At 39.0% G+C, this 259,759-nt stretch overlaps 17 protein-coding genes and 1 pseudogene across 46 annotated transcripts; 16 read left to right on the top strand and 2 right to left on the bottom strand.

Annotated features, from left to right (window-relative positions):
• The first annotated feature begins 6,106 nt into the window (after nucleotides 1-6,106).
• Nucleotides 6,107-10,254, top strand: LOC122869770 (annotated as a pseudogene).
• Nucleotides 10,255-12,738: 2,484 nt separating this feature from the next.
• si:dkeyp-74b6.2 (cerebellin-1) lies at nucleotides 12,739-18,539 on the top strand. Of its 4 annotated transcripts, XM_044183070.1 has the most exons (5): nucleotides 12,842-12,957; nucleotides 13,327-13,362; nucleotides 14,122-14,862; nucleotides 17,191-17,310; nucleotides 17,939-18,539. In XM_044183070.1, the coding sequence occupies exons 3-5, from the start codon at nucleotides 14,557-14,559 to the stop codon at nucleotides 18,134-18,136; spliced, it is 624 nt and encodes a 207-aa protein (XP_044039005.1). In that variant the 5' UTR covers nucleotides 12,842-12,957; nucleotides 13,327-13,362; nucleotides 14,122-14,556; the 3' UTR covers nucleotides 18,137-18,539. The 4 variants fall into 4 exon arrangements, with proteins under 4 accessions (XP_044039007.1, XP_044039004.1, XP_044039005.1 ...); XM_044183072.1 differs by lacking the exon at nucleotides 13,327-13,362 and having other exon boundaries at nucleotides 12,739-12,866; XM_044183069.1 differs by lacking the exon at nucleotides 13,327-13,362 and having other exon boundaries at nucleotides 12,805-12,957.
• Nucleotides 18,540-21,172: 2,633 nt separating this feature from the next.
• On the bottom strand, nucleotides 21,173-33,933 carry ripk3 (receptor-interacting serine-threonine kinase 3). Of its 3 annotated transcripts, none has more exons than XM_044183066.1 (14): nucleotides 33,811-33,933; nucleotides 32,989-33,076; nucleotides 31,789-31,952; nucleotides 31,540-31,708; nucleotides 29,964-30,119; nucleotides 28,476-28,624; nucleotides 27,830-27,879; nucleotides 25,760-25,921; nucleotides 25,271-25,353; nucleotides 25,104-25,137; nucleotides 24,218-24,282; nucleotides 23,139-23,190; nucleotides 22,807-23,003; nucleotides 21,173-22,645 (listed from the first exon to the last, which is right to left on the bottom strand). In XM_044183066.1, exons 3-14 carry the CDS (start codon nucleotides 31,944-31,946, stop codon nucleotides 22,451-22,453), a joined length of 1,470 nt encoding a protein of 489 aa, XP_044039001.1. In that variant the 5' UTR covers nucleotides 31,947-31,952; nucleotides 32,989-33,076; nucleotides 33,811-33,933; the 3' UTR covers nucleotides 21,173-22,450. The 3 variants fall into 3 exon arrangements, with proteins under 3 accessions (XP_044039001.1, XP_044039002.1, XP_044039003.1); XM_044183067.1 differs by having other exon boundaries at nucleotides 32,989-33,072; nucleotides 33,811-33,927; XM_044183068.1 differs by lacking the exon at nucleotides 32,989-33,076 and having other exon boundaries at nucleotides 33,811-33,927.
• A 2,630-nt stretch (nucleotides 33,934-36,563) lies between these two features.
• khnyn (KH and NYN domain containing) lies at nucleotides 36,564-51,387 on the top strand. Its single transcript, XM_044183065.1, has 9 exons — nucleotides 36,564-36,842; nucleotides 38,786-39,041; nucleotides 40,316-40,450; nucleotides 41,927-43,770; nucleotides 46,456-46,586; nucleotides 47,600-47,696; nucleotides 49,092-49,199; nucleotides 49,408-49,509; nucleotides 49,775-51,387. Exons 2-9 carry the CDS (start codon nucleotides 38,823-38,825, stop codon nucleotides 50,139-50,141), a joined length of 3,003 nt encoding a protein of 1,000 aa, XP_044039000.1. The 5' UTR covers nucleotides 36,564-36,842; nucleotides 38,786-38,822; the 3' UTR covers nucleotides 50,142-51,387.
• Nucleotides 51,388-56,773: 5,386 nt separating this feature from the next.
• Nucleotides 56,774-78,967, top strand: LOC122869764 (adenylate cyclase type 4-like). Of its 4 annotated transcripts, none has more exons than XM_044183063.1 (26): nucleotides 56,774-57,032; nucleotides 59,056-60,582; nucleotides 64,194-64,412; nucleotides 64,535-64,696; nucleotides 65,517-65,666; nucleotides 66,230-66,384; nucleotides 66,990-67,101; nucleotides 67,226-67,353; nucleotides 67,982-68,140; nucleotides 68,303-68,462; nucleotides 68,947-69,123; nucleotides 69,460-69,491; nucleotides 69,661-69,714; nucleotides 70,134-70,197; nucleotides 70,372-70,469; nucleotides 70,773-70,857; nucleotides 71,337-71,474; nucleotides 71,638-71,718; nucleotides 72,475-72,650; nucleotides 74,064-74,148; nucleotides 74,346-74,504; nucleotides 75,125-75,214; nucleotides 75,318-75,425; nucleotides 75,610-75,724; nucleotides 76,176-76,300; nucleotides 77,282-78,967. In XM_044183063.1, the coding sequence occupies exons 2-26, from the start codon at nucleotides 59,749-59,751 to the stop codon at nucleotides 77,414-77,416; spliced, it is 3,801 nt and encodes a 1,266-aa protein (XP_044038998.1). In that variant the 5' UTR covers nucleotides 56,774-57,032; nucleotides 59,056-59,748; the 3' UTR covers nucleotides 77,417-78,967. The 4 variants fall into 4 exon arrangements, with proteins under 4 accessions (XP_044038998.1, XP_044038997.1, XP_044038995.1 ...); XM_044183062.1 differs by having other exon boundaries at nucleotides 56,775-57,032; nucleotides 64,215-64,412; nucleotides 75,068-75,214; XM_044183060.1 differs by having other exon boundaries at nucleotides 56,775-57,032; nucleotides 75,068-75,214.
• A 115-nt stretch (nucleotides 78,968-79,082) lies between these two features.
• On the top strand, nucleotides 79,083-92,758 carry si:cabz01101003.1 (ubiquitin carboxyl-terminal hydrolase CYLD). Of its 2 annotated transcripts, XM_044183057.1 has the most exons (17): nucleotides 79,083-79,211; nucleotides 79,466-79,692; nucleotides 80,660-80,777; nucleotides 81,444-81,601; nucleotides 82,865-83,368; nucleotides 83,726-83,831; nucleotides 84,717-85,180; nucleotides 86,128-86,293; nucleotides 86,564-86,705; nucleotides 87,153-87,269; nucleotides 88,384-88,475; nucleotides 88,595-88,658; nucleotides 89,380-89,584; nucleotides 89,705-89,813; nucleotides 90,037-90,155; nucleotides 90,820-91,027; nucleotides 91,147-92,758. In XM_044183057.1, exons 2-17 carry the CDS (start codon nucleotides 79,522-79,524, stop codon nucleotides 91,329-91,331), a joined length of 2,928 nt encoding a protein of 975 aa, XP_044038992.1. In that variant the 5' UTR covers nucleotides 79,083-79,211; nucleotides 79,466-79,521; the 3' UTR covers nucleotides 91,332-92,758. The 2 variants fall into 2 exon arrangements, with proteins under 2 accessions (XP_044038992.1, XP_044038993.1); XM_044183058.1 differs by lacking the exons at nucleotides 79,083-79,211; nucleotides 79,466-79,692; nucleotides 80,660-80,777 and adding an exon at nucleotides 81,753-81,915 and having other exon boundaries at nucleotides 81,461-81,601.
• A 974-nt stretch (nucleotides 92,759-93,732) lies between these two features.
• emc4 (ER membrane protein complex subunit 4) lies at nucleotides 93,733-99,048 on the top strand. The gene is made up of 6 exons (XM_044183059.1): nucleotides 93,733-93,888; nucleotides 94,870-95,017; nucleotides 95,646-95,760; nucleotides 96,324-96,477; nucleotides 96,720-96,880; nucleotides 98,249-99,048. The coding sequence occupies exons 2-6, from the start codon at nucleotides 94,911-94,913 to the stop codon at nucleotides 98,282-98,284; spliced, it is 573 nt and encodes a 190-aa protein (XP_044038994.1). The 5' UTR covers nucleotides 93,733-93,888; nucleotides 94,870-94,910; the 3' UTR covers nucleotides 98,285-99,048.
• A 2,273-nt stretch (nucleotides 99,049-101,321) lies between these two features.
• On the top strand, nucleotides 101,322-115,003 carry lpcat4 (lysophosphatidylcholine acyltransferase 4). Its single transcript, XM_044183056.1, has 13 exons — nucleotides 101,322-101,828; nucleotides 102,804-103,167; nucleotides 104,852-104,964; nucleotides 105,890-105,950; nucleotides 106,144-106,202; nucleotides 107,642-107,676; nucleotides 110,254-110,308; nucleotides 110,753-110,835; nucleotides 112,219-112,344; nucleotides 112,433-112,589; nucleotides 113,269-113,361; nucleotides 113,562-113,697; nucleotides 114,228-115,003. The coding sequence occupies exons 1-13, from the start codon at nucleotides 101,739-101,741 to the stop codon at nucleotides 114,398-114,400; spliced, it is 1,545 nt and encodes a 514-aa protein (XP_044038991.1). The 5' UTR covers nucleotides 101,322-101,738; the 3' UTR covers nucleotides 114,401-115,003.
• On the bottom strand, nucleotides 114,678-125,185 carry LOC122869760 (protein piccolo-like). Of its 2 annotated transcripts, none has more exons than XM_044183054.1 (9): nucleotides 124,838-125,185; nucleotides 122,777-123,689; nucleotides 122,585-122,682; nucleotides 120,675-120,850; nucleotides 120,301-120,405; nucleotides 119,791-119,886; nucleotides 119,419-119,487; nucleotides 118,803-118,898; nucleotides 114,678-118,083 (listed from the first exon to the last, which is right to left on the bottom strand). In XM_044183054.1, exons 2-9 carry the CDS (start codon nucleotides 123,412-123,414, stop codon nucleotides 115,123-115,125), a joined length of 4,239 nt encoding a protein of 1,412 aa, XP_044038989.1. In that variant the 5' UTR covers nucleotides 123,415-123,689; nucleotides 124,838-125,185; the 3' UTR covers nucleotides 114,678-115,122. The 2 variants fall into 2 exon arrangements, with proteins under 2 accessions (XP_044038989.1, XP_044038988.1); XM_044183053.1 differs by having other exon boundaries at nucleotides 122,777-123,436.
• Nucleotides 125,186-125,586: 401 nt separating this feature from the next.
• nop10 (NOP10 ribonucleoprotein homolog (yeast)) lies at nucleotides 125,587-127,290 on the top strand. The gene is made up of 2 exons (XM_044183052.1): nucleotides 125,587-125,816; nucleotides 126,838-127,290. The coding sequence occupies exons 1-2, from the start codon at nucleotides 125,763-125,765 to the stop codon at nucleotides 126,976-126,978; spliced, it is 195 nt and encodes a 64-aa protein (XP_044038987.1). The 5' UTR covers nucleotides 125,587-125,762; the 3' UTR covers nucleotides 126,979-127,290.
• A 3,041-nt stretch (nucleotides 127,291-130,331) lies between these two features.
• On the top strand, nucleotides 130,332-159,925 carry LOC122869758 (solute carrier family 12 member 6-like). Of its 6 annotated transcripts, none has more exons than XM_044183045.1 (27): nucleotides 130,333-130,481; nucleotides 133,418-134,278; nucleotides 139,865-139,959; nucleotides 140,654-140,782; nucleotides 142,597-142,743; nucleotides 142,849-142,903; nucleotides 145,643-145,773; nucleotides 146,765-147,006; nucleotides 147,077-147,204; nucleotides 147,343-147,528; nucleotides 147,937-148,101; nucleotides 148,501-148,599; nucleotides 148,985-149,042; nucleotides 149,216-149,390; nucleotides 150,185-150,303; nucleotides 150,413-150,511; nucleotides 150,598-150,717; nucleotides 150,919-151,023; nucleotides 151,434-151,602; nucleotides 151,800-151,995; nucleotides 152,173-152,342; nucleotides 152,425-152,556; nucleotides 153,422-153,529; nucleotides 153,855-153,911; nucleotides 155,690-155,925; nucleotides 156,017-156,150; nucleotides 157,638-159,925. In XM_044183045.1, exons 2-27 carry the CDS (start codon nucleotides 134,068-134,070, stop codon nucleotides 157,727-157,729), a joined length of 3,558 nt encoding a protein of 1,185 aa, XP_044038980.1. In that variant the 5' UTR covers nucleotides 130,333-130,481; nucleotides 133,418-134,067; the 3' UTR covers nucleotides 157,730-159,925. The 6 variants fall into 6 exon arrangements, with proteins under 6 accessions (XP_044038985.1, XP_044038980.1, XP_044038984.1 ...); XM_044183047.1 differs by having other exon boundaries at nucleotides 130,338-130,481; nucleotides 133,421-134,278; XM_044183048.1 differs by lacking the exon at nucleotides 130,333-130,481 and adding an exon at nucleotides 130,986-131,216.
• Nucleotides 159,926-161,476: 1,551 nt separating this feature from the next.
• On the top strand, nucleotides 161,477-177,816 carry tox4b (TOX high mobility group box family member 4 b). 5 transcript variants are annotated; one of them, XM_044183035.1, is made up of 10 exons: nucleotides 161,477-161,620; nucleotides 166,924-166,992; nucleotides 169,069-169,119; nucleotides 170,543-170,830; nucleotides 170,923-171,183; nucleotides 173,093-173,413; nucleotides 173,694-173,774; nucleotides 175,124-175,756; nucleotides 175,965-176,119; nucleotides 176,460-177,816. In XM_044183035.1, the coding sequence occupies exons 1-10, from the start codon at nucleotides 161,615-161,617 to the stop codon at nucleotides 176,515-176,517; spliced, it is 1,923 nt and encodes a 640-aa protein (XP_044038970.1). In that variant the 5' UTR covers nucleotides 161,477-161,614; the 3' UTR covers nucleotides 176,518-177,816. The 5 variants fall into 5 exon arrangements, with proteins under 5 accessions (XP_044038970.1, XP_044038971.1, XP_044038968.1 ...); XM_044183033.1 differs by lacking the exon at nucleotides 161,477-161,620 and adding an exon at nucleotides 165,512-166,641 and having other exon boundaries at nucleotides 175,124-175,744; XM_044183031.1 differs by lacking the exon at nucleotides 161,477-161,620 and adding an exon at nucleotides 165,517-166,641.
• Nucleotides 177,817-178,873: 1,057 nt separating this feature from the next.
• On the top strand, nucleotides 178,874-195,080 carry supt16h (SPT16 homolog, facilitates chromatin remodeling subunit). 3 transcript variants are annotated; one of them, XM_044183027.1, is made up of 26 exons: nucleotides 178,874-179,089; nucleotides 179,200-179,316; nucleotides 180,459-180,551; nucleotides 181,001-181,171; nucleotides 181,770-181,922; nucleotides 182,046-182,192; nucleotides 183,166-183,317; nucleotides 184,029-184,201; nucleotides 184,680-184,770; nucleotides 184,856-184,929; nucleotides 185,177-185,289; nucleotides 185,634-185,699; nucleotides 186,789-186,887; nucleotides 186,990-187,001; nucleotides 187,296-187,411; nucleotides 187,746-187,899; nucleotides 188,092-188,219; nucleotides 188,507-188,769; nucleotides 188,907-189,025; nucleotides 190,340-190,578; nucleotides 190,685-190,760; nucleotides 191,184-191,353; nucleotides 191,534-191,663; nucleotides 191,929-192,055; nucleotides 192,287-192,361; nucleotides 194,082-195,080. In XM_044183027.1, the coding sequence occupies exons 2-26, from the start codon at nucleotides 179,251-179,253 to the stop codon at nucleotides 194,198-194,200; spliced, it is 3,126 nt and encodes a 1,041-aa protein (XP_044038962.1). In that variant the 5' UTR covers nucleotides 178,874-179,089; nucleotides 179,200-179,250; the 3' UTR covers nucleotides 194,201-195,080. The 3 variants fall into 3 exon arrangements, with proteins under 3 accessions (XP_044038962.1, XP_044038961.1, XP_044038963.1); XM_044183026.1 differs by having other exon boundaries at nucleotides 178,874-179,120; XM_044183028.1 differs by lacking the exon at nucleotides 186,990-187,001 and having other exon boundaries at nucleotides 178,875-179,120.
• Nucleotides 195,081-195,225: 145 nt separating this feature from the next.
• On the top strand, nucleotides 195,226-202,311 carry LOC122869757 (C-type mannose receptor 2-like). The gene is made up of 8 exons (XM_044183044.1): nucleotides 195,226-196,770; nucleotides 197,964-198,031; nucleotides 199,420-199,642; nucleotides 200,667-200,839; nucleotides 201,130-201,273; nucleotides 201,362-201,490; nucleotides 201,728-201,828; nucleotides 202,026-202,311. The coding sequence occupies exons 2-8, from the start codon at nucleotides 197,998-198,000 to the stop codon at nucleotides 202,089-202,091; spliced, it is 870 nt and encodes a 289-aa protein (XP_044038979.1). The 5' UTR covers nucleotides 195,226-196,770; nucleotides 197,964-197,997; the 3' UTR covers nucleotides 202,092-202,311.
• Nucleotides 202,312-204,816: 2,505 nt separating this feature from the next.
• LOC122869755 lies at nucleotides 204,817-207,336 on the top strand. Of its 4 annotated transcripts, none has more exons than XM_044183043.1 (3): nucleotides 204,817-204,955; nucleotides 205,534-206,184; nucleotides 206,318-207,336. In XM_044183043.1, exons 2-3 carry the CDS (start codon nucleotides 205,555-205,557, stop codon nucleotides 206,336-206,338), a joined length of 651 nt encoding a protein of 216 aa, XP_044038978.1. In that variant the 5' UTR covers nucleotides 204,817-204,955; nucleotides 205,534-205,554; the 3' UTR covers nucleotides 206,339-207,336. The 4 variants fall into 4 exon arrangements, with proteins under 4 accessions (XP_044038978.1, XP_044038977.1, XP_044038976.1 ...); XM_044183042.1 differs by having other exon boundaries at nucleotides 206,315-207,336; XM_044183041.1 differs by having other exon boundaries at nucleotides 206,272-207,336.
• A 300-nt stretch (nucleotides 207,337-207,636) lies between these two features.
• On the top strand, nucleotides 207,637-217,196 carry LOC122869754 (C-type mannose receptor 2-like). 3 transcript variants are annotated; one of them, XM_044183038.1, is made up of 8 exons: nucleotides 207,637-208,048; nucleotides 208,779-208,848; nucleotides 211,035-211,412; nucleotides 212,928-213,266; nucleotides 214,792-214,845; nucleotides 216,311-216,399; nucleotides 216,514-216,601; nucleotides 216,784-217,196. In XM_044183038.1, exons 1-8 carry the CDS (start codon nucleotides 208,031-208,033, stop codon nucleotides 216,819-216,821), a joined length of 1,074 nt encoding a protein of 357 aa, XP_044038973.1. In that variant the 5' UTR covers nucleotides 207,637-208,030; the 3' UTR covers nucleotides 216,822-217,196. The 3 variants fall into 3 exon arrangements, with proteins under 3 accessions (XP_044038973.1, XP_044038974.1, XP_044038972.1); XM_044183039.1 differs by having other exon boundaries at nucleotides 211,035-211,208; nucleotides 216,514-217,196; XM_044183037.1 differs by having other exon boundaries at nucleotides 216,514-217,196.
• Nucleotides 217,197-218,762: 1,566 nt separating this feature from the next.
• Nucleotides 218,763-230,291, top strand: LOC122869752. 2 transcript variants are annotated; one of them, XM_044183029.1, is made up of 13 exons: nucleotides 218,763-219,308; nucleotides 219,618-219,656; nucleotides 220,673-220,955; nucleotides 222,674-222,825; nucleotides 223,467-223,728; nucleotides 223,836-223,981; nucleotides 224,971-225,199; nucleotides 226,029-226,201; nucleotides 226,621-227,004; nucleotides 227,464-227,799; nucleotides 228,487-228,569; nucleotides 228,849-228,961; nucleotides 229,845-230,291. In XM_044183029.1, the coding sequence occupies exons 1-12, from the start codon at nucleotides 219,275-219,277 to the stop codon at nucleotides 228,951-228,953; spliced, it is 2,226 nt and encodes a 741-aa protein (XP_044038964.1). In that variant the 5' UTR covers nucleotides 218,763-219,274; the 3' UTR covers nucleotides 228,954-228,961; nucleotides 229,845-230,291. The 2 variants fall into 2 exon arrangements, with proteins under 2 accessions (XP_044038964.1, XP_044038965.1); XM_044183030.1 differs by lacking the exons at nucleotides 218,763-219,308; nucleotides 219,618-219,656 and having other exon boundaries at nucleotides 219,983-220,834.
• Nucleotides 230,292-236,311: 6,020 nt separating this feature from the next.
• LOC122869750 (sterile alpha motif domain-containing protein 9-like) lies at nucleotides 236,312-256,729 on the top strand. 3 transcript variants are annotated; one of them, XM_044183025.1, is made up of 4 exons: nucleotides 236,312-236,327; nucleotides 236,580-236,636; nucleotides 237,925-239,808; nucleotides 255,176-256,729. In XM_044183025.1, exons 3-4 carry the CDS (start codon nucleotides 238,017-238,019, stop codon nucleotides 255,478-255,480), a joined length of 2,097 nt encoding a protein of 698 aa, XP_044038960.1. In that variant the 5' UTR covers nucleotides 236,312-236,327; nucleotides 236,580-236,636; nucleotides 237,925-238,016; the 3' UTR covers nucleotides 255,481-256,729. The 3 variants fall into 3 exon arrangements, with proteins under 3 accessions (XP_044038960.1, XP_044038958.1, XP_044038959.1); XM_044183023.1 differs by lacking the exon at nucleotides 255,176-256,729 and having other exon boundaries at nucleotides 237,925-241,220; XM_044183024.1 differs by lacking the exons at nucleotides 236,312-236,327; nucleotides 236,580-236,636; nucleotides 237,925-239,808 and adding exons at nucleotides 251,620-251,675; nucleotides 251,946-252,002 and having other exon boundaries at nucleotides 253,289-256,727.
• Nucleotides 256,730-259,759: the final 3,030 nt, after the last annotated feature.

Here is a 259,759-nt window from a genome sequence, read left to right as displayed (position 1 = left end):
CACGCCAGGCTCCACTATCAATTAATCACACACCTGCACCCTATCACACTCCTGCTCCCCATCAGCACCTAATCACAGCCAGGAAAAAAGTACATCACTCACCTCAGCCAGTTGTCCGATCTCATTTTACGAAGTACTCTTCATGGGATTCTCCACGACTCCTATATTGCACTCCAGTGTGTTTCCCCGTCTCCGTACGTCATCGTCTGGTTGTGAGCTTACCTGCATACCTGTCTGCTCTGGCTGTAACCCAAAAAGAGCCATCTGTTTCTGTATCGGTGTCTCCTGCCTGTCTGTCCGTAACAGAAGATCGTACCCACACCGAAGGATTACAACCCGAGCTCCACGGACCCCATTCAAGAGCAGGTGGATTGTCTCCGTCGGTACTCTCCACCAATCCACCCACATCCACTCCAGTCATCACTTCCGTCACTTCCGCAGTCGCTCTGTCACCGCCGCTGCAATCATCACTCACTGCTGGATCGCAGCAGCCATCAATCACTGCTGAATCGCAGAAGCCAGCACCCCCTGCAGGATGGCAGCAGCCAGCACCCCCTGCAGGATCGCAGCAGCTCCTCGCCCCTGGACTCTCCGCCGGGCCGCAGCAGCTCCCCGGACTCCCTGCTGGATCGCAGTCGAATCCTTTCTCGGCAGGACCGACTGCTGGGTCGCAACAAGCTGCTGTACCATCGGCTGGGTCACAGCAGCAGCCATACCCTCCTTCTCGGCCGGAGTGGCAGGATCCGGACTCTTGGACACCACTGGTCCAGCTCGCTCCTCTGCCAGTCATCCCGTCGCCGGCTCCCTGTCCGGCTGCTCCATCGACCCCTGATCTGGTTCGCCAGCCTCCAGATGGCTCCCGCCTTTGCTGCAGGCCTCCAGGGGGTTCCCGCCTTCGCCGCAGACCTCCAGGGGGTTCCCACCTTCGGCGTCAGGTTCCAGAGGGTCCCCACCTTCGCCGCCAGGTTCCAGAGGGTCGCCGCCTTCGTCTTCACCTCAAGCCTCCAGAAGGTCCCCGCCTTCGTCTTCGCCACCGGCCTCCTGTGACTCTCCGTCCCCCCTCTGCCAGTCATCCCGTCACTGGCACCCTGTAACTGCTGTCCCATCGCTGGCTCCCTGTCCGGCTGCTCCGTCGCCAGCTCCCTGTCCGGCTGCTCCATCGACCCCTGATCTGGTTTGCCGGCCTCCAGATGGCTCCCGTGGTCGCCGCAAACCTCCAGGGGGTTTCCTGCATTTCCTTATGTACAGTATAAGTTTAGAATCTAAGTACATAAAACAACATTAGTATAATCTCTTTAAATTAGTTTTTACACAATACAATATTCACTTATAGTCAATACAGAAATGTACAAGAGTAATATAAAAATGTAGTGAAGATAAACATGTATCTAATGTAGGAAACAATAATGTATTCATGAGGTTAAAAAAAACACTTTTGCCCAGCCTTACCTGTACAAATTGTTTTGACTCTGGTTAAGGACATACTGTACTGCTGATCTGAATGTACTGAATGTACTACTGTGTCACAAGCACCAGGATCAAATTACATAATAGTGAATATGATATGTTTTGAATGACAGGTGGTATTGTCAGTGCGGGTGAGAACAATACAGGTGTACTGACGTTTTTGATCAGGCTTTTCCAAAAGCCATCTCACCAATTGGACATGAATGCAAAGTGTCTAGGCAATCTTCATACTCAGGATTTAAATGAAAATATCAGTGTTTGTTTTACAGGTGTGTGTGTTGGCAAATAGGACTATTTAGGTTTCGGTGCAGTCTGTGTATGTGCTGTTAGGCTTCCACCGTGACGCATACCTGTCTGGACTCCCTAAAGACTTGGTATTTCACCTTGGGGCGGTGCCTTACGTCCTGCATTGCTCTGTTTTGTGTCTGTTGGAAGCTCTCCTTTCCAGTGTTCACTCACTCACTCACTCACTCCCTACAGTACTGGCTTTACAGATTCCTCCCACCTATTTTTTGGATTTGTTTTGGTTATTTTGTTGTAAATAAATTACTTTATTATTTAGTATACCTCAGTGTTTCCTTATATATAAGGAAACATATATATAGATCTACCACACCAGACAAGACCCAAGGTGTAGGCTGTGCAAAGAGGCCCCTGAGACAATCCAGCACATAACTGCAGGGTGTAAGATGCTGGCAGGAAAAGCATACATGGAGTGCCATAACCAAGTGGCTGGCATAGTGTACAGGAACATCTGCACTGAGTATGGACTGGAAACCCCGAGGTCAAAGTGGGAAACACCTCCAAAGGTGGTAGAGAATGACCGAGCCAAGATCCTGTGGGACTTCCAGATTCAGACTGACAGAATGGTAATGGCGAACCAGCCTGACATCGTGGTGGTTGACAAACAGCAGAGGAAAGCTGTTGTGGTTGACGTGGCAATACCAAGTGATGGCAACATCAGGAAAAAGGAACATGAGAAACTAGAGAAATACCAAGGGCTCAGAGAAGAGCTGGAGAAGGCCTGGAAGGTGATGGCAACAGTGGTGCCCGTGATCATCTGCGCACTCGGGGCAGTGACCCCCAAACTGGAGGAGTGGCTACAGCAGATCCCTGGAAGAACACCAGACATCTTGGTCCAGAAGAGTGCAGTACTAGGAACAGCAAAGATACTGCGCAGAACCCTCAAGCTCCCAGGCCTCTGGTAGAGGACCCGAGCTCGAAGGATGAGACCACCCGTGGAGGGTGAAGAACAAAGTTTATATATATATATATATATATGATAAATGTAGCACTCTGAATGGAATATATGTAGTTTAACTGCATTGCATTATGCAGAGAGGTGTTTCTGTTATTTGGCCTACCCTCATTGATATAAATGGGGTGGACAAAATCATAGAAACACCTGTCAGTATAACACAATACAGTTCAACAGCACAACAAACTGCAGCCTCCAAGATGACCATAAAGTTGAATCAACACGTCTCTAAAACTGTTTCTACAAAAACTGAACATTACAACCCTCATGAAGGTCAAACTAATACATTATTACAACAGTCCTGCAATAAATCTAAGATAGGTGTACTTAATAAATTGGCAACACGATGTATTTTGCTGCTAATACTTATGCACTGCAGTACAGTTTTGAATGCAAGACTTCTACTTGTAATTGAGTATTTTCATACTGTGGTATTGCGACTTTTAGTTAAGTAAAAGACACTTCTTCCACCACTGATATTTGCAAAAGCCCAATAAGAAATTGTTGAACAATGAAAATGCACATTTTCATAAATTAAAATTCTAATAATCTATACTGTCACCTGACAACTGGGTTAAAGCCCATTTAGTTCTCTTATCTAGTCAGATGTTGTCTCACAGGTTTTCGATTCACTTGCCCACAGAACCTGTACGTACTTTTCAGTCAAGTGATAAGCTTGAGAGCTGTGATCTGATTGTAATCTGCACAAAAATGTTGTTTACCCTCCTCTGTGTGGCATCTAAACTTTAAAACTACACTGTATTACAGTATGTAAAATATCTAACTTTTTAACCACTTTTATGCAGCTTTTTCCAAGAAATACTGTATGAGCCTGCAGAACCTACATTTTAAAATTGAGACTGATTTAAATTGTAATCTCAGCTTTAACCTGGTTAAATAAAGGATTTTGTTACAGATTCTTTGTCTTTTGTGTGTGACAACAGATTTAATCATTGGCATTTATTTTGCTTTTGACATCAATAAGATAGGTTTGTTGTTGTAAAACCCTGCAAAATATAATATATTTTTCCTGGTTCAAGGGTGTAGGACTCACTCAAAACTTCCCTGAGTTTCTACATGTCCGTGTTGTCTGCTTTGGTGATGTTGATTCTATAAGAAGTGGCAGAATTTAATTTATGCAAACTGATAATGCTTGTTGCACCCTCTGTGGTGTCCATAGTTCTTTTTATTTATTGTCAGTCATTTTTGTTTAACTGTCTCAGTTTTTCTGGTTAATTCTAGTGAGGCTACACTGAGGACGGTGGTTGCATATTTCTAATTGATAATCCGTTGTATGCACAGGCTGCAAAGTGCTGTCTGTAGGAATATATTGCTGGTTTGGACACAAGGGCTTGCGTGATGTTGTTTCATTAGTGTATACATTGACATTCAATGCAATTTATTTTGTAGTCAAAGGTGTTCTTTTATGTAGCAGTTTTTGGCCAAGTGATGGGTCAAAACATCATTTAACATGAATACTGAATTCACCCAACTTTTTACTGTGTATGGATAACTAATAAATAAACTTATAAACGTATGTTTTATTTCATGGTTTTTGTTAAGACATTTTGCAGTAATGCAAAAACTGCACATTTAGACAAAGAATTATGCAATTTATCCTTTTTCATCAGCTCAAACACAAAAGCTGCTGTTAATGAAATATGAGAGTCTCAGTGGTGGAATGTAATTTGCTAAAATACAGGACTTAAAGTGGCTATAGTCAGTCACAGTCACAGAGTTGTCTGTGTTTGTGTGTGTGTGTGTGTGTGTGTGTGTGTGTGTGTGTGTGTGTGTGTGTGTGACCTCTCAAAGGCGTTCTAGAATCCTTTCTAGAATCCATGACTCATCAGCAGCACATAGTTCCCCACATTCAGGATCAAAGCTCACATCAGAAACTGCTGAAGACAGTACGCATCCTAGAAAATGGAAGAGCCACAAAAAAGTGCCGTATCTCAAGAAGATACACAAGAGGATTGCCTACAGAAGCAAATCAACTCTGAGGTCACCATGGTCCGATCTCAAACATCCCCGGAGTCTGCTGATCCTTCTGCCTCTGGCTGTGATTCGACAACCGAGGCAGAAAGTGAGACCCAGCTCCGGTGGTTTGTGACCCTGCTGACGACGAGAGTGTTGATTAAGTGTCACGCTCTCCAGAACCGCAGCCAGGAGGAGTGGGTCTCCCACATCAGACACCTGGTAAACCAGACAATGGAGGGACTCACTGTCACTGAAGGCTTCTGCCCGGAGGTGAAGAACACCAAGAGAGTCTGCAAGGCTGTGGTGAAGGACCTGCAGAAGAGGTTCTGCGGGAGGCGCCTGCTGGAGTCTGTAATAGTATTACAGGATCCAGTTGTGGACGCAGCCATCGTCCAGTCTTTGCAGGCTCAAATCAAAGACTTTCCTGCTCGGCTCGCAAAGAAAACTGCCTCCCGCAGTTCCTGGAAGGATGTGCTCCAGATCGTTGTTTTCCACGTATGTTTAATAGCTGCATTTGTTTTAATTGCTCTCATTATATAAAGCAGCACACCAGCAGCCGCAGGTGGAGGAGGTTTGCAACATTGCAGCAATGTCCACAGTCAGTAGACTATAGGGCCGCACAGTGGCTCAGTTGTTAACACTGTGGCCCCACAGAATCAAGGTCAGGGTCACACCGGCCCCGACTCTTGTTGCTGTGTGGAGTTTCTCCCTGTGTCGGCGTGGGTTTACTCCGGGTGCTCCGGTTTCCTCCCACACTCTCAGTTTGGACAATAAAAATGTTTAACTGTATTTCTGATGTCTGAGGAACTTCTTCTTAAATTAGAGTCATAAGACAGTGTGGATTAGCTGACCTTGACACACACACACACACACACACACACACATCGTAATAAAAACTTAATTAATTTATTCTCATATCTCTGGACTGATTTCAAGATGGAAAAATTGCCCAAACTTTGCCTGTATAATGTGAAATAACTTAAATAAAAAAGGGAATAATACATGTTAAATCAGGATACACTCACATGATGGTCCACAAGAAGAGCACATGGCACATTGTAGTTTGCTGACATTTTTGTACATGTTATTATTATCTCAGGTGGTTTTCTACATTTTCCACACACACATTTATTATCCTGAGCAATTAGATGATCACATTTTGGCTTTTGCTCAAACATGTACACAGCTGGAAATTATGACACAGTATGTTACAGTAAGACGACAAAACTTTGTACACTTTCCTGAAACAACTTTGCTCCAGCTGAGCACGACGATGTGACCTCAGGGTAAAATTTACAGAACACGGTGTAGCCAAAGCAGCAGACAAATACCTGACTGAATGAGTGATGTTCTAAAACCTGCAGGGAGGAGCTAAACGGTAAACAGACAGAGTGACTAACCCACTGCAAACAGGCAGTGACTGTGAGTGAGTATATAAACTTCCTGCACTCTGCATCTGCAGTATGTGCTGCATCTGTGAGGACAATCAGGACAATGCATCTGTGAGGACAATCAGGACACTCGACATGACAACCCAAACAGGTAAGAGGGTTGACTACTGCAACAAGAAAAGTGTAGAACGTAGAATTCATTACATTAATGGTATCTATGATTAGAAATAACTAAGGACTGACCAAATAAAACAGGCTTTATGGCATTAGTTTAATCTTTATTCAGATTTTTCCAGGTGATCATAATTACTAAAGACTTAAATGTTGTAAATAACAGTGATATGACAGATATATAAAGTATAAAAGACAAGGATTCTGCAACTTCTACTTTTATTGCAATATTTGCAATCGTTATTTAGTTACTTGAAATCCTTTGTCATTAAGTGTTTGATTTTTCTAACTTCTGTCTTTGCAACATGTTGCAAGCTACAAAGAATAATTTTGCCAAACTTTGGTCTACACAATTTGATTTATTATTTAAACACCTATAGTGACCACTAAGTAGTCACCTAAATCTACTAACTGTCTAACAGAGCTGGCAATGAGTAGCAGTGTCTGATGAATTGAATAGCTGTTTTAGAGCGATCCACTATTTCTTGGCAAGCACCAACTGGTCATTAAATTATCACCAGCTATGTTAATATTATTATTATAGTGCTCATTTATTTGTAGCATGCAATGAGCAGCGTTTTGAGGAGTAGCTTAATATTGGTCAGTGTTAGATTTATCTGTCTTATTCAAAAACAATTCGTCATCGGTGTGGTGCAATCCTGGAGAAGCTCTATTTTCCTTGTGTCATTGTCATTAATTGCAAATCATTCTGATGCTATGACAAGTGAGTAATAGTGAGTATCTGTTTCCCTGTGTTCCATGTTTAAGTAATATAATGTGTTTTTTCCAGCCAGGAACATGGCCTCCGTGCCGTATGATGTCCACTTCAGGTGCTGCATCTGTCTGGACACCTACAACAACCCTGTCTCCATCCCATGTGGACACAACTTTTGCCTGGACTGCATCGAAGGCTTCTGGGACATGAAGGACAAGTCAGAGTGTCCGCTGTGCAAAGAGACATTCAGAAAACGTCCAGAACTCAGGATCAACCGAGGATTTGCTGAAATCATTGAAATTTTTACAAGGTTTGTTTTGAATCTCTTTATTACTTTTTTAAGCATTCTGGTTCTTTCGGATGATTGCAAATCATATAAAAAAGCTAAATATTTGAATTGAATTGAGATTTAACAGAAGTGAATTCAAATCAAAAGGTCTCTGCTGCCCACAAAAACACAAGAGGAGGATGTCGACGTTGTGAAACATTCCCAAACCAACTCTTCGAGGCTGACGAAGTTCCTGTGACATCTGCCAGGGAAACGAGTCAACAGCGGTCAAGTCGTGCCTCGTGTGTCAGGTGTCTTACTGTGAGCTTCACCTCACACCACACCTGAGGGATCCAGCCCTGCAGAGACACCGGCTGACGGATCCGGCCACCTTCCCCACCGGTCAGCTCTGCAGAAAACACAACAAGCCGCTGACGATGTTCTGCAAGAACGACCAGACGCCTGTGTGCGTGAGTTGCACAGAGAGGCACCATAAACACCATGAGACCGTCCCCATGGAGAAGGAGAGCAAGAGGATCAAGGTGAGGAAAAGTTTATTTTATTGTTTCTGTATTTTGTCATTTTTAAGTGAGAAAATAAAGTCAGTCACTCAGTCAACATATTTTCCCTTGAAGCCATTAAACCTTTTCTCTCAGCACATTTTTCAGCAAACTATATTCAAAATGTTATATCTTCTAACCTTTTGCAGATGCATTTGAGGGAGACGAAGGCCGACATTCAACAGATGATCCACGCCAGACTGAGCAAAATGGAGCAGATAAAAAATTCAGTGGATCTCAGCAAAGTAAGGCCGGCATTGTTGTCTGGATGCATGTTCAAAAAGAGTTAACTGCTCAGGTGTGTCTGTTTTTTATCTGTAAATTTACATGTTCTATTGTTTCAATCGACAGAAAATCACAGAGAGAGAGATACAGAGCAGCGCTCAGGTCTGCACCCTGCTGATAACCGCCATTGAGAGACAACAGGCCGGGCTGGTCGAGGAGCTCGAGGAGAGGCAGGGAGAAGCTGAGAGGAGAGCCGAGGAGCTGCTGGTCGAGCTGGAGCAGGAAATCAACCAACTGCAGACGAGGAGCAGCGAGCTGCAGCACCTGGAGCTCACTCAGCACCCTCTTCACCTCCTACAGGTTAGATACCTGAACTGCATTTCAACATTTCTGTGCTGCGTCAGCATTTCAAGAACTCATGAGAAACCCCATGTGTCTTCCCTATTTTAGAGCTTCCCATCTCTAAGTAAACTCCCATCCACTAAAGACTGGTCTGAGGTGGCAGTCCACTCAGATAACTGCATGGGGACAGTGAGGAGAGCTGTCTCTAAGCTGGTGGACATCTGCCAGGAACTTGGGAACAAACTGTCTGCAGAAGGTCAGTAGTCTTTTGGCTGAAAATCTTTATCTACTTCACAAAATGACCAAAGATTCGAGCGATAGATTGTGAAAATCAATGCATGAAATCAACCTTTTCGTTCTCCGTTATTGCAGAAGCAGACAAGATGGATCAATATGCAGGTATGTTCACAATCATACATCCATTGCTTATTTCAATAACCTAGGTTAACCTTTATTAGTACCCGTTTTTATTATCCGACTCACTGTTTTTCTTCTTTGTTTCTGCAGTCGATGTCACTCTGGACCCCGAGACTGCTTCAGGCTGGCTGGTCCTGTCTCCAGACAGAAAGAAGGTATTGTCTGATCGTACGATCATTGACTTAAATGTGTGAAGAGCACAGTTGCCTTAGGAAACTAATAGTTCTTCAGAATAGTTTCTCACATTTAAGACTGTAAAGACAGCAGGACATGTAAAACATGATAAGGCAATTAATTGGTAACGGTGACAACGACAATGTTGCTAATAAGGCTAATGTTTAATACGATGAAGATATTGATGATAACCATGATCCACAGGTGAGCCTCAGCAGCCAGAAGGCCCCGCTCCCAGACAATCCTCAGCGATTTGACTCCTGCGTCTGCGTTTTGGGAAAACAAAGCTTCACATCTGGAAGACGCTACTGGGTGGTTCAGGTAGGAGCTCAGAAACAAGAAAACACACTTTAAGCTCAAAATTTTCAGTTGGAGTAACACATTACATTTAACATGATACTGTACAGAAAAAGCCTAAAAATAATTTTCCGCTGTCATATGCATGTCTGAGCTGGTTGTTTGAAAGTGTTTGGTGTGTCTGACTTTGTATTTTGTACGTTGTGTTTCAGGTTGGAGATAAAACTGACTGGGATCTTGGCGTGGCTAGAGAGTCCATCAACAGGAAGGGGGCCATCACTATTCGTCCCGACAGCGGTTACTGGGCAATCTGCCGGCGAAAAGGTGCCAGTCTCAGCGCCTGCGCCGGCCCCTCCGTCACCCTCAAATGCCAGGAAACCCCCCAGAAAGTCGGTATCTTCCTGGACTACGAGGAAGGGTCGGTGTCTTTCTACGACGCAGAAGCAAAGACTCTCATTTACGCTTACAGCGGGTGTCACTTCTCTGAGCCTCTCTACCCATACTTTAACTCCTGTGGTCAAGAAAATGGAAAGAACGCCGCCCCGCTCATTATCTGTCCTCTTGAGGGAAGGGTCAGGGAAGGACAGGACATAATCAATGAGTCAGATGTGTGATGTGCCATTAGAAAGGATGATGTTAAAAACAGATATTTTTGTTCTTTTTTTAGATCAAGAACATTTTTGAACCTATTTTGGTTTAAACACATTTATTGTACTGTAACAGTATTCGACACTGACCTGCAACAGGCCGAAATTCATCAGTTATTTCTGTTTTTAATAACACAGCAACACTCTGCAGAATACATGATGCTATTTCTCACAACATGAATTGTTTTCATTAAATCTTAAAAAAATACTTGTGTGTATATAAATGTATATAAAATCCTTTAAATATTGTTGAAGATGTTGCAAAACTTTATTCCATAGCCTAAATGGGCTGTGAGATACAAACTGTGAAACTGAAAATAAAAGTCATGTTTTGAAATATAAAAACTGTGAAAATGTGTAATTTTGAATTCTCGCCCATTTAAGGGCAATTCGTTTGTCGTTTTTGTATGTATTTAACATAAGTTTAAATTCTGCTTAAGTATTTTTAACTATTTATATTATATGTTTAATTCATGTTGACTTTATTATTTTGCAATTTGTATATGTTGTACCACAACATTAATAGATATTTCAGCTGTCTTAAACCTTTATCTTTTAAGGAAAACTTGTTGAGTATGTTTTTTTCATATTACAAACGCAGCTATTCGGCTTTGTAATAATGTAAAACTGTTGTTGATGTACAATAGAGGAGTTTGTGCATTTACTTACATGTTGTTTTGGCAGAGTGCTCGGCCTCTTCAGTCATGAATTTCTTCACATTTTCAAGATTTGCACTTCTGTTTCTGCAGTCAGAGCACAATATTTCATCAAACAAATATGCACTGACTGTTTGTTTTGTGTGAGCTGATAATTTAAACACTCTTGCGTGAGATTTAATTTGTATTGGAAAATATACCAAAGCCTTACCTTAACCTTAACTAAAGTATTTTAACGCAACCTAGACCCAATTAAGCTCAAACAAAAATAAGACCTAAACAGGTACGATGGTAACTTCATAGTCAGCAAAAATATTACATTTTGTTATAAATATAAGGGTCACTTTTTTTAGAATATGATATGAAGTTTTATCAGGCTACACCTATACAAAAAGGAGTTTATGGTCATGAGGATCCAGTGTTTCTTTGTATGAATGCTCCTATTTCCTGTGTGACAGTTGGTACTGTTTGTGCCATGCCCTGGCCTACATCAGATCAGCGTTGTCATTATGTAACACCACACCTTTGTTGTTTTACAACCACTTATTTTTACCTCAATACAGTACAGACAGTAATCAATGCAACAAACCAAGGTTGGTTTTGTTTTTTACAAATGACAGAGAACATTGGTAGGCCATGTTGTTACCTTTCACCTGTCTTTTGTAAAGTGGACAGGAACCATGTAATATCATATATAATAATATATAATGTAATGGTTCTTTCCCTTCTAAAAACCAAAGTACAAAAATTGTCAGGAAAATGAAAATTTGATTCTCTGCACACTTTTTTATAACATCATGTTTCATCTTTGGACTTGGGGAGAATATCAAGTTATTCCAAGTCAAAAGGCTAATGTCCAAGTGAACTCACAAGTCATTGGTGTTAAAGTCAAAGTCAAAGTTGCAAAGTTGCTTTTTTGGATTTTGACAAGTCAAGTCTACACTCATCAGATTCATGACTCATGAGTCCAAGTCATGTGCCCCGAGTCCACACCTCTGTTAATTACCAATCACACTATTAAATCCCATTACATCCAGCTGTACATCCCAGTAAAACCCAATGAAGCCAGCAGAGTTAAAGGTTCAGTGTGTAAGATTTAGGGGGCTCTATTTACAGAATATGGCGATAATATTCATAAGTATGTTTTCATTAGTGTATAATCACCTAAAAGTAAGAATCACTGTGTTTTCATTACCTTACAATAAGTAATTTATATCTACAGAGGGAGTGCACCGCCATGTTTCTACAGTAGCCCAGAACGGTCAAAAAACAGCAGCTCTAGATAGGGCCTTTGGCATTTTTCGCACATGTCGCGGCCACCATAGCTTCTCCTACACACTTGGAAAGGGAGGGTGAGATGAGCAGTATTCAAATGCTTGTAAACTGCAATTTCACTGCTAGATGCCACTAAATCCTACATACTGCTCCTTTAAGCACATTTTGGGCTACCTCGGTTATGAAGTTCTGGAAGCCTTGTGCTTCATCTCCCAAACCTTAACCAAGTACTGTGAGTGCCTAAAAACCTTATTTATGCTTTAGTTGCTACAAGTAGAAATTGTACACAAGAGCAGATTTTCTTGGGAAAACAAATTAAACACGTTATCAGGGAACAGATGTGTTCTGTCTGAACATTTTGCAAATTTGCAAACTTCCTCATTCTCTTGATTATAAAAACATGCAGGTGTCAAAACTAATTTGCTGTTGTAAAATAGTAGTATATAAAAGTAATTTTTAAGAGACAGGTTTGAGTATTCAGAACACAAATGTGTGTAATTATGTATCCAGGCCCATCATTTCAAAATCATACAACCAAGATTAACCAATCCTTTGCATATGAAGTTTTGCTTTCCAAACCTGAGACACATGCATGAAAGTCTGGACTTTGGGGGAGGGAGTTTGATCAGTCAATTGTCACAATGAAATAATAGTTAAATCAACAATTACCATAAATGAAATCGTTTGCCATATTGAGCCCTCTCTTTGCAAAAAAGTGCCAGTTTTCCCCCCACATAGAGCATATATATCTGTTTGTGATGGAGGCTTTCCGTTCCGCCATCCATTGTGTGAAATCTGAAGTAAAAGAGATAAGGAGGAGGAGGAGGGAGGGGAAACAGGGTCAGTAGGGGGTCGAGGAGCTGTGAGAACAGAAGGGCTGCGATGCTCGTGATGTGATTAAACGTCTGCTTGAACACTGGGGTTCCCTGGAAAAGAGAGACAGAGAGAGAGAGAGAGAGAGAGAGAGAGAGAGAGAGAGAGAGAGATGGGGAAAAGAGAGGGACAGGAACAAAGACAAAGCAGAAGGTAACGTGGGAACCGGGCTCTTGGGATGCTATAACTTTACTGATAAAAGGGTTTCTTTATGTCGCTGCAGAGCCAGTGCTTAAAGTGAGAGGTGGGTGTTTTTCTGGCAATATTTTTGAACAAAACATAATTTCTGTATACATGTGGCAAGGGTTGTTTTTGTGAAAATGCTTGTACTTTTTATTGTTGGGTGTGTTATTTAGGCACTAATTGTAGGGAGTCATCTGACAAAATTATGTAAGATTTCCTCAGCAATTTCTACTAAACTCCTATAGTTTTAATGAAAGAAATGTTGACTCCTTAAAAATATGTTTTATGCTTTCCTGCAGTGCATGAGGAGACAGACACTGTGTGAATTATGATAACTGGTGAACTACTGATCTGCCACTGATGTAATGCTTGAGCTAGTATTGTAATATATTGTGTTTATGTGTGTTTGTGTGTGTGTGTTTGTGTACAGGAATGCAAGTGCAGAAACAGGGATTCAATTGGAAAGGTGCGGGGTGGGGGGGGGTGTTTACCCACAGATGGCCTCTCGGTAGTGGGAGTGTGATAGTCCGCTGTTCCCCCTCCTGAGTCCAGCTGGCATTACTCACGCGGGACTCTTCCTGGCCAAAACATTACCTCATCACTTCTTCTTCAACATAATCATTTGCCTCTCGCCATTGAACACTTGGGTCAGCTTTTAATTGCATTTAATGTTACAGCACTGAAGACCCATTGTTTGTAATCTTCAACCAAGTATATTGGCGTGATATAGTGTTAAACCCATGATACAAGATTAAAAAATTGGTCTTAACTGCCATAGAAATATATTTTGTCCTTTGTCATGAAATTTAATGAAACACATTGGTATTTATACAGTGAAGGAATGAAACAGAAGGTTTAGTTCAGTTCAGATCTTTATTGTCCCACAGGAGGAAATTCATTTTACAGCAATGCAGCATAAAACAGTAAGAAAGTTGAAGACATTAAAAATGCTGATACTATCCATGCATTACATAATACCATAAAAGATTAATGTGATAAAAGCATAGCAAAACAGCAACAAAAAGACTAGAGATCAGATAAACTGCTAAACTGTGCTGTAATCAAGATCCAGTTTATGGTGTATTAGAATTAAGAGCATGTATTGCACATGGGGGAAAAAATTAACCTATGGCACCAAATTTCTGGAAACCTATCACTATTCAGTCAAGTTTTATGCAAATTCTCATGTGCAACATTGTGTCCTGTGATCTACTACTTCAAACAGGCCTGAAACCTTGACAGCCGCCAAACCAGTTTGGAATTGTGTGTCAGCGCCCAGCTGGATGATGACCATTCTCACTGTAGTGTGAGGAACTGGATAACCTCCACCTATACTGTCCGTATAAGGACTTCCTGTATGCTGTTGTGGGAAGCCGCCATCTTGGTGCCAACTAATAGTCCTCTCCAGTCCATCTCCACACTGTGTTGGCAGAACTGTTAGTTGAGGATTACCTGAATAATTTAATGTCCCATGAGATGCGAGAAATCCTTGGTTGAAGTTTTCTTTGACAGTGAAATTATGATCCTGTTGCTAAAGTGAGGTGTACTCCAAGAAGACACATTCTCGCTGAAGATTTGTGGTGGCCATACTGTCACTGTGTTGGGAGTAAAAACACCAACAAAGCCCCAAAACACCCAAAGCTCGTCCTCATTTGGAACTATGCCCTGTCCATCTCCTCCCTCTTCGCCCTACCTTGCTCCCCACTCAGTCTTTTTCATTGGACTGCTGCTTCTGGTCCACTGGGGGCCCTCAGAGGTCAGTTGCCAGAATGACACAGAGCCAATTGTGTTGGAGGGAAAGTGTCTGGTGGTGTGCGACTCCACCCCCTCTGCAGAGCCATCAGGTAACGCTCTGGGCATGTCGGTGAGGTCAGGGACCGGTCGGGTGGCATTTTCAGCCATCCGCAACACCAACCATGAACCCTCAGAGATGAGCAACCGCACTATGACCATCTACTTTGACCAGGTGGGTTTCAGTAGTGTATGTGTGTAGATGACCTCAAAATTGGTCGCACAACCATTTAAGAAGCAAAAAGTAGGAGGTTTACCAGTCCGTCCTGCAAAATGACCAAAAAAGGATTCATTTGTGACAGGTTGATGTGCTTCTTGTTGATCAGTAACAATTTAGTAGATTATTCAATAGATACTCAAATGCAAGTCTTAAGGTCCTCATGCCAAATTTCCACATTGTCACAGGCCCAGAAAAGATGGATTAAGCAACTGAAATTTAAGTTCTAAAAGTGAACCGTGTACACAAAACACATTTATGTCTTCATGTGAGAAATGATACCTTCATTGTATCACTAAGTCTTTAAACTTGGGCACAAAAGGTGTGACAACCAGGCATAGACATTGAGCTAAGTGTTGATTGGTGAGTTTGTGGTGGTATAAGTTTTTCACTATATTTGTAGTTGAAAATGTTGGTTCTATTGATTTTACAATAATGCTGCCGGTAGCTTGACGTGTCATCTTCAGCTGGTGAAGTTTTGTGGTTCTTACCTCTGAGACTGGGGACAAAATAGTAACAGTAACAGTTTGGTGAACACGGTTTTCACTTTTTCACTTTTTTAATTCAAGCTTTTAACTCCGATAATGTCCTTGCTAACACCGGCTACCAGCAGATGTGTGTGTGAGGTGACATGATAGCAATGTGTGATCTGAGTCAGATTGTAAGTTTGCTTTGGGTCTGAATTTAATTGTATTTCAGTCCCCCTGTTGAGTATGTGGGTTATATATGTTCTCCAGATGAATTTAAGCTTCACAAAGCCAGGCCAATCGAGCAAGGCTCAGTGGGTATTTGCTTATCTAAAGCAACTGGGAGTCTTGTACAATCAGAAAAAAATCAGTAGGCTTATATTTGACCTCTTTTACAACAGCTTGGATCAACATGTGGCCTACTGGTCTGTAATTGGTCTTAGCTTCTAGATTATGCAAGAAAGTTGTTTTTTTGAATATATTGGAGATAAGAAAAGGGTTATGCACTTGCAAAATGGTGCTACATTTTATATTTGATATGCATAGTTTAGTCCTTGAAGTTAAGGAGAGGAAGAGGGAGTCATGTCATCACTGAAATCCTTGTAACTGATTGGTACGGCTTGTTATTGTTTGGCTTAATGGAGACTCTTTAAGGTTTAGGTTAATTTCTGCAAGTCTGTATACATCTAATCTTGTACGTGTACAGCTAAACATTACACCCACATGTGATTGTTGAACATCTCATTCCAAAACCAGACTCTGTTAATATGCTGATGTTTAGCAAGTGTAATATTTACCTTGTTTAGCGTGTTAGCATGCCAACTTTTGCTAATTAGCAGAAACCACAAAGTTCAGCTGAGGCTGATGGAAATGTTATTAGTTTTGCAGGTATTTAAGTAAAATTTTGACCTGATGATGGCGCTAGAGGAAAAGTCAGAGGATCTCCAAAGTTGTTACAATTTATCCTGAGGGGGACATGAATGTCTACAAAATTTCATGGCAATCAAACCAATAGTCGTCGAGACATTTCACTCAAAACCACAAATGTCAACCTCTAGCGCCAATGGTGGCGCTAGAGGAAAAGTCAGGAGATCACCAAAGTCATTGGGATTCATTCTCTGGACACCATGAATGTCTGCACAAAATTTCATGGCAATCCATCCAGTAGTTGTTGAGATATTTCCATTTAAAGCAAAGTTGTGTAACAACCAATCAACTGACACTGCCTACTCATAGAAAAAATATTGCCCTGCTGTTGCTAAACAAGATTGATTCCCATTGAAATCCCCAGTTTTAATTGCCCAACTGTCATTGATGTACTGTACACAATGTACACACAGAAAGTACACGGTACTTGCTGCAGGCAAGTTTATTAACAAACATTATGATCTGAGTCACTACCAGTGTCTGAGCCAGTTTTGTTACATCATCAAAGCTATCATAAACCAGTTCACAAACACTGTGCGGCACATATTGTCCTAACTGTTAATTTATAATCAGAAATGTGTTGCACAACAGCGATGCTGAGTGGTTATGTAATGTGAGTGATTAATGCAATGTCTAGGAGCTGTGAAAGAACACTAATATAAATCAACAATACTCAAATTAGACATGCCATATAATGATTCGTCATGTCTGGTTTGTGTCCTGCCAGAACACCTTGTTTATAAACAAACACAATTGTGGCTCAACAAAAAACATCCCAAAATGACCAATGATTTTTGATCAAATATTCCAAGAATTTAATACACCATTAGTAGCTTGGCTCTGGGCCTGGTTGTGCTGTTTATTCTCTCTCTTCATCTCCTTTTCTTCTTAGATCCTAGTAAACGTCGGCAGCCATTTTGATCCAGCGAGGAGTATCTTCGTGGCCCCTAGAAAAGGAGTCTACAGTTTCAGCTTTCATGTTGTCAAAGTTTACAACCGGCAAACAATACAAGTAAGAACAACAGCTTAAAGTAATAGTTCGACATTTTGGGAAATACGCTTATTCGCTTTCTTGCTGAGACGTTTTAGAACAAAATCCCAAGAAAGCATTTTTCAGAAAGTTTAGTTTTAGTCATGGGTCGACATTTCGCAAAACATTACGCTACAGTTGGCTAGCTTAGCATAGCATAAAGACTGTAATCAGGGGAAAACAGCTAGCCTGGGACTGTCCAAAAGCAACAAAATTAACATGTTCAAGTTTGTTTGTTTGATCCTTACAAAAAACAGATATTTCTTGGCTCTGAGCAATTGCCAAGCACCTAGTAGAGACTCCAGGAAGTTACTGGTCGTGGCCAATAACCCTCCGTAAAACAGCAAATTGTTGTTTTTAAACTTAGTTTTTTTGTTTTTTCAACTACAGTAAGTGGATAAACTAAAATCTACCTGGTTGTCAAGCTAAATACATTCTGACAAGAGGACATTTTTATGAAATTCAAGGCTTTTAATACCAACAACAATGTAGATACAATTCATGTCTTCCGACCATCATTTCCCTCCAAATATCTTCTACAATTTCACCTTTTCTCACTCTACCCTTCCCCTCCGCTCACTTGCTCTATCTTCTCACCCATCTTTCCCAGGTGAGTTTGGTTCTCAACAGCTGGCCGGTGATTTCAGCCTTCGCAGGTGATCAGGACGTGACCAGGGAAGCTGCCACCAATGCCGGGCTGGTGATGATGGAGAGAGGGGACAAGGCTTACCTGAAACTGGAGAGGGGGAACCTGATGGGAGGGTGGAAGTACTCCACTTTCTCCGGGTTTCTGGTGTTCCCCTTGTAGAGTAGGTTGGGGAACGATGGGAGATCATGTTCTTGTCATAGTCAAGGGTATGGAGGGCAGGGCAGGGTATAAAATAAAGATTGTTTTGGGGCAAGTGTTATTTGACAGGAGGAAGCATCAGTGGAGACACACTGAATGTCACGCTGTTAGTTGACCTCAAACTGCTTTGATGCATCTTCATATGTATCAGATGAATGGTTGAATTCACTCTGCACCAAATAATCCTGAATGTAATTTCCATTTCCATTGCACTTTTATGGCTCACTGTTGTCTGACTACTGTAATGTGTCATCTATGCTTGCTTACACCAGGTGTCAGCCTGTCAGAGGTTTGTGATTTTCCTTTAATGCATGAAATGCAGAGTAGCAAATCTTTGTGTCAATAAAGAAAATTATTGTGTTTATTCTGCCTCTTCTATCTACCAAATCTGTCCATCCATTTAGTAGTTGGTGGTCCATGATGAAGACAAGAGACATGCCCTTGAAGATGTAGATAATATTATGAAGCGTAGTATCTTCTAATTAGCATCAGCTAGATAACTCAGAGTCAGCGTGCCGGCTAGTCTGAGACTCTAATTTGTTTACATTTTGGCATCATTAAAAGTATGCCCAATCAGCTGTTAGCAGTTCCTGTTTGCTGTGTACCCATGGAGGTACAGACAACTATCACTGGATTACTTTGATACTGAAGAAAACTTAAAAACCTGATGATTCTCAGGCAGGTTCAGCATCTTAAAGCAGTGTCTTTTTTCTCTGATTTATGGACATTTATTCACGATGGACATGGAGATAATGATATCCTTGAGAAGTGTAAGTAACACTGAATCAAAATATGTGTATCATGTCTGTGTGTTAAGATTTGACAAAGTTATGACTAATTAATTAATTATGATGCAAATTGTGCCCTCTGCACCCCTGGTGTAGTTGTACAACAAAAGTTAGCTTCCACTAGGTAGCTAGTTAAAAAGGCTGGTGTTTTCTGTGTTTAGCTAGCTACCCCACACACACTTTTTTACCCACTGATTGGAGGTTAAAGGAAAAGTATAAAGCTTTATATTTCTTTTACTTTTGATAAAATTTCCAACTAGCAGAATTATTTATTGATTATTGAGTTAGATTATTTATTTATCTGATAACCTTTAAACATACTAAATTTTGTCATTTAAAAACTGATGAAATCATTGGTATTATCATACTTTATTTGCATTTCAACTTCCATCGTTTTGCTCTTAAAAATGTCCATTGAGGCTAGCAAACAATAAATAGTCTTATGCAAAACAAGAAAAGCCCACCCTAGCTTGTTAACTGTTCTTAACTAACCTTCTATTATGCATACATTTGAACATTTACTGTTCATTTCTCACAGGCTTGCACATTTAGCTATCTGACAAGGACATGCTTATCACATGTCCTTGGTTAATGCTGACACTATTATGGTCTCCAAACCACCTCTACTGCACTTTACATGCGCTCTGTAAATCACTTGATGCAGACAGATTGTTGTTCTGAAAATAATGTGCATCCCTGCTGTGTTCCCCCTAAGTAGTATTAAGGATAAAGGAAGGCTTACACTACAACATTTTTACACTCCACTACTGATACTTTTCTCAGATACAGTTGGCCTACTGTACCAGCTTCATGCAAAAATATAATTTAAGCATCAAAATTGCGGCTTTATTGTAAAAACCTTAAACTATACATATGCTTGTTTGAGTTTGTCGTCCCGATGACACACAGCGACGGTGCGTCTCTCTGCAGTGGATCCGGTGGCAGATGGAGGATTGGCAGTGAAGGGAGGGATCCGGTGCCAGAAGCCTGCCGAGTTCACTCTGGACCATCAAAACCGATTAGTCTCAACGTCCTGGTGCACAGCAGAGGCCTGTGTTAGCACTTTGGAGATTTGTGTCTGGTGTACAAAACAATGTGAAGACTTTGTTTCCAAAACTAGAACACCAAAGGAACACCAAAGCTGATCACAGAAAACAGGTAACATCAATCAAAGCATTTTTAACAACAGTGTAATTAAAGTTATAATCTGACATTTAATATAAGTTAATGTTCATTTTGATTCCTTCCTGGTGAACTGGAAGTGATGAATTATACATTTTCAGCAGCAACAGAAGTGATTTGTTTGGAATAAATAGAAGACATGGGTAGATGTCAAAAGACACTATAGCTGAACAGAAAAACAGGAGGGCCACCTACAGGCATCAAAGTTCATCAACAGACAACCCAAGGAAAGTAACCGCCCACACTGATTGACAGATGACAGAGCATTTAACATGTAACCAAAATAAAATTTTAGGTGGGGAGGGGATCTTCATTTTGGAAAAAAAAACAAGGCTTTTCTTTGGGCCCTTCTCTTGACTGAAAAAACTGCAATACAACACATACTTCCATACAGATACTTCCATTAATCAATTTAATGGGAACTGACCTTGTGTGCCTCTCCAAACCCCATTTTTAATTTGTTTGTTTAAAGACATATGGAATGTTCATGGAGTTTCCATATTTTGAAAATATGAAACTAATTATTGTTTTCATTATCCATTAATGTTACAGTGTTGCAGGTTGGGCCCAAGCGCAGAACAGACATGGGAGATAAGGTGAGGTTAAAGAAGGTTTATAGTAAGGAAACAGGGGATTGGAGGAGGAGTGGCTGGCAGAAACAGACAGAGGGGCGATGGTAAATGGCAGATCCAGACCAGGCTGGAGTAGATCGAGAGGCGACGAACTGATTAATGGCAGGTGCGCAGGTGAACAGGGAACCAGGAGCCAGGAGAGTGAGTAGCTCTAGTGAGTAGTACTCACTAGAGCACCAAATGTGTTAACCCGCCACTGAAACTAGTACTCCTGTTTGAGTAACATTTACTAAGAATTACAGTGCCCAACTGTTTTAGGAAGTTCCTGAGCCTTTTAAAAAATAATAAAACTATATATTTGCAAGCTGTTTTTTTAAGATTTGAGATTTATGTCTTCAGTAGAAACAAACAAGCTTGGGACTGAGAGCCACAGACAGGGTAGAGAAGTCAGAAAGTACTTTGTTGGTTTTGGTCTTTTTATGGGATTTGTTGACAATAACAAAAATATAGAATAACGCCAGACTTATCCATTAATATAAAGCAATGAAGCAATTCTTTTTTCATAATGCAAAACAATATCACATAAATATTCCATACATGCTTGTTCCAACACTTCATTGAAGCTACATCATGCTTGTACTGAGTGAAGTATTCAAGATGCCAACATTTTATGGCAGCACCATTACATCAACTGCAAAACTCTGGCTCTTTTGTGTATAATTTTATACACACTTCTGTTAAAATTCAACAAAATGTGTTTGACATTTTTTAGAAAATTCATTTAAAAATGTACATTTTAAAAATCATTGTAAAAAGTATATAAAATGTATAAGTTATTTGGGTTTGAACATTTTCTTGGCTGCACATGAGTTTGTAAAGATGTACCCACAAAAGGTATATAAAAGGTACAAGGTATTTAAAGTATAAAATAAACCAAATACATGCAAGAAGTACTAAAACACAGGGATTTGCTCTTTCCAAAAACATATACACAGTATATTTTGATGATTCAATTAAATATTTCAGTGCAAGTGAAGGTAGCCAGGCTGGGATAAAAAATGTACCATTTATTCTTCATGTTTGTTTTAACCTCTATACCATACCAAAGGGGTGAAGATTCCAGTGTTAGGAAAATGAATAATAAAAGTATTAAGGAGTTAGTACATTTCTGACACTCTTCATATGTGCACTTGGCATTCAGGCTAAAACAAACAATAAAAACTATAAAGACATCTATTTAAGACATGTATCAATCTGTTTTCATTAATAGTTCATCTGTTGTTAAGGCAGTTTTTGGCACCTGATGGTGAGCAGCCACTATGGCTGTGGCTATATGTTGACCACAGTTGGTGGAAAAGCAAAACCATATGACCAGACTTGGCATGTTTATACTGCTGACAGGGCAAAAAGGAAGTGTGAGGTTTTGCTCATGGGTTTAAAATGTTCTAACAGAATAAATGAAGACTGTTAAAATATACCAAAACATAATTTTAAAAGCCTGCATGCTACTGAAACAATAACAGAATCCTGTCCAGATTTGAAAAGCAAAAACAGAAAAGATTTTTTTTTAAATGCAGCTTTGCCTTCTTACAGGGAGCTTCTCTTACAAAACATGACCTTCCTGTTGTGCAAGAAAGGATAAAACGAAGCATTGAGAACTGTAAAAGAAAATTAGAGAACTCAATGTAAACTCTATGAACTCAGTCAACTCCTCCTTTCTTGTCCTTCAGGCTTTATGAATGTGGCAGCGGGAGGTTGACACTTGGTGGTGCTGTTGGGTGCCGTTTCCTATCTAAGGGGTCTGTGGTGTAAATGTGCATGGTGTTGTTGTTGCCTTGCTGAAATCCAGTCACATTGCTGAGGTTGATGTGGACTCCACATCGAGCAGCCGAAGGATGGTGGAAAGTATCAGGGCTGGAAAACTGACGCTGCAGATACAAAAATAAAAAGAGAGAAAAACAATAAATACAATAAATAAATAGCTTTTAGTAAAGGAAATATACTGTATTTTTACTGCAGCATATGGAGTTCTAGATCTCACTCATGTGGAACAAATCTTTAACGCAGTGATGAAAAGTGAAAAACCCACTTGGTACTGTGGAAACAGGTTATCCCTTAAGGCCAGCTGAGAAGGTCTTGCTGTTCTGCCTTCAGGTAATCTCCCAGTCGAAGGAACCGGTGGTGATGATTGAATGGGGTGAACAGAGGACATTTTCACTTTCTGGTCTGTCGATGTGCGGCTCAGGTCAACATCACACACACTTGCAGGTCGAGGTGAAGGCAGATCTGAAAGGGCAAACATTTATCTGAAAACATTCAGCCATGATAGATGGTTTGTTTGTCTGATTTGGCAGCTAAAATGAAAGTTTCCCTTCTACTTTAGTGGTCTCTATACAGCTTCAACACCAACTTCCTTTTTACCTGTGACTCTTGCTTTGTCTCTTTCATTTACAATCCAACCACCAGCTATTTCCTGCAACAAAAGGAAGTAAAAATTGTACTGTAACACAACATAAAGACAACAGCTAATTGCCAGTTTGCACATACATTTTGCATGGAAGACAAAAGAAACAAACTAGCTACAAACTAATTGAACCATATGTCTGATTAAAAAGTTGCTAGTACCACTATAAAGTTTTACTTTGCTTTGCTTTGCTTTGCTTTTGTGTTGTCAGCCTGTACTGTTTTGCTTGTGTAAGAAGAGTAGAAAAGGCAGAGGAAAAAAAGGAGAAACCACAAAATGGGTGAAATCAATGACACGCAAGACATTTTGGGAAACACATTCTCTAATTGTTGTTTTTGCACTTCAGTTTTTGTACAGATTAAATAAAGGGGATATAATATGTTTATTAGTGTGCTTTAGAGGTGCTGGTAGCCAGATTTTGTTACCTTTGGACAGAGACAGGCTAGCTGTTGAACTATGTGAGGGCTCTGAGAGTTATTAGAGTCATATAAATGGATGTGCGAACTGTTGATAGACTGAGTAAGTATACAAAAAAGCCTTAACAGTGAATTTTGTGCCAAAGTACAAAAAATCTAAATACATTTTTCCAATATGAGAAATGTGTATTATTTGAAATAAAAATATCTGAATTAATATGTTATTAAACTCATAATCTTGATTATATTCATATTTACATTCTATCACTGATTGCCCAACCTTTATCCAAACTCATCAAGGATTTTACTTTTGTTGTGGTCAACACTTGTTCCTATGAAAATTCCCCTAGGGCAGCAGGAAGTGATGCATGTAATATTTCCCCACAGCAGCGGAAAAACACATGCAGTTCAAAAACACCACAGCATTGGCCAATTTGTGTCAAAGAAAAAAACAGTCCACAGTCTGAGTCAGTTAATGTTACAATTTCATCAACACCGTGCTAAAAAGAGACTGAATTATGAAGTATGAAGTGTAACTCAGTGTTAAAGACAAGAAGTGACTGTCTCTCTATTAGTCTCTGTGGGCTGCAGCAACCGTCTGAATTTTGTCTGACTCTTACCTGAATTGGTGGGCGCCCTGTCGGCACATTATCATAGACATTTACTGCTTCAACTCTGGTCATCACTGCAAAAAAAGACCAAATAAAACAATGTCAATGTGAAAACTAGTGCTGTAAAATTACATTTACAGCAATTTCTAATTTGGCTAATCTGGCGCAATCAAACTCAGTCAGTCAAACTACTTCTTGACCTTGGAAATAGTATTTTGACTTGAAGACTGTGAGATGCCCTTGAAAGCTGCAGAAAAGCTAGTACGTGGACCTTTTGCACTAATAAGCACTTTATTCTCATTTTCCCCGGTTTAACACAAAGAAATAGTTTGACATTTTGGGAAATATGCTTATTTGCATTATTGTCGAGAGTTAGATTAGAAGATTGATACCACTCTTGTGTTTGTCTGTTAAATATGAAACTAAAGCCAGCAGGCTGCTTAGCTTAGCTTAGCATAAAGGCAAGGCAAGTTTGTTTGCATATCACATTTCAACAACAAGGCAATTCATAGTGCTTTACATAAAGCATAAAAACAACTAAGGGCAATGTAAAAAGACAGTTCTGAATCACCCACATAAAAAGCGTCAACTGGAGGAAACAGCTAGTCTGATTAAACAAACAAGATATAATGTGTTAATTAGGGAGCTGTAAGAGTAATGGTAGGGGGATTTTTGAACTTTGAAAAGAACCAGGCTAGTTGTTTCCCGTTTCCAGTTTTTCTGCTAAGCTAAGCTAATCAGCTGCTGGCTGTAGGATCAGAGTTAGCGTACAGACATAATCGGTATCTATCTTTTTATTTAACTCTCGGGCAAGAAAGCAAATAAGCGTGTTGAAGAAAAATCATGAAAAATCATCTATAAAAGTGGAGGGAAAAAAGTTTATATAAAAACAGACCTGAAACCTGAGTGATTTCTTCTTCCTTTTGGTCCTGGAAAGAGGAAGAGAAAGGACGAGTCAAGCAGTGACGTACATTTATAAAAAATAATGATTTGCTGTGTCATGTCAAGATTTTACAGCATCTCTGCATGACTTGAGTGTTTATGAAGTGGTTTGTTCTTTACCAGTTTATTCAGCACTTGATGGACAGCATCAACAATTGAATGTTTGTGCATCTTATACAGTTCTTCTGTCACAGTTGTACACTCTGCGAACAACATAGAGTAAAGATGTAACATTAGGGCCAGGCATCACTAACTATTAAAAGTATTTTCTGTGTCAATTCACAGTTTTAGCTAGACTGGTTTCAGACCTCTAAATTACCATCCACAGTAAACACAAAGTGCAGCTGAGGCTGATGGGAATGTCAATAGTTTTTCAGGTTCTGGACAAATTTAAATTTTGACCAGATTATGCCGCTGGACGAAAAGTTAAAGCATGACGAAAGTTATCACAATCCATCCAATAGTTGTTGAGATATTACAATCTGGACCAAAGTGGTGGACGGCCGACAGTACATCAGCCCATCATTACCATAGTTTTCTATTCTAGGTTTAACCACTCCTCCAGTTCCAGCACAGTGATTTGCATGGTAAATTAAGGAGTTTTCTCACCAAGGGAGGAGGGCCTTTGATTGGGACTTTCCTTCCAACATTTCTCCATGAGCTCCATTAGTCCTGTCAATCCTGTACGCCCCGCAGCCTGGCCCTTGATCTCGTCCAGTGATGGACGGTCGCCCTGCGGGATGCGAAACCGCACTATGCTGGACATTGCATCTACAGTGGAGGAAGGATTAAAAAGAGGCATTGGGTGAGGTTAGGGAGACTGTCTGTGTCCTGTTGAAGGTGAACCCAGAAATAAATGAATATAAGGTCTGGACTGATACTTACATTCAGATATTTCTTCATTTTTAGCTTAAAGCTGCATTAATCAACATTTTTACATCAACAATGGATTAAATGACGACGTGTTATGTGAAAGGTTTTCATCCATCTCTGCTGTTCATCTCAGCTCGTTTTAGCATCTTTCAACAATAATTTTACACCCCAAAACTTTACTGGTTTGGTTCAGTCTCATCAACTCATCAACCCCATTTGAAGCAGCGGGCAGGTGTCAGCGAAAAGCTCTGATAAACCCATTGTACCCTACCTGCCCAGCACCAAACGGCAGACAGACAAAGTTAGCTACTAGCTAGCAAACAAAGTGGAGCATTTAGCAGCTAAAGAGCCAGATATTTCTCTCAGGAGTTGTGGGAGACCAAAACAGAGCTAAAAGAAGAGTGAATATCGGACTTTCATTCATCAGGTGGACATAAACCTAACTCCAAATGAATGATAATGTTGCTTTCTTTGCTAACAAATTTGCCATACTAACTTTATACTTAATGATAATACGTCAATGTTGTTTACAACTTGTTGCACTGCCCCCAAAAGTGATTTTTTTTAAATCTAATAATTCAGGTTTAAAGCCACTACGTATAGCTAAGTAGATTTTGATACTACCACTAGGTGCCCCCTTGCGGTAGTATTAAAAATACTCACTGTTACCCCCTCTCCCTTAAATTAACGGGCTGAAAGAAACACATAGGGTGCACTATTTTTTACTGGCATTGTCTCATTTTTCTACAAACAAAATCTTAAGACATCAGAATCATTTTAAAATCCTCCAAATAGAGACTTTATTATTAATTATTTTAATTAACCTTTATTTAGCCAGGAAAACCCATTGAGACCGAGGTCTCATTTCCATTGGTGCCCTGGTTACATATCATACATACAATCAATGACTTTAAGGTAAGAGGACTATTATTTTGGTTATTCCCCACCCAGCTGGATCTTGCTAAAATTGCAATAAAATAGATAGACCTACCCTTTAGTATTATATATTATATATACTATATATATACTATATATAGTATAGTAAGTATCCAAGGTCCTGCATTTAAAATGTTACTTAAGTAAAAGTATATAAGTATAATCAGGAAAATGTACTTAAAGTATTAAAAGTAAAAGTACTCAATGCTGAAAAATGTCCCCTGTGACTATACTATTATATATTATATCATTAGATTATTGTTACTCGTGCATTAATGTAAAAGCAGGATTTTACTGTTGTAGTTGGTTGAGGTGGAGCTCATTTTTAACTATTTTGTATCGGACTGCAACTAATGATTATTTTCATTATGGATTCATCTGCTGATTATTTTTCTAAATTAATCGAGTGATTGTTTGATTTGTAAAAAATCTGAAAATAGTGAGAAATGTCACAATTACCCAGAGCCCAAAGTGACACCTTCACAATGTTTTGTTAGAGATAAAGATAAATTTAAATTATTAAAAGCGCTTTACATGCATTGTGTGCAAAAATCTTAATTTGTAAAGTAACTAAAGCTTTAAGATTAATATAAGTAAAAAGTAAAAAGTGGCATGAGAAGAAAATACTCCAGTACAAGTAGTATCAAGTACAAGTACCTCAAATTTATACTTAAGTAAATGCACTTAGTTACATTCCACCACTGCCTTCAGTCCATGAGACTTTTGTTTACAAGCCGCAGACACCAGAAACAACACAAGACTGTCATTCAAATAAGAACAAAGAAGAACATAGATAGTGAGAGAGAGGCTAAGAAAGGCAGTGTGAAAAGACAAAGAGGAAGGGGACAAAAAGACACAACAGTCACTTACTTGCATATGGTTGTTTCCCTGTGACTATGGACCATAAGAGTATACCATAACTGAAAGCGAGAAAGAGAGTTACATGCCAGGATTGCTAATTATAAATTGGCAATCACACACTGGTAGATTTTAGTACTTGGTTAGTGTTTGTTTTCTTATATAAACTGACTCTCGTGAGAATATTTGGCATCCAGAGGAAGGTGTTAAGCATGTGGGTGCAGTTTGTCAGATGCATGTGGGCGAAGTTTGAGCATGTGGGAGAAGTTTGCCTTCAAGGCTTTCTGCCTTTCTTTTTTTCCTAAACCTAACCAAGTAGTTTTGGTGCCTAAACCTAACCAAGTAGTAAGGCTTTCTGGCAGAAAGCCCTGAGGGCAAACTTCTCCCATGTGCGAATTTTGATCGATGCAGTAAATGATTTTACTGTATATTCCTCTGTGAATTTACCTGAAACCATTTCCCTCACTTCAAAGTTACTTGGTGGTGATAAATTGCCCTGGTGAAAAATATGTTTAACAGTACTCAAATTACTATTATTATTGCTACTACAACCTATTTGTATTTTCCCTTTAAGGAAGTAAAGGTAGTATAGCTACCTACTTTCTCTAGGAAGTAAATAAAACACTATTATCCAAGTGCTGATTCAATGATATTGTACCTGTAGACATCAGAGGCTTGGGTGGGGCTGTACGATATGTCAAACGCCTCAGGTGGCATGTAGCTGATCGTCCCCCCTTCCTCTTCGCTGTCCTTCTTGGAAATCCGTGTGACACTGCGGTAAAACCGGGCAAGGCCAAAATCTGTAAGCTGGAGAGAAGGGGGAATGGATAAGAAAATTAACATAGAGAGGAGGGAGGAAGGAGGCAGTCTGCGGACAAAGGTCAGTGATGGCACAAAATGGCAGACTGTGTTGACAACAAACATATTTTACGAATGTGCATAATAAAACAATTAGTAAAGCTCTCCGTCTTCCACATGGTGACCTTAAGAATATCCTGTTGGCCCTAATTGTGGGCACAGAGGTCCAGTATTAATTGTCCATTTTTGTCAGTAGATTAAGGTGGCTGATTGCGTAATGTCTGTTTATTGGCTGTCGTCTCTGCACCCTTCAAAATGTACTCAGGGCTGTGGTGCACCTGGAGGGAATCCCAGTACAGGACAGAAAGCAAGGAAACAGGGATGGTCAGGTTGCCAGTCCATCAAAAGGGGGAAAACAGACTCATAGATAATCACTCACATTTAAATTCACAATTGCAGACAAATTAGAGTCTCCAGTCAACTGAAGTTGCGTGTGGAAAGAAACCAGAGCACGCAGAGGAAACTCAACCACCCAAAAGACTGAACTGAAACTGTAGCATGCAACCAAATTCAAAGGAAATGTATTTCTACTCGTATTTTTTAAGATATGTACAGGCCATGTAAACTTGTTTATGCTTAGGTTAGGGTTAGGAATACAGCTGGAATGATAAATCAATGATAGAAAAATAATCGCTTAATCTTTCAAGCAAAAATACCAAATCTTCTCTGGATCCAGCTTCTCAAATGTGATTTGCTGCTTTTCTTTGTCTTTTGTGATAGTTAACTGTATCTCTGTTGGTTTTGGACTGTTGGTCAAGACATTCGAATTTTTTTTTCACTAATTTTTTAGACCAAAGTAATAATCAATTAATTTATTAAAAATTGTCAGCAGATTATAAAAAATATTGTTAGTTGCAGCCCTGTAAGGATAACCATGACCAAAATCTTGACCCATACTGACCCACATGAGTATGAGTCATTACCAACTCATGCTGTGCAGCCAAACATTGTTCAAACCCACAAAACTTTATTTCAAATTCTAGTTGAAACACCAAACTTTCAAAGACACCAAATGTGTATTTTATTTTTACAATTAGTAGACTAGATATGGAGATGGAACAAATGCATAGTGAAAATGTGCTTGTGGTAGTAAGGATATTACAATTGGGCAATCTTTTGTTGTTGTTGTTGGCTGTAGTTTTTTTATTTTGGGGAAATGTGTATAAAATTATGCACAGGATGATGCTTCCAGTGGTTGAACCATTCCTGCAAAGTGCAAACTAATAAGAATTTAATGTAAACGTGCAGCAGGATGAGGCCTGGCCATCTGTGAAAGCCTGGGACTCACCTTGGCATTGAGATAGGAGTCCAGCAGCACATTGCTGGGCTTCAGGTCCAAGTGGAGCAGGGCAGGGGTCAGACTGTGGAGGAAGTTTATACCCAGAGCCACTTGGTGAGCCAGTCTGAAGACCAGCGGCCAGGGTGGAGCTCCACGTAAGGTGTCCTGATAGAGGAATATAAGATTGTTTCCATAGTTACAGATTGTAACTGTGCTGCAGAGATAAGTAAGTAGCTATTTTTAATGATTTGTGTTTATTTACTACTCCTGACTCTAACATTGATGCTACCATTTACTAATTAGCACTAAACACAAAATAGAGCTAGAGACTGATGATGATATTAGCTTGAACCAAACTTGGTCAAATTATAATTTTGAACTGATGATGGCACTAGATGAAAAGTTAAGGGATCACCGGAGTTATTCAGATTCATCCTGAGGGGAACATGAATGTTTGTACCTAATTTCATGTCGCTAAGCCCCATCCCCCTTAGTTACTGTTGCTATGCCTGTCCAAGCTAATGCTATTCCTAAGTTTTTCATTCTGTCAGGCACATAATGCGGTTTACAATGAAAACAGTGGCAGATTTACAGCTCAAAATTTTAAGTAATTTTAGAAACTATGGGTCGGCAATTTCACACAGAAGTAAACAAAGCAGGCTTCTCATTTCTTGCCGGCGATGTCTGCTGAAATGATTGCTGTAGGTAGCTAGTGTAAGCTAATGCTAACACTAAAACTCAGTGAGCAGGAAGTAAATATAAATGAACTCCTTTTTCAGCTGATTTGTTTAAAAGGAAAAGCCTGCTATATATGCACTCGATGGCTACATACATGATTCACGCTAAAAGACTGAGGCTAAAGCTAACAGGTCCCAGGAAAGAAAGTCAGCATCCTCACCAGGTGATGATCCATGTGGAAGACATGGAAATAAACAGTATTGTTAGTATATTGCAGGGTTAAGCTTAGCCCTAGTATTGTAGTACAATATTATATTGCATAGCTTTGTAGTTTTAATTGCATAGTTGAAGTTTGAATGTAGAATTAGGTCAAAAGAAATAGAGTACATCACAATTAGTTAAACGTAAAACAAGATTAAGGTAGGCAGATAAATTCAGTAGGTTACCTGCAGTGGTGGAATGTGCAAGTACATTTACTCAAGTACTGTACTTAAGTACACTTTTGAGGTACTTTATGAGGCAGATTATGATTTTACATACAAAACACATGATCAACTTATAAAGTATGATACACTGTTAGTGTATAATGTAGTAAAAATTAGCTCCACCTCAACCAGCTGTGATAATAAAATACTGCTTATGTGTCAATGCACCAGTAATGATATTCCAATTATATGATGCATATAACAATATAACACTTTCAAAGGGGCTACATGTAGGTTACTCTGCCCAACGAGTACTTTTACTTTTGATAATTTAAGTACATTTTGCTGATAATACTTTTGTTCTTATACTTGAGTAAGATTTTGAATGCAAGACTTTTACTAGTAACAAGGTATTTTTACAGAGTTTTATTGCTACTGTTACTCAAGTAAAATTTATGAGTACTTCTTCCATCACTGGTTACCTGTAGGGAGGCTAGTGATCCTCTCTCCATGACCTCCATGACCAGACCGAGCTGTTCTGACTGGCCAGAGGAGGGCAGTCGTCCCTTGAAGACCCCGAGGACCTGAATAACATACGGGCTGCTTCCTCGACGCATCATGTCGATCTCACGCAGCAAAGATTTACTGGTCCTGTGTGTGTTTGTTTGCATTATGAGTAATTCACAATTTCTTTTAATTGCAGTAAACAGAAACTCTTTGTAAACACTCACCCATCGTCATAATGAAGCAGTTTAATGGCCACATCGCAGCACCACTGACGATGCCTGGCTTTGTAGATTTGTCCAAAACCCCCGGAGCCAATCACTTTCCAGTCCCCCAGGCTGGAGTCTGCAATCAACATTGGAGCTGGACAGCTGGACAGTGCCATAGTTCACTGGAGGAGGAAATTATTCATGACAATTAAACCCTGACAGACCTGAAGAGTTTGTTTCAACAGGTTGCTGATTTAATTCCTGGATGTGAAGGTGTCCTGTTTTGCCAAAGGGCCTCTACGAAGTCTAATTAAACCTCAGTCTGATTAGGGGTGTAAAGATGAACAGATCAGAAGCAATTTAAAGGTAATTACTGAAGCCACTTGTTTTATTTAAGGAAGCTGTAAACACACTGACATATCATCACCTTTTAAGTTGATATTGTGAACTTATTAGCAAGTTGTGGCTTATTTACACATCCGGCAGTTATGGATATATATAAATAACATTAGCATTAATTTGGAGACACGTTTGTGTCCACCTTATGAATGTAAGTCCAATATTCTTTTAGCTCTGTTTAGCTGCTAAATGCTTTGCTATGTTCAGCAGTTACTCACTAACCTTGTCTAAATGCCGTAAGCATTTAAGGAGACACAAATTTACATAAAATATAATTGAACCGTGCCTCATCAAACTTTTATTCTTTGGGTGGGTGGTGTGGCGTTGAGGGGGATTTAGATTTATGACCTTAGTGTTTATAAAATTCTGGTTACGGCCCTGCCAGTGTATCAGTGCACATGTTTACTACTGTTGTTGTGACGGTAGACTTAACTTTTTTTATATACTTATGCTTTATATATACTTAACATACTTGTGTTATTTAAATAAAAATTGAGGAAATAATGAGTTTGTTTAGGTAAAGTCATAACTATATATATATGCTTTTATTCCTGAATCAGATATCAAATCCTATCGAGAATCGGCTTTGAATCTCACTGTACCGTATCATTACAAATGTATCTGTGTTGTTTTTGTATCAGATCATGCACCATGGCCCACGAATCGTCCTGGCTCTAGTCATTATTTTTTCAATAAATCAATTGTTTGGTTCATAAAGTAGTGAAAAATACCCACCTAGCCTTTTCTGATGTCTTCAAATTGCAATAATCTAAAGATATTTAATTTATAAAACAGAGGGGGGGGGGACAAAATACTCACATTTGGGAAACTTTGCCTTTTCTCTTCAACTTAAAGTTAAAAAATCCTTTCTTCAACTCATCTCATGTCACACTGTAGCTCTTTCTATCTGGTCAACCAGGAAGTAAATCAAAATGAACAGTTAGTAGTTGCAGGGTCTGTCAGGGTGATAAAATGATGTTTCATGCCTTTTCTGGCTCTTAACTCATCAAAGAAAAGGACAAAAGTGTCTTCTGAGGAACTTGAGTTTCTTTTCTAAGTTCCATTTTGTAAATGTGCGATGGTTTCACATTTCACACAGCGGCACATCAATTTTACAAGGACCTAAAGTCACATAGACACCTACTCACACTACAGGAAACCACATTATTTGTTGTTCAGGCTAAGCTCAGGGGGTGGACAAAACAACAGGAAGGCCTGTGAAATATAATAATACAACATTACTGCCATAATTATTACCTCTATGAATCTTATAATGTCTTGAGATTGTGTTGATTCAGCTCTTTGGTACATTGTGTTGTTGTATTGGATTGTATTATATTATAAGGTACAGGCTACCTGCTATTTTCTCTACCCCGTAAAGACAATCTAAACTTTTCCCCTTTTTTAGTTTTAAAGCTCAAAAAATAGGTTGTAAACCTACAGTAGTTGAACATATGAGTTTAACACAACACATTCACATTACTTAAACATACTAGGCCCATATGAGTCAAAAGATAATAAACGCTAAAAGGTAGAAACCACTAGAAAGTACGACAATTTCCAGATCAAAACAGTACCTCAGACACTAAAGAACACAAATAAGAATATCAAGGTGATTTTTCGAAACGGGGAACCACTCACCCTCAGGGATGTAATCTTCTTCCTCATCATTCAACCGTACCGACGGAGGTAGAAGAGTGTAAAAACCCTCCTGCTCATTCAGTGACTTTCTACTCGCAGCAGCAGCTCTTGTTCCACCTAAAGAGGCGAAAGCAGAAGTGAAAGCTCATCCCACAAATCAATATTTTACTTCTGCTTGAGTGTGGTTGTAACATACAGTAAGTTAGTTAACACTTTAAATACCTCCAATTTATGAGAAATCTGATTATCAGATTTGGTCCAAAGGCTCACAATTGGACAGAAACATTTAACAATTTTACAGCCAATTTTCCTGTCTTGCTGTGATTAAGTCAAGAAGCAGACAGTCTTATATGGGGGAAGAGAAAGACAGGGGTGATATGCTACACAGCTCCCCAGCTGGATTCAAACCAGGGAAGCTGAGGTTACAAGGTACACGTCTTAGACCACTAAGCCACCATGACACCCAACTAAGTGGGGGTTTTCTTTAAACCACCTCACAAGCACATACCTTTTATTGCCAAACACACTAATAATAATGTTTACACCATAAAGGGATCAAAAGACTAAAGACGTTTCTAAATGTTGCCAGCAGAGGGCGTAGTCTGCAAAATGATTTACAGTAAATGAGTGGTTTACATAAAATGACTTAACACCAATCCCAAATTACCTAATGCAGTCCAATACTGTTCTGTCATAAAGTCCACTTTTATGATATTATAATTTCAGTTTTTGTTGACTCTGTCATAGAGGTGTTGATTAAATTCGATTTTTTAGCATTTATTGAGCGGTGTTTCTAACTTTTGTCCTCACTGTTTACATACACGAGAGGTTCAGAACATTAGAAACGCCTCTGAATATAATGCAGTCCAGTACAACACTACCACTAACTATGACCTCAGTAATGAACATATAGTTCAATTTACACACAAATCACAAACTAACTGGCATACAGCACACCTGGGTGGGGCAGGATAATATGCCAGTGTAAGATTGGTTTCTGGGGCGAAATGGGTCATGGGAATGAGTGTGGAGAAGGCCTGAATTGGGGCCCACTGCTCATTTTTGCTCCCAAAGGGTAAATCCGGCCCTGTCTCTCACAAGTCATTATTATATAGCAAAAACAGTGACATATACAGACTTGAAACCTAGTGTAGTCCCGGGAGTAGAGTGTTTTTTTTTTTTAATTTATAGTCACATGATAAGTGTGTGCTGAAATGACATCACCACTGTGACTCCAGATTCAAGTTAAAGGGGAACTCCACTGATTTTACGCATCAAAAGTCTCTTTATAAGTCTTGAGTACTACTGCATATGTGAAAATAGTTGTATACAGCCTTTTGCAGCTCCAGAGGGAGCTAAAGAGATCAATTACCCCAAGTGATGTCACTGTAGTCAGCGTCTGTTGGCTCTGAAGACTACAAGTTTGAAAATGAAAAGAAATCTGGGGGTGTGGAGTTAGAAAGAAGTGAGCTTACCAGACCTCTGTAGCCCGCTCCTCATCTCTGTTTGAGTCTAGCGGCTCGAGGCTACATTAGCAGCTACTAGCATAACACACCCAAATCTCCCACAGAGCTGTCAGCAGTCACATTGCATTGTGGGTAATGTAGGCGCCACATTTTGACAAGGAAGGAGAATGTGTGGAATAAAAAGGATGACATCTCTTGTTCTGCTGCATTGATTTTGATCAGTGGAGCACTCATTTAAACACCCCCCCACACACACACATAGTTGTTTACCTTAAATAAATAAAAACTGCTCTAATGGATATGGCTGGTGTAATCTATATTTTTATAATTTTTGTTATTGTCAACCAAACCTACAGAAAGACCAAAGTCAACAATGTGTCTCTCAGTATTTTCTCACTTTCCTACTTTGTCTGTGGCACTCAAATCCATTTGCTCCTATAGACATAAATCTTTAAAAACAGGTCACAAATGTCTAGTTACATTTTCATAAAAAGGCTAAGTAATTTCCTAAAACAACTGGGCACTGTAGTTTAAAATAAACGTTACTCAAACAGAATCGATTGTAGGTTTCTGGATTTGTTGACAATAAGCAAAAATACAGAATATTTCCAGACTCATCATTTAAATGGCATATTGTGTTTCATGTATCCATTAGATGCTGCATTTCACCCCAACAAACACAGGATGTAGTGTAGGAGGTGACATTGTTCTTCCTGTCTTTAACACAGACTCCCTGCAAGTATGGAGATTATGAAATAGATAAAAACAGATAAAAGTGTATTTTTGAATAATCCTTCTCTACTGGACTAGGAGATATTGAGACAGAAATGTGAAACAGCCTCCAGTCTCCTCTATAAAGCCTGTCTGTCATTGTCAACAAGGAGTTAACAAAAACATATGAACGCAAAAAAAATGAAAGAAAACCCCCTTCTGACGTCAGTGGAAATCCCCTTTATCTCCTGTTCGACCCTGACACACACTTTTATTTTTTTTAAATATATTCAAAAAATATAGGCTATAAATGTACACTTTTACAACTTTGTCATGTATGATCATTAGCTATAACAATCATTTATGTTTAATACATGCGATTTAACCCAGACAAAAACTTTTAAAAAGCCGTTATTAAAGGGACATTAGGACGTGAAGTAGTATCTTTAGGGTATTACAGCGACACAATGACTGCCATTTCCATCCAGAAGTACCCGCCCTGCCACTGCCATGAGCGCTGTGTGTGTGTGTGTGTGTGTGTGTGTGTGTGTGTGTGTGTGTGTGTGTGTGTGTGTGTTTCGTTTAGTTTCGGTTTTGTCTTCGGGGTTTCCACCGGGGAGCTGAGGTCTAGATCAAGCGCAGACTTCCTCATCCGCCTGGCCGCCCCAGCAACAGCAGGGGCGATTGTTACCACCCGATTTTCGATCATTTTTGCGACATTACAGCGTGTGTTGAACTTTGTACAGATACATGTTGTTGTTTTATGATTGCGGAAGCCTGAAGCGAGCTGCACTGCCTCCCTGTAGCAGGCTGCTGGAAACGAAACTTTGAAAGGCGCAGAGTGATCGACCTCACGTAAGAAAACAATGCAGAAAGATATTTGTATACTTTCATTGGTTTTAACGGTCTATTTTTATGTCCTGTCAAGCGGTTTATGTGTTTCCTGCTCTGTCTTTGCTAAGAAAAACACGTTCAATAGGTCTATTAGCCTGCACTGAGATAAATGTTTCATAATACTCAGACTGTTGCCAAATTATCACGACATAGCCTATTTTATACGCTGGTAATACAGTTTCTTTCTACACGCTTTGAAACTGCGTTTTATTGCAGATTAAACTAACCGTGTGGGGAGCTGCAGACGCAGAGTATGATGTGAATCTGCCAAAGTAGTTGCAAATAATATGTCAGTATATTAATAATAGGTTATGAGCGGAGAGACGGGCACTGCAGGCTTGTTTACATGTTGGAGTTTGCAAAAGTATGCGCATCAGGTGCAAAGTGGTGGAGGGGTACTTGTACTTTACTGGAATATTTCCATTTTATGCTACTTTATACTTCTATTTCTAGAAGTTCTATTCACTAATATTTATATTTCAGAAAATATTGTACTTTTTTTACTCCACTACATTCATTTGACAAGTTTCCGATTAAGATTTTACATTTAAAAAAACACGTGATAAGCCTGTAAAATAATATTAAAGATTAGACCAGTTCATAGGGGTAACCATTTGTTGTTGCCAGGCAACAGCAACTCTTCCTGGAGTCCATATTCAAATCAATTATATATAGGCAGCAATGTTTGCACTTGCACTTTATAAAGTAAACAATAAAGTTACAACATTAACAATGCATCAAACAACAAAATTCTATTAAAAAACTAAACAATTTAAATCAATTAACAGGTAAAATAAAACAACAATAACAATCTCAGTTAATCTAGTCATCCATATTGCAAAGAAAATGAAAGGAAACCTATTTTGCTTATTTATTTTTCCCTTCCCAATTTCTTTGGCTTGTGGCTCCTTCAGGTATCTAGTTGGGGCTCCTCGTCATGTTTCATGTCTATGAGTTGTTAGCAGAGATTTCCCCTCTAAACTTCTCACATGGTTTTATTTAAATACCCGTTCGAGGTCCAAAAAGGGTCAAATCATCCAATATTTCACAATAACAAAAAACTGAGAAAAGTTACAGGAGGGGAATCGTTCCCAAAGAGTGCATTTGTCCTTTGATACTAATATATTGTGAAATATAGTACAGATATGAAGGTACAAAGGCTGATTTGAGGAGTGTCGACTATACTGTAGTAATAGCATAATGAAAGAGTACACAGAATATACAGTTCCCGCCATACTGTATGTATAGTAAATGCAGGGTAAATATGTAACTTACTGTAGGTACATGTCATAGCCGTCTGATCCGAATCTGGAAATCGCAGCATCGCCCACTCATACTGTTATTTGACACATCACCGTCACTCTGCAACAAATGCTTCACACAAAGAAAAGTAACACTTTACAGTGTGGGGGCTTGGGGCTTTTAAATTAAAAGCATTAACTTTAAATTATGATGAAAATATATAATGATAACTTAAGTATCACCTAATACAGAGACACAAGAGCGGTCCTGGATAATTAACAGTAACTATAACAATATACTGGTGTTGTTAGTTGTTCCTGATAAATCACGTATTTTCAGTTTGATACGCATCAGCTTCATCAGTCATTGCCAGAAGAGGCTAATCAAATTACAATGAGGACGAAGATGAAGAACTGATGCAAATTTCATCCAACATCCAAAAGTCTTTTAACTCAACCTGCAACTTTGGCAACAGACTTTTAAGCTCGATAACTGGATGTTTTCTTATACCAGTGCTCCTTTGGACTTGTGGTTGATTTTACCTCCTAAAGTTGTGCACAGTATTATACCTTTAATTATTGTTATGAACCAGTTGTTTCAATATTCAGATCATTTTTGAAGCTGCACTGAAAAAAACACCTAATTCCTTGTGTTTTTCGCAGTATGTTCAAGTCTTGGACACAGATTTAAGAACAAGGGATGGACGGTGAAAGAAGTGATGGAGGAGGAGAACTGGAGGTGGAGGATGAGTTTGCGTGTGCTGGGATGCTGCGGGGATCTCTGGCCTCCCTGCACAGCACCGTGGAGCGGATATTTGGGGTGACGTTTGGGATCGGAGCAGATGATTCGTCTCACGGCAACAACGGGCAGATATGGCTGAAACTACAAGGGCGGAGCAACAATGTGAAAGCTGCCAAAGTAAGCCATGATTTCCTTGTTTTGTAGGTTAGTCCTGATTCTAAACCAGTTTGTAACCCTTCATTTGGAAAGGTGCCATACAAGTAAAGTTGTTTGGTCATTACTGGTAGTGTTAGTCTACAGTGCACTTAGATAAAGGGCAATGTTTCTGAGAAACGACTCATCGAGGGTTTTTGAAATGATCATTAATAAGTCAGTGACTGACAGTACTGACTGAAAATGAAGTGTTAACTCATAAAAGCAAGTAGATGACTTCAAACTGAACAAAGTTTGAGCAAAGTTTTTTTTTTTGGTAACTACACTAGTGCAGTAGCTCTACTCGTAAAATAACACAACAATAAAACTGGTAATCACATGATTGCCAGGTACATATACGAGGATATATAAGCAAGCCGTGCGCAGGTGTGTTACCTCTTTGCTTAGAAGCATTTTAGCAGAGATACAAAGCAATTTTGGCAGAGCAGTACCTTAATATATTTTATTTTAATGTCATTTTTCTGCTATCTCCTGCTGCAGCTAGAACACTTTAAGATAAAACATAGAACTGACACATATCTACAGTAGATAGATAATCCACAAACAGACTACAGTGAAAAAAGAAACCTGATTGTGATGTGCATAAAAGCCGTCCATTAAAGGTCATAGCAAGTGTTTTTGACTTGCAATCATTAGCCTAATTCTGCTAATAATAATAATATATAGTAAATAGTGCAAAAATACATTCAATTGATACAATACGAGTTTATCTGAAGCTAAATGAGGCTTCAGCTGTCTCAGTTAGTCAAATCAAGTGGCTATCTCCCAAAGTTACTGTCGAGCTGCAGTGAAGAGACAGTAAATATACTGTAACTTTGGAAGATGATCTGTCTGACTCGGGCAGCTGAAACCTCATATTAGCTACAGATAAACTTTTCGGTACATTTTTGCATGGAAGGAGGACTGTGGATTTTGTACCCCAGGAAGGGATCTTTTAATGGTCAGTGCGAACAAGTGGAACGCAAACTGTAAGTAAGCAAAACCTGAACCCAACGTTCATATGTGTACCTGACTATTGTTTTAAGACAGACTCCTTTAAAATTCAGTCAAGCTTAAATTGATCTACCAAGTTTTACTGATATTGATGAAATTGATTGATATGATGAAATTGGGTGGTTTTTCCCCCCAAAATGGACACGTAATATTTAGATTTTGTCTACTACTACAAGTATTTTCACCTTTACTACAGTAATAATATGACAATACAATAATGATGCAAAACTATTTCTGTCTTGTAGATATTTGTGAAAGGAGTTGTGAACCAGGAGGAGCAGCAGGAGGTTTCCTATCCCGACGTTCTTCACTGTGTTTTCAGTGGAGCCAGAGGGCTGTTCATGGACTGCCTGATAAGAAGCACCTCAGCACATATAGTGGTGAGTGTTGGATTCTGGGTCTTTGTTTAGGCTACATTCATACCATTTAGATTTACGAAAACATAATGACATTTTATTTAAAAAAAAATGTTTTTACAATATTCGCATGTAGAGCAAGGGCTTTTGAGGTCTGACACTGCAGATCTAAAAATATGTGTAGACTGTCTGTGTTCAGTTATGACTCAAAGAAGGAGTACAAATTGTGACGCAAATTGCGGCTCACGCCTCTCGTCTTTCCCTCCCCGCCCCTTCAACTCCCCCATCCCCCCTGGGGAGGCACGCCTTACAGTTTGAAAACCCCTGATCTAGAGGTAGCCCACTTAATAATCCAATAATTATAAGTCCAATTCAAATGAGGTAATATGGACCATCCAGGTGAAAATACACAATATAAAAAAACTATATACAAATATATCACAAATGAGGTTTAGATGAAACAAGACAAATGTAATTCCTCATTAATGAATCTCTTTAGTTACCTCTAAAAGGGTTGAAAAGTAAAACTAGAAAGGCATAAACTGTGATCTTTGGAAAAGGCCAATATAATCATTTCTAACCCCTCACATCCTTTTTATGACATCTATTCTATTGTATATGCAGTACTCTGATGAATTATCACTCACTTCCATCATTATACAAAAATCCCACCAGCACCACCAAGCAGCTTGGTGTCTCATACTTAGTGTGCCATTTTTGACTGATAATGCAATAATGATAGTGACTAATAGCATGATATTTTGGGATTGCATTCTTGTAATTCTTACAAGAAATTACATTATTAGTCAATATCACTATTGTCATCAGCTAAAAATGTGCCATACCCCGTATGAAGTAACAACTGCCTCTTAATGTAACACTGTGGTGTTGTCACTGGAAATTTGTAACCTATTATGAACATGTTTTGTTAGAAGGCAAATATACAACTCAGGGAAATTTTATTACTTTTTACAACTTTCTTTTTCACTATTAGTTGCTAACAGTTGCTTGGAAATCCCTTATTAATGTGTCTTCACCCCTTTATAGGAATAACTGCCTTTTTTTTTCAACTTGATTTACCTTATCAGTTTATTTTGAAGAAGACATGCTCCTCAAACTCTGTGTATCAGGTCCGTGTTGAACCTCAGCTAAGAATATTCTAAAGTACTGATATTAATATGTGCGAAAGTTTATGTTATGGTTCAAGGGAGTCATTTTAGGGGAGGTCCAACCAGTACTTTTACTTCTTGGGCCATAGTATTATAAACAGCTCTGCAGTATTTTGGAGTCTGATAAGCCTTCAAACTCAGGGATCTGTTACTCAAACTGGATTTCTAGGATTGTATGCCATGTCTCACCAGTACCTGAAGCACCAACGCAACTGCTGGCACTGCTTAAACGCAGGGTTGATTTCGGTCTGAACATCCACTTACATTTTTATTTTGCTGTCATGAAAAGGAATAAGATTAATGTCATTCTGTTTCCCTCTCACAAAACCAGGTTGGCTCTACAGGATGCCTGCTTATATCAGGTCTTGAAGAGCCAGTGGTGCAAGCCTACTCACTTATTACAGACCTGGTGGAGAGGTATGAGGGCACACAGTCCAGACGCTTTGAGGTTGGGGACAGAGGCTCGGGCGAGTCTCTGGATTCACGTCGGGCCTTCAAAGCTCTGGTGGAGAAATGGGAGGACAGGCACATCCTGGATCTACTGGTGCTCCCAGGGTCAGTGAAGGAAATCCTGCTGGATTTGGTGGAACGATCTTGGCTTGGATCAAGTCCCATCCCGGCACTCACAGATGGAAATGCAGGGGCAAGATCACGTGGGGATTCGGAGGGTAGATGGGACAGCACTACTGATCAGTGGGTTGAAGGGATGACGACAGGTTTGAGGAAAGACTCTGCAGCCAATGACTCCTTCCAGTCTTTCTCCACATCTGCAGGCGCCCGAGGGAGGGCAGAGGGTGCTGAGGAAAGACTCATGCATTCTCCACAGGAGGTGGGAGAAGAGGAGCAGCTGGAGCCAGCGGCAACATTAGGTCCCAAGGTGAAAGAGGGACTAGGGGAGGAGGAAAAACAAGAGCTGCAGTTGTCAGTGGGAAACAAGGAGTTTCTTCTTTTGAAGTTTTTCACAGCCATGGGGTACACGGAGGACGTCGTGAAACGAGTCATTGCCCAAACGGGACCTAAAGAGGCCTCTCAGATACTAGACTTGGTTCAACAGGAGCAGGATCGCAGTGACCGGGAGCAGACAGTTCAGCGTCCAGACCAGAAAAATCAAGACGGTATTGCCTTGAATCAAAGCATGAGGAACCGACCTTGTGAGACTGAGCACAGAGAAGATGAAGCAGTGGCAGCAGGAGGAGATAAGGTGGTAAGTAGTAATGGAGAGGTGGGGAAGGTTTGTGAGGGAGAGGGGGATGGAGCAACAGGAGGCACAAGACACTTTAAGGGAGAGGGTAGCAGCGAGGAAAAGGAGGAAGGACATGAGGAAGACTTTGTTTTGGGAGTGCTGAAGAAAGCTGCAGCTAGCTGCGGTTACATGGAGCAGAGAGTAGCCAGAGTCTATAACATGTTGCCTGATCACTCCACTCACCAGCTGCTCCTGGAGCTGCAGAGAGAGGGGATCAGAGAGATAGACGCCTTTAGGGAGGGACCGAGAGAGATGGATGATGTGGTGCTGGCGAAAGAGGGACTAAAAGTTGGACCAGCAGAGGATGAAGCAAGAGGGAAAATGGAGCTTTTCATATCTGCAGAAAAGAGAGAATCCGATGATAAAGGATGGGTAGAAGGGCCAAACCTGACTGTACCTGGGGCAGAGCCAGATTTGTTTACTTGGATTAATAAACCCCAGCAGCCTCCCACGAGTCAATACACCTCACAGCCAAAGCGACACCAGCCTCCCAAGTCACAAACTCCTCACCAAATCATCCTTCCCGAAGTCAAAGGGCCCCCCATGCCTACTTATTCCTCATCCATGGATCCTCCACACACTGATATCCAATCCAACAAACAATATGGCCAAACCATCTACTGGCCTAATTCATCCACCTCAAAACAAAATCATGCAACCCAAGACAATGCCTTCAACCCAAAGCACCAGTCTTCTAACTCCTTAAAACGAGCACTCCAAGCCCCTCAACCCCCCATCTTCACAAGGAACGACTCGTCTCCCACCAGAGCAAGTGAAAGACGGGGCTTCATGGCCGCTTCTTCAGTGGTAGTGACGGGGGAGCAGCGCTTCCTGGAAGGCCTGCAGATGCCCTTTGACCTTCAGCTAGCAGACAAGCCTGGAGACCCAAAACTGAGGACGATCATCATTGACGGGAGCAACGTGGCCATGAGGTGGGAATTGCAGAAAGAGTGGGAAAACCATGTTGTAAACATTCTCTAATGTGTATATTTTATAACATTTTAATTGATTTATTTTATTAGGGTTATTATGGGATGGAAATTTAGGTTGTGATTAGTCTAAAGATAATTTTTTTATTACTTGATTATTATAACTATTAATTTACCCAAAATAAATATCAAAAACTTGTCTCATTAATATTTCAATATTTTATTCAATCATTTTCTCTTAAAAACAAACAAATGTAACAAGAAACATAGTATGTACTGCAAGGCATTAATCAGCAACAAAACATATATTTGTCTATAGAAAATGTAATATTTGAAAGAATACATTAATAGATTACCCTGTTTCTAGTTGGTTATTATGTTACCATTTTAATTCTACTTAATTCACCACCTTATTTTAGTGTTTTCTCACAAACGACTTTAATCTCCTTACCTTGCTTTTCCCTTCAGTTCTCCTCCCCCACACACACACCTCTGGTCTCTGCACACACACTGGCTTGCCCCGCCTCCTTCTTTCTGTTTCTCTCTCCCCGTATGTGTCTGCACTGTTGACTTTCTTTGTCAGCACTATGGTTTATAAAGTCGCCCAAAAAAACACAACTACTGCCGGTTTTTCACCCGCGAGTCCGTTTGCACAATAGCAGGTGAGCCGCGTGAGGAAGAGGCTTGTTGTCACCTATCGAAACGATCAAAACCAACGTGGTACTTGTGATGGAAAAATCTTGTGAGCAGACTTCAGGAGACTCTGGATATCTTACATGTTAATGTTTAATGAGGTTTGGCCAAAGAGACTATAGTATCAGTAATACAAGGTCCCCGAAGGGAAACTATTTGTTACAGCAGCTCGCCTTTACGTCAGTGCACCCAGGAGAAAGTACTAGCAAAAAATATAATACAATACACTATAAAAACACTATAAAAACAGGTCAGAAAATAAATTAAGTACCAGGTGGGTATAAGTATAAGATAAAATAAGTTTGAAGTACCAAGTGGATTTACCGGTTGATGATGATAATACAGTATAATAATACAATGTAATAATATAAGTAATAAGTAGTGGTGCATGTATTGTCGAGTTAAGTGTAGCTTATTGAGATTATTAAGATATTGCACAGCAGTAATAGAGGTATATAATATCAACCAAGTCTCTTCCTGTTCCACAATATTTATCCCTTACTAGCACTATAGTGTCTTAATATGTTCCCCTTACAAGGTTAGGTAACCTTGTAAGGTTAGGCAACCTTGTAAGCTGTAGTACATTCTTCAGGCAAATAAGTCAGTATCTCCTTCAGGGAGAGAGACAAGAGCTACTATCAGTGGCCTTGGGGTTAGGGAGGGTTAGGGTGGGATAGGGAGACAGTACAGGCTGAGAGAGCACAGAGGTCAACTCCATTTCTAGGGTAGCAAGTGACCCCTGCATGACTGTAGCAAGGTTTCTGTCCCTCACCTGTTACCCATATTTCTATAGATGAGGCCTAGGGGAAATTCCTCTGCGAGGTTTTAATGCTGCAGCTTGTTCTCCAGGGGAATCCATGCTTTGACCGGGTGCAGCCATACTTCATTGCAACCCGTCGACGTACAATATGCAAATCGTATTTTCATAATGGATGACGTCAATTACGTTGATGAATCATCCCAGCCCTAGTAGTGACCGTCACTGGAAGCAGCTGGTGTGGAAGCAGCAGTAAATGTAGAATTAAGTTAGTGATAATTTTTTAAACTGCTGCTGTTTCCTAGGTCATTTTACTACATGTTGGTGGAGATGCTGGAGATTACAACAATGCCAACATGCCGACATCACCTGTTTATCTCTAATGGCTATTGATATTAATACCTGATTTTAACATACATACAACTTGTGGAATTTAGTTATAAAGTTTAGAAAATTTCTAATATATAATAGTTAAGACTACAAACGTACACATTCAAACAATAAGAAAAATAATAAAGTAATAGCATTGTGGCGTTTCTTTGAAAAGAGTTTCTTTGTTTGAAAAAGGGGAGAGGAGAGGCTCTCAGAAGGAGGGGGGTTTGACTGTCCGAGGGAGCGTCCCAGGGTGAGGGATGAGCGGCTGAGCAGTTATGTGTTCAGACACACATTTTAATCTGGCAGTTTCATCCTTGGTTCTGTCGGTCCATCAGTGATGTTGGACCTCTTCTTCTTTATTTAATCCAGTCTTGAGGAATATTCCACTCTTCTGAAGTTTCATGTAGGTTGAGAGAAAGTCTTACAAAAATAAAATACCAGGCACACCAGGGCTTCAGCTGCCCAGCCGTTAGGGAGACCTGGGTAATCTCAAACATGGTCCCCCAGTATGGAATGCCATTTTATTCAATATTAAATAAATAAATAAATAAATAAATACATAAATATGCTTATGAAATTAATAAATATGTCAATATGGTTCATTAAATAAATAAATATTATTTATATTATTATTTCATTGGACTTTTATTTCTTAATGCTACATTTATTTATTTTATCGTACTAGTATTTCATAATGCCACATTTATTTATTTATTGATACTATTTCATCTCTGTGAGATAACCACACCCCCTTCATTTGAATATAACAAATGGAAATGTGGCATTATGAAATAGTCCAGTAAATTAAGGTTCATAACAGGATCTTTTTCATCTTGGTTGACATCTGATTTTGTTATTTCCAGTCATGGGTTGGGTCATTTCTTCTCCTGTCGAGGAATCGCTCTAGCCGTCCAGCACTTTTGGGACCGAGGCCATCGTGATATCATCGCACTCCTGCCACAGTGGAGACAGAAGAGCGACCCCAAGATCAAAGGTAACACTGCCTGTTCCTCACGTAGTATTTTAAACTTAATATCTCTATTATGAAAAAAGTATCATAATAGTTTGCATGGTGTGTACACTTTAACGATTATAGTAAGCAGTTTGGTTTGGTTTGTAAAATGTCAGACAGCCCAAATTGTTTTTTTTGTTTTTTTTTTGTATGATCGACAGTCCAGACCATAAAATGATCAATTTACAATCACATAAGACAAAAAAAACCAACAACAGCAAATCCTTACATTTGAGAAGCTGGAACAAGGGAATATTTTGCATTTTGCTTAAAAAACGTCTTCAGCTATTAATTGATTATCAAAATAGTTACAGAATAATTTTCTGTAGATCAGCTAATCGACTAACCAATTAATCAACTAATCTTATCAGTTCTACAACACTTACAGAAATACACATTCTGTTCATTTACATTATTTATTTATTTATTTGTGTGTATGTTTTATCCCATTTACTACATGGAATGAAGCATTTGCATTACCCTTGGCCTTTTTCCAGAGCATCCTGATGTATATTCTAAATATTGTAATATACACATATTGCAAAATATAAGGGACTTATAGAAAATAAGGTGAAACATGCAAAGACATAACGGTACCTGAGATTAAGACATATGGCCTGTTATTGGAAACAATTATCATGTAGTCCTCTTTAATCCATAATATCCTTTTTTGTTCCTTTTATATAAGAATTAGAACTAATTTATCTCAAACTTTATTTAGCTGTCTCCTCTAGCATTTTTTTAAACATTTTGAAGGTCAAGAAAAACTGTTTCCAGTATAGTTCTTGGTGCCACAGTTACCCTTTGTCAAATGCATAGTGTTGTTTTAAAATGACAAAGGCCTCTGTGCTTCCGTGCGTGTGTGCTGCTTGTATTTGATTCTGAGTCACATGTAAGGGGAAACTACATCAGAATTGGGTAAACATGAGTGTGTGAGCATGTGTTTTTCCCTTTAGCGCAGACTAAACATAGCGTTGTTTGTTCCTGGCTCTCAGAGCAGCACTATCTAGGTGAGCTGCAGAAGCTGGGCCTGGTCTCCTACACCCCCTCCAGAGAGATCCAAGGCAAGAGGATCAGCTCGTACGACGACAGGTAGACAGACTCTGTCATTGTTCTGCTGCTTGAAAAAAGTTTTGTGTTTGTGTTGTTATAAAAGGTGGCAACGGAGGCCTTGAGATTACAGAAACAAATGTATAAATAGAAAGTTAGTCGTTTCACTCTCTGGCTGTTAAAATCTGTGTGAAAGTGAATGCGAAACACGCTTGTTTCCCTGTGTGCTCCAGTGAAGCTGCTAAATGTTCAACAGAGGACAGCTGTCTGCAGTTGTAAATGTGAAACAGTATGTTGCTGAAAACTAACTCAAGACAAATAACTTAAAACTACTATATTCATAATTTGTACACCATGATACAGTAGTGTTGAAGAAAAACGAAGAGAGATCCTCAGTTGAATAAAGGAATAACTCGTTGAGCCCCAGTTGTCGTTACATGAATATATGGATTTATTACAAACAAATCTGTCGACAGAGAAGCAATGTGGCAGCATGTACACCAACACAATACTTTGCATCCAAAAGGTACACTTCTTATACCAGAACGGTGGGTGGTGGTTTACAAATTACATCATCTAAAGATGAGACAATGAAAGAGACTGTCTCCGTCCCAAGTTATTAGTGTAAGAAGAACAGAGACTTCTGGGACACTTCTACTCTACACTTCTAGTAACCCCATAACCCAAAACAACATAATCACAGGGCCTGAGGCTTCCTTTGTGAAACCATACTTTAGTCAAAGTGTCATAAATTCTGTTATACCCATAAACTTCTAAGTCACCCCCAAATTTCTCCCACAAGTAGCATATTTCAGATCATTCTGATGGCATCATATTTTGTTTGTAAAAACGTGAAAATCCTAGTGAAATTTCAAAGCAGTCTACCATACAGTATAGCTGTGTCCCAAATCTATACTACATACTAATTCTATACAGTATGTACTACATATTAATCGTCATAGTATACTGTTTTAGCAGTTAGTATATAAAAATATCAATATATATCATTATACAATAAGTGTCACGTCGGATGTTTTTTTTTATTATGTTTTTTTAAGATTTATTACTTATTTTTTATTTTCTAAGATTTTTTGAAACTACGAGTAGCTCCTCCATTTCCTTTGTGCATTGCATTGTGGGAGAATGTTGTGCATCAACAGCACACTAAAAAATCAACCGTATTTAGTATGCATTCTATCTGCTTTGAGTCAACTTCATTTAGTCACTTTTACAGCGTGAACACACTATATACTCAAAACCTGCTTAGAATCAGTGTGTAGTATGGATTTGGGACACTGCAATGGTGTTGCATTTTGCCCATTCATAAATGTTTGAGGCCACCACTGTGGGGCGCCACACCCTTCAGAAGATTTTTCAGAAGGTTCTTTTCCAGGTTGCTTTGAAATCTTTCATTGCTCTTTCCCCCTGTTTCCACAGATTTATGCTGCAGCATGCACAGAAGACAAATGGAGTGATCGTAACTAACGACAACCTGAGAGACCTTTCAGACGAGTCCGCTGTGTGGAGGGACATCATCAAAAAGCGGTATTAAAAGACTGCACATCACTCAAATGTTACAGCTTTGATAGGCTTCCTATGACTTGAGTCAGGATAATGTTATATAGACCAGAAAAATATGGTCTTTAGCTCTACAATCTGTAATTCACTAAGTCATTTTAAGTCTCCTGTATGAAAACTGCTTAAAGGGCTAGTCCACTAATTATAGTGGCGTGATCGCATGTTTCCTCTGCAGACTTCTTCAGTACACGTTTGTTGGGGATCACTTCATGGTGCCGGACGACCCTCTGGGCAGAGGGGGACCTCACCTGGATGACTTCCTACGCTCAGAGCACAGGTATTAACAACCACACACTCATACAGATAGACACACTTGCTTTGCCTTCATGTATAATTACGAGGTATGTGTATTTACATATTTTGAATTCATCCAAGGATGCTTTTGCTGCTTTTTCTACACGGTAGCTCAGAAACGTAAAAATAAGTTTCAGGTTTAGGAAATATTTGTTTGATTTTGGTGGTAATCAAGATTTAGAATATCATAAGAAAATAACTCTATATAATGCTATGTTCTCTGAATTAAGTTCTTTGTTTCCTCTCAGGACTCCTGAACCAGGAAACCACTCTTTTGCCGGTGTAGCCACCTCGTTCCCTTCCTCCAAACCTGCACGCTCCCAAACGGAGGTGCTGAACTTCCGCGAACGAACACTGGGTGGAGCTCTGAATCCAGCACGTGGAGGGGTGAAGGGTAAAGGGAGAGGACATGGAAAGGGATGGGACGCGGGACACCAGCACAAGCAGGCTGGAGCTTCAGACAGGAGTCCAGAGGAAACAGCCAGCCTAAGACAGCAGCTCTGTCAGGTATTTCTGGGTCAGGACAACATGGTGGCACTGGTGCTGCAGTGCCACCCGGCAGAGACTGACATCAATGTGCTGTCTGATCTGATCTTGGAGCAGCAGAAGGACTAGACATCTTTTAGTCTTAGCGTTTTCCTTGGGTTAATTCTACTACTTATCTTAAGCTGAATTTTGCCCTGGTTTACGCGATATAGACCAAAGCAACTACAACAAATCACACTGGCTAAACACTGAATTGCATTAGCAAGGATTTTACGAAAAGACCAAATTATCAGATGAGTGGAACTTTCCGTTGACAGTCCAACACACATATAATTTAACTATGATGTCCTGCTTTTGAAAATAGGTTTTAGGTCTTTGTAAATCAAGCCTCAACAAAAATTCCGCTGACTTTTCCTCTAGCGTCATCATCAGGTCAAGATTTCATTTTGTCCAATACTTTGATTTATGACCAAATACCAGCAAAACTAATGACATTCCCATCAGCCTCAGCTGTACTTTGTATTTAGTGCTAATTATGACTGAGTCCTCCTCAATCAACTGCACACCTCGCTGTACAGCTGATAGCTTGGTTGTTTTTCATCACGCAGCCATGTTAGTTGGGTAATTAATTCTCTCTCTTCTCTTTTACTGTTGTTAGAACCAGCATCTCCTCTATTATACATCTCCCTTTGTGCAACTAGAGTTGAGAAAAGAATTAGATGTGCTATTTTTTAGGAGTAGGTTATAAAAGTCCTTTTTAAAACAAGAGCAATATAAAAAAATGTTTTTCTGTTATCATTCTGAATTTATTGTTACCTGCTACACTTTAAGTTTTATAGCTACCTGTTTGTTTGAAAACTATTGCAGAGAATAAGGTGTGAGAGGCACATGGGTAATACTGAGTATAGTTGTGGATAGTTGTTGTATTAGATGGTTTGGGTAAAATTTGTACATTAGCGCCACCAGATGTGGAGGTGGAGGTAATTTTGTCATGCTAGAAAAATACTAAACCACTCTTTACATTATTCTGTACACTCAGTATATATATATATATATTTAACTTATTTTAAGCAGGTGTGATGTTGTCATGACTGCAGCTTTGAGCTAAAGATCATATCGAGTGTGCCTGGATGTGGAAACTGCTCTTCATGAGGGGAAATCAAACCAAAAGATGATAGCAAGTGACTTTTTCATCCATATCTCTCTCACTGCAGATCCTCAATCTGGCCACTCAAAGTCACGTTTTAACATAGTTGTCAATTGTGAGATAGATGTTATTTGTATTGTTTATAAATGTACATTTTAAGACCTCGATGCTGAATTCTGCCCATGTTTCTATATTAAAGTATTTCTTGATTCAAAGGATGAAAAAACATTGAAGCTGCTGTTGGTCTTTAATGTGTTTCCATGGTACTCTGTGTCTCTGAATGTCTTTCTGTTTTACTTATTGCAGTTTTCTCTGTCCTGGAATCAGCAGATTAAAATCATCTCAAATCTAGAAAATTGGAAGTACAAGACTGAACCTACTTATTCATAAAACTATCATATCAGAGTTGGGGGAGCTAAAACAGTGTAGTGGTGGAGTTTTTAGGGGTTATCAACAACCCTGTAGGCATTAATTTGGTGATTTCTAAGTTCAAAAGAAAAAAAAGGTTAAATTTGGTTCAAAAGTGATACAAGTGATGTCTAGGTTACATATAACCAATGTGTCAGCTACATTTCAATGATTTAATTTCATTGTGAAGCAGGTCCTAAATTAATTAGTTCAAATATAGACAGTGACATGCTGTTGAAACAACAGTTATATGTAATGTAGATGAAAACTTTACAATCACATTTAGCTCTGTTTTCATCTGCCTGGAAGGCTTTTTTGACCTGGGCATCACCGAATGCTTACTGGGAATAATCTGTGATACAAGACTAGAAAGTTGAAATGTTGAAATATATACAGGCACCGTAGTGTAAGACAAACAAATAGGCTCAGCAGATTCGAGCTTCCATGATTTCTAATAAACTAATGGTCCATTTTATATTATCTATGAGCCAATTCAATTAAATTAAATTTTATTTATATAGTGCCAATTCATAACAGAAGCCAGTGTTCATACTAGATCAGTTTAAGTAGTTTGAGTACACATACACATAGTTAAAAAAAAATCTTCTTTAATAAGAATAATATGAGTAAATACAAACTAAACCAGTGGTTCAGTCTTTCATGCCCAAAGATTAATAGCCGTGCAGCATTTTTAAATCTTTCCCAAATGAATCAGTTTCGCAGACCTTTTTCACAGCAAACAGTTTGACTTGTCATATAAATAGCACATAGTGGGTTCAGGGTAACCTCACTCGATGCTGTCCAGGTGCAAAACCACATATTATTTTAAGGTGCCTTTTATATGACAGATATTACATATATACCCAGCAGTTACTGTAAATGTGGACAGTGAGATGTTGTGTTACTGCATACCATTTATTTAGACTATGAATCTCTTCTTGTCAGTCACAGGGAGTTGACAACAAATTTAGGATTGAAATAAAATGCTGTTCATGACAATTTCCACCAGAGGTCGCACTTCACAAACACTTAATGTCAGTGTGCAATTAAATATGTTAAAAATGAAATTCTTTCTGTACATTTTTCTTCGAGCATATGTCCATGTTTTGAAGACTTATTTTCCCGTTTCTGCCCTTTCCTAACAGCGTTCTCCTTTGCCACAGTTTCATGTTCAAACCTCTCTGCAGTGATTTGAGATTTTATCAATGTTGCCTCAGTTTTTACGAGACCATGTGTTAAATCAGAATCAGTAAAAGCTTATTATGATGTTTGCCCAGAAATTATCACTGCAGATGCAAACATTTAAGTGTAATGGCCAAAACAGCAATTAACATGTCCTCTTAGATCCTAGTGAACAGCCTTTCTGAGTTTATTCATGTTTTAGAGCAGAGTGAGCTGACCTGAAACTATATTACTGAGCAAATGGACAACTTAATTTAAGTCATTATTCACCCCCAATTTATTGGAAAGCTGGATTTTGGAGTGAAGTCTGCAGTGCGCTTCTTGCATTCCTTGCCATCAGAAACACTTAGTGAAGACCAAACTAATCAACATAACACGAAAAAGATGACACTAAAGTAGTAGTCTACTGTAGTCTGGAGAGGGTTCTGCTCAGTTGAGGTTTTCTCCAAAATGGCTGAGAAATAAAAGGGAGAAGAAGATACAGAAGCAGATGCATCTACAAAATGCTGAGAATGTCGTTCTGTCTGTTTGTATTTTTTTCCTGAGTTGCTTTTCTGTCTTCTTCGCCTTCTTCCGTTTCCTCTTGCTATTGTAACTTCTTTGTTTTGTTTGTCCTAACAAACATATTTAAAAAATGATTACACAATACATACTTTTGTGTTTACACAGGAAAAATAGATTAAGCCTTAATGTAGGATGACTTGTTTCTTTTTTGGACTACACAGAGGCGGATTAAGTGGTCTCTTTCCGAGAATAGATATTAAACCGGTTAGGTGAGTTGTAAACAATACTGCAAACAGACAGCACATCTATTTTGGGAACATCCTGCACAAGAAAGAGAGAATTTTCACTGGAGGCTCAATGGACTTGCCCAGTAAACCTTTACAGGAGTTTAAATTAAACTATGATATAGTGTGTGGTGACTGTAGGTCTGTTCTGTCTTTGTAACACCTGTTTAAAAAAATTGCTTACCATACAATAATGGAGAAGTACAGGTAGGTAACAGTGAGTGCAACAAAACTCAAAGAGCAGCATTTCGTTTTTATAGGAATGTTATTTATAAGGCACAAATTACTATATATGGTATGTTGTGCCTCAAAACTATATACTGCATGATGTAAATATGTCCAAATGGATTAGAGAATTATAAATTATAAATCATTTAGCATCCCAGGAGGGTGGGTGCAGTGGCGAGCCTCCCAGCATGCACCAGGGGAACAGATTTGTGCACATCAGTCTCTTTTTGTTTCTGCAGTGTTAATAGTATAACTGTTTGATCCATACATCTGTTTTCATTTCAGTCATTAGGTGCAAATGTGGTTAGACTGCGAGTGTTTATGTGCGTAGGTTTGGTGACACGCAGATGTGAGTACACATATGATGTTTTGCTGTGCTGATGCTTCGTCCTTAAGCACTAAGAAGGCACACTGTTGACCTCCAGCTTAACGACTACTTATGAGAGGGAACTCTAGCTTGCAATAAACATACAGTATACTATAAACTGTTACTATAAACTCCAGTCATGAAACCACCAGAGATGCTTGGTTTGTCTTTGCATCCTACAAAGTCAGTGTTTTGACTGTTGCATAATGTCTTATCTAACGTCTACAGTTCCATTTCTTCCGATTGTGTGTGTGTGCCTTCATTGTACTTTCCTTAAATAAATGTTAAGTACTTATTGGAATGTGTGGAGCCAAAATATTGGTTAAAAGTGTTTAGAGCACTGCCACTTTACCCATTTTGGTTACTAGTTAGCCTATTTGATGGTTATTTTATAGAGACAGAGAAAGAGATGAAGCCAAAGTGAAAGTGCAAGCCAACCAGTGTGTATTCCGGTGTTCTTGCTAGACCGTGTTGTTCTCTTGATTGTTTGCTGAGTTGTTTGTTTTCCTGTTGAAATTTTGCTGTGTCTCACAGCTGGCCTTCTGTTCTTGGGTTATATCCAGATTCCCTTTGTTTTGCATTTGGCATTATTCAAAATGCTTATTTAACTATTCAAACAGCCAATGCACTGCCTATCAGATGGTGAACATGCACAACATACGGTAAGCGAACAGATGAATTAACAGTAAGCTTCTACACAAAAGAGCTAAAGGTCCTGCATTCGAAAATGTATTTTATTATCCATCTGATTATTATCCATTAGGTTACCTGGTCCCCAGTGGATAATAGTTTTTTATTATAATGAAATAAAACTGCTTGTTACAGCGCTTATGTTGAGTGCTGTGTTTATTCAGAACTAGATATAGCTGTATTCATTGTTATGTTTTGCACCAATTGGCGTTCACAATTTATCTAATCAGAATCAGAATCAGGTTTATTGCCAAGTAGGTTTTCATACAGGAATTCGCTGGTGCATAACAATAAACATAGTGAGAAAAGAAAAAGGAAGAACGAGTACCGCAAAAGGCAAGAAGAAAAGAGAAAGTTACAATTAAAAATATGTAAAATATCTGTTTTTAAAATGAAAAGAGCTGTACAGTGTTTGAAACGAAGAGGATGGAATGTGCACAATATTTACCAAGGAGTGTGCAAAAGTTCACAGTATAAAGTATAAAGAATATGTGTAATGTGCAAAGATAATAATCCAAAAATGTGTGTTAACGTTAACACATTGAGTCTTGTGGAGACTTTATGTTTAAGTAACTTGCAGCATTCTAGTATCAAAATTAAAACCAGCCATTAAATAAAAGGTCCTTTTTGTTTTAAATTACTTATTTGTTAGATATGGTGTGAACAGTACTTTAATGCAGGTGGGCCAATAAGCAGGAGGTATCAAATGTCATGAGGTCATTGTTTGTTTGCAAGTTAAATTTTAAACTGAAGTAAAAACAGCTGTTGGGTAAATGTAGTGGATTGAAAAACATATTTCCTCTTGAAAACTTTTCCAAAATGGAAACACTTGCTTGGATGTAGCTCTAGACTGTACTTAAACTGTACTGCACTGTACTTAAGTAAGTGTACTAAGTACATCTGGCTGACATGACAGAAAATTCATGCAAGGCTCACCATGAAGACTATACATCTTTCATCTGGCACTAAAACCTGCAGCTACACCATCTTCACAACAGTATGAGTGTTTGCTGATGTTGTAAATGTGCTTGTCTTGCAATATGGGGAAATATTACTACACCAATAAACAGTTTTGATTTGAAAAAAACAAATAAGACAGAGGGGCACACAGAGGAGAGAAAAATAAAGTGTCTTCTGTTTAATCAGGGTAGGTTGGTAAAGCATAGAGTACATGCTCTTTTATAGTAATGTCTCTTTGTTTTTATTGTAGAATACCCCAAATATGCCCCAAATTTTCCCCCTCAAACTGTAGTCTTGCCCCGTGCTGTTGAGTTTTTCAAATGTATGTTTTGGCACTTTGAGCACCACAATCCGAGTGCCATATAGTCCCATTATATTCAAAAAATGCAGACATCTCTACGGCCGATATCTAACTATATAACTCGGCAACTCACGCCAAAACAATCTAGCTTGATAAATAGTACTACAGGTAAGAGGAAAAATGTATGCATGTGTGTGTCCTATGTCAGCTGGATGCCTGGGGTTGGGTTAGCAGGAAAAATGTGATAAGTAGTTTACTTGTACTGTTCCACACTGATACTCTGAAAGAAAAGAAACACCCCTCTATTTAACATAATACAATTCATACACCAGCACCACAAACTACAGCCTTCAAAATGATCATAAAGTGGAATCAGCACGTTTCTAAAATAAAAACTGAACATTATAACCTTCATTGATGATTTGTTGCGGGGCTGTTGCATTAGCTCTAGCTAGGTGCACTTAATAAAGTGGCAACTGATTTATACAGGCTTTGACAACATGTCTTTATATTAAAACGTAATGCCAAGAAAGGCTGACAGCGTCTATCCCTCTCGTTTAACACATCTGCAGTCTGACCTTTGACCTGTCCTTCCTCTCCATCCCTCTGCCTCTCTGTTTACCTCATCCTCTTTGCATAGAGCGGGACCAGAGCGCTCGTGCACGTGTGCGCACGCCCCACGCACTCACCTGCCTCGCGCTCCAACTTCACAGGCTCGTGCGCAGAACCAGACGGAGGCTTTTTTAACGTCTAGTTTTTGAGAAGAAAAGACTATTTTAAAGCCATATTCTCGACTTTTTACCCGCGTTTAAAGGTTAAAAGTGTTTGTGAGTTCGCAACATTAAAAGGTTGACGGAGGAAGTTGAGCGATACAGACGTAGAGGGAAATTAACCTTATCGTGTGTAACGTTATAAGCGAGAGAGCGACGAGACGTTAATATACAATGAGGTAAGAATATTATTTATCTTTATAAACATTAGCTTCCTTAAAATTACTTTTCGTGCTTCAACTATTATGTTAATGTCCAAACCCAGTGTTTGTTCTGTCATGTCACTCAGTTAATGAAGCCTCTTGAACTCTTTTAATAACGTTAAATAAGTCAACGTTACTGAACCTTTAATAGTGATATCATAAGATAACTGACTAACAAGCTAACAACTGTTTGGTAATGTTACAGGATTGCCATACAAAGTTAACCAATAAACGATACATTAACTGGTTAAAAAATTACTTTCAGCTGTAGTTTTTAGTCCTATATGACCAATAAAGGGATTTCATGATGAGAGACGACTCCATGCTTTTATATTTAAGCTAGTTATAGCTAACTAACTGATAATTAAAGTGACTTTTGTGAAGGCTTAACGTTACACCTGCGACAGATAAAGCTAGTTATCGGTGGTAACATCTTTTGCCATCTTTTGTTGGACAGGTTCTTTCTATAATTATCTCGGTCCACTTTGACCTAATGACAAAAATAACTTTATTATAACCAAAATTGGAGGACATTTTGCTTTACATTGTAATCACTAGAATCACTGCAGACACTTAATCATATAATATTCAGTATAAACAATTAGAGCTTTAAAAAAGAGTTGATTAATTGATACACAGAAACTTATTTTTTTTTCAAGCAAAAATGTCAAACATTTGCTGGTTGCACCCTCTCAAATATGAGGAGGTGCTGCTTTTGTTTGTCTTATGTGATAACCGAAATATTTGGGGGTTTCAAAGTGTTAGTCGAACAAAACAAGCAGTTGGAGGACTTCACCTTGGGCTCTGGGAATTTGTAATCGTCATTTTGAAGTTATTTCTAACATTTTGTAGAAAAAACAATTAGGCTAATGGTTTAATTGAGAGAACATAATGGACCAATTAATCAATAATAAAAACAAAGTTGCAGCCCTAGGTTAAAGTGCCATAGGAGATGTTAGCCTATGTCTGTCATTTGAAAACATGTCACTCATCTACTGTAAAAGTGACCGAAAAGTCAAATTAACTGGGTCCACCTTAATCTTAACTGGGAAAGCACTGATGCTGGACCAGGTAAGTAATATTAAATTAAAACAAATAAAAATACAATGTTCCTGGTTTGATTTTGAATTAAAGAGGTCTGTGTTAGTTTTGGAAAACCCCATTTCCTTTCGCAAAGTGCTTTACAAACAAGCAGAACAGAGTAGTGAAACCAGCAGAGAGGGAAAAAGGACACCAGTGGAACTGCAGTTAACACAAGTAAGAACAATATATGTACTGTCATCACCACATAGTGTCACAGAAGTGTTTTGGCCTTAAAAAGACAGTGCCTCCTTTTAAAAGCGTACAAAAGAAACCAGATGCTTGTCATTTAATGTAAAAGGGCACAGCATAAAGCTGATCTGCTACACTGGGAACGTCAATCAAGGTGAACGGATGAATCAGGTGAATTACTGTTTAATCCCTCCATGACTTTGCTATTAAATCAGATGTGTACCTGTAGCAGAAGAGACAGATTAAAGAGAGGTTTTTAATCCTGGAATTAATGGTGACATTGAAGCAGACTGCATATGAGGAAGGTAGTCATGATATTTTGCACACTGATAGGGTACAGTCAGACAGTTGTGTTTTTTGTCAGATGACAGGGAAGAAGAAGCAAAAGAGGAAAGCAACACAGAGGCAGATCAGAGAAAACCACTGAGTGTAGGTGGTGACTGGAAAACATTTTTTTAATGTGCACTGGGTGCGTCACTCATATGTCACTCCAGTACACACCTGAATAGTGTTTACGTGTGTGTCACTGGGGAAGAGCCCACAGCTAGACTAACAAGTTTTTTGCATAATGGGGAAATGACTAGAATAAGTAATTAAAATGGCATTAAAACTATGCTCAGGTATGACTTTCTTCTCGTCTCTCTGCTTCACAGTGAAAATATATGTTTAGCTTTGTTTATTCTTTGCTGTAAGCTGATTGTATTGTGTGTTCTTTTTTTTTTGGCAGCACAACTCTTCTTCCATCCAATATGGATCAGCACTCGTCAAAGAAGATTATGCTATGGTTTAAGATTCCTTATCAGCAAACTCTGGGACCTTAACGGATTAATGTAACCTCAGAACGAACATGTGTCACCATCTCCATTGTCATAATCTATTTTGATGATCTCTTAATAATAATAATATCTATTTATATAGCACTTATCAAAACAAAGTTACAAAGTGCTTCACATAGCAAGCAAAGAACACATAAAACATAACATAAAAACAAATAAAACACAGCAGTAATAGAATAAAAATATTAAACAAACCATAATAAATAATAAAAATTTGAATCAGATGAAATCAGGGAAGGCTTAAAGGACAAAAGTACGTTTTAAGCTTAGATTTAAAAGAAGCCACTGACTTTCATCGGGCAGGGAGTTCTTAGGAGGATAGCTGTAGGAGAGTATTCAAAACAGAGGAGTTGCTACCATATTTATTTGTTTTAATTAATTTAATCTGACACACAGACATAGGTGGAAGTTCTCCCTGTTGCACAGACATAAACAACACCTGACAAGGAAAAGATAAAGATGTAAATACTATTCTAGTGTGTATTTATCATGTAGACAAGTGGACAGAGAGACAGACAGACGGGAAAAGCAAAGTGAGCAAAGTCGATAGACAGGCAAAATCCCTCACACTCACACAGGTCACAATGCCTAATGAGTCACAAGGTTTTCAGGAAAAGGGGGGGCCTGGAGAAGAACCATCACAGGTGTCTATAGTGCCGGACATTATGGCTGTCTCCAGCAATGGGGAGGGCAATATCCTGGAGCTTGACGACTTCAGCCAAGCAACAGACGGCGTAAAACAATCCGAACAAAGAAGTGACACTAACATTTCGCAATCAGGACTCAGTTCCGTAGAGGTGGGTGTGGCGAAAACAGAGCAGGCCACTGAACCTCTCGAGGCAAATTCTTTGTTGAGGGGAACAGGTGTGACCCCGCAGGCTACTGATCACGATACCCCGGTCAACTCATCCTCGGATAAGCTACAAACTGACAACAGTACTTCATCGCAAACGAACGGCGGCAGTTCGTTATCTGAGCTCGATGGAAGCTCCTTTGAAAAGACGAGCCCTATCTCTCCTGTGAATTTCTCCAAACCCAGTTTAGACACTTCTCATTCTAACAAAAACACCAAAAATAGTCCAGACGATGGCACAGGCGATTCCAAAACAGACTTGATTGTTAAACCAACAGCAGAAAACTCGCTCAGTGGCAGTTCGCCCGCATTTCCTGACGTCTCATCCGAAGTCTACCAGACAAGGGACAGCATCGATGTCAGGTGGGACGAGGAGGACAGAGACGAGGACAGGCGAAGCACCCATTCCAGGCACAGTGTGAAAGAGGGAATGTGTTGCTGCTATCAGGCATTCCACAGGGCTTTTCTGCAGTGCGTAGAGGAGACTCCAGCCATGCTGTCTGGACTGGTGCTGTCTTTGGCCTTCTGTGTGGCCCTCATCGTCGTCATTCCCACCACAAGAACGGTGAGACATGGAGAGAGTGTGTGCATATGTACACACATAAACTTTACATTTACTTCACATCCTGCCACTTGTCTGTTTGACAAAAACATATAGGGTTTGATAATCAATTAATAGTTATTTATCAAGTAAAAGTCCCAAAACATTCACTTGTTCCAGGTTCTCAGGTTGCTGCTTTTCTCTGTTTTATATCGTTGTAAATTCAATATTTTGGGGTTGTGGACTGTTGGTTAAAGTAATTTGAAGACATCACCTTGGGCTTTGTGAATTTGTGACAGTTTATAGAATAAATGATAACCCATTAATGGAAAAAAAATGGCTTCAACTAACTATTGTTTTCATTATCGATTCATCTGCCCATAATTTTTTCGTTTGTTAGTTTGTTTGTTAGAAAAATGCCCATCACAACACCCTGAAGCCCATAGCGATGTATTTAAATGTTTTGTTTTGTCTGACCAGAAGTCCAAAAATAAAAGGTATTCAGTTTACTATTATATATGACAAACAAAAGCAGCAAGTCCTCACTCTGGAGAACCTTCGTTTCAGATCTGTGAGAGATTAATCAATTATAAAAACAATAATTAGCTGCACCCCTATGTAAGTTAAGAAAACTTTATCAATGCCATAATTGATTGGGAATGAGGAAGTTCAATACTGTAAGAGACAGTTGTGTTTTGATAGACTCAGGTGACAATGACATCGCATCAGTGTAGTGATTGTCAACATGAGCACTTTGCTGGAAAACGTTTTTCAGCCATCTTAAATGTAGGCCAGGGAAATAGAGCATTAAACCTGTTCTTCGAAAACATCACCACATTCTCGTGCTTCAGTCAGTGCTTGAAGCTGTCTGCATGACTTCTCATTCCCACAAAACAGTACATGTGTATGTCATCTGTTTCAACCTGCAATGAAAAAAACAGTCATAACACATTACTGTTGCCCTTCTTTTTGACCTCACAATAATGCTTAGGTATTAAGTTAGGTTAATATTGGCCTCACTGAACTGTGAAAACTGTTTCTAGTGAAGCTCTTAGACAAAGCTACAACAATGACACCAAAGGTGTAAAATAGACTTGACATTTCCTTTAAAGCTCTATGTGATGACTTTTTCATCCTAAAATATAAACTTTTAATTGTTAGCAGTGTTGTAGATAACTCAAACAGGATGTAACGAAGCATTTAGCTAAACTTGAGAGCCTTCAGCGTTGCATATTGGAATCTGTTGTGTACAGAAAATTATAGGGGCGTGAAATTGTTGTTTTTTAGATTAGATTAGATTCAACTTTATTGTCATCACACATGTGCAAGTACAAGGCAACGAAATGCAGTTTAGGTCTAACCAGAAGTGCAATAAGCAAGTGCAGGATATAAAGTATGTGTATAAATGCAGGATAGAGCAATATTATGAAAATATTTTACAAGTGGTACTATTATATACAGATGGCATTACTATAAACAGTAGTATACTGATGGATATGTACAATAATGAATTGGACTGGGCAGAACAGTAGTGCAATGAATATTAAGTAGTGCAAATGATGGACAGAAATAGTTAACAGTGCAGTAGATGACTTATTGCAGTATTCAGTACATAGTACTGGAGTGCAAATGATGCAGTATATGTATAAATAAATAGTCCGGTAGTGCAAATGAACATGTGATACATGTAGCAAAAACAATATAGCAGCATTTAAAGTTAAGGTATATGAGGGGACAGTGGAATCAGCGGGGGGCAGAGGTCAGTAGGAAGACAGCTCTGGAAAAAAAGCTGTTTCTCAGTCTGCTGGTCCTGGTCTGGAGGCGCCTGTCAGAAGGAAGGGGAGAAAACAGTGTCTGTGCGGGGTGAGAGGAGTCCTTAAGAATGCTGCGGGCTCGACGCAGACAGCGTTTCCTCTGGATGTCCTCAATGGCTGGAAGTGGAGTCCCTGTGATGCGCTGGGCAGTTCTCACCACCCGCTCCAGTGCCTTGCGCTCTGCAGCAGAGCAGTTCCCATACCAGACTGTGACACAGTTGGTTAGGATGCTCTCTACTGTGCAGCGATAGACGTTCACCAGGATAGCCGAGGACAGTTGGTTCTTCTTCAGTGTCTTCAGGAAGAAGAGGTGCTGGTGAGCCTTCTTGACCTGGCAGGAGGTGTTGGTGGTCCAGGACAGGTTCTCCGAAATATGGTTCCCCAGGAACTTGAAGCTGGAGACACGCTCAACAGCCATCCCGTTAATGTGGATGGGGTCATGTGTGCCTCCTCTCTCCTTCCTGAAGTCCATGATGAGCTCCTTTGTCTTGGAGGTGTTAAGGAGCAAACTATTGTCAGAGCACCATGTGGCCAGGTGCTGGACCTCGTCCCTGTAGGCAGTCTCATCGTTGTTGCTGATGAGACCATCACTGTAGTATTGTCTGCAAACTTGATAATGACGTTAGATCCATGCGCAGGCCTGCAGTCGAGTGTGAAGAGGGAGTAGAGGAAGGGGCTCAGCACACAGCCCTGTGGTACGCCAGTGTTGAGTGTGATGGTGGTGGAGCAGTTGTGGCCTGACCTAACAAGCTGAGGTCTGTTTGTCAGGAAGTCCATAATCCAATTGCAAATTGCTGCACTTATGCAGCATTTGTGCATAAGTGTTCTTATTGTCCAAGTGTGTGAGTAAAGAGAGCAGTGCCATGGAGACTGCATCCTCTGTGCTCCTATTGCTGCAGTAGGCAAACCGGTATGGGTCCAGTGTGGATGGGAGGAAGTCCTTTAGGTCTGCCAGGACCAGCCGCTCAAAGCACTTCATAACAATGGTTGTGAGTGCTACAGGGCGGTAGTCGTTCAGGCACATTGGACTAGAGTGTTTCGGTACTGCCACAATGGAGGTGGATTTAAAGCATTGCACAGGAACTGGTGCTTTCTTTTGTTCATGATGAACAGAAGTTATGAAAAAATACTGCTTACGTTACACTTTTGTTTCTTGGTCCATCATTATCTTCAGGCAGCACAGGCTTGTTTATTTTCTAACAGTCATAAAAGTACAAAAGACCAGGGTATGTTTAAATGTATTTAATTTTTCAGCTCTTTCTTCAGCATTTTATGGATTTCATGGGTCAGTGGAAAGATTGTGTGACACAAACTAACCTGTTGAACACACTATTATGTATGTTAACATCCGCAACAATGTAAATTCCCGGAGAAAAAAAAGTACATCATGTTGTCTCATTGCAAACATTAAAATACCTTTACTTCCCATGGCAGGAGCAGATTAAAACATGGCACCAGCTGTTTAAAGCTCAGCCTGGCTTACATGTCTGATGAATAAAGCCATTTTAATTCTAGTCCTTAGTGTAGAGCAGACAGGTGCTTTTTGGATATAGTAAACAGCTGAGTCAAAATAGGACAATGCAAGGTAGGTCTTTGCAAATGCATATTAACATGAAGTGCTCCTTTCCCTGTGCTTGTGTTTGCTGATGAAATTTATTTTAGGTCAACAGCTTTTTAACACTGATTGCCACCCTGCATCTATGCAGCGTTGGAGAAAACCTTTGAAGATATTACTGCCTTTAAATTGAAATTATCCAGGTTTAACTTTGAGACACCTGAGCTGTTGCTTTGATAAACAGTCTTTAATGCACTCATGTGCAGTTTTCGCCCATCTCTGCACAGAACATCGGGGTCCATGTAGGAGCTCTGTCGGTGTTGTGTGTGGTTCTCTGTCTGAGTGCCATCCTCCTCGTCTGCCTGCCCTGGCTGGCCACGGTAAGGCGCTGTGGAGGAGCCCTGGCCCTCTTTGTCTGGGCGATGCTGTACGTCACTGCCATAGTCTTCATCTTCACTGGAGGACCTGTCACTACATGGGAACAGGTGAGAAGGAAGCAAAGAAATTATGATTTTTATTTTAGCTGAAGAGTTTTATTCTTTAACTATTGCTGACCTCCTTCACGTTTCTTTCTTCTTCTCCTTCACTCTCTCTCTTACCTTCTCAGGTAGCGTTTTTCCTCTTCCTCTCTGTGAGTGTGTACACAGTGCTGCCTCTCTCTATGGCCTGGGCCCTCATGGTTGGGATAGGGACCAGTGTTTCGCACATCATCATCATCAGTGTCTACGTCCCTGTCACAAGTCCAGAAACACCGGACCTGGCTGTGCAGGTAAAGATTTGCTGTGCTTGAAAAGATTCTATCAAAGTGAATACTTTGATAGATGAGTTAGTTAGATGAGACGATTGCTTGCTCTCTCATGGCTGTAAGCTAAATATGAAGCTAGAGCAAGGAGTGGGGTAGCTAAGCTTGGCATAAAGACTAAAACAGGGTGAAACAGCCTAGCCTAGCTTGGCTCAAAAGTACAAAAAATCTGCCTACAAGCCCCTCTGCAGCTCACTAATTAACAATATATTAGATAGATTTCCCATTTTTTCTGTTTCAACTTCTTGCTATTTATTAAAAAGTATCTAAATCATAATTTCTAATCACAGTTAAGTCTGTCCATGCTAGTGCATAGTTTAATAGGTTGGTGAAAAACAAAAAGCTGCACATACTAAAGCTTCAAATGTAAATGTAGGCAAACATTTGCAAATGACCTACCAATCTAAGGAGATGTGCACATTTTGCATGTGCCAAAAAAGGCATCCAGATTCAAATGTCATGTGAAAATTAGGTCAGCCTGTACAGTACTGTTTTGTGGTTTGTGACCAGCAGGTTTTACAGTTATAGTGGAAAAAATGCAAATGATCTGCATAACCTCACATTAGCCATTGTTTGTCTTATGGTAAATAACAGTGTGGTTTTTAATAAAATACATTAATGACGTACACAAAGTGATACATATTAATAAAAATCAGTTTTGTCTGATATTCTGTCACATCTGTCACTGATTGACATATTACAATAGTTGTTCAGTTACTTTGTTCTTATTGTGCTGGCAGTAAAAGTATCAATAATCTCCTTTCCTCTCCTCTGACTTCCTTCTCAGCTAGTGGCGAATGCAGTGCTGTTTGTGTGTGTGAACTGCATTGGGATTTTCCATCTGTGGATGGCTGAGCACGATCTCAGGATATCCAATCAGAAGAGAGAAGAGTTCAGCGCCATACGCTCCCAGAAGGAAATCAGGAAATATCAGCAGGTTAGAATACTAGCTTTAACTCATTAGACAGTATAGCTTTAATTTAAATTCAGAATTATTTCTTTGACTCTTCAGCTAAAGATGACAGCTCAGTTCAGCACACATTAATTTTCCTTTATTTGCTCTGCTTGTCTTAGTTTATTGCAGTCCAGGTCACTTCAGTGCAGCTTGTTTCTGTTACTCTGAATTTAAAATTATGTGTAAGTGCTCTCATTAAAGGTCTCTTTACCTGGACAGCCTGGGTTTGGTTACTGTATGCTTTTCTGGCTATTAGGTCAATAGATTAATCATTCACTTGTCTGAAGCCCAGCAGCAATAGAATAGGCAAACCTAAATGGACACTATTCACAGCAAGTAAACAAATAGATGAAACGTGATCTAGTAAGTAAACATGGCATCGCTTCAAAGAGGCTTTTGATTGCCGTCTATTTCTTTTACAGCCTTTGTGAACAGATTGTCATATCTGTAAGACAGAAATTCAATGATCCAGTGTACAAGGTTTCAAAACTCATCACCCAACTTCATACATTTTTACCCCATCCTCTCTGTGTCCTTGGCAACAGGAGCAGCTCCTCCTGTCGGTGTTGCCACGGTACATCGCCATGGAGCTGAAAACGGAGGTGATAAAGAGGCTTTCTAAGCCCAAGAGCGATGAGGGGAATGAATCCAACTTCAACAACTTTCACAGCCTCTATATACGGAAGCACAAAGACGTCAGGTGATGATCATACTGTTGATACACTGTTGAGGTGATGTTGAGTATGTTAGCTTTTCAGAATGTTACAGCTGAACCATAAGTTGTTTCTCTCCTTCCTCCTTCCCATGAAGTTTTTTGTGGTCACGGGATTATTCCCTATTACGTCTCAAACCCATGTGCTCCTTACAGTACACCTGGTTGCATTTTATGATGGTTAATGGAGATTAAAGTTGCATATAAATGCATGAATATTTAAGGCCCGAAGTGGTATAAGTAGGTTTTTTGCTAGTTTAAAAAGCAAAGAAACATGTGCCTAATTTCGAGCAGCTTTAATTTTATCACATAAATACACTAATAGTGGCATAAAGCTGTGTACTTAAGTGTGTAAAAACAGACATAATTCAGATTTTACAAACCTATGTCACTGATCATGTATATCTGGGGTTTTCAAAGTCATGTAGACGATAGATCTCTAAACTGCAATTGTGCTGCAAATAAATCAGAGAAATTTGTATTTGTGTATTTGTCCTTTATCTAATGTATTTATTCTGTAGTGCTGAGTCACTATAAGCTGTTATCGTATGAATACATGCCTAATATTTGTCTATCTGTGTGGGTTTGTTTAGCATCCTGTATGCAGACATTGTAGGCTTCACAAAGCTGGCGAGTACCTGCTCACCAGAAGAGCTGGTCGCTGTGCTCAACAAGCTCTTTGGCAAATTTGATGACATTGCCAAGGTGAAAATACCAGTACTTCCAGCCCAAAATAAGTTTTGTGTTAGTTATGAAGTAGTATATATATATATATATATGTGTCTGACTCTCTGACTATCTCCCCCTCTCTGTTTCTTTCTATCTGTAGAAGAATGGGTGCCTTCGCATTAAGATCTTAGGTGACTGCTACTACTGTGTATCTGGTCTACCTGACCCCATTCCCGCACACGCCAGGAACTGTGTTCAGATGGGGCTGGACATGTGCACTGCCATCAGGTCAGTTTATCTGAATTTATCTAAAGTTATTTTACCCAACATTATTTGATGTGTCCTTCTTCCTCTGTAATTATTTAAAATTTTATTATAAAACAAATCTGATTTGTTGTAATTTGTGTTGTGCTTTCTTTTTTTGATTATGTTGAGGTGCCTCCCACCCCTTGAGAAACATATTTTGTGTATAAATCCTTAATCCCTATGTCTTTCTTACACAAAGATCTGCACCATATTTCTTGTCATCTGTCACACAGATGTGACATCTGAGACATTGATGTTGATTTGAAATTTTTATGTCCCCTCACTAAATCTTAATGGACTTTCTCGATTAGGATACAGTGTGAAATTTAATTATAGGTAGCACTACAGTAACAGACGTTAAGTACAAAAATATTAAGAGCAGTTTTACTAGTGTGACAGTTGTTCCAAAATGAGAAGAGTTTTACATTCATGCATTAACATGTTTTTCTTCAATTTTGTCTCTTTAGTGCTATGCTTAGCACAGAAAATATTGAATGAAAGTTTTTTCCAAATAACTTGATAGCCCAACAAGGAGTGCCAGAAGTTAGTGGGACTGAATATTTTTACAAGACACTGTTATTCTGATTTTACTACTTTTGTCTCCCTGTAGTAAACTACGAGAGGCAACGGGGGTTGAGGTCAGCATGCGGGTGGGTGTCCACACTGGCAACGTGCTCTGCGGTGTGATTGGCTTGCAGAAGTGGCAGTATGACGTGTGGTCACATGACGTTACGTTAGCCAACCACATGGAGTCTGGAGGTCTTCCTGGGTGAGAAAATGTTCAAATCTGCTCAGAGATAATAAAATTCTGAGTTGGTGCAGATGATAGAGATAGTGTAATAAACTAAAAACTGATAATACAACGAGGTAGGTGGATGATGGGGAATACCTATTTTTTATTAATACTCTCTAATACTCTTATGATTAATAGGCGAGTCCACATCACAGAGGAGACACTGCAGCACTTGAACGGAGCGTATCAAGTTGAGGATGCGGACGGGGGGAGTCGGGATTCTCTTCTTACAGGAAGAAAAACCTACCTGGTGATTGACCCCCGCAAGCCAGACAGCTTTTCCAGGAGCTCTAAATCGGTAGGTGTGCACATGTTTGTGTGCATGTGAAAGTGCATGTATTTTAGTAATTTTATTAAAGAAAAATAACAGCAATGGAATTTAATTTTTTTAAATTGTACTTATAAATGATTACAGTATTGACAAACTAGTGTGGCAAGTTTCTGGTTAGGTAATCTAATTATGCAACTTCCTGACGTAGACTGTATATGTGTATAAGGGGAAGAAGGTTAACCTTAATTTTGAAAAGCTGAGTTAAAAACAAGAGGAGGGAAAACTTGCTCTGAGTAACTGCAGATCTATCATTATTGTATGTATTGTATGGGAATCTGTGGTGCTCGCAAACAGACTGCAGACGTGCTCTTGAGCAGGGCACTGATCTTTCAATTGCTGTGATGGTACAGTTTGCTGTAATCTAGCCTCAGGGAAGGATATGCAGGAAGCAAATTACACTTCCTGAGGTAAGAAGTAACATCAAATAAAGTGATTTCCATCTTAATTTCAGGCAAACACTCTTGCATCAGGAGAGACCAGGCAGCGGGCATCGGTCCGAATGTCTCAGTACCTTCAGTCCTGGCAGACTATCCACCCCTTCGCAGACCTAAGCAACCCTGATGCCAAGTCCTCCAAGAAGGCAATCATCCCCACCAATGCTGTCACAAACCAATCACAGCTGTCTGCAGTATGTATTGGTGCTGCTCCCCTCCTTGTTGCTTAGTTTCTCCCACATATTGAGCTGTGCATAAAAGTAAGAATATATATAGATGGACATACAGTATACACAGACGCAGTACATATACATAAATCACTTATATTGTTTTCTTGTTGTAAGTGTACACATGTTCTCCAGAAACACACGATCTTAGTAGTGGTTAATCCCTCAGCAAATATTACACACCACCTCTGGTCCTTTGTCTGTCTCTCAGCAGTGTTTGATCATCTGTGTTGTATATTTGAGAGAGGTGACATTAGGTCAGACATTCTGTTGACAATGTGTGTGTATGTATGTTTGCTTCAGGAAAGACAACCTTGCCAGAACAACCCCTCCTGGTAAGTTCCCACATATATTAAAAAATTAGCAAATATTAACTTAAGTAGAATAAGAATAAAGCATGCAGCTCTTTGTGTTGAAGCACTAATGAAGTCTCTCATTCAAGATGAATATGCTTCCAACAGGGAGTGTCTAATGTGAGTCTAATGTGTTCTTGTTTTGTCCCAGTTTGGTTGTGGATAATGGTGTTAGGGGATCACTGGACACGATAGACACTGCAGAGTAAGTTTTTGTAAATAGTTTTTTCACTCTGCTGCTTCTGTGTTAGTTGGTAGAAAGCCATAAGAAATATTCCGGGAGGAAAAAGACAAGATGTGGCAAAGACAATAATATTACCTACTGCTCTCACTGACTGACCAGACTTCTCAAACATGTCTCTCTTTAAAAGATTAACTTTTAACCAACTTCTTCAATGTGAAATACATTAAACCAAGGCTAGTTAACATTGAATTTATGTTGTGAAATATTTGGCCATACTGATCTTGCATAACTGCATAAATAGATAATTCCATTGATTTCTGCCTTATTTTAGACTCAGACTTTTGTGATAATTTCCCCAATCTGTTCTTCTGATTTGGGGATTAAATCTGTCAGTTTCTCATCCAGCCCTCCGTTGTTTTTTATTTTAATGTTTCATTAAGGAGGAGAGCAAATAAGCTCAACTGTTTGACTCTGCTGTTCAACGACCTGAGTCTGGAGAGACAGGTAGCTTCATTCTCTGTTCTATCTTAAGAGAAGTAAATAGTCATACATGCAGTAGTATGTATGCATGAAAGAGCAGAAACAAGCATGATGTACAATACGTTTATGTGCCTGTGTGTGTTTGCAAATCAATTATTTCTACTGTGTTTGTCTAATATCTATGTGTTTGTGTTCCAGTTCCGCCTTTCAGAGGTAAAGGGTTTACACCAGTCAATTAGCTGCATAGCTTTGATCTTCGTTACTCTTTTCGCCGTGCAGATGCTTGTCTCTAAGAAGTGAGTAGCACAGTCACATTCACACATGCAACCACATTACAGTTTCACAAGTTCATATTCATTATGTTCTGAATTAAATCAAAATAAAATTTAGCTTTTCCTTATTTTGCTGGGAACGCCCTTTAAATACCTTTGTTTGAGCCCAAAATACTGCAGTAACATCCTTTCTCACAAAGTAAATGGTTATTTCAAGCTTGCTCACTCAGTATCTTACTCACCAACTCACATACATGCTTCTTTATTTGCTCACTCTTGAGTGAGGAATAAACAGTGTAAATTATTAGTTTTTACCCCTCCTCCCAGTAACTTTGAGATGGCTGTGTCCTACGGTGTCACCTTCCCTGTGCTGGTACTGCTTCTGTCCATCGCTTTCACTGGATACTTGGAGGTAAATTAACATTTGTGGTATGTAATTATACTGAGCAGTATTGGTATTGTGTTGGTAAGACATACAGAGTTTCATATCAACAGGTGATCAACAGTATTTATGGTTTAATGTAGATGAGGTGAAAAAAAACACATTCCTCTGCTTATGTAAACATAAAATCAAGATGTGAATAATGGATTTGAGGTCATTACTCAAGAACAACTTATTTGTTGCTGGTGGTTTTGTATGTTTATGTACATTAACTACAAACTGTGTATACTTTATTGGTGATTATTTTCTATAGTGTACAGCAAGTTTTTAGATTGTTTCTTATTTTCCTGGCATTCACTGGTTATCATTTATGTTAGTACCATTTTGGTATAATTTTATTTAATACCAAATTTGAACAATTGCTTTGTGGCACTTTGAATTGAAATAGCGTGATTACAATGACCATCAGATTTTCTGTGTTAAATGTTTGAATGCATGCTTGTTTTCAGAAGTGGCGTTCCAAGATGCCATTAGGTGTTCAGTGGATATCAGGGCTGTCCCGTGGTGTCTCCACCAGGGCGGCGCTGCGACTGTTTGTGGTCACTCTCTGTGTGCTCATCACGCTGCTTATGGCCATCCTCAACTTTGTGAGTTCGTCCTCTGCCTCCCAGTTATTTTGTCATCATTTTCTTTTCGCCTTTCTTTTTCTATTTCCTGTCATTCATAGATACATTTGTTGTTCCATCAATCAGTTTTTCTCTGTTGTCCTTTTGTTTTTGTCTTTCTTTCACCATGTTGCTGTTCTTTCAGTTCTTCCTCCCAGGAAACAACTGCAACAAGTCGATTACCGACAGGACAGAGCTGGAGGGTCTCAAACTCTACACTGTGCCTGTAAGTACCTCCAAATGAACATTTCACCATGTTATTAATGCATGTTTCATCTTTATTATATGTCTTATAATTCCTATGGGAAAGTATGGTATTGCTGTATTATGTTTTAGTTTTTCTGAAGTCTTTTTCTGAACTTTGCTGATAAATCACGCCAACACTTGCCTTTTAATGAAGTGAATATAACACAGCACTTGCTAAAAACTTTAACCACTCATTGTCATCCTTTGCTAATACAACAGTGACTCTTCCCAACAAATACATAAAATCATTCAGTTATAATTTACAAAGGGGGAAAAGTGTATATTTTATTAGTTCATCATACTCTCATATAAAAGCTGCATTTCTTTATCAAAAAGTACAGAAATGGTTGGGTAACTTAGTTTCTGGGTAATGCATGAAGTGTCCCCATATTGTTTTGAATGTCTGTAAGTGGCCTTTAGTAGAATACATCAGCTTTTCCATGGCCAGGCAACTTCAGAGCCTCTTCAGCCATTTATTAACAGTTGGTGCTTCAGGTTTTTTTTACTATTAAAAGGCGATATAATATTTTGCCTTCATTCTTTCTTAATTTATAAAGGAGAAATGTATCTTGAAGTTCTGTCTACCTTCAATGAGTTTATAACCCCAAGAGAGCTTCATTATTGATTCTTTTTTAGTTGTTGAATGTTGAGAGCTTCAGTACAAGCTTTGAATATGACACCTAACTTGTCATAACCCACATTTTTTCTCCTGCCACCTACCTCTTCAAACATCCAGTACTACCTGTACTGCTGCCTGCTGGCCATGCTGGGAGTGATTGTCTTCGTTAGGACATGCTTTTCTGTGAAGGCACTGCTGCTCACCCTGGCTGTGGTGGTTTACCTGGCCCTCTTCCTCTATGTTTACGCTCCGAGGTCCGACTGCCTCGTCAAGCTGATTTACAACGACACCAAGTGAGCGACACACTACAAATGCAATTACATTTAAACACTAGGGGTTCGAGGTAACTTTTTGTATTCTGAATGAAGCAGCAGCAGATTAGCTCTGATTTGTAGTGATGTTGATTTCCAAATAAAGTTCTGATTTTGGATACTGACAAAAAGAAAAACTTGAAGAGTGAAATACAAGCTGCCTCCTAAACAGCAATGAGCAGCTTTCTAGTGGTTTAGTGGATTAGTCAATTAATCAATGAGTCGATCGACAGAAAATTATTCAACAACCGTTTTTTTTTATGCATTAACCATTGCCATAACCATCATTTACCGAGGGAAAAACTGCCAACAATCGCTGCTTCCAGCTTTTCAAATTTGAGGATTTGGATTATTATACATCTTTGGGTTTTGCACATTCTTTGTGAACATAGCAAGCAACTTTAAGACATCACCTTGAGCTCTTGGAAATTGTGATGGCAGTTTTTCACTTTTTTCCAAAGTCTTATGTGGAAAAATTGAAAAATACTCATTGGATTAATCAGTAAGGAAAATAATTGATAGTTTTAGCCCTCCAGGTTCCAATCTAGTCAAGAGAAGGCTGGATTGAATTTAATAGATGCTAACATGCTATGTATATCATCTTGTAGATAGGCTTAAAACTAGTGTGTGTTGTGTGAAATTCACTGACTGCAACACAATGTCAGTATTTAAATCAAGTCACTCAAACGCTGCCTCTAAGTTCCATTTAGGGCCATAAAAGTAAGTATGTAAAGACTTATTTATATATCCAAAACAAAAGTTACAAAGTACTTAACAATAAAAGCATTTAGCACAAAATATCACACAGGCAGGACAGTGAAAAACACAAGAGCAACAAAACATCAACATAAAATTACAACAATCAGTTAAGAAAAGTAAAATTTAACGTTAGTAAGACTTAACAGCTTCAAGTACTATTGTTCAGTTCAGTAAGTACTGTATATAATATTCTGTCTATGCTACATTGTGTTAATAGACAAACTGTTACAAATAAGATGCATGAAAGTGTGCAGGCATAAATATATATGTGTTCAAGCTTGTCCACACAGACTCTCAGTAATCCTGCTAAAGTTCACTTTCCACTCGTCCACATTCATTCACCGCTATCTATAGTCATCACACTGTCTGTCTTGCTCAACCAAGGTGTTAAATTTCCTGCCTCTTGTCTGCCACTCAGAGTCCAGATTGTGACTCCTGGTCTGGAGTTTCCGATCAGCATCATTTATTCAGGAGCTTGCCTGCCTGGGGGTACAGGCCCCATTGACTGTGAGATACAAGACACTCTTGTCTGAGGAATTATGTAATGGAAGAGAAGAAAGAGTGACGGTAGTTCAGTAGTCCAGATTATGTGAGATTATGGCTCTAAATACAGTATGTGAATGTGTTTTTCTACAGGCCAGGAGTGCTGAAGGACCCTCAGATCATGTCTGGGGTTTGGCTGGTCATCTTTTACATCGTATGCCTCATACTGGCCAGACAGGTATGTGTGTGTTTACAAATCTTTATACAGTGTGTCTTTTCTGCCATTTAAACAAGGAAAGGGGAGTGCGTGTGTCTGTCTTGTCTGAATATGTGTGGGGGAGTGTGTGTGTTAATAGTTTTTGCTCATTTTGAAACAAATTAACTTAAATCCAGATTTTTTCATACAAAGATTTGTGCTCTGTCTTTCTCTCTCAGGACGAGCTGGGTTGCCGTGTAGACTTCCTGTTGGAGTGTTGTTTCCAGACGGAGAGAGAGGAGATGGAGACCATGGAGAACGTCAACAAGCTCCTCCTTCAGAACGTGCTGCCGCTCCATGTCGCCTCCTTCTTCATGGGCAAAACTATTCGCAACCAGGTAAAGAAAACAAAAATTAGCAGAGATGTACAGTAGATATTCAGTACCCATCCACATCCTGTTTTTTTCTGTCAATGTTATACCATGGTTAGCCTGCCATTCTGTTAGCTATTCCAACTTTCACTATCATTTTCTACTAGAGTGTGAAATTTTTATCAAATTGTAAAACATTTCAGATCACTAGAAAGTTAGCTGCAACCCTAATTTGAAAAACTGGGTGTACTGGTTTTTTATTGGTAAGCATGTCTTTCAAGAAAATTGAGATATTTTGAGAAAGTAGACTGACTGGCATTTTAATGCCTGTTTTTATATGAGAATATGGTTTTATACTATCTCAACCATTAAACCTATTTGAAAGGGTTTATTCCAGAAGTAGATATCCACTATTTAGAAATAATTGACACTTACTAAGAATGTTGGTATTGAGGTTATGGTTTCGAGTCATTATTTTTAGGACATTCATGTACAAAAAGTAGCTGAACAGGTTTGACTGTGCTGACTTCTAGCTGGAAAATTTGCAGAACGCATGTAATCTTGGAATTAAGTCCTTTACTGTGTTTCAGGACCTGTACAGTCAGTCATATGACTGTGTGTGTGTGATGTTCGCCTCTGTGCCTCAGTTCAAAGAGTTTTACAGCGAGAGCAGCGCCAACAGGGACGGTCTGGAGTGTTTGCGCTTCCTTAACGAGATCATATCAGACTTTGATGAGGTATGAGGAAGAAGACACTAATGTACTGTCAGTGTCAGCATCACCAGGTTGGAACATTTTGTCTGTGTCTCTAACTCCTCCTCCTCGTGTCTCTGTCATGCAGCTTCTCTCTAAACCCAAATTCTGTTCAGTGGAGAAGATTAAGACTATCGGCAGTACATACATGGCTGCTGCGGGGCTGACACACTCGGCTCTAGGGGACGAAAGAAAGGTTTGCTTAGTTTACATTTGTTCACTCCTCCATCTACTAATTTCTTTACTAATCAAAGTGGTTTCATCCATTTTTAAAAGGAATTTACAAGATGTTTTAGAAGCAAATGCTTGTCCAATAATGTAGTTAAGATACCCTGTCCTACACTAACATGATCATTAACACTCTCTGGCTCCCCCTACAGAAAGTTGAGATGTCCTACAGTCATGTGCGCTCCATGGTGGAGTTTGCCATTGCTCTGATGGGCAAACTGGAGCTTATCAACACACACTCTTTTAACAGCTTCAAACTCAGGATCGGTGAGTCTATTCTAGATGAATACTGATCGGATGCTAAATAATACTAAAAGGCATGTGTCTATTTCTTTATCCCCAAATCTCAGTCTACTATTTTTAAGTTGAAAACTACTTTGAATGACTGATTAGCGATGGTGTTTAGTAAAATAATGTAATTTATAATGAAACAAATAATGAAATGAAACATTTCATACTGACTCAAAACCTCCAGCTGGGTTTTCTTTCTCATTTTCTTGTTCAATCAATAATATAATTTGTACACGCCGCAGATTCTTCTGTGCAATTTCAGTGTTTGAATTGTACAAACAAATGTTAAACTATATTCAAATTTGAAATAAAAGAAAGAAAATTATTTCCAATATTAATTCCAATATTTTCTGGTGCATGCAATTTTAAGGAAGAGAAATTTATGCTTATGAATATTTAATTATCCCTCCCTGGTGTTTACTTGCAGGAATAAACCACGGCCCTGTGATTGCAGGAGTGATTGGAGCTCATAAACCTCAGTATGATATCTGGGGGAACTCCGTTAATGTGGCCAGCAGGATGGACAGCACAGGAGTGTTGGACAAGATACAGGTCAGAGAAAAAGAGTTATAAGAAGGGTAGAGGTGGCTTATAAGGTGAAACATATCCTACATCATGTCTCAATAAGAAATACATATTAAGGAAGCAAGAATCTCGCAAAATGTTTTTTTAATTTGAACTTTTAAAACAACTGCTTTTCACTCTATTATGGATCTAATTGTGTGATTTATATATTATTATCTTTGCCTACATATGTGAGGCAGACATTACAAGACAATAATAAATATAGAGAAAACAAAAAGAGGCGATCTGCTTGTTGTTTTAAGTCAGGTTTGGAAAATCCTTTAAAGGCAGGGTCCAGAATTTTAGACCTGATCTGAAACAAATCCATGGAAAACCTACCTAAACCTGACAGCCGTAAAAAAAAAAAAAAAAAAAAATTAAGAGACCCAATCTGAAAGGGATTTGAGGACAGTCAAACTTAAACCAAACCCCCCCACCCCAAACAGACACAAATAGAAAGAGAAAACCAGGAATATGTGTCATTTTTACCTGCACTTTACAGTTCACACTATCTGATATCAAAAACCACATTATTCTTTTGCAATCATTTTATGACATACATATTTGATTAGAGCTGATAGCAGATATTAGACATATTGACACACACACCAGCCTGATTAGATTTAATAAAATTTTGAAAAGGTGGGGAACAGATACTTAAACAGAGTGGAACCTGTGAAGACCTCTAAGGGGGGACATCTGTTGTTTATCCACTGTCCTCTTCTTCATTTGTAAAAGTTCCCACATCAGCATTTTAAAGGGTTTTGTTGTTTTGTTCACATCATTTCTCTTGATACTGGTTTCCATCTGTCAGCCACTGTGGGGTGGGGGTGGATTAAACACGAAATGCTGCATGTCATGTGTATTCATTACCTCTGAGGCAAGAAATGGATGGATTAACAGATGGATTACTGGTGGCAGAAAACCCTCACACAATCCTCTCTGTAATTCTTTTCTTTCTGCTCACAGGTGACGGAGGAGACATCCCAGATGGTCGAGAGCGTGGGTTACAGCGTCACTCTCAGAGGAGTAGTCAACGTCAAGGGCAAAGGGGAACTCACCACCTACTTTATTAACACAGATCAATCGTCTCCTCAGTTCTGACCTCCACAGTCAAATGCTGGACAAACTTAAACTTATCACTCAGACCTGGGTACAAACATTAGCTGCAAATGCTTGTTACTGTTTGTTTTACTGAACCTGGTGTACCAGATGGGTCGGTTTTGTGGACTGTTGCAGCTAACCTGACACTACTTGAGGCATTCTGGTTGCCCAAAGAGGTAAACATAGTCAGTGGCTAGGACTTGACAATAGTACTGTATGTATACCCAGGCCTGTAACCATCACGGACATCTGCACTGACTCTATGCTGAAAGCAATACCTGTCAGTCATTTACGTCTATGAAGGAGCTTCCTTTGTCTTTTGGATGAGACACTGAATAAAATCCTGACTGGTTAAATGAAGATTACAACTGACAGCTGAAAGCAGAGAGCTTTCTACTCATGGACCATTTAATGGCAAACCATGTTGCTTACTGTATCTGTATCTGGTTTATCCTGTGAAACTACATTAGGTGGGTCAGGTCCCCATCACGCACTTTTCACTGTATTATTCTCAAAATGTATAATCTGAATTATGCAATTTTATTTTTGGTACACTTAACATGGCTGAATCACATGCACTGTCCGCTCATAAAACAGTGTTCATGTATGATTAATACCGTAGGTATCCATCTTAGATGTGCCAAAGATTACTGTTGTTTTATGAAGGATATTGTAGAAGTAGCTTATGCCTCAAATAAGCAAAATAATATTTGTTTTGCCATTTACAGGATTTTATTTTAGGTTATTTAAAAAATGTGTTCACTCCATTGTTGTTTCACTAAGTTACAAAACAGGATTTACATTTTAGCTCAGATGTTTTTCATTTGTAAATATTTTGTATCAGAGTATGTTGGTACGGGAAATTCTGTGTCTTTAAATGTAGGAAAACTGAGGCAGACAAGTTGTGTACCTAAAACAGTTCTGTGATACTGATTGGTCTTTTCCACTGGTTCCCAACCTCCAATGGGTGATAAGATAAATCTGAGGGGTCACAAAGTGATTCTAATCTATGCTTATATTGTGAAATCCTGTTTAGTTTTACTTATTAAGCCCAATGAAAACAACCTGGGAAGGCAAACTAACTCATAGGTCAAAGTTCTCACACCCCATAAACATGTACAAGTGGACATTGCTGTATTTAAGGTGTCACAATCCAAAAAGCTAAGGGTCTTATTATTCATTGCTGGAGCCGGAGAGATTTACTGCAGCCATGTAGATTTAAAATGGTTGTTTCCCTATCCACTACTGCCCAAAGCTGACACTTGATGCTGTAACACATCTGCACCCAGGCATAATGATGTGTTGTGCCATGAAAAGTCAGTTAATGCACATTTGACATTGCACTTTCTAGTGTGTTGTATTTTTTAAAGGGAGTTCTGAATTACAATCCAATGTTGATTGCACACATAATATTTATCCTTTTCTTTTAAGTATATATTTCTGTGAGAGATGATGTGAAGTGTGAATGAAAAAACAGAGCTTGAGTATGTTCAGTGTAGGGAAATATTTTTTTATTATATTTATAAAGTAATAAAAAAAAAATACAACCACTGTGTGTCTCTACCAGCTTCCTACATGTGTACCTATCAAGAACTGTGGAATTTCCCTCAGTCCCGGTGACGCCCACATGCGCTCTTATTGGCTAAAACTACTCCCCCGCTAAACTTTTCTCACTTTCTATTGGCTCCCGCTGGTGTCAGTCACTGTGCTTCCTGTTTCACTGTGCGGTTTGTTATTGACGAGTAGCTCATTTAAATGTGACGGGAAATGTTGACGGTCGGAGTTGATGAAGTTGGTGAGTGATGGACGCCTACAATTCTTAGCAAAGTTAAGAACGTGGTTTTTTAGTCGAGGGTATGGCAGAAATGTAGCGTGTACCGTTTTAACGGTTTTCACGAATGAAATTTAGTTTGAACATGAATGAAGAAAGTTTAAATGGAAACGTTACTTAACTGTCGTTACCTGTCGTTAGCGTCACTAGTAGTGAACGGACACACGTCGGCCCTCTTGTCGTTCGTTTGTTAATAAGTATATTTCTTAATTTTACAGGAAAATGAAAGGTTTAATTCCTCTGTGAACCAGCTACATATAAAGACGCACACAAGATGTCAGGGGCCCACGAGCACAACAGGAAGCGCCGCCCCCCTAAAATGTTTTTGATCTCGACCGACCTGAAGGTCCAGGACCAGCTGGACGGTACCATTCGGCTGCAGCGGGGGTTCATCTGCCAGGAACAAGATTCGGGCAAGAACAGAGGCGAATTCCTTTGGGTCAAGGTATTAACACACAATTTGTCAGCAGTTGTTTTGATAATCATTTTTCAAGCAAAAATGTCCAACGTTCATTTGTGCCAGCTTATCAAATTTAAGGATTTGCTGCTTTTCTTTGTCATATAAAATAGTAATTTGAATATCTGTGGGTTTTTAAATAACATTATTTTTTAAAAGTTACGAGAAAATAACTTGCAGGTTAATTGATACTGAAAGTAATCATTACCTGAATTGTTTTTTATATTAAAATCACAATTATTGTATAAGTTATGTCTTTTCTTATTATTTTATTTGTTTGCATTTATTTATTTATAGGTGTATGCATATGTGTGTGTGGGGGGGGGGGGTGTATGTGTAAATGTGTGTGTGTGTGTGTGTGTGTGTGTGTGTGTGTGTGTGTGTGTATATATATTTATTTATTTATTTATCATGTGAGGGTTCTTGTTCAGATTGTTCTGTGAAGAATAATTATTTGTTTGTTTAATTTTTATGACAAATGTTTGTCCACTTTAAATTTAAAACCAATGAAGCTACTTTTAACAAAAAAAACAGTTTGATGGCATAAGTGATAAAATAATTTCTCACCTGTCAGACCTGGCCTTTGGTACTCTCTTGTGTGAAATGTGAGACAGATCGGGCAGTTTAACACCAGTTATCTTTCTGGCCACTTTCATTAGTTAAAGCCCCAGTTTATTTTAATCACTTTTAATTATATTTGTAGAGGGCTTGGCTGCTCTCTTCCTTAGGCTCACCCATCCTAAAATGTGCCTCCTATGATGATGCTGTGCTGCAGTTTGGAGGAGAGTTTCCACCACATGCTGTTGAGTCACCCTTTTTAAAATGGTGGACATACTTAAAACTGATACTTACTCCCTCTGTGTGGCACTCTGTGGTGTGTGTACCTTCATACTCGCCCCTAATTCATTTCCTTTTCACACATTTGTCTTTCTCTCTACCTCCTTTCTTCTCGCAGGTGTTGGACAATGGCATCATGTTAAAACTAGAGAGGAAGTTCCTGCATGAAGTCCCAGCTGACCTCAACGGCCTGTTGGAGCCTGTATCTGATCCGGAGGCCCGCCTAAAACTTCTAAGTAATACATTAATAGTTAGTTAGTAGAAGTAGTGTGACAGATTATAGCACCATCGCAGCAGTTGTAGCAGTAAAGTGCTTATGTACTTGTATTAGTATAATGAACATGTCTGTGTTAGTTGAAGGAATAATGGTGATTATTGCAGTGGCAATTGTATAATAGTAGTAGCCAAATAATGACAACTAGACTAGTAGTTGTATCAATAGACATAGGAGCAGGAACAATAATGATAAAATAATGGTTGTAGTACTTTATAGAGGAGGTACAAATATTGTGGTAGTAACAATCCTAAAGGTGATTTTTGTAATGTTACTTGTAGTACAGTTTTTTTTTGTGTGACATTTTACTCAAGTAGCAGTACTAACTCAAAATCTTACATTAGCAGAATAAAAGAGTGGCTCATAGTAAAATTAGTAAAGTAAAATGCTCAATTTCTACTGAATGGGGAACACGTGATCTTTATGACATCAAAAGGCTCAGAGGGCAGAGTTTAAATGGGTCTTTTAAGTGGCAAATGGGGGGGAAAAAAGCCAGATCACATTTTTTGTCTTCCCTGACTGACCATTCACTCCAAAACTGGCCAGTTTTTTTTTTTTTCAAATGTAATTAGTTATTCCCTCCCTCTGTAGTAAGGTTTTTATTGTTTCATTGTTTTGTGTTTTTCAGACAATCCCGGGAAACTGCAGCAGTTTGCTAGTTTGCCTGTCGATGCTCCGCTGTGGGTCCAAATAGGCCAACAGGATGAGCTGGCAGAGGCAGAGCTTAAATACATTGGGCCGCTGACCAGAGGGAGCAGCGCTGTGTATTTTGGGATACAGCTGAAGGTAAACTTGAATCGAGGATAAACAGTTAGGTCCGGAAATATTTGGACAGTGACACAGTTTTCATAATTTTAGCTCTGTTCACCACCACAATGGATTTGAAATGAAACAATTGAGATGCAATTAAAGTGCAGACTTTCAACTTTAATTCAAGGGGTCATTGTCCATCTGTACTGTGAGGCACCGTCCAGTCAGCTTTCATCCGACTACTTCTGTCTTCTGTCACACCATCAATAAACACTAGTGACCCAGTGCCATTGGAAGCCATGCATGCCCACGCCATCACACTGCCTTCACCGTGTTTTACAGATGATGTGGTATGCTTCGGATCATGAGCCTTTCCATGTCTTTTCCATACTTTTTTCTCCTTTTTTTTTTTACCCGCTTAATTGCTAAAGAAATTTTTTTTAAGCATTGCACATACATTTGAGTATTTAACCTAATAACTCTATTGACATTAAAGTTATAATCCCTAAGATTTCAGTTGTGGGTGATTCGACACTTAGTGGTAACAGCAGCAATTATTAGCCTTTTTCATCACGCCATGAGCAACCGCAATCTGATTTCATACAGGTTGTTTTCCACACAACAGCAGGGCACAGTAAAGAGAGTTTGTTACCTTGCTGAGGAGTTGGGGGGGCTCCTGGCTGTTCCATTACTCCCTGCAATATATAAAAAGTTTTGTAGACATATTTGTTATGAACAATTCAAAGCAGTACTCACATCTTCGTCTGCTTTACAATAAAAGCCTCCCTGTGTTTCGCCAGTTTAGGAAAACGTTGGGTTTGTATTAGCTGTAACCTAATTCAGCTCTGATACGACATAAACAAACAAAAATCCCAGTAAACGGTGAGGCTGACACCAGTGAAATAGAATTAAAACCAATAACGCTGGATTAAATGCATACCTTGTTTCCTGTGAATCCCTTGTGCAAAGTTAGGCAATTCAAATCCAGCACAGAAATGGTCAGACTCTTCCACTAACAATGAAAAAAGTACTACATAGAGAGGTATTTACAGATTGTAAAACTGGGGTTTGATTTCATAAAAATCTTAAGGATTATAACTTTAATATAACAAAAACTGGACTTAATGCCACCATAGCAAATAAAAACATTCATACCTACATAGAAAATGCAGTTTCTTTACATGTGCAGGGTGCCTGTGACGGGAAAGAGCACTTAATCGCACCATGCTTCACACAGACACAGACAGTTCACCTGTAAATACCTTGTTCTGTCTTTTTCTCTCTCCATTTCCTCTGCAGGGTTCAGCAATAGGTAAAGGACTGGGCAACGGTTCCTTTAAAGGCCATCGGCTCTTCACCTGCCCCGAAGCCTGCGCCCTCTTCGTCCCGGTCAGCCACATCAGGCTACGCCACTGGTCTCGCAGCAATGGCGCCGACTCACACGAGCGGGCCCGTGAGCGAGACCATCGCAGCAGTAGCAACAATCACCCCAGCAACGGGCACCATAGCAACCACGACCGCCCAATTCAGCAGCAGCAGCAGCACGGCCGTCACATTAGTTTCCACCAGCATCGTCCCAGCAGCCCTCCTCAGCCACAAGCTTGTGGCATCCTTCCTCGAACAGCGGAGTCGGCACCCATCACAGCTCCGGTCCAGGTCCAAGGCCCCGCATCACCTCCACCGTTCCATGTTGGCCAGCGGGTGTGTTTCCCCCTGGAGGACAATGTCTATGGGGGGGACGTCCGCTTCTGTGGTCTCCTCCCTGGCCGGTCCTCGTCAGGGATGTACGTCGGAGTCCTGCTGGTCAGTACGACAAAGGAGATGAAACTGTGATTATATGAAGTCTGATTCCAAATTAAGTTGTTTTTTTGTTCTTTCTCTCTCCCACTTTTTGACAATTTCCTGTCATCTATCTACTGTTGACTCTAATAAAGACATATAAATTCCCAAAATAAGAAGAAAAATTCCAGGCTTACAAATAGAGCTGGATTGTAGTCCTCAAACTAAAAAAAAAACCTAAAGATTTTTCCTACAGTGTCTTAATGTATAAAAGCTTTGCTTGTATTTAGCAAATTTTATATTGCATTTCAACTTTTCTCTACACGTTAATCCCCAGTTCTGTTTGCAGCTTTGTGTTTGACTTTCTGTTATACGTTACAGGACACTCCTGTTGGTAACTGGGACGGGCTTTATAAGGGAGAGAAGCTCTGCCACATTCCCAACAGCCTCTATGGACTACTGCTGCCAATCACCAAGGTTTCCTCAGGTATGGCAGCTGTTACACAACAAGGCCTCAGACACTCACAGTGTGTATTAAGCATTAGTCGACACTGTTATTCAGAGCCATTTATAATCAGGCAGTAGCTAAGAGTTCACTGTTGTTTCCAGGGATACTTTGACAGAATATATAGCTATTTATTAACCTTAGGATCAAAATTCTGCTCAAGCTGTTTCAGGTTTTACCTAATGTTAATGATTCATTCAGCAACATGAGCACTTGTATTTTATATTTTGCTGTTATTAGAGGAAACTGCCTTATAGTATTATTAGTGAAGACATTATTACTAAGAATGCAGTGTTTTGCTCCAGTATTTTCCCAACAGTAAGAATGTAAGCATTCAAAACTCATGTTGTCCTGAAACAAACAGTTGTCTACAGTCAGAAAATCACAGGTGTTATTAATAACAATAATGATGGCTTTGTTCTATTCAGGTGTCCCAGTTAGCATGCACAATACCAGGACCCTTAAACTGAAGCAGCTAAATGGAATTCAGCCACCATTCATTTTATAATTTACAGCTATACTTTTTCGACAGTGACATGTCAAAATGTCTTGAAAATGTCTGAAAATGGCCTATCTGCTAAGGTTATAAAACAGAGGTGGTGTTTAAGTGGAAGCTATCCAATTTAAATCTCAGACTTAAATGTTTGTCTGGATCATAAATAATGTATATATTTTGTGGTGTAACAACATATTTTGGGAGGCTGTAAAGGGCTACATGGAAACACAGAAAATGTGTACATCTGAGCTTTATATGCAGGAAACTATTTTGCATGCAAACATATGAGGGAACACCTAACTCTTGTTCCATTTCCATTAAAGAGTTTCCCCTCGGGGATCAATAAAGTATTTCTGATTCTGTGTCCCCAGAGCCTAAATCCCACCGTCACAACCCTCCTCAAATTCCCAAATCCATCCTGAAGCCTGTGCCGCCCCCCGTCACTAAACCAGGCCCTACTTCACCACCCGCCTCTGCTCCCAAGGTCGCCCTGATGCCCCCCAGTAAACAAGCACTTAAGCCTCCTCCGTTGCCGCCACCAAAACTGACCCACAAACCCGTGCCTCCTCCCCCTCTCCCACCTCCCAAACCATGCAGCCCAACGTCACCAACTGCCACCGACCAGCTGCAGCACACCAACGGCATACACGGCCCTCCTTCGCCGCTGAGATCAGCAGACATCGGTGAAGCTGCTGGGGAGAACGGAGAGGCAGGACTGGAGGGCAAGCTGGAGGTGGGGTCGATGGTTGAAGTGAATGACCCACCACTTTTTGGGGTTATTCGCTGGATTGGACGGATCAGTGGGATTACAGAGCCAGTGGCAGGAATTGAGCTGGTAAAGTGACAGTTTCAGTTTTCATTAAGTTGTTAGTTGATACCAAAACTCAGTGACAAGTTTTTATACTAGTTTTTTATAGTCCTAGTTTAAGGTACAACACAACAAACTGGCCTATTTTTTCAGTTATTATCAATTGACAAACACAAAATGCTAATTTTTGATCATTAAGACAAACACTTCAATTCTGTATGTGAGTTAAGGTCTAATTGACATGGTCAAAAAAAATTAACTATTGGGTCTTTAAGCTGTATTTTAGTCCAGCTTTGTATTCGTTTATGTCCCATTCTTTGCACTTTAAACTTTCTTGTTTTGTTTCATTTTAATGTGATAATGGTTAAATTGGGATGTGGATTGTGGAAGAAATTGCAATTTTGTATTTGGAAATGTAACATGTAGGCACTAACTTTTACAAGTCTTTAAAATTAAGTTTTCTCATAAATCTTGACATTAATGGTTCAGTTTAACGCTAATGATAACAGCAATTTATTCCTTGTTACTGCTTATGTCTCTCCCTCTTTCTTTTTGATAAAGAAAGTGTTGGGTTTTTATTTGATGTTGCAGCCTGCGGCTCTAGAGTAAAGATGTAGTCATTTCATTTGATTCTTGGTGGAGGTCCATGAATGTTGTGTTGCATTTCCAGTAAACTTAGTACTGGCATTGTATGGGAATTCAGCACTTTCTTTTGGATGATTTCATTGTGCATTAGGTAGCACTTAGTTTCTTAGAGATCCACTTTTCTTTTATATAAAGATGGCAAACTTGATCTGTGATATATTATGTGAATAGATTTGTTGTTGCCAACAACAGCAAACTAAAGTAAAGTCATTGTACTGACTCGTATAATATTGTATTATAGTATAATATATATCACACACTAATAAAAAACAAGCCGTGTGTGTGTGTGTGTGTGTGTGTGTGTGTGTGTGTGTGTGTGTGTGTGTTAGGACCAGGATCTGTCTGCAGGAACAGATGGCAGTTACCTCGGTGAACGTCACTTCCGTTGCCCGGCCAACAAGGGGCTGTTTGTCAAGCTACGCAACTGTAGACGGGACTCCAGGTTTCCCGCCCCTGAGACACCTGTCAATCAAGTGGAGCGATGCAACTCTATAGGTAAGAAAACATGCTTGTAGTGTCTGAAGACTCTTAAATATATATAAATATATATATTAATAATTAAAAATGTTGGTGACTTCTAGAGACTTTAGGGCCAGTATCTAACGATTATTAAAGGGGAACTGAATCTAAATGCACTTCTTCACTCAGCCATGACATTTGTGTGCCATGTGAGTGTGTGTGTGTGTGTGTGTGTGTGTGTGTATATCAACATAATTGTACAGTTTTAATATGTAAAGCTGCCTCCTGTGTCCCTGTGGCTCTCAGCCTTTGCAGAGTGGGGCAGCGAGCGTGTGGAGGAGCACATGCCTCCTGCGGACGGGGACGAGGCCAGTGGGCTCTATCAGGGCTGGAAGAAAGGCATCCAGGGTCACCTCAACTCCTGCTACCTGGACGCTACGCTGTTCAGGTAAAATCTGAAGCTGTTTACATACTCTATAGTCACAGAAAGGATTAAAGGGTAGAAATGTTTTTGCAGTATATTAAATATATTGACACAAAATTCAGAAAATCACTCAACACTCCCAGTTGATTGATACATGACATGTCATAAATTAACAGTTATAGGTTAATGAGGATGTGTCAAAACACGTAGTAATCTGGTGAAACATGTCAATTACTCTGTAACCCGTGTGGTAAATCCTTCATTATAAACACTCTCGCCTACCGTGACTAAATGTAATTGGTTTTATTGCTCCTCTTTGCTTCTGAATAATGTAATAGTGATTGAACTGAAGCTGTGGATTTATTATGTTTCCGGCTTAATTTAGAGTAAACAGAAGAAGTGATTAGTTGGGATAAGCAATGATTGCTCCCATGATCTAACAGAACAGTCATGTCCCATTTCTCTCTACAGTCTGTTCTCCTGCTGCAGTTCAGCAGACTGGGTGTTGTTTTGGCCCTCTGACCCTGAAACTGACTCCAGTCAGGCTCAGGACCTGCTGCGCTGTGAGATAGTCAACCCCCTGCGAAGGTGTGTAAATGTGTCTGCTTGTTTATTATTATTATTATTATTATTATTATATTTATATGGATTAAGCTAACTGGCAGTATATAAAGTAGTTGTGATTAGCTCTACCTTTACCAGATGCAACATTAATGTGCACATTAATGCATCAATAATTATAATCCAGTAATATAATATATATGATACTGAGATGGACCATTCTGCATAATGAGTACTTTTACTTTTGGTACTTTAAGTATATTTTAATGCTAATACTTTTGTACTTAAGTAAGAGTTTGAATGCAGGACTTTTACTTGTAACAAAGTATTTTTACACTGTGGTATTGCTACTTTTACTTCAGTAAAAGAGCTGAATACTTCTTCCACCACTGCAACTTATGGAAGCCGAGAGAGGCAAGTGAGAGAAAAAAATTCTGGTGATCCATTTTCTGATCTAAAGTGTTTTCTCTCCTGTGTTTACAACTTTAGAACAGGTATGTTTATTTATATATATATATATATATATATAAAAGGTTTGACAGGATAATTTTTGTTTGTTGTTGTAATGCTCATTTCGGCCACAAGAGGCTTAAGTGCAGCACTTTAGATTAGCGCCGATTTAAAATATATTTCTGGCCAAAAGAAAGACATGACGGTAACATTACATAACTTGCTAACACACAATATATGTACCTTGTGTTGAGATTGCATGCTTTTAGTCCTATTCCTATTTAGAACATGGGGTGGTGGTGCACTTGAAATGAGTATTATAACAACAAACACTTGGATCCTGACAAAAAAAAAGTCACCTGCCAAAACCTTTATTTTCCATCTGTTCTTAAGTCATAAACACAGGAGCGAAAACAATTAGACTTAGAAAATGGATGACCAGATTTTTTTTTTCTCTCACTTGCCTCTCAGGGCCTCCATAGAACCATAGCATGTAATGAAATGTGGACAGGCCTTATGTCCTCCAGTTGTAAAAATCGATCATGTTTTTTTAAATTAAACAGGAAAGACCGGCAGTGACTGGCTAAGCGCAAATCATTAGAATCATTTAACACAACAAACTGTGTGATTTTTGTTTTAATATACTGTACAAGGCATTCCTGAAGTACTTGTGTACTGGTGTGTTTCCAAGGTATGGCTACGTGTGTGCCAGTAAGACCATGGCCTTGAGACGACTGCTGGAGGCTGCGAATAGCAACACAGGCTTCACCAACCAGGAGAAAGGTACGAGTGATTCCTGCGTTACCCCTCCATTAGCACTGCAGGTGCATCTGCCATCAACAGTGCTTTGTGTGTCATCAGACTGAGGAATGCTGTCATGCTGCTGTTGTTCTGTCTGTCAGATCCTGAAGAGTTCCTCAACAAGCTTTTCCAGCTCCTCCAAGTTGAGCCGCTCCTAAAAATCAGGTAACCTCACTGCCACTGTTTTTTGTTTACGTGCTCACAAAAACCACACACAGCCAAATTGTTCTTCTTTGATATGGAGGTTGAAAAGGTTCTCACACTGGCTGGGAGATGAACTCATTTCACCTCAACTTGGCTATTTCGTGCATTCTGATGTGAGAAGGTAATTAGGTCGAGATCACAATTGCAGGTAGTTTTCTTTAGTCCAAACCATCACAGGAAAGTTTACCTGCTTGTATTTTAGTTATTTAGTCACATGGACTGAAAATGAGCCCAAACACTATATTTAAACATATCTTTGATAACCAGTGAATCAAATCTGTTTGGCATTTCATCTCATCTTGACTCTAGATCAGCGGTTGAAAACTTCCAATACAATTTCAATACAACAGGAAAGCAGAAAAAACAAATTTCAGCCTCACAAAATTGTGTTTTATTTTTTTAGACTTTCCTCTGATCTTTTTTTCTTGTCAATTATTGGATCATTTTACCTTCAAGCCTCTAAAAACTGTAAAAAACTGAAATCTACAACTGATAAGGGGTCGCAAGTAGATATTGCATTGTTTTTAATGGGTCACGAGCCAAAAAAGCTTGAGAACCACAAGATTTGTCCTTAATTTAGTTTGTTAAAGATCCCACCCATCCCATCCCAGATCCAGACATGTTTCAAGACATAAAAACACTCATTGGAATAACATTTTCTCTCTTTTCACCTCACTTTCAGATCGATGACTCTGCAGCCTCAGGAGTGTCACCTCTATCAGCTCTTCCCGCCTACCCTTCCTCTCTCTCCCTCTTCGCCCTCACCCCTCTCCCCAGTTGACTCCCCCATCCTTCTCACCCCGCCATCGCCCAGTCGGATAAGGGTCGCCAGCGTCCAGGCGCTGCTCGAGTCCTCCTTCCTCCACGCTGGCCTAAAGTTTGTCGAGGTAACAGAAACAAGTTCCAAGATTTCATGTCAGGGTAATTTTGGAGCAAAACTCTTCATGCTGTTTAAAGAAATGACCGTATTCTAACTATCAGATCTTGTGTATTGATCACCCCACCAGGCTCCCTCCTGCCTCTTACTGCTCATGCCCAGGTTTGGAAAGGAATTCAAAATGTTTGACGCCATCTTGCCCTCCCTCAGCCTGGACATCACAGACCTGCTGGATGACAGTAAAAACAATTTTCTGGAACAATCTACATTTTAGCTTGTTTCAAGTTGGTTTTGTGTACTTTAAGGTCTAGTTTTAGTTGAATACAGATCTGATTTTAGTTTTTATGTTTTAGTTTGCTTCAGATTTATTGAGGCATACATAAGATCTAGCTACATTCACATCAGTTTTAGTTGTACTGTACCCCGTTAAAGTGTAGTTTTTGTCTCTCTTTGTCTTTCTAGCTCTGAGACAGTGCAGTATCTGTCAGGCTGTAGCTGAGTGGGAGTGTCTTCAGTGTTATGAAGACCCAGACATCACTCCCGGTCGTCTCAAACAGTACTGCCAGACCTGCAACACACAGGTAGCCACTTCTTACTTTGGACCTGAAGCTGAGTTGTAGCCTTGACAGACTTCACCTAAGACAACCAAGCCTTTATGTTAAAAGTCTAAAAGTTCTTCTGTTTTGGTGCATTGATAAAAGTGTCCAAGCTTCTACACATCTGATCTGTCTGTGAATAGAAATGCTTGTTAATGTATGTGGGTTTCTGATTAGAGTTCATCCTTTTTTCTACATGCTTTTTGATGCTTTGTTAATATTTTTATATCAAAAAAGTGTTGCTCATAGTGATGAACCCACAGGGAATTATCACCAGACTGCAGTTCCCCTCATCTCTGCAGTGTTTTGGCATCTTTCAGCTCATTTTGTTTTGTTTTTCTGGTATGCAATTTCACTCTCTTCATCAGATGGCCAGAAAGTCAGTGCTAATGTTGCTGTTACCAGCACACATTTATCATATTAACTTTATAAGGTTATAATATGTCAGTGTTGTGTTTACAGCTCGTGTCGCTGCCCCCAAGTGGCTAAAAAAAAACAATGATTGCAGGTTTAAATGATACATTAATAATGATGATAATGATAAAAAGGTAAAGGCCCAATGTAAAGCACTCTGACCCTCATTTTGTCTCTTATGTATCTTTGTCTGCTTTACATGTTTTCTCTGTTCTTCTTTTCTATCGATCATCAGGTCCACAGTCACAGGAAGCGGGCGTCCCACCTCCCTGTGAAGGTTGCTGTCCCCGGGGGTCCGTGGACCGGCCCTCTACACTGCACCCGCCAGCGAATGTCTCTCTTTGCCGTGACTTGCATCGAGACCAGCCATTACGTGAGCTTCGTCAAGCACGGGCCCCTCCCCACCGACTGGCTGTTTTTTGACAGCATGGCAGACCGGGAAGGTGAGAGGTCCTCACTTAGATGAATTCTGATAACAAGGATTTCAGTTACAGGATCAAAACACAAAAACAAAAATCACTGTTATTATAGCGCTCCCATATCTCTATAAACTCTCACGCAGGCGGCGAGAATGGCTTCAACATCCCCCAGGTGAAGCCATGTCCAGAGGTGGGCCGCTACCTGAGCCTGTCAGAGCAGGAGCTGAGCAGAGTTGACCCCGCCTCCTTACAGGAGCCCGCCCGCCGCCTGCTCTGTGACTCCTACATGTGTCTGTACCACAGCCCTGAGCTCAGCCTATACAAGTGACGTCAACACACAACACACACACACATCTGGGCGTGGAGCGAGATACTGTACAACTAATACAAACATATTGTACTCAGGTTCTTATCTAACTGTCAGATTCACTTTTTTCAGCCTCTTAGGCCCTGCTCACACTTGGCAGTAAAATGCATCTTGGATGATCCTAGCCTCAGTTTGTGCCTCTCGTGCGTTACCATTACATTCAAATTGCAGAGCTAAGCATCCAATTTTAAGAAAAATAAATACCTGTTTCTTAACTCTAGTTCCTAATACAAGCAAAGATAGTGGCCGGAAATAACATATGGACATGCTCAATTTGTACAATAAAAACCAAACTGTAAGAGTTACTTTGTATTATAATAATGTGTTAATGTTTTTCTTGTGTTTTTCTTGTGTCATTTCTGGCTTCCTGGATAGAAAACGAGTCGTAACTTGTGAAACTGGATACAAATTGTTTTTGTTTGTTTTTTGTTGTGCAGAAGACAGAAAAAAAAATTTCATCCAGATTGTTGAGTATTATTATTATTTTTTTTTTAAAGATTATTTTTTGGCATTTCTGCTTTATTATGGTAGTGATAGCTGGAGAGAGACAGGAAAGGCAGGAGAGAGAGGGGGGATGACATGCAGCAAAGGGCCCAGGCTGGGGCCGAGGCGGCAAGGAGGGTCGACTCGAATGCTTAGCTCTGTGCCTCAAATGCAATGGTAATACATGAGAGGCACAAACTGTAATGATGATCCTAAAACAACTAATCAGCTCAAAGTAAAGGTATGACTGCCACAAAGTGATCTTATACCTTAAGCCACATTCAGCGCAGTGGGAATGCAGGTTAGAGCCAGACCAATACATCAGCTGGGTTTGTATTATTGGCCAATATTAGTTTATCACAGATATATTGATATCTGCACATATGTTGACCCGATAAGTAACAAAAAATCGCAGTACAGAAATGTTAAACATGTGTTTGACTGAACAGGGCCTCAGAACTCCTTATAATCTCTTCAGACAAAATAGAAATGTGACAATCAAAAAAATTCACATGAGAACAGCTGTATGACCCACGTCATCTAATGCGCCTAATGAGCAAACAGCCTGTAGTTTAGTGGTGGTGTAAGAGCTTTGTACACTCATGAACTTGGTGGAAAAATGAGTTTGATGGGTGGCAGTAAAGGTCTTTACACCTGAGTTTACCTGTGCCTTAATAAAGCTCACACACTGTGCAGAGCCACTGTGCCTCTAACGTGTAACAAGAGTAAACTTTAAAATTCAGTTTGCACTGCTTCATGTAAATATGATATGATTGCCTTTAACTGACTGTGAAGACTGCACACAGATGTTTAAACTTTTGTATTGCTTACGGGTTGTTTAATATAATACAGCAGCACGCAATGGGGACAATGTCCTCGCTAATAAATGCTTTGATACTCTTCCAGTTTGTTTATATTTGTGTTTCTATTTCTCTCTTCTTTACTTTTTTTTATTTTATTGAAATCTATCCACAAACATGCAGATATCATTCAGCAGCTATATACAAGGTACGTTATTGTGCATCCAAACATCACGTCACATTATATAGAAGATATAAATAAGTAATAAAGATGTAAATATAAGATAATATAAAAACATTTATCAAATAACTAAGTAAAAGTAAAGTTACAGTAGTGCGAGGGATTCACCAAATAACTCTTCATAATACAGCAATTTAATATTAGGAGAAAAAAATGTTTTGCATGTGTGAAATTTACACATTAAATTATGTGATATTATTGTGATAATAAACTTTATCAAAACAGAGCCAGCAACAAACAATACACCTTGTGTATACCACACTAATATAGTAAAAGAAAAATAATTAAATTAAAACTTTGTAAAGCCTACAAGTGTTTATGTTTTAACAGCTCTTTTGTTAGTACATTTAGTTATATATGAAATGTGTTAGTTGACGTATATGTCAGCTCAGAAAAGATTGGCTTTCTGCTTGTAAATTTTGATTTCTAAGTATAAAAGTTTGTCAAAATATTATTCAAAATCAAATAGATAAAACAGCAAGAATTCCTGTCGTATTCAATAAATCCAAACAATACATTTTTTTTAGTGTAATCTAAATTGAGGATAGATATGATCAGCAATAAATCAAAATTTATTCTGCACTTGTTTTTTATGCGGGTAAGACCAAAATAAATGAGCTTCCCAAAAGAAGTGCAGCTTAGCTCACATTAATGTCTCCCTGAGGTTTCTGTAAATATTATAATTGGTTTTATAAAATCTGTGAAGCATTTTAAAGGATATCTCTTTGACTTTGTTGGTAAAATTAATTTTATTTAAAAAATTAATTAATTAATTAAATTTTTGAGGGGAATTGAAGTAATTCTCCTGAAGTTCCGTTAGAGGGCGGCCGTGACGCAATATCCATATGCGTCATCATTAAGGGACCCGGAACCAGCTAGCGACGCTACGAGGGGTCGAGTTGCTCCGCTGCGCAGAAAGCTAATTTTTCCCTCATTTCATCAAAAAAAAATTACGACATAAACCCGGTAGCAGTCGTTTGGATGTTCCTGTAAGGTAAGATGAATGTTTAAATAACGGTGTGTTGGCTTATTTTGATACAACGTCATGTCTGAGCTGCCAAACAACAGCGTCGTCAAGTGATAGTAACGTTAACATCCTGCTTTAGGTCGCGTTGGGTCGTTTTAATTATCAGGTTTTCTCTTTGACTTGACGTGCTGGCGTTGCTTTTACTTGTTCAGGAGCAACCGTGCGATGTTGCTCGTTGCTGCAATCAAAGCGACGTTGTTAGTAATCAAAACCTTTGCTTACAACAGCTTCCCTCTGGCTTTTTAAGTCGCTTAACGGGGCGAGGTTCACACAAACCGTTAACGTTACGTTAGCGTTGAATAAGGGAAACTTAAACATGGCTGAAAACATTTTACTACATTAACAGATCATATTTATTGGAAGGCATACACCAATATAATCTTGTGAAGCCGATACCAATGATGTTATCTTGGATGAAATCTGCATTCAGTCTTGTTACAGTCCTGATTGCAGGTACAAAACAATTGAAGCATTTCCAAAAAAAACAGTCTCAAAGTTATTAAATAAGTTAAGTTGAGACAAGTGTATTTGTCATTTCTGCCATAAAAAAATACTTCTGGACTGTTGTTTCTCTCAGGACCAGGGTATAAAAACTGACTAAACAATACACAAAACATAGAAACATAGTCATTAAATTCTGTGGCTGCATCAAAAACACGAGTGCAATAAAAGAAGAGTTTGCTCGAATAAAGTATGTGCGACAGAGTAATAAGCCATATGCACAGCTTGTAAAGAGAGATAATTGCATGTACGCTCTATCTGTTACTGTTAATCTGCTCTTAAGCTCTCAGGTTTTGTTCTGGTTTTCCTGACTTGTTTTTGTGTCCTGTTATATTTTGTTTATTGGCTGTTTACACCCGGAGACCACAACATGGACGCTGGTAGAGAACTGAACAAAAAGTCAGGACTCTGCCCATTTGATTTCTGTTGTTTTTTTTATCTCTGCAGGTATTTTCTGTCTCTGAGGTCCAGCAGTGCAGCCGGTTGCCATGGCGTCTCCAGGGGGACAAGGCGGAGGAGGAGCTCTGTCTACGAGAGGAGGCAGCGGGGCCAGGAGGATGAAGTGGGCTCTGGAGCTGAGCTTGGGCAACACCAGGTAACCAGAAACAGAGTACATCGAAACACTTACAACAATCTATCAAATAGTAGGACAAACCTCTACATGCACTCAATTTGTAAATGTGGAAATCTGAAGAACTACTTAAAGCTGCGGGAAACTCATGCCCTCCCTGTGGTCTACAACCAATCGTAACGTCCTCATTTCGATTCCGGCTTGGGACATTTGTCGCACGTCAACACCCTTACTCTCTACTATCATCTATTGAAGGCAAAAATTACATATTTCTAGAAAAGGTACAGGAAACTTAATCTGGAATTGCATTTCTCCTAATTTATATATAGGTTAACGTGTGATGTACAGAGCAAAGAAAAAACATCAAATTACTTAAATCACTGGAATAGTTCTCACTTTTCTGACGGATGGAAGGGGTGTTTCTGTTGTATGAAAACGAAATAAGAAGCCCGTAAGAGCTTCAAAGGGCACCAATTTGTGACTTGCATTGCTTTCCATGCTTTGACATTGATTAGCAGCTGAAAGTGACGACAGCTCTCAGTCTCTCAGGCAGCTCTTCTCCAAATTTTAAAATGAAAAAAAGCATATAAAAGAGTCATAGTCGATCATGGGGAATAAAGGCTAAACTCTTTGTGTTGCCTCCGTGCTGCAGGAGTCGTGGTGACCGGCAGGGCGGTCAGGGAGACGTTGTTTACCCCATCGGGTACTCTGAGAAACCCGTCCCCGACACCAGTATTCAGGAGACAGACAAGAACCTGGTGGAGAAGGTAAGCAGGGAGGAGAACCTTTACTTTCTTTCTCTTCTTTGGATTTAGAGATGTTTTTTTAGAAATGTGTCTGGCACCAATGAGGGTTGTGGTTATTCGCGGTTTCTAATGTTTTATGATCACCTCCTACAAATTTCTTAAGTCATGCTACATTTAGGTTTACTTCCTCGCAAACAAAACATTAAAGATAACCGTTTTTCTGCTTTTTGGTGTTCAGTTTTTGCAAATATTTTGTTTAGTTTTCTGAAATAATAATTGTAAAAAGATGCCAAAAGTATTACACAGAAATTAAGTTATATATAAAGTAAATGAACGGCACACATGAAAGACAAGTAAATAAAATACCACAAAAGTTGAAAGTTATTATATAATATCCAGGGAATTAAGTACCATTTGTGTTCATTTGTGGTGGGTTTTTTTTTTTTTTTTTTACTGTGAGTGTGTTTAGAATAATCATCCATACAGGAGTGTGACATATGTGAGAGAAGATAAAATGTTGGACCAGACATAAATACATTAATGCCGAGTATGTACCTCTGCCTCTTTCTTCTTTTGTGGTACAGCGCTGCTGGGACGTGGCTCTCGGGCCCCTGAAACAGATCCCCATGAACCTGTTCATCATGTACATGTCGGGCAACACCATCTCCATCTTCCCCATCATGATGGTCTGTATGATGGCCTGGAGGCCCATACAGGCGCTCATGTCCATGTCTGCCAGTGAGTATCCAGCATTCACATTGTTTACATCTTATACTGTATGTTATGGACAGGGCGGGACACTTTTTTAACACCTACTCTTGTGTGTATGGAAGTCCTAATTTATATTTCACCCTGTGTTGTTTTTGTTTTTTTCCCCTTTGTTGGGATCAGAGACTGTTATAGGATCAGTTTTATAGTCCGCTCATATCAAGTTAATTTCTGTGTCTAAGTTTTCTGGCCTTTGTTCCCTTGTGTCTCAGCCTTCAAGCTGTTGGAGAGCTCCAGTCAGCAGTGGCTTCAGGGTCTTGTCTACCTGGTCGGTAACCTCCTGGGCTCGGCATTGGCCATCTACAAGTGTCAGTCGATGGGACTGCTCCCAACACACTCGTCTGATTGGCTGGCTTTCATAGAACCACCTCAGGTAAACGTAGAGGATTTTGGTTTTTATTAAACGGCACTAAAAATGGCATTTGTGGTCTCCTTTGCTACGAACAGACTTTCTGTATACATCTCATTTTACTGCTGGGCCCTAAAATCAATTTTCTTGGTTCTTTAATGTTGGATCAGTCCCTCAAAATGAATCAAACTTTTCATGTTTTGGGGTTTTGACTCATCTCTGGTCTCTGATTCTCATAAATCCTGGCAATGTCTCATGTTTTCACTCACTTTTAGGCCAGTAGAAGGCAGAATATGCCCACTTCGTCATTACATTTATACATTTTAATTTGCAAAGTCATGGTTATTTTTCAACAGTCTTAAATCTAAAGAAGCACTATAATGGTGATTTTTCTTATAATTGATGGGGCATTTATAGCAAAGTACATGTCAGATTTACCTTGTAACATAGATTAGGGAGAAAAAACATTTCACCATTCTTTACAAGACGTAACTGTCAGTCAAACCAAATATATAGAGAGTGCGCACAATAACAGAAACACATTGACAATATAATGCAATCCAGGGTTTCCCAGGAAATTATTTAGCAGAGGTGGCGAGCCGCATCTCGTCTCATAATCAGTTTAGTTACTAGATGAAGGCCTAAAAATTAGTCACATTCATTAAATATATGTTGCATTTGCTGTGTGAAACAGTACCTAAAGGCTAAAGTTTTATTTGATAAAGGCGTATTAACGTTTATGATACAGAATTTTTGAGACCGATACCAATATTGATATTTGAGATTTTTTTTAAATCCGGATGATATATTGGCCGATATATAACACAACCCATAACATAAATAAACAAGAAATGTACTCTCTGGTGGACAAACTATATCTTTGGCATTTCTGTACTTTAGTTTCTTGTCATTTATAGGCTGAATTTATATATATATATATATATATATATATATATATATATATATATATATATATACACACACACACACACACACACACACACACACACACACATACACACACACACACACACACACAAAGAGCTAATATCGGCCGATATAATAAATAGTACTTTTGTCAGGACAGTTGTTCTTGTTATGAGAAGAACAAAGACTTTTTTTTTTTAAATTAGCTCTTTATTTGGATTTACTAGGGCAATATACAAATAATGTAGTCATTGTGATAAAATGTAGAAACCTTGACCATCTATGCTTTTAATTGCAACTACAGATAATAATAATAATAATAATAATAATAATAAATTCAGTAATAAAAAAAATACAAAAGCCAATGAGTCTAAAGAAAAGAGTATAGAATGTATATAATGAAAAAAGCAAGTAATGACCACACACAGACTTAACTGAACCTTTTTTTTTGTTTCTTCTCAACAGAGGATGGAGATCATGGGTGGAGGGATGGTGTTGTGAAGAGGACAGAGCATGCACATACCAGATTCAAATATTTTCAAAGGTTATATTCTGTACATTCTCCGCCTGCGCCACGCAGCCTGGCTTACCTGTTAAAAGCTGTCTGGCTCTAGCACCACAACACATTCAACCTCTACATGGCAGTTACAACTGGCAAGGCGTTTGTTAAATCAGCAGCAGGATGTGCGGCGCAGCTTTCTACACGGGCCTCGTCCGCCACACACACACATTTTGTTTGCGTTTTTTGACAGAAACATTAACGTTACATTACTTCAGCCTGCTGCTCTGCTTCACGATTCTTTTAGCCAGCAGATCATCATGTTGACTACTGTTGAACTACTGTATTTTTCTTTCCAACACAATAGGAGGTTATTCAAGAGGTTATTGTACAGAATACAGAATTATAGCCAGTTTTGGGGGCAGGCGGCATCATTAAAACAGCTCTTTATATATCTATAACTCCTAACAATGGAGGTAACAGTCTGTAAAGGGTTTTCATTTTGTCAGAGAAGGAGTCTTATTAGGTTGTATCACAGAATTTTCTTCTTTTTTCCATTATTTTGTTTCACAGTTTGTAGTGAAACACTTTGTTTTGTCAACATGATTTCAGCACTCTAGCCAGCAACATTTACTAACCTGTCTAATTTATAGGTCTGTTTAATTTATACTGATTTGCTCTATGAAAATGTTCTATGAAATAAATCCTTATTGGCTGAAATAAAATGTTTTCAACTGTGTCAATAAATGCGTTGGATGAAAAATGATTTAATCTTGCTTTGGGAGTTTGGATTGCTGATTGTTTTTGATGAATGTTAAATAGCCTTCAACATGGGCACTGTAAGAAACTATGTAACACTCAAAGTCTGACAGACTCCTGTTTGTTATGTACTTTTATTACAATTGCAATGTTAATAGCCACAGGCAGCTTGGTTTTGTTAAAACTGGGTGTGGAGAAGTGGAAACAAAGTAACTTTTAGCGAAACTGAAACATCTATGGTGTAAACATACTATGTCACAGTTGTTTCACAGAGAAAATGAGGAAAATATCTCACTTTAAAGTGAATTCTGATCTGTTGATTTGAAAATGCTCTAAAACACTGCCAGTAATCAGGCTAAGCCAACATGCATCTACAGTACAGACTCTTCAGCAACATTGATGGAGCAATCATAAAAAAACATGAATTTGTTTGCACAAGATAAGATATTTCAGTCACCACAAGAAAACCAGATTTGATATCTCAAGATATTATGATTAAACAGTTCAACTATGATTGTGCAGTATGACAATATATACCATGAGACATGGTTGAGTAGAACATTTTCAATCTTAACTTATTTTGCTGTACTGTTTATAGCAATATTTCCTCTGATACTCTCTGTTTATAATAAATAAATGTATGAGGGAATAATATCTATAGTTTTGCATCAGTACCTCAGATATTTATTTTGCTGGATTAGCCAAAAGTAGACATTTCTACCTGCTTATTTTATCTATAAACTGTCAATTGATTTTCCAGAAAATTACTATATGATGATATATATTGATATAAAATATGGAATTCAATTTACCAATGTTGTAAATGTTTTATTTGATCCATATTTTATCCGCTAATTTCAGGATAAGTGTAACTCTAAAGTTACTGAAGGAGCACTGCGAAATTGCTATGTGTTTCTTGAGAAAATACGATAATTAGGCAAGGAGATGACCTGGAGTTTAATAAAATGCAAAATGATGCCCCCGTTGCCAAAACAGCGTCCTTTTAGTTATTACTACCAACTGAAAGTGTGACAACTTGGCAACCTTCAGAAGTACAGTAAGGCAACATTATATACAAATTCTGCTAAATTCAACCAGAAATAAAAAGCAGTTTAAACCTCTTAACCTTTTTGTTTCCTTCTTTCTCTTACATTTGCTTTTTAATGTTGTTCTTTGTGGGTGTGTGTTTATTCCACAGGAGTTTACTATTGGTATCAGCAGCAACACCCTGAGGGAGAACAAAAGCAGTCAGGTAGAGCAGAGGGGAAACCTGAGAGGCGAGTAGCAGAAAGCATGTATAGCTTTTGTTATATGGATGAATGTGTATGAAGGGTGAGCATTTACACAGAGTTTGATTGACCAACATCTAAAAAAAAAAAAAAAAAAAAAGGTCATTTGGACAGATTTTTGCTTATCCGTAATGAAATTTAAGAAACCACATAAATTAGGAGAATATTTAATTTCCAACCTGTATTCAGTACTGTATGTAAGGTATGTCAAGTATGCAGTAAAAACCTAAAGGAAACTTTTGACACCCGAAAATCTCCCTATTAAAAGGGCTACACCATCTATCTCTTGGTGTATATTGGTAAATATAAAAAGCTCTCATATATAGATTTAATCAGTGTTATAAAGGTTTATGTCATCAGTTAAAAAAAGTTTACAGGCTTCAATTTTCAGAGAAGCTAACTGATGAGATTACATTTGGGGGCTTTTTTCTTGTATTTATTTGCCTATTTTGCCTGTACCAGAAGTGTTTTGTGATTAAATGCAATACTCTCTCTGTGTAATTTTTCTTGACAAATGTTCCTATTATAAAATATATATATATTTTATATATTTTAATACCTACATGCCTGTGCATAATAGCTTCAGGCTGATTTAAAGGTAGAAAAGAAAAAAAAATATTGAAGAAAAAAAAAGCTAAATCAAAATTTTGATGTTTAAGCCAAAATATGAGATAAAAAGTCAGAATTATGATAAAGATTTTGACTCAAATGTTTAAGCTAATATCTCATAATTTTGATTTATAAGTCAAAATTATGACAAAGTAGCTTTATATTTCTGTCATTCTAACCTATCACATAATTTTCACTTAGTATCTTAGATTAATTGACTTACCATGGGTATATTTATTTTTGTCATGTAACATTTCATTGATTCCCCCTTTTTCCAATCGCCAGTGGGCTTCCATACATACTTCTCCCGAAAAAGGTCTTGGGATGGCTGAGTTTCAGGGACCGGTTCTACTTGCCCGACCCACCCACTGACTGAACCCTGAGTCGCGGTGGTAGGCCGGGCTGTCAGACATGAAGGGGCGGGACAGGTGAGGACAGAGTCTACAAGAAAGAAAGGATGGGTGATTTTTCTTCAGCGTGTGTTTGTGTTTCGCCATATGTAGGGTAGAGACCAGAGAAGTTTGTTTTTAGCTAGTTGGCGTCGACTGTTGTGTTTATTTGTCCGGAGAACTCCTCAACCGTTGGTTTTAGCGAACGTTCTATTTTTAACTGACTGCGCGAGAGAGATTTTTCGAAAAAGTGGGGAAGTGTCAAAACAACAACTTGTTTTGCCCACATTTTGTTTAACTTTTATTCAACCGATAAGGGAGTGTAAATTCATTTTATTTATTTGTTTTAAAAAAAAAATTCTAGTAATTTTTTTAGTTGAACTCAGTCGAGTCAGGTTTGCCTCGTCGCCATGGAGAAGTACGACTGTCACTCAGCAACGCACGGGTATCCACATCCGTTCATTCAGGAGGTGAAGCTGACCAGGGCGCAGAGGATCAGGGTAACGTCCAAATTAAAAGTCTTAATATTTGATTTCATGGCTGAAATGGAGCGGAGAGGCAGACACACTGGCACAAATTCACAAAAGTGTTCACTTTAATAGCGACAAAAGTCAAACAAGCTGTATTAGAGATGACTTGTTACTCTGGTAGGGCTTCATTAAGCCCCCAAAATCTGCCACCTGAAACTAATTCGGCAGTATTTAGACTGGCAAGAGTCCAGTTTGTCCTCAAAACAAACTCCTAACTTGTAAACACCAACTCATACTGTACTTGACTTCTAATACAGATAAGGGTGCTATGTTTATAAAGTGCTGGATATCTGTTTGAACCCCCAAAATTCCCTTCTGTGGTCTTTTTAAAAGTCATCTAAACTCATTTTTTCATGCCTTATTCAAGTTTTCCTTTTTTTATTTTTCATATGAGCTTTTAATACTCCAGGGACTCCCATAAAAGAACAAAGAGTCTTTCACAGCTCTCTTTCTGACTCTGGTGCCTAGGCAAAACAGACAAGTCATTAATGTTTCAGGCATAAAAAGGCATGGCGATAACATACCACAGAGTTGCATAACTCTATGACCGAGGCAACAGTATCATGGCTGAATTTAGTATCATGATGTTGATAGGAATATTTTTCCCTCACAGACAGACAGCAAAATATGACAAATGTATGTATCTAAAACCACTCAAACGGATGGTCAACGCAGTGAACTGTGTTCCACTGTTAAGTACTACATCAGACAAAAATATTTAATAATTTCTTTTAGTTTTTAAAGTCGATATACAATTAAACTGACTCTGTACACAGTGTTTAAGTAAATGTGTTAAATCTATAGAAATTAATTTAAAAAGTCCAGCTTCAAAACGTGTCAGAGTTTTAATATCAGCCATGTCTGTGATTATACGAGGTGTTTCCCCCTGCAGACCTAAATTATGTTTTAAATGTACCTTTTTTTTTTTTGTTCTGGTCCCTATAGGGCCTCATCCTGGGCAGCATCCTCTTCCCTGTACGCGTCACCCTGGCGGCTCTTTTCTTCCTCATCATGTGGCCTCTTGCCCGGTTACGATTTGCCGGCCTGTCTGAGGAGGAGCGCTCCCGGCCCGCCAAGGGCTGGCGTCTCTGGCTCTTACACCCCATCATCTTGTGTCTGAGCCGAGCTGTCTTCTTCACCCTGGGCTTCCTGTGGGTGAAGGTCAAAGGTCGCAGGGCAGACCTGAAGGAGGCGCCAGTGCTGGTGGTAGCGCCTCACAGCAGCTTTCTGGACATGCTGGTTCTGTGTCACACCCAGCTGGCATCGGTGGTGTCGCGGTCGGAGAACACCAGCCTGCCAGTCATAGGAGGTGAGGGGCTGTGAATCAGTTAATCAGAGTTCAGTGGGTTTAGGGTAAGTCTCCAAGTCTAGAGATGATACATCTGCCTCCCAAATTTCATACATCTACGTGGAACGTACTGCGAAGGCTACTTCGTTGAAATATTATAGGGGGCGATATCGAGCCATTTTGCCACACCCATGCCCAACATATACATTTTCCCCACTTCTGACATGTGCAAAGTTTTGTGAGTTTTTGAGCACCTTTGACCCTCAAAAATGTGATTCGTTTGGACACAGCGCCTTGGACTCCGGGAAACTGTGATGGACATTTTTAGACTAAAGTAGACCAAATGATTAATCAAGAAAGTAAGTGGCCAATTAATTGATAATGAATGTATTGTTCGTTTGCAGCCCCAAAGACTTGTTAGTTGCAACTCTAGCTCATTAATGCTGTCACTTTAGCTGGTAGCTCGGTCATGGGGGGAGTGGAAGGGGAAGCTGTGTTTACCTGCTTTTTTTGGAGCCCCTAAAGATCAAAACCTTGATTCATTAGACTTTGTACTCATTGTGTGGACTACCTCTCCTTTTTCCTTTTTTTTTTATGCTGCTTCTTGTCCTGCACCTGAACCCTTCTGGGGTTGGATGTGCACACTATCCACCTTCTTCACCTGCTTCTTTTACCTCCAGTTTCATCCCCAAAAACAAAAATACATATTTTTCGTGTTACCTGTAGTTCTATTTATCCATCTAGATTGTTTTGGTGTGAGTTGGCGAGTTTTGGAGATGTCAGCCGTAGAGATGTCTGCATTTTTTGAATATAATGGGACTCTATGGCACTCCGCTTGTGGTGCTCAAAACTCCTAGAAAATGCATTTGAAAAACTCAACGGCAATTTCTCTTTCCAGAAATCATGACCCGGTTACTCAAGATAATCCACAATTTTTTTTTCAGAGCAGTTTCATGTAGGAACTATTTTCTTTGTACCGCTAGTTCCTACATGAAACTGCTCACAACTAATCTGTGGATTATCTTTCTTTGATTCATCTCCAAAACTTGGCAACTGACACCAAAGCAGTCTAGATGGATAAATTGCACTACAGGTAAGAGGAAAAATTTATTTTTGATTTTGGGGTGAACTGTCCCTTTTAAGGCACTCCCGAAGTCTCTTCTTGTTCTTTGCTCATTTCCTCCTCCTTTTCCTTGTATCTGCATCATTTCATGGTAGGAGAGACAGTGAAAATCTGAAGGATAACGGGAGAAAGATCAATGGAAAATTACTTTGCGAAGACATGATAAGACATGACATCAGTCATGTTTGTAACTATGCAACTTTCAGAGTGCCTGGATGACATCATGTTTTCCCAAATCTGTTTTTGATCTCAGCTGGTAAAATATTTTGTCTGTGCCTAACTTGCAGTGCAGTGTGCTCATAGATGGGAAATCTCACACCGGCATGCCCACCTATTCCTATTCCTCCAGAATACAGAGGTCTGGAGAAAAATAAAAGTATCAGAGGAAGTCCAAAGATAAACAAGTGACTCACTTCTTTGGCTTCTAATCTACTCTGCCTGCTTTGGCACTTCCTGTCTTGCTTTCTTTGCCGTCTTGCTCTGGACTCCTCCATTGGTTCTGGTTCTGATTTTTTTTTTTTTTGTTCTTGTGTGACTGTTTTCTTTAATGTGTTTGTGCGTGTGTGTGTGTGTGTGTGTCAGCTCTGCTGGAGTTCAACCAGTCTGTGCTGGTGAGCAGAAAGGATCCCGAGTCGAGAAAAAGGGCAGTCGCACAGGTCACAGAGAGGCTGACGTCCGATGGCTACTGGCCTCAGGTGAGATGTGTTATGATGATGTCACTCAACGCTCTTAAGACTTCTGTTGACAAAAGATAATCTGCTGTACCTTGTATTTATTTAATTGAAAAGACAAGAACGATAACTTATCCACTTCCATCTCGTCTGCAGTCTTGTGTACAGAACTGGCAATTAATACCAAACTATCCACTCACACTTTGCAACAGAAACAACAATAACTTGAATAACAAACAAATTTCTTTGAAGGCAACTGGTTTTCTCTGCTTGTGCTGGCTTCGTAGATCTCGACTTCGGCACAAGCAAACACCTGATCGAGATTAGATAAAGTCTTTGGGAAGGGAACTTGATCCGCTAGATTGGAGAAGAAGGGAACAACAAAAATTGCAAAAAGTCAAGTCAGCCCTTGTGCACATTTCAACGAGGGTGAACAGAAAGTGCAGAGCACATGAGTCATATTGAAACCAGTCCATCTCCAAAACCACAGAAGCCAGATTGGCCTAAAGATACATTGTCAGTAGAAGGTTGTTTTTTTTCATTCAGGCCATTAATGTTGTGAAAAAGCCTGTAAAATCACCTGCTGGAAGTGCACACAGCTGCAGCCACATGCCTTAAAGCTAGGGTAGGTAATGTATTTCAGAAGCATTTTTTGTTACTTGTTTTTTACATCCTGACAGCAATCGATAAATCAAATGCTGTGTGGCTGTCGCAGCACTGTAATAAGCCCATGAAATGATTGGCTGGCCTACCTGCCTGTCTACCTGCGCGCACTCTGCCAGCGCACACACTGCGCATGAAAATGTGTTTTTGGGGGAGTGGCTCTGAAGGGAGGGGTGGGATTTTTTTCGGTTGGATACTTTCAAAATCTAGCCGTCTCTTGCTAGTTTCTCTAACGTTACCTACCCTAGCTTTAACTCATAAATCACCTTTCTTAATTCTTTGCTAGATGCTGATGTTTCCTGAGGGAACCACAACTAACGGCCGCACTCTCATCAAATTCAAACCTGGTGAGTATGGGTTCTTGATGTGTAACTCAGCACATACCAGTTTGCTGCTGTTTGTACATGTAGGAATGAGAGGCATGAGAGGGCGTAGCAGCCCGTAGATTGTTTTCTTACTGGATGATCAACTGCTCTCTTCTACATTACTCATTTCAGTCTCGCCACTCTGTCTAATTTTTTTCCATTTCGCTGTCATCAGGTGCCTTTCTTCCTGGAGTCCCGGTCCAACCTGTTCTGCTGCGTTACCCCAACAAGCTGGTGAGTGAAGGCACTGGGTTCGGCAGGTTGAGCTACTATTTTGTAATAACATCTGGTAACTAATAAACATGACAGATTTGATTCTTCCAGCTGCCATTTGTCCTGTTAAAGAGTAAGACTGGGTAACTTCACTTTAAATGTGTTTGTTATCCAGGGTGACTGATGAAGGAATACATTTAAACTGGGGCCATGATTTTAAGGTCTTTTTAGAGTAAGAAAACACTTAACTGAACTCTAGCAAGGTCCCTTCAAAGTTGACTTGTGATTGTAAACAAAGACGGTGTAGTCCCTCATTCGTCCAGGAGTGTTCTATCGTAGAAAAGGTTTCAGTCATCGTCATCTGGACACTGTTTTCAGAATCAAGACGTTTCGGCTCCCATCCGGAAGTCATTGTATTCTGGCTGCATCTAACAGTGATGAAGTAGATGCAGCCAGAATACAATAGGCCTGATTACTGATTACTGGACCATCTTGGAAACTATTAGGTCAGTTTCAGGTGAAACTAGCTATTAACAGATACTCAGGTATATTCCTGAGTATCTGAGGGCAGGGCTTATGTAACACAGAGTAGCTTAAATTTCTAATTCCCGTCCCATTTTTTCACAATTGAGAATGACTTTGGGATGGGAGCCAAAACGTCTTGATTCTGAAAACAGTGTCCAGATGACTACGACTGAAACCTTTTCTGTAAACAAACAAAAATTAAAACTATTTTATTGTTATACTAATAATTAAGGGGACTCTGTTATTAAAAGAGGAAAAGAATTCCCATGCAAGTGGAGGCGCACTGCTTTGTTGAGGTACAGCAATTAAAACGCCTTTTATTATAGAGACTAGATGATTTAAAAATAAGACCAGACTAGAAGTTAACTTTGTGTGTGTGTGTGTGTGTGTGTTAAAGCAAAGATTATCTAGCTTAAAAGTCATTCAAACACTGTTTTTTACTGCATGCCAAAGGGTGACGTCATCACAAATTGATTGATTTTTAAGATGCTAGTTTCTGCCGTATTATGGTATCCTGTTTATAATTCTGTCATTCAAACAGCCGTCAAACTGTCCTTTTTTCTTTTTCTTTTTTTAAAGTTGAGGAACATGGTAGCATAACTATGCACAAACAGGGGACACTTTGTTCTATTACTCATTTGTATCTACCATGTCTTCCTTGTCACTTCACTGCACACAGAACAGTGTGTACACTACAGTATCCTACATTTTATCAGGCTGTAGTTATTTTTATGAACATACTGTAATATTTGTCCAGGCCAGTTTGCATACTGGTTCCTCTCAGGGTGCGTAAAAGGGGGCAGTGTAACGGGAAAGGGGCTAGAATTACACATGCTATAAAAAACTCTCCACCCAGTCTGTTACTATAGATAGATTTAAAAAAAAAAAAAAATTAATCACTATTCGATTACAGTCTTTTTATGACTCTTCCTCAGGATACTATTCGCTGGACGTACAAAGGAACAACCTGGTGAGTTCCTCCATCTGTCATCTTTAATCGAACAGTCTGGTTAATGCAACAGTGTTTGGTTCATTTCTCATGACATTTTGGTTACAATAGAAGCCATGGTTAAAAAAACAAACACTGGGTTTCTACATAGGCAGGAAGTTGAGTAAGCTTGGAAAATTATTTTAAAAACTTCCAGGACTTTGAACCTTTGAACTTTTTAAACTCCCTCAGTTGTAGTTTGATGAGATGTTGTATCAGACTACATTAGTTTTAGTTAGGTGTGCCTAATCAGAATCAGAAATACTTTATTGATCCCCGAGGGGAAACTCTTTCGTTACAGCTGCTCACTATCACGTCAGTGCACACAGGAATAGAAGTACTAAGCAAATCAAAATATAATACACTATAATACAGCTAAGATAAATTAAGTACAAAGTGGATATAAGTATAAAAGCTAAAATAAGTGTAAGTACAAAAGTGGATTTACAGGTTGATAAGTATAGTACGGTATAATACAATGTAATAATATAAGTATTAAGTAATAGTGCAATAATGAGTACTGTCAAGTTAAGTGTAGCAGATTAACCAGATAATTAGACGGTGGATACTGCACAGCATTAATATAAGTATGAATAAATATCAATAAATAAAGTGGCAACTGAGTGTGTACTGAAAGCAGGGCTCGACATTAAGGTTTGTCCGCTTGTGCGGGACAAGTGTTTTTTTTTTTTTGTAGGACAACATGTGTCTTCACGTTATGTGCCACTCATTAATCGGCTATTTAGTTAAATGAATACATTCAGAATACCGACTTGAAACAAATTTTTTTCCCACGATACGTCCAACTCAGCAGAGTAGGAACCGCTCACAGTTCAAACATTTTACTTCAGAAGAACAGTGGTGGCGACGTTCCTTCAGGCTCCGCAGACCAACCCAAAAATACATTTTGAGATTATTTACCCTTCAAACATAGCTAACTGGAGGAGGGGGGCTAGCTTGTTAGCCAACTTTGACTTTACCTAAACACAATGCAACTGTCATGTCGTTGGTATTGAAAATACAAAATAATCCGAGTAGGGGAGACCAGGGATGGTTGCAACTCGGCACCTATAACTCGCTGAATTTTTGTGTTTGAGCTCTTAAATTTGGGCACAAAGTACCCTTACTTGTCTGCTACAAATAGCAATGTTTCCAGCTTCTTCAGAATTCAGTAATTAATGTCTAATACAAGCTGTTCCATAGTTATAGCCTGCCCCACAAGCTGTAACACAACCTGGGGTAAGTTATAACAATAAGAGTAAAGAAGTAAAAATTGAGACCACGCCACAAAATGTGCATCTGAAGAAATTTGTTGTGCATGTGTCAACACTTAAAAATCTTCCTGTTGTTCGCCAATAACAAAAAGAACTCACCACTGACTTTTAAATCACTTTAAGAATGACTGTAATCCACAATAATGAGCTGTTGCTGATACTTTGCTTCATTTATGTTTGCATAAAATTACTGTTGTTGACACAAATCTGTTCTGGTAAAATAGGCTAAATTATATAATTTATGTGTAATTCATCTGGTACGTTTATTTCAGCACCATGCACTGTCCAGAAAGCCTGCTGCCTCTCTGCACACTGGGGCATTGTTAGATGCTACTGTATGAGGTCATATTTATTGGGATTTATACAAGCCTTGTATTTACATTCTTATCTATGGTAGATTAATGGGAAATCATGTAAATGTTTTGAACAATATAAGGGAAAACATCAGCTTTCACTAGATTTGGCCCACGAACCACTATTTGCTTACCACTGCTGTAAAGTTTTACTTTTGTTCTGAGGTTTTGTAATTTCTTGCAGTATCTGCTCAATGTCACATGGCAGAGTTTGGATGCTTTTAACTGTTTGTTCATCTGAATTCTGCATTCGTAAACAAAATGAAAAAAGTAAATTGTCATTTTTACCCGGACAAGTGACTTTTGTGCCTGGACAAGTGAAAGGTACATTTACTTGCCTGAAAAAGTTAATGTCGAGCCCTGACTGGAAGTGCAGGATTTAATTAATCTCTTGTTGAATAAACAAATTAAGAAAAACTGGGTATATTGCAAAGTTTAGCATTCCCTAGCTAGTGTTGGGTGATATGACAGTATATGTAAGTCAGAATGAATTTCTAGACCGTCAGGGATATTGTCACACCATTTATACTCTGGTAGCTATCCTTTTTTAATATCTCTTGGTGTATTTGCTCATTGAGGAGAACTGCTTCATGGTCATATTGGCTTTTTTATGATTTTTTTGCATGAAAGCATCTTGATTAGTCAGGTATTTAATTTGCTGGATTTGCCAAACAAACTGGTTATTTTATCCATTAACAGTTTCTCAATAGATTTTCCAGAAAATGTATTACGTCATGATACTGTATATATCAAATTACATACATAATAGAAAAATGTATCCATATTTATCAAATCCTTGCCAAATTCAATGGTTTATTCTATTATCTATTAAATGGTTTAAAAATGTTGGGCGCTCAGGATCTATTTTTTTCTCACGGGTAGCAGTTTTGATTTTTCTACATGAAATATAATATTGGCTTTTTGTCCATTAGGACTGAGGCACTGTGGCACACAACTTCACAGTTCTACACCAACATGACTATTGAGGTAAGAGAGTTGACCAGATCATTCACCTCACAAATTAACTCATCATCATCATCATAATAATAATAATAATAATAATAATAATAATAATAATAATAATCAACTAAATAATAAAGTCTTGTTTCACATTTTATTCAAATGTGTCTTTAAAGAGTAACTTAACACCTGCTGAAAACGTTTGTGTTGAGTGGTTGAGGTTCTCGGCATGCAGCAGTGATGTAGAAGTGAACTCAGGGTGTGTTCAGTACACTCTGACATCACTGGGCGTAGTAACGGGTGCAACAAAACAGCACACTACTGATCACATTCATCGCCAGTGGTAGGCGTGGTCAGAGGTGTAACAGACCAACTTGCAAACAGGAGAGATCAGTACTGTTCAGCTTGGTGTGAAGCTACTTTTTACCTTTACCTGCTACTGTTTACTGTTACTGTTTTATTGTGCTGCAGTTCTTGCCAGTTTACAACCCCTCCCAGGAGGAGAAGAAGGACCCCAACCTGTATGCAGACAATGTTCAGAAACTCATGGCCAAGTAAGTGGTAGAATATGATGAGCCTTGATCCCCAGAGTGGAAATGCAGGTGTTGCAGCAGCATAAGGGAAGAAATAAGTACAGATAAACAGAGAAAAGTATAACATAAATAATTAGAAGTGTATATAAAATAAAAATAAGAATATAAATAAAATAGAAACCATACAAGAGCAATTAAACTCAAAATTACAAGACAAGCAGTATACATACAGTACCTACTGCCAGTGTTGTACTTGTAGTGCAGTACTGTCTCAAGTGAAGTGACATAGTGATGGGATTAGTAGCAGCAAAGTATAGTACATGTAAGAGTAATATGATACCATGATCTGCTATTACAGCATATGGCCGGATAGCATAGCAAGTAATGATGCTTAGTGTTTGTCTGTATTAATATAGAAATATGATCTAGTACACAATGTACATAATAAAATATAATATGGTACAGTATGGGATATAAAATATAAGGTGAAATGTAGTAATATAATATAGTACAGCACTGTAGCATAGAATGTAAAGTATAATATATTATTGTCTGTTTGCACAAAATGACTATAATTATAAGCAGCGAGTGCTGTGGATCAGTACCAGTCTTTCGTCTGTTGTGTCAATGGCTGCTGGGATTTTAAACTTTCTAAACAGGCAATGCTTTAATATCGCAATTTGTAATCTCTCAATCTGGAAGGAAAAAGAAAACAACAAACATTGGTTTTTGAGGACAATTTGCAGATGTTGTAGTTTCCCACAGCTGCCACTAGATGTTAATAAAGAGCCATATTTATTTTTATGGATAGTACTTTGGCAATAAGAAGGGATGGAAATTCCTGCCATGCTGTCTCTCTGTGTGTTTTAATGTGCACTGAGGGGCAGGTGTGCTGTGTTTGATATTAATCATAGTAAACATCCATGACTTTCCTTAAAGAAAGTAAACTTTGTTGCTTTTTTTTGTGTTTGGTTCATTTCACAGTGAACCAACATAACATTGGTCAGAAAACATGAGGGGACTTTTAAATCACATGTAGAAATAGTTGGATGTGAGCTGTCACTTGAGACAGCACTATGAGATAACTACATTTGTTCTTAACCAAATTAAACTTTTCACAATTTCCTCCAATATGCACAACAATGACCTGCATTTTTAGATGTCTTGTGTTTAGTCTGCAGCTGATGTCAAACTGCACTGATCTGTCTACAGGAATTGAACTACAGGGTTAAAAGCTCTCAAATTTGGGCACTTGGAGTTAACACAGGCCTAAAGTAATAAATAATAGCCTCCATTTTTAAAAAAAAACTGCCAACATAACTGGGCTATTTAGCTAACCAACATACAGGAAGCTACATATCTGATATCTGATGTCTTATGCTGCCCTTTTCTGCTGTGCTTCAGGGCCCTCGAAGTCCCAGCTACAGATTATGTGATGGAGGGCCGAGTTCCTGTCAGTAAACTGGGTGGTCTCTCTCTCCCACTGGAGTCACCTGCCAGGGAAACTCTCTCGCTTTTACACCGAAACGGGTAAGAGAAGATCTGTGCTCAAGTTTGACTCCTGGCCGCCTCCTCTTCTTTTTTTTTCTCTCACTGTCTTCATCTCTCTGTCTCTCAGTCTGGGAGCGCATGAAGTGGAAGCAGCACTGGAGAGAATGATTGACAGGTGTCAGTCAGGAGCTCAGGGGTCAAAGGCCAGTGCAGAGGAGCTCGCCTCTATTCTCGGGCTGAAGGATAAACAGACAGCCGTCACTATCTGTCGCCTCTACTCCAAGGTAGTAGACACACACACACACACACACACACACACACACTCAAAACTGCCTCTAAGATTAGCTGCTTGAGCTTCACACATCATCCAAGAGGACATTTTTCACTGGTGTTTACATCTGTGTTTTTGTAGATAACTAACAGCTGCAGCAAAGTATTAAATGTCTTCTGGAGTTTTATGGTTTTATGGTAATTTGTTTAGTTATTTTGTGTATTTGGGAACAAAATAAGCGTGTGAGCGTACTAGACTTTTGTTTGATTGGAGATTACTCAATTGTCATCTCTTTACTTGAGATATAAGAGATTTATACAAATAAAATCCCCTTGCCTTTTTAAGGTTTTAGGCTTATTTAAGTTAACTTTGAACTTTTTTATAGGCCTCTCACAAACCTTGAACATGTGTTATAGTTCAAAACAGAAGAAATGGTTACTCACACTGCTCCCAGGTTATGGGAACATTTGCATAGCAACTACTAAAGCAAGCCATATGATTGCTTGGACAAAATAATATATATATACATTTTTTTTTAGTAATTTATTAATTATCAAATTTTTTTATACCAATTTCAGTTTCTGCTCGCTCTTTTTTTCAAGCAACATATGCGGAAAAAACAGAAAAATATTAAGTAAGTAAGCATATGTCCAAAAACATGTAATACTATTTTTGTGTGTTTTGTTTTTCAGGATGAAATTGCCGACCTCCGACAGATATATTTGAGTGCTGCTGCTCTGTCAGGATTTGTCAGCTTCAAGTCACTACTTCACACTGCGTTTACTGTAAGTCCTGTTTTATTTATACCATTTGTTTTCAGTTTTTTTCAGACTCCAGGGTAAGAATACCCTTACAGTGAAGATCTTCAAAATGCAGATGATCTAATGTGTCACATCATTTCGTCATAGACCTCTTACTTGCTGTTGTTTTACAACCTTTTTTTTTTTTTCTTGTCTTTTCTAAATGCACGGTCTTTGTTTTCCAGCTGTTTGACCGAGAGGGCAGAGGCAGTCTGAGTGCAGAGGAGCTGTCAGGCCTCATGGGGGCGCTGCTGGGCTTTCCTCAGCACCAAACTGCTGAGCTTTACGCTCAGGCCTCCAATCAAGAACACCTTACTGAAGGTGAGTGTCTCTAAGTAATGAGATTGGCAAAATAATTAACTGTTTAAGACTAGTGGGATAACAGGCAGTTCAAAAGTTGTTTTAGTTCTTTTGCATATTTGGGCACAAAATACACATGTGAGCGTACGGTTAGTGAGGACTGTCTGGTTTAAAATAAAAGTCACCTTTCCATCCACAGTGTTGTACTGGACAAGTGATGCAGCAGCCTCCATCATACTTTTGTTTGATTTTGAGGTTACTGAATTGTCATCTCGTTACATTGAGATTATCTGTAATGAAATGTGCTGTTTAAATAAAATTGCCTTGCCTTCAAGGTTTAGGTTTATTTAGGTTTACTTATCATAATCAAAACAAGGAAAACATTTTTATAGGCCTCTTACAAACTGTCAAAATGACCTATTCAATAACAGATCAGTGTGTCTGTACCTTAACAAAAATAAGAGATTTACAGAACAGCTCACACAAATAGCACATGTTTATCTGAAACTCCTTCTGTGATACCAGAATGACAACTGCCTTGTTTTTCACAGAAAATCTGCTGCGAGTGCTGACGACCCACCCGACCTATCAGAGAGTGGTGAACGAGTACATGCAGCCCGAGGAGGCGGGTACTACCCCGCTGGCCAATGGGAAGGCTGTGAACAACAACGGAAACATGCACAACAGCAACGGATCCCTCCAACACAACAAAAAGTTGGAATGAGGAATTTATTTTTATTTTTTTAAACTTTTTTTGCAACGGTACAAATTGAACCAGAATAATCGTCGACAAAGGACTGTAATTTTTTTTTAAACTTTGATACCTGTGTGTTTGGATGTATGGGTGTACTTTTTAAATTTATATTACTGTAACATTTTGCTACATTCAACCATGCTAACATTAGAAAACCAAAGAATGACTTAAATTATCACAAAATTATGACCACAGTGGCTCTCTGTGTGTGTGTGTGTGTGTGTGTGTGTGTGTGTGTGTGTGTGTGTGTGTGTGTGTGTGTGTGAGACCATTTCCTTGTATATTTGAGGACTGGAAGTCCTCAAGAAATCCTCAAGAAATCTTGTTCACATGTTGTTCCAGTTGCTGTTAAAGGACTCTGTTACTTATGTCATTTGAAGCCATAAAATGTCTTATTTATAATTCCCTCATATGTATATTGAATGTTTGTTTTTTTTAAACGGGATAATGGTATGTGCAAAAAGAAGCTAAACACTCTGTAAAGCAAAAGGTTTATTTTATGTAAAATAATTATTCTTACATTTTTGTGTGAATATTGTTTCTATTTAACAATTAAACTGTGAATTCTTTTAAGGAGGTTTTGCAGTGTGTTTCCCCCCCCCACTCACATTTCTGGACTTATCTAAATACTTCGAATTTCTTTCTTGCACCTTTTTTCGTGGTAGACATTTAATTAAAGCGCAAAATGCACATTAATTATCCATCTTCTCTTTCCTTTCCTGCCTTTCCTTTCTCCTTAACTGTCGTTTGGGTCTGTTTGTTTTGCACAAGATAAAGTCTTTATACTTTGAGGGTAACTTTTCAGATCGCCGACGACTCTTTCTGGTTTCTATCGCACTGCTTCTGCCACCTTTAAAAGTTCCTTGTCCAGCTGATAAATCTGAAATCTTTTCATCCTTAGCCCTTGTATTACTTCTTGTTGAGGGTGGGCTTGGTTTACAGCCAGATGTTTCCGCCTCGTCCTGTGCCTTATCTTTGCCTTTCTCATTCGGTGTCAACTTCTGCTCTTCGTCTCTCTCTGAGTTTACCTCCACTCTGCTCTTCCACCTTCCTCTTTTCACCGGACTTGAGCTGATCATCTGTGTTTCAGTCCTCACTTTGTCCGTTGATTGCATTGTCTCGTTTACCCTTTTCTCCCTCTCTTCAGAAACCCCACGTTCATGCCGGTATCTTTTCATCGGACTCAACAAGAGGCTTGGGCGTTCTGCCTCTTCATTTATTCTTCCATCTTCACCTTTCACGTCTGGTGTCTGGTCTGGACTTGGTTTGGGGTTAGATGGGTGATGTGTTGCCTCCTCTTGAATCCTTGTCCTATTTACTCCCCTTATTGACACATTTGGCTTATGACTTTGGGACCTTAAGCTGTAAAAGTCCCAAGTTTTGGTTCCCGTGACGTCACCATGTTGACCTGGCTCTCCTCTTTCTGCCTGTCTGTCAGCTCCACCTCCACTTAATGCGACTGTTTTGCTTTGTTGCAGGGTCTCTGAACACAGAGCGGGGGTTAGATTTAGATTTTTCTCACAGGTTTTCGCAGAAGGTGACTCATTTCTCTCGTCCAGTGGCCCTTCCACTGATGACTGCTTTTTTGAGGCTTTTGCTGAATGAATATCTGTCTGAACTCCTGGGCTCTGCAGAGAAGATTCGGGTGGACTGCAGTTTCCAGAAACTTTGTCCTCGTTGGTTTTGCGTCCTGTTGAATTAGCATCGTTAGCCCTCTCCCTACTCTCCTCTCCATCTCTCCTGCTTCTGCTTCTTTTCACTGGACTTGAAAACGGCAGAGTCTGGCCTTCAGTTGCATCCTCCTTCACGTTTACTTCGGGTTTGTCATCGTCCTGCAGTTCTCTCTTAGGTGAGGACTTTATCTCGCTTCTCTCCATCTCTGAATGTTTGATTTTCCCTCTAGCTCCAGCAGCAGGAAGAGGAGTCGGCTGCACTTTTTCCTCAGTCGTTGTGCTCCTAGTTCTTCTCCTTACAAAACTGGACATTTGAATCCCTTCTTCTTTTCTTTTTACTCTCCCTTCACCCAACTCTTTCTCCTCTTGTGCCATTTTGGTTGAAAGTGCATTTTCCGCCCCACTTTCAGTCCTCACATTGGGGTTATTGGCCTCACACTGTCCCCGTCCCTCCACCTTGAGTTTCTGCATCTCCCCTGCGGGCTTTTGATGTTGTTCCTTCTCTCCCGTTTCTGGAAATTGTTCGGCTGTATTTTCTGTTTTTGTTGCTCGGCTCTGCTCTTCAAAATGCCTGCCCTCTCTTTTAGATAATTGCCTTCCTCCTGAGGACCGTCTCTTCTGTTTTTTATAAATGACCCCGTCCCTCTCTGGGGTGATTTTTGCTGTTTTCTTAATGCTCTTTTCACTTGGTCTTCTGTCCTCTGCTCTCTTCATTATGAATTCACCACTCAGTCTTGCTTTCTCTTTTTCAGTTTGACCTGACAGCCTCTGACTGCGTCTGGTGTTTGTCATTCCCTTGACTTTGGTCTCATTCTCTTTATGCTCCTCCTTCCTTTCAAAAGTCTTTTTAGTCCTCCCTTCTTCTCTTGCTTTTATAGCTGTTTGCTTTTGTGTCACTGTTGTTCCAACACCTTTTCCCAGACCTTTCTCACATTTTCTCTCCGTTTCACCCCACTCTCCTGTCCTGACTTCAGAGGAAACGTCGGAGGATGCTAACTCTTGAGAAACGACTAATCCTTTTGGCTGTTTTTCAGGCACCGAGTCTGATAAATTGCCATCACCTGGGGCATCACAAGACTCTGCATGGGAATCTGCCACAAAAGACAAATTAGCTGGCACAGGAACTGCGTAGTGCTCAAGACAAGAGGAGTTTGGGTTTTTGTTTTTGGGGCTACATTGTTCCTCAGGCTCCCTTATCTGAGCTGGTGGTGGAGGCAGTGGGCGAGGAAGTGTTTTCCGAGCCAGGACTCTCAGAGCTGGAGGGCCAGCTGACTGTGGTGGGCTGACAGTCAACAAATCAGCTCTGAAACTGGGCGCAGGTTTCTTTACAGCAATGGTATGAGGGTCTTCATTGGACCCTGAAACACTGGAGGCTGTGGGGGGTTCGGAGGCAGGAGGATCCCCAGGTAGAGGTCCTTCCTGAAGCATTTGGGACGTCTGAGCTGACTGTGTGTCTGCAAGGTTTGAGAAGGACATTGAGGTTGCTTCTGACACTTGCCCTGTGGGAAATATGGCTGCAGGTTCCTCTACCAATGAATCATTGTCTCTTGCCTCTAAATCAGATGTAAGACTGGTGTCTTGGGAGATATTGGCAAGCAACTGCAGAGATGAGTTAAAACTATAGTCCATGAAAAGAGAACCATCGTAACCAAGAGGAGACATGGCATTAACAGGGTTATAGTTATTCGGTGTGGGAGCAGTTGGCAGTGGTTCTTCTATACGGAGTGAAGGGAGGAGAGGAGTCCAACCTTCCTTTGATCCTATATTCCTCATACTCAGAGGTGCATTTTGTCCATCATGGTTTGGATTTGTGTCAGACTTTGAGCCTGGAGGATCCAAAATGGGTGACTGAGCTCTCTGGAGTGGTGCAGTTTCCTCGGCATGCGAAGTCGCCGGAGATGTTTCTTCGGTTACAGGAGCTATGCTGTTGGAGTTGGCAGAAGGGGGATGTAACTGCTGCTGCAGGATCACCTCCAAAGCCTGTTGACCAAGAGAAAAACAAAAAGATGGAAATAAAAGATTTTTTTTACGAAAGATAATTTGAACCTTTCCTATAGCATTTTCCATGCCTTTGTGCATGCACTCAAGTGTCAGTTTATTAGGTACACCTAACTAAAACAATGTGATCTAATATATTAGGTAGGATTGATTGCAGAACTGTTGTATTAAACTGCATTAGTTTCAGCTGGTGTACCTAAAAAACTGGCAACTGAGTGTACCTGTCAGAGGAAAACGATACTGCAGTCAAAACAAGTCTTTTGCAGTAAAAACTGCAGTAACTGCACAGTATGGGCTGTCAGGAAATGCACATGTAATCCAGCCTAATCTACGCATAACATTTGACATTTTGTTCTCCAAGCAACTTTTTATCTCAAAAATATTGCAACTTTTTTCTTGGTAATATTATTTTATGCTCAAAATCTTATATTATTTAGTTCCATTTTTGTGACCAATTTTTTATTTATTTTCCACAAGGTTTGCAGGTGTACATCAACAATTATATAACTTATATAACTTACTATAACTATATTATATAAATTATATACAACATACAACCATACAATCATACTATTAAAACTAAGACAAAAATAGATACAGAAACGCAACCATTATATTATTTTGTTCCTAACAGCTCCTCTAATACTCTCGTAACAAAGCAACAATCACAGCCACAAAACTATTATTTATTATATTTTTACCTCTTGCTGAAGTTTCCTTAGTGGAAGAAGGTAAATGGGCTCTGGATCTGAAGAAAGGGGGGAATCCAGGTACTCTGTACTCAGTGTCGGCCCCACCTGAGAGAAAGAGATGAAAGAAAGAAATTAAAGAGGTACTACAGCGATTTAGTATTGCACTTCCATAAATGTGGCTTGTGAAGCACAGATTTTAAAAAGAATCGTCAAAATCGAAGCAGCAGAGGCTTAGATATCCTGACTTTTATTCTCTAGCATGAGCTACGCCTCCAAAACCCTACATTTCGCACAATGCAACTTCATAGTGTCTTTCCTGAGACCCTCGCTGCCTGATTAACACCCATGTCTTTCAAACTTCACAGCATTTGTGTTAACATTTAAGGTTTGAAGCCCAAGATGAGCATCAGAAGGGATAAATAAAATGAACATCATGTTATATGATATATATATATATATGTTATATACAACATGTTCCATGTTATAAGTTAGTGCTTTTGATGATTTAGTCTTTAAGAAAAGTATTTTAGTATCTTGTCATCCAACAGCAGGATTATTTACTTTTAACCCCTCAGACTGTTCATTGTTAAAAGGGCAATAATGACTCAAGTACTTGGCAACACACCAGAGATGTGCCGTCAGTAGCAGGATCGATAGTGGCATCGGCAGATGGTTGATGCTCCTGCAGCGTCTCCTGCAAAGTCAAAGAGAAAAAACAAAAGATTACTTAATTGGCCATTTTACACACTTACAGCAACTCTCACATCTGCTGTTTTACAGAAACGTCGAGCAGCACTTGCTTAGGGACATTTTGGAAGCAGTGGGTGAATACTGTACGTCCTGTGATACAGACCCTCAATTACAAGCACACAGTGGCACAGCACAGTTGTTAAGAGTCAAACTAATGCTAAAATACTGAAATTCTTCTGATCCTAATTCAACCTTCTGCTCACAAGGCAACAAAACACAACATTTACAGCACTTATTATCATGTTACCTCTTGCTCTTGTTTGTCAAATGCAAGAAGGTCAATCGGCTCTGCGTCTGAAGAAAGGAGGGAATCCAGGAACTCTATATTCAGTGCTGACTCCACCTGAAAGAAAGAATAATCACTTAATATACTAATTCAGTATACAATAGGCCACTATATGTGGTGGCTTTAACAGCTGTTTCCCATCCAACAGTGTCATCCAACAGCATGAATCATAGTGCAACCTTTGCTGGAAACAAGATGATCATATTGTCATGATTAAAAAGACAACTATGACATAAATCCTTTGTCATGTTTGCCCTGAAAACCACTCTGCTGCCCTCTGAATCAATAAAAATTAGTTAATGAAATGAAATCTTGGAACTGCAACAAAAATAATGAGGGGATGATGCTTTCATTTAAAAGTTGCTCCACTACTAACTAATGCACTTAGTTTCATTCCACCACTGGTTCTCAGCTCCAACATTTTGCCAGTGTCATGATTTACACATGATATTAATGCCACTGATGACTTACCCTTGTGACCAAGTCCTCATTGCTGCACAGTTCATCCAGAAACTCCAGAATTAAGCTGTTTTCTACTTCATTTTCATTCTCTTTGGCCTCCATGCCCGCTTGGATCTGAGGAGTCAGAAACAGCAGAAGATTTAGGCGTTTATGGTGCGTTAGTTTTACAGTACAAACGTAACTTTGCACATTGTAGAGTTTTGTTCCATAATGAAGTGTTTGCTCTTTGAACAAAGTGACAAAACTTTGATGAAAGATTAAATCATCTGTCAGAGCTACGCCTACACAATTATTTTTCTAAAAATAATAATCTTGTGGTGTGAAATCCCTATATGCATGCGTAATTTTAGCTAGATTTTATACTATAACGTATAGTACGTGACCTTGGGACTGAAGGAGTCCATGATTGTCATGTATTCTTCAAAGGCGTGTTCTGCCAGCGATTCTTCGTCCAAAGAGGGTAGACATCCAGGAGAAACCTTGGACTTTGTTGTTTTATCGTCTATGTTGTTTGCTTGTGGTTTGTCCTTGTCAGGTGTACAAATTTTCAGCTTTTCTTCTGTGAGGAAAGACAGTGAAAGAACTGTAAAAAGTTTTTAAAAAGAGATTAACTTTTAACCATTTTCATTTCTTCTAAGCATGTCTTAAGATCTCAAAATTCAGCACAGAAAAAAATGGGTGTTTCTCAAGTTACTTCCTACTAAACAAGACTAATAGTCTACAGCCATACTTGCAGCCAGTAGTGGAAAACGTACTCACATCCTTTACTTAAGTAAAAGTACTTATACAACAATGCAAGTAAGTAGTCCTGCATTCAGAAGTAAAAGTACAGAAGTATTATCAGCTAAATATACTTAAGGTATCAAAAGTAAAAGTACTACTTCTACTGTAAAATGTCCACTAATTATATATTATTATTTATGACATTAGATTGTTAATACTGAAGCATCACTGCATAAGTACCATTTTACTGATGTAGCTGCTCGAGGTGGAGCTAGTTTGAACTACTTTAAATACAGTTAGGTAGTTTAGTCCATTGGTTCCCAACCTAGGGGTCGGCCCCCTTCAAAGGGTCACAAGATTGTGACAAGGGATCCCAATGCTTTTTTGTAAGGGTTCACAAGCCAAAAAGGTTGGTAACCGCTGCTTTAATCTTTAACAATGTGCTGTATTTTATAAGCTGCTCATATGTTTTTTTCATGTAAAAAATCTGGAAAGTAATCAATAAGTACAGCTGTCAGATACATGTAGTAGAGTAAAATGTACAATATTTCCCTCTTAAATGTAGAGGAGTAGAAGTATTAAGTAGCATAAAATGGAAATACCTCAATATTGTACTGAAGTAAATGTACTTAGTTACTTTTCACTACTGCTTGCAGCTCTGTGAGGCTGTACTTAGGCACAGCGGTGCTTTGAGCTAAATGCTAACATCAGCATGCACACAATTTGTGTGTTAGCATGCTAACATTTGTTAATTAGCACTAAACACAAAGTACAGCAGAGCCTGATGGGAGCATAGGTGAAATTTACCGGGGGGATGGGGGGTTGTAACCCCCCCAGTAATCCAAACCGGCCAGTACAATCCCCCCAAATATATCGTATCATAATGATGAATCAAATGAAAAATATTAACTGTCAAAACAAGATAAAGTGGTTGGTTTTCTCGATTCAATGTAATTCAATAATTATCACAGAATAATAGGGATTAAATATAGTTAAATTGTGGCATAACTATCAAATTGTTGAAGATATGTTGAGGAAGTGATAAATATCCATTTTACTTATACTGGAACAACAAAGTGAATGATTTTATGCTACTCAACTGCACTAGTGGGGATATGTAGAGCATGCTGTTTATCTCTTGGTATGTAGTATCTCTCTTCCCCTTATAATTAATGCAAAACAGACATTTAAAAGCCTATTTGCAAAAAAAAAATCTCCTGGGGGGGGGGGCCCAATGTTCAACCCAAAGTTACGCCCTTGGATGGGAGTGTCATTAGTTTTGCAGGTATTTGATCATAAAGTACTGGACGAATTAAAAATTTGACCTGATGATGGCGATGGATAAAAAGTTAAGGGATCACCAAAGTTATTACAAATCATCCTCAGGGGCACATGAATGTCTGCATCAAATTTCATGGCAATCCATCCAAAAGTTGTTGAGATATTTCAGTCTGCACCAAAGTAGTGGACTGATAAACTGACATTACCATCCCTAGCTAGCATGGCTAAAAATGGACATGCACTTTCATGTCCTCTCCTTGGCCTTTTATATAAATCCATGACCTCTGACCTTCTGACTTGGCCTGCTCTTCATTCTCTGCTTTCCCTGACGCAGCAGACGTTACATTTAACTGCTGGCTGACCTGCTGAGCTGCTTTTCTCGAGACCCTGAAGTCAGATACAGTATCACAATCAGGATTCAACTCTGAAACCTCCAGTGTTTATAAATCGCATATAACGTTATCTGCTGTATATCCCTTACAGGTCTGGACTGCAGGGCTGATGGACGGGCACTGTCTGCGGACACAAGCACCAGCTGGGACGAACCAACGGCAGGAGGAGCCAAGAACGAGGAGGTGAATATGGGCTGTACCAGAACTCGATGGGGCTTATATTCAGCCAGTCTTGAGGAGAACTGGAAGTAAATATGAGCTCTGGTAAAAGTGGTGTCAATACAGGCTGGGACCTGGCACCTGGTAATAAAGTCTGGAGTTTCAGTGGAGAGGGACTGTCCTGGGCTTGCATCTGGATCAGATGTTGCACAGATTGCTGGTTTGAGTCCCTCTGTGTCCAAGACTGTGTGTCTGTTCTTTGATCAGAATTAGCTATGGTCCGGAGCATTTTTGCAACTGTGGAAGTTCTCAGTGACGCTGATTCATTCATCACATGACGAGGTCGTGACGGACGAGACTGTCCAACTCGGCTGATGATTTCATGGCTCATCTGAAGGGACGGTTCTGACAATTCGGGGATGTGTAGTTTTTCTTGTGAGGCAGATGTATCAGCAGGGGACAGTTGGTGATAATGTGGGGAGAAATCAGAAAATCCTGACTGAGTGCAATCAGGCTCTTTTCTGTCATTTAGGATGATCTCAGGCAGAGAAAACAGCACTGGATCCATCTTTTATCTCTGTTGTTTGTAACTGTCAGAGGAAAGTGAGAATATAAGGGCGGTCAATCGCAATTTGACTATCCAACAGCAAAGATACCATGACACAAGCAGTTACTCAGCAAGAGAAAACCACAAGCTAATTTAAAATGCCTTCAGAAGTCTGGCAACATTTCAGGTGTATTTCATAATACTTTCCCATCTGCCTTGAGTTTTTCTCTTCTCTCTGATCCAATATGCTCCAGGGCAGAAAAACAAAGGTTTTCTTTGAACTGTCTGAGAGCATACTGGAAAAAACAGAGAGACAAAATATACCTGAAAATCTATCAACCTGGAGGACCAGCCAAACCACAACCGCAGGAAATGCTACATCACTTACCGACTCTGTGACTTAAATGAATAGAGTAGAAGAGTGTAGAATATACTTTAATGGACTCTGAACTCCAAATAATGAAATAATAAAACTACAGATTCAAACGTAATACAATAAACAGTAACACAAGTACATACAGTACACACAACCATACATGTCTACAGCATAAACCCTTAGCCAACTGCATCTTTTACCTCCTGCAGTTTAAAATGCCAACAGATCTCTTTATACATATAAACTTTAATAAAATTTGAACCACTACAAAAATGTATTTGTTCCTTGTGTTGGTTCATGTCTAGGGTATAGTAAATTGTACATTTGACAAGCTAAGTAGCTGGTATGATAGAGTGATTGAGTCCATGGATGAGCGCTTGCATTTAAACAGATCCGTCTCCATGACAACAGAGCAAACTGACTCCAGCGGCTGATGAGAACTGTGTGATAAAGTTGAAAACTCAAGAAAAAGCTAGGAAGTAGACTTCAGGTTGGGAATGTTTTAATTTCATTTAACGTATTGTAACCTACATCAATGAATTAACGGAATTTAATGTATCTGCTTACACTATTTAAAAGTATACAAGAGCATACATTACACTGTGGTGAAGTGACAGATGCTGCTTTTAATTGTTAGATCCTGGAATAATCAGCCTCATTTTGTCCCTGATTTCTACAGCATTTGCTATTCCTGATTTACACATTTTTAAATGAATAATTGAATCAATCTTTCCATTAAGTGACGCATAAGCTATCAAAACACAGCAGACTCGTGCAGTTGTTTGTCCCCAACAAGTTAAAACATACTCACACTGCTGCACATATCAGCTGACACTATTTGGAAAAGTTTTTCAGTATTACAGCACTCTCCTATGTGAAATTATAAATTCCTAATTGGATAAACCTTTGGTCCTTATTCAGTCATGCAGTTTCAGTATTAACTCTTATTTCAACCTTTAATGTTAAATGAAAGTTCTGTATTTAACCTACTGTTTTAACTATCAGTGCAAGCAATGGAAGTGGCAAATAATACTCATTATAGGTCATAATAGCTGTCACTGGTCCTACCTTTCTTGTGAGAGATGATTAGTCTTCAACCAATACAGTCAGTTTGCATCTGCTGTTTGCATCTGTTGATTCAGGTTGATTTGTTTTTTTCCGAAAGTTGAAGGTTGTGTGCATATAAACATTCCAAACTTCATGAAGTTTCATAAATGAAAATGTATTACTGTTTTATATATGTATTTGTTTTTTACAGTATGAATACTATATTTTATAGTGTGTTCACTGATTTAAATAGCGTATTTGCAGCTGCACAATAACACAACTAACATTTAATTGTCATGTATGTGCTCAGTTAACTTTTTATTTTTTTTTTATGGATCATAGACATAAATTAGGCCAGATATTTTAAACAGTTGTGTTGGAATATGTTTTTTATGAAGTAGCACAAAAATGTTCAGTTTGTTAGAATAATAAATAAATCTATCAAATAACTTTTTTAATGTTTTCTTATGTAGGTGAAAGAAAAAAATATTACATTTGATTACATATGATATTTTATTCATGTTATGACAACTGACCATCTCCATGACAACTGAGCAAACTCCATCCTCTGATGAAGGCAACCACAAGTGACTAAAAAGCTCCAGAAGAAAACTACAAAGTGGCCCTTGGGTTAAGAACTACTATTTCCAACCTCAATAACGAAGCTTCGAGCTCAAAAGCATTTTCATTTTTCTTAGATACTACTTGGAAAAATTCCCCTTTGGACTTTGCGCAAAGTGTTATATAAGAAAACCTCATTACCCAGGATGCTGTGCGCCCCGAATTCTAAACCGGATATCCGCTCTGCTCTCTCAGCTCGAGGAGAAACTTCGCCACACGTGGAGTTCAGAAGAGAAAAAGCGCGTTATCTGTGTTTTTTCGATATATAACAACCTCTTCGATATATTTTGCGGTCCTTGAAGCTTTAAAACAAGTTCGCGTCAAGATGTTTCTGCAGTTTTACCTAAACGAGGACGGAGACAGAGTCTACACTCTGAAGGTATCGTTAATGTTGTGTTTACATTCTTCATATCAAACGTTATTCCGTGTAAATATACTTTGCTTCTTCATTAATGCAGTTTCATTTCTGTCTGTCTATGCAATGGCTTATTTGACGAAATAAAACGTACTCTTTATGCTCTAAATCAACGTTGATGCACGTTATTTTGAAATTAGCTCGCAGCTAGGGGCCTGAATCAAAATCATTTAGATCTTGCAATTTTCATATTAGACTTTAGGGGAGACAACGAAGCTCGTTAAAATCAAACACAGAAGTAAATAAAAAGGTTTAAAGCTCATAACCAGAGGACATGCTCCTAACATGTACTCTCTTACAAATGGCACTAATGTTAAGTACTAACATAAATGAAATAACCCCAGACATTCAGATTACTGGGTCTGCAACTGAAAGGTATTTTAATAATGTAATCAATCCAGTTGCAAAGATTGGGTTTGTTTGCATATCCAAAACAATAGAATACATATCTCAAGTTAACAAAATCCAAGTTTGTCTTAACAAAAAAGCAACTCATAGAATCTGTAAAACGTGTTTATTTCCATGTTTATGTCCTGCCAATATATTGATATTTCTAATTGATCTATTTTGTAATCATGTCTTGGGGTCATACACCACGTTTTAGAGCTGAGGCAAAACACTTCCCTTTACAAACAATCACAAAAACTAACTACAATTAAGTTAAGTTAATTAAGAAAATTATTAGTAGATTAAATGCTAAGGAAAATAATTGTTAGTTGCAGCCCTATAATATACATATAGTACATACACTGAAACATTCACTAATTGCTATATTTAAAATTATGAATTGTTATTCACCCTTTTGTTAAAGTAACACCACAAAGCAGTTATCCAGTTAGTTAAATATGCGAATGTTGACATGGGTATGAACCTCAGCAGATGTTGTGATCTATTATCTAAAAATGCCATTTATTTTCTTTCAGTCTCCCAGCACTGAAATCAACTAAGCTGTTTTGCTTTCTCTCTCCTTCTTTGTCACCAACAGAAGGTTCGTCCTGATGGGCAGCCCACCAGCTCGGCCCACCCGGCTCGCTTCTCCCCAGACGACAAGTTCTCCCGACACCGGGTGATGGTGAAGAAACGCTTCGGCCTACTGATCACCCAGCAGCCCAGACCTGTTCTGTGAGAGAGGGGGGGAGAAAGAGGCGAGAGATGGATGGATGGATGGATTTCAGACCAAGAAATGGAGGGATGAAGGCAAAGAGTGGACTGTAAAGCAAAAAACACATTCAGGATTCCAACTTGTGAAAGTGCAGCCAGGACTTGTCCTCAGTTTCACCCAAAGCTCCTGGCCCAATTTTAGGGGACTGTTGTTGCCTTGGATATTAACTGTTGTTGATGTTAAGGATCTTCTTTTTATGTTACCGTAATTTGTTGACCTTTTACTTAAGGTTAATGTTATCATTTTGTTTTTATGCTGAATAAATGGTCGATGGTTTGTAGTTTGTTGAATGGTTTGAGTATGGAAATGGTGTGAATCTCATGTTACGGCCCTCACAGTCACCAGATCTCAGGAGATTTTAGACAGTGCTCTCACCATCATCATCAAAACACCAAATGAGAGAAGCTCTTTTGGTAGAAGGGTGTTATTTGTATGTTTCTGTCTCCTTAAGAAACTTATAAATGACAAGACACCCTCGAAAACTGGAGGAAAAAAGTTATTTATAGACTGCAATATCAGGCCAAGTCCATGGTTTTGTAGGAGGACACACTTGTCTGTGATAATCAAAGTCAAAATCAGACTTTTGAGATAGAAGGGGGGAAACTGCTGTTATTTTTAGAAAGAATTTTTAAAAATATTTTCTGATTAATGTTCACTTCATCAAGAATTTCCCAATCGAATAACATCATGAAATGAGTCACATAAGATTTGAGGAAGTTCTTAAACATACAATTTGCAGATCCTGCAGAAAAAACCCCTAGTTTTCTTCACTTGTTTTACTACAAAACAAATTTATAACCTGAACTGTTTTCCCGTGATTACCTTTTCCATAAAGTAGACTCTCCTTCTTGAGCTAAACAACCAGTACACCTCACATCCATGAACCATTTAGGTGCTTGAATGGAATATTAGCTGCAGCCAACGCTTTCAAACTGAATCTTTTGTTTTTTTCAACAGTGAACAAACTCTTTCGTAATCTTGTAAACTGTTGTTGTTAAAGAGCCTGCATGAGGAAACACTATCTCAAACTGAAAGAAACTGACATACACAATACTGTATACACCCTTTATGTTTACATGGCTAGGTTCTGTGGATGTCAAACTCCGTGGTGGAAGAACTAATACTTTTCGTAAAGTAAAAAGTACCAATACAACAATGTAAAGATACTCCATTACAAGTAAAAGACCTGCATTACTACTTAAGTAAAGCTACATAAGTATTATAACCGAAATATACTTCAAGTATCAAAAGTATCAAAATGCTGAAAAATGGCCACAGTGACTCATATATTAAGATATATCTACATTATTGGCTTGTTCATACTGATGCAACAATGTGTAAGTGACATTTTGGGAAGCAGTGGTTTAATCTTAAACAATGCGTGTATTTTGTAAGGTTATACATGTTCTGTTATGTAATATTGTCTAACAAGTAAGTAATTACTACAGCTGTCAGAGAAATGTATTGGAGTTAAAAAGTACAATACGTCCCTCTGAAATGTAGTGGGGTTGAACTATAACGTAAGCATAAAATGGAAATACTCAAGTAAAATACCTCAAATTTGTATTCAAGTACAGCACCTGAGTAATGGTTTGGTGACACTCCCTGTTTTCTATCATTGATCTGCTTTAACTTCATATTTCTATTCAAATTGGTATTTATGTCACCATTATAACAACAATTTTTTAATGTATTTGAAAATGTAGGCGATACGTTTGAAACAGCATTTAAAACCTGTTGCCAACGGAGCTAATCACTGTCTGATCTTTATAGACTACACTCTGTAAACCTGTTGTGAGGACATCAAAGATGTGGACTAGTGAAGCTATGGAGGACTTTCGGGGCTCTCCACAACTGCCCACCCCAGATGCTCCCCCCTCCCCTACTGCACCAACAGCTCTCTCCATCCTGGAGAATGATGTCAACAAACTGTTTAGGAGGCAAAGCAGCTGGACCAGACTCTGTCTCTCCATCCACCCTGAAGCACTGCGCCGATCAGCATTCTCCAGTGTTCAAGGACATCTTTAACGCCTCACTGGAGACATGCCATGTGCCAGCCTGCTTCAAATCCTCCACCATCATTCCTGTCCCCAAAAAACCAAGGACCACAGGACTTAACGACTACAGACCTGTCGCCCTGACCTCTGTGGTAATGAAGTCTTTTGAGTGCCTTGTGTTGTCCCACCTCAGATCCATCACAGACCCACTCCTGGACCCCCTGCGTAATGGCCCTCCACTTCATCCTCCAGCACCTGGACTCCTCAGGAACCTACGCCAGGATCCTTCATCCCGGCCTTCAACGCCTGCAGGTGGATCACAGACTTCCTGTCCGACAGGAGGCGGCACGCGAGGCTGGGGAAACATGTCTCTGACTCCCGGACCATCAGCACCGGTTCCCCCCCAAGGCTGCGTTCTTTCCCCTCTGCTCTTCTCCCTGTACACCAACAGCTACATCTCCAGTCACGAGTTTGTGGATGACACCACCCTCACTGGGCTCATCTCTGATGGGGATGAACATCAGCTCCCTCACTAAGAAAGCCCAGTACAGGATGTACTTCCTGCGGCAGCTGAAGAAATTCAACCTGCCAAAGACAATGATGGTACACTTCTACACCGCTATCACTGAGTCCATCCTCACCTCCTCCATCACCTTCTGGTACGCTGCTGCCACTGCCAAGGTCAAGGGCAGACTGCAGCGTATCATTCGCTCCGCCGAGAAGGTGACTGGCTGCAATGTACCTTCCCTCCAGGACCTGTACGCCTCCAGGACCCTGAGGCGAGCAGGAAAGATTGTGGCTGACCTCTCCCACCCTGGACACAAACTGTTTCAGGACCCCCCCCCCACTCTGCAGTTTCTTTCCTTCTGCAGCTGGCCTCATCAACAAGGCCCGTGACCCCCCACTGACACTGACTCATTAGTTATAGTACAGTAATACTGTTAACTTTTGCACATTCACAAGTAAATATGTTGCACATTGCACACACTGTAATTTAAATAACATTGTCATATTGTACATATTCTTTATTATCATTTTCTTATAATAGTTTTGTTTTTATTTTCTTTAATATCTTATTGTCAATTTTATAGTTACGATTCTTGACCTGCGGTACTTGCTTTATGTTACTTTATTTTCTTCATACTTCTTTATATTTCTACTATGTTTATTGTCAGGCACCAAAATGCCAAAGCATATTCCTCTTATGTGTAAACCTACTTGGCAATAAAGCTGATATTGATTCTGACTCTTCCCAGTCAGTTGACAGTTGTTCGTCATCACGCATGCGCAAACCGTTGGAACTACGGCAAGGGAAACAGGACCAGCCAGGCGCCCTCGCATATTTTTTGTTGGGTCGGTTGGACAAAAACAAAAAGTGCCGAGAAAACCTGGGAGAGGAGCCAAATCTTCCCAGATGTAACTGAAAACAGCCATATGGTGGAAGCGTTATTTGAAGTAAACTTGAGCCAGGTATGCGCTTTATGTGACTAATACGTAGGGTTTGAGATTTGCACTGGGCATTTGTCGCTATCAGTGAGATAACTGAAGGTACGCGGAGTTAATCAGCGGCATGGCTAGCCTCCGGCTAATGTTAGCTTCGGCTAGCTGAACCGACTGTAGGGAACCGCCAGCGACCGGCTCACCAGATTCATCCCCGCGTACCCAAGTGATGGCTCAGTGCTCGACATGCTGCTGCACATTATATGACGCTTAATATAAACGAAAATCACAACTTTGTCAGTAACAGACTAATTAACTGCTCTACCAGTTTATCCCAAATCAACTGCGCGCCTTTCTGATTTTAGCCGGTTTCAAATGCGTTTAACGTGATTTGAAACCCGAAAACGGAGCTTCGGGCAAATGCCGCAATCCTTTTTGTCATAAAAATGCTGTCTATGGTTAGGTCGAAACAACATCTACTCATATTTTTTATTATAACGCCAGCTCTGTCTGTGTATTAATATCGGGAGGTGTTTACTGACCGGTTCAAGCCAGAATTATTATGGCTAGCTTAATTAATTGGCTTAGAGTGACAAGCGAGCATCACCATCTTCTGGGATTTCCTTAAGTTGCTGGTTGGGACTAATTAGACTAGAGGATGTTTATCCTAATTGATAAAGGCGTGTTTGGCTATACGCGTGTCCCTGGATCATATTGATTACAGCCGCATTAACTTGAGCCCCCGTGACAGAGACTGACAGCTGGGTAAGAGAGCAGGACGACATTATCTCCTTATTTTGACTTAATATTTCGTTATTCATAATAATTGCAACAATATTTGGGGATTTAAGTCATGGTGCTTTGATGCGGTATTTTAAATTAGGGGCCGGTGATTCCCCTCTGATACCTACGCTGAAATATTGTTAACTTAATGTTAAATGACAGCCAAACAGGTAACGTTACAGCCATTTACTGATCATTAAACTCAGATAAAACTTTAGAGAAATCAGAAAATTATACCACCAACATCATTAATACAGCATTTAGGAAATGGAAAAGATAGTGTTTGAACAACATGTACATATTCCCAAAAGTCCCAGGTGACATCAGTTTCATAACATGATATTATATTTGATTTTACATCAAATAGGGCAACTAGGGTAGGTATTTTTTCATGGTATTTGGGGAACTGACCTCTTGACCATTTAGAGTTGAAAATTATGCTGATTCACTGCTCTGCAATATATCAAAAGACAGTTATAAGTGATACAGCGTATTTGTGTAACTGAACAGAAACAGAAATCCTCTAAGATGCAAAAATAAAAGATATATTAAAAAAAAGCAAAAATCAGAGCTCAACTGCCAGAAAGGAGAACAAAATGTTCTTCGCCTTGTAATGCTCTAATATTACTGCTTGGACCGAAAGTGGAAACTTAAGGTTTTATAGTAACCAAATATGCTGTAATAGCACATAAGTAGCAAGAATAACGCAGCAAATGTCTGCAATAAAAAAAAAAGAGGAAACACCTTTGTCCGGTATCACAAGAGAACGTATTGTAACTGTACCAAGATATATTACTACATTTGTGAGAAAATGTAGGTGGAAAATGAGGAACAGTGCAGTGTGTTTACACAGTTGAGATGTTTGGGAGAAGATCCTGGGTTTAAGCGTTTTCTCCTCATTCTTCTAGTTTCCTTGCTCAGTCCAAAGACGTGCCATTGAGTTGTTTCGAAGATTCCTAATTGCTCGTAGGTGTGAATGTGTTTGTCTGGAATAATAACCCCTCCAGGGTCTTTCCCAGCCTTTTTATGCTTTGCATGCTGGGATAGGCCAAATGTAGCTGGACGTTTGTGAGAATCAACCCCCCCCCCAAAAAAATCCCAGGGAGCTGCCTTTCTAGTCGAACATGAAAGATGAGTATCATGGCTCTCTTTATCTTTGCTGTCTCTCCCCTGTTCATCTCTCAATGTGGACAGACAAAGTGTGTGAGGCAGTCAGCATTATAAAACAGGAAAATGTGCCGTGTCTCTGCATGCAGCGTGAGAGAAAACAGCCAGCAGGTACTGGCACAACCAGTTGGAACCGCTCCTTAAATAATTATGAACTGAGCTAAAACAACAATTCAGCTGGATCCACCTGTCATGTTACTAAACTGCATAGTTGACTTTGCACCTGCAAGGCACAGGGGCCAACAGTGTGGTTCATACTGGTTATTGTTTTACACCTCCTTCATTTAGAGAGATGCCATGTTGCTGTGGAAGGATAATACCCTATTATCCCTATAATATACCTTATAATACCTATTTCCTAGAGTTAGTTTAGCTTGGTTAATTCACTATAAAAAGATATATTAACATCCCATCACATTGTACATATAGGAGACAATGAATATTTGGTTAAAAAAATGAATGGAATGAATCTAGGGTGTAATATTCAGAGTAGTCACTTTTTACTGAGGCATGTTGAAGCCTGTTGATTTTAGACCTAGACAGACAAACCTTTTACCTAAAAACTGGACTTACAGTGGTCCTTTTTCAGTTTGTCTACTGTGCATGAATTTATTTTATGGTACCACAGAACAAGCATTGTAAAACTGTGTTAAACTGATTATCTTTACATTACACAAATGCTGCTTGGCAATAACTACGACATGCTACCACACAATCTCATAAGATCTGGTAAAAATCTGAAATGCAGACTACATGTTGTAAATACAATTATATGAAGATTAGTGCCACTTTTCCCTAATTTTAATTCACCATGCATGTAGCCTACTTACATTTTAAGATACTGTGTTCCTTTTCTCAAACATTTAGGCCAGTTTTGGCTGTATAAACTCATTTCTGCTTTATTTTTTTTCTCTCTATCTCAATCATTTCCCTCCCATCCTCTCCCTTAATGCGCTGATGACTTTTCCACCATGGCATCCCCGTCCCTTGCCGCGACCACTGATGGGTGCTATCAGTAGATGGACATTTTTGTCTCCAAAGTGCACGTCAGACAGATTTTAGTTGTGTTTACTTGAGAGACGGCAGAGAGAAAGACAAGTTTGACACGCTGTGTGACTGCTATCCTGAGCCGTAGTCCTCATCCATAGGGATCAAGACATAGTGTAGGTAGAAAAGATACTGTACACTATTTCAGTGCAGTTCGATGGGAAGAAAGGAAAGGATATTTAACTTGAAATTAGAGACATCCTCATCCGTTTGTGCATGTGTACTCATCATCTCTGATGGCTGCTTTAAACTGGCACACTACACATTCACACATTTATAGTAAAGGAACTTGTACTTCTGTGTCGGTATAAATCCACTAGATTTCAACAGAATCAGAAAAACACTCGTAGGCACAGAAAGAGGCCTGTTGTAGATATTCTTTCACATGCCTGGTGGCAGCCAACCAATTCGCTTCAATGGAGAATTGCAGCAGCAAAAGAACTAATTGTAGAGGCCGGCGTTACCTCAGCATCACCTGGGAGATAGCCTAGCCTAGCTCAGCTCAGGTCAGCGCAGCCCCGCTAGCTAGTCCGTGACCCCTCCCCAACCCCTTCCCTCTCCTCCTGCATCCCACACAACACCCCTCCTCTCCCCTTCTAGTTTTTCCAAGTGAGTTGCCATGGCATCAGTGCGCTTCACGGTGACGCCCACCAAGGCGGAGGACCTCCCCGGGCTGTCCGACACGTCGCCTGACATGAGCTCCTGCTCCGGCGCCCGCGTGCGCTTCGGCTCCAGGGAAAGCGTCAATCGAAGTGACCCGCTCAGCGAGGTGTCAGGAGGTGGGACAGGAGGAGGGGCCGACACGTCGGAACAGAGCAGTGTGGAGCAAGGTGAAGAACACATCCACATAGACATAATGTGTTGTTACTGTAGGTTTAAGGTAGACCTGTTTAAAATGTGCCTCATAAAGCACGTTCACATTTTTTATGGAAACAAAAGGACTGACTGAAGTGGAGAAATAAAAAGCAGCTCACACACCTAGTCTGCAAACCAACCTGTCACACTATTGTATCTAATCCCACTACTTACATTGCTACAGACACTGAATCCACAGTTTAATCCATATGTTTGAGAGATGTCAACCAGCCACTCCTCCATCATAACACATTGGCTTAGAGAAAAGCATGTAATGTCAAACCTTCCTGAACAGTTGAATCTGTCTTAACTTTGAAAGTCCTTTTTACAGATTGGCTGCATTTTGAGTGCCATATAGCCATTTGATTTCCATTAAACTCAATGCAGCAATGGCAGCTGGGGGAAAAAGGCCTGAAAACAGCAACAAGAATACATTATTGGTCCTGTTTTTCGATCTTTTGGGTCTCTTGTCAGTCTAGTCAGAGGTTCCTATTGCCATAAAAATTTATATGAACAATTGTTGGTTTTTATTTCAAGATTACTCCCCAAAACAAGATATTATGTAAGTATATACAGAAACTGTATCACAAAAGTAAATACCAGAAAATGAATTTCTAAGGTTAATGAATGTGGGTTATCATATTTATGGTACAGAGGTGGAGATATCAATCCAGAATACATGATGTTTTAGGTTAACCCAAGACTTAAGGATTGGGAGCTTCAAGGTTGGCTTGATACAGTCTATAGCCCGTTTTACACAGCCTGTTGAAGGTGGGATTGTTGCGCCGTTATTCTGCCTCGTCGTTCTGTATAACAGGTATGAACGCAGAATGGGGGGGTGTTGTTGTTCTGCCTTTGAGCCGGCCTCGGGGGTAGTAACAGAGCCGAATCGACATCTGTGTAAATGTGTGAGCCGGCAGGACGGGTGTGTGGTTAAGCAAGAGAGAGCGGCAGAGAGTGATGGTGAATGTGAGTGGTGCAGCAGAAAAGGTGAGTAGTGAAGTTGTCAATCTGGCAGCAGGCCTGTCACGATACCTACTTTTGTTGGACGAGATATTGTCCCAGAAATAATTGCGATAAATGGTATTATTATCATTTTAAGACCATTTTATGCCATTAAGATAATGATAAGCATAATAATGCAAGTACACCCTTTCAATTGACTTATAAGTCTTAAGAATATTCAGACATTGGAATGTGAAAAAAATATTAAAACATCCTAAATAAAAATATAAATAAAATCAAACAACCAAAACAATAAATAAAATGGACTCTCAGAATTGCACTTAAATAAATATTGAACATTTGGCACAGGGGTAGGCTATAGATTCATTCATTCCTTAACAGGCAATTAAAACCCTGCTGTTTATTGTGGCATCATGTTGGCTAAAATGTTGTGACAAAAAAGAAATACACATGTAAATACAATGAGCAATATCGAGGTCAGCAAAAATGATCGAGATCATGTCCATATACGATGAGTCGATATGACAAGCGATAATTACATATTGTTTATATTGTACGATGAGTCGATAACGTGATTATTGTTACAGGCCTATCTAGCTGTAAATGCACAGTGTAGGCTACAGTTGGTCAGTGAATAAAGGCTTCTATCTATATCTTTTGGTTTAAGATATCAGGGGGGCTGCGGTGAACATAAGCATACAGTATGCAAATTCCTGACATTACCTCACATGATTTCAGGGTTTTCCCAAATTTAGGAACATTACCCTCTTGCTTCCAGTTGGAGCTGTCAGTGTGTGAGTTTGTCTCATGGAGCTTTAACTCCCTTACACTCTTAGACACATACACATACTCAGTGCCATTCATTAGTTACAGTTTAAACATCCACTGTAAAATCAGTTAGTTATGCTTTGTTAGTACAGGCAGCACACTGTCACAGTACACTGGCTTTGTGGCTCATGGTTTTCTGATCAGTCAAGAATATTATCGTGTGTTTATGCTTGCCTATTTGTGTTGTTTAAAAGTAGTCTAGGAGCACAAGCCAATTCGCTTCAAACTGATGCTGGATTCCCACACAACAAATTCCCAGGAGTGAGCCAGTCAGAGAGGTTCCCATTGGCAAGGAATATATTCAGACTCATAAGGTTTCAGACAGCTCTATGTACAAAATGGCGTTTTTATGGGAAGTAAAAAGAGAAGTGCTATTTTTAGATGTATCCTCATGCATGTCTAAACTTTAACAATGTGTTTTTATAATGTGTTTTATGGCTCTCTGGGTCGTAGAGCTTTCCATTTGTTTTTTTCAAGTGAGAGCTTGACTCTAGGGTACTCCCTAAGGGGGTGCACAGCAAAAGGAGCAACAGTTCAACTGACAGAACAGTAAGAGGACTGTAATGTAAGCCTATTGTGATCACATTGTAGGTTTCACTTCCCCCCACTGCTGTTATCAGCCCACCTACAGAGTAGATACAGTGATTCAGTTCTTTACTTAATGGTAGATACAGCAGAAACCTTTTCACGTGGACTCGGTTTTAAGATGTACAGCTAGTAAGTCTAGATTAATGTGAAATTGGAAAATGTCTTTGGAAAATGGAATCCAGATGAGTAAATGAAGGAAAATGATAAATAGTTTTCTTCTGACATGTGGAGTGCAGTGATTCACTTTCAAAAGGTGTTTAAGAATAGCTGTGCTAATTCACAGGCTCAACAAGGGGGTTATAACTGTGGAGAGATGTAACTGTATTAGCTACGCTGATCCACTTAAGCAGTTGCATAGTATTAAGGATGCCCCACGTTGTTTAATAAGCTTCCATAAATAGAAATCGAGCCTGTTAATCCGATTGAGTTTCAATCAGGCAGGGTGATGCTGTGGTTGTTTATGCAGAGAAACAAAGAGGGACATTGCTGGAGACACAACTGCACAGCTTTCATCTCAGCTGAAATAGAAAAACCAGCAAGCAGACAAGAAAAATCTTGTTGTTGAAGTTAATGAGTCAAGATCCTGAAAGGCAATGAAGAGGAATGAAGGCAGGCGAGAGTGAAGAGTTATTTTCAGAAAGGTCAAATGCTCTGTGATCCATTATTTGTGACACAAATAAAGTTAGCTTTTGAATTTGATGTGCTCACTTGCAGTCCACACACACACACACCTGGCTCCAGTAGCTTTCTGCTTCACTGGTTGCTCCCACACACACACAAAGGCATCATACTGTGGTAATCTCAGGTGGAGGACTTCTCTTGGGGAACACACACACAAATAGACAGCTGCTTTAAGCTGAGTGTGAATGCTGCAGTTCAACAGTTTAGGTATTTACAGACGACAGGACGGTTATTTCTTTCTGCAGTAATAACTCAAAGGTGACTGGATAGTTTTTAGGGGTGATTCATTGTGTTTTTATCAAATTAGGTCTGCAACAAATTATTATCTTCTAAGAATCAATCTGTGTATTGCTTTCTCAATTAAATGTAAATAGTTTGGTGGAAAGAATGTCAGAAATTGGTGAAACATGTCTATCACAACTTCCCGAAAGCGCAAGGTGACCTCTACAAACGTCTTGTTTTGTCTGACCAAAAGTCCAAAACCCAAAGATAAAAATAAAATAAAATACTGTTAGGATTGTGTTGTGTGGGGAGGAAGTCAGTGTTATCAGGCAGCAGTCCAGTCAGAAAGGCTGAGCAGTTACGAAGTGTTGACGGCCATTAAATGCTGTCGTCGTCTTTCAGATTCCTGACTGTGCTGATCAACAGGTTGAACATACCAGAGGGGATCCCATGCCTGAGTGTGTGTGTGTAGTGTATGTGCTTGTTGACATGCACTGAAATGTGTGTGCATTTACATGTAATGTAATTATCATAATTATAAATAAGCATTAATAGAACATGTTTTGACAAAGGTATGCAATAAATGTAAATGATCAGCCAATCAAAATGGAAAAAAAGAACAAATAAGCAAAAGGCCTGATTAGCTTGTTAGCTAATCTTTCCCTACCACGGCAGCATGCTTCAGCCACTGAATATTAACAGGCAAGTTGTGTTCGCTGGTGTGGAGTCAGTTTCACACTCGCTATCTTTGGTCAAATGAAGGACTGCGAACAGGATGGGAAGTTGCCACCCACCAGCCAAATGCTGTTTTTTTTTTGTTTGTTTTTTTCCTTTACATAGCTATTGACTTTTTCTCAGTTTGTAACTAGCTGATGTTCTGATCTAAAAATGCAGTTTGCTGGAGAGATAGCGAAAGTTGGAGATGTATTTTGGGATTTGGGATGTCATGCAGTTTTCTGTCTCGACTAATACAGTATTCATTCATTGCTATAGTGTAAAGCAGAGTTTCCCAACCTTTTGGGCTTGTGACCTCTTAAAATGTATAAGAAAAAGTATACAGTACTTTTAGCCCCTCATCACAGGCTACGGAGCAGTTTCGCCATTTTGAAGGATTTTTACAGGCCTAAAGAGGTGTTCACAAGAAAAAAAGCAAAAAATTAGAAGAAATATACGAATTTAGCGTAACAGAATTTTTTTTCTTTCTGTTTTCTCCTCCCTTTAATCATCTGATGACCCCACATATTTATCATGGTACCCCCACCTTGGGAACCACTGGTGCAGTAACAACTAGCCTCTCACTATGTGAAATCCAGACAGGAAAGAAATCAACTTGCATTATGTCTTCTGCAACACATAATTGTAGGATATTAATCTTTGCTTTTAATAGGCAGATCAAACTATAGAGAGATAGGAAATACTTCGGAAAGGAAGGATAGCAATGCAATAAAGGGCCCAGTGTAGATTTTTTATTATTTATTCACAATTTTATTTTTTTACAAAATGACCCATGCTTGACATAGGCCTCAAGTCATGTCACGTATAAGTGTCCTTCTGTTAAATATGACACTGCATATGGCCGTTAGCGTGACTGTGGCGGAGCAAGGAGGGAAGTGATGTTGCTGACTCAGGTGCTGCTGATGCAGTGGTCTGCGCTGACTGAGGTGGAACTGAACTGGCGACATGGTGGCCATTGCATCAAACTGTGTGTGTCTGTGGGGGAGAAAGTGGGAAGTAATCTGAGTGCAACTTGACCCCACAAAGCTATAGTGACGGTGGTGAAAACTGTGTTAAAGGATAGGTTCACAATTTTTTAGGTCTGTCTTAAAACAGTCAGGTGCCCATATGAACTTTGAAACAGGTTTTGCTTTAAGACCGCAACTAACGATTATTTTAATGATCCATTAATCAGATTAAGCAGATCAATTAATCACTAACAGCAACAGATGTGTGTTTACTGTACAGAATTTTCCAGCAATGTTTTAGTTCTTTCAGTTGTTCACTGAGCCAGGTCGAAGTCTGTAGCATGTAAGATATACTAGGACTTGGTGATATTAATAACTCTAGCTATCTAGCTAGCTATCTAGTTCATACTGGACTGGATTAAGAAATCCCTTTAATTTACATTGAAATGTGCTTTCATTTCATTTCCTCCACTGCAACTCAACAAGGAAACACTGTCCAGGGAAACACAAAAAGGGAATTTTATATAATTTACATTGGAAGTGCATTGAGTGTCCTGCTTTCCTTTAATTCATAATCTCTTTCTTTGTGTCTAGGTGATGGAAATTCCAAAATTTCCAGTGTGTACATCAACAACACTCATGGGATGGATGACGATGACTTCTACGACAGAAACTTGGCCTTATTTGAGGTTCGAAACACAAAACTGATAGATCTGTATGAAACTTTGAAGTATCAATGGTACAAATCACTTGTTCTTGTGGCCATATTTGCCGCTTCTCTTAAAATGTTCACTTTTCTTGTTTTATTATAAAGTACGTGGATAAAAACAGAACCTCCAAATGGTGGCTGTTTATCTGCCAAAGTGTCTGCTAAACTAGAGCCAAAAATAAACCAGCGTTTGGCTGGTGGGTGCAGATAATTTCAGTTTGTAAAGATTTTTAAGTTTCCTTGAAACAGCTATGTCTTCTGTCTCCCACTTCTTTAACAAGTCATTCAATACACCTTTCTCTCCTCAATTTCCTGTTCTTTTCCATCTAATCTGTTGCCTTCCTATGTGCTTTTCATCCCTTCTTTCCTCCATCTTTCTTCCTCTTCACTCCACTTATTCTCCCTTCTTTATTCCCTCTGTGCTTCCTTGTTATTTCCTTTATTTCTATACCCTGTCCTTGCTCTTTCTCTTCTTTCTTCCCTTCCTTCCTCACATCCCCCTGGCTATCTCATTCCTCCCCTCTTCTCTGCTTTCCTTTGCCTGCTGTCCACCTCTATTCTTTATCTCTTTCCACCCTATTTCTCCCTTTGCAATCTCCCTCCACCACCCTTCATTCCCCTCTCCTCCTTCTCTCACCTCCTCCCTTTTTCCCTCCCTTCTTTTCATACCACAGGAGGAGATGGACACTCGGCCGAAAGTGTCTTCTCTGCTCAGTCGCCTGGCCAACTACACCAACCTAACGCAAGGGGCCAAGGAACACGAGGAGGCAGAGAGCATCGGCGAGAAGAAGAAAGCCAGCAAAGTATACCAGACTCTGTGGGCCTAACTTACCTTTTTTAACTCATAATAGAATTTCAAACCCATAAGGGGATTTTCGTGCGCAGTAAAATCACCTAGTAAAAAATAAAAGCCCAGTAAAGCACATGACAAACAGAGGTGCACCCACAGTGTCTATTACATAAGAAGTTTTGCCAATCCAACTCCCAAGAATTCATATTGACAAATGTAAATGTTCTGACACCAATATTTTATTAGATCTCTTTTGGAGGAATGAAATACTTCATGAGATTAAGAAAATGTTCTCAGTGTAGCAACGTGCTGCCTGCACAAAGCTTTCTGTTTAAATGTACTGTAGGACTGTAATGTCCATGGCAGCACCCATTCATATGATCCAAAGTGTACTTTGTCTTGCTGTTCAATGTTCTTATACTACAGCAATCATAACCATGATGATGATTGTGGGTTCAATGGTGGCGTAACAGGTACGAAGTTGAAATGATCATGATCACAGTAAGAATTGTCCTCAAGTAACTTTTATATGGTTACCAGTGCACATGTTCTAACTGAAATAAAAAACGTGCACTTTCATTCATCATCTATCCTTTTAACGCATGGTCTTCGAGTAACTGTCCTACACAAATGATATCGTCCGCTGTTGCCCTCTCGACTCAGCGTCTGAAAGTGAAAGTACAGTAGGATGTGACCCTGATCTGCACTGCAATCCTTGCTGATAAGGAGCCGTCTGGACTGGATAAGACAGTCTGTGGTGGTGGTTCAGAGTAATTTACTATTTCCACCCTGTTCTGATTGCGCGTTTGCATGATTGGACACATTTGCCAACAGACGGCTGGGATAGTTAAACCAAAACATTTTTAATCTTCCCTTCTGTCCACACTGTGTGTTCAGTTCATTTACATTTGTCTGGTGCATCAGGGTGGTGATTCCCAACCAGGGGTACGTGTAGTACTTCTGCAGTTGTCAGTGGGTGTGTGGAAAGATTGAGTATTTCAGCTAAATTTAAAAAATATATTTTTTTAAAAATATTTCCACATTATTGTGTTAAGAAATAAAAAAATAGAAAGGAGCAAAATAGGATTACAAATTGGTGCATTGCTGATTTTTAGTAAATGTATTGTTGCAATAACAGTAAACTACCAGCTGCAATTGACTGACAGCATTGTACACACCTCCCACCAGCCCGAGTCACTTGTAACATCTTAACACCACGTGCGATTTGAGGATGTGTAAAATTAGGTTGGCAGGCAAGCATAGAAGTCTAAATAGTTTGCAAAACGTAATGGATATATCATTGAAATAGTTAGCTAGAAGTCATTTATCAACAGTTGAAATAGCTAGCTGAATACAATGGATAAATGAGTGAAATAGTTAAAAGCGATTTATAAACAATTGAAATACAGTAGATAGCTAAAAGTATTGGATAAATGTTTGAAACGTCCAGCCTCTGCCACTCCAAGTGGTAGTAGTATGAATGCAAACTTGATAATTGATAATTCAATTAAATTAAAAATTAAAACTGTTGTAACACTATTCACTTTTATATAAGTATAAATTAACATTAACACAACAGTTTAAACTCACTTCAGATGAACATATTTGACATAGAAGGTGGTGTGGATGAAAGGGTGGGGGCAAGTCAGACAGGAGAGGTTGGGAACCTTTGCTGTAGTTTGTGCCAATGTACTGTGTTTCTCTCTGTTTATCTGGAAGAGAAAGTAGAAAGAAAAGCAGAATGTCTAAATGGCGTGTTTGGTCTTTGTTGCTGATAATCAATTAAACTTGTTTTTGTTCCATCTCTCTGCTGTGTCTACTTTTCAGTCGCCACAGATGGGGACGTTTATGGGCGTTTACCTGCCTTGCCTCCAGAACATCTTCGGTGTCATCCTGTTCCTGCGGTTGACCTGGGTGGTGGGATCTGCTGGGGTGTTGCAGGGCCTTTGTATTGTCTTCATATGCTGTTGCTGTGTGAGTATTTGAGTGTCGAGCTGTGTTAGCAGATGGGCATGTTGAGACAAAAATGAAAACGCTCTAAATTTACTAAAATCTGTCTGTTTTTCTGTCTCTCTGCAGACGTTGTTGACTGCAATATCGATGAGTGCAATCGCCACTAATGGAGTTGTACCAGGTATTCCTTTCACTCTTTCCTTTTCATCCTTTCCATACATGTGGATTAAATGGCACTGGTGTGCTGTGCTAATCTCTTACACTTTCCTTAAACCCAAAGCTCACATTAAACGTTTGACAATTTTGTGTCCCTTCATACATCAGCTGTTGGGCATGGCAGCAATAGACACCACCAATGTACCAACTTGAAGGAGTTGTGGCTACAAGTGTCCGCCAAAAAGCAAAAGTTTCATCTTTTTATTGCAAGAGAAGTAATTAATTGGAAACAAAGGATTAGAAGATGAATAAATGGTCGATTGACCAAGTATTAGATTATTATTTTAACCATTAGGTTTATTATCAAATAAAGATATCAAGCATTTTCTGGTAACAGTTTAAAAATGCCAAGTGCTTTTCTTCATGTCATGTACTCCATGTCATTATAAGTCAATATTTTGTAAACAGGATGGATTAGTTAATGGTTCAAATGGTTCTTGATCTATTATAATTGATAACTATGGAGTGCTGTGCGCTCCGGACAGGATTAAAATAACTGACCAGTGCAGCTAATGTTAAAATCACTCCACCTCCCCTAGAGAGATAAATCCAGTCCGAACGGGGCTTCAGTCATGATAGATGCTAGATTGAAAGCAAATAATAGTCGTTTTGCATGCTGACAAACACATAATTTTTATCAGTGGCACCAGCACTAATCATGTGCTTTACTGCAAACGAGGTTCATTCATTCATTTTGAGTTTACCCAGCCAAGTGACCTCTGTAGATGTTCATATGAATTGTCCAGGGTGTTTCCTCTTGGTTTTCCTGGTCATCTTCCAGCTATGGCGGTACTGATAAACTACATGTTTTTCTAATGAGTGTTATTTCTGTTTGTCCTGTCTCTCCTTCTGTCTACCTCTCCCTGTCTGTCTGTATACACATTAAAAAACCCAGGATATTTATCCGCCATTGACTTTACCTTTCACTGGAACGCCTCTAGACGAATATCCTAAATGTCAAAGTAGTGTGATATTTCCACTAGCATGTGACATTTCGATAATTGAATGTAGAATGAAAACCCTTGGTAACATAGAGAATTAATCTAACATGTCTTGTTTGGCATCAGACATTTCATTTCATGCTGTCTTTTTCTCACCTGAACAACTTCCAGCTCTACTGTGTTTCTAACCATCTAGTCTCAGATGGTAGTTAATACTGTATGTATGTAGTTTATTGTGGTTAATGTGAAGGAGTAATCAAAAGTGTTTGGCTTCCCTAATACAGCTCAGCACAATTTATTTTTTAATTTGTTGAAATTTCATGCTGAAAGCTCAAGAACTTCCCAGTGGCAGTTCATTCATTCAGTTTACCTATTACATATGTTTAAACCTACAACGTCACATTCATAAGCCCATTTTTTATGTTAACATTGAGTTTGTCTAATGTACAAGAAACACGTGTGTGCTTTTTGTTAGAGGGTTGCATTTTGGAAACCAAACACTGAATTCTGAGCTTACAGTCAGTAGTAAATATGTAGTTTCTCTTACTGTATGATTACCCCATGTGCTCTGTTTTATAACTGGTTCAAATTGTATCAGCAAATTATTCTTACTGTTTTGGGGTTTTTTTTAAATTTTTTTTTTTAGCTCACTTGGAGTACCAGTTGTGTAGAGCAATGCTGTGTGCACCAGGAAGTTCAGCACAGTTCGGGCTGTGTTTTATTCTGAAATTTTTCTATACTAGTGTTAATACAATACCCGATATTCGGTACCAATACGAAAACAATATTTTTTTATAACCTGGTTCTTGACCTCTGAATTACTGCCCACATCTTCTATTTGTTCAATGTCAGGTGTTTTGCTCATTGATTCCTGTTCTCCCCAGAAACAATTGATCAATCAGAGCTTAGTTAGCTGGATTAAACATGTCATCTTCCTACATAACTAGCTATCTATCTAAAAAATGAAAAATGGCAACAAGTGTGGATGAGATTGTCGCAGTTATACAAGTTGTTGTAAGTAGACTTCCAATAACAACTCTTAAATCGACATATTACATACATACATTCTTCTTCTAGCTAAAACTGATGTCAGAATTGATATATTGTATCTCCAAAACTCTCTTTTCCATAGAAGAAAAGAAGCCAAAGTTCTAAAATGTTAAATGTTGTCTAAACACAAGCAGTCGCAGCACTCAAAATTTTGAGTTTAAGTTTTCGATACTGCCACAGACACATTTCGGTCGGTACCAAAAGAAGGTACTGAGGTCTGACACCGCCCCTAAAGACAATCAAGACTTCACTTTGGAAGCAGTAAGCTCAACCCAGGCGTGTACTTCGAGTGAGGCATAAAACAGTCATTTGCAGATACTATTTGACCAAAGATCTGTACTCTCTTCTTCCTCCAATGTGTCATGTAGAACATTATGCTTATTTCTTCAAGCATAGGGTAACTTCTCTCATCAGCTGTCCTCTTTTCTCTCTCTCTTTACCTCCTAACATCATAATGTTACTAACATCCATCCCTCTCTCTCTTCTCTTTTATGTCCCATCTCCTCTTCTTGTCCATCATCTCTCTGACTTTCTCTCTTTCTCCATACTTCCTCCCCTCCTTTACAAATCTTCTGCCACCCTACTTTCCCTTTCTCCCTCTCCATTTCCACTTCTTCCAACCCTGATGTACAACCTGCCCCGCTCTCTCTCTCTCTCTCTCTCTCTCTCTCTCTCTCTCTCTCTTTTCCTCCTTCTCTCTCCTCCCCCTCCAGCGGGAGGCGCCTACTTCATGATCAGTCGCTCTCTGGGTCCAGAGTTTGGGGGGGCAGTGGGCCTGTGTTTCTACTTGGGCACCACCTTTGCTGGGGCCATGTACATCCTGGGAGCCATCGAGATCCTTCTGGTGAGTTTTGGCTTCATCATCATCGTCATCATCTTCACCCCTTTCTCCAGGGTTTCATCTGTAATTTAAATTTTATGTAGCAGTGATACTTCTTACTGTTTAAAAACTTAATGTCAGTGTGTCATCGCCATTTTGCTCAGTGCTGGGAGTGGGCAATATGTATTTTTATAAATATATATATATATATATATATATAGGGATGTGCCGGTATCAAATAAATTTTCATGCTATGATTATTGTGGCCAAAAGAATCACGGCAAACTGTGTTATCACGATAATAATCAAGCTGTCCTGAAATACTACTATTCGTGCTAAAATATGGTAAAATTACTTAATGCCGTAGTTGCCTTGGAATCATTCAAACCTAACAAACTCAATAGTGAACTGTATATTGCAGTTTTGGGGCCTGAGTCCTCCATTAAGGGAAATTCATGAATTGAAATTTAGTGTGCAGGATTTTTTCGCTCTTTCATTGTCAGAGGTTATGATTCGGCTCACCTGACTATCAAACTTTCTGGAGTGCAAGAACTTTGACTAAGTTAAGTGTGACCTTCTGGGTGTTACTAGTTAAAAGGCAGTCAACAAGGCATGGCCAGAGTAACGAGAGCTAGAGAGACAAGGAGCCTGGTTCGCTTCCTGCTGTGTCTCTGTTTGACTGGTAAAGCAGCATTCCCTTGTGGTTTATTTAAACAAAACTGCTAATTGAACTGCAGAGCTGTGCTGTGTTCACGGTGCTCTCTGAAAACAGCGATAATCACTCTAATGGTATTAGAAATTGTTGGCTGTGTTGTTAACATCAAAAAGTTTCACCACAGTAAAAATAGTATACCAGCACATCTCTGTTGTGATATAGTAAGTACATTTTCTGGAAAATTAGTTGAGAAACTGTTTTTGGATTAAATAATGGGAATTCAGGCATATTAAATACCTGGCACATCAAGACACTTGTCTTTGTTGCATTTTGTCACTCTCATCTCCTTCCCTCTTCCAGATGTACATAGCACCTAAGGCAGCCATTTTTGAGTCAAAGTACCCTGAAGGCGAAGGGGCGGCCTTGTTGAACAACATGCGGGTCTACGGCTCGATCTGTCTCCTCCTGATGTCCTTGCTGGTCTTCGTGGGTGTGAAGTATGTCAACAAACTGGCCTCCATTTTCTTGGCGTGTGTCATCGTCTCCATCGTTTCCATCTATGTCGGAGCGCTGGTCTCCGCCTTCAAACCGCCACAGTTCCCGTAAGTGTTGATTACGCATTTCTAAAAATACAGAGCTAGCCAATCCTTTAACTGTCACTTCCATCCACAGCGTGTGCATGCTGGGAAACAGAAGTATCAGCGGCCATGAAATTGATGACAACCAATGTGCGAAAACCATCCTGCTACAGATCAAAGAGCCAGTGGAGACAGCTGATGCCAATTTTACAGTTATTAATGGTGGGTACCAGGATTAGATTGATATTTGTTACTTCCTCATTGCAATCAAGAATCATGAGGAGTAGAAGCGTATCCTAGTCACACTAGTCTTCTCAGTAACACCCGTTCGGGGTTTATTTTGTTTTTTTTCCCCATTAGAAAACAGCACTGTGGGCCCGACCTTTGACCCCAGCCCTGCTCCTGCTCTGGTGGAGAAGACCACATATCTTTGGAAGCAGTTTTGCCAGGGCCCAGAACTCAACGCCTCTTGTGATGAATACTTCTTTTCCAACAATTTTTCAGAGATTGAAGGGATCCCCGGTCTGGCCAGTGGGATCATTTCAGGTAGAGTGAGTGTTTGTGTGATGTGGAACATATGTAGGCATGAGACAGATATGTGAAGCATTTCAATACAAAGGGTGTATATCCATATTTAAAGTATTTTTAAAAAAAACAGAGGAGCAGACAAGACTGTTAAAAGTAGCCAATTATGTGCTTTCATGCCACCAGTCATTTTCTGTAAGCCTGGTTGTCAGATGAAGAATATAGTAATATATATATATAGTAAACTTTTAATTTAATTTTAGTTAGTTACTTAGTCGGTACAGAACCGTGTCCGCTATACGCCCTGCTGTCCATGTCCGTTTTGGAGTATATCAGGCAATCGACACTGATGAACTCCGCTCATAAGGACTACGGAATAATAAATACATAATCTGACAAACGAGCGTGTATTGAATCTCCTCCTCGTAGAGAACCTGTGGAGCTCCTACCTCAGCAAAGGGGACGTGGTGGAGAAAGGCTCCCTTAAGTCCTCTCATGTTGCACATCCGGCATCCACTCAGCAGCCTTATGTGTTTGCTGACATCACCACCTCCTTCACACTGTTGGTGGGCATCTTCTTCCCCTCTGTCACAGGTACAGACTGTTTTTCTTGCCCTTCCTCAAATGCTGAACCAGCTGTATTAAAGGGTAACTTTGATATAAAAACATATCAGAAATGTAAACATAATGTTGCTGTCATTCAGTTATGAAAATGCATTATTAACAAGAAGAACACAGTAGGTGTGAAATTGATTCTTGCTCATGGTACAGCTGCTGTTTCAGGATCAAATACATCATGTGTTTGCCATGATTATTGTTCTGTCAGGCATCTATTCTTTGATTTCTAAACACTCAGATCAATTTTAAATAAGCATGATATTCAAGCTAACATCAAGGGTTTCTTAACCTTTAAAAAATGCTACTTATAATTAATAATAATACCACTAAGTAATCTTACTAGTAATGTTGAAATGATTTTCTTCTTTTCCTCAGGAATCATGGCTGGTTCCAACCGGTCAGGGGATCTGAAAGATGCCCAGCGCTCCATCCCCATTGGAACCATTCTCGCCATCCTCACCACCTCCTTCGTCTGTATCCTTTCATGATATATTACGGTCCTCTTAATTAAAAAACAACTCCAAAGCACCATTCACACATTTTTGTCACAATAGGTTTCCAATCACAACACAGTACAAAACAGTTTTCCAGAGAATTTGTGTTTTAAAAAAAAAACAAAAAACTGCTAAACAAATACTAGCTTTCTTCTGCACCCCATGTGTTCAGGCAAAATGCTGTGTTGTTGCTATCTATTTCTATTTATCTATTTCAGTTTTTTATGAATGGTTTAATGGCTGCCTCTTTAGCTAAATTGATTGCTCATTTTATGGTACTATTATGTCTAAAAGGCACTTAGGATATGTTTGATGCAATTTAATTTGACTGCTGAGTGTTGTTTTCCTGAGTGCTGCCCATCCAGACCTGAGCAGCGTTGTTTTGTTTGGAGCCTGCATCGACGGGGTGGTCCTCAGAGACAAGTCAGTACATCTGCTCTCGTATTTGACTGCATATATGTGTGTTACGTCCTGTTATGTGTGAGAGAAAGAGATTATTTTGATTGTCTGTGCTCTGTTGAAAAAGAGTAGTTGTAATATTTTTGTCCACTGCTGTAAAAGCTCTAAATACTTGTATGTGTGTTTGGCTGCTGCAGGTTTGGAGACTCGGTTAAAGGCAATCTGGTGGTGGGGACTCTGGCTTGGCCCACTCCCTGGGTCATTGTGATTGGCTCTTTCTTCTCAACATGTGGCGCAGGCCTCCAGTCGCTGACCGGCGCACCCCGACTGCTACAAGCCATTGCCAAGGACAACATCATCCCCTTCCTGCGGGTTAGATCTGCAAATATTCATTTTGATTACAAAGACCCAAAATTGACATAATAATTGTTACAAACTGTCTCCTTAGCTAAGGCAACAACCCACAACTAGATCATAACTATGGCTGCTTTTAACTAAAAGTAAGAGAAACATGTGACATCAAACACACTGTTTAATCTCTATCCTACCATCAGTTCTCACAAATAAGAAATATTGGTGCAGAAATAACAGGAGAAAATCTAAAAGGAGAAGATAATGTATGTTTCCGTTTACCTGGAGTATGATCCACTGTTTCAGGTAGTTTCATTGTAATTTGTAGAGATTTGGAGATACTGTATTTTCTGTATGCTGAAGTAATGGAGCTCAATGGCATTTGTTTTGCTGTGCTCAAACTGTCGTCTCTTTCCAATTACTGTATAATAACAGTGTTAATTACAACAATCCATAGACCTCATAGTGAAAACTTTTTGCCCTCTACAGTATGTGGGGAGAGACACCTAGTGAATGAAATTTTAGGAGAAAAAGCTTGCTCTATGGCCTATGGGTTATCTCATTGTCATTTTGTTCAGAATAAGATGTTGCTATTACATTTTTAAAATTTATGGATTTGGCACCTGAAACCAAAAGCCACTGAGAGCATTGTATTAGAGTGAGCTACAGCCAAATTCTGTCACTATGAAACTATCTGAACAAACAGGTAGCATACTGATTTTCAGTATGATTTTCTTGGTGCACCTATATATATTTTCACTGTTTTCCTTTTGTGTGTGTGTGTGTGTCTGTCTGTCTGTCTGTCTGTCTGCCAGGTGTTTGGCCACGGGAAGGCTAATGGGGAGCCCACATGGGCCCTGCTGCTGACGGCCCTGATAGCAGAGTTGGGGATCCTCATTGCCTCTCTGGACCTGGTGGCTCCCATCCTTACAATGTGAGACGTGTGTGTGTGTGTGTGTGTGTGTGTGTGTGTAGGGGGTATCTAATTACCAAGTATCTCACTATTGGAACTTGTATCTTTAATTTATTTTCCTTCTATTTAGGTTTTTCCTGATGTGTTATCTGTTTGTGAACCTGGCCTGTGCCCTCCAGACCCTCCTGAGGACGCCCAACTGGAGGCCACGCTTTTCCTATTACCACTGGTACTACCACACACACACACATTCACTCACTCTCACACACACACATACAGATATAACACACACTGATCTGTGCCTCTGGTGTCCAGGACCTTGTCATTTTTGGGGATGACTATCTGCCTGGCGCTCATGTTCATATCCTCTTGGTACTACGCAATCGTTGCCATGGTGATCGCCGGCATGATCTACAAGTACATTGAGTACCACGGGTATGTTGCCATGGAGATGTATTCCCCTCACATGATAGTACATGTACAGCATGATCAAGAGTGGTGTGTGTAAAAGTGTGTGTTTGGATTGGATGTGTGTCAATTTTCAGTGTGAATTTTGTGGGGGTGTGTCAGGGGAGGTCACAATATTCACAGTACATATCACAGTATATATTCCATGTATCCATGTGTGTATATCAGAGCGGAGAAAGAGTGGGGGGATGGGATCCGCGGTCTCTCGCTCAGTGCTGCCCGTTATGCCCTCCTGAGGTTGGAGGAGGGACCACCGCACACCAAAAACTGGAGGTACAGCACTGAAGCTTGCTTTTTTCACAACCTGTCACCAAATTCATTATAACTGCACTGCCGTCATGCCATTCATTATATACAACTGCTTTACATCACCAGCATCCCCTTTACATTTATGTTGCCAGTGGCCCTTGAGTGAATGTACAGTGCAACAAATTGCACATTTTCCAAATGCTTTTAAGAACATACTGGTTCCGTCTCCAGATCAGAGACTACTTAAATAAAGAAATTAAACAAATGGAGGATAGTTAACCAAATTTGGTCAATATATAATTGATGCATGTAAAGATTTAAAGATAGCAAACATCTAATATCACAAATATACAATAGAATACAAAACTCCAGATTGTGTTTGAGAACCTGCTGTTATTGATTCTTAAATCCACACCTGTTAACACACACTCCAGGCCCCAGGTGTTGATCTTACTAAAACTGGACGAGGACGCCCACGTCAAATCTCCTCGCCTGCTGACGTTTGCCAGTCAGCTGAAGGCGGGAAAGGGCCTGACCATCGTTGGCACAGTCGTCTCCGGCAACTTCCTACAAAGCTATGGAGAGGCCCTTGCTGCTGAACAGGTGGGATGTTCTATCTTGGCAGCGTTTCTGTGGTCACTGAAGCTTGGACGAGTTTGTGTTTCATGTGAAGCTTTGTCAGTATGTAGATCTAGTTACCTTCAGATGACAGAAAGTCCTGCTAAAATTAGATGATATGATAGAAGAATGATAGAAGGAAACATTTCATCGGCCTTTTCCCTGTATTTTTCTTATTTCAGACTCTTAAGCACCTGATGGATAAAGAGCGTGTAAAGGGCTTCTGTCAGTGTATCGTGGCTCAGAAGCCGCGTGAAGGTATCAGCCACATGATCCAGTCCAGCGGCCTGGGAGGAATGAAACCCAACACTGTGGTGATGGGCTGGCCTCATGCCTGGAGGCAAAGCGAGGACCCACAGGCCTGGAAGACCTTCATCAGTGAGTCAAAGAGGATTGCAAATAATTCTGAACTATCAAATTTGTTAGCGTTAGAAGACGAGAGGGTCTTTTTCTCTTCCTGATCTAATAATTTCAGTTTTTGTTTCAGAGTTAGCAGACTAACAGTACACACCCCCCCCCCCCCCCCCCCCCCACCCCCACCCCACCCCCTTCCAGACACAGTGCGGGTGACCACAGCAGCCCACCTTGCCCTGCTGGTGCCCAAAAACATCTCTCTGTTCCCCAGCAACAGTGAGCCCTGCACAGAGGGCTATATCGACGTCTGGTGGATCGTCCATGATGGGGGAATGCTAATGCTGCTGCCCTTCCTGCTGCGCCAACACAAAGTAGGAGCATGCTTTTTTGAGTTTTAATACATTTTTGAACGTCTTTCCTACATTGAGAATACTGCTATTCTCTCCTCCTCAGGTGTGGCGTAAGTGTTCTATGCGAATCTTCACAGTGGCCCAGATGGAGGATAATTCAATCCAGATGAAAAAGGATCTGGCAACCTTCCTCTATCACCTACGCATTGAGGCTGAGGTGGAAGTAGTTGAGATGGTATGCTTCTCACAAAGCTGGGGTGGTTTATCCCCCCCTGCAACATACCTAGACCAAAACCTGACTGAAACATCCTATTTTTAGGCCTTCATGTGCAGACTGTTGAGAAAGAATAATAAAAAAATAAAATAACTGCAGTACTTGAAGGCTGTCATCATTATGCATATTAAAAAAATACGGGTTATCCCATACAGCAGTTAGTGCTGTTTGTGCTTCTGATATCTGCAGACAGCTGTTAGCTAGCGTTAGCTACCCGTCAGGTAGGGGCAGACTAAACAAAGTAAAATCCGCACACTTGTTCCTTCGACTCGCGTGGCTTCACCTCTCGTAACCAGAGACAATACCTCGCCAACAAGCCATGAGCGCTGTGTGCTGTGATCAGTGTGCAGAGTCTTATTTTCAGTCCATTCCCCTCAAAGATGCAATTGTTAGAATCTCTACTAGATAGCCAGAGCCAGCTAGCCACCTGGAGTCAAAACAGTCCAATCATGGCAAGTGCCCGTATCGTGTGTTCACGTTGGTTTTGGGACTGTCGTGACTCAAGACAGCTAATGTAGCAGCTATCATTTTTGTTACTTTTTGGCTGCAAAAAAACTTTTTATGCACATTTGAATAATTAGATTTTCAAGATGTAGACATTTTCCACATCCTGCAAAAACAAAAATTCTAAATACTTCACCCAGCCTTACTTCACACTGTAAAATTTCAACAACCCAAGTAACAAATCTGCAATGTTTATAGCTAGCCAACTGGCTGTTTAACTGTTAAATAATAATAATAACCTTACAGTGAAACAATGCTCATCTCTATGTTATTGTTTTCTTGTCTGTTCTTCTCTGAATATGTCTTTCTCGTCTCCTCTCAGCATGACAGTGATATCAGTGCATACACCTATGAAAGGACCCTGATGATGGAGCAGAGGTCTCAGATGCTCAGACAGATGAGACTGTCTAAATCCGACCGGGAAAGAGAGGTAAGCTTAGGTCATATTGCAAGATTGTTGTGCAGGAGTGTATGAATATTAGTTTTTTGTGTATGAAGAAAGGGTGTAGATTTGCATATGGACAGTCAAGACCGTAGCAAGGGATTACTGAAATGTCTCCACCGGGAGGTTTAACAACCTCAAATCACTTTTAATTCTCTACTCGATGTTTATTATCCCTAGCGGTGGATTAAAGGTTTAATTAAATGATTCGTCAACAGTGTTTGGGTCAGTATTAACATGAATATTGTGTGCAAGATTAGCCATGACATTACTCGTCTGATTTTTTTGTGATTGTCGTGCATCATTTTATCAGGGAAATCCTGGTAGCAGCAGCAGTAGGCCAGATGCAGGTGGAGCTACAAGGTCTCAGGTGAGGTCAGTGGTTATGGCCAGCTGTGAGTTCATGAGTTTTATTATAAATTGTAGAGGATGTTGTTGAGACAGTTTAAAGATAGTTGTATAGAAAGAAAGTTCTATATTTTCATCTGTTGGTTAAAACAAAAGCACACTTTATCTTCTTGTTAAATTATTTAGAAAAACACACTAGAAATGACACTCTGGAAAAAGTCTGCTATCAGCATCTCAGGTGTGAGCAAACTGGAGATTATGTGCTCCTTAAAGATCCTATGAATTGGCTTTGAGATCATTATTTTCTTCCACGATTTCGACATAAAACCAGATGCTAGAGAGAGACATACAAGGAGAAAGGACTTGATTTTAGAGTTTGCTAGCTCTACGCATAATCTAAGTTCAAATTTTGTGAGAGCCACTTTTTATATGCCTGCTAAAATATTTGGACACAGTACTGGATGAGAAGGTCATATTTGGTATAGAAATCAGTCAATAATGCTACGTATTTGGCTTATAACAATTAAATCCAACTGCATTACACCAAAGTGGAACACGAAAAGATTTTTTTTTTTTCATGAAACTTAATAAATAACAGTGGGTAACAGCTTTATTATTAAAGTTCATGTCATTTCCTTTTGTCGTTGGTCCCCTCAGCGGGGACGCTGGAGTTTTGATGATGTAAGTTTACTAGTTACACATGGTAGTAAAGCATCCGCTGTCTGATGTAGAGAAATGTAGACATAGTGGCCATTCTGGACACGTTGTTAAAGCAAAGAGGTTTTCTTGATCGCATGGTTTTAGATCAGTGAATACCTCAGAATCCTTCAGAAAAAGACAAAAAAGTGGATGTTTTTTGGCAGCCTGTTACCTTTTAATACTTTTTTTTTTTTTTTTAATCAGTCGAATTCATCATCTGAAAATTATACCAATGAATGCACAAGTAAATAGTAAATAGGGAGAAGTGTCATTGACCAAAACACTGAACACTCTTACTGCCACGTCACCAGTGTTTGGGTCAGTATTAACATGAATATTGTGTGCAAGATTAGCCATGACATTACACGTCTGATTTGTTTGTGATTGTCGTGCATCATTTAATGCTTTTCTTTAGTTGACCCTTACCTTTGACCTTTGTAGTGAAAAGGATATTGAATTAGAGATCAATACAATCAGATCTCACATTTATTACATCATTCATCTGAAATGTTCAGTTCTTAAAAGGTTCTTTTATCTGAAGGATTCAATTAAGAGTTTGTCCAATTATAAAGTAAATTTAAGCTGATCTGGGTCAAATGTGCTTTTTTTTACTATTAAACTGCCTTTCTCTAAATTGGCTGACTTGAAAAAGAGCAGTGAATCATTTTGTCTGCTGTCACTTCACACCTCTTCTACTCTTTTCATTACACACTTCTGAGTTTCACTTGCCATTTGACTCAGGTCTTTTCAGGAGATTTGGCACTAATGTTGTCCCTGTAGTTATCCTCCAGTGCTTCTGCTAGAGTAGATGCAGCCTGTGTTTTCTGTTAGCAAGTTAGGTGACCTTGTGTTGTCTGTAGGTGTATCTTTCCCCCAGGTAGAGGAGTACTGGAGTCCACACCTCAAACACCTCCAAAGGAAACAGAGACAGACAGGTACAAAGAGAAAGAGAGACAGAGTAAGAGAGAGACAGAGAGAGAGAGGAGTAAGTAGTTTTGGAAGGGAGAGCAGTGGTATAGAAGAGGGAGGCATCAAATAAGGTAGAAAAAGGTTGAGATGAGATGTGAAAGAACATGTTTGTGTGTCTTTGTGCCAAACCAGGCCCAGCTGGTGAAAGACCGTAACTCCATGCTGCGGCTGACGAGCATTGGATCAGACGACGACGACGACACCGACGGTGGAGAGCGAGACAGGGTGGTGAGCACCGGCGGCGGCAGCGCCGAGCATCATCGACGAGTCCAGATGACCTGGACCAAAGAGAAGACCTCGCAGTACAGAGCCACGCACTCTGGCTGCTCCACACCCGAGGGCTTTAGAGACATGCTCAGCATCAGGCCGTGAGCAGAAATATGGGGGAGAAAGCTCTCTATGATAAGGACTCTTGTAGTTAATTTAACAGGTTGCTAAATGTGTCTTGTTTTCCTTCAGGGACCACTCCAACGTCAGGCGGATGCACACCGCCGTCAAGCTCAACGAGGTCATTGTCAACAAATCCCACGATGCCCGGCTTGTCCTGCTCAACATGCCGGGACCCCCCAAGAACACGGAGGGAGATGAGAACTGTATCCTTAACACTGAGGGTTGCACTTTTTTTCAGTTAAATAACCAAACGAGATACTTAAGCTGCCAGTATACTTCATCAGAACTGCTCGTCGGATGGTTGAATAGCTTCGGAAACCCCCTCCACACACACCTTTCCGATGTCCGACAATTTCTGTGACTTAGCGAAAACCGTGGATCATGACTGGTCAGCTGTGCAGAGGTGAGAAAGGAGCCAGGGTTTCAATTCTCTCTCTACCTCATTTTCATTCTTGACACAACAATTTCTGTCACTTTTCATGTGAACCACCGAGTGCAATGCTGTGAATGCCTTCCAGGAGAGACTGTCTGAAAGTTTGCGCCGTTATCCGCATATTTAAACGATATTGCGTCCCCACCCTCTCTATGACGGTCGGCTTTTCAGCCCGCCTTCAAGTGTGACAATTCGGAACAACTATAAACACTTTTGATTTCCTGCGTGCTACGAACTACTTATTTCTGAGCATAAACCAGCTCTTCGTGGCTTTTTGGTGACCACATTCACAAATCTCTGCCATTAAATGTTATAAAATACAAAAATATGCCAATTGGACATCATGACACATTTAATAGATTTTGTAGAAACAAGTAGCAGTGCAGATTGCTCATAAAGTATATGGAAGAATTCTAAATATTTCGAAAAAGACTTGGCAGATGCTTTTACTTGAAGATAAAATTAATTTAAGAAACAACTTAAAGACTAAATTAGTTTTCGATATTCAGATTTGTCGCAGTGTTTTAAAAAATGCATTTAAAGAACAGAATTTCTTTAGTTGTTGGAGTAAATTAAAAAAATATGTTAATATTGACTGTGTTGAGACTACTGAGTTGTGTATTTTGAGTTGCTACTTACAATTGGTTTTAGTTTTATTTGTTCAGTTAGCATAGAGGTGTATTGTGAGTTGTTAGATTGTCCCAGTTGCCTCGTATTCTTCCCCAGAAAATAAAGTCAATACATTTCCTTTTTCATTTCATTATGATCATAGTAATTGCAATGATTGAATACTGGCTAACAATCCTAGTTTTTCAGTGGTTATGTAAGCGATAATATGCTAATATACAAGTTGTCTGTTGTCATCTTTATGTAACATAATTTTGAAGCACGTCTGCTAGTCAATCAGAAAGCATTTTCGGGTACTAATTTTCTCTTTTCAACAAGATGTTTTTCATGTTTTAATGACATGTTTGTCTTATTACTACAAAATGATTCTGCTTGAAGAAGAAATGTTATTTGTTATAACAACGTTATCACTTTATGTTGTATCACAAAACATTCTTGTTATGTCTGGTTGTTGTAGGTGGGCAGGAGCCTATCCCAGCTCATATTGGGCGACAGGCGAGGGTACAGCTAACAGATACAGTACAGACAGACAATCACACTCTCATCATAACAAATATTTTTGCCATGTGGCAACGATACACTCACAAAGTATAAGAAACCTGCGGAAACAGTCCTTAACGTGTTGACCAGACATGGAGTTCCTGGAGGTTCTTACAGAAGGATTAGAGCGCGTCCTGTTGGTCAGAGGTGGAGGAAGTGAAGTCATCACCATCTACTCCTGATTGGACAAACAGAGGAAGCCAGTGTTTTAAAGAGGCAACCAATCACGCAGAATTGAAGCAAAGGGAGTTGGTGGGGGGCCTGTGAGCTCTGGGGTCATGGGCCCTAAAAGAGAGACCATCATTGACTGCAGCGTCAGTCATCACGCCCAACACCCACCCTTCAGACCTTTTCCTTTCATCTTTACACTTTTCTGTCATGACAAGGGTTTCCATTCCACTTATGTCGAGCTACAGAAACAACACAATTCCACGAATGAGCAAAAGAAAACAAGAGTGATCAACTCTGTGTGTGTGTGTGTGTGTGTGTGTGTATGTGTGTTTATGTTTGTTGTAGAAGGGACCAGTGGTGTGTTTGGGCATTGGACCAGTTGATGAGAAGAAGTATAAAATGTAGAGTGCGAGAGGCTGTGAAGCGTCCCAGAAACGGAGCAGTCGTTCCACTGACGAGACTCAGGGTTGCTTTTTGTACAGAATGTATTTTGGAAGCAGATGTGAGTGCTCTGAGAGGAGGCTGAATGTCTGAATTACGTGTTTTTTTTCCTCTTTGAAGACACAGTAAAGTTTATTCCAATACTACATAAAACCTGGAAAAGTAACACTGCATCAAAGGAAGTGAGGAGCCTGTAGTTTTAAACCGGCTCAGTGCTTTACTTAAGGAAAATCAGTGTACTTTTGTGCTGTCTCCTAATAACAGGAAAGATAGAAATGATATCATTTAATTGCATCTGTAGTGGTTTTCTTTCTTACCTCAGAATTTGTTTTATAAACAGTGAAGTTCAAAGTGGTGTGACACTGAATTAGTTTCTAATTCTTTGTCTGAACTTGCTGTTTCTCAGAATCTACTGTCCTGTATGGAGGCCCATTTTCGCCAGGAAAAGTAAAAAAGATAAAGAAAAAGTTGGTTGCGACAAACAAACAACAAAACAAACGTTTTATTTGCTGTCTCTTCATTTTGATTTATCTCCTAATATTGACTATAAATTTGACTTTTTGAAGTCAAAATTATGAAATATAAAGTCAACATTGACTTAATTCACTGAAATTTTTAATTATTAGATTAAAAAAATCTAAATTTTGAGTTATTAATTCAGAATCAAAAGATAAGTCATATTAATGACTTACTAGGGCAAAAACATGAGATGGTACGTCAAAATGATTAGACAAAAAGTCAAAATTATAAATCACATTTTTGACTTACTGAAGTCAAAATTATGACTTAATAAGGTGAATCTATGAGATAACATTTTTGGGATAAAAAGTCACATTTTTGAGATATTAAGTATGAATTTGTATCTCATAATTTTGATTTATCCACTCTTTCTTAGTAGAAATAAGCTGCTATTCCATAATCTGATGAAAACAAATGATTTACAATTACCAAATGACACATATCTTATATCTATATACAGTGAAACACCAGCAGTGCGCTCTGCTATTAGGTGGTGCTGGCGGTGCGATGGGAAAATCTCGGTTACTTAAATCTAGAGCTGGGGGGGGGGGCTTCTCTTTATGCACCACATTTATGGATTTGTGATGTCAACCAAGGTCCCAGGAAAACCAAAATTAAACCAATGATAAGAAAAATTACCAGAGGTCTTCTCTGTGTCGTTCACGTTGGACTGCATGCGAGGAGTCGTGTTAGTATGTTAGAGTGCATGATGGCAGCGTAGTGTGTGTTTGGAAAAGTGAGGTGAGACTCTGCGGTTGTTGTTTGCGAAGGCCTCGGAAAGCATTGTTGACACACTGGACCATCGTGGAGAGGACCACTGCACTGCATGCTGTCAAAATGTCACTGTCGCTTGGAGAGAAGTGTGTTTTATGTGAGTGTGTGAATGATACATGTGTTAATTTGACACAGTACAGTGTTTTCCATTCCTTTTAACGAGAATATTGGCTGCACTGTGTAGAGTGAGCTTGTGTCCTGAAACTCTCCACCTCACCACACACCTAAACTACACCTGCTGACATCCTGCTTTGTGTGTGTGTGTGTGTGTGTGTGTGTGTGTGTGTGTGTGTGTGTGTGTGAATGAGAGGTCGTTGCTAAAGTAAGGAACTGTAAACTAGAGGTGTTTGATTCCCCTTTTAACGCTTTGTTCTTTTTTCTTTTTTTACAGTGTTATTGTAAAGGGATTCTTTTATGTTCATTGTTATTTCCTAAACATTGTTTTTCTTGCTTGTACATAAAGACAAAAAAGAGGTCCCAAGTTTTATCTTTTTTTAATTACATTAATATAAAAAGGAATCATAAAAAAAACCTTGCTTGAAAAAAGACAGGAATAAATAAAGCAATTTTGAAAGAAAAGTTACAAGACTTGTGATCCTTTTGTTTTATCACATTATAATGACGTTTCTTGTTTTTGTTGGCTGATAACGGTAATATAATTTAATATCATTAATAATAATTAGATTAATTTGCCTGTCAATAGGGAGGTGCCTTTTTATGAAGACAACAGTTTTGATACACAAATTAATAATCAAAAGTCATTTATCAGGTAAAAATACCAAACAGCTTCTCAAATGTGACCATTTGACACTTTTTTCTGTTTTACATCATTCTAAATTGAATATCTCTATATATGTCACCTTGGGATCTGGAAATTTGTAAAGGTCGTTTTTCACTTATACACCTAATGAATCCTTAATCTTTTAGACAAAAGCAACCCTTTTGAAAGATGGCCTCACTGATTGTAATATTTTGTAGTGTCAGCTTTTTTCTTATTTTTTCGGAAAGTACTGAATATGGAGGGCTGCAACTAGCAGCTATCTTCATTATTGATTAATCTGTGGATTACATGTTGATTAATCATTTAGTCTAGAAAATGTCAGAAAATACTGAAAAATGCCCACTACAACTTCCCAGAGCCCAAGGTCACATCTTCAAATTATACTTGTTTTGCCTGACAAACAGTCCAAACCCCCCAAATATTCGATTTATACAACAAATCTTCACATTTATGAAGCTGGAACTAGTGATTTATTTGTTTGTTATTATTTTTGCGTTATAAATGACTTCAACAATTAATTTGAAAATCAAAATTTTTGACTATCATTTGATTATTTTTTTGTTGATCGACAAATTGATAAATCATTTTACTAAAAGAGACTAAACTAAATTGTATTTGAAGCCACTTTTCACATACTATACACTACAGTGGAACACTTTTGAGAGGTTAGTTAAAGTTATAAAGCTAAGAACAGTTTCTGTCAAGCATCATTGGATCAATGTTAAAATCTAAACTGCCAATATTTAAGAGAACTGTTTAACTCATACTAAGTTCTTAAAAAAAACATGAAGCATAAAACATAAAAGAACAAGGGAACAGAGATACATAAATACAGAAACTAAAAGCAGATTTCCATGGCTTTGTAGATAATATACTTGGTGGCTTTCTGATTTCTTGAACTAGTGAATGACAAATATTTTGTCACCAACAAACTATATTTTAAAATTTACACAATTCATCCAACAAACCAACTTTTAAAGAAACACAGACATCACAAACACAAACATCACAGAAACAATTATACTTGTGAAACTTTATAGAACTGAGATTCATTTACAGAAAAGAGATGGATTTTTAATGGAAAAATACACTGACAAAAGCCTCTTTTTTTTTTTACTGAACTCTTATCTTGAACGCTAAACTTGATATTCATAAATATAAATGTCATACAGTAAAAAGAGAGATGTCAAATTTACGGTCTTTAATTCTGGAACGCCAACGTCCCATTTTTGCGTGATGAGGTCACTTCCGCTTGAGCGTACAATCCGGAAGCCGGTGCCTTGTGATATTTGCATGGATATTTGAGGAAATCAATTCTGGGCGAAGTTCACTTGCAAAAGTGGGATAAAAACTAAACATTAATCAGATTTCGGGGGTGAGCATGGAGGTAAGAGTAGTTGGTATTAGAAACTTTTGACATAATAAAAGAATCACCTTTGTCTTCAAATGTGATGATCTACTACAACACACGATCTTTGGTTGTCAAAAACACAACAATGATGGCCTTGTTACGAGCGGATCACTTGTCTCATTTATTATCCCTTTATTAAGTCGGTTAATTTAACTTCACCCTAATCTCTTTTCACCTTTAGAGGCGGTTAATCCTACACACCTGGGTTTCGACTCAAATTTTAATGCTCCCGGTGTTAATTTAATAATCATACGCTACTGTAAAGTGTTTAAAGCTGCCACCCGGCACCGAAACAGCTTATACAGACGTTAAATAGATGCCTAGACGTTGTAAATTTAAACCTTTTATCGGCGAATGTATTCTTTAGACATTTCACTAACTTACTACTTAGGTAACGTTAGAGGATTGCATTGGACCGAACCATTGGAAAGAACCGGAGGTAGAATAAGCTGCCAGGCGGCCGTGAAAAGCTAAAATAACTGACATTTTATTCGTTAAAACATTTTAAATAGTCTGTGCGACGACATCATATTGTGTCTTTCGCTGCTAGACTCCATGTCAGACGCGAAATATATTGTTTAAGCTAAGGTAGAAAAGTTAACTCATTTGTCGGTTGGATTAATGTCGAGGCGGCTTCCTGTCATAGCTTTCAAAATAAAACCAGGAAACATGCAATCTGTAAATTAGAGGTTATGTCTAAAACAGGGTTTTTGAGATGCTAATATCGACATTCAAACAATACAAAATACAATACACTATAATACAGGTCAGAAAATAAATTAAGTGCCAAGTGGGTATAAGTATAAAATTAAAATAAGTGTGAAGTACCAAGTGGGTTTACCTGATGATAATAATACGGTATAAGGTAATAGTGCATGAACTGCCAAGTTAAGTGTAGCTTATTAAGGTTATAATGAGACGGAGGATATTGCACAGCAGTAATAGAGGTATGAGTAATATCAATATCAATAAATATGTGCTTACTATTAATTTTTAAAACATAAATCCATAAGAAAACATGTTTTATATATGTGCCTTAAATTTGGGTGTCAAATTAGTTGTGGCAAAGTTGTTGTATAGCCTACTAAGTTGGACATTTTACAACTGAAAAATAAACTTTATGCTGAAAGCAATATCCGCTGATTTTATACAATACAACAACACAATTGCAACTAAATTATATTAAAGTTGTGATAAGAAAAATAAGGTAAACATTTAGCCTATAAAACAAACAAACAAAAAAGAGAACTATAAAAATTAAACTATAAACATTAAATTAAATAATGTGCGGTATGGGCAAGCCTGTATTATAAACTTTAAATACATTTTTGGTCAGTAATGGACTGACATTAATGACACCGTTTCTATATGACCTTAAACATTTTGGCATTTCTGCAGCCCGCTGTAACTTCTTGTTACTTACCAGTTAACGTACAGTATGCACCGATATCTGTGATAAGCTAAAATTGTCCAGTAATGTCTACCCTACTGATGTATTGGTTAGGCTTTAGTTATGACCAAAGCTGGATTACCAGCTGGGTCAAAGCAGGCAACTGCCCCAGAACCCCAGAACCCCCAAAACTTCAGGCTGCGTGTAAACTCTAGTTTCATAATTTTAGTGCAAACTTTTTAGGGAATTTTCACCACTAAAGTACAGTATCATCTATGGTGGGTCCTGCATTATTACCTAATCTTTAGGCCTTGTTTTGTGGAGGAGGCCTGTGTAAAAATATATCGAGTTGTATCTATAGTTTATATTGTGCTCCCATGGTTTATATTCCTAAATTTGTGTTTAATCAAATTAACCCAAATTAACTGACACACAGAAAACCTGGTGTCATTTAGTCTTATTCCAGCATAGATATTCCAGGTCTCTGGGCAAAGACGAGTACTTCCAAGGTGCATGGAAAAGGGAAAGTCTATACTTTAAGGGTCAAAACTCCAACATTTGTAGAATAAACAACAAACTTAATTGTGAAACCAGCGTGTGGCCTTCATTGAACAACGTTATGGGCAAATAGTGAATCTGCTGTGTACTGTAACAGAGAATAGTTATAAGAAACGCTTTATGTTCATTCATTCATTGGTAATGCTTTCACCTCACGCTCTCCCCTTCATGACAAAACATTAGCTGCTTTTAGCAATAAATGATCAGAATCAGAAATACTTTATTGATCCCCGAGGGGAAACTCTTTCATTACAGCTGCTCACTGTCACGTCAGTGCACACAGGAATAGAAGTACTAAGCAAATCAGAATATAATACACGTTAATACAGCTAAGATAAATTAAGTACAAAGTGGATATAAGTATAAAGCTAAAATAAGTGTAAGTACAAAAGTGCATTTACAGGTTGATAAGTATAGTAGGGTATAATACAATGTAATAATATAAGTAATAAGTAATAGTGCAATAATGAGTACTGTCAAGTTAAGTGTAGCAGATTAACCAGATAATTAGATGGTGGATACTGCACAGCTCTTTTGTTTGATCAGAACGTCATAGAGTGGGTGGGAGACACTGTCCAAGATGGCAGGTAGTTTGGCTAGCATCCTCCTCTCTGACACCACCGCCAGAGAGTCCAGCTCCACCCCCACAATGTCACTGGCCTTACGGATCAGTTTGTTGAGTCTGTTGGCGTCCGCTACCCTCAGCCTGCTGTCCCAGCATGCAACAGCATACAGGATAGCACTGGCCACCACAGACTCATAAAACATCTTCAGCATTGTCCGGCAGATGTTGAAGGACCTCAGCCTCCTCAGGAAATAGAGGCGGCTCTGGCCCTTCCTGTAAAGAGCTTGAGTGTTCTTAGCCCAGTCCAGTTTATTGTCCATGTTTACTCCCAGGTACTTGTATTCCTCTACAATGTCCACACTGACCCCCTGGATGGAAACCGGGGTCACTGGTGCCTTGGCCCTTCGCAGGTCAACAACCAACTCCTTGGACTTTGTCGCATTGAGCTGCAGATGGTTCTGCTCACACCATGAGACAAAGTTCCCCACCACAGCCCTGTACTCCGTCTCATCACCACCGCTGATACATCCCACCACAGCAGAGTCATCAGAAAACTTCTGAAGGTGGCAGGACTCTGTGTGGTAGCTGAAGTCTGTGGTGTAGATGGTGAAGAGGAAGGGAGAGAGGACAGTCCCCTGAGGGGCCCCAGCGTTGCTGACCATGCTGTCCGACACACAGTGCTGCAGACGCACATGCTGTGGTCTGCCAGTCAGGTAGTCCACCTGCATCGCTGCCAGCTTCTCCCCCAGCAGGGCTGGCCGGGTGGTGTTGAAAGCACTGGTGAAGTAAAAAAACATGATCCTCACCGTGCTTGCGGTTCAGCAGGAAGATGATGGCGTCCTCAACTCTCAGCCGGGGCTGGTAGGCGAACTGAAGGTGGTCCAGGAGGGGTCAAGATGTCTTCCACAGAACAGGGACCCTTTGAAAACTCAGGCTCAGGTTGAAGACATGTTGAAGGACTCCTCATAGCTGGGGGGCACAGGCTTTTAGCACCCCGGGGCTAACGCCATCGGGGCCTTCAGCCTTGTTTGAGTGGAGTTTCATCAGCTGTCCTCTCACCTGGCCAGCAGTCAGGCACACAGCAGAAGTTACAGGCGGAGGAGGGGGGGAGTCGTCAGTCTGGAGAGGGCCGTTAGCCTGAGAGCCAGTTGAGGGGGGAGTAGGACTCTCCCAGGAAGATGGAGGAGGGGGGAGCAGAGTACTCAGAGGAGCTTGAGGGCCGACAGCAGCTGAGTTAGAGGACGGATGAGCAGGAGCCGGTGGGCGAATCTGTTAAAGAACAGATTAAGTTCGTTGGCTCTGTCCAAGCTGCCTTCAACTCCTGCTGCCAGTCGGTCTGAAGCCAGTGATGCTCTTCATGCCGCTCCAGACCTCTCTCATGTTGTTCTGCTGGAGTTTCCACTCCAGCTTCTTCCTGTACTTCTCTTTGGCCTCCCTGATATTGGTATTGTAATAGGGGATGGCTCTGGTGTTACTTGGAATCAGATCGAAACTTAATTTTTAGTATCGCCCACTCCTATTGGGAGGTGTGTGTGTGTGGCACCTCCCACCTGTGAAGTATTGTTATGTTCGTTAATATCTTGGTGTTTTTTCATTTTAAAAATTAAAAAGTAAAAAAAAAAAAACAAGTTAGCTATCTTATTTTATTTTGAAACGCGTATCGCTCAACATCCGGTGTCGTCTTCGTTTAGCTTGCCCTCTTCCGTTTCTTCCATCCGTGATCCGTGGCTCGGGATCCATTGAGCAGCCTTGCCCGGGCCAGCACTTCGCTAAAACGGGGATTCGGTCTGCCTTCCTTCCCTATCAGACACCTTGAAACGATCATTATCGTTTTCCATACCTCTCCAGCAGCATTAATAGTTCGTTTAAATGTATGTAGCTGTGTCTGCTAGCTGCGGCCATTGATTGAATGATACGTTTGAAGACCGACAGACAAACGGGCGCCAGGCTAGTCGGTGAAGACAGGAGTACTGCAGCCTTGCGTCAAAGCCAGCTAAAGCTAAACCGTGGTAGGGCAAGTCAGCAATAAAGCCCGGTTACAGCCACGTTACCTCGGTGGCTAGCCAGACAGCAGACGGGTTATTTTTGGCTCGGTTTTTGGCGTACACATGCTCTGTTTTAGTCGCGTGAGCTAGCCAAACATCTGTGCAAAAGCTGTCAGTGTTGGTTTCATAAGAAATAACGTTACAGCTAACACTGACTCTGTGTTTTGGGGTTGGTATTCCCCACTTAACTTACTAGCTATCTGAAACGACTTTAACAACACATTTTGAAGCGTAACGTTAGGTAAAAGGTGGGAAATTTCGGATAACTGCGTAACATCTTGTTGAATTGAAGAGGGGCCTCATAGCTAACACATGAGGCCCGGTTGCAAAGATGGACCTGAATTTTTATTCGGATTTAACGGACGGTACCGGGCAGCACGACGGTGATCCAGAGTTCTTGGACCCGCAGTCTTTCAATGGATTTGACTCTGACAACAAGGTGACTCTATCTTATGAATGGGACACCGTCTCTCACCCACAAATGGACAAATAGGCTTGATATATTTGAACTAACTAAAGGCATCTCACCGTGTAGATATGACCTGTTTCTTTGAGTTTACTGGACTCTGAATTTCAGCCTCACTGTTGCTTGTTGTATGGCAGAGTCACAGTGTGTGTTTCAATGTCAAAAAAGGAAGCCTGGTTTGGGAGAATATGGGAAGATATTAGAAAAACCTCTATCAATAATCTTTTTCCTAACTTGTGCACCTTAATGTTTCAGTTCCCTGGAGGCAGTGACAACTACCTGACAATTCCTGGGTCTGGCCATCCCTTCCTCTCCTCATCCGAGGTAGGCCTTTACCTCTTGAATTATGTGACATTGGATTTCTCTCTGACAGGTTTTTGTTTATTGCCGTGGAGCCCCGTCCTGTGGCTTACAATCATGCAGATTCACATTATGCCTGACCATACATTGTCACAGAACTCATGCCGCTTTCATGTCATGTCAAAGTTATGGTACTTAAGAGTTTCCGACTTGTAAGTAGCGTTCAACGTCCAAGTCGCAATTACGACTTGAACACTCAAGTCCAACTTGGCACTTGATAATATGGATGTGCCTGAAAACCAAACAAACATGGATCTAGGCCTGTCATGATAACTACTCTTGTTGGACGATAATATTGTCCCAGAAAAAAATTGCGATAAACTATATCATTGTCATTTTAAGACCATTTTATGCCATAACAATAATATAATAGCATAATAATGAAAGTAAAGAGCAATTAACTTTTAAGCTGCCTGAGCCCCGCCCATTGTGAAACTCAGACACGAGAGCAGAAGACGAGAGGACAGAAGCAGCGCGGCCAGAAATGACAGCAAAAGGTGTCTCACACTCAGCATAGTTTTTCTTTCCTGTTACGTTCGGCTCAGGCGTTGTGCCCACGTCTTTTAATGTAGTGAAAACCCTGCAGCTTATTCTGGCATCCTGTTGGTTAAAATGTTGGTGACATTCTTATCCAAATAAACACGCATGTAAACACAACGGGCAAAATCGTACGATATATGGACATGACCTCGATAAGTCGATAAAGTAATTATCATGACAGGCCCACGTGGATCCCTCACATCAGCCAAAGTCCATCGTTCAATGTAAATAAACCCAAACTGATATATTGTTACATTGTCAATGCACAGTATTGTAATCCTCACACGACCAACTCTGTAATCATACAACTGTCTTGATGGCATAAATGTGGCATAAGCATTTGTTTTTTCTGAAGGTTGTTCAACAACACTCACCGCTGTTCTGAAGATCTTCAAAGACTCTTTTTAACCATCTGGATGAAAACATAAAACATCTGCTGCATGATTAAAATATTTTTAACCATTTTCCTAAATTGCAACTCTGTTTCCTAATCCAAAGAAATATCAGGGGTTTTCCACCTGGTCACTCTGCCTGAAACAAAGACCACATACACTTTTTATGAAATAAAACATAAACCTTAAGGGGAAAAGGGTAAAGGTCTTATAGTTAGTAAATGTTGCTATTGTTTGAGGCGCCTTTTAAAACAGTGATATCTACTTGATGTGTCAATGGCTTGTTACCGGTTCAACCAAAGATTGATTCTTTCTTTTTAGATTGTTTTATTTGAATAATTTATATAGGCCGGAAGAGGTAAAATTGTCCAGCAATTAACAAAAAAAAAAAATTAGACAAAAAGTCTGCTTTTCTAATCTTGCTAATCATCTTTTGACCCCTCAGATTTATCTAGTGACCCCATTGGAGGGTCTGGAGTCCCAGGTTGGGAGCCAACGGTTTAAGTCGTCATCTGCTAACTAATAAATGGATCACGAGATAAAATGAGTCAGAATTTATGTGGCTGGGCTCACCACCTCGGCTAAACAATTTACTTTGGGAAAATCATAGCTTGCTCAATTTACGGACTGGATATTTTTTTATCCAGGTTGTTCTTCAGAGGAGTGGTAAGTGTTGTTAAACGACCCTCTGAGTTTTTCGAAGGTCACCAGATATTTTCTCTTTCAGAAAGATGGATGCTTTTGCTCTATGACTTTAATGTAACAGTGATACATTAGTGGCACAAACTGGGGCCAATCAGACTCATGCACCACAGTTTTAAATCAGCAATAACCACACTACAACCATGCTTAAACTCAGTCATCTCTAACTTAATACCTAGCTGTTGGCAATATTGGCAAAATATATTTTTTAGTATTTCAAGCATGTTAATATTTGATTTTTTTCATGATGTGTGAGTCATACAAAATAAAGCCTTTGTAATGTGTATGAACCATTTAATGTCAGTGCGATGAGTACATATAAAAACAGTTTTACTGCCACAAATATGACCCATGACATTTGTAATCTACTTCAACGTGCACTTACTGACATACTCGCATTTTTTAGTGTGCCACTAAACCCATTGACCTCTTCAACCTCGCTGGATCTGCTGGTGGAGTATGACTTATTTATAAATCCTTTATATTTCACACCCCTCCTACTTAAATTCAGACTCCTTTTTTTAATAGTGCTGTCACTTAGAAAACAAGCTTTTTGCAGATAGTGAGTCATCAAACGCCATGTCAGAATACAGATCTAAAAAAATCCTGCAAAACTGACTCATCCAAAGTGTCAAATGATGGACTGATGAAAGGGATTTTACTGTGAAGCAGCTGCGGACGCATGATGTGCATGGAGGCGTTGAGATTGAGGTCAACCTGTTGCATGATAAAAGTTTATGTATACATCTTTGAGCGCTGTTTTTAATCAGAATAGACGGAAACATTACAAAAGGAGGAACAAACTTCACCTCAGCAGTGGAGTGGATCAGAAAACAGCGTTGGAGGAATATAAATTATAGAAATGTAAGAGCAAAACACAACTACAAACAGCTGCATACTTGATAAGGTTTGAGAGCATTTTGCAGGCATGGCATTATCAGTGTCATCACATACAATGTCACATCACCTATTCATACTCTTAATATCTAAACATAACTACTTCATACCTAGTTTTAACCAGGAGTGGAAGAAGTACTCGGATGTTTTACTTAAAGGTCCAGTGTGTAACATTTAGGAGGAGCTATTGGCAGAAATGGAATATAATATTTATAAGTAAGTTTTCATCAGTGTATAATCACCTGAAAATAACTTAAGAATAAGCCGTTTATATCTACATAGGGAGCGGGTCCCCATCCATGGAGGTCGCCATATTGCACTGCCATGTTAGCCCAGAATGGACAAACCAAACACTGGCTCTACAGAGGGTCTTTCGCGAGTTTTGCGGCCACCGTAGTTCGTCCTACACGCTTGGACAGGGAGGGTGAGGCGAGTGGTATTCAAAGGGTTTCAAACTGCAGTTTCACCGCAAGATGCCAGTAAATCCTACACACTTGACCTTTTAAGTAAAAATAGTAAAATCACAGAGTATAAATACTCTGTTGCAAGTATAAGTCCTGCATTCAATTTTACTTAAGTATTAGCATCGACTAAGTACAATACTCATTATGCAGAATGGCCCATTTCAGAATAATGTATTATAATTATTGATGCATTAATATGTACATTACTTTAATGTTGCAGCTGGTAAAGGTGGGGCCTATTTTTTCTTTTGATGAACGTTTGTCCAAAGTAGTAAAATTTGTTCTGTGATTGAGAAAGCTGTAATTACTGACAGTAATTTTCTCCCAACTTTCTGTTTTCCTTTCCAAATTGTTGTTTACTTCTCTCCACCCCAATTTCTCACAAACTTGTTTTCTCTTGTCCCCTTTCATCCTTGCTATTCTTCCCACTCTTCTTTTGCTTCTATCAACTTCTCTTTCCACTTTTCTTCCTCTCCCGTTTTTGCTTCCCGTCCTCGTCGGGCTCCATCTGCTCTCCAGACATTCCACACTCCCAGCCTCGGCGATGAGGAGTTCGAGATACCTCCCATTTCTTTGGATCCAGACTCGGCCCTCACCGTGTCAGACGTGGTGTCCCATTTCGGGGAGTTGTCGGACACCGGCCCCTCCGACAGCGTGGTGGTACCCGGGAATGCTGTGGTGGAAGGGGACGACCCCTCGTTCGCTTCCACTTTCGTCAATGCCCCCTCGCAGGGACTGGAGCACCTGAGTCTGGGAGTCATCAACCAGTCAGGAGGAAGTGCTTTGTTGGGGTCATCACTGGGAATGGTGAGGAGCACAGGACATTTTAACTGTGTGAAGTTGTCTTAGGGTCAAACACCAGTTTAATTCACTCACATCTTCTGCTCCTGTCTTCGCAGGATCTTGGTCATCCCATCGGCTCTCAGTTCAGCGGTTCGTCCCCGGTGACCATCGACGTCCCACTGGGTGACATGAGCCAGGGCTTGCTGGGGTCCAATCAGTTGACCACTATCGACCAGTCAGAGCTCAGCGCTCAACTGGGGCTCGGCTTGGGAGGCGGGAACATATTGCAACGCCCCCAATCGCCTGAACACCCTCTGTCGGCCACGGCCTCGCCCACCAGCTCACTCCAGGATGACGACATGGATGACTTCAGAAGGGTGAGTCTTAAAGACCCGGAAAACCTATTTTCATAATCAACTTCTTGCTACAATGGATGGGGTCATACATGAACTCACTATTATCTGTGAGAGTTTGAACTATTCAGGTTATTTTACATGAAATAATAGTTGATCTCTACCAACAACAACAACTACACAGTCCTGATAAACCAGATTGGTTGATGTAGTTTTTGAGTGTTAAACTCATATTTGTTTTCTAACTTTATGTTTGATTAATGCTTAAGTCACAAATATTTGATGTTGTAGACAAATATCTGAGATTTTAAACACAGTTTTTAGTTGCTTTAAGTCTCAGGGAACATGCAACATGTTCATTAACCCATAAAAATCACACTCCTTTCCTCCGGGTCGTAACGCACACACATGGTACAAAACATCCATAAATCTGCTTAGAAATCATAAAAAAAAAAAATGCAACTCCTTAAAACTTCAGATCTCTCCTTCATAGTCACCTTGTTTCAGTGTTTTTCAGCATCAAAAGTAATCCATTGGTTGTTATTTGTAGATCCATGGTTAGGGCTTGGCAATTAATCTAATTTTATTTTCAATTACAATTTTGGCTTTCAACGATTTTGAAAACAAAATAATCGAGATAAAACGATTAGTGTGCCGCCTTCCGTTTTGCAATGATGCTCTCGTTTTGTCTTGTGTTATAAATCCAGCGCACCCCTTTCCTTTCCAGCGGTGCGCTCTGGCCCCTCCCTAAAAGCCCAAACTCGCTCTTAGCCAGACTGTGGCACGTTTAGTTCAGCTCGAGCCAAGATGACGGAAAGAGAGACTTTGGTCAACAAGAAAGGTAAAACCAATTCAGCTGTTAGACAGGAAGATATTACATGGCACGCGAATACGCACAGCAAGCACATGTACACACACACACACACACACTCGTACACAGTGAACTTCTGATGGGAGAGCAGGCAGGGACGGTCGTTACGCACTGTGGCAGTCCCAAAACCTTGTACAAATAAATTAGAAGAGAGCCTAAGCATATGACAGCATGCAGCGCATGTATCAGCTCTCTACAGTGATGGCTGTGTGTGCGTAACGTGCCTAGAACTGATAGTGTGTCGCTGGTCGCCAAGCATGTTCAATACTGAATGAGTTAGGGAAAACTCCGAAGTATTACGCAGAGAAAACTGAATAAAAGGACACGGTGAAGCCCATGATGCAATCTACATAATACATTTATTTTTTATTTGTTTTTCAGTTGAATTATATTTCAACTTCAAGAAATCCACTGTTACAAAGACATTTCTTTTTAAAAGTCAATATTTCCAAGTCAATGAGTAATCGTGTTAATTAATCGTGGTCTGATCTCAATATTGACCAAAATAATCGCGATTATTATTTTTGCCATTCAAGCAGCCCTAGTTACGGTGCAAACAGGAACTGCTCCTAGCTAATTTGGCATGACTTACATGGTGTACATTTGTACAGAAGTAAGAAATATCACAAAAGGATTGACAAAATACTGTTATCTTTTTGGTTTATATTTCAAATTGCTGGACATAACACCAACATGGGAAAGAAACGTACGAAATAAATGTATGTGTTATGTAGTGCTTTTGTGCTTTAAAAAGAGCATGCATGCTCAGCAATATATGTTAAGATTAAATAAGAATTTACACCTTAGTGTACCATTACTGTCCTGTGAAAAACATGTATCTCCAAGAGAACTTTTCATTTGCTAAAAAGCCAAGTTTTCAACTTTGTTACAGTGCATTTTTCAGATACGTCTGGGTTTAAAAACAAAAAAAAGTTTATTTAGTTTAAGAAGCAGGAGATTTTTCTCAATACTTCATCATGTAAGCAGGATAGAAAGAGAAAGAACAGTATTTAGAAATACTGTTTATTATTTATTCTAACACGCGTCTTCCCCTCTAATCAGAGCGTCCTGGTTGAATCTCCGGTCTCCCTGGCGGTCTCTCCCGGAGTCATCTCTCTCGATCCCTCTCTGTCCGACTCCCCGCTCTCTGCCCCCGCCTCCAGCGTCTCTCCAGCTGTTGGACGGAAAGGAGGAGTGGGAGGAGGGAAGAAGGGGAAGAAGAAGAAAGACCCCAATGAGCCCCAGAAACCTGTGTCCGCCTACGCTTTGTTCTTCAGGGACACACAGGCAGCTATTAAGGGACAAAATCCCAACGCTACATTTGGAGAAGTTTCTAAGATAGTGGCCTCCATGTGGGACAGCCTGGGGGAGGAGCAGAAACAGGTGAGAGGAAAACGGAGGAAACTCTTACCAGGATTTTTGCAGTCACGGAAAACCTGGAATCTGTCTTTCTCATCCTACAGGAGTGTTGTAATTAGACAAAACAAGATTTGGGACATTCATAACAAACTGTGCAAAAAAAGATGTTTTCAGCCATGGAAGTGAAGATGTGAAGATGTCCTCTCTCACTCAGCTGTATGAAAGCAGACATGGGCTCAATAATACGTGGTGAGATTTAAACACAATCTTAATGTCAGAGCATAATTTATCCCCTTTTTTTCAGGTTTACAAGAGGAAAAACGAAGCGGCGAAGAAGGATTACTTGAAGGCGCTGGCAGAGTACAGAGCCAGCCATCTTTCTCAGGTGAGTGCCTCTGATTGACGAGAGATGTACCATTTAAAAAAAAATTGACAGCTGTTATGACACAGTATGTAGTTGCATGAAAGAAAACAATCTTTTGAAGTGGTCAGCTACATGTTCGATTACAAATGATCAGAATTGCAATTACGTGTTAGGGCTGGGTGATATGGCAAAACATTTTTATTGTGATAATTTTTTATCGGTCTATCGATATACATCATGATTTAGTCATTACTTCTGTTAAGCTAAAAGATTCACTTAAGCTTGAAATTGCCCAGTGGTAGATTCAGACCCTGAAAAATTAACAAAAATTGTATGAGCTGCAAACCTATGTAAATAAATTACATAAAAATCTTCAATCTTGTGATTATAAATCCAGCCGTGTGAAAGGCTTAGCCTATATCTTGGGTCTATATCAGTTCAAATCCCTCATTTTAAATCATGCTAATTGGCACTGTGTATTTTGCCATTTACAAAAAGCAACACAACAGCATGTGTGATGTGTCTATTCACAAGGAAAAAGCATATAGTAACAGGTTTATCAGAGTGCCTCGCTGCTCGTTCCAGGGGATGGGTCTAATTGCTGGTGTTTGAGATTGCGCACTTGCACCCTGCATGCTTTATTGGATGGTTTGTGGTGTTTCCCTTCTGCGGTGGCTAATCTGTTTTGTGTCCCTGTTTCGGACTGTCTCATCCACTTTGTGGCCAAACGGGGCTTTAAGAAGCCAAAGTATCACCACACCACCAAAGTCTTGTTTATCTACAACATCTCTTTATGTTTAACGTTGTTGTGACAAGTTTACTGTGCGAGTGCTCGTCTCTCCCGTCTAATCCGACTTTCAATACCTAAACTACAGCATGTGGTGTGTTTAGCAAACGCAACCAACCCTGCTGTGCCTGTTTTTGGGAAGCGCACTCCTAAAAGAGTTTGATTGGTTGGAAATAGCTTTATTTGAATGTGATTAGTTTTTAGTAGATTGTCTAGCAATCTTAAACTATAACGTATCGACAGTATATCGAAGTTTCTAATTTTCTTATTGAGAAAATGTTTTTATCGTATTTTTTAGATTTATATATTAAAAAAAAAACAGATGGTAATTTGTATTTATGCTTACTGATGTTCCACATTGTAAAGTCAGGGGTGCATATTACATTGCTACGGTTGGTAGTAAACCGCAGACACCAGTAAAAGTCACTCTAGACACCATCTACACCAGGCAAACATCCACATCGGATCAAAACATCATCAATAAGCATGTAATCTCATCTGCAGTCTTCATAATAGCAGATGACACGTTCTAACATGTTCTGTTCTTGTACGTCTTTATTGTGTCCAAACATCGTCTCTTCAGGCCCCTATTGAAGTCATGGACACCTCTCCATCACCCCCATCTCCAGCCCCGGCCCCCGTTGTCACAGCCACGCCTGCCGCCACCCTAGCCGCTCGCTCCACCAGGTCACAGCATTACAACCCAGAGGAGAACACCATCACCAACATCTGTACCTCCAACATCATCCTGGACCTACCTCAGGTCACCACACGTTCCCGCACCGGCGCCATCAAACCCCAACTTCTGCCCGTTACCATCCCCCAAACCCCCCCCACTGTCACCAAGATCATCATCAAGCAGACACAGTTGCCCTCTGGTGGCGTATCCGTGACAGCGACACCCGCCTCCTCGTCGCGTCAGCCGCCGCCGCTGCAGCAGATGCAGAGCACCCCTCCTCCGCCTCGGCTGCAGCAGATGGTGCACGCCCAGGCCCCTCCACCTCTGCAGGCCAAACCACGAGGTGCTACCACAGCTCCGCCTCCGCTGCAGATCAAGGTCGTCCCATCGTCACGGCAGTCGGATTCAAGCACGCCAATCATTGTGACGTCATCTGCTGAAACGCCCGCGTCAATGTCAACCGGTCTGACGGTGGAGGTGGGACAGTCGGCGGATGTGGTGACGGGAGGAGAGGAAGTGGCAGAGGTAGAGGAAGGGGTAGGCTCATCAACACATACTTACACTCATACTGTTTCATTTGGCACTATATATTATATACAATATATTAATATTTTGACCTGTCGATGCCTGTATTTTATATTAAACCACTGTTGCATTTATTGTATGTAGCTCTGAAGCGGACAGTTAGATAAATACCTTGAATTTAAATGTCTGTATTTGTCTTTTGTCTTGCTTTGTCTCTCAGATGGAGGTTGAGGTGAACGTTGCCCCCGTCCCGAGCGTGACTCCCACCGCCAGCCGTAACATCTGTGTGCGTGCTGGCTGCACCAACCCCGCTGTGGAGAGCAAAGACTGGGACAAGGAGTACTGTAGCAACGAGTGTGTCGCCACACACTGCAGGTGTGTGCAAAAACAGCAATATGCACAGCAAGTTGAAAGTGAGAGTCTGACACTGGTAACATCCTGAATATAGACGTTTAAACCCCTAAATACTGTTAGAATCACACATACAGGGAGCTAAATGTTTCTTGTAAACATTATATCCTGAAAATGAGTAAAACAAGGATAAGAGTCAAAACTGGGATATTAATGTGCTTGTAAATGTACCCAGTGAAATGTGCAATTAATAAACTTATCATCCTGTCCAAACATTACACCCTGCATACAGTATGACATGTCAGAAATTGACTAAAGTAGACAGGAAATTATCTTTTAATCTTTTATCTTTTCTCCTCCACAGAGATGTGTTCATGGCCTGGTGTTCCATCCGAGGGCAGAACTCCACCACCGTCACATAAGGAAAGGACACATGGATCGTGACGGAGGAGCGCTACACAGAGAGAAAAAGACAAAGAATAACACGTGAAATGCAAATGAACAGAGAAACGAATGAATGAATGATAGGCTCAGGTATTGGCACATAATGGTTTCTTTTATCATGTCATCTTGATGACAAGAAGAAAAAGACAAGACAGTTACAGGAAAGTATTTAAAAATCACTACGATATACTTTTCTGTGGTCGACACCGTGGCTCTCCAGCAGAATAACAATGGGTGCATTGGGAATGACGGCTCACAATAAGGACAGATGGAAGAATAATAATACTGAAGAAAACACAGAAGAAGAAACTAAAGACTTGGCTCTGCTGCCCTAGACTTTCCTATTGATCATCTATTGTGAATTTGAACTATGGACCTGATTTGATATAAAAAAGAAAAGAGAGAGAGAGAGAGAGAGAAAAGAAATAGAACATTTTATGGCGTTTTTTAATTGTTTTGAAAAGAAGTGCAGGAAGGAAATCATGATCTTGCAGAGGAATTCAGTTTGTTTTGATTCATTTCAAAAATTCCACTTCATATGTGAATGCTCTTCCCTTTACTGTTACATTGAGGACTGGTTGATGTGAATGAAGTCTGATATTTTTGTTTAATTGTTTTTCAGTAATGTGCGGGCGCTTTGGTGTTGCGGGGTCAGTGGCTACTTTAGAGATTAAGTGTACAAACGAGCAACAACTGGGCAAAGCACAAACAGTCTAAAAGGTAGTTTGGAGTCGTACAAGAGGGTCAAATGTTTGTAAGAATCCAATTTGAGACAACGTGGAAATTAATCTGCCACCAGCCAAATGCCATTTGTCACTTTTTGGAAAAGGATTTAAATTCAAACTTTCAAAACAGGTGCTAGAATTCAGGAAAGAAAATAGCATTTCTCTAGCATTCTCCGTTCTCCTCTGTTGATGAAATACCCCGCAACATAAGAGCTTTCTAAATGTGTGGTGCATATTTTGTTTTATGAGGAACATTTGTGTTGAAAATTGGCATTTGAGGGTTTAAAAAAAATTGGAATGAAATAAACACACCAGCTCTGACAAACACTACTGTAAGGGGAAAAGGAATACAGTACAAAAGCTTTACTTTTTAACATAACAGTGTTTAATTTAACAAATTGCTTTCAGGTGTGTCGAATAATCAAGTGAAGGGGTGGTTGCTTCCAAAACTATTCCCAGTCAGATGAAATGATGCAGTGATCGGTCTGGTTTATTGTAGATATCCTTGAAATGTTTTTAACGGTGAAATAAATTATTTTATGTTTTAATATATATTTGGTGATGCATGTTTTGGCCTCACATTTACAGCTGGAGTGACATTTGATAAATCTCACAGGTGATATTTTATTTTCATTTTAGAACAGGGATATATATATATATATATATGTATGTATGTGTGTGTGTGTATGTATTTTTTATTTTTTTTTATTTTGTTCATTTGTTCATGATAACTAACTTACATGGAAGAAGCAATCTGTTTTGCCACTGAATATCAGAAAAATTGGAGGATTTTTTTTCTTTATTGAGCTAAATGAACAAGGACAAATTCCTTGTACCATGAAATAAAGATGAATAAAGTACACAATACAGTGTACAGAAGAAAAATCAACAACTCAAGGCCAGGTGGGAGTAGTTTATATAACAATTTTAAACAAATCTTTTTTTCAATTTTTTTTTACAGCCTTTGGATAAAAAGAAAAATGAATGGAATCGATTTAATGTCGAACTCCTTTGTGAAAACCAATCAATTAGGGTTTTTATGTGTAAATTAGAATTTTTGAATATGAAATGTATCAAGATTAAAAATATACAGTTGAGAATCAAAATGTACATTATTGCCTAGGATGCCAAATAGTACCAAAATAATATAAAATGTTTATATAATATGGCTATTGATAAAAACACAAAAGTTAATTCACAGAAAGGCAGAAAAACGGGAGTTTCACACGGGTGATCTCATCTCTGCAGTTTCTATCGCGAGAATGACGTCAGTAGAAGTGTTTGATGACGATGGCGGGAAAGCCCACCAAGGCGGGAAAAAGCAGCGTGGTCAATACAAGACAGGTGGCGCTGCTGCGCAGTGCAGCGCTACAAATTACATTAAAATGCACCACAAATCATCAAATAAAATTACAAAGTAACAAAAAAGGAATTCAACAAGCATTTAGAGATTTATTTTTCTTTTTTTTCGTAAAACATTTTTGATAGAATCCAGCAAGAGGGTTGTGTTCGGCGCCATCATGGTTTTAAATAACGTTTGTTTATTATGAAAGCTGATATGTGAAGAGTCGGAGGGGGAGGGAGAGGAAAAAGAAGCAAAGGAGGAGGGAAAGGAGGAGGGGGGGGGACCGAGGACTTAATTGTAACAGATTGGTGTGTGCGTGGCGAAAAGCCAAATGACATTATATTTTAATAATTAAGCGTATTTTAACCGAGTGATTGCTTATTAGGGTTGTGGTGTGGTTTGTTTTTACACGACTCCTCAGTGGAAAAGGCCTCTGTGGTGAAATTATAAGGGGAGAAGCAGCAGCAGCATCTCGTACTGGTGTGTGGATCTCAGCAGGCGTGGAAAGAAAGTGCGTTATTGTTAGTTGACACGCTGATCATCATCATCATCATCATCATCATCATCATCATCATCTTCTTCTTCTTCAGGCCTGCTGAGAAGCGAAGCCGGGAGCTGGAGTTTGCAACGGAGGACTCGCCATGGCGGTAAACCTGGACAAGGAAGCGTATTACCGCCGGATCAAAAGATTATACAGCAACTGGAAGGTAAAATTGGGCGATGCGAAGCGTGTGTTGGAGTTCAGGCGTCCTCTGTAATTAATTTTAACGTGAAGAAAGTGGGCTGCTGGAAGATGCCAACCGCTAAGTTAGCCGCGTTTTTCTGCCGAGCGAGTTGACTCTGTTGTCGGCGTGAGCGGTGATGTTTCCCAGCCCGCATCCAGCGCCGAGAACCAGGCGGGGGACAGGCCTCTGTCTGCACGATGTGACTAGCTTTATTTGCACTGAAGCTCTTTTCCAACTGTGTTTGGACGATGTTTGCCTAGTATCTCGTATCAGACGAACAGGCTAGCTAACTCATGTTAGCACACTTATCTCATTCACCACGTTAGCTAGCCTGCTAGCTAGTAAGTTTGCCACCGAGCTAACTTACTAGCCAAGCAGCTAAATGGGTAGTGAACCAGCTTCTGCTAATTTGACGAATAAATAGTGTTAAGGTGATTACAGAAACATGATTTACCACACACATGTGCTTGACATTTATCTGCCACGGTGTTACACGTCACTGCCAGTTTGCACTTCTAACGGTCGCTACATGCTAATGTTAGCTGGCTAATTAGCATCAGAATAACATCAGCATCCCGGTAACGTGCAGGATGCCTGCAGGTTCTAGAAACTACTTTTTATCTAGAGTCTTAAATGTTTCAAATTACTTTACGTAACCATGTGGCAACTTTTTAGGGCTTTAAACTCTATTTTCAGAAGTTGTATGCTGATGTTTGGTGAGTTTTCCCTTGATATTGCAGCCCAGTCACGCAAAAGTGCAGTCTGCTACATGGCTCTCATTTAACTATTAAAGAATGCTTCATGTGCGTTATAACTGGCATTTAATTGCTTTAAAGCAGCTTTGTGAGACTTGCAGCCCCCCTATGTGCCAGGTGATGCAGCATCAGGTGCTGATGTTGTCCTGAGTGTTACATATCAACTTTTCAGTGATGCTAACAAAACTAGCTACCTGTCTCCACTCAACAGGGTTATTCATGTAACAACTGACACTAGCACCCTTTGTCTATCAGAGTATCCCTAAAGAATTACTGTGGATGAGGTGGGAGCACCTCAGTCTGGTCTTGTAATATGCTCTTTCATGCATGGCGTAAAATTATGTGCCTTGTCTTTATGCGATTTTTCAGAAAGGAGAAGATGAGTTTGGCAAAGTTGATGCCATTGTGGTGTCTGTCGGAGTGGACGAAGAAATTGTGTATGCCAAATCCACAGCCATACAGGTAAGGGCATATCCCAGCCACAGCAGCATGATGGGATCACTCAGGATGTTGAGTACAGGCCTTAACAATCAGGTGCTGCATGATCTGTATAAAGGCAATTTCCCACACTCACCTCATGTTCCATGCACAATATTTACTGGAAATTATCTTGCAAGCATTATGATTATATTATCTAAACTAAACCTTTTGTAGAAGCTGTGTGGGGACTCCTTTTTCTCTATATAATCAACAGTGTGTCACGACACTGTATTTACCTGCACTGTGAAGACATGCTAATTTCTTCCTTGTGTCATTAACCCGACTGTATGACCATAAATTGATGTTGAGTTTCACTCTAGTTAAAGCAAAATATGCATGTTAAGGGTTAAACAGATGACTTCCTCACTTTGCATCTGTTTTGTAAATATGTTTTTGTTCTCAAATCACCCTTTTCTCCCCTTTTTCCTCAGACATGGCTGTTTGGCTACGAGTTGACAGACACCATCATGGTGTTTTGTGACACCAAAATCATCTTCCTCGCCAGCAAGAAGAAGGTGGATTTCCTCAAACAGGTGGCTGTAACTAAAGGCAACGAAAACGCCAACGGTGTCCCGCCCATCACCCTGCTCACCAGAGAAAAGGTAACCTGTGTAAAGACTTGGAGGTAATGGCAGAATACACACTACTTTTGTACAATTATCAACACTCCATTTATAGATATGAGGGTGTGATTTGTTTGATTGTCTGAAAGAGGAATCAGAGTTTGAGAAACCAGATTTGACGCTTCCTGTTTCTCTTCACACAAATCAGTTTCAATGACTTTGTCAAACTTTGTATTATTTGTAACCATGTCATTTTTAAAATACGGGTATGCTAACATTTTGCCTAAAGTTCAGTCATAAAAGACATTTGAAATTCACCAAGTAATGTTGGATTCAGGATGTTTAATATAAGACTCCTGTTTTTCCCCCTCAAGCCTCTCAAATAATTGATCATTTAAGTAAAATAATCAGGCTCTGAATTTACTGTAAATTGTGAATAAAATATGAGCCTTAAAGCCTCAGCAAGCAGCATTAACTACTTTACTATAATAACAATAGCATGTATGATTTTAAACCTGCTACTACCACATCCAGGAGGCAGTTTGATCTGCTCGTAGTGAGATCTTGTTCGTTATGTGTAGGCCCTTGTCAGAGTAAATCAGATTCTTTATTGCCTTTGGTGTCACATGTCTCTCAGAATGAAAGCAACAAGGCCAACTTTGACAAGATGATCGAGGCGATCCGAGGTAGCAAAGACGGCAAGACCGTGGGAGTCTTCAGCAAGGACAAATTCCCCGGAGAGTACATGAAGAGCTGGAACGACACAATCACCGCTGATGGATTGGAAAAGGTAAGACGTAATCCAGAAAATCAGTTGAAGTTACTTTCAAGACCTGTAAACTGGAATAAAGAGTAGGCGTCTTGTATCTCTATTTTCAACACTTCTCCCTTTTCTATTGCTTCCTGCCTGCAGGTAGACATCAGCGCTGTGGTCGCGTACACAATGGCAGTGAAGGAAGACGGAGAACTGGGCCTGATGAAGAAGGCAGCGGCCATCACCAGCGAAGTGTACTCCAAGTTCTTTAAGGAGCGCGTCATGGAGATTGTTGACGCAGATGAGGTGAGGAGAAGGAAAAGTGGAGTAATGTAAAAGTGATTTTACTACCGATTTACTGCACTAATGTGGGTAGTTTGTACTGGAATTATAGCTGATTTTTATGGCTCTGTATGTGGCTCTAATCTTTTTCCCATAAAAACTTTATGGTAGAAAAGCCTTTGTTGTACTGACCTGTCCGCTGAATGTCGCACTTCTGATCACACTCAACTGAAACAAAATTTCATCTGCTACATGGCCGCAGAAAGTCATTTGATCGCTGTTATGCTGCATTTACGTCATATTGTTTAGAAGTAATTACAAGTTGGAAAAACAGTCTACGTCGGGCTCCTTGTTGCAGTTCCATCTCGGAGATGTTGGGAATTTCTGACAGCAGCAATATCTCCCACTTAGTGAAAAAAAACTTCAAGTTTTAACAAACATTTGGCAACATTGCTGCAAAGCCGTCATCGCTGGCTAAAATTAATTGGGCTAATTTAAAAGAAGCTGTAAGCATGTAAGCATCTGGTTTAAATTGTTAATAAATCACTACAAAGACTCCTAAGTCGGAATAATGGGAAGTTTTCCTGTTCTTCCCATTCTGCTGACATTGTGTGAATGCATCATTAAAACTGTGACCTTCATATCTGACAAGCTTTTTTTTTTTTTTTTTTTTTTTTTTTTTTTTTTTTTTTTTTTTGTTATGATTGAATAACTAAGCTTTTTAGAAGCAAAGGGTGAGAGTCAACAGGAACATCGACCGTGCTGTGGTAAACACAGCTTGTGGGAAAACATCTTAAGTTTGAAATAAATACTCCAAATTTTAGGAATGCTTGTCTTGACTCAAATAAATTAGTCCACAAGGGCATAAGAGCTAGTTCTTTCTCCAGCAGAACAGTTTACACACTCTCCTTTTTAGTTTTTTGACCCAAATGTCCTTGTAAGGTAAATATCCAGAAGCTTGTGTTGAACTGTTCTCATCTCGTCCCCTCCCCAACAGAGAGTGCGTCACAGCAAGCTTGCAGAGTCGGTGGAGAAGGCCATTGAGGAGAAGAAGTACCTGGGCGGTGCTGATCCTTCCACAGTGGAGATGTGTTATCCTCCTATCATCCAGAGCGGAGGGAACTACAGCCTCAAGTTCAGCGTCGTCAGGTAGCTCACCTCACCTTAGCTGAGACACGGTTGGGGAAAGCTGTTGGGGTTTTTATAGAAACAGGACATTCAGCACCTGTGTTGAAAAATTGCACTTAACTCATTTAGTTAAATTTTATAGGATTGCCACTAATTATTATCTTTATTATTGATTAATCTGCTGATTATTTTCTCGATTAATTGTTTGGTCTATTAAATGTCAGAAAATAGTGAAAAATGCCAGTCACAATCTCCTAAAGACCAAGGTGACGTATTCAAATTTCTTGTTTTGTCCGATCAACAGTTCAAAACCCCCAAAATATTCAGTTTATTATTGTATTAGACAAAGAAAAGCATAAAAAGTTTGACAGGTGTGAATGTGGAACTGGGGACTGTTTGGTGTTTTTGCTTAGAAATTACTCCAACCATTAATCAATAAATAAAATCCACCAACTGGTTAATCGAGAAAAGAACTGTTTCAGCTCGGAAGCTTGTTGCAAGTTCTTCTGAAAAGATAAATGCGGATCGATAGTTTTGTCATGACCAAAAAAATTGCAATTGCTGTTATAGGATAAAGTTTGACATTTGGGGAAATACGACTGAGATTAGAAGAACGATACAGCTGTCATATCTGTCTGTTTTTTAAATATGAAGCTACACCCTCTAGCTTAGCACTAAAGACTTAAAGTCCTGACTGTCATTTTAACTGACACGTCTCCTTTTCTGTTCCAGCGATAAGAACCACATGCACTTCGGTGCCATCACGTGTGCCATGGGGATCCGCTACAAGTCATACTGCTCCAACCTGGTGCGCACCCTCATGGTGGACCCCCCTCAGGAGATGCAGGATAACTACAACTTCCTGCTGCAAGTGGAAGAGGAGCTGCTCAAACAGCTCAAACACGGTGGGTTCAGGAGCATGCTGGGAGTGTGGGAGCATTGTGTACTTGTTAAAGCCACCAAGTGCGATGTTAGCGACTCATAGTTTGGATTAATCCTAGTGAGAAATGCCCATCGCAACTTCTGGGAGCTGCAGGACGTGTATTCAAAATGCTTGTTTTATTCAAACAACCGTACAAAGCTCAAATACTATCTGTACTATATGTACAACAAAGAAAAGCATCAAATCCTCACATTTTAGAAGCAATGTTTGGCTTTTCTTGAAAAATTACTAAAAAGTGATGAATCAATTATCAGAATTGTTACTGATTTAATGTTCTGTTGAACGACTAAACAATAAATTGACTAGAATAAAGAGAAGAAATGGTTAGTTACCATTAGCAGCGAGGCAGCTGTGGCTGAATAAAGGAAAAAATGGCAATGTTAAGCATATTTGTGGGTGTGTGTGTTGCTGTTTATGAACATTTTCTCTCTCCTCCACAGGTGTAAAAATCTGTGACGCCTACAACGCTGTTCTGGAGTACGTGAAGAAAGAGAAGTCAGACCTTGTAGCAAAGCTGACCAAAAACCTTGGGTAAATACACACAAATACCACTTTTCCACATGTACACAAGTTTACAAACTTGTCTCATATCTTAATTTTTTGTTGTTCTTTGTAGCTTTGCAATGGGAATTGAGTTCAGAGAAGGCTCGTTGGTTTTGAACGCTAAAAACCAGTACAAACTGAAAAAAGGTGAGAATTTGTCTTGGTTATGTTACTGGTGATATTTAGTATTGCTTTACCATGAAGCTGTATGTCAAATTTTAAAATTGAGTGCATTCAGATGCAAATGTTTATAGAACTCAAACCTCTTGAAAGGGGTCAAAATCCATTAAGAAATAATTTGAAAATGCTTTTTTAAATGTAGAATCACAACTCATAAATATATGTATTATAGAAAATAACACAATTAACAAAAGCTTGTGTGCGTCTCCACTAGGCATGGTGTTGAGTGTCAGTTTGGGTTTTGCTGACCTCGTGAATAAAGACGGTAAGAAGGACGAGCAGAAAAAGTACGCCTTGTTTATCGGTGACACGATACAGATCAATGAGGTAAGATGCACTTTCAAAGACACTTGAATGCAACTCCTCCTTTTTAATAAGAGCTGTTTAGGGGTCTTAATTCGTGTGCATAAATAACTATTCAATTTTTTTTATTTTACGTTTTTGCATATTCTCCATCACTTGATATGATTGACACTGTAGTTTTTTATATCTATCTATCTATCTATCTATCTATCTATCTATCTATCTATCTATCTATCTATCTATCTATCTATCTATCTATCTATCTATCTCTCTTTCTCTCTCAATCTGTTGCAAAAGTGCAACAGTAAAAAGTCACAGCACCTACTTATCTAACATATTTTTCCCAACCTAAAATGTTTCTGTAACAGGAAGAGGCAGCCACAATACTCACACCAGTCAAGAAAAAGATAAAAAATGTGGGAATCTTCTTGAAGGTAGGTGTCTTTGCTCACTATTTCAACAGTAATTGCACAAACACATGTTAACAAACAGTTAAACAGTTTTAGGAATACATCAAATTGTTAAGTGATGCCTGTTGATCCATATTCAATACCAGTTTTCCAACTTCTTTGTATTGACATTTTCAAGGTAAATGAGTGTGTTGACATTGGCAACACAATACTTGGGTCTTTCAATGGCACATTTAAAGGGTTACATCTTGTAGGCAAATATGGTAAATTCTGAAAGTAGTCGCTGGGGCTTTTATTTACCTCAACTGCAGAGGGAAGCAGGCTTATATTGGAGACAGGGCAGACAGACTGACTGACTAAAATGCACACGTGAAGACACATTGTAGCAGAGCTCAAGCACTTTGACCACATGCTGAAATCCTGTATTCTGTACAACCAAATACGGTTGCATATCTACAGCGATAAACACTCCTATAGCATTAGTTATTGATTTGGCACGGTCTGAATCTGCAGTGAGAAGCTTCCTGATCGCTGTGGGGAGAAGGACTCGCCTTCTGTTTTTTGTCTCGTTCTGCTAATAAACACATTTGAGTGATTCTGTTGTAAATGACATGTTTGAAGTGTTTCCACAGACAAACCCGACTTCAGTTGAACAATGTCGGCATACAGTTTGACACTAATTGTTGTCCATTTTCGCTGTAACTAACCAGGAAACCGCAATGCTCCCGTACAGTAGATCTAAATGTCACAGGGAGGATCTGCCAGCTCTGTTGGCCGTTCGGAGGCAGCGACACTACAGTAGCTTGACTAACTGGGCTAAGCCGACTAGCCTGCTACAGCTGATAGACAGCAGCTGGTGCACTGCCAGAACTTTCTGGGTAGAACTTGCAATCTGCTCGCAGCCAGAAGTGTTTTTAAAAGATGTATCCTGTGCTCTAACTTTATCAGGTATTTTCTTCATGTAAAATGTAACAAAAGCGCAATTAACTTCTGTTTCAACTATTTCAGTATCAGTTTTCATGGTCGCCTTAGCTCATTAAAATTTATCATGGTTCTGTCTCCTTTTAACCTAAATGTACTGAAACATTTTTTGGGGCGTCTTGTTTTTCTCAGAATGATGACGAGGAGGATGAGGAGGAGGAAGGAGACGATGCTGAGGAGCTGCTGGGGAAGGGAGCTCGGAGTGCCGCTCTGCTCGCAGACAGAACCAGAGTGAGTGTGTGTGTGCGGTTAAATATGTGACTGGTCATCAGTGTTAATTTGCCACCTTGAGTGTTAATAACTAAGAGTATGAATGTTTTTGTACTCTACCAGCTACTTGGGAAGGTAAGTATTCATTGTTTTTTTTTTTTTTTCTAAAATCTCATCAGCTGAACTGCTTCAGTTGTAAAAATCCATGTACTGATGGGGAGGGGGGGGAGTTGTTGTCCTTTTTTATTTTGAGTTGTTTTTTTGTGTGGTTTGATTTTCTGACCATCCAAAGCCGTGTAACACATGTCTGTATTCTGCATGGATGTTGTCCCCCCCCCCCTCCATTCTTTGTAAAAAAAAAAAAAAAGAAAAATCATGGACTCGGGTGTCTCGTTGTGATCACTCAGTTGTGTCTGTTGTCGAACTCAGAATGAGATGACGGCGGAGGAGAAGAGGCGGGCCCACCAGAAGGAGTTGGCCAATCATTTGAATGAAGAAGCCAAGCGTCGTCTGACAGAGCAGAAAGGAGAGCAGCAGATTCAGAAGTGAGTGGTGGGGGGCTAGTTGTAGTTTAGCTCTGTGGTGTTTGTTTGTCTGGGGAAGTAGAATTGTGGAATTTTCCTTTTTAAGTTTGTACATCAAACATGAATAAAAAGGATCACAGTAATTTATGTTGACATCACATGACATTTGAATTATCTTAATTTGGTTAAACCCCCGCTGACTGTTTTTATTGGACTACAATTACAGAAATATTGATTAAAAGCCCAAATATTTCTTAAATGATGCCCAAATACAGCTGTAGGCGGTGGAGTCATGGATTCACGCATGTAATTAAGTTTCTGTTCATTAATTGAGTCAACTCTCTTTTCCTCTCAGGGCCAGAAAATCAAACGTGTCTTACAAAAACGTCTCTCAGATGCCCAGAGAAAAGGACATCAGAGAAATGAAGATCTTCATCGACAAGAAGTACGAGACTGTCGTCATGCCCGTTTTTGGTATCGCCACACCGTTCCACATCGCCACCATCAAGGTACGCTGAGGTTATCTTCAACTGTCTTAACAGCTTTTGTGTTGAAATGTTTTTTTTCTTATTGATGCAGATTTAAAACAATTTTTTATTTTTTTTTTAAATTTATTTATTTTTGTTTGTTTATTCCCCCGATACTCTTTTCATATTGACTGATGTCTTTGTTTTTGACTTTTCTTACCTTTCCCTGTCTAGAACATCAGTATGTCGGTAGAAGGAGACTACACCTACCTGAGGATCAACTTCTACGTCCCCGGCAGCTCTCTGGGACGACAAGAGGGAAATATCTTCCCCAACCCTGACGCCACATTTGTTAAAGAAATGTGAGTCGTAACTATTAGCTACTATAACTTAATCAATTAATATTTTCTGAATTTCCAGTCCAGGATGCCCAAATTTGTCGAGTCAAATTTGATGTCTTGGCAAGCAGGTGGATGGAGACAGACTAATTTCAGTCTCAACAAAAGTAAATTTTTAATTTTTTATAGATGTATTTGAATTCAATTGGGCTTTATTGGCATCGGAATGTTTGCATGTTTTTGTCCTTTTACTTCTTATTCACAATTGTACCATCTAAACGTCCTTGAATTCAATTCATTTTTCCACTCAGCACGTACCGAGCGTCCAACCTGAAAGCTCCTGGCGACACGTCGGTGCCCTCCACCAACCTGCAGAATGCTTTCCGCATCATCAAGGAGGTACAGAAACGCTACAAGATGCGAGAGGCCGAAGAGAAGGAGAAGGAGGGCATCGTCAAGCAAGACTCACTGGTCATCAACCTCAACCGCAGCAACCCCAAGCTCAAAGACCTCTACATCAGACCCAACATCGCACAGAAGAGGATGCAGGGCTCAGTGGAGGCACATACGAATGGTGAGAAAACAGAAATTATTTCTAATTGAGGTAAATGGGAGTCTGGTAAATTAGAGAACTTAGAACAGTGTGTGCACTGTGATGCCTAAACCTGAATACCGTTTTTATTGAAAACTCTCTCTCTTCTCCCTGTGCAGGGTTCCGCTTCACGTCAGTCCGCGGCGATAAAGTAGACATTCTTTACAACAACATCAAACACGCCATCTTCCAGCCGTGTGACGGGGAGATGATCATCGTACTGCACTTCCACCTCAAGGTGCATTTTTTTTGTTGGTTCAACGCTGCCACAGATTTTGGGAAATACACTTTTTTGCTTTCTGGAGGAGAGTTAGATGGGAAGACTGATACCACTGATGTTTCTGTGCTGAATATGAAGTTACAGCTGGTTAGCTTAACATAAAGGCTGGAAACGGGGGAAACCGCTAGCCTGGCTCTGTCCTGGAGTCTCGACATGGTGATGTTGCTAGGCAACCAGCAGGAAGTCACTTTGCCTGGGAAACAAATAAAGAATTTTGCCTTAAAGATTAAAAAAATCTGCCCACCACAGCTAGGCATACTTTGATACCTTTGAACACAGTCAGGCTAGCTGTTTCCCCCTGTTTCCAGTCTTTATGCTAAACTAATCTAAGCTAACCGGCTGCAGGCTGTAGCTTCAGCTAAGCGTAATTACTAAAATGTTAAACTATTGCTTTTTTCCCCCCCTTTCTTATTTTTTTAAACGTATGTTTACATTTATCAAACGGCTGCTATGAATTAATAAAGTGGTTCTAAAAAAATACACATTTCTCCCCAGAAACTATTACAGGGTATCTGCAGGGCTTGCAAAGTGTTAAAAAGCAGTGAATAAATTTTTTCTTTAAAAAAGAAAAGACAAAAGGCCTTAGTGGGTATTAAAATGTCTTAAATTTAATTTACAAAAGTCTAAATATCTTCTCTTGCCAGCCGTAGGCAGTAATATGTCACTTTATAAGATGTTTTTGTGTCTGGTTGTGGGCTGTCGGGAGACGTTAAACATCTATAAACTAAAAGTGGGATTGTTGTGGAGTTTCAGTCTCCATCAGACCTGTAGTAAACACGGTTGCTTCTGCTAGCTGGGAAGCTCATTGTCATAATGGGCAAGCGATTTTAGCAAAGACTTAAATGGACTTGAATGAATTAATCATTGTTCGTCGGTTAAGCCATCCATTTTATGCTGCTTATCCAGGTCATGTTAATTTGATTAATTATATCATTAGGAATTATTGTTATACTGCTAGGAAATACTGAAAACGTGATATTATTATTATTAAATTAATTAATTAATTAAAAAATCAAGGCCATATCGTCTATACTTGTTTCATCATACTCTCCATGCTTTGTGCCAGTATGTACAATATTAAATTGTATTCTATGTGGTACAAAGATCTTAAAGTCTTAAATTGAACTTGGTGAACCCTGCAGAAACCTTGTATTAGGACAAATGTATCCATGTTCTTCCTAAATGGTCTCAAGAGTAGCAGTGTACTGTTAACGGAACACGTATAACTTCAAGATTGTTAGTTTAATTTTGTCCGTCACGCTTGTCCTCCAGAACGCCATCATGTTCGGTAAGAGACGCCACACAGACGTCCAGTTCTACACGGAGGTTGGGGAGATCACCACAGACTTGGGCAAACACCAGCACATGCACGACCGAGACGACCTGTATGCCGAGCAGATGGAGCGGGAAATGAGGCACAAGCTCAAGTCGGCCTTCAAGAACTTCATTGAGAAGGTGGAAACGCTGACTAGAGAAGAGCTGGAGTTCGAGGTGCCCTTCAGAGACCTGGGGTGAGTAAATCCGACTAAGCTTTGACAGACATGATTGATATGGAGTGTGTGGAAGCTCTATAAGCAGGTGGACTGATTGTTTTGGCTGTGCATCTTTTGTTTGTAGGTTCCAGGGCGCCCCCTACAGGAGTACCTGCCTGCTACAACCCACGTCCAGTTCCCTTGTCAATGTCACTGAATGGGTGAGCACACCGAGCCAGCCTCTAACTGTTGCACTACTACTGTTGGTTATAACTGGTTTTGAGATCACCTGGCATTGATACACATAATTCACCTCGTCAGCTTTCAAAACCTTGTGGAAGTCGTTCAGATACAGTGCTGTAAAAAAGTCAAAAGGTTTAACTTTAGCGTATAGATAAAGGAAATCTTGAAGAAAAAACTGTTTTGTTTTTTTTTTTTTTTTTAATTTATCCAGTTGTGGAAACTGTGCTGGGAGCTTAAGTTATAGTTGTTGAAATTGGTCAAAAAAATGTGAAAAATCATCTGGGGGGTGGGGTTAAAAAATATTACACTAAGGTTTAAACAAAATCAAACAAAATGTCTTTCTTTTTTCTTTTTTTTTTTGTCTTCTTGGTTAAAAAAAATCTTTGCTGTCCTCAACGCAGCCACCATTTGTGGTGACTCTGGATGAGGTGGAGTTGGTCCACTTTGAGCGTGTGCAGTTCCACCTGAAGAACTTCGACGTGGTCATTGTCTACAAGGACTACAACAAGAAGGTCACCATGATCAACGCTGTGCCCGTCAACTCTCTCGACCCCATCAAGGAGTGGCTCAAGTAAGGGATCAACACTGAATGTTTTTATAATCGAGACAATAAACTCACTGTTGATATGTTATTTATATTAAAAGGCTAAATGCTGTGTAATTATCAGCTGCTTCTTTACGAATACAGCCAGAGTTTCACCCAGGTCGCTCTGGTGTTTGTGTGTGTTAAAATCTTTTGTCTCTTTCTCAGCTCTTGTGACATCAAGTACACAGAGGGAGTCCAGTCTCTGAACTGGACCAAGATCATGAAGACCATCGTCGACGATCCCGAGGGCTTCTTCGAGCAGGGAGGCTGGTCTTTCTTGGACCCAGAGAGCGAGGTACGTTCAGCACAGTGGACCAAAAAATCGACAGGTTTCTGGTGTGGAAAGAAATGGCACAAATTTTCTGGTAATTATTGATTTTTTTTATGCAGAAAGTAATGGTGCGTATCAGTTTTTCTATTGCTGCTGTTCTTGCTAAAGAAATGTATTCCATTCATTTCTTTTCAATTTTTTCAAACAACAAATTTGTACTCGTATTAAGTATTTGCAATTTTTTTGTTTGTGATTATATCTCTCTTGCTGTGCCTTGTTTTTGTCTCAGGGAAGTGGTGCAGAGGAAGATTCAGAGTCAGAAATGGAGGATGAAACATTCAACCCCTCTGCAGATGAAGAGGAGGAGGAGGAGGAAGACAGTGATGAGGACTATGATTCGGAGACGGAGGACTCTGGTACGATTTGTCACAAGATTTTTCTTTGTTATGCGACACCAAAAAGGGTGAATTAATAATTCCTAGATTTTTGCTGAAACCGTTGTACTCTGAGATGGATTTACAGTTCATAGTGACATATTTTCATTCAAATGGAAATATAATTTAACTTTTATAAAGTATTTGCCCAGCTCATCTCACTCACATACATTCACGCAGTTTTTACTGTCTCTTGTGTGCTGTGTTTTGTAGATTACAGCGCGTCAGTTGGCAGCGAGGAGGAGAGCGGTAAAGACTGGGATGAGCTGGAGGAAGAAGCCAGGAAAGGTTTGTATCTGGAGCCGGTGCACATGCAGAAGTCTTAAACACTACTCACACAGAACTAAAGTTGCCTGCAGACAGGAAGGCATTTTATTTCAGAAAATGTATTTATCTTATAATCCGCCATGTCTGGAAGTTGTAATGTTTAAATATCACTGCAACTTAACTTTTCTGTGTTAACGTCAACAACAACGTCAACATTTCATTCACATGGTATAGAAATACCATGTGAATGAAATTCAGATTTCAGCCGTAATGACTTCGATGTGTAAGTTCTGTCGTCTTCTGAACATAAACAATGTAATTTAACAGCCTTAAGGACAAGAAACTATGTATCTGTTGACAAAAGTGTTTTATAGCTGCCCTGAATGGCCAGAATCAAGCAGGGCGAAAAGCCCACCATCATAGAGAGGGGCGAGACTCAATCTGACAAGTGGCGATAATGGTGCACACTTGCAGACAACCTTTCCGCGAAGGCATTCATAGTGTTGCACGTGAAAAGTGAAAGTAGTTGTGTGAAGAATAAAAAAAAAAAAAAAGTTAGAGCTTAAGTTTAAACCTTCACCCATGTGGCCAGTCAGGATTGTTGGTTTTCGAAAGTTACAACAGCAAAAAAAACCAATTCTGACAACGAACGCTTTGTGAGGAGGGGGATCTCGTATGCAGTTTGACGGCCTGACGAGCACTCTGAAAAATACTAACACACACACAGTACGCTTAAGCTGAACTTGATGTGCACTTCTACAACTGCTTCGAAGCTGTATTCAGATTTAAGTTTATCACACAATTCACCATGGTTTACTGCGCCACACCAGTCCTGTTGTGGGCAGTAATTTGTCGACAGGCTGGTTTTAGGACCGACGTATTCACCGGACATGAAGAAGTTTAAGTTTGATTCAGTATAAATATTATTAATATTTCCAAACACTACTTCTTAATGGGACTGATGAGAATATCACACATCTGAAACCGTCAAGACAAATATTAGGTATCATGTCCTTTTTATCAAAGACTTTGAAAAATATATTCCGTCTTTAAAAGATTTATCAAACAAACCATTAGAAATATCATGTTGCGTCTCTTATGTACAGTAGACCCACGTGCTTCTAGACAACTTGATTTAACTAATTTATAAATTTTATTTCTCCTCAGCTCCTTGGTGTGTTTTTAAAAAAAAAAACAACAAAAAAAAACAAACAACCAAAAGTATTAATTTTTTTTTTTTAATAGTCATCTGATTGTAACTGTAATATTGTATGTTTGGTCCGACTTATTTGTTCCAACAAATCATCTGAGTTGGATTGTGCCATGTATTGTATTTGAGTGAGTGACAGGATGTCGTTATTAATAAAGACTGTCCCAATGGACTCTGATAAACCTCCACATGCTTGCAGTCTTAACGAGCACTTGGCCACTGTGGCAATTAATGGGAAATGCATTAGACAAGAAGGCACTTGAGTACTTGCAAATAGTGCAAGTGTGGTTATTGGAACAGGCCCTTAACCTCATCTTATTATTGTCCTCCAGAAAGCCTTAAATTTGTACAGAATGTTGTTGGTCATTTGAATAAGCAAAGCAGAAACGTCTGAGACAATATTATGTTTAACAAAACATAAACTTGATTCAGAAACCTAATTTTAAATTTGATCTCCTTAACCACAACTGTGAATTTAGTTTATTGTAAAAAAAAAAAACATGCTTATTTCTGCCCTTCTCGCCCTCCTAGCTGACAGAGAGAGCCACTACGAGGACGAGGACACCTCCGCCTCCGCCTCCACCAACAAGAAGCGAAAGGTCCGGCCATCAGCCCCGCCGCCCAGCAGCAAGAAGAAGCGACGGTCCTAAATGTCTCTCACACACATACATATACAAACACACACACACACTGCCAAACCTAGCTGACCCTTCCTTCTACCCCAACCGGCTCTTTTGACTCATGCACTTCACACACAACACACATGGGCCCAGACACACACAATGTGTATATAGTCGTAGAAGCCCTTTATTTTTGTGTTGGTCAGTGAAGTGTCATGTTGAAATGGTAAGAAAGAACCAGCAGGACTCTCTCACTCACACACACACACACACACACACACACACACACACACACACACACACACACACACACACACACACACACTTCATTCATTAGCTTTTTTCCCCCTCCTCATTCCTTCCTCATTCTCTTTTGTCTCCACCTCCCATCTCCATCCATCCATCAGGGTTTCATGTTTGTGTGTGTGTGTGTGTGTGTGTGTGCATGTGTGCGCATGTTTGTTTAAATGGGTTTTTATTGTAAGCATTGTTTATTTTCTGTTACAAAAAGATGAGTTTCTTAATTAATGGATAATTAAAGAAAAGACTTGACATATCCTCTGCCAAGAGTTTTATATAAAAACTGAGAAACTTTTGATTTCCCCCCGATCGTCTCTCCTCCTCTGTGTCTACATTTCACTTTCCCTTCATGTTTGTTCAATTGTGGTAATAAGATGAAACACTTGTCTTTTTTGAGGGGGGCAGATACATTTTCTGAATTTTTTTTTTTCCTTTGTTTTTTTTTTTTAATGGGGTTTGTAAATGCACGCAGGCACACACATACACACACTGTCTCCCTCGCACTTGTCCTCCTCTCTGTTCCCTTTTTTTGTTCATTCTGAGTAGATAAGTTGTTGTACTGTTAATTCTGAAAAGCCTGTTTTTTGTAATAAAATTAAAAGGAACTGTAGTTTTTGTTTTTGAATGGTCTGTTTTCTTTTTAAAAGCTGGAACATGCTTCTCTGTCTGCACGTTCTGAAACGTTCAAGTTGTCATTTTCAGTTTTGTTTGTTTCAAACCAGCCTCTTGAGAACTGAGGTGTGCGGTTACACATTACACTTTCCTCTGTGGAGACATATGTATCTTTGCAGATGCATTTATGTATGTATTAATTCCCTCATTCTGCCGCTGTTTCTCTTGACACGTGTGAACGTAGAACCCCAGTGAAATTGTTGGACTGGGTTTTAATCAACACACTCTCTGCAGTGTCTGACTTAAATTGGCTTTTAATGAAACTTTGTGGAGTGCATGTAATTGCTAGTTTGACTGAAATCAGGATATTTGAGGCCATTAATTATTAGTCAACAATTAGTCTGTCAATGGACAGAAAATCAATCTGCAGCTATTTCACTAATCAAATCGTTTTCCCATTGTGAACATTTGCTGCTTTTCTGTTTTTCTATAGTTATAGTTAGTATAGTTTAAATGTTTTTGGGGTTTTGGACTGTTGGTCAGACAAAACGAGACATTTTGAAGATGTCACATTTTTAGACTCTTGAGAAATTATGAGCACACTATTTTCTGGAAAAACTATTTCTAACCCGTAATCTCAGTTTAATCGATAAAGAAACAAATCGTTCATTTAAAAGTAATAAAGGATATTGTTTTTAACAAACACTTTTCATAAAAGTATCCTTTAAACTTTGTCATAAGAACTGTAAGTAATTGTGATTGGACGGCTGGGTAAAAACATGACAGTGACGAGCGCAGCGTTTTATCCAAAATTGAACATTTTTAAACGCTGCGACCAGAAAAAACGCTCGGCGTAAAATAGAAGCTCAGCGCATTGTCACGCTGCTGGTGTTTGTAGCAGTGTAAAAATGCGGCGCTCCTATTACAAACAATACACGAAAAAAATGTCCTCTCTGGTTGAAAAATTACTGTATTTAATCGCATTTCTGATATATCGGTTATAAACTAACTCAGAGATAATTGTTGGTTGGGCTCTAGTGTCTCCATTGTGTCAGTTTTTAAATTGCGTTAATTAGCCTCAGTTTAATGCTCGCTGACGTGATCATGCCAAGTCTATTTGGACACTTTTTCAGTTTACAAGGTGATTGCCTTTGAATAACATCAACATAATTAACTCACTGCACATAATCTGTTGTATGAGATAAGCATTAGGAATCACAGGCATTCATCTTTGACACAAAGATTTAGTTGAGAAGCTAAAAGCTATAAACTCATCTACTTGTGCTTTGTTTTGAGTCCATACACAGACAAGTTTGACCTTTTCACACCAAATATCTTTGCAGAAAAAACAGCTTTTATTTAGAGATATTTTAGGTTGTAGCTCAGAAAGAAAGCAATGGTTGAGTGTTAAAAGTCAATTGTGGCTTTATGATCCCCTGAGGCTACCTGTGCCTTAAAACCAAAACCTGTTCTGCTTTGAAAAAATCATGCCATGCCACTCAGTGCAGAGAAAGCATGTGTCGAGAGGCAAGTGTTGAGGACCAGAAACTTGTCTGGTGAGAATGTTTCGCACACAAGCAAAAGATACCTTTTTTAAAATTGTATCTTGCTTGTGCACAACACAGTTTTGCAACTACAGTGTGTGTTTGCAATTGGAGTAGTACAGCTCTGCAAAGAAGCAGCTACAGGTACGTGAAGGCCATTAAAGTTTAAATGTAATAAAATGTCTTTCTCCCTGTCCTTTATGCTTGAATTCTATCATTTAAAAGCATTCCTAGCATCTTAATTTAAATTACTGAATCTATTCATACAGGTTTTGAGACTTCATTACAGCAGCAAATAAAAAGAGTATTTGCTCTTTTTATCGGTTTTCAGATTAGTCAGCAGTGGTGGAAGAAGTTCTCAGATCCTTTACATAAGTAAAAGTAGAAATACCGTGATCTAAAAATATTCCATTACAAGTAAAAGTCCTGAGTTCAAAATGTTACTTTGCACAGAAGTATTGTCAGCAAATGTACTTAAAGTATCAACATAAAAGTACTCATTATGTAGAATGGCTCTTTTCACAGCATTATATTATTATTGAATATATAATTCTGTTTTCATCACAATGATATCACAATCACAATACATGGAAGAGCATTTTAATGTTGTAGTTTGTCAATGTGGAGCCAATTTTAGATACTTTGTGTACTACTGGGTGGATTTGTAATATAGTACTGCATCATATACTGTATAAGCGCATATGTTTTTTTATGTAAAAGTAACTAGTAGCTAAGTGTCAAACAACTGTTGTGGAGTAAAAAGTACACTATTCCCTCCAAATTGTGGTGCAGTAGAAGTATAAAGTAGCACAGAATGGAAATACTCAAAGTACAAGTATGTCAAAATTGTTACAAAAATATGGGATATTAGGTCATTTAAATAAACTTGATATATTAAAATCCTTTATTTTGGTAAAAGTAGTAGTACATAATGTAAAAATATTCCATTACAAGTATCAAAAGTAAAAGTACTCACAATGCAAAAATTGGATCTTGGATTATTATTCCTGATCCATAAATGTTTAAGTGGCATTGTGCTATTTTAAGTCATGGTTTTTGTATATAAAATTTTGATATGCAAAGTATCTGTCAAATAAGTGTAATGGAGTAAAAAGTATAATAGTTCCTTCTGAAATGTAGTCAAGAAGTGTAAAGTCGAAGTAAAGTACAAGTACCTTAAATTGTGCTTAATTACAGTATTTCAGTAAATGGACTCACATTCCACCACTACCTGTGGCTTTGAGATGGTAAAAGATTTAGAAATGTAGGCTTGTTCGTCTTTTAGTACACTCTGTTTAGTGTCTGGTAAAAGGTAAATGTTGATGTGTGTGTTGCAGGAAAACAGAAAAGTGTGAGGAAAGCTGAACAGACATGAAGTGGAGACTGTCTGTCCTGTTCCTCACAGGTAAATATTACTTATGTCTTTCAAAAGACTCAACGCTGTCAAATGCTGAATTTATTGAGAGTTGATGAAATGCAGGATCTACCTAACAAAAGAGCCAGTTTGGGCTTGAAATGTTTATTTAATTTAAGATATAGTTTACAATTTTTGGACTCACACTGTTTGTTTAAGTATTACTTATGCAAAATGCAACCTCACCTGCTGGATAACTTGTAAACACACTGACTTGAACATCTTAGTAAAAGAACCTGCTGGACAACATTTATTAGTGCTTTTTAGGCCTCAGGTAGAGGCGAAATAGCATACACCAGTGGTTCACCTCCTTTTTGAGCTGTCACCCCCCAGAAACAAAGCAATTTCTACTTGTGATCCATTGTCAGAGGTTATAGCCTTATCATGGACATGAGTTTTGAGCATTTTAACAATAAAGTGATTAATTCTTGTCAGATGTTTTCAGCCAATGGATTTTCATTGGCACAAAGAGATATAAGTAGTCACGACTTCAGAGGAAAGGTGTGACAGAAATGTTTTTGGATGGTAATGTTGGTCGGTCCACCACGTTAGTCCAGACTGAATTATTTAAACAACTATTGGATGGATTGGAATTAAGTTTTTGTACAGACATTCATGTTCCCCACAGGATTTTAGCCTAATGCCTTTGGTGATCCCCTGATTTTACCTATAGAGCCACCAGCTCAAAATTATTACTTATCCAGTCGAATATATATATTCATCTACTGGATGGATTGGCACCAAAACTGATCTGAACTGTGAGCATGTTAGCATGCTGATTTTAGCATTCAGCTAAAAGCACTGCTGTGCCTAAGCAACCTCACAGAGCCGCTAGTGTGGATGTAGACTCTTACTGGGAATCGAGCACTGCTACCACCTCTATTCTAGCAACACTGTGGCTGATCAGTTAGTACAGGTACTGGTACTGGTTTCACCACATTTAAGCAGCAGGAGATTTGTGTGATTTTAAACAGCTGTTTGTTGAGATTAGCTTCACTAAGTGTGCCAGAGGGGGAAAAAAGAGACTCGAGATGTTAAAAAATTGATTTTGTGGTTACTTGTGTGTCTCAGAGTCTCTTTGGATTGATACATTTGGTAAAATGGAAGCATATCTGTTTTGAGAGGTAGGCGAGTGATGGATGTCAGAAAACGCCTCAACACATTTCTGTATGGATTAGCCTTGTAATCCAACAGAAATTAAATGCATTTTTTGTCTGCTACAGCATATATATTTAGTTCTGTAAGTCATTTGTCCTGTAGGTTGACCCTGGAAACTTATCTTGGGACCCCTTCTGGGCTCTTGACCCCCAGGTTTAGAACCACTGGCAAAGACAATGATTGACTTTGTACTGATAATTAGCAATGTCCTCCATCCACAGGACTGTGTTCTCTTACCCACTGCCTTCCTCATCAGTACCACTTCATCGGTACCACTCTGCCGTGGTTGAAGGCGCAGATGTACTGCAGAGAGCGGTACACTGACCTGGCCACCGTCTTCAACATAGAGGATGTGAACCGGCTGGTGAACACAGCTCAGGACGCCACTGGAGGCTTTACGGGGGAGGCCTGGATCGGGCTACACAATAACCTCAACAGCTTGAGGTGGTCAATTTCAGACAGCAGTTACTAAAGAGACAAAGTAGGCAACTACAGGAAGTGGGATTTTGGTCAGCCCGACAACTTCCTCAGGGACCAGATATGTGTGAAGATGTGGAGGGTAGTGGTGTGGGACGACTTGCAGTGCTTCCTGAGAAACTCCTTCATGTGCTACGAAGGTCTCAGTTCAGATTTTATAAATAGATTCATAGAGGGAGACATAAACGGCTTGATGTGTTGTCATCACCTCACACTGACAGATGTTAGGTCTTTCTCTGAGCTTGAACTGGTCTGATGCTCAGCTGTACTGCAGGAAGCGCTACACAGACCTGACCAGTGTTAGAGACGAGAAAGAGAACCAGGAAATACAGCTTTTGGCCAAAAACAGGAGCGTCTGGATTGGCCTCTATAGGTCTGGAAAGTGTTACGTGTCACTTTGTTTGATGGATGGTTACTTGGCCCCATGAGAGAACCACCTCTGAATCCTGGCATCATATTTTTATTCTTCCTGGTTTGGGATGTGAAACTGACAAAATGCCATGGCAGTTACATAAATACACAAAACATAGCAGAAAGCCACTGTGGGCAGATGTAGGAAAAACAGAATGAGAAATTGAGAGCTTGGAAGCAGCTCAAGGTCCACTTACTAGTTTTTTACTTAGCAATGTGGGTTGGCCGGTCATCCATGAAATTTGGCAGACATTCATGTCCCCCTCAGGATGAATTGTAAAACCATTGGTGATCCCCTGACTTTCCATATAGTGCCACCATCTGGTCAAATTTGAATTGGTTCAATACTTTGGTTTATGACCAAATACCTGCAAAACTAATGACAATCCCATCAGCCTCAGCCACTCTTTGTGTTTAGTGCTAATTAGCAAATGTTATCATGCTAACACACTAAACTAAGATGGTGAACAACATTGCTGATCCAATAACTTTGTCATTTTGTGATGAATACAATTTTTTTAAGAACATGTTGAAAGGCCCTACAGAATATTGAATGACAGGCCTTTGTTGCTCTGTGCAGGACATGGGAATGGTCAGATAAAAGTGACTCCACCTACCAGTACTGGAAGGAAGGTCAGCCTGATAATGTCGGAGGGAAGCAGGACTGCACTGCGACTGATCTGGGCAACGCAGGCCTGTGGTCAGATGAACAGTGCAGCAAGGAGCTCGTTTTCATCTGCTATGGAGCAAATGGTGAGTGGATCCGTCTCAGTTTTGGTGAAAGCTCATGGTCATCTAAATCTATTCTAAACAAACCACATAAATAACACCACAGTATTAGAGTTCTCCAAAATCAGTGGATGGATTTTCTGTGAGTAGAGAGGATCCATGGGTCAAGATCTCTAATTTAAAGACTCATGTTACTCTGGATAATCCACAGAACACATTGCCAAGAGTTTTCATAGGGATATTTCTCCCTTAAAACGTAGTTCCAATGAAAAGTGTTTACAGCAAGGTCTGTTTTTCTTTTTTCTACGTTACAGACAAAACTCCAGACGAGCCAGTTTTTTCCTCCACTACCACAGTGACACCAAACAAAATATCCACAATCGAGGGAGACTCACCCAGTACAGAGATTACTTTTCTGTATTCAACCTCACTGGTGGATCAAACAACATCCATTCCCGGTGAGAGATCAGAATGAGTTAAATTCTATTTATTTTTATCAGTGGAGGTACTGTCACATCCTGTGAATATCATGTCTCCATTATGCAGATGAAACTCCAAACCAGCCAGCTCTGTCTACCACCAAAATGACCACCATTGAGGGAGACTCAACCAGTACAGAGGTTTCATCTCAGCAGTATTCAACTCCAAAGGTGGATCAAACAAGAAGTATTCCTGGTGAGGGAAATTATGATTTTGTTCATGATGCTTAAATAGGCAACATCAGAAAATGCTCACCGTCCACAACTTATTCGACTTTTTCTTCTATTTGCCTTAGTGGCGATAATGAAAGTTATTTCATTAATTTTGTGGCTCCGGTATCTTGCAAAGGTTGTGCCAAAAGTAAACCCAGGCTCCAAAACAGCCCTTCAGAAACCTCACAGTTAAAGACTATGTATATGTGTGTTTCTAAAGTCAATGCAGTTAATGCAGAACATGTGATTAACCTGGGAGTGAAATTCACCTCTGAGATACAACTGAGTGAAAACGACATCAAAGAGCTGGTGTTAGTGCAGGTGAGATACATGTCCAAAACACAAAATGTCCATTTTCATTCTTTATTCAAAATTCAGATAGTTGCTGTTACACATTGTGGTATTGAATTCTCCTTCCTCCTGGTTCCTCTAAAGAGAGTTCAGGGGTTAGGATCAGTAACAAAATGCCACCTGGACAACACTAAAATTGCTAAATTAATTTATTTGTGCTTTGTCAGTTTCGCAATCTACTGATAAAAAAGGGACTTCCTACGAGCATGAAGGTGGGCTTGAAGAGACCATAGAAATAATGAGAATCCAACTGACTGAGATGGGGGGATGAATGACGGACCAGTGAAGTGATGAAGAAGGGAGAGGCTGAAGTCCTGAAAAGAATGTTGAACTTGAGCTTTTGTATTTTTCTGCTTTGACCACACAAAAATGAATTCAAGATCAATTTGCTTCACGTTTAACAACAGAGCAATGGACATTTTTCCTGTCTAACAGCAATAAAGGTATTTTCAATTTCCCCATGTGTATATGTACTTTTTCTGAGGTTTAAACCAGTTTCACCTTCTCATTTGAGGACTTTAAAAATTACTCTGATGGTTGTCTCTCTCCATAAAACAATGGATTTAACTATTTTCTAAAGTTAGCACATGTTGCAGGTTGTACTGTCCTTTCAGAGGGACAAACCTGGATACGCTTGCAGCTTAATCAGATGCAGGACTTGATGGCGTTCAAACGACGATATGCTGCAGGTGACTTTCTTGTAGTTCAGGACGTCTCAGGATGGCTTCATGTCTTCTGTATCTTTATCCACTGTGCTCAATATTACAATGTTTGCCTTGGATTTGCCGATTGTGTGCGCACGAAATACAGATAGTTCCCACGTTTAGATTAATTTGTTTGCACAAGATTAGTATATACAGATCAGATTATTATGCTGATTGTCTTTGATTAGAATAGTAATTTTGGGAATTCAGATAAGCTGGGAATCACCTGAAATGCAAGTTGGATCATGTCCAGCACACTATAATCATATCCTGTGTATTGAAAGAATGGCTGACAAGTGGCAAAAAGAGAGTAATTATTCTTTCATAGAGAATATTTATCATAACAGTCAAACAAACTAATAGCAATGTACATTGATACTGCACCGAAATATGGGCTTAAACTATATTATTTACTAAACCAACATACTCTGTAGGCAAAATGAACACATGAACATATTAGTAGGCTGCATAGGTGGGAACGAATGGTATCTTGTGCCCACGCAATAACATTTCGAGCACTCAATGTAGTAAAACATGGCCTCGATATATAATTTTTTCTCTCTATGGCCACTCCGGGGCTCCGTACAAAACAGTTGCAGTTACAGATACGGTAATTGAAAAATGTCATGAACTGCATCACAATTACAAACGATAGATTCTTGTCTTCAAGGACTAAACAATCTAACTGTGAATATTAGCATCACTTTCACTATATTATTACTTATTTGAATGGTTTTTAAATTTTGGTCCCCTATAATTGACCATTTGCTTAACCACAAATTTGAACAGTATCCAATCATCAGCTTAACAACCGTAACTAGGCACAGCAAGCCTGTCAAGCTTTGGATTTCTTTTGGATTTGGATGTCCCCATTGTGTGAAAGCTGCACCTGGATGCGATCAGTGTCGTGGCTCTGTCCTGTGTTAGATTTTCTCCTCCTTTTTCTCTTATAATGTACAAGTCAAACCTACTGTTTGAAAATACGTATAATATAGCATAAATCTGACTTGTCCAAGTAAGCTAAGCATCTCTTTCATTTTTCCTTATACTATAATACTAGGTCTTACTTGCTCTACACAATGCTGGTATTTTCCATGTCTTCTACATGGATCATCAGCTGTGAGGATGCTAACTTTTTGTTTGGGACCTGTTAGCATTAGCCTCTCTGTCTTTCAGCGCAAGATCATTTATGTGGCCATCAAGTGCATATTTTAAGTTTTAAAACGTGTCAGCTGGAAACATTAAAAACGTCAGCCCGACACAGCTTTTTCAACTCATGTAGCTAACGTTAGCTTAATTAGCTAACTAGCTACAGCTGATCAAATCTGCCAGTGACAGTCGGCATTTCAGCCAGCAAAACTGACAGTTGCCAGAAATGAGAAGCCTGGTTGTGTCTACCTCTGTCTGAAATCAAGGACACATTGTTTTGAAATGCAATGAAAATGTACAGTTGAGTCCAGTGTGTCATGATATGATGTAGCTGTATGTAAGGATGTGTAAATATTTATTTTTCATGTTTGGGAGACAGATGAAACTTATAGGCAGGAACATATCGGGTTAAAGTTAAATGTGAGTGAGTGAGTGAGTGAGGGTTAACCTTGCTATAGCATCAAAACACTCTTGTTTCCTTATTGCACCCAAATTGATTTGGGTCCATTTTCACTGCTGATATTTTGTCTTTTTATAGCAGGAAACACAGAGGTGAAACTAATAACACTAATGATGGCTTGTTCCAGCAAGTATTTCAATGAGATGCTGGAACTGGTAATGTTATTAGTTAAATTTGTGTCTATTTAACTTCAGTTTAACTCCACAGACTTCCACCTGGTCATGTAGCAATGTCTGCAATATGGGCCTACCCTGCCCTAATGTATGAACCAGTGTTGTAAGTATCTGGCCATGCAGAAGGCAAGAATACAATGGAGGTGATTGGAATTTCCTTTATGGTGCTCACAGCATGGAGAAATGACTTTTAATTTCCTTGAACATTCACTTTGTTGAAGATAGACTATATAACATTTGATAGAAGAAATAACATTCCTCCTCTTAGAAATTAAATCTTGAACTCATAGACAATAAAACATACCTTTGCTCTATTCAACACACCCAGGGATTTGCCTGCTGCAGCCTTACTTGGTCTGGTATGACCAGTAGCATGGTGGCTAATGTTAGCACACTTTAGATACAATTTATGCAATAGAGTTGCACAATTTTATGGCTAAACAAAGATGTCACATCCAATACACAGGCAGCTCTGTCCCGTAAGTGACGAAAGCATAGACAGGCGTGTGTGAGTGAGGGTGGCAGAGACAGGTGTAGCAGGTATAAGTTCCAAGTTCAGAAATAGAAATTGATCTTTCATCTCATCTCTTCTCAGGAATCAGACTACACAGGTAAGACGAAACACCAGACTTATCTTTGTACTTTTTATTAATTTATTTGATTATATTTTGTATTATTAATCTGAATCTGTAAAGTAACTAGTAACTAAAGTTAAATAACTGGAGTGGAAAGTCTAATATTTTCCTCTGAAATGTAGTGGAGTAGAAGTATAAAGTAACATAAAATGGAAATACTCAAATACTTGAGTAAATGTACTTAGTTACTTTCTACCACTGGTTTTCAAACTGAATATCTCAGTGCTATGAATTCAGTGGTATTTAAATTTTAACTAGAAGTATTCAGTAGCGATAAAATGTCAAAATTAGGTATTCGCTTGCTTATAAGATTCCAATCAGTATGGCCATTATTTGCTTCCATAGTATTGCTACTTTTACTTAACTGAAAGATCCGAATACTACTTTTTCGTCTTGACTAGACATAAGATGATTGTTGGTTTCCAAACCAATTGTATATCTTGAACTTGTATTGCTCTTGTGTTTTTGTCACGCTTTTTTGTTGTATGTATGGTTGTAGTTGTTGTGATATAACAGATGTTTTTACTAATTGACAAATTTTTCTTTGTTCAAAGAAAACAAGCAAGAAATTAAGAATGAATGAATCTTTAGCTCTTGATGGTGTGGGCAGCCTCAGCATGGAGAACAGCCGCCTTCGCAGCATCACTCAGCGGTGGGACTCAGGTGTCCTCGCCGGTGACAGAGCCCTCTTTGGGAACAATGCGGCTCTTGGTGTTCTCCTGGGTGGCCTGTTCTTTGGTGTCCTTGAATTAATTCTCTTCATATTTGCTATGTTCTGCAAAAAAATCAACACCCGACACCTCACAGTGTTCAAGGTGTCTTTGATCTTTACCGGCCTCCTCCAATCACTGTCCACACCCGTGGTGGCGATGGAGCTGGTGGGTTCCACATGCTCTTTGAAATATTGTTATAAACTGTTGGTTGTGTGGTTCGCGTCCAGACGATGCGGAGTGCTTCTCCACCTCTTGGTGGCGCTGGAGTTCATCCTGATCTGGAAGCAGTCGCGTGAGGAAACTCAAATTCTGCCGCTCCATTGGTCCCTGTCTGTCGTCCTCACGTTGGATCTCATCTGCATACTTTTCTTTGAGGTTACCGAAGCTGCTGTGGCTTTGGGTGCTGTGGCCATGACTCTGACTTTGGTTATAATTGTTCAAGCCTTCTGCTCCTTAAGAAGTATGGACATGCGCTCAGGCCAAGTTATTAAGGTAGCCTTTGTCTCCTTTGGTGCAACTTACTGTCCTAGTTTTGTGTATGATTGCATGATCATTAATAATGATCCCATTTCTGGACAGCTCTATGACATTTTCATGTGTTTGACAAACCTACGTCTGGTAGCAGATGGATATCTGTGCTGGGTGACCTGGAGGGAAGAAGAAGAAGAAGAAGCTCCACAGCAGATGGAGGCTGGGCAGGTGAACCTTGAACCTATCACACAGGCTCGATTCTAACATGGGTGAAGTTTCTACATCAGGACAGTCCACACATGCGACTGAAATACAGAAATGCATGCTAGTTTAACTTTCCTGTGGTAGCAACTGTCCTTTGCAGCAAACCAACCCCCTCTAGTTCTTTATTTTGCTGTAAAGAATGACCGGTAAGATACTGTATACTTCTGAAGAGTAAGAAAAGTATGCTTGCTTTACATCAGTTTCTGACAATGATGATTCTGATATGAAATAAACAGTTAGAGGCAAACAGTTTATAATCATATGTTATACGATTCTCAATTTATCATTATTTCATACAGTAGTAACAAGGCTGCTATTGTATACTGTTTTCCTGTTAATCATGTGCTTTTATCACTTCAAAGACTGCATTTGTTGTAAAACTCTTTTTTGCTCACTGCACCTGTGGTCTTCACGGGTCTAAAACTGAGACCTGAACCCAGCCGACCTAGCTCAACCCGACTTGCACCTCCAAATTTGACACACAAACCTGACCTGAAACCTGAAACTTGACACAGCAAAACTGAACTTGACAGGTCCTGAGAAAGTACCAGGTTTTGGGTCAGGTTTGGGCCTTTTTTAGCAGGTAGCAGAAGGATGGGTTTTGAACAATTGATAGAATTTATTGATTAATTGATCACCAAAAACTACTCTACAACAATTTTCATAAAGGTTTAATTGTCATTTATCAAGAAAGAAATGTGAGGATTTGCTGCTTTTCTCAGTTTTATTTCATAATGAATTAAGTATCTTTGGGTTTTAGATGGTTGGAAAAAAGCAATTTGAGTGTCACTGTGGGTTCTACGTAAGGTTGAATGTTTTCCTGTGTTTGTAAAATGATTTATTTCACAATAAGTGAACTGTGATTTTAAAAAACTAGGATAATAAATTATAAAATGGTGTTTATTCCCACTTTTTGTTGTTTTTCTTTCATATTTGTTAGAATATAGTATACAACATTTAATCTCTAACAATGAAACAAAATCATTTGATCTTTTCTAAGCATATATAACCAGTTTTAATACGTCCAAGTGGTTATATGGTAGCTTATGAGCTGACCTAAGGTTATTACGGAAAATCTGTCACATGCTTTCGTCACCTGGGGAATGTTTGTTAGTCACGTCTCTGCGATGTCAGGATGACTTTTAAAAATCAGGTCCAGAGGGCAGCATGTCAGTTATGAAATAGCTATAACAGAAATCAATGGTCAACTAATAGTTTACAGCCATGCTAACAGCTCTGTGAGGCTGTGCTTAGGCTGAAAAAAACAATCCAGACCAACAATGCGTTACTCAGTATTTTACGACTTCCCTGCCCTGTCTGTGGCACTCAGTCCCAAGCCCACTGGTTCCTTCTGAGGACATAAATCTTTAAAAACAAGTCACAAATATATGCTTTCATTCTAAAACAGCTGGGCTCTGTGTTTTTAGCAAATGCTACTTAAACATGAGTAGATAGTTCATTTATTGGGGACTATTTTCAGATGCAGATTAATACACATTTGATGCACTAGAGAGTATTTACAGTTCAGTTCATTACAGTCAGGACAGTGTAGTTGGGATCGACTCAAGATAAACTATAGTGTGTGTGCTCCTGCTGAAGGAACATGTCACCCAGTACAAAGGTATGGCTCATTTATGTGTTTTTAAGATTCTAGGGAATAATGAAGCTCTAGAAAGTTTTGACTTGCTCCATGCCCCCCGCTCGGACAAACATTAACCGACAGTAACCAAATGTTCTGTCCAGACATCATGTACACATTGCAGTGGTCCACTGCAAACCAAAATATATGGAGGCACATCTCTCTTACACACACACATTTGTATTTCTGTACTTGGGAAGACTGACATAGTTGACATAATGCATTCTCTAGCACACATTGTCAGGACTTCCCCCATACTCTAATCTTTGCCTTTATCCTAAAGTCCTTACTCTAGCCAAAATGTACGGTGGCCCTGAGATATCAACGCACTGCAGCTGAAGAAAACACATGCAGATAGACAAAACACAAGCAAATTAAGAGGACATCTTCACATATTTAACAACACATACACAATACATGGCTTGACTCGTATTTGGTTATGTTTTCTGTATTTGGTTGTGTGTTCTCACTTTGCATAATTTTTCTATGTATTGTCAAATTGAAGTTGCTTAAAGTTGCAGTGTGTTGAGCTCTCAGGCCCACCATAAAAATCTCCTCACTTTGCACAAACATAAGTACATTTTTTTTCCAAGTGAGGACATAAAGAGAGGAGGTAAGACCACATTTACAGAGGTACCACACCATCTTGTGTACTTTATTTATTTATTTAAAAAAAATTCTTATATTTGTGGAACTTGTCTCATTACTGCAGATCATGGAGGGAAGTTTGAAGAAACTGCTGTTCTTTGGTTTGTACTCTTTGTTCGTCACACAACAGACAGGTAAGAAAATATGTGTTCATATTTGTCTAGTAAGTTGAAAAATATTAAAAAACCAACGAGTAGTATGGGGACAGGTGGAGTTGTAGGGTTTCACACTACTAAAACTGCTACTATTACACTACTATTTCTACTAATACTACTACTAATGATATTAATAAAGATAATAATGATAATGACAGTAAGTGGTAGAGGAAGTATTGAGAAGTTTTCAATACCACAGTATAAAAATACTCTATTACAAATATGTCTTGCATTAAAAATTTTACTGAAGTAAAAGTACAGTAAAATTATCAGCAAAATGTATTCCAAGTATCAAAAGTAAAAGCATACAGTTTGTAGTTGGAATAATAGTATTGATGCATTAACATGTAGGCAGCATTTTGATGTTGTCAAGGATGAGCTAATTAAGTCTACTTTCTAAATTGTTGGGTAGTTTAATCTCATTAAACATTGCATCATGTTTTGTAAACTGATCATCTGTTTTACATGTCAGTTCTAGATCTTATAAGTAACTAGTCGTAACTATAGCTATTGAATAATAGTATTGGAGTTAAAAGTACAATATTTCCCTCTTAAATGTAGTGGAGTAGAAGTATAAAGTAGCATAAAATGGAAATACTCAAGTAAAGAACAACTACCTCAAAATTATACTCAAAGTACTTGAGAAAATGTGCTCCGTCTGGTTTCACAGCAAAGACAGTGTTACTCTTTTTCAGTCTGTTTTTTATATGATCTCTATATGTTGCTACCCTCATTATTGTTATTATTATTATTCAGTGAGAATTATTCAGTTGTTAATTTTTAGCCTCAGCAGATCTGGACAATTTGTGCTAACCTTTTCATCAATTACAACAGTTTATTAAAGTTGTAGTAACGACCTGCTTTCACCAATTTAAAAAGTCCATTCCACTCCTCTCTGTGTTGCATACTGGCCGTTACGTTCCGCACTAACGGATAGGCTATCAAACAGAGAGAGGACTGTCTTTTAGCTTAGCATCATCTGTAATGATTTGTTTTCATGAAGGGAATTAAGGCTCATTGAAGGGAGTCGGATGTTATGGGTCCGTTCGTTTCCAAGAGCCGTTCATCGTTCTTTTTAATTTTTTTTTAGGGGGTTGCTAGGTTTATCTGCAAAATAATCACTACGATAATGATAGGGTAAGATTTGGATCAGATTCAAACTTAGACATTGGCTCAGCTAAGCAATAAGAGCCTTTATTTTTTCATTTAGTAGGCTATCACTTCTGCTGGTCACTGCTGAAGTTACTTTCTTATTTGTTGCAAGAAATAAATATAAATATGCAAGATTTTTCATCTGCAATACATTGAAATATTCCGTCATTTTGATGGTTAAAAGTGGGGTCAAATGGCTGCAGTCAAAAATACTGTTAACATGATGTATGTATTGTTAATAGGTTTATACAATTAAAAGGAAGAAAAAGGGTATTTTAGGAAATATAAGAAATGTTCCTTTTGGGTCTGTGTTTGATTGACAGCAGCTGGTAGGCTGAGCTCCAGTACCAGCAGCAGGGGAACGAAACACAAAGTTAATACTTTCTGTAAAGATTTGATTACCCGTATAGGAACAAGTTCTCCATCTACGTAGCCGGAGAACTAACGGTATTCTGACAGATGAATGCAAAACTAGCGGGTCGCATCATAACACTTGTGTCTAAACTGAGGCTGTTGAGTGTAACTTTTGTGAATGTAAACATATTTTGCTGCTGACAGCTGAATTGTTATCTTAATAAATTTCAAAGTTTCAACGAAGTAGCACTCGAGGCACATTTCACCTAGATGTACTAAATTTGGTAGGCCCTTGTAACATGGTCAGACCAAAGCCTCTTGGTGCCATGCCATACATCCAACACGAAGTCTGCCATTTTGAATTTAGGGTCAGTGAAATCTAAAGACTTTCACAATGCTAAACTGTGAAGATTTTGAGTTTCCATGCAATGCTGCTACAGGAAGTCAGTTTTATGTGACAAACATAATCTGATTTACATGAAATTTAAATGTGTTGTAAGCAAAACTGTTAGTGTACATGATTTTCAGTGCTAAAACTTGTAAACCTTTAAGACCTGAAAGATGATGGGAATCAAGGGAACAACATTTACACTTGTATTTCAAGGCCAGCAGAGAGGCTGTTACCTTACCTAAGTGTTACCTTATTACTCACCATATAGGCTTCACATACTACCTCCATGAGTACATTGCTATCACTGATGTGAAGATGAGCTGGGTGGAAGCCCAGAACTACTGCAGAGCAGAGTACGGTGACCTGGCCACCATATCTGATACGAAGGACATCAGCAGAATCAGCAACTTGACCAGGAACTGGGAGAAGACCTTCTGGATCGGTCTGTATGATGATGTCAACAGCTGGAAATGGTCTCTGGTGGGTAAACATTTCTACACGGGAGTAGTGGAGGACTACAGGCAGTGGCAGAAAGATCAGCCAGACAACGCATTAGCGGCCGAGCACTGCGTCTCCATGATGGAAGACGGCTTTTGGAGGGACAACAGCTGCACGCTCGTCAAAAAGCCTCTCATTTGTTTCAGAGGTGAGCTGTACCTGACGATGTAAATGTGAAGCTATCCTCAAAATGAAATGACAGCATTTGTCATTTGTTTAAATGCTTAAAACGACCAGTCATTAATATTTCACAAAGCATGTGATCTTGACACAGGATACCACTGTTCATTTCCTGTTTCCTAACCACAGTAAATGTTGTTTTCCTTTAACCATGACCACAACATTCCCCTAACCTTACGCATCCACACGTGCCGGCAGAATAGGATGAACAGGAAAAACACTCCATATTCTGACTTGGGAGGGTTCATGCATTATTCCAGTGTAGTTAGTCCTCGTGCTAACCTTTTAGTCACACCTGATAAACAGCCTAAATGAGTTCCTTTTGATGTGTTACCTATTCGTAGCAGTTCGTTACCAAGTGAACCAGATACAAACAGTGTGTAACTCCTATTAAATTAGCTGAATCGATTGTATCTATGTTAATATTGGATTTTATTTTGGTCTAACTGCCAGCGGTGGTGCATTTGCAGCCATTCTTTCAACAATTTTTCGACATGCCTGTAGTTCTTTTCACAAGTGGGAGATATTGTCGGTGTGAGATATTCCTGACATCTCCAACTCGGAATTACAAGTCTGAGGCCGAAGGGTTTTTCCCACTTTCGTCTAGAGCCACCATAAAGTTGACATTCATGGTTTTGAGTGAAATATCTCAACTATTGGACGGGTTTCCCGTCAGGATGAATTGTAGTAATTGGTGATCCCTTGACTTTTAGCGCTATCTGCGCTGTCATCAGGTCAACATTTTATTTTGTTTAACACTGTGGTTTATTACCAAATACCTGCAAAACAAACAACATTCCCATCAGCCTCAGCTGTACTTTGTGTTTAGTGCTAATTAGCAAATGTTAGCATGCTAATACACAAATCTAAAATGGTGAACATGGTAAACATTATACCTGCTAAACATCAGGACGTTAGCTTTGTCACTGTGAGCATGTTAGCAAGCTGACATTAGCATTTAGCTCAAGGCACCACTGTGCAGCCTCACAGAAACATTATTCTTCTAGATCATGGTTTTTAAGCCAAACCATGATCTGTTTGTAATCTTAAACACTTTTTGTTATTGGCTGAATTTCACAACAACATGGTTATGTCATACTGTACTCACCAATATGCTGCACTGATAATCTCTTTTTTACACATATACTGCATTTTCTGATTATTACTGTCAATGAAACTTGACACTTCCTGCAGATTTTTCACATTAAAAGCTCTCCAGGAAAGGGAGGATTTATGCCCAGATAATATTGATATTTTGAATATGGGTTTGTGACAGCTGCTCTTCAGCACTAAGAAACAATCAACCATAAATATGTGTATGAGGAAGTGCTTTTTTTCCCATTTCAAACCTGAGCACGACTGACCAACACAAACGGCACATTGCACAGCTGAAATTTATAAAATGAATATGTAGCCTACGGGTTTTGCATTTACCTTGACGACATGATTTGTAATATTTCTCCCATTTTTTTTCTCTATGTAGATGGTATGAAAGATCAATATGTGCTAGTGACTGAGGAGAAGAGTTGGTCTGAGGCTCAGATCTACTGCAGGCAGCACCACACAGATCTGGTCAGTGTGAGGAGTGCGGCTGAGAACCAGGAGGTGAGGAACAGACTGCAGAGCAACACCTCTGTGCAGGAAGCCTGGATCGGCCTACACAGAGACTCCTGGAAATGGTTGGATGGCAGCACCTCCTTGTTCAGACAGTGGTGGGATGGCCAGCCCGATAATGAAAACAACTCTCAGGCGTGTGTTACTACGCAAAGAGGGAGCTGGAACGACTGGAAATGTTCACTCAAATTCAACATTCTCTGCCAACGTAAGCCCACATACTGCAGACATGTTCTTTTACAGTATATTCTTCTTTTATATTCATATTAAGGCTGCAACTAACGAGTATTTTCATTATTGATTAATCATTTAGTCTATGATATGTGAAAATAGTGGTAAAAATACTTTGGTGCCGTCCTCAAATGTCTTGTGTGTTGTTCAACCAAAAGTCCAAAATCCAAAGATATTCAGTTTAGAATGATAAATATCAAAGAAAAGCAGCACAGTCTCTCATTTGGGAAGATGAAACCAGAGAATGTTTTGCTTTTTGTCACTATTTTTGCTTGAAAAATGACTGAAACCATTAAGCCATTATCAAAATAGCTATATAGTTATTTTTCTTTCAGTCAACTAATCGTTTCAGCTCTAATTTATATTCTTCTTTCTTTTTTAACTGACTGCAAAGCTGAACATGTTAAAGTTGTCCAACAGATCTTGGTTTCACTGATTCCTCAGGCCGTAACTCTTGGTATGCAGTGAGACGAATGGAATCATTATCGATTACACTAATATCTGTCACTTGTAACAATAAACTTGGCTCCAGTACATGAGGTCAGGAATGTACAGTACGTCCTATAAGTCCTGTATTGACACGCATTTAAAATCCTGCTTAAGTAAAAGTACAGAAGTATTATCAGCTGTACTTAAGTATAAGTACTTATTCTGCAGAAAATGTGCCCCTGTATTATTATATTTGACATTATCAGATTGTTAATACTGATGCATCAATGGTTAACTACTATTTTACAGTTACAGCTGTTCGAGATGGAGCTAGTATTTTATATACAGTTAGCTAGTTTAGTTCAGAGGTTCCCAACCTGGGAGCCGATCCCCCTTCAAAGGGTCACAAGATAAATCTGAGGGGTCGTGAGCAATTAATGGGAGAGGAAAGAAGAAAAAAAAAAAATCTGTTACACAAAACTGTAATCATTTTTTGGACTTTTCTCTAATCTTTGCTTTTGTTTGTGAAATATTAGGTAACTTGACCTCTTTGGACATTGAATGGAACTACACACTTTAACTAGAGGTCACAAGCCAAAAAGGTTGAAAACCACTGACTCTACTTTTAGAAGCTTATCATATTTTTCTTTATATCAAATCTGAAAAGTAACTAGTAGCTGCAGCTGTCAAATAAATGTAGTTGAGTTAAAAAAATGAATATTTCCCTAAAGTATAGTATAAGTATAAAGCAGCATAAGATGGAAGTATTCAAGTAAAGTACAAGTAGATCAAAACTGTACTGAAGTACTGTACTTGAGTAACTGTACTTAGTTACTTTCCACCACTGGCTGGGAGACAAAACAGAATACAGTGACAGTCTTGAAACACACACACCTATACCTGAAGGAGGCGCCATTTAGCTGACTAGAAAACCTCAAACTTCCTTCCCCCTAAATCACAAAAGTAATTCACTCAAAAGAGGAAATACTAATTAAAAAAAAGTTTTATTTATTCTTTTTTGTAATTGATCTTTTCTTTTGTTACTCTTTTAAAAAATGTCCTCTTTCTTACAGAAACAACTAAAGTGACTACAACTCCACTGACTGTATCCACCACCATCAGACCAGGTATATGACCCCAACTGAAACTGAGTTAGGGTTAATCTGTACCAATGAATCACCTTCTTATCAGGACTTAACAAGGCAACAGTGTGGGAGAAGTAAAAGTAAAAGAACAGATGTATTATCAGCACAATGTAGTTTATCAAAAGTATCAAAATTATTCATTATGCAGGCAGAATGGCCCTTGTCATTGTTATATCATTATAAACTCTATTACTATTACTGATGCACTAATATGTGAGCAAAATTTTGTACGCTCACCATATGCTTTGTATGTAAAATCTTAATCTGCTATGTAACTAGAAACAATAGCTAGCAAATGTAGTCGGGCAAGAAGTGCAATATTTCTTTTTAATGTTGTGGATAAGATGTATAAAGTAACACAACATGGAAATACTCAAGTAAAGTACAAGTACCTCAAAACTGTGCTTATGTGAAATACTTGAGTAAATGTAATTTGTTACATTCTGCCATTGCACTGCAATTGCCAAAGCAGGTTATTCAAACTTTTGAAGGATAGAAGGTATGTGACACTGATTTTTTAAATGGTTTCATGGTCTTTAGCGGAACAAAGACCTTAATTTAATATATTTTCAAAAAAAAGTAAATTGATATAAAACAGTATGATTGAACTCTGATCTCACCCTATAATGAGCCTTTCAAATCTTCAGCATATTCATAACATCAGGATTGGTTAATATGCTGCAGGATGTAACCTACTGGTTTATGATATATACATTTTAATAAGTCATTAATTAAGGGTCATGAGTTCTAATAAGCCATCAAGTTTGCAGTTAAAATAAATAAAGCATAATGACTTTTTACTGTAATAAACCATCAATTCTGTAGTTACAAATGTTGATAAAGTCGTTAATAAAGGGTCACAGGGTTCTCACTTTAAGCCATCAGCAATGTACTGTAGGACAGTTCAAGGATATAGAAAATATTGTTTCACTATTTATACACAAACATACCGTAGAAAAATGTAACAAATTAAACTAATACTTTTTTACATGTAAAGTGATTATATCCCAACTCGTTTTTTTCATTGAAAGCCTATATGCCTCTAAATCACTGAAAAGATTCATTATTTAAATATTAATAACTTAAAAATGTTTTATGGTCTACAGACATACTGTGTGAAACCCCCACATCAACACTTCCAACTGGTTTTATCAGCTTGTCTCCACATGATATATAAATAAAGTTATGTTACTATAAATAAAACATGCTCAGTGTATTCACCAATGAATAGATGGACTCCAGAGAGTTGTTTGAGTTGATTATAAGTGGATTTTGGTCCAGATGCCCAGCGGACCTTTTTTAAAACAGTAAGTGGTCCAACAGTCCATTGGAGGCGGTCTTCACAAGGAGTTAAAGAGCTAAAACACAAAGTGAGTGACATGTTGGAGGAGGTATTAGTGAATGTTTTATTAAAAAGGTGCCTTATTATAAAATTGTGCCATTTTAGCTGTGTGGAGAAGGACTACATTGAAGATGAAGCTGCTGACTAACTCTGACCTCACAGATCCAACCATCAGACATAAAGTCTTACAGCAGGTACAGTGAGCAGCTGTGTTCATTTGGGGCTGCTTTGAAATACTTTATTTTTCCATTCTACCCATAGCACCACAGAAAAACAGCTTTTCTATGTCTTCTTTTTGTTGTTTTTAGTTTGAAGCAGCTCTTCACTTGCAGGGATTTACCGACCTCAAGCTGCTCTGGAGGACTTTAAGGGCAGAGCCACAACCAACAGAAGGAGGTAATCAGAAATGTTTGCGATTGATGTTTATTTTCTTCTAAATACATTTGACCTCATAAATTAAATACTGACATATATAGCTGACTAGATGCGCTTACATTTGAGTTTAAGCATCGTGTGTTTCTCATTTTGCAATGTTTACACCTTCATCCTGATTCACCTGCTCTGTCTTTCACCAACAGATGCATGCGGACAGGAAATAGAGAAAAACCTCAACTGAGGTTGTTTTTTAAAACCTAAAATGGAACTAGAGGGAAGATTTAAAACAGTGATGATAACAAAAGTTTTTGCGTTCTTTAAAAAAAACAAACTGATGATTGATTTGTTGTCTGTTTTAATTATCTACCTCGAACACTTCCCTGAAGTTGAAAGAAAACTATATCCTGACAGAATTTAGTCTCGTATTTATTAGATATTTATCTTTTGTCGTTATGTCTACATAAATCTTTTATTAACAAATGATATAAAACACTGGGGAATTGTATTGCTTCCTTGATGGATTTATCTTGCGACTTGTTAGTTCACCAATAAAATTAAAGTTCTCACATCATTCTGTTAACTCTGAATACTCTCTACTTCAGTAAAAGTACTAATACCACAGTGAGTATTATCAGCAAAATATACTTTAAGTATCAAAAGTAAAAGTACTCATTCTGCAGTAAAATGCTCCCTGTCAGTGTTTTACTATTATATAATGTTTCTGGATTAATATTACTGCTGCAATAATGTGTATGTTGTATTTTATTGCTGTAGATGTTTAAGGTTGAACTCATTTTAACTACTGTATATAATGTTGGGTAGTTTAATCTACAGCAGTGCATCATGGTCTATAAGATCATCATATGTTTGTAGCATCGCTGTCCTGTGAGAACCACGTATCTCTAAAAAGTCTTCATGAGCTCAGAAAAACAGCCCTGTTTTCAGCTTTGTGACGATGAATTTTCCAGCTGATCCAAGTGTTAGGAATAACAATCTTAAAGACCCAAAAGCAGGACACGGATATGAAATATGGATATGAAATATATAAGTTCAGTCAGATTTATTTCACAAAAGAGCAAATGATAAATCTTGGTTGGAGATTCTGGGTGAGCGAGACAGGGTGAGATCACCGGTACAGGACAAACCTGAGGCACAGACAAAAACAGGGTCAGGCAGGAAAACAAGCACCACGCAAAAACTAGAGCTTAGAGTTGGCCTCAGCCTAAGTGCTACTGTAGAGCACAACGATCTGGCAAAGACTGGGGAGAAGAGCCGGGTTGATACTGCGAGGTCTTAACTGGTTGATGAGCAGCAAGTGTGCCGGTGATCAGCAGCAGGAGGGAAAACGGAGCGCCACGCCCAGACCAGTACACACACACCCACACACACCCACACAGAGAGACAGACAGGACCGAGAGGAAACACAGGGAAGGGGAAAAAATTGCAGAAAACACAAAGAAGGGGAGAGAGGCATAGCTGGACCATGACACCAAGGGGTTTCAAATAGTTTATTTAGCTTTGGAAGTAGGAGAACTTTCTCAACCCATAAAGGAACAACAGCCTTCTTTTTATCACAAATTATAAAATCACCACATTTGGAGAGTCATTGTTTTCACTTGACAGGAAGGGTGGGAAAATTGTAATCTGAAAAGTAACTATTAAGGAGTTAAAAGTACAATGTTTGTCTCTGAAATGTAGCAAAGTAGAAGTAAAGAAATGGAAATACTGAAGTAAAGTATAAGTACTTAGTTACATTCCAGTACTGCATAGCTCATCATACAGCCACATGATAATCCACTTCTCTGCTGTGTGACACTCCATTTGTTCAAAACAATCATAGTTTCACCCAAAACAAAAAAAAAAAAAACTGCACACACACACCTTTGTGAGCTGGTGTGTGTTTGCACATGTCAGTCTGCCCATTAATTTGCTTAAAATTAATTTGACGTTCATGTGCTAATTTGGTTAATCAAATGAATAAACCAAATTTGAGCCTCCAAGCAGAAATGTCAACATAAAGGACATCCAGCTGAGAAACTCCTACTTCTTCAAGAATCAAATTAAGAATCATACGTCTTGTAATCTGTCACCTGGGCTGACAACCAAATCAATGACACGCATATTTTACATGACATATATTCTAAGACAGACAGACCAGTACACACACACACACACACACACACACACACACACACACACACACACACACACACACACACACACACACACACACATTTAGACATCATTTTAGTACATTTAGTACATTTTAGTCTGCATACTCACAGTAGAAGAGGAATTTCTCCACTTCATCCAATGAATTTTCAACAGACTACACATTGCAAGACATGCTGCAGCCCCCCAACAGTCAGTACTACCATTTTATTTTGAAGGTGTATCATGAACACACACTTGAACTGAACACCAGTCAGCAGTCAGGTGTTGCCAAATTTTCAGATATACCAGAGTCACACACATGAATAAATGTGGTTTGCATTTATTTGTATACAGATCAATTCAAATACACATCACAGGATTAGGAACACAGGATGTCAGCAACTTAGGTCGTTTTGTAAACTAAAGTCTAGCCATCATAAACACATGTTTTGCGTTTAAGCTCATTTTTGATAAAGAGGTTTTAAACTTGCTGTGTGATACACTATAATGTGGAATTAAACTAAAAACTTTCCATAGATTATGGAGTGGAGTTGGAAATTCATTTTTATTTGGGGTAAGTCATATAATGATATACATGTGTTTAAAATTAACACTCTTTTACTTTATTAGGAGAAAATTTTATTCTGTATGGCTCATTTATAGATTAAATCCTAGATGGTGAAGAAGTCCTTGAATTTATTTTTTCCTAAATTAATATATTAGATTTTGTCATACAGTGGGCCACATTTTTAAAACTAAAATGTATTTTCAAGCCACAAGCAAACTGACTACAAAATGGTAAGAACTGACAGAGTCTGCAAGCTCACTTGAGAGTAAGTGTGTATTGAATGAGTTTCATGTCAATGTTAAACTCTATTTGCAGGGTCTGTCCTTCTCAGTTTGAGGATTACTCACCAGGCAGGTAAGAAAAGTGATTTAGGTAAGATAAGTAGTTTATTATTTTTATGTGACATTAGATTGTTAATATGATCAATGTGCAAGCGGCATTTTACAGTTGTAGTTTGTCCAGGTGGAACACATTTTAACTACTTTATACAGTTAAATACTTTAGTTAGTTTAGTCCAGTTCTCAACCTAGGGACCGGGGCCCCTTCAAAGGGTCACAAATAAATCTAATGGGTCCTGAGATGATTAATAGGGTAGGAAAGAAGAAAAAAAAAGTTTTTATAAATATAAATCTATTTTTATTTATTGTGGACTTTTTTCTAATGTTCTTTTTTGTGAAATAATTTAACCTCTCTGGACCTCAAACAGTTATTCAGAATATCTGCATGTCTTGAAAAATCTTAAAAAGCATTTAATTTAGTTTCGTAAAAAAAAAGGCATTAGAATTAAAAACTACGTTTTACCGCTTAAATGTCTTTTTTTTTGCATGTAATCATGGGCTGCTGGAAGACATTATACACGTATATACTAAAATTAGGTTTTGAATCGATTTTCTGTCCAGGTTGTATTAATTAAATTAATTATATCAGTAGGAATTATTACTGCTGGAAAGTACTGAAAACATTTGATATAATGATAAATAATTTGGGAATATAGCCCCCACTGATTTTCAATCATACTTTCATACTTTGGCTGGTTTGACTGTGAAACTGACTGGGTAAGTTTGTTAAAGGAGAAAAAGGAAGTTTGTTACAAGAAGAGAAAACAGGTAAAAACATCTGCAGGTGAGACGGGAAAACATTTTGTTAATTTGCTTGTTTGGATTATTAGGTTTAATGAACAATTAAAGAACATGTCCGATTGACTTAATAAGCTACATATTTTGTAGTTTTTATAAAATAGATTTTCCTCCTTTAATTTTACAGCATGTTTAAGCTTCTCATCAAGTGCTTTCCTCTGTAGATGTTTTACATATTTTGCACTGCAAACATGTATTTGATTATCTATAATCTTCACTGTCCCAACTCTCCAGCTAATGTGGCTCTGGGTGGAGTGGCTGTTCAGTCTTCATTGTTGGACCCCTGGCATCCAGCAAACGTGGCAATTGATGGCAGAGATGATTCACACTGGGCGTCTATGAGCTGCGCTCACAGTCAGACGGAGGACAACCCCTGGTGGAGATTGGACATGCGGGGTCCGTACAACATCTCATTCATTGAAATCATCCGAAGAACAGATTGCTGCTTTAAGCGGCTTAATGGGGCTGAAATCCGCATTGGTAACTCAGTGGAGAACAATGGCAACAACAATCCCAGGTGATTTAATGGGTTAAACTAGACTGAATTGCCATTTTGTTTTCACCCCATTATTCACACTGACATTGTGTTCATGTTAGATATTTTCAGTTTGGGTGGGGCTACTTCTTTAGATTTGACCTAACCAATCAGTAGCAGGTGATCCTACCAATGTCATTTTCAGCTGACATGGATGTGGGAGCAGTTGCTAGGAGCTTTTCACATTTTTCCTGTTGTTCAAAGAAATATGCTGTCTTAAGAGTTTTTACTTCTGTAAGTTGACTTTCAACAGCATGTACAGCTGCGTTGATCTCATCTATGCTTTCACCACTTTTGTGGCCATTTTTTTGCACAGGAAAATGACATCCCCATTCTTAATCCTATATGCAAAGCTCTGATTAGCTCGGTAATTTTTCCAACTAGAACAGGGGTGTCCAAACTTTTCATGCCTTTACCCAGTGTTCATGATCCCTATTTTTTGGTGGTGGGAGAGTAGGTCTACTGTACACATGCACGTGCATACCAAATGGTTACAGCGCATCCCACATGGCCACGTGGTTGCAGCCTTTGTTGCATGTCATACCAGTGGTGCCCCGGCAGGATTATATTTCATAGTACGCACAAGAACCACCCGCTCGCTTGTAGGCTTATAAAATTAACTAATTTACTCTTGGGCCATATAAATTCAGATGTCAGGTCATACATGGTCTGCAGGCCATAGTTTGGACACCCCTAAACTAGGGAAAACAGGCTAGGCTAATGAATGACAGCGTGCTGAAATTTCAATAGATATAAAAAAAACCTCCACATATACTTAAATCAAAATGTCCATTCCTCATTTTTCCAGATACTAACTTGCCAATGTACGCCTTGTGAAAGTGAATCTAATAAATCCTTGATTTATGGAGATGGAGATACTTGATCAGAGAGGTGTTCAACTCTGTGGTCTGTAGTTTGTGGTGCTCCTGAATTTTTTTCTTACACTGAAAGATGTTTTGAATATTTTGGGGTGGACAACTGCAGCTTCCAAAATGCCCAAAGAGTTGAATCAACACTTCTTCACGATAAGATAAGATTGTTGTTGTGTTGCAGCAGCACAAAGTACAGATAATTAAATAAAAAGTAAGAAATAATTAATAAGCAGTAAAGTAAAATAATATTAATAAAAAAATAAGACTAGAAATTAAAAAATTAAAACCATACATGCAATTTATAAGTACTCATGACCAGTGTTGCACCTTAAACCAATATTGCAATATCTTCTTTAACCAGTGTGACACAGTATTGTGATAGTATATTAGACATCATAGTGTAGTAGGATAGAGGATTGCATATGAGATATTATATTACAGTTATTCTATTATAATTTATATACAATTTGCAATTCAATATTGAATTTATATCTAAGTGTAAGAGTAATATGATACAAGCTAATATACCTTACACTGACATGGAATATAATGTAATATGTTGAGTAATAATATATAACTTTGTATTATATATTATTGTACTATATAAATAGTATAATACAGTACTTAATATTATGGCTGGGCTGCTGCATTCAGCTGTACCTTATATTACCGTATATCCTGCTTCTTCATGTTAGTTTTCATGATAATTGTATGCATGCCGACAAATCTGCATGAACTACCATTTTGTGGAGGTAGGAATGTATCAATATATACTGTATATCAATAGTTTTGTTTTTTTCCTGTACCATCTGTCTATTTGCCCCTCAGATGTGCTGTCATAACTGAGACCAATGTCATTCCCATGGCCTTCAGCTGCAGTGGGATGGAAGGACGTTATGTCAACATTTTCATCCCTGGAGTACAAAAGACACTTCAGCTTTGTGAGATCAAAGTGTACGCCACTACTGACATTACAGGAGGTAACGCAACACTGGGAAATGGCATAGTTGATTCTATTATGCAGTGGTTCCTGTGTGAACATAATGAGGTAGAAATTGACACAATATTGTTTAGTGTTATTGATATTTAGAGTTACAAAACATCTTCAGTGAAGAATAAGGTCTGTCTACGTTCACCTTTCTGCTCAATTCAGAAGTTATTTTGTGCTCAGCTAGTTTCCAGGCTGTGAGCGCTAAGGATTTCTTTGGCATTTAAATTGATGGTAACACTTTATTTGAAGTCTTATGAAGGTGGCTTCATAAGACTGACATGACACCGTCATAACCGTGACATGACACCTGTCATAAACATGAAGGAGTCTTTATGAAGGTTTATGACTGTTGTCATTAAGTGTCATTCAGTCAAATATGTCACTTTTGATGCAAAGTTGACATTGTTTGAGATGTCTTTGTCATGACAACTTGACATTAACCAGAAAACATAACCTGTCATAAACATGCCTTAGCAGGCCTAATTATCAAACTTTTAAAGCTTTAAGTATTCCCTGTCAAACTGGCCAAGTTTGACAGGGAATACTTAATGCTGTGGTTTTCCAAATTAATCCATAACTGGTTCTTTCTCATTCATTTCTTCATAACTGTCTTCATGACACTCCTGTCAGCTAACGTGGCACTGAGAGGAGTCGCCACTCAGTCTGCAGAACCGGCTTCTGCAGCAACTGCTCCACATATGGCCAATGATGACTATCCACTAGAAACCTGTGCCTCAGTCCCACTGCAAGACAACCCCTGGTGGCAACTGGACCTGAGGAGTATCTACCGCATAACTGCTGTGTCTATCATCAGCATCGGTGACTGCTGCTCAGAGGAGCTGAACCGTGCTGAGGTCCGCATCGGCCTCAGGAATGACAACAGCAACCAGAGGTAATATTAGCAGGAACAAAAGAGTACTTACTTGCTGTAGTAGTACTTGTACTTACCAGCCACTTTGATTCTCTTTTTTTTCTTACTTATATTCTTCCTTCTGTCAGGTGTGCCATCATCTCCATTGCAGCGGGACAGCGCATATACAACTACCAGTGTGGAATAATGGAAGGTCGCTTCGTCCATGTTGTTCTTCCTGGACTACATAAGAAATTGACTGTTTGTGAAGTAAAGGTGTATGGTGCTGTGCTTGGTAAGCTCCACACACATGAAGAATGAACATTTTCCTGAAGAATAAAAATATGTTTCTATTACAGAGTGTTCTGCCTATGGGAGCTTAGCCTTTCACTGTATGCATTGGGTATGCCATATTGGAAAAACAAAAGTCATGACAAAAAAAATGACAACAAAAAGTTCTAATTTTTTCCCTTGCTGACTGTTTCAGGTACATGGTAACATTGTAATAATATAATATAAATGAGGAGATACATGTTTTCATCTTCTCAACATGGTAGCGTGTCCTGCAAAACAGTTAGTAAGCACACACTGTACATCCCTTTAAAGGTGTTGATGAAAGAGTACCTTAACACCCCCTGAAAATGTTGTCTTTCCTGACCTCCAGTGGTTTAACTGTTGGGTGTGGTAACCAACCACCAACCAGGGGTGAAACAGGCTTCAAACAGGCAGCAAAACAGAGCTTTTTAGCCTGCTGTTAAGTTACTCTTTAAGGAAGAAACATAACCTTTTAAGTGTAACCACTCAAATACACAAGATGCAAATGTGCAAACCAAGCTACAAATCCCTTACTTACTTTGCATGTGTTGCTGAAAGCCTGGAATTGGATAAGATTCATGTTTAGTCTGCCTTAAAGAAAACACAAAACTACACTTTACAGTAGTATTTCCAACTTTGGTTTTCAGCTTTCACTACAGTCTCAAGCTGCGTAAAATAGCAACAATGTAAAACCTCAAAGTCAATTTCAGTTCAGTTTTTGTATTGTTTAGAATTTTCTAACAACATCAAAACTATTAATTGTCTACTTTCTTCCATTATAAGTTTACACCAATGGCTTTGTGGACTTCTCTTACACCTCTAAACCCCATTGTTTAATTAGCATTAAACAGAAGCCTTTGTTATATTTCTGCCTGTAAAAGATGATTTTGCAGGTGTTTTTTTGCAAAAAAAACCCACCTGCAAAATCATTTTCTAATTCAACTTTTTTAACACCTTCATCCTCACTAGAAAATGTGGCTTTGAGAGGAGTGGCTTTTCAGTCTTCCCTAAGGTCGAAAACCACAGGTCAAGCCAGCAGAGTTATTGATGGTCAGTTTTCCACCTGCAGCATAACTGAAGACAAACCCGGTCAGTGGGTGACAGTGGATCTATTGGTTCCCTACAATGTGACTGTGATCCAGCTTGCCTTCAGTGAGAACTGCTGCTATGGTGATGAGGTCCGAGTGGATGACACAAGGTAAATATACGGTCGGACAAGGTTGGAGGAATGCATGTTGAAAGTGGAGACTGTCCTTCCAAGGAAAACTACAGTATCAGTCGTTGCAGCAAATGCCCAAAAAATGTTTACCTTCAAGTGACAAAGCTCTCTAGTGGCCGTAGGATTCATGACTCTTGTCTGTCAGGAGCAAAGGAGGAAATAGTGTGACGTTGTCATAGAGTAACAAAGTCTGCAGAGGGAGGAGGTCGAGGTGGATGGATAGCCAAACGAAACATGGGACTTTGACATGGGAGAACGCTGTTCACTTCCTGTTTGCTAATGACCATGACCACGATCTTTCCCTAAACTTAACCAAGTCATTTTTTTTTTTTGCATAAACCAAACCAAAACCTAACCATTGTGCTGTAACATAAGATCACAGTTTCAATGATGTCACGGTGATTTGTAACATTTTTGGAAAGAAATGACAATGTCACAGTCATGTCATAGTGAGAGTGGGATCAATAAACATGCAGAACATTTTCTGGTGTTTTAAAAATTCTCCCAACTTAAAAATAGGGAGAAGAGGGGAAGGGAAAGTCACTTGGTGCATATCTAGACTACACTACTAGGTGTAAAAGACTACAAATACTTTGGGAGTTTGGCCTGTTGGTAACTTTATCCATTATCTCATAATTTTGAGAATTTTATTAAAGTCAGCTCTGGGTCTCTGGTAGATAGTCGAGTTCCAAGAGCATAGATAATAGCGTAAATATTTTTAAATGAATGGATGACAAAATAAATCAAGTTTAAAGGTAAATAAAGAAATGCCATGTACACCTTCTCTGTGTCTTTATCTCTATTTCAGATGTACGATCAGCTCCAGTGCACAATCTCTGATGACCCTGGATTGTGGTGGGATTGTGGGTCGCTATGTGACTGTGATCCATCCCGACATACCACCGCCTCTGTGTGAGGTGGAGGTCTACAGCACTTGGGAGAATCCTCAGAACATAGTCCCTCAGTGGCCCCCACCCAATGGTAAACAGATTATGCAGTTTTACGAAATCCTTACAATGCAAAATTCCAACCAGAAATAGAAGGGCCTTCATATTTGTAGATGATACTGTCATTTACATTATTGTCTTGTTAAGACAATAGTCCCTGTTTATATGCTGATGATGTATTTTCCATTCATAAATGCAAATTGCTATTTCAAATTAAAGATTTTACTTTTATCACCTTTATAAATACCACAGTAATGCTGAATAATTGCTCTCAATGCTCTCAGTTCTTTTTAAGCAGAATGCTTTTCCAGATTGATATTGACTTTGATCTTTTAGTGATTTAATCAAGCCTGATTGTAGAGACTTGCAACAGGCATTCAGACCAGTCCTTCATAGCTACATCATCCATTCACAAATAAAGTTATTGTTGAATTTTCTTTTTTCTATCAACAGATTACTGCTCCTTAGCTTCCTGCAGCCGTGACTACATTCTCATTCACAATGAACCTAAAACATGGTTTGAAGCCCAGACCTACTGTAGAGAGAGGTACACTGACCTGGCCACCATCAACAACAATCACGACATGAACAGGGTCGTTGACAAAATGGAGAATGACTTCTCTGACTTTTGGATTGGGCTGTATCAAGATGTCATAAACTGGCGGTGGTCTCTGTCAGATGAGGGTTACTATGGAGACGGTGAAGCGGAGTTCAGGAACTGGGGTGTTAGTGAACCCAACAACGAGAATACCATCCAGCACTGTGCTAACATACAACACATGGGTGAATGGGGAGACCTGGACTGTGACTTACTTAACTACTTCTTATGCTTTGATGGTAACTATTATTCACATGTGTTAACAAAGTATCTGTGGTTGATGAGCTGGTCTCAGGAAAAACTAACCTGCTTTTGCATGTTTTATACTATTAACTACAAATTGTGGATGGCTTATAAATATCATCAACCACTTTCCAAAGCTCATCGTTCTTTCCTTCCAGGTAGCCATTGCTTTTCATTTATTTCATTATAAAAAGCAACGTGTGAAAATGTGGGACTTGAGATATTGTTTTAAGTAAGTTGAGTTACTTAAATTTATATTATCTTGCAGAACTGCTGATGTCAGTTCAAGGGCTCTCTTGCCCATGACAAATTTCGATCAAATAAAGCACAAAATCAGTGTGCAGTGCCAATAAGCAAATGCTGTCTCGGGTTAAACAACCCAAACCCCCCGTTTTAAAAAAATTACATTTGCAGTATGTACTGGTGCATCATGATGATTATTTCTGTGGTCACAGGCAGAGATGGCGCACCAGAAACAAAGATTCTCGTGGAAACACCAATGAACTGGGCCGACGCTCAGCGCTACTGCAGGGAGCACCACACAGACCTGCTCAGTGTGAGGAACCAGGCTGAGAACCAGGACATCCAGAGCATGGTCCCGATAGGAAAGCTGGCCTGGATTGGCCTGTTCAGAGACTCTTGGAAGTGGTCCGATGGGAGTAACTCCTTGTTCAGACACCAGTGGCAAGGGTCACTGGACAGCTTAGGAGAGGGTCTGAACTGTGCTTATGTTTACAACAGGAAATGGAACGTAAGATCCTGCGACACCAAATCTATGTTTCTTTGCTACTGTAAGTGTTATACAAGTTTATGTAAGCTTTACATTAGTGCTTAACATTTGCTGATTCAAGCTCTTCAAATCTGATTATTTGATGCTTTTCTCTGTTTGACATCATTGTTGAGTAAATATCTTTGGTTGATATGTTGGTTAAAAAAAGCAGGAATTTGAAGACGTCACGCTTGGGCTCTGGGAAAATGTAACTTGTGTCATGTAATTTTTTTGTAGACTAAATGATTAATCAGTTAATTGAAAACAATATTGTTAGATTAACTAATAATGAACAATAATAATTAGCTGCAGCTCTACTCCACATTATAAAACTATTGACATACAGCATTTTATTTTCAGTCTGTTATTCATTGTTGCCCTCTACCCAGCATCCAAATTAAAAGCAGTTTTAGCTATATGAATTGGATTCAAATTGCCAGGTACCCAGATTTTTGTTGTTTACATTTTTGAAAAATTAAGTTAATTAATTTTCATAGTGTATTGAACCTGAACCAATGGCTGCCTGGAGGATGGAAAATTTATCCTAAAGCTGACTTTATGCTTTAAATAACTGTCAATAGCGATGTTTCTTATAGCTGCAATTTGTAGTCAATTGACTAAAACATCAAATGGTATGGTAAATTATAACATTTCATAACGCTGCCAAAATGCCATCAGCAGATCAGTCACATGAGCATCCATTTTTCAGACTTCAAGAAGAGATCTGTAGTGACAATCAAGACTGACTTTGACATGAATGACCTGGCCATCCAACAACAAATCTTGAGCCAGGTGAGAAACACACATTTTACTGAAATATTGTTTCATATGTGCATTCGTAAAGTATGCCCTGTGTGAGGGCACGGAGTGGAAGGTAAAACTAATTCAACTCTATTTAACTCTACTCAACATTTCATTTATAGAAAGTGCTGATTACCACACTGCTGTAGCAGTGTTAGTAGTTGCAATGAAGCGATTAGTAATTAATAGTTTCATTGCAAATAATACCCAAGCTGCTAATTATTAACGTTATAATAAATGTGAAGACTTATTTTTGTGTATGCTTCCTAGCTGGAGAAAGAGATGAAAAACAAGGGAATCAGTGATTTCAAGATCTCCTGGAGGATGTCAGGACTAGTTTCAGTCAAGCAAGAGATTAAAGACAACAACAAGTAAGACTGAATGTAAGTATGTTTTTGTGTAAGGAAATACTATAATGATACTGCAGTTATTGTGCATAATCTTCCATTTTTAAAAGATGATAAAGTTGTTCTTTGACATATTAGTGGAACAATGTCTAAGCAATGGTTAACAACATTTAAACATTTAATTTCTTCTTTTTGGCAAGTACAGTTTGGACCAAATAAGTACACAAGTCAAACCAAAGGAGATATATACTGATTTCTTAGCAAATGTAATTTCAGTTAGACTTAAAGATTTTATTTAAAATTCCTTTTATAAATTTAATTCTTTGTTGTTTGTGCACTCAGCATCCTAGTCTTTATACACTGTTTTCTCTGTTTGTTAAATTTCCTTTTCCTCTTTTCTTTTTCCTGTAAAGTGCTTTGTAACTAGTACTGTTTTGAAATGTGCTGCATAAATAGATTCTGTCTGTTTACTGGCTTGTGAAAACTTCAGTATGAAGTATGTTTGTGGCGATTTGTGGGATACAGCTGACTTGATGCCAAGTCATGTTCAATGTAAACAACTTGTACAAGTTTTGGCATAGCAGCAAAATATGTAAAGGTCAACATGTCTATCAGCAGGGCAGTGAAAAAGTACAAAACAAATGCTTGCTGTGTATATAATTTATTTTCTATGGAAAAGTACAATGTATAAATAGGAATCTATCCCATTATATTTCACATTGTTAGCTTGTGTTGTTGTTCTCCAACCATTCTATTCACAGATAAACATAAAACCATCTGTTAGTCTTTCATTCTCCACAATACCACCACAATATGGTCTTAGACCCAAAATGTGTTTTCTGCACTGTGCTGTTCTACATGTTTGTATGTGGAGGGAGTCAGACTACAGAGTGTGTGTGTGCTGTCTTTTCTCCAACAGGTGTGTGCCACCTGAGGGAGGTGAAACATGAGTCCTGTTTCTCTGACTGGACTGAAGCTGAACAATGTAGACAAGTGGACTGTGTGTACTGGAGGGAATAACCAAGAAAAGTAGCAGTACTTTGAACCTCTTCTTTTTAATCAATGTAATTAGATGCAAAGTTTTATTTAAGTTGCTTTGGCCATGTAGCGATTACATTTCACTTCTTAGCCAAGCCACTATAATCGTACACAGACAGTTCTGACTAAATTTAAGAAGGGTGACACTGACATTTTTTGTATTCAAGATATTGTGTGAAACCATGAATCTTTCTGAAAAAAAGTCCATGTTATGTTAAAAAAGCTGAGTTTAAATGTGTTTTACACTTTCATGTCAGATATTATGGAAGCAGCATTAAAGATTATATTGATAACATTTATATGTAGATGAATATAAAAAAAAAAACCAACCCATCTATATAGCTTTTAGAAAGTTGCGTAATAAAAGTATCTCTTTTCCTAAAAAAAAATATTATGATTGTGAATAAATCATTAAAATTTTTTTGATGGGTCCAAAATGAACGTTTTGTTTATATCTGTGTGAGATGTCTAACGTTTGGTTCCTGCTTCTAACAAGGCTTGTAAGCCAATAGTATAATGATGTTGGTATCATGTGGTATAGTTGCCAGCTAGCGTGGAAAAAACGGATACTGACGTTAGCACATATTAGCTATCTGAGCTTAACAGTGTGAACAATAATAACCCATACAATATTAATGCATATTTAAACAAAATAAACAACAACTACCGGCAGCCATAGTCCTTACAAGCTTAAAGTGTAAATGGATTAAAATTTAAATATTTATTTATATTTACTTATAGTGTAAGGATGATTAAAATGTCATTTTACAATAAATGTTGCAATATAGGGCCCCTATAATTATTAAATGATGGGGAAAAAAGGGTTACCTGAAGCTAGCTAGCCATATGCTAAAATTACCATAGATAACGTTACATGAAACGCCACTGCACAAAGTAACCTAAATCTATAGCTAATGTACAGCTACAGTATATGTTGCAAAATGAATTCATTACTCGATCATGAAAGATTCATCACTTGATATGACAGGGTCTGAGTCTCACTCCACTCAACCATGAAATATGCAGGTTGTGCAACGAACTGGCAACCACTGGAATAGAATGGATGGGGGAGTGCGTCATCTAGTGGCTCAGTGTTATCAATGTTATCAATAGCACCTTTAAATGCACATAAAAGGAATACTTTGACATTTTGGAAAATAAGCTTATTCACTTTCTTGCATAACATAAATATAGGTCTTTCTTGAGAACTTTTTAGTAAAATTTGATATCAAAATGTATGCAGAAAGTCTATATTCTGTTGTATATACAGAGATTTAATTTCATTATATTTTTGTAAGTACTTGGAAATGTCAGTAGCGTCAAATAGCTTGTACACAATTTTTAACAGCATACACAATCACTGATTTTGAGTGTTTGTATGTTTTTTCTTGTAAAGTGTAATTTCATTATGTCATTCCTAAACACTAAAACAATTATTTAAATTTAATTAGATAATATAGAATTTAGGAACAAGCTTGGTAAGACTCGCAAAGCAACACTGCTGACAAACAACACAAATACAAAGGTGGGCAACCAAACAAGCCGGATGTCAAAGGACCACTGGTAACCAAATCTGCTCATGTTTCCTCCTCATTACTGGTCGAGTTTTGCATGAAATGGCATGAAAAAGTGATGACATTTCCATAAATGTTCCCAACACACAGCCTGAACTCCTGAACAGAGTTGCTTGTGGAAGGTTTCAACAACAATGGTGTTGCTACAGAGTACTATCCCCTTCATTGGTAAGCAGTAAGCACAATTCATAACTTACTGGAGCAGCAGTTTTTTTTATACAATTGACTTTGACCAAAGTGAAAATCAAATGTTGAAAATTTGGTTTGCAGTGAGATTTAACAGAAGCAAAGTATGTATGCTCATTTGACTTTATGTCAAAGGATATTAAAGGCCAGTAGCAAGTACAAAGGCATGTACCAGAAAAGGTAAAGCATGTGGGAACATATCAAAGTTAGAACATCATGTTTAGAACATCATAATGATATATTCAGTAAAAATATAAACAATATCAGGTACCTTTGAGGGCACCAAAGTCATGACATCTGTGTTATGGAATTTCAGGGTTTTGACACAAATATGGATGTCTGATGGTAATACTGATATATTTTAGACTAAAGATCAGCAATAAACTACAATATAATAAAGGGATTTAGTATCCCCACCTCAACAATAATATCCTTTCAGTGTGGAGAACAACATTTCAATGAATGAATAAAAAGAAATTGTTGAATTAGAAAATACTTTTTTCCCTTTTATTTACCATTCAAATACTTTTTTCAAGGGGTGTGTGGGGTAGAACTGGGCGGAGTTGGATATGACTTAAGTATTTCTAAAATCCTAAATTTCTAAAATATGTGTACCAACAATTAAACCTTTTGAGAGCACCTTAATTAATTTCAGTGTCTTCCTGAACCATAAAAAATGATAGCACCTTATTTAAGCCCCCCCCCCCCCATTTAGCATTTATAAGCAGCAATAACACTCAATTAATGGTAACACACTATAATGGATGTATAAGGAAAAAAAATCCTCTTAAAAAGTCCCTAACAGAGACTCTCTTCAGTTCTGAACATCATTCAAAAATTTATTTTGACAGGTTCAGGTACCACAGGTAGCTAAACATGCACTGCAACACTGTTCAGTTTTAATCTGCTTTAGTGTGTGTTTTTTAATATTACTTTACAAAGTATACAGTGGATGTTGTTATAAATTTTGTATACTTGTTCTTTTAAGTGAGTGAACCAATTTCTAAATTATGGGGCTACATTTTCCCCCAAACAAACTCTGCATGAACTCAGAAAAGTAATAAACATTGTTGTATCCCTGGTTTTGTAGGAACAATCCATAAGTATGCTCCCAATAGAACATTTTATTGAAAAACTTGAAAATGTAAATTCATGCTAAACATCTAATGCTCCTATAGGATTGGATAGGGTGCTTCCTAGTGGTTGAAAAAATACTCTGTTGCTGACTTTGATGAACACAAACAGGATAAATTAAGATTTAATGAGCTGAAAAATAAATAAGTAAACAAATAAAACCACATATACTACACACATTTTAACTGGAATTTTTCTACAAACAAAAACAAAAACAATTTGAAAGATGCTACAATCATATTAACTTCTACACACAGGGTCTTGAAAAACCTAGGCATCCATGCCATGAATCTATTTCATGTTCTCTATTTCCAAATAACGTTTTTCTCCACAGTGCATCGTCTGTACCACTTTTTTAACACCCCTAAAACGTGGAGTGCAGCTCAGAGCTTCTGCAGAGTGAACAATACAAATGAAAAACAACAAATGTGACTGACAGAGAGCATTGGCAATGCTGATGTGAGCGTCACACATTTGTGAATCTACATGCTTTGGTGACATTTGCATTTGATGACAAATCAATTCCCTTGGGAGCATGAATATGCGTAGAAAATTTCATTAAGATCGGCTTAGATTATGAAATATAGTATATTGTGCCCAAGTGGATATTTTGGTCTAATAGTGGCAGTAGAGGACAAGTCACACTTGTGCACACTTCTAGGTATACAGTTCTGGTGGGAAAATAGTGAATCCTTGTCAATGTATTATGGTTGGCCTAAAAGTGGTCAAACGCGTGGTCATACGCGTAATGTGTTAGATTTGACTAAAAATGTAAAACGGGAGAAAAAGGTACACCCTAAATACCAAACCTATGTCATAGCAAGACGCTTCTACAGACAGTATTACACTGACCTGGTCAGTGTGAAAACCAAGGAGTAGCATAAAGAGATTCACATGTATGCCAACAGCAACAGCGTCTGGATCGGGCTGTTCAGAGTCGACTGGATGTGGTCTGACAGAAGCGCTGGCTCTTTGAGAAACTGGGATGAAACTAACCCTGATCATTTGGGAGGTGTTCAGAACTGTGTTGCGATGAGAAAGTCCTTCCTGCATCAGTGGGATGACAATGCTTGTGATGTTAGCTATCCTTTTGTTATTGTGATTTTTTTAAATTGCTCTTTTATTGCCTTTGTATGCACTTTAGCAGTAGTTTTATAAGTGATGTTGTAGTTTAGTGAATAATCTGGTAATATGATTCCACTGTTACATAGTAGTGAGATACATATTGGAACTAAGTACCCATGGCCCCAATATGGGGAGGGCCCTCAAAAAGCCTGGAATTAAAAGTTTTCATCTGCAATTTTGATATTTTACATTATTACCATTATAAGTAAAGTATTTCTGTTGGCTGAAAAAATAAGTTGACCCACTATTCCATGTATCTAAAACAATATTAGAGCCAGTAAAAAAAGAGTAAGAAAGAAAGAGATAAAAAAAAACACACAGCCCACCAGCACCTCTAAAGCTCACTAATTAACATGCTATTTCTTGTTTGTTTAATCCGTACAGAAACATACGTGTAAAAACAATATGTTGCGGTTTTGCATCTTTATGCTAAGCTAAGCTAACCGGCTGCTTTCTGTAGCTTCAAATTTACCGACCAGACATGAGTGGTATCAATCTTCAAGTGTTTTCCCAACATTTCCCAATGATTACTTTAAATAACAAATATGTATAGTGTATGCAACGTACTGTACATGCAGTATTAAAATGAAATGTTTTTGTTTTGGGAACTGGTTTAGAGCTGAAAACCAAGAGAACTGTGGTGAGAGTGAAAATAAGCTCTGAGGTAAATCTGAGTCTTCCTACAGTGAGTGATTCACTGCTGAAGCAGGTGAGAGAGAAAGAGAAACTAACACACAGAGAAAGAGAATGAGATTGAATCAGTATGAAGGAGAATAGATCTATAGTTTGAAACATTTGCATATCTGTATTCAGTTTCAGGCACAGCTGGAAAAGACAAGAGCATTGATGCAACAGACCACACCTACCTGTTACTCCTCAGATTACTTTTGTTTTACCGTAAAACAAACATTGTTTGCAACACTGTTGCAACCAGTTTTTCTACATGTCTTTTATTGCACTTACTCTTTTTTAGTTTTACTAACTAATTGAATCATTCTTTTTTAATTTTTAATTCAGGTTGTTTAATACAGAAGCCATGTAAAGGCTCCTGCATGGTGAGGTTGTGGAGAAGCGGCTTTTCAATGAAGACAAATACAGTTGTGTGTTGTTATGTATGTTTATAAGTATAAGTAATTATATAAGTAATTTTGGTTTATATTGTGTCGTATTTGTGTTAAGCATATAGTGTCTTTGGTGATTAAATTCAAATCATTGTGTATAAGTCTAGTCTAGTTTTTTTTGACAACGAATCTTGACTCAAGGTTCACTTACTAGCTTTTTCTGGGCTTTCAACCACATCTTGTTCCCCAGTGGATTGAGTTTCTTTAGTTGTCATGAGGATAGCTCAATTGTAGTGCCAATATACAACCACCTGTGGTCACATGACCTAAGTATGGAACTGACATCTATCTCCATGACAACAGAGCAAAATCCATTCACTGAGGAAGACCCTGAGATACGGTTGAAAGCTTCAGAAAAAGCTAGGAAGTAGAGTTGATGTTTACTTTTGGTCAAGAATGACCTTTCATGCTCTTTTATTAACAACCAACAACAATTTTTGTTGGAAATCTACACTTGTAAAAGCTGAATTTACGGTCACTTGGGGGCAGCTGAAACAAGCAGCATTGACATATTATCACCTTATAAAGTAGTTGGGGCAAACCTGTTAGCAAAGAGTTGCTTATTAACACATTCAGTAGAGACAGACCAACATTAGCATTCACTTGGAGTTGTGTTTCTGGCCACATGACAAATGTAAGTCCAATATTCGCTCTCTTTTAGCTCTGTTTTTGGTCTCTACCAACTCCTGAGGGAAATCTGTCTCTTTAGCTGCTAAATGCTCCACTATGTTCACCAGCTAGTCGTTAACTTTGTCTGTCTGTCTGTTGCTTGGTGCTGTGCAGGTAGCTTACAGTCGAGTTTTTCACAAAAAAACAGCTGCTTGCTGCATCTGGAAACAACACTGATGAAAAAAAGTGAGACTGAACCTAAACAGTAAAGTTGCGGGTCATAAAACAAAAACAATGGGCTGAAAGAAGCTAAGTCGAAGTTTACAGGAAAGCTGAAGGGCATAATTTTAATTTCTGTGTAAACGTAACTTGAAAGTTAAGTGGCTTCCTGTCTTTCAAGCACGAGCTACGGAAGATATTTTTACTCACACAAACAACAATACATTTTTTTGTCATTGATATGCTGGATCATTAAGGAGGAACTCAACACAATGAGATATACGCCATATCCAAGATACAAGAATGTGTAGTATGCAGAAGGCGTGGCTTAAAGCTGTTTATAAATAACATCCTCAGGCTCTTTAGTCACCCACACACCTGCTGGAACTCAAACAGGTAAGATTTGTGTAAACATTTGTTGAATTCTATCAGTACAAACATGATTTGAGCAATGTTTGGTAAGAATATGTGATGTTATCATACTGGAGCTCACAGTCCATCATTCTTGTTGATCTTATTAATCCAAAATCCAAAAAATATTTACCTAATATCAAAAAGAAACTTTCCTGGACATTTGTCTGTTTGTGATTTGTAAACCTTTTGTTGTAAGTAAAGTTTGCTGTTTTGTTATATGTGTTTTGTCATCAGGAATCTGCAAACAGCCAAACAGATTTGACCAGAAATTAGGAAACATAATAAGTGCTGGTGAGTGAACTACAACGTTAAATTTCAGTAAATATGAGAGACCTTAAAGGTTACCACTTTAGAATAAATCACCAGTTCTAAAGGGTTTTATGAAATAATATAGTAATGCTCTATATATTTATATCAGTTAATTACCATTAATGAGAAGATTAATGAATATCTTGGGTATCCAGGTCATGAAAAACCTCTATGGTGAGTCACTAATAGTCAAATCATTAATAAATGCTCATGGGTGTATCACTTTCTAATAAGCCAGCAAGTCAATGCGATTAATAAATCATTGATTCTTCAAGTCTGCCGTTGTGGATGTGAATACATTGTTAATAAATTTGTTTTGCTCAAGATTCCCTGACGCTGTTTCCCAGAAGGTCAGAGGTCATAAGTGCTTTGGAGCAAGAATTAGAGAGAAATGGAGAATTAAAGAGCTAAAAATACAAGAGGTTTTCGCAACCTGCCAACCCAAAAGTTATTTATTGCTCATATACTATATGATCTATAAAGCATTGGTAAATGATTTGTTAACCATTAAAAAGGCCAGTAGTTACAACAAGACGAAGAGTCTTCAGCCATGCTAGCAGCTCTGTGAGGCTGTACTTAGGCATCGTGGTGCTTTGAGCTAAATGCTAAAATGCTCTCAAAACGAAACATGCATATGTTTAGGAGCTATAATGTTAACCATGTTCATCATCTTAGTTTAGCGTGTTAGCATGCTAACATTTTCCAATTAGCACAAAGCACAGCTGAGGCTGATGGGAATGTCAATAGTTGTGCAGGTAAGTACTCATAAACCAAAGTATTGGGCAAATAAAAAAATTGACCGGATGATGGTGCCAGATGAAAAGTTAAGGGACCATCAAAGTGATTACAATTCATCCTGAAGGGAACATGTCTGTACCAAATTTCATGGCAATCCATCCAATAGTTGTCGAGGCATTTCGCCCAAAACCACAAATGTACAACCTCATGGTAGCACTAGAGGAAAAGTTAAGGCATCGCCAAAGTCATTAGGATCCTCTGAGGACCATTCATTTCTGCATAATATTTCATGGCGATCCATATGACAGTAGACGGATATTTTAGTCTGGACCAAAGTGGTAGACTGACCAACCAACTGCCATTACCATCCATAGAGCCACGCTGCTAAAAACCCTTTACATAGGGTGTCTTATTACAAAGTGGTACCCATTAAAGATGATATAATATAGAATACTAATAATAGGATATATAAGATGTTGTATATTTTAAAACTAAATGATTAAGATGGGATCTGTTGTTATCACCTCTTCAGGTATTTGAATACTGCTGGACTATCTTTGTGAAGCAGAACCAAAGAGAAAAAACAAAACTTTCATCTTCATCTTAAAGTCTAAGCTTATCATCATGGAACGTAACTCAACAGAAACGTTGACAGAGGAAGAATATATACACCTTTTTGAAAATGTGTCACAGTATGTGCAACAAAATCCAAAGTCCAAGAACACACAACTCTTCTCCTTTTTGGCACTGCTGAACGCATACATTCCTGAGTCCTACCTCCTGATGTCTGAGTGTCAAAAGATCCTTGGACCACCTGATCCCATCCATGGAGGCCCCCCCTTTGAAGAAAGAATGGAGCCTTTTACTGTCTTCATCAACGTATCCAGTCCAAGCCTTGAACCTGTGTGTATGATTCACCCAGTGGCTGCAAAGATAGTTGTGGGGCAACTAGCTAAATTAGGGATTTCCAGGAGTACTACAATGAAAAACTTCATGATCTCACTTTGTGCTGATCAGCGCCAACCACATATAATCCAGTTCATCACAGATATTCTGACAAAGAGAGAGATGGGAGAAAAGGGTAAAGAGAAGTTCTCAAGGTTGACTGAAGATATAAGGATGCAAGAGAATGTATACAACGCTGTCTCTGTCTTGAAAACTGCATCAGATAAATTGAGAGAGAACCCCATTTTCCCACAAACCATTTCCCGTCTCTATTACAGCAACAAAGTCCCTGACTATCAAAAAGCTGAAGAATGGGCAAAGAATGCCATTAAAAGAGCTCCAAACAACTCTTATATGGCTGACACTCTTGGGCAGATTCATAAGAAGCGTTTGATGAGGAAAGCCAAGCAACCGTGGTATATCTTATACATGGCAAAAAAGGCCTTCAGAGCATTTAAAGATGTGGAGATGAAAGCTGACAAAGAAGAGGGCCCAGAAATGAAGGACACAGCTGGTATTGTAAGCATTTCAAATTCCTTCAACAACAGAGGCCTTTTTGGCTTCATTCAAGTGGCAAAGATAACCTTTGAGAAACTCAATAAAGAAAGATCTTCAAAGAAACAGAGGCGTTTCATCCAAAACTTAAAAATGGAAGTTGAGGCCAAGTTTGACTTTTTTGAATGGTACTTAACCTACTCCAAGCCTGACATGACATCCTTAGAGCCACGTTACTTCTGGAAGGACGTTGCTCTTTGTTACGAACACTACACAACAAAAACAGCAGCTGAATCCACCAGCTTTCCAGGCCTTCTAGATTGTCTGAATCATGGCCTTTTCATGTCAAAGGGAAGACGTGCTGGGTTTGAGGAGGCTGAGAAAACAGTGTCTGATTTAGAGGCAATCCGAGATGATTTGAAAACCGCCTACGAGGCAAATGTTAATGATGTTAAAGCAGCTGAGAGGTACATCCTCTCCAACATCATCTTGAGCAACAAGATGCATGACTTTCCTCAGCTCACCTCGGTGAAAGAACTCCAAACAATAATGCACAGATTCTTGGACACAGAAGTGAGGCGGAGAAGCCCTGAGTTTTACCTTTTGGTTCTCCTGTTGTTTTGGCCTGAGGAAGAGCCTCAGGTGGTGCAAGAAGAGGATGATGAAGAAGTGGAACAGTTGTCCACAGAGGATGACCAAACCTGGGAGGATGAGGACAGGGATGAGGAACAAGAAACAAGAGCAGAGCCTGCACAGCTATCTCCTGACCTCATGTTTGACCCTGACCTGCAACAGCATGTCACATTCATGGAGGAAGCATTTGACAGAGCAAAGTATGCCAAGTACCTTCGAGGCCGTTACCTTTTGCCTCTGTTTTTTCTGGGAAAGGGCTCTGGACTGAGCAAATGGATTCACAAATCAAGGTTGGATGCAATCGTGGAGCAAAAGGTGGATGCTGAGCTAGCTGATGAACAAGGTAAAAGAATGAGTGATTGGAAATGGAGGCAGATCAATGAAATGTGGATCAATGAAATGTGGATCAAGGGGGAAGTGTGGCGAGTCCCAGAAATCCAAGATATCCTCCTTCCAGTCCAGGTAGAGGTATCCCACTCTACCACGATGCCAATGGAGCACGAAAAGCAGAAAGTGTTTGTTTGTGCTGGAGGGAAGAAAATAATGGCTACAACAGAGGTTGAACCTGATGCTTCAGCACTGAGCCCACTGCTTTTCTATCTTGGCTTCACCATTCAGGGTCCTGTCATCTTCAAAGCGGGATTTCCTCCCATGTCTGGACAGTGAATGACAAGGAACACTTTGGGGCTGTAATAAAGACGCAACAAACATTCGCTTGACAACATTATAGACTTAATACTTAATTTGAAAATTGACTTCACAAAGCCAATGGTGGCAGTAAATGAAAAGTCAGGGGATCACCAAAGTCAGTAAGCTTCATTCTCTTGGCACCATGTATGTCTGTACATAATTTCATGACAACTTATGCAATAGTTGTTGAGATATTTCAGTCTGGACCAAAGTGGTGGAGTGACCAACAGACCAACATTGCCATCCCGAGAGCCACGCTGCTAGTGTTGCTAAAAAATGATTCCTTTTGGGACAGAAAGATACACGAAATCATGTACAAATAACTATAAGGTTTCCCCAAAATACCCAAACGATGTAACTGTATATATATATGACTCCGATGCGAAGTAAAGCGTAAATGTTCAGGGTCACCTGTTTCAGAAAAGTGTTTAATCAACTGTATGTTAATGTTTGAGGCTGTAGTAGATGGTAGTGGTGGTATCTTCAACTTATGTCCCACAAGTTATGTTCATTTAACTATTCTGCATTATCGATTTTTGTGAAGGTGGATGGCTGTATAAAACATTTTTCTTTCAAAATCAGGTAGACATTTTTAATTGTTTTTATTTAACCATGATCGACATGGCATTATTTTTTTTCCCCTAAAATGTACTTATGAACAAACAAAGATAAATAGGAGGTAAAATTCTTGTATTGGATTGCATTGGATTTTTGCATAGTTAGATGATATTTTATGAGTTGTTGATTGCATTCCTGCTGTTCGAATGTATTATGTGTGTATTCTAAAACAGTGACAAATAAATCAATATTTTCAAAGAAACATGAAAATGTCATCAAAAATAATGTATGCAGTTGTTTTGGCAATCCAATTTAACTTGCAATGGGATTATTTGCTTCATATGTGAGTTTTTGAAGAGGCTAAGGGCACTGAAATGATGTCACATGGTATACTGATGTTTGCTGCCTTCATATTCAAGTATGGTAAATTGGGAGTTTGGTAAGCCTGTATTTATTTCCTCTGTGTTAAACATTGCTGTTTTCATTCACAAAAAAATAAAACACAAGAAAAACAAAAAAATGTCTCAATTTTTATTGTATTTTCAATATGCATATCAATATATATAGGGGTGGGGGTGGAGGGGGGGTATTGTAATTAAAATTTTTGCTCAAGGGAGGTTAGTCTGACTTTTCTGTGAGACATGGGAGGGTCTTTTATGTATTTATTTTTCTTTACCTGTCTATTAATTTTATTTCAGTTATCCCTCTTGAGATATATTATATAAAACGTTGACTCTAGCAAAGAGCACTTAAGTTTTTTCCACCTGTATAGTCGCTCCATTATTCTGCATCATATATCATAAAATGTGTGTGTTCCTTTGCCCAAGTGTTAAATTAAATGCAGGAACACTCAATAAATGAATAAATATAGAATATTATATTTTGTCTGTCTTATACTGTAACTCTAATTTAAGAAGTTCCTCAGACATCAGAAATACAGTTAAACATTTTTATTGTCCAAAATGAGAGTGTGGGAGGAAACCGGAGCACCCGGAGTAAACCCACGCCGACACAGGGAGAAACTCCACACGGCAACAAGAGTCGGGGCCGGTGTGACCCTGACCTTGATTCTGTGGGGCCACAGTGTTAACCACTGAGCAACTGTGCGGCCCTATAGTCTACTGATAGCAGACATTACTGCAATGCTGCAAACCTCCTCCACCTGCAGCTGCTGGTGTGCTGCTTTATGGGACGAGAACAATAAAAATAATGGCAGCTAGAATACCTGCGGCAAAACCAATGGCCTGGAGCACATCCTTCCAGGAACTGCGGGAGGCAGTTTTCTTTGCGAGCCGAGCAGAAAATTCTTTGATTTGAGCCTGCAAAGACTGGACGATGGCTGCGTCCACAACTGGATCCTGTAATACTATTACAGACTCCAGCAGGCGCCTCCCGCAGAACTTCTTCTGCAGGTCCTTCACCACAGCCTTGCAGACTCTCTTGGTGTTCTTCACCTCCGGGCAGAAGCCTTCAGTGACAGTGAGTCCCTCCATCGTCTGGTTTACCAGGTGTCTGATGTGGGTGGCCCACTCCTCCTGGCTGCGGTTCTGGAGAGCGTGACACTTGGTCAACACTCTCGTCGTCAGCAGGGTCACAAACCACCGGAGCTGGGTCTCACTTTCTGCCTCGGTTGTCGAATCACAGCCAGAGGCAGAAGGATCAGCAGACTCCGGGGATGTTTGAGATCGGTCCATGGTGTCCTCAGAGTTGATTTGCTTCTGTAGGCAATCCTCTGGTGTATCTTCTTGAGATACGGCACTTTTTTGTGGCTCTTCCATTTTCTAGAATGCGTACTGTCTTCAGCAGTTTCTGATGTGTGCTTTGATCCTGAATGTGGGGAACTATGTGCTGCTGATGAGTCATGGATTCTAGAATGGATTCTAGAACGCCTTTGAGAGGTCACACACACACACACACACACACACACACACACACATTCTCTTCCAAACAAAAAACAAAAAACAAACAACTGAAATACTTAAAACTAAAAATAATTAATAGACACATCACCAGCATCCCCACCCATAACCAGTGGAAGAAGAACTCAGATCCTTTACTTAAGTAAAAGTACCAATACAACAGTGTAACAATACTCTCATACTTAAAGTACTGAATTATTATCAATAAAATGTACCTAAAGTATCAAAGTAAAATGTCCCCTGTGATTGACATGGCCTATTATTCTATATTTGATTGTTAATCCTGATGCATCAATCTGTAAGCAGCATTTTGCTGTTGTAGCTGGTCGAGGTGGAGTTAGTTATAACTAGTTGTACTACTTTATATACAGTTAGGTAGTTTAGACCAGGGTTCCCAACCAAAGAGTCGGCCCCCTCCAAAGGGTCACAAGATAAATCTGAGGGGTCGTGAGACGATTAATGGGGTGAAATATTGAATAATTTGAACAGTTGCCAAATGAGTGTAGCAGAGAAAAAAGTAGAATATTTCCCTCTAAAATGTAGTACAGTGGAATTATAAGTTGTACAAAATTGTACTGAAGTTTAGAACTTGAGTAAATTAGTTACTTTCCACTACTGCCCATAACTCATAACCTCATAGACAGTTTTGTAGGAAGTATTCAGATCCTTTGCACAAATAAAATACCACAGTCTAAAAATACTCCATAACAAGTATATGTATGGTTATGCGACTCAGAATCATGTTGCCTAATTAACTATGATGGACAGTCAGACACCTACTCTTAGGCCGTACCATCAGACCTAATTCAGAGTTTGAGTTTTACTATTTTAAATCTGGGTGTTCAAGCCCCTCAGAAGTCCCAGCTGGTGGTTGAACCGCGGCACAGAAAGCCCCACGTGTGCAGGGAGCAGGCTTGGCTAGATCTTTGCCAACTGGCACGCCACAGCAATATACAACTACAGATTTCTTCTGTTCCTAACACACAGTGAAAGAAATTAAAAGGAAAAATTAGCTGATTTCAAATTGAAATTGGAAAGCTGTGTGTTAATTCCAAGATGATATATTGACCAGTGTGCCTGGAGGCTGCTGGATAGTAAAAATATCGTGGTGCTCAAGCCCTCATTTGGTGGTAGTAATAACAATAAAAAAGTTAACTCATTTCAAAGATGAGGTTGAAAGTAACTAACTAACTAACTAACTAACTAACTAACTAACTAACTAACTAAATTTTCTAAAGTGCGACATGTAAGTACAACTTTTACGCTACTTTACTTGAGTATTTCCATTTATGCTACTTTATACTTCTACTCCACTACATTTATTTGACAGCTTTAGCTACTTTTCAGATTAAGATTTTACATAAAAAAAAAAAATGTTAAGCTTATAAAATACAATATTTATCCGGTGACCCTCTGGAGGGGGCTTGACCTCTAGGTTGGGAAAATCTGGACTAAACTACCTAACTGTATATAAAGTAGTTAAAACTAACTCCACCTCAACCCTCTACAACAGTAAAATGTTGCTGACACATTAATGCATCTGTATTAACAATCTAATAATGTCATATAGTAATATATCAGTCACAGGGATGAAACGAGGACTTTTACTGCGAATACTTACATGCACAACTTTTACTCGTAATTGATTATTTTTCTAACTTTTCAGCCTAGGCAGTAGGCTTCTCCAGCAATTTTGGTTTTTAATAGACAAACCACAACCACAGGCAAAGTTTCTAGTGTTTGGATGATGACATATGGTAATTCCCTGATCTGGGTAACTCATATGAAGGTTGTGGACTTAAGAAAGATTAAGTTATAAATATTTATAATACTTAAAACTTAATCTTAACTTATGTGTGTGTTGGGGGGGATAGCAGATTCGTGTTTACCAGGGCACTCTTTTAGTACTACATGTAAGCCATGTTCAGTATATGAATGTGAATTAGGGCTGTAATTACCAAGTATTTTCTCGTGTAATTGACTAATTATTTGGTCTATAAAACATCAGAAAACAATGAAAAATGCCCATCACAATATCCTGGAGCCCAAAGTGAAGTCATCGAACGCCTTGCTTTTTTCCAACCTAAAGTCTAAAACCACAAAATATTCAATTTACAGTAATGTAAGACAGAGAAAAGCATCAAATTCTCACTTGTGAGAGCCTTTTTGCTTAAAAAATGACTTATGAATTATTAATTGATAATCCAAATATTTGCGTTTTCTGTCATTCGACTAATCTCACACTGTATATTTCCTGAAACAAATGCCGTCATCTTGATGACATCCTGTGTTCTTTCTCTTTTCCTCCTTATCACCTCCCTCATCTAGAAGTTTATGGATGACTCTGAGCAGGGCTTGACCAGGCTGGGTGAGGAGATGAAGGCCAAAGTACTCCGTACCAGGCCCGTCTCCAGGAGGTCCGCTGTGGCATCGAAAGCCTCATGGCGGAAAACGACCCTTTCCGCTTCATCGAGGTGAGACTCATTGCTCAGCACTGTCAGGCTGTAATGTCTTCAGCTTCAGAACAAACGGCGACAAAAACTATGGCTACTTTATTTTTGTAATACATAAGTATATTACTACTATGACTTAGTTTTATGGCTGCAATTTGGCTGATTTTGGAAATCTACTGAGTATATTTTGTGTGTCCAAACATATGTTTTTGTACCTTTTTCAGGCTTACAAGACAACAGGAAAACAGTAAGTATCCTGACATTTGAGAAGCTGTAACCAGCATGTTTGGTATGTTTGCTTAAAAAATGTATAAAACAATCAATCAGTTATCAAAATAGAGACTGATAAATTTTCTGTTCATAGACTAATCGTTGAAGCTTTATATTTATTACATGTAGATGAAAAAATGGAACAAAATTAAAAAAGTTGAAATTTGGAATCCTTGGAATCTTAGATTATGAAATATAGTATATTGTGCCCAAGTGGATATTTTGGTCTAATGGTGGCAGTAGAGGACAAGTCACACTTGTGCACACTACTAGGTATACAGTTCTGGTGGGAAAATACTGAATCCTTATCATTGCATTATGGTTGGGCTAAAAGTGGTCAAATTGTAATATATTTAGTCTAAAAATACTGGAATCAGCCTATCAAATACGCATAATGTGTTAGATTTGACAAAACATGTAGAATGTTGACCCCCTGGTTGCTAAAACCCCAAACTCCCAGAGAAAATACAAAAGACATGACCTCAGTGTTACGCTTACAGACAGGCAGGGGACACGGAGGTGGACAGGAATGTTCTTTATTGGATGATAGCCCAGAGTGGAGAGTGTGGAGATAGGGGAAGTGGATGTAGGGAGGTCACTGGAGGTAAGCAGGGACTGGAGAACCACTGGAGAAACCACAGAGGACTGGAGAAACCAGGGGAAAACACTAGAAACAATAGAAATGAGGTCTTTCTTCAACTGGTATGAGGAGTCCTAGCTATGAACGAGGTCAGACACTGAATGAGGTGAGTGGTGTGCTTTTATGCATGTTGTGATTGGGACTGATGTGGAGCAGGACTGTGATTGGGAGCAGGTGAGTGTGATTACTGGCTGGTGAGGCCTGGCATATCTGTGACACTCAGCATCCTCAATGGCCTCAAAGAACTCCCTCTCATAGAGTGATGGAAGGATTTTATCTATATTAATCATTTCTTTTCTTCCAGATGACAGCTACTGGAGAAAAAGGTACACCCTAAATACCAAACCATGGTATCAAAGTCATGGCTAGACGCTTCTACAGACAGTATTACACTGACCTGGTCAGTGTAAAAACCAAGGCGCAGCATAAAGAGATTCACATGTATGCCAACAGCAACAGCGTCTGGATCGGGCTGTTCAGAGTCGACTGGATGTGGTCTGACAGAAGCGCTGGCTCTTTGAGAAACTGGGATGAAACTAACCCTGATCATTTGGGAGGTGTTCAGAACTGTGTTGCGATGAGAAAGTCCTTCCTGCATCAGTGGGATGACAATGCTTGTGATGTTAGCTATCCTTTTGTCTGTTACAGCGCTGAGTTACTGATTTTATAAAATTGCTTTTATTGCCTTTTTATTCGCTTTAGCAGTAGTTAAAAAAAATTAAAATAATCATTTGAATTTTCACAGCTTGTTGATGGTAGACAGAATCCTAAAAAAGAAATACATACAGAGTGTGTGTGTGTGTGTGTGTGTATGTATATATATATATATATATTTCCTTTTAATCTGAAATTTTAAAATCTGTGAAAATCAAATGTTGAAAATTTGGTTTGCAGTGAGATTTAGAAGGAAGCAAAGTATGTATGCTCATTTGACTTTATGTCAAAGGATATTAAAGGCCAGTAGCAAGTACAAAGGCATGTACCAGAAAAGGTAAAGCATGTGGGAAGATTTCAAAGTTATGTGTTTAGAACGTCATAATGATATATTCAGTAAAAATATAAACAATATCAGGTACCTTTGAGGGCACCAAAGTCATGACATCTGTGTTATGGAATTTCAGGGTTTTGACACAAATATGGATGTCTGATGGTGGTAATACTGATATATTTTAGACTAAAGATCAGCAATAAACTACAATATAATAAAGGGGTTTAGTATCCCCACCTCAACAATAATATCCTTGCAGTGTGGAGAACAACAATTCAATGAAGAAATAAAAAGAATTAGAAAATACTTTTTTTCCTTTTATTTACCATTCAAATACTTTTTTCATGGGATCTGTGGGGTAGAACTGGGCGGAGTTGGATATGAGTTAAGTATTTCTAAAATCCTAAATTTCTAAAATATGGACCTGTGTACCAACAATTAAACCTCTTTAAAAAAATCCTCTTAAAAAGTCCCTAACAGAGACTCTCTTCAGTTCTGAACATCATTCAAAAATGTATTTTGACAGGTTCAGGTACCACAGGTAGCTAAACATGCACTGCAACACTGTTCAGTTTTAATCTGCTTTAGTGTGTGCTTTTTACTTCACAAAGTATACAGTGGATGTTGTTATAAATTTTGTATACTTGTTCTTTTAAGTGAGTGAACCAATTTCGCATAAAGTCAGAAAAGTATAAGTAATAAACATTGTTGTATCCCTGGTTTTGTAGGAACAATCCATAAGTATGCTCCCAATAGAACATTTTATTAAAAAACTTGAAAATGTAAATTCATGCTAAACATCTAATGCTCCTATAGGATTGGATAGGGTGCTTCCTAGTGGTTGAAAAAATACTCTGTTGCTGACTTTGATGAACACAAACAGGATAAATTAAGATTTAATGAGCTGAAAAATAAATAAGTAAACAAATAAAACCACATATACTACACACATTTTAACTGGAATTTTTCTACAAACAAAAACAAAAACAATTTGAAAGATGCTACAATCATATTAACTTCTACACACAGGGTCTTGAAAAACCTAGGCATCCATGTCATGAATCTATTTCACGTTCTCTATTTCCAAATAACGTTTTGCTCCACAGTGCATCGTCTGTACCACTTTTTTAACACCCCTAAAACGTGGAGTGCAGCTCAGAGCTTCTGCAGAGTGAACAATACAAATGAAAAACAACAAATGTGACTGACAGAGAGCATTGGCAATGCTGATGTGAGCGTCACACATTTGTGAATCTACATGCTTTGGTGACATTTGCATTTGATGACAAATCTTTTTTGTTGATGCCAAGCTACAACCCTAAAAGACTATAGCCTCATTAAATTCCCTTGGGAGCATGAATATGTGTAGAAAATTTCATTAAGATCGGCTTAGATTATGAAATATAGTTATATAATATAATATTTTGGTCTAATGGTGGCAGTAGAGGACAAGTCACACTTCTAGGTATACAGTTCAGGTGGGAAAATACTGAATCCATGTCAGTGTATTATGGTTGGCCTAAAAGTGGTCAAATTGTAATATACTGTATTTAGTCTAAAAATACTGGAATCAGCCTATCAAATATGTGTAATGTGTTAGATTTGACAAAAAATGTAAAATGGAGTATTTCTAAAATCCTAAATTTCTAAAATATGGAGCTGTGTACCAACAGTTAAACCTTTTGAGAGCACCTTAATTAATTTCAGTGTCTTCCTGAACCATAACAAATGATAGCACCTTACTTAACCCCGACCCCCTATTTAGCATTTATAAGCACTCAATTAATGGTAACACACTATAATGCATGTATAAGAAGATATAAGGTCATTTTAAGTGTTTATTAATGTATCTTCTTAAAAAAAAATCCTCTTAAAAAGTCCCAAACAGAGACTCTCTTCAGTTCTCAACATCGTTCAAAAATTGATGGAAACAGTCTGAAATTTTCTAAAAGAGGAGCACAATTTAGCGTCAGAGTTTGTACTCATACATATTTGTGCATGAAACAGATGACTGCTATCAGGGCCCCGAGGCTCTGGAACAACTTGCCCGAAGAAATTAGGTTGTCTGAGTCAGTGTCTTCGTTTAAATCTCGTCTCAAAACACATTTTTATCTGAAAGCATATCCTGATTTTACGTGAACTGGCTGTTTATTTTACTGTTTATTTTATTGCTTTTCTGTATTTCATGTGTTTTATTTCTTTATATTTCGTCATTCACTGTGTTATTTTATTTTTCTCATTGTGAAGCACTTTGTACTTTGTTTTGATAAGTGCTCTATAAATAAAGTTTTATTATTATTATTATTATTACTGTATTTCCCATTTCTTTTATATTTTGGGGTCATGAGCTGAAAAGAGAACATTCTGCATTAAAATATCTACCAGATCATGAAATCCTGTATTTGGTGTTGAACAGATTTAACATACTGATGATTCTGATGGCTGCTACCAGGACCAAGGAGAGATTTTGACAGGTTCAGGTACCACAGGTAGCTAAACATGCAATTTTGATATTTTACATTATTACCACTATAAGTAAAGTATTTCTGTTGGCTGAAAAAATAAGTTGACACACTATTTTATGTATCTCAAACAATATTAGAGCCAGTAAAACATGCTATATATAAAGATGCGGTTTTGCATCTTTATGCTAAGCTAAGCTAACCGGCTGCTTTCTGTAGCTTCAAATTTACCGACCAGACATGAGTGGTGTCAATCTTCATGTTTTCCCAACATTTCCCTATGATTCCTTTAAATAACAGATATGTATAGTTCATGTAACGTACTGTACATGCAGTATTAAAATGAAATGTTTTTGTTTTGGGAACTGGTTTAGAGCTGAAAACCAAGAGAACTGTGGTGAGAGTGAAAATAAGCTCTGAGGTAAATCTGAGTCTTCCTACAGTGAGTGATTCACTGCTGAAGCAGGTGAGAGAGAAAGAGAAACTAACACACAGAGAAAGAGAACGAGATTGAATCAGTATGAAGGAGAATAGATCTATAGTTTGAAACATTTGCATATCTGTATTCAGTTTCAGGCACAGCTGGAAAAGCAGGGTGTATCTGAAGTCAAAATCTGCTGGTGAGCTGAAAAAAACGAACAAATCTTCCATCGCCAACACGTTAACGATCGAACCAGTAAAACAGGTGCGTAAGTTTACCTGAGACTACCTTAAGAGCATTGATGCAACAGACCACACCTACCTGTTACTCCTCAGATTACTTTTGTTTTACTGTAAAACAGACATTGTTTGCAACACTGTTGCAACCAGTTTTTCTACATGTCTTTTATTGCACTCTTTTTTAGTTTTACTAACTAATTGAATCATTCTTTTTTCATTTTTAATTCAGGTTGTTTAATACAGAAGCCATGTAAAGGCTCCTGCATGGTGAGGTTGTGGAGAAGCGGCTTTTCAATGAAGACAAATACAGTTGTGTGTTGTTATGTATATTTATAAGTATAAGTAATTATATAAGTCATTTTGGTTTATATTGTGTCGTATTTGTGTTAAGCATATAGTTTCTTTGGTGATTAAATTCAAATCATTGTGTATAAGTCTACTCTAGTTTTTTTTACAACGAATCTTGACTCAAGGTTCACTTACTAGCTTTTTCTGGGCTTTCAACCACATCTTGTCCCCCAGTGGATTGAGTTTCTTTACTTGTCATGAGGATAGCTCAATTGTAGTGCCAATATACAACCACCTGTGGTCACATGACCTAAGTATGGAACTGACATCTATCTCCATGACAACAGAGGAAGGATTCTCTGAGGAAGACCCTGAGATATGGTTGAAAGCTTCAGAAAAAGCTAGGAAGTAGAGTTGATATTTACTTTTGGTTAAGAATGACCTTTCATGCTCTATTATTAACAACCAACAACAATTTTTGTTCGAAATCTACACTTCTAAAAGCTGAATTTATGGCCACTTGGGGGCAGCTGAAACAAGCAGCATTGACATATTATCACCTTATAAAGTAGTTGGGGCAAACTTGTTAGCAAAGAGTTGCTTATTAACACATTCAGTAGAGACAGACCAACATTAGCATTCATTTGGAGTTGTGTTTCTGGCCACATGACAAATGCAAATCCAATATTCACTCTCTTTTAGCTCTGTTTTTGGTCTCTACCAACTCCTGAGGGAAATCTGTCTCTTTAGCTGCTAAATGCTCCACTATGTTCACCAGCTAGTTGTTAACTTTGTCTGTCTGTCTGTCTGTCGCTTGGTGCTGTGCAGGTAGCTTACAGTTGAGTTTTTCACAAAAAACAGCTGCTTGCTGCATCTGGAAACAACACTGATGAAAAAAGTGAGACTGAACCTAAACAGCAAAGTTGCGGGTCGTAAAACCAAAACAATGAGCTGAAAGAAGCTAAGTCGAAGTTTACAGGAAAGCTGAAGGACTTCATTTTCATTTCTGTGTAAACTTAACTTGAAAGTTAAGTGGCTTCCTGTCTTTCAAGCACGAGCTACAGGAGATATTGTTACTCACACAAACAACACACAAACAACAGTACATTTTTTGTCATTGATATGCTGGATCATTAAGGAGGAATGACACTCAACACAATGAGATATACGCCATATCCAAGATACAAGAATGTGTACTATGCAGAAGGCGTGGCTTAAAGCTGTTTATAAATAACATCCTCAGGCTCTCTAGTCACCCACACACCTGCTGGAACTCAAACAGGTAAGATTTGTGTAAACATTTGTTGAATTTTATCAGTACAAACATTATTTGAGAAATGTTTGGTAAGAATATGTGATGTTATCATACTGGAGCTCACAGTCCATCATTCTTATTAATCTTATTAATCCAAAATCCATTCCAAATAATATTTACCTAAGTATATATTTACCTATATCAAAAAGAAACTTTCCTGGACATTTGTCTGTTTGTGATTTGTAAACCTTTTGTTGTAAGTAAAGTTTGCTGTTTTGTTATGTGTTTTGTCATCAGGAATCTGCAAACAGCCAAACAGATTTGACCAGAAATTAGGAAACATAATAAGTGCTGGTGAGTGAACTACAACGTTAAATTTCAGTAAATATGAGAGACCTTAAAGGTTACCACTTTAGAATAAATCACCAGTTCTAAAGGGTTTTATGAAATAATTTAGTAGTGCTCTATATATTGATATCAGTTAATTACCATTAATGAGAACATTAATGAATATCTTGGGTATCCAGGTCATGAAAAACCTCTATGGTGAGTCACTAATAGTCAAATCATTAATAAATGCTCATGGGTGTATCACTTTCTAATAAGCCAGCAAGTCAATGCGATTAATAAATCATTGATTCTTCAAGTCTGCCGTTATGAATGTGAATACATTGTTAATAAATTTGTTTTGCTCAAGATTCCCTGATGCTGTTTCCCAGAAGGTCAGAGGTCATAAATGCTTTGGAGCAAGAATTAGAGAGAATTGGAGAATTAAAGAGCTAAAAATACAAGAGGTTTTCACAACCTGCCAACCCAAAAGTTATTTATTGCTCATATACTATACGATCTATAAAGCATTGGTAAATGATTTGTTAACCATTAAAAAGGCCAGTAGTTACAACAAGACGAAGAGTCTTCAGCCATGCTAGCAGCTCTGTGAGGCTGTACTTAGGCATCGTGGTGCTTTGAGCTAAATGCTAAAATGCTCTCAAAACGAAACATGCATATGTTTAGGAGCTATAATGTTAACCATGTTCATCATCTTAGTTTAGCGTGTTAGCATGCTAACATTTTCCAATTAGCACAAAGCACAGCTGAGGCTGATGGGAATGTCAATAGTTGTGCAGGTAAGTACTCATAAACCAAAGTATTGGGCAAATAAAAATTGACCGGATGATGGTGCCAGATGAAAAGTTAAGGGACCATCAAAGTGATTACAATTCATCCTGAAGGGAACATGTCTGTACCAAATTTCATGGCAATCCATCCAATAGTTGTCGAGGCATTTCGCCCAAAACCACAAATGTACAACCTCATGGTAGCACTAGAGGAAAAGTTAAGGCATCGCCAAAGTCATTAGGATCCTCTGAGGACCATTCATACCTGCACAATATTTCATGCCGATCCATATGACAGTAGACGGATATTTTAGTCTGGACCAAAGTGGTAGACTGACCAACCAACTGCCATTACCATCCATAGAGCCACGCTGCTAAAAACCCATTACATAGGGTGTCTTATTAGAAAGTGGTACCCATTAAAGATGATATAATATATAATAATAATAATAGGATATATAAGATGTTGTATATTTTAAAACTAAATGATTAAGATGGGATCTGTTGTTGTCACCTCTTCAGGTATTTGAATACTGCTGGACTGTCTTCGTGAAGCAGAACCAAAGAGAAAAAACAAAACTTTCATCTTCATCTTGAAGTCTAAGCTTATCATAATGGAACGTAACTCAACAGAAACGTTGACAAAGGAAGAATATATACACCTTTTTGAAAATGTGTCACAGTATGTGCAACAAAATCCAAAGTCCAAGAACACACAACTCTTCTCCTTTTTGGCACTGCTAAACGCATACATTCCTGAGTCCTACCTCCTGATGTCTGAGTGTCAAAAGATCCTTGGACCACCTGATCCCATCCATGGAGGCCCCCCCTTTGAAGAAAGAATGGAGCCTTTTACTGTCTTCATCAACGTATCCAGTCCAAGCCTTGAACCTGTGTGTATGATTCACTCAGTGGCTGCAAAGATAGCTGTGGGGCAACTAGCTAAGTTAGGGATTTCCAGGAGTACTACAATGAAAAACTTTATGATCTCACTTTGTGGAGATCAGCCCCAACGGCATATAATCCAGTTCATCACAGATATTCTGTTAAAGAGAGAGATGGGAGAAAAGGGTAAGGATAAGTTCTCAAGGTTGACTGAAGATATAAGGATGCAAGAGAATGTATACAATGCTGTCTCTGTCTTGAAAACTGCATCAGATAAATTGAGAGAGAAACCCATTTTCCCACAAACCATTTCCCGTCTCTATTACAACAGCAGAATCACCACTAAATATCAAAGAGCTGAAGAATGGGCAAAGAATGCCATTAAAAGAGCTCCAAACAACTCTTATGTGGCTGACACTCTTGGGCAGATTCATAAGAACTGTTTGATGAGGGAAGCCAAGCAACCGGAGGATATCTTATACATGGCAAACGAGGCCTTCAGAGCATTTAAAGATGTGGAGATGAAAGCTGACAAAGAAGAGGGCCCAGAAATGAAGGACACAGCTGGAATTGTAAGCATTTCAAATTCCTTCAACAACAGAGGCCTTTTTGGCTTCATTCAAGTGGCAAAGATAGCCTTTGAGAAACTCAATAAAGAAAGATCTTCAGAGGAACACAGGGGTTTCATCCAAAACTTAAAAATGGAAGTTGAGGCCAAGTTTGACTTTTTTGAATGGTACCTAACCTACTCCAAGCCTGACAAGAAATCTTTAGAGCCACGTTACTTCTGGAAGGACGTTGCTCTTTGTTACGAACACTACACAACAAAAACAGCAGCTGAATCCACCAGCTTTCCAGGCCTTCTAGATTGTCTGAATCATGGCCTTTTCACGTCAAAGGGAAGACGTGCTAGGTTTGAGGAGGCTGAGAAAACAGTGTCTGATTTAGAGGCAATCCGAGATGATTTGAAAACCGCCTACGAGGCAAATGTTAATGATGTTGAAGCAGCTGAGAGGTACATCCTCTCCAACATCATCTTGAGCAACAAGATGCATGACTTTCCTCAGCTCACCTCGGTGAAAGAACTCCAAACAATAATGCACAGATTCTTGGGCACAGAAGTGAGGCGGAGAAGCCCTGAGTTTTACCTTTTGGTTCTCCTGTTGTTTTGGCCTGAGGAAGAGCCTCAGGTGGTGCAAGAAGAGGATGATGAAGAAGTGGAACAGTTGTCCACAGAGGATGACCAAACCTGGGAGGATGAGGACAGGGATGAGGAACAAGAAACAAGAGCAGAGCCTGCACAGCTATCTCCTGACCTCATGTTTGACCCTGACCTGCAACAGCATGTCACATTCATGGAGGAAGCATTTGAGAGAGCAAAGTATGCCAAGTACCTTCGAGGCCGTTACCTTTTGCCTCTGTTTTTTCTGGGAAAGGGCTCTGGACTGAGCAAATGGATTCACAAATCAAGGTTGGATGCAATCGTGGAGCAAAAGGTGGATGCTGAGCTAGCTGATGAACAAGGTAAAAGAATGAAAGAGAAATGGAGGCGGATCAATAAAATATGGATCAAGAGGGAAGTATGGCGAGTCCCAGAAATCCAAGATATCCTCCTTCCAGTCCAGGTAGAGGTATCCCACTCTACCACGATGCCAATGGAGCATGAAAAGAAGAAAGTGTTTGTTTGTGCTGGAGGGAAGAAAATAATGGCTACAACAGAGGTTGAACCTGATGCTTCAGCACTGAGCCCACTGCTTTTCTATCTTGGCTTCACCATTCAGGGTCCTGTCATCTTCAAAGCGGGATTTCCTCCCATGTCTGGACAGTGATTGACAAGGAACACTTTGGGGCTGTAATAAAGACGCAACAAACATTCGCTTGACAACATTATAGACTTAATACTTAATTTGAAAATTGACTTAACAAAGCCAATGGTGGCAGTAAATGAAAAGTCAGGGGATCACCAAAGTCAGTAAGCTTCATTCTCTTGGCACCATGAATGTCTGTACATAATTTCATGGCAACCCATTCAATAGTTGTTGAGATATTTCAGTCTGGACCAAAGTGATGGAGTGACCAACAGACCAACATTGCCATCCCGAGAGCCACTCTGCTAGTGTTGCTAAAAAATGATTCCTTTTGGGACAGAAAGATACACGAAATCATGTACAAATGACTATAAGGTTTCCCCAAAATACCCAAACTATGTAACTGTATATATATATGACTCGATGCGAAGTAAAGCGTAAATGTTCAGGGTCACCTGTTTCAGAAAAGTGTTTAATCAACTGTATTTAATGTTTGAGGCTGTAGTAGATGGTAGTGGTGGTATCTTCAACTTATGCCCCACAAGTTATGTTCATTTAACCATTCTGCATTATAGATTTTTGTGAAGGTGGATGGCTGTATAAAACATTTTTCTTTCAAAATCAGGTAGACATTTTTAATTGTTTTTATTTAACCATGATCGACATGGCATTATTTTTTTTCCTAAAATGTACTTATGAACAAACAAAGCTAAATAGGAGGTAAAATTCTTGTATTGGATTGTAATTAAATTTTTTGCTCAAGGAAGGTTAGTCTGACTTTTCTGGGAGACATGGGAGGGTCTTTTATGTATTTATTTTTCTTAACCTGTCTTTTCATTTTATTTCAGTTATCCCTCTTGAGATATATTATATAAAACGTTGACTCGAGTAAAAAGCACTTAAGTTTTTTCCACCTCTATAGTTGCTCCATTATTCTGCATCATATCTGTTTGGCTCAAATTTCTGGAAGAAACAGTTCCCCTCTGAGTCTCCAGCTGCTGCTCCAAAAAACACCTGGTTTAAGACTAAGAATCTCGCCAGACATTCGATACCAACTTTCGGTACTTTACACTTTTTAATACTTTTGGTTCAATACCCAGTCCTAGTATTAGTATTTTTCCACCAGATGTTTATTCATGACAGACTTTAAAACAGCATTTAAACCTCCATGTTGGATAATAAAATCTACTGAAAATAATACAACTGTTAATTGATTAAATAAAATATGAAAAATTAAAATAAATAAAATAAAATGTGTGTGTTTCTTTGCCCAAGTGTTAAATTAAATGCAGGAACACTCAATAAATAAATAAATATAGAATATTATATTTTGTCTGTCTTATACTGTTACTCTAATTTAAGAAGAAGTTCCTGAGAAATACAGTTAAACATTTTTATTGTCCAAACTGAGAGTGTGGGAGGAAACCGGAGCACCCGGAGTAAACCCACGCCGACACAGGGAGAAACTCCACACAGCAACAAGAGTCGCGGCCGGTGTGACCCTGACCTTGATTCTGTGGGGCCACAGTGTTAACCACTGAGCCACTGTGCGGCCCTATAGTCTACTGATAGCAGACATTACTGCAATGTTGCAAACCTTCTCCACCTGCAGCTGCTGGTGTGCTGCTTTATGGGACGAGAACAATAAAAATAATGGCAGCTAGAATACCTGCGGCAAAAGCAATGGCCTGGAGCACATCCTTCCAGGAACTGCGGGAGGCAGTTTTCTTTGCGAGCCGAGCAGGAAATTCTTTGATGTGAGCCTGCAAAGACTGGACGATGGCTGCGTCCACAACTGGATCCTGTAATACTATTACAGACTCCAGCAAGCTCCTCCCGCAGAACTTCTTCTGCAGGTCCTTCACCACAGCCTTGCAGACTCTCTTGGTGTTCTTCACCTCCGGGCAGAAGCCTTCAGTGACAGTGAGTCCCTCCATCGTCTGGTTTACCAGGTGTCTGATGTGGGTGGCCCACTCCTCCTGGCTGCGGTTCTGAGAGCGTGACACTTGGTCAACACTCTTGTCGTCAGCAGGGTCACAAACCACCGGAGCTGGGTCTCACTTTCTGCCTCGGTTGTCGAATCACAGCCAGAGGCAGAAGGCTCAGCAGACTCCGGGGATGTTTGAGATCGGTCCATGGTGACCTCAGAGTTGATTTGCTTCTGTAGGCAATCCTCTGGTGTATCTTCTTGAGATACGGCACTTTTTTGTGGCTCTTCCATTTTCTAGGATGCGTACTGTCTTCAGCAGTTTCTGATGTGAGCTTTGATCCTGAATGTGGGGAACTATGTGCTGCTGATGAGTCATGGATTCTAGAATAGATTCTAGAACGCCTTTGTGAGGTCACACACACACACACACACACACACACACACACACACACACACACACACACACACACATTCTCTTCCAAACAAAAAACAAAAAAACAAACAACTGAAATATTTAAAACTAAAAATAATTAATAGACACATCACCAGCATCCCCACCCATAACCAGTGGAAGAAGAACTCAGATCCTTTACTTAAGTAAAAGTACCAATACAACAATGTAACAGTACTCTACAAGTGAAAGTCCTGCATTCAAAATCATACTTAAAGTAGAAGTATTATCAATAAAATATACCTAAAGTATCAAAGTAAAATGTCCCCTGTGATTGACATGGCCTATTATTCTATATTTGATTGTTAATCCTGATGCATCAATCTTTAAGCAGCATTTTGCTGTTGTAGCTGGTCGAGGCAGAGTTAGTTATAACTAGTTGTACTACTTTATATATAGTTAGGTAGTTTAGACCAGGGTTCCCAACCAAAGAGTCGGCCCCCTCCAAAGGGTCACAAGATAAATCTGAGGGGTCGTGAGACGATTAATGGGAGAAGAAAGAAGAAAAAACAAAGTCCTGATACACAAATCTGTTGTCATTTTTTTCACGGTGAAATATTGAATAATTTCAACAGTTGCCAAATGAGTGTAGCAGAGAAAAAAGTAGAATATTTCCCTCTAAAATGTAGTACAGTGGAATTATAAGTTGTACAAAATTGTACTGAAGTTTAGTACTTGAGTAAATTAGTTACTTTCCACTACTGCCCATAACTCATAACCTCATAGACAGTTTTCTAGGAAGTATTCAGATCCTTTGCACAAATAAAATACCAATACTACAGTCTAAAAATACTCCATAACAAGTATGTGTATGGTTATGCGACTCAGAATCATGTTGCCTAATTAACTATGATGGACAGTCAGACACCTACTCTTAGGCCGTACCATCAGACCTAATTCAGAGTTTGAGTTTTACTATTTTAAATCTGGGTGTTCAAGCCCCTCAGAAGTCCCAGCTGGTGGTTGAACCGCGGCACAGAAAGCCCCACGTGTGCAGGGAGCAGGCTTGGCTAGATCTTTGCCAACTGGCACGCCACAGCAATATACAACTACAGATTTCTTCTGTTCCTAACACACAGTGAAAGAAATTAAAAGGAAAAATTAGCTGATTTCAAATTGAAATTGGAAAGCTGTGTGTTAATTCCAAGATGATATATTGACCAGTGTACCTGGAGGCTGCTGGATAGTAAAAATATTGTGGTGCTCAAGCCCTCATTTGGTGGTACTAATAACAATAAAAAAGTTAACTAATTTCAAAGATGAGGTTGAAAGTAACTAACTAATTACATTTACTAAAGTGCGACAAGTACAGCTTTTACACTACTTTACTTCAGTATTTCCATTTATGCTACTTTATACTTCTACTCCACTACATTTATTTGACAGCTTTAGTTACTTTTCAGATTAAGATTTTACATAAAGAAAAAAAATGTTAAGCTTATAAAATACAATACATTGTTAAAGTCAGTGGTTTCCAACCTTTTTGGCTTGTGACCTCTTATAAAAAAGCTGTGTGTATTTGTGGCCCCTTGTTGCATTTCAGATGTCCTTGAGTTGTTAGAAGTTCCAGTGATTTCCACTACATGGTTTCATTTAAATAACCATCCAATGTCCAAAGAGGTAAAAGTATCCAATATTTCACAAAATAGAGCAAAAATGATGCCCAAAGTCCAATAAGTGAATATGAATTTGTATAGCAGAACTTTTTTCTTCTTTCCTCTAACGACCTCAAAGATTTATCCGGTGACCCTTTGGAGGGGGCTTGACCTCTAGGTTGGGAAAAACTGGACTAAACTACCTAACTGTATATAAAGTAGTTAAAACTAACTCCACCTCAACCCTCTACAACAGTAAAATGTTACAGACACATTAATGCATCTGTATTAACAATCTAATAATGTCATATAGTAATATATTAG

This window comes from Siniperca chuatsi, linkage group LG22, assembly GCF_020085105.1.
Source record: "Siniperca chuatsi isolate FFG_IHB_CAS linkage group LG22, ASM2008510v1, whole genome shotgun sequence".
In the NCBI taxonomy this organism is placed as follows: domain Eukaryota; kingdom Metazoa; phylum Chordata; class Actinopteri; order Centrarchiformes; family Sinipercidae; genus Siniperca; species Siniperca chuatsi.
Note: the sequence above shows the minus strand (reverse complement) of the source record. Positions and strands in the feature narration are given on the sequence as shown.

Coding starts and splice junctions, on each gene's coding strand:
- LOC122869752 (XM_044183029.1), top strand. CDS start 219,275: ATGGAGTGGAGTTGGAAATTCATTTTTATTTGGG. Junction 220,956..222,673: donor AATGGCAACAACAATCCCAG/GTGATTTAATGG, acceptor TTTGCCCCTCAG/ATGTGCTGTCATAACTGAGA. Junction 223,729..223,835: donor AATGACAACAGCAACCAGAG/GTAATATTAGCA, acceptor TCCTTCTGTCAG/GTGTGCCATCATCTCCATTG.
- LOC122869750 (XM_044183023.1), top strand. CDS start 238,017: ATGGAACGTAACTCAACAGAAACGTTGACAGAGGAAGAATATATACAC.
- LOC122869755 (XM_044183040.1), top strand. CDS start 205,555: ATGAATGAATCTTTAGCTCTTGATGGTGTGGGCAGCCTCAGCATGGAG.
- LOC122869758 (XM_044183045.1), top strand. CDS start 134,068: ATGGCATCAGTGCGCTTCACGGTGACGCCCACCAAGGCGGAGGACCTC. Junction 148,600..148,984: donor CCTCACCACCTCCTTCGTCT/GTATCCTTTCAT, acceptor CTGCCCATCCAG/ACCTGAGCAGCGTTGTTTTG. Junction 149,043..149,215: donor GGGGTGGTCCTCAGAGACAA/GTCAGTACATCT, acceptor TGGCTGCTGCAG/GTTTGGAGACTCGGTTAAAG.
- supt16h (XM_044183027.1), top strand. CDS start 179,251: ATGGCGGTAAACCTGGACAAGGAAGCGTATTACCGCCGGATCAAAAGA. Junction 181,172..181,769: donor CCCTGCTCACCAGAGAAAAG/GTAACCTGTGTA, acceptor CATGTCTCTCAG/AATGAAAGCAACAAGGCCAA. Junction 187,900..188,091: donor TCCACATCGCCACCATCAAG/GTACGCTGAGGT, acceptor TTCCCTGTCTAG/AACATCAGTATGTCGGTAGA.
- lpcat4 (XM_044183056.1), top strand. CDS start 101,739: ATGGAGAAGTACGACTGTCACTCAGCAACGCACGGGTATCCACATCCG. Junction 107,677..110,253: donor ACGTACAAAGGAACAACCTG/GTGAGTTCCTCC, acceptor TTTGTCCATTAG/GACTGAGGCACTGTGGCACA. Junction 110,309..110,752: donor ACACCAACATGACTATTGAG/GTAAGAGAGTTG, acceptor ATTGTGCTGCAG/TTCTTGCCAGTTTACAACCC.
- LOC122869754 (XM_044183037.1), top strand. Junction 211,413..212,927: donor GCCTCTCATTTGTTTCAGAG/GTGAGCTGTACC, acceptor TTCTCTATGTAG/ATGGTATGAAAGATCAATAT. Junction 216,400..216,513: donor GACATAAAGTCTTACAGCAG/GTACAGTGAGCA, acceptor TGTTGTTTTTAG/TTTGAAGCAGCTCTTCACTT.
- LOC122869760 (XM_044183054.1), bottom strand. CDS start 123,414: ATGGATCCAGTGCTGTTTTCTCTGCCTGAGATCATCCTAAATGACAGA. Junction 122,683..122,776: donor CAGCCCTGCAGTCCAGACCT/GTAAGGGATATA, acceptor ATCTGACTTCAG/GGTCTCGAGAAAAGCAGCTC. Junction 118,084..118,802: donor TAAGGAAACTTCAGCAAGAG/GTAAAAATATAA, acceptor CTTGGTCAACAG/GCTTTGGAGGTGATCCTGCA.
- si:cabz01101003.1 (XM_044183057.1), top strand. CDS start 79,522: ATGTCAGGGGCCCACGAGCACAACAGGAAGCGCCGCCCCCCTAAAATG. Junction 83,369..83,725: donor TGTACGTCGGAGTCCTGCTG/GTCAGTACGACA, acceptor TATACGTTACAG/GACACTCCTGTTGGTAACTG. Junction 90,156..90,819: donor GCCAGACCTGCAACACACAG/GTAGCCACTTCT, acceptor ATCGATCATCAG/GTCCACAGTCACAGGAAGCG.
- LOC122869757 (XM_044183044.1), top strand. CDS start 197,998: ATGAAGTGGAGACTGTCTGTCCTGTTCCTCACAG. Junction 199,643..200,666: donor AATAACCTCAACAGCTTGAG/GTGGTCAATTTC, acceptor TGCTCTGTGCAG/GACATGGGAATGGTCAGATA. Junction 201,274..201,361: donor TCAAACAACATCCATTCCCG/GTGAGAGATCAG, acceptor TCCATTATGCAG/ATGAAACTCCAAACCAGCCA.
- nop10 (XM_044183052.1), top strand. CDS start 125,763: ATGTTTCTGCAGTTTTACCTAAACGAGGACGGAGACAGAGTCTACACT. Junction 125,817..126,837: donor ACAGAGTCTACACTCTGAAG/GTATCGTTAATG, acceptor TGTCACCAACAG/AAGGTTCGTCCTGATGGGCA.
- emc4 (XM_044183059.1), top strand. CDS start 94,911: ATGGCGTCTCCAGGGGGACAAGGCGGAGGAGGAGCTCTGTCTACGAGA. Junction 95,761..96,323: donor ACAAGAACCTGGTGGAGAAG/GTAAGCAGGGAG, acceptor TTTGTGGTACAG/CGCTGCTGGGACGTGGCTCT. Junction 96,881..98,248: donor CTTTCATAGAACCACCTCAG/GTAAACGTAGAG, acceptor TCTTCTCAACAG/AGGATGGAGATCATGGGTGG.
- khnyn (XM_044183065.1), top strand. CDS start 38,823: ATGGACGGTGAAAGAAGTGATGGAGGAGGAGAACTGGAGGTGGAGGAT. Junction 47,697..49,091: donor ATCAGCTCGTACGACGACAG/GTAGACAGACTC, acceptor CTGTTTCCACAG/ATTTATGCTGCAGCATGCAC. Junction 49,200..49,407: donor AGGGACATCATCAAAAAGCG/GTATTAAAAGAC, acceptor TTTCCTCTGCAG/ACTTCTTCAGTACACGTTTG.
- ripk3 (XM_044183066.1), bottom strand. CDS start 31,946: ATGGCACTGTCCAGCTGTCCAGCTCCAATGTTGATTGCAGACTCCAGC. Junction 24,283..25,103: donor AGAAATCACTCAGGTTTCAG/GTCTGTTTTTAT, acceptor CTTTTTTTGCAG/TGATGACCAGAGTTGAAGCA. Junction 22,646..22,806: donor ACCTGTTTCCACAGTACCAA/GTGGGTTTTTCA, acceptor TTGTATCTGCAG/CGTCAGTTTTCCAGCCCTGA.
- tox4b (XM_044183031.1), top strand. CDS start 166,534: ATGGACCTGAATTTTTATTCGGATTTAACGGACGGTACCGGGCAGCAC. Junction 166,642..166,923: donor GATTTGACTCTGACAACAAG/GTGACTCTATCT, acceptor TTAATGTTTCAG/TTCCCTGGAGGCAGTGACAA. Junction 173,414..173,693: donor TGGGGGAGGAGCAGAAACAG/GTGAGAGGAAAA, acceptor CCTTTTTTTCAG/GTTTACAAGAGGAAAAACGA.
- si:dkeyp-74b6.2 (XM_044183072.1), top strand. CDS start 14,557: ATGCCCTGTCCATCTCCTCCCTCTTCGCCCTACCTTGCTCCCCACTCA. Junction 14,863..17,190: donor TGACCATCTACTTTGACCAG/GTGGGTTTCAGT, acceptor TTTTCTTCTTAG/ATCCTAGTAAACGTCGGCAG. Junction 17,311..17,938: donor ACAACCGGCAAACAATACAA/GTAAGAACAACA, acceptor CATCTTTCCCAG/GTGAGTTTGGTTCTCAACAG.
- LOC122869764 (XM_044183060.1), top strand. CDS start 59,749: ATGCCTAATGAGTCACAAGGTTTTCAGGAAAAGGGGGGGCCTGGAGAA. Junction 70,858..71,336: donor CTTTCACTGGATACTTGGAG/GTAAATTAACAT, acceptor GCTTGTTTTCAG/AAGTGGCGTTCCAAGATGCC. Junction 71,719..72,474: donor TCAAACTCTACACTGTGCCT/GTAAGTACCTCC, acceptor TCAAACATCCAG/TACTACCTGTACTGCTGCCT.